Here is a 255100-nt window from a genome sequence, read left to right as displayed (position 1 = left end):
GCATGGCTCTTTTCAGCTGAGGACCATGTCTGGAGAGGGACTCAGCTGAGAGCCATTGGCCATTAGCTACCAAAACCCCCACAGCTGGGAGAATTGTTGTTTTCATTTTGAAAGAGGAATCCAGGCAGTAGACAATAACATCCATAATCCATACTCACCTAAAGTTCCCAGATGTCTTCCATTAAAATTCTACTAAACCAAGTCTCCCTCATTTGAACTTCAGTCCTAAGATGTGTCCTAGATTTTTGGAGCCAGTGCTGGATCTTGTATTTGTCATCTGTTCAACTTGTTGGTTGTATCCTAGCATTCCAGCTTGCAAAGTCCGTTTGAACTGTAACTCTGTCTTCTGCCTTAGACTGGATTTGAGATTCGAATTACCTTCAAATGGAAGAAGATATCAAAGGGAATGTGGTCAGGATATTGGTAAAACATCAAGGCTGGCTCGAATCCTCAGAGCCAGACAATGTTTGCAGGATATGCACAGGTTCCTACCACTCTTTTGGCCATCCACAGAGACACTTGCCACTGTTGTCTAGCCCCGGGTTAGTTTTATATCAAGGCTGGTGTGAAAATATCTGTAAAATGTTTTTTGAATACAATACATACTATTGTTATCAGTTAGGATTTCTTTGCCCCAAATGGCAGAAAACCCTGTCTCAAATTGCCTTAAGGAGCAAGTTTACTGCTACCACTTATGAAGAACTCTAAGTAGTATGAGCTTCAGGCTGGCAGACTCAGTGACTTACCAACGTCATCATGGATTTAGGCTTTTTCTCTTTGCTATCTGATTGCTGTTGCTAGGACTTCCAATACTATATTGAACAAGAGTGGTGAGAGTGGGCATCCTTGTTGTGTTCCTGATCTCAACGGGAAGCCTGTGAGCTTTTTCCCATTGAGGATGATATTTGCTGTGGGTCTTTCATAAATAGATTTTACGAAGTTCAGGAATGTTCCCTCTATCCCTATACTTTGAAGCGTTTTAATCAGGAACGGATGCTGGATTTTGTCAAATGCTTTTTCTGCATCAATGGAGAGGACCATGTAGTTCTTCTCTCTTCTCTTATTCAATGTGATTCTCTTATTCAATTCTATCACATCGATTGATTTGCAAATGTTGGACCATCCTTGTAACCCAGGGATGAATCCCACCTGGTCATGGTGGATAATCTTTTTAATGTGCTGTTGGATCCTGTTTGCTAGGATCTTGTTGAGAATCTTAGCTTCCATATTCATCAGTGATATTGGTCTGAAATTCTCCTTTTTGGTGTGGTCTTCGCCTGGTTTGGGGATCAGGGTAATGGATTTAGGCTCTTTCTAGCTCACCTCTCTGCTTGCCCCCGGGTATAGGTATCTCCTGCCTTCTAAAATTTCTAGTCATACCACTTTGCTTTCACAAAGACCTATAGTGGCACCTGTTTTTGCAAACCAAAGAAATCCAAAGAGCATTTTCTCTTATACAAAAGAAGGTGAAAAGCAAAAGTAGTGCTCTGAGCTTATGTCGCAGCAAGCCCTTAGTGAGGCTTCAGGCCCTCCGGGCAGCCAAAATGGCTGCGCCCATCTCCTTCCCCGGGAGCTCCACAGGGCATCTCAGCATCCAGCTATCAGAGCTTTGAATGGTGTCTGGGAGCATCTGTACTTCATCTTGATTTCTCTGTGCGTCTGTTAGCAAGGTGTGTCCTAAGGTATCAGAAAGGTCCCAAAAGGTTATTGGGGGGGGGTGTTTAGGGAATGCTCAAATGTTTCTACATAAATTAATGGCAATTGCTTCTTCACTTTACTCCATATCAGCTAATAAAAGACTTCCCAGGAATACTCCACTTTCAGATCCCGGCGGGAATTTTGTATTGGCTTTGCACAGAAGCTGGCTCCTCACTCTCTACCTCCATTAGTACAAGGTAATGATGGGGTAGTTCAGGAGTCCTGTCCTACACAACGATGTCCACCAGCAGCAGACCCACTCTCCACTTCTTCATGTCATTTCTTTGCCTGTTACCCCTCGCAGACCTCGGCTTGTGTCTTTTTTTTTTTTTTTTTAGATTTTATTTATGTTTTTGACAGAGAAAGAGCACAAGTAGGCAGAGCAGCAGGCAGAGGGAGAAGGAGAAGCAGCAGGCTCTCCACCCATCAGGGGTACCCCATGTGGAGCTCCATCCCAGGACCCCAGGATCATAACCTGAGCCAAAGGCAGCCACTTGCCCCCTGCTTGTGTCCTATGAACCAGGAGTAAGTCACTGTTGCACTCTAAAATCCATCCTGGCAAAGGGAATGGAATATCATGATTGGCTTAAGCTTACAGGAATCATCTGCCGTAGAATGGATGTCAGGGATTACTGATTCACAGTTGGTAGAATCTAACATGTTTCCATTTGTGAAAAGCCTTCAGTCTCCAGGCACTTCCTCCATTAGCTGTAATCACCAATAGATTATAATAAAGGCTCTGAGAACCCCTTTGCTCTGCACAGGACTTCAATTTCCTGGCATTGAATGCTTCCAGCACTAGAAACTTAAATCTATTTAGAAATGTTCCCCGTTTTCTAGCTTTCTCACCCATGTGGGACTTCAATTCTCACTGCATTTTCCTTTCAGAATGGAAGGTGGTATATCCTGCTGTCCCTTTCTTTTCTCTGTCCCCAGCATCTGAAAGTGGGTTTTCATCTTCCCCAGGTCCCCTGGGGAACCAAGCTGAGTTTCATCTTCTATTTCTATAAGAAATCCACTTATAGTAAACAATAAGTTTTAGTGGAATTTACTCAAGATCTGAATAGATTGTGGAAGAGGGAAGGGACAGATCACCGTCCTCCTGACTTCGTCCTTCCCTAGGTCTTTTCCCCACCTATTTCCCAAATCTGGCCTGGGGAACCCCAGGTCTCCTCCTGTCTTTGATGCCCAGACCCTGGGAATCTCCATTCCTTGCCCAGGTGGACTAATATCAATACACTCCTCCCACACCACCTAAGAAAAATCCAATTTCCTCTGTCAGAAGCAAATAAATAATAGAAAAATGTAAGAACTACCTAACTCCGGTTAACATTGCACCACCTCACTTACTCAAAGAGCAAGTTGCCCCACGTTTGTTCTCTCAACTCTAAGCAAAGCTTTCACATCCTTATAACAGTCTTTAGCACTTTTTGTAAAGCTAGGTTTATTCCTGACTTTAGCCTCCTTTATTTTGTTCTTGAAGGTGCATGATAGTCTTTTGTGTTCAAGCTTATCTATAATCCCCTCTCTCTGTCTTTTGTTGGTGTACCTTTTTAAAACCTGAGCTCTGCAGAGAGCTCCCTGTACAACCACCTCTTTCTTTAGATGTCTCCCCCTTTATCTGTGGATTATTTCCTATTATATTATATAATCAGGATTTTATTGTTTAAACCTCCTCCCTCCCCCAAGTCATATTCCTTTCTAAATTCTCACATCACAGAATCACACCTGTGGTAAATACTCTTTTGAAGTGAAGAGTTAATTTGTAATGCAAATAATTACCTCTTTATTTATCTCGTTTTCAAGTAGGAATTTTCATATATCAAATTTTCATAAGGACCAATTAGGGGCAAATTATTTCACACCTTTTTTCTCCTCTGTCACTTAATCTCCTCCCCCCCCACCCCACCCCACTGTCCTCCTGTCCTTTTCCCCTCTGGTTGTTTTCCTGCTTCCTTCCAGGATGCACGTAAGGCCCCTGGGCTTTAATACTTGCTATTCATGTATGAAGCAAGCCTTTGTTGGTACCAGGCAAACTCACCTACCATTGTCTCCAGAGAAGTCCATGAGTGGAGCCAAGGGAAGAAAACACTTCTAGAAGGAACTGGCTATCTCTGTAACCCCTAACAGTTGAGGGTTTCCATTTCCTCACTGACCTGCTTCTATAAACTTCAAAGTTCACCTTCTGCTGAAAAATTCTAAGGAATAAATCTTCTCCATGCCTCAGCTTCTTGGGGAGTAAAATGAAGGCATGTTCTCTGTCCTCTCTACTGTCTTCTCTACTACAGAGTTTCTGAGGGGAAAATCATGTGTAAGAAAATTTAGATTGGTAAGTGTGATCTATCTATAAAGGAATATCTACTACTTGTGTTTAATCATAGGTATGTTGCCTAAAAATAGCAAGGATGAGATTTTGAGTGTGAAACTGAGTAGAAATGAATTGTCTTGAGGGAAGATTTTGAGCAAAGAACATTGAATACTGAGGGCTTTCTCTCTCTCTCTCTCTCTCTTTTCAAATTTCTGGTTAAATTCTAGTTAGTGAGCATACAGTGCAATATTGGTTTTAGGAGTTGAATTCGTTGTTTCATCACTTACATGCAACTTCCAGTACTCATCACAACAAGGAGCACTGAGTTTTTTTAATCAGGAATTGCCCTGTCCTCACATATATAGGGACTAGGAAAAGGCTGAAGAAGTAGGCGATAACAAAGCTTCATTAGATAACGAAGTGATGATCTTAGATGATTTATTTCACTTTTGAAAATATTATAAAGACAAAGCTGTCTAGAAGACTGAAATAGAGAGATGGGGATGGAGAGAAGGGTAAGACTTGCTCAGGATTTGCAAAGACAGGTGAAGTGAAGAAGCCAAGTTCTTGTGAGTTAAGGGAAGGTATTCTAGTAGGGTAGAAATGGAGAGGAAGGAGAAAAATAGCTTTATCAAGTGAAAATACATTAAATATTGGTACAGAAACAAGAAAGAGCAGCTGTAAGACATGTTAGTAAGAAAGAAAGAATTCTGTGACAATTCTAGAAAAGCTGGAAAACTGAGTAAATTCTTTCAACAAGGAAAAAAGCAAAGCATACCTGCTAACTCTGCCCCACCTACCCCTCCACTCACCTACCGCTGTTGCCTTCAGACCTTTGCCAGGTTTCAACTTAGGGCAATGTAGGAGAAATTCTAAAGTTCTTAAATTATTTATTCAATTTTGTCTAACCATAAGCAATATCATGGCGGTTGAAATAGGAATGTGTGTTTGAATTCCTGTCAAAGAAAACAAAAACATAAAGAGAACAAATAACTACTTGGTTCTTGTTGTGTTGTCCTGGTAGCTGCACAAACAATCCCACTTACTTTGTTGCCTTTGATTGTTTAAGTTCTAATATGTGCCAGGGGTTATGCTGGGCCCCAGAAACATAATGATGAGCGATACAAATGGGATGTCTATCTTCATGGAGCTGGTAACTTGGCAGGAGAAATAGACATTAAAGATGCATACACATGAGTATATCATTATCAGGTGGGGTAATATTACAAGAGAGGGAAGGAGGCTTTCATGAGCAAGAATAATAGGGAAAACTAGCCTTCTATAGACTGAGAGGCCAGGGAAGGCCGATCTGAGGAAGTAATACATAGAGAAACCTCTAGGATAGAAATAAGTTTTCCATGAAATGAGTCTGGGGAAGCTTGTTCCATAGAAGGCAAAGAACATCCATGAAGGTCCCAGAAGGGGGAAAAAAACATTTGTAAGTTCAAGCTTTAAAAGAAGCTCTGAAGGAAAGGTAATGTGTCAAGAGTTGTGTTATCCAATCCAGTAGCCACTGGCCACATATGACTATTTCAATTTAAATTAATTAAAGTTAGGTAAAATTTTAGAAATCCAGTTCCTCAGCTGCATAGACACATTTTCAGTACTCGGTAACCACCTGTGGCTAGTGGTCACTCGAGAAACAGAACATATTAGAATATTCCCATCATCACAGCAAGTTCTATTGGACAGCATTGGTCCAAAGCAGATGTAGGAATTTAGAAAATACGTTAAATAATATTTATATGGGATTTTCATAACATGGGAACATTCTTATGATAAATGAAAGTTCAAGGTTTTTTTTTAATATCAGTATACAAATCAGATGATCCCAAACATATTAAAATAAATGTGTAAAGACTTTTAATTTTAGTTCCAACATGTAAAAAGCTGGTAGACATTACTCCCATATTCACAACAAGAAAAAATCTGAACAAACTGAAAATCAACAATTTTTCTTGGACCCATTAGCGAATTGAGGTCTCTGGGCAATGTACCACCTAGAAACTTGGCAATACGAGCAAATCCACAGCTTTTCTGATACCAGCTCACCTGGGGCAGAAGCTTCTAGAACCATAAACTGAGAGGAACTCTTCAGTGGTAATTGTAACAGATTGCTGGAGGCTGAGTATGAACTAGTGTGAGAATGAGAGACTTTAAGGGGCCACAGTATTGGGAGGTCCCACACCAGCTTCTCATGATGAAGAACAAAGAAAAATTTTTTCATGTCTCTTGCAACAGAGGGTAACTAGAACCATTTTGAAATGTGCCCAGAGTTTTCTTCATAGCAAAGACCTATATTACAGATGAAAGACTTTTTACCAGAGTCTTATACCACTTCATGGGAAGGGTCATTACCCAAATCCTTCTCTAGCCTTCCTGCCTCACCTACTAGGCAGGAAGCAGGGAGGCAGGGAGCAAGAAAAAAACAAAAACAAAAAAACAGGAAAAAAAAAAAAAACCTAAGAAACATTCTGAAAGTCACCTTGGGGACACAGCCCCTCTAAAAGACTGAGATTTAACAATAATATTATAGAACATTTCCCCTCCCACACACCTTACTGCCATATCAACAGGGCCCCAGTGTAAGAACTAGAAAATAGCTGAAAGAGCTCCAAGGCGCAGGCTCTATTTAAGAAGGAGTTTTTAAGGAAACCCAAAACAACAGTGGGGAAAAAAACAAGGACATAAGAATCTGAAGCTTTCAACACCTATAGCTAAAAGAAACATTAAGCACAGCCCAACTCCTAGTTAGATTAACATAAAGCCTCACACTAAAGACCTCTTTACCTGAGTTCTTACTATCTGATACATCATTTCTGGATTTCAACAACAGAAAAAAAAAATACAAAGCATACTAGAAGACAAGAAAAAAGAAAAATGACCATAAATTTAGCAATAAGTACTCCTAGAATCCAGACCATAGCCTCTGAAAAAATACTTTCCAATAAAAGGAATCAGAACTTGTTTGGAATGCACCCCAATGTGCATAGCGGCAGTGTCCACAATAGCCAAAATGTGGAAAGAGCCAAGATACCCTTCAACAGATGAATGGGTAAAGAAGATGTGGTCCATATGCACAATGAAATATTATGCAGCCATCAGAAAGGGTGAAGAAACAAACTAAGCCCCAGCTATGACAGATTTTCAAATTGTCAGGGCATTTAAAATAACTATGATTGATGTATTATAGATTCTAATGGGGAAAGTACATAAGATGCAAAAGCAGATGGGAGAAATGAAACAGAGAGATAAAAACTCAAAGAAAAATCAAAAAAGAAATGCTAGAAATAAAAAACACAATAAGAGGGACGCCTGGGTGGCCCAGTTGGTTGGACGACTGCCTTCGGCTCAGGTCATGATCCCGGAGTCCCAGGATCGAGTCCCGCATAGGGCTCCCAGTTCCACGGGGAGTCTGCTTCTCTCTTTGACCTTCTCCTTGCTCATGTTCTCTCTCTCTCTCTCTCAAATAAATAAATAAAATCTTTAAAAAAAAAAAAAAACACAATAAGAGACAAGAAGAGTACAATTGACGTCAGTAGACTGGATATGACCAAGGAAAGAATCAGCGAGTTTGAAGATCTGTCCACAGAAACTTCCACAACTGAAATGCAAAAAGAAGAATAAAAACAAAAACGGGGATGCCTGGGTGGCTCAGTCGCTTAAGTGTCCAACTTTTGATTTTGGCTCAGGCTAGGCTCTATCAAGCCCCTCACTGGGCTCCACAGTGAGCATGGAACCTGTTAAGATTCTTTCTCTCCCTTTCCCTCTGTACACACCCCTCCTTTTCTAAAAAAGAAAGAAAGAGAGAGAGAGAGGGAGAAAGAATGAACCTAGAGTAGTTATCAACTGTGGGACAATTTCAAAAGGTATAACATATTGTAGTGAGATACCAGAAGGAAAAGGAAGATAAATTGAGCTAAAGAAATATTTGAAATAATAATGGACAAGAATTGCCCAAAATTCATGACAGACATCAAAACACAGATCCAGAAAGCTCAGAGAACATCAAACAGGATAAATATTTTTAAATAATAAATAAAAATAAAAGCTACACCTAGGAATGTCATATCCAAACTACAGAAAACCAAAAACAAAGAGGGAGGAAAAAAGCCTTGAAAGAAGCTAGAGGAAAAAAACCAACTTAATCTGTAGAGAACAAGGATAAGAATTAGAACAAACTTCTCTTCAAAAACCAAGTATGCAATAAGAGAATAGAATGGAAAAATTGAAGTGCTAAAAGAAAAAATGTACCTTTATCCGGATCAAATATTCATGACAAGAAGCAACCTGTAAAAATTAAAAGCAAAATGAAATAAATGAATCTGTGAAGAAAGTTAATTTAATCAGAGAGAGGAGTCATTTCAAGTGACTTAAAAATCACAGTAATTTGTACCTCTCTCTCTCTTTTTTTAAGATTTTATTTATTTGTTTGACAGAGAGATGGAGAGGGCACAAGCAGGTAGAGAGGCAGGCAGAGGGAGAGGGAGAAGCAGGCTCTTCACCAAGCAGGGAGCCCAATGCGGGGCTCAATCCTAGGACCCAGGGATCATGACCTGAGCCAAAGGCAGACGCTTAAAGACTGAGCCACCCAGGCACCCCTGACTGTTCTTCTCTAAGACATGTATGTCTCCAAGAGCATGAAAAATTTATAAAGAATCTTAAGATTATTATGAGCTATTACTTGTCAGTAATAAGCTAAAGTTGTCATTCTGACATTATTACATATGTCTGTGTATAGATGAAGCAAAATAAGTATTTAGACTGCTGTCATTAGGACCTGAGATTTTAGTATTAAGAGGTAGAAATAGCAAATATGAAATTTCTATAAAAAGTTTGGACCTGAATTCACTGTGTATTTTCTCTTTTAAAAAATATGTATTTCCTTTCTCTTCCCACTAAAGAACTTAGAAGCAATGACCATAAATTTAGCAATAAGTACTCCCAGAATCCAGACCATAGCCTCTGAAAAAGTACTTTCCAATAAAAGGAATCAGAACTTGTTTGGAATGCACCCCAATGGGCATAGCGGCAGTGTCCACAATAGCCAAAATGTGGAAAGGGCAAAGATACCCTTCAACAGATGAATGGGTAAAGAAGATGTGGTCCATATGCACAATGAAATATTATGCAGCCATCAGAAAGGGTGAATACCCAACTTTTGCATCAACTTAGATGGGATTGGAGGAGATTATGCTGAGTGAAATAAGTCAAACAGGGAAAGTCAATTATCATATGGTTTCACTTATGTGTGGAACATAAGAAATAACATGGAGGACATTAGGAGAAGGGAATTAGGAGAAAGGAAAAATCAGGGTGGGAGAGGAACCATGAGAGACTATGGACTCCAGGAAACAAATGGAGAATTTTAGAAGGGAAGGGGATGTTGGGATGGGTAAGCCTGTTGATGGGTATTAAAGGAGGGCACAGATTGCATGGAGCACTGGGTGTTATACACAAACAATGAATCATGGAACCCTACATCAAAAATTAATGATGTACTGTGTGATGACTAACATAACACATTTTTTTTTTAAAAGGAAAATAATTAATTCCCACTTGGGGGCAGGAAATTTAAAATGTGATCCTGGAACATCTTATTATACCAAAAAGAAAAATATTTAAAAAGACTGAGGTTGGGTCAGAATCAGAAACCTACAGAAATAGTCCCTCCTCTGACCAAAGTGGAAACAATCTGAGTATCAAAAAAGATAACTAGAATGGCTTTTAAAACACTAAACGGTTTAAATCCAGAAGTTCATTATAATACTTAAAATGTTAAGTTTTTTTCAAATCCTCATTGGTCACTTTTAGAGGATGCCAAAGAACCAACCCATTGTTTTGACAACTGGTAAACACAGGAAAGAATCATTCATTCCATATAATTTGAACTTCACTATAACCGAATCCTTGATGGAGGCAAGTTTTTGTTTTTTGGTTTTTTTTTTAATAGAAATAGTCTTACTAATAATGGCAGAAAGAATGACAGACTGTCTTAATCAACTCAGGCTGATATGTCAGAATATTATATTCTGGGTGGCTTGAACAACAAACACTGATTTCTGACAGTTCTGGAGGCCAGTGATGCCTGCAGTTTTGGGTCCTGGTGAGAGCCTTCTTTCCAGTTTGTAGATGGCCACTTTCTTGCTGTATCCTCACAGGGTGGAGAGAGAGTGCTAATTTTCTGGTTTCTTCTTCTAAGAACACTAACTCCATCATTAGGACTCTATTGTGATTTCATCCAAACCTAATTATCTTCCAAAGACCCCACCTCCAAATACCATCACATTGAGGTTAGGTTTAACAAGAATTTGGAGGGGACGCCTGGGTGGCTCCATCAGTTAAGTATCTGCCTTCAGCTCAGGTCATGATCCCAGGGTCCTGGGATGGAACCCCACATTGGGCTCCTTGCTCAGCAGGGAGCCTGCTTCTCCCTCTGGCTGCTGCTCCCCCTGTTTGTTTTTTCCAAAATAAGAATTTGGGGAAGAACATAAGCATTCAGTCCATAGCACCCTCTAATGCAAGAATGGATCTGGGCAATGATCATTAGTGGCTGCTCAAAGCACCAGGTGAAAAGCTAATAGAATACTAGACAGAGAGAGATCATGTAATGCTGGGGTTACTGATCAATCTTTAACAGCACAAAAACTAAACAACCATTATGTGCCTCCACATGGAAGAACATACCACCACCTATGAAAGCATCTAGCCAACAACAACAACAACAACAAAAATCAAACCTGAAACTGATCAAGCCTCTTGATCAGCACTATCCAATAGAAATAGAATGTAAGCCACGTAGATAATTAAAAATTTTCTTTTTTTAATATTTTATTTATTTATTTGACAGACAGAGATCACAAGTAGGCAGAGAAGCAGGCAGAGAGAGAGGAGGAAGCAGGCTCCCCACTGAGCAGAAAGCCCGATGCAGGGCTCGATCCCAGGACCCTAGGACCATGACCTGAGCTGAAGGCAGAGGTTCAACCCACCGAGCTACCCAGGTGCCTCAGATAATTAAAAATTTTCTACTAGCCACATCTAAAATGTAAAAATAAATAGGTGAAATTAATTTTAATACTATATTTTAGTTATCACAATATATAAAAGTACTATTATTGAGACACATTATCAATGTAAAACCATTAATGTTTAGCATCTTTTTATGGAGAAAGGGGAACCCTCTTACACTGTTGGTGGGAATGCAAGATGGTGCAGCCTCTTTGGAGAACAGTGAGGAGATTCCTCAAGAAATTAAAAATAGAGCTTCCCTATGACCCTGCAATTGCACTACTGGGTATTTACCCCAAAGATACAGATGTAGTGAAAAGAAGGGCCATCTGTACCCCAATGTTTATAGCAACAATGGCCACAGTCGCCAAACTGTGGAAAGAACCAAGATGCCCTTCAATGGACGAATGGGTAAGGAAGATGTGGTCCATATACACTATGGAGTATTATGCCTCCATCAGAAAGGATGAATACCCAACTTTTAGCAACATGGACGGGACTGGAAGAGATTATGCTGAGTGAAATAAGTCAAGCAGAGAGAGTCAATAATCATATGGTTTCACTTATTTGTGGAGCATAACAAATAGCATGAAGGACAAGGGGAGTTAGAGAGGAGAAGGGAGTTGGGGGAAATTGGAAGGGGAAGTGAACCATGAGAGACTATGGGCTCTGAAAAACAATCTGAGGGGTTTGAAGCAGCAGGGGGTGGGAGGTTGGGGGAACCAGGTGGTGGGTATTATAGAGTTATAGAGGGCACGGATTGCATGGAGCACTTGGTGTGGTGCAAAAACAATGAATACTGTTATGCTGAAAATAAATAAATAAATAAAATTATGAGGTGATGGAGGAAGTTTTAATATTGTGTGGGTATTTGGTTGTAGTAAGGTATTATGAATTTTTAAATGAAATAATAGTACTGTGTTTACATTTTTTAAAAAGAGTCCTTATCTTTTAAAGATACATATTGAAATATTTACAACTGAATTTATAAAATGTCTGAGATTTGTTTCAAAATAATCCAGGTGAGAGTAAGGGGAAGGGATGAGAGTGGACACGAGCTGATTGACCACTATTAAGAAAATGGCACCCGTTCGCTGTTTAATGTTACCGTCAAAGAACGGAGAAGGTTTTGTTTACGGAACCCACTGCAAAGGAGATAATGAAGGTAGATTCACCTGTTGATACATTAATCACTTCTGACTCCAAGAGTGGCATGACAATGGCTGGAAAGCCTCCCCTGGCTTGGAAGGAGACACCCAGTTGTGGCACTATCTCCCCTGTGTTCCCTCTGCCACCAGTGCTGAAGTGGGGGAAAAAAAGACTGTGGGTCTAAATCTGCTCAATTATGTGAAGAAAATGGAATTTCACCTGCTTTCTGGGAAGGGAACCAATGTTTCAAATCCAGTGTGAAGCAGTGTTTCTTTGGGAGAAGCTCACAGGAGGGAGACAGTCCACGGCCGCCAGAGGAAGTTCAATCTCAGAGGGAGCCCACTGGAACTACTACCTAGCCATCCCCTCATGGAGCACCATCTTCCTCCAGGGCTTAACTCTGGAGGTTGTGGGTGGTTGGTTTTGTTGTTGTTGTTGTTTTAATCAAAAAAAGGCAATGCTCCTTTCTTTTGTATCACTGACACTGCCTGCCTCGTCTGTCAGCCAATTTTGGTTGAATGGGTCTGTGATGAGTAACAGAATGATAATCAGAGGCGACGGCATTGTGGGAAGAACACAAGGCAGATCTGGGAGGAATTCTCAGACCACTTTATTAGTGGCCTGGAATCTTCTTCCCTTGGTAAAACCCTACACATCCTTTCCTGAGTTGCCAGGTCAACTATGCTCCCTATGACACCTGTAAGTAGATTCGGCAACTACACGTTCTTATTTTGGTTCAGGAACCATAGCAAAAGAAACCTGTTCACTTTCATACCATGGTGCTTTGTCTACCCCACCAGCAATGTGGGTACTGTGCCGTTCTGCAACGAAGCGTTTATTTTCTCTAGTAAGCTGTGACTCCAAGTGCAAAAAACCCTGACGTTTTCGCCTTTGGATCTCCACCATCTAGCAAATGTGGGATTATAAGCAGGCAACACATGTTTGAGGAATGAACAGATCATTCATCAATGGGTATCACCGAGCACCTAACAGGTTAATACCATGAAATGGCAGCTTTTTTGCTTTCTGAATTTCCAAAAGAACACTCCAAAGGTGGCTACGTGGCTAGGATCTCGTTAGGGACTCCAAAATCACACAAGAAAAGCAGCGGTACAGTACTTCGCAGTCACTTCAACCCATGCCCTTTAAAAACTCATAACCAGGGGCGCCTGGGTGGCAGTCAGTTAAGCATCTGACTTCGGCTCGGATCATGATCCCAGAGTCCTGAAATGGAGCCTACGTCGGGCTTCCTGCTCATCGGAGAGTCTGCTTTCTCCGTCTCCCTCTGCTGTGCTCTCTCTCTCTCTCTCTCTTTCTCTGTCAAGTAAATAAATAAAACTAATAACCAGAATTACTTAGCTTGACCATCTCATGGAATAAAGATTGAAATGGCCCTCTGTTAGTTTCTATGGAACAAGGATTGACATGGTCCTCTGTTAGTTTCTAAAATTTAAAGCATGTACACAGTGTTATCATCATAAGTACTCACTGATAGGCTTTCTGGTCTGAACTCCTTTCCTAAACTTGATTTCCAGATGTTGCTCCAAAAGGTTTTTGACAAATTGCAGGGTCATTAGAAAAGGTCTCTACTCCCATGATGATCTTCTCAGACATCAAGGTTAAATGACGTTTTTCAAAATTTGGTTTAAAATTTTTTTTTTAGATTTTATTTTCAAGTAATCTCTATATCCAACATGGGGCTCGAATTCACACCCCCAAGATCACGAGTCACACGTTCCCCCTGACTGAGCCAGTCAAATGCCCTGAAACATGTTTATTAAGAGTAGGCAGGTTATATTATCTTGCCGCCCTTTGCAGAGACTTACCCTGGACCCAAGAACCAGTAAGCAAGGAGGGGGTGAGGGTAGAAAAAATAGCGCAGGCTTCAGAACCAGGTATTCCCCAAATCAAAGTAATTTTAAGCAGCCATTTTACTGTTTCCACCTGTTTCCTCAAATATAAAATGGGAATGATTGTATCTTTTGGAGGGATTCTGGATTTGCTGGGAGCCTTACCATGAACTCTGTGCAAACTGAATTAGCATGAGTGCCCCAACCACCAGCTTGGAGGTGAACTCAGCTCACTGACCTGGCCCATAGTTCTGCTCCTTCAATGATGAATAGTAAAAAACTAACATTTTGTTTTTCTTTATCGACACACATTGTCATCTAGTGGTTCTCCACATTTTCTTGTCTCTTAGGAAAGTTTTATAATCTTCTGTAGTTAGGATATGGTTTAGTAGACTACACGGGCGAAGTAAACTTTCTGATTCTGTAGAACCCATGAAATTTGGGAGTTTGCTCGTGGTCTGAAAGTTCCAAGAAGGCAAGTGCTCTCTGTGAGCTGTTTGGCATTGAATCCCAAGTATCAAGAGTGCCTGACACATATTTGGAAGTGGATAGCTTTTTCTTGATTGGATGCAAGAATGAATACGGGGATTAAAGAGAATTGGAGCGAGGAAGATGTATGTGACGAAGCAATATCCCTGGTGACAAAATACGGGAAGTCCCAGATCAAGATGTGGATTTTTATGTACTGATTGGCTGGACTAAATTCCATAGGCCATTAGGGACCCATGAGAAAGAGATAGGATCATCTGTTGGGGCCCTAGAAGAGAAGCGCCACTACTCCATTCTTCCCCTCTCCTGAGACAAACCAGCATTCCACAAAAATCGGTGGGCCCTTTATTATTATGGGAGGGGGCATAGGAGATTATAAATGGCATCCTACATTGGAAAGGGCTTGAGACGACTTTGCTAACTTCCATGATGCCCACAATCATAACGAGGTCAATGAAGTCTTTTAAGAATGTATCTACAAACAGAATAATCCCTGAAAGGAATCCATTCAGAAGCACCCCCCACCCCGCAGCCAAGCTGACAGACAAAACTCACAGGTGTCTGCCTGGGTCCTAATTCTTTGTTTTATCTAGGTCACGGGGCCCCACATTCTCAGAGAATAGATCACAACTACAAAACATATTCTTCTCGAGCCTGACCACACCCCTCATCCTGGAAGAGTGCCAGACAGAGCCCCCTTGAAAAACCTGCCACCTCCTGCTCTACCTGGCCAAGAGTTGACCCCCCCCCACAGCCCCCATGAACATAGCTGCAACCCTCTCACATTCTTCCAAACTCCTTAAAAGGCTCAGCTGGACAGAAACTCGCTGGTGTTTCTCTAGATGTCTGGCCCCTCTCCTCCCTTGGAGAGAGAATGAACTGTGTCCTGCTTGCGGCTCCCCTCTTCGTGTGATTCTGTGCCCGCCGCATCACTGGCCACACTAACAACCTCTGTGTTGAAGAATCGCCATTATCCCAGCTGCTGGGAAGGCCAGAGCCACTGCCTGAGTGTCGAAATAATATCACTCAGGATTCTTCTCCCCAGGTGCAGAGTCCATAGGAGACAGAGAGATGAGAGAGAGGAGGGGGAGATTTAGTATAGGGATTGCCTCACACGATTACAGAGACCGAGAAGTCCCAAGATCTTATCTGTCATCTGCAAGCTGGAGGCCTGGAGAAGCTGAGGACCAGGGGAGTCAATGGTATAAGTCCTAATCCACATCTGAAGGCTCAAGAACTAGGAGCACTGATCCATCAAAGATAGACGTCCCAGCTCTGGCAAAAAAAAGCCAATTTACCCTTCTTCCACCTTTTGCTTTTATTCAGGCCCTCGTCAGATTGGACGAAGCCCACTGAACTGGTGATAGCCTCTTCTTTATTCAGTCGACTGACTCAAATGCTAATTTTTTCCTGGAACACCCTGACGGACATGGCCAGAAATAACGTGTTACCAACTTTCTGGGCATCCCTTAGCCCAGTCCAGTTAACATATAAAATTAAGCACCATAAGCACGCTGTCTATGATGGAGGAGCTATAGAATACTGAGGCCGCATCCAAGCAGAACAAGAGAGAGGGATGGGGAGAAGGGCTGGGCTGAGAAAGGAAGCCTTGCCTCTCCTTTCCTGTTGGACCTCAGGTCAGGCACACCATCTCTCTGGGCCCCCGTCCCACCTCTGTAAACTGAGGGAGTTGAATAAATGATCTGTAACATTCCTTCCAGCCCTAAAATGTTATTCTCTGTGTCACCAAAGAATTCTCTTTCTGAAACGGAGAAAGGCTAAGCTAATTTCCACCTCCGCCTTCTACAATGTACATGTCCTTTTGCTTTTCATTTAAATGTAAATGTATGAGCCTTTGACCAAAATAAAATTATGATCTCTGGGTCACTCCTCAGCCCCTCTCATTATTAAAATGCTGTGGCAGATTTCTGGGAACAAAAAAGGTTAAAGAAAAACAGGTACTAAGTCATCCTGACTTACCTCTCCTGGAGGGCCAGGGAGTCATAATGGTGGTGGTAGCCCAGAGGACAACCAGGAGAGGTGATGGATCACAGGAGAAAGTTTTGTTTGGCACAGGCCTGCACCTGCCTCTGGCCTTTGTTCCCGAAGGAGAGCAGATGCTCTGTATAAGAGAAACACGATTTGGGGAGGTCAGGGAGTGAAATGGAAAAATGCTGGGCGTCAGAGTCATTGTAGCCAGTTCAAATCATGGGTCTCTTGCTTTGTATGCTCGAGCAAGTCACTTCTCCTCTCTGAGTCAGTTTCTTCTCTGTAAATCGGAGAATATTAACTTCGCAGGACCTCCATGAACAGTAAAGAAGGTAATAGGCTAAAACACAGGAATTATTGAACAAACCGTAATGCAAAGCAGAATGGGACAAGCAATATGTTAAGGCAGAGGAGCAGAGGCCACACCACACACATGTGCTGGGAAGGAAACTAGTTACATGTTCCCCCTTTCATTATGTCAGCGGTCCCAGCTGTTGCAAGCTAGGGCAGCGGGGAGGATGCACAGAGGGAAAACATTCCTCCATGAGGAATTATCTTTTCCTCACAGAGCTGGTAGCCTGGGTGGGAGATGAGGCTCACAGAACTGAAGACCTGAGCAAACCAAATGCCTAGAGCACTGGTTGTTGGTGCCTTGATGAACCGAGAAAACCAGAATAGAAGCCTTTCCTCTTTCAATCCTGAGAGTCTAGGATTCTAGAAAAACAAGTTTTTATGGGCAATTTGGCTCTCAGATCATAACAAGCCTAGGAATTCATCAGCCAGCCCACCCTTGCCCTGGATGGCACTTGGGAGCCATTGAAGGTTTTGAGTCAAGGAGTATCCTGTAGAAGATAATATTTATGACAGCTTAGCCTAGTAACAGTGAATACTAAAGGTAAATCAGGAAGGGAGGGTGGGGGAGGTCGGAAAGGGGACGAGGAGGGCAGAACAGGTGGAAATCCGCGTTGAATCATGCCTTTGAGTCAGTCATCAAGTCTTGTTGATCTCTCTCTCTCTTGAGATCCCTTCTCTGTATCCAAGAAGTAAGTTTTCCAGCTGGACTGACTGGAAGACAGATGCCACTGACAGAGGTAAGGAAGTTGAAGTTGAAAACCAGTGTGATTGGGCGCCTGGGTGGCTCAGTGGGTTAAGCCGCTGCCTTCGGCTCAGGTCATGATCTCAGGGTCCTGGGATCGAGTCCCGCATCGGGCTCTCTGCTCAGCAGGGAGCCTGCTTCCCTCTCTCTCTCTCTGCCTGCCTCTCCATCTACTTGTGATTTTCTCTCTGTCAAATAAATAAATAAAATCTTTAAAAAAAAAAAAAAAACAGTGTGTTTGACGAAGGAGAATAAATCCGGCTTTTGACACTTGGGATTTGGGGTAATAGCGAACGTTCTAGTGAAAAAGTGAAGTTGAACTGACTTTTTCAACATGACTAGAAGCAACTTTTCTACTCAAACAACATGAAATTGGAGAGTCAAACCAAAATCAGATATAGGGTAAAAAAAGAAAAAACTGAACATACTCTGTCACTATCTTTTTTTTTCTCTTTTGATGTGTAAATTACCATGTGGGGGAACTGAGTATATTTGCATAGCTTGTATTTTCTTCAGCATGGGGAATGATAAACGGAATTATGATGGAAATGTTATATAAGCCTGTTAAACCAAAATAAAAATAAGTAAGTAGGGAATGCAAAATGCTGGATGATGGGGGTAAATATTTTAACTTTTGGGGGGCACGATTTGAAAAATTCTTACATCTCTTATGTCACTAGATCCTATAAATGGATTTATGATGAATATAAGTGATACCAAGATGGGGATAAGCATTATTTCAACTTTTAGAAAAGAAGAAAAATTTTTAGAGGGGAAATGATCTTCCCATTCCATCCATAAGAACTAGAGGAAAACTTCACCAGACCGCGGGGCTTATGATGTTCAGTCTGGGGGGCTAATGTCGCCTAATTTCTTCACTCAAAAGGACTCCTGAAGATGCTAGCCCTGTTCTCAATTATTGGAGGATCCCTTCCACACCACCCCCCTCACCTTTTGGGTTCTGTCCCCTTTTATCTCCTCCCTGTCACGACTTATTGGTAGCAGCTCTAAAGCAGTAGTTATGAAAGGGTTAGGAAATTTTTATTTGAAGCAGAGATGAGTATGTGGCTTGGGAGGGAGGGGAAAAGGACTAAATAAAAGGAAGTGAGTCTAAGCTGTTAGCAAAGAGAAGACCATTAATAGCAACATCTTGATTTCATTAGGAGGCGAGCTGAAGCCATCCGAAACAGGCAGGGAACTAGGTGATAATAAGAGAAAATGTGTTTCTCAGACAAAGGAGCAGACCGCAGGGGACAGCGGCTCAGGGAAGGAGGCGACCATTAGGGAGAGTGTGCAAAGAGGACGTGCTAATCCCTCTGAATTGTACCAGCGGAAGCTCGGGGCCGTTTGAACTTCTTGGCAGCTTCAGCCTGGTCTCAAAGTGCATCGTGAGGAATGAGAACAAAAGAAAAGTTCACTCTGAGTTCCTCTTGTCAAAGCAGGGGAAATTGCTTTGAGGCCAGCCCTAGGAGATGCTAATGGGTAGAAAGCGAACCAAGTAAAAGAAGAAAAAAGAAATGTGCCAGGTCACTGGGAGCCTGCAAAGCATCGAGCGCGAGATAAAGCCACTACTGACAAGACATTCAGCCCAGGTCCCACCATGCACTGCTGTGCGAGTCACTTCTAACCAGCGCTCAGCTGGCTACAATCCGCAGAGAAGGCCTCAGCTGCTCCGAGAATATCTGTTCACTTGACGCACCGTAATTGAGCTCTCACTGTGTCAGCCAGGCCGATTGCTGTTAATGCTGGAAGGTGCGATGGGAGCCCTTATGTCCTGGTACAAACCGGTTTTGTGAGTCAGAAAGGCTCACTGGAAAGTGAGTACTGGAAGGGCACAGCTCAGCAGAAGACGGGGGAAGCGTAGGAGAGCCAGAGTGGTAACTGGGAAGAAACATGCATCTGTTTCAAGTCCTGGAGAGCAAAGACCTACTGACTGCTGGTCGTCCTTCTCCAGGCCTAGCGCTCTCATCCATAAAATTGGCTGAACAGGACGATGCATTCCTTCTCTTTGAGCAGATTTAAAATGGAGCTAGGAGTTCTCTGGGGATCCGTGCCATGGGGCTGGGACAACGTGGGGATCTCTTAATGTGGGAATCTAATCAGCGCAGGAGCTAGAAACCAGAGGTGCTTTTTCTGTATGTTTTGATGAGTCACTGAAAAAATTTAAAATGCTAAAGATGTCACAAAGCTTTCCCTCCAAATTCTAAACCTGAGGCTGCCAGCTCGGAGCACCTAGGTTTTATTTGGCTAGCAGAGGTTTTTTTTTTTCTTTTCTTTTTAATGGAACCAGCGTTTACAAATTGTGAGATTTCTGAAAATCCAGATTTGGGGCTTTGCCGAAAGACCAGAAGCTCTGACAGCTCTGGCCCCACAGCGGCGAGTGGCGAGAGGTGGGGAGCAGCTGTCCCATTTAGATGAGGCACTTGCTCTCCAATTGGAGCATCTCTAGCACTCATCATGGTGACCATATAATTTGTCATCCAAACTATGGCACTTTTGAAAGTGCTCTTTTTAATTATGCCTGGATGCACAGACACAAACCAGGGCCGTTATGGGCAAGAAGGATGTATGGTTACCCTAATTCACATTGCTTGCCCTGGGCTTTTTTTTTTTTTTTTGCATACTGTTCTTTGGGTTGTGTGGTCATAAGTCAGGGACTCCCCTGAGAAGGATGGGAGAGAAAAGGTGTAAAGTGAGGCTGAGACCTGAACATTGAAGAACAGGGAAAGAAACAAAAAGGAATATTAAAATGAATGCCAATTACACAAAACCTTCAGGTAAAGGCAGAGCCTTGCTAGTGGCTGGCTCAGCGTGTAAGTTTGACCTTCCCGGCTCCCTGCCCTCCACAGCACTGTCAGTTTTAATAAGCTGTAATCCCACAGCTCCGAGCGAGACTAATCAAACTGCAGAGAGCAGCCTGTTCCTAATCAGGAAGGCACAGGATCATCATTTAACTCTGTGGTTCCTCAGTGAGCTCCAAGCTGCCTTGACAGGGAAAAAAAAAAAAAAAAAATCCTGGATCAGATAGCTGCTTACACACTCGATTCTTGACCTTTTGATGGTCTTTGTTTGAAATTTTTATTAAAATGCTTTAATTACCCAAGTATTTGGCTAAAAAAAAATTTTGGAAGATTCTTTTCACTTTGTTCCCAGAGAAGACTAGAGTGGTGCTCCTCTAAGACATTTAGGACACCTCAGACTCCCAGATTCCGAGTCCGCTTAAACTAACTGCAGACCCCAGCCCTTTGGACACCATTCAGGGTGTGGCTGTAGTTCCAAGACTGGGGGCGAGAGGAAGTGGGGGATGTGGAATAGCACCTGCGGGGGCCAGCATGGGACCGTGGGTGACACATGCCAGTGCCGGCCCTTCCCCATGGCGGGAGTAGGAGCCAGGACATGCTGCACTGAGGCTCTAGAAGCCTCCAGCACCTCAGGGCCTCATGGCCTTTCTAGTTCTCTCCCTTCTTTTAGCCTCTTCAACCCAGGGGCAAGTCACAAGAGGCTATTCAGTGCAATGCTCAACCACAGAATCTTAGACACAACTGAAGTTTAACTTAGGAGCTAACTAGTGTTAGGTCCTTAGGCAAACTACTGAACCTTCCAGAAATTCCTAGTAGGCCCTCAGGCAGGCTACTCAGCCTTCCTGAAACCCAGTTCTTAACAAAGGAACAATATCAACACCTCATAACCGCGCTCTGAGGGTCAACAAGATATATAAGGAGAGCATTTACTAAGGTGTCCAGTACATTAAAAATCCTCTCAATAGTTTATGGTTATTATTATTTTTATTATGTGCTAGCATGGCCTTAAGGTCCCTAATTGTATAATTTAAAGAGACAGATACATTGTTAAATCTCCTTGGATTCTGCATTTAGTATGAGTGCACTTAAAACAATGACCGCAGATGAAATAAATGTAGAAAAAAATTCTTTTCCAATGGAGAACATTTCTAGTATCATGGAAATTTAATAGTTTGCTTAATAGACTCACTACTATTTACAGGAAACAAGACAGTATATTTTTTTAATTAAAAATATTTATTGGCTATTGACTTTAACAGACTTACATTAAAGGAAAAAACCATTTTTTCCAAATGTGCTAATAAGAAAAAGACCCAGAAAAATGAACAATGCTTGAGCAGACTATCCAGTATTTTGAACATAAATAAAACTCAGAAATTTAATATGGATTCTGGGATATTAATATTCCTCCAACAATGGATTTGGCATTGAACAGGAATATAAACATATGAACAAGTCTAGTCCAATATACTTCAAAGCAAGCAGATCCTTGAGAGCGGATACTTTCTTAACTACGTTTGCCATTCATGGAGGAGAGATTATAGGAATGTCAAGGACATTCCTGACCATTAATTTAAAAAAAAAAAGATATCTAACACATAAAAATATAGTAACCACATAATAATTAAAAACGATGTTCAGTAATGCCCTCTGAAATGGAAAAAATAGCAAATTATAGCCTAAGAAAGTAAAACAAATATATTCCATGCGCCTACAAAAACAAAGGTGTTTTTTGGGTTCTGTTGGCTGCTTTTACAAAAACTATGTGTGGATATACTCTTACAGAAAACACGACAAACAGAGAAAAGCCCAAAGAAAATAAAAATCACCTGTCACATCAACATGAATGTCACTCCTCTGGTGAAAGCAGAAAAAACTCATAGAATTAGAGATGATCCAGGAAGGTCTTCCCAGTCTCAGGATCTGCTGATGCCAACTCACCAACCACTTCAGAAGTCACAGCCCGAACCTCTTTTTTGGCTCTCAAACGTCTCTACTGTTGCCTGATTCCCGGAACCACTCCATTTTTATACCAGGCCAACAGGGATCAGGATACAAGAAGGCTGCAGAGATAATCTAAAACTTTTTTCCCCCCACATTACAGCTAGATAGAATCTTGGAAGTTCATGTGGTCTTACCCCCTTGCCTGTCCCCGTTTGTTCAGAAGGAAATAGGCATGGAGGGGTAAGTCATTTGTCTGGTGTCATAGCTGAGCAGAACTGAAACCCAGTCTTCCAATTGCTGGGCCAGGGCTCTGTCCAAGTGAACACGTGGTGAATGAATCTCCCCAAGTGATGGAGCCATAGTTATTATGTGGCGAGACTATTAATGAGCCTGAAGGGTAGACCACAGCGGATCTGTCTGATCAGACGAAAGCATCTAGGCAAACTTTTGGCTCGAAAGGGGCAACTACATGGGCTCTCGGGAGACAAGTCACACGTAGATCATGTGGTCAAATGAAGGCATGTGCCTGGGGCCAATTGGTCCTAGGAGTGATGTGTGAGCCCCACATCCCATGAAGACATGAGCCTAGTTAAGTCACAAGAGCCTTTTCTGATTGATTGCAGCAGGGAGACAGCTGGGAAGGCAGAAGTGTCCAAGATGCTCCTGAGAATATAAGGATTAAAACTATGAAGCTCTCAAATCAGCCAGATTCCTTTTACAGTCAACAGGCATGCGTCTACAGAAGTCATGCTGCTCGGGACCAATCATCTTTTCAAGCTCTGATCCAACTTCACGAACCCACATAATCTCATCAACCCCACTTCAAGGCTGTCCCTTCACAACCAAAGCTTTTGTCTTTGACTAATGAATCTCCATTTGCTAAAAGAGTTAGCACTGAAATACTAAAGGTCATGGTTCAGTTCTTTCTGATCAGTCTGGGTCACTTAAGTCCTGAGAAGAAATCTCTTGAGCCTCAAGTGGGCAGAGTTTAGTTCAAACGTTCCTTATTTATGGGCAGATCTCATTCTCCGATATAAATGGTTAAAGCCAAGTTCATTTCTTGTTCTCTTCTTCCCACATTCCAACAGCAGGACAGGCTCAGTGTGAAGAGTCAGACTCGCGTGTGCCAGGTCTCAAGATGCTTGCCTGCGGATGAGCTCTTTCAACTGTGCCAGTCTGTCGCTTTTTAGTGCTTCCCGGATGGAGTGGAAAAATCCAAAATAATGTTCAAAGTTGTGCATCATGAGCAGGACCCCAGCCAACAGCTCGTTGGTCACCAGCAGATGGTGGATGTATGCACGAGTATGATTCTTACAGCAGTAACAGGAACATCCTCTCACAAGTGGATCAAAGTCCTCCTGGTACCTGCCAAAGGAAGTCACAGTGATAGTCCAAACAATTAGGACTACAAGACATCCACAGCCTAGGCTATCTATTCAGCCAGTACATAAGCAATAATTAATAACCTCATTGGCAAATATAGTGCTGAGCACCTGCTTAGGATGACAATGTGGTAACAAGTTAACCTAGAGCATGATGAGTCAGGAAACTTGGGAGTCTTCTTCCTGACAGACCTAACCTCCTGGACTGAGGCTTACAGAGAGCATCGAAAGCCCCGGGATCACTCCTGCACACTGAGCTTTGTTAGTCATAGTGTAAGGGCACACAGTGAGAGTAAATGCTGTTCTGAAGCATGACACACTTCTCACCCTCGCCACTAGAACTAGTACAGAAGACACGGTACGACCTTTCACTCCCAGAGTTTGTGTGTGTGGGTGGACTGCAAAGCACTTTGACATATACTGTCTTACTGAATCTCTGCAACCACGTTTGAAGACAGGCATTTTTACGGTCATTTCCCAATGAAGACCACTAGGGGGGTCGAGAGGAAGGCCTCCAGAGCTATAGAGCCTAGGCTTGATGTCTGGCTCACAATTCACTTGGGCATGTCACTTACTGTCCCTCTGTATCTGTTTTCTCATCTGCTATGATAATAAGTGTAATAACAGCATCTACCTTAGGGAGTTATTATAAGAATTAAATGAATTAATATAGCAAATGATTCTCTCTTTCTCTGTCAAATAAATAAATAAATAAAATCTTTTTAAAAAGGGGGAGGCTGCTTGGGTGCTCAATCTCTTGGGTGTCTGCCTTCAGCTCGGGTCATGATCCCAGGGTTCTGAGATTGAGCCCCACGTCCGTCATGCTCCCTGCACAGTGGGGAGCCTGCTTCTCCTCCTCCCTTTGCCTGCTGCTCCCCCTGCTGCTCTTTTTCTGTCAAATAAATAAAATCTTAAAAAAACAAAACAAAACAAAACAACCGAAAGGATTTGGACATTGCTGGGCACCTACTAAGCTATACTTAACACATACTACATATGTGTTACTTTTTATCAGCTATTAAAAAGAAGTTAAGGGGTGCCCTGCTGGCTCAGTCAGTAGAACATATAACTCTTGATCTCAGGGTTTTTGAGTTCAAGCCCCACAGTGGGCATGGAGCTCACCTTAAAAAAAAAAAAAAAAAAAAGGAAGTTAAATGATCTGACCAAGGTTACAGAGCCAATGAGTAGTGCTAGGCTCTGAACTTGAACTCTAGTGCTCACAATAAGAAAACTACACTTTCCAGCTAAATCTATAATGTGAGGGAAGTTTAGTAGTAATCCATTTATATTACCCTACCATTTGAAAAACAGAAATGAATCTCCTTGGCTATTTTTCCAGAAGTTAAATGAGTAAACATCACCACTTCAGACCTACAATCAAGAAGTCCCTATAGAATACAAATTAGACCTAGGCTTTTCATATTCTTTTGTAAGTTTTCAAGTCTGTACTATTCCTAGATAGATATAAATTAAGTCCGAATCCCTAGAATGTTCCTTTACATAAGACCAAAAACACCCCAGCACTAAAGTAAGAACACCAAACTCACAGAAAAACCTCTCAGTGGTTCACTAATAATTACTACTTTGGCCCAAATACAAAGTTATAAGGTCTCTTAGTTCATTCCTCACAGAGGGAAATATTTTATTAAGATTTATAATCTGTATATAACCAAGATGACTTAAGTTCCTTAGAATTGAAATGCTTTGTTGTTTTTTCTCTTGAAATCTTTATTTTGCTCTGACATTATTTAAAGTAATCAGAAAGAGTAAAAGACACCAGACAATGGATTTGGTCTAATCTTTCTGACAGTTCTTCTAAAACAACAGTTATCTAGCCTCGGTTTTCTGACATGACAAAGTACACAAATTCATCTGCAGAAAAAACAAGTTTTTCTGGAACTGAATTTAAGAAGGCCCAAATAATATCCAACTATAAATATTTTATGAAGTCATAAACTGAAAAGGGAACAGTTACATAAACTTTTAAAACAGATTGAAATTAAAAAGAAATCAAAATCTAAAAAAATTCCTTACTTTTTTTCCTTCAGATTAATTTCAAATGATGTCATTTCTTGGTTGCAACTGGTTGTTTTAATCTTCTTTGTTTGATCCACATATTTTATTTCTTCCTGTATCCCATTTTGTTGTAATACTGAAGGACAAACCAACAAAAAGTCTTGAATAAAAATCAGATACAGACTGGCCATTGCGAGATTATTTTAGTTATATTTTATGGCCTTTGACCTTAAAATTCCACTCATAAGAATTTATCCTAAGGAAATGACACAAGAAAAGTAGTAATATGAACCAAGATGATCACTGACATATTCTCTATAATATCAAAACTTGGAGATTCAACAATGTCTAAGCAAACTATGGTTACAAGTAGATAATATATAATCTTACCGTCAAGGAGTGATTTTAAGAAAACAGTTGGGGAGAGAGAGAGTGTGTGTATGTGTGTGTGTGTGTGTGTGTGTGTGAGTGCGAGAGAGAGAGAGAGAGAAATTTGTGTGTATATACTGGAGTTATGTCTTGTCATCATATACACGCAAATTGTGCTTTATAACTGCTTATGTTCCAAATAGATTAAAAGTAGAATATGGTTTTAATTTATGTATTCTATATGGGGACCCTAGCCTTACATGGAACTCAGATTATCCAGAACTAAATGAAGACTTGAGTTGTTCCCTTTGAACTCTTTAAGAAAGAACATTCCTGCATATATAAGGAAAACACCAGTCACTATGCAAAGAGCGAGCTATTTTGAACAGGGGCAAGTAGAGAAGTTTTACTGGAAATGAGTAGTTAACAAACTCAGGGCAGCCCAAGGGGAATGGGCAGACAGTCCTAAGGAGGTAATTTTGTCCAGATCAAAGGAAAAAGAGAAGTGACCTGAGCATTGAGCAGAGGGCTGTTATAATTTTCCTGCCATGAATTTGCATGCTGATGTGGGAAACCACAGTAATGCCCTGGCTTTCTGGAAAATCCTTATCCTAGGGGGAACTATATTAGTTCCTGCATTAGGCAACTTACTCCTCTATAATTTTCACTTTATAATTGACAAAATACTTTAATTTACTACATATACACATATACACCTATGATTAATAATACTTCTTTAATGGAAAATGTTCAAACTATTTCAACTTTTCTAATCATAAAGAAACAGCTTTCTCTAGCCAAAAAAGGAATTTGTTTGTTCTGGAGAATGAATATCAGGTTCTTAAGTTTTGAATATTCATGGCACAGAATGATTAACAGTTACCCATGTCCTTGTGGAGATACTTAGGTTTGTAAATGAATATTTTATAGTATTTGTGGTATGCTTTTCTACCCATATACATTATGTTCTAGTCAGTTTAAAGGACAACAAAACTGACCCCCTGTATATAAGAATCTGACCAATCTGATTTGTTTTGTTTCCAGAAATAATTCAATTTAGGTTAATGGTTAGGTTGCTTTACAAAACTGTTAACATCTTCTGGATGAAATTTTAATAACTTGTGGGGAATAAAATGAATCTTTAAGGAAGTCTCTGGCCCATGTTAAATGTAAGGCCAGAGGTGACAGAGGTAGAATTCAAAGGACAGCAGGAAGCAGGGAAGGAAATCACACCTGTGAAGGCCAGAAGGCAGGCCAGGTGTGCAACATTCTCCAAAAAACTTGGTAGTTTTTCTAAGGGATCCTGGCCCATAGCCATCCCAATTCTTTTTCCACTGTCAGTCAAATGTTCAGACTCTGAAACTGATATTCATGACTTCTGAGTAACTAATCAATACAAGAAAATGGTGGTGCTTCAAGGTAATATTAGCTTTCACATCTCTGTGTGTTTAAAAGAAAAAAAAAAAAGCCTAAGTAACACTAAGATCAGAGGGGGTGAGAAACTCCCTGTATTTTGATAGCATGGGGTTTGCAAAAAGCAGACAAGAAGTCTTCTGTGAAAAACTGAATTAACTTTTACCAAGTAGTTCAAAGGTTTTCTGTTCCTAGATTTTCATCACTATTCACTTTGAATGTTCTTTTTTCAGGTTGTTAATAGAAAGGGTTTTGTTTTTCTTGGTTCTCACTCTAAGATCACTCCCTAATATTGAGCTAGAGGTATAGCACTAAGGACCCGGTTTTGTGTGCCAACATGCCAGAGCATACAGATAAGAAACAAACATGGTAGTTTTATAAAAGGCTGGTGTTACAGTATGTACATATTTCTGGCTGTGACTCAAGACCAATAATGAAGAGGAAACAGAAGAAACTTGAGAATAACAAAGAGACTAACTTCAGAAGACCTACGTGTCTCTTCAGGGTTTGGCTGGTAATCAAAGCTGAAAGTCAGGGCACATCCCCGCTCTGTCACTTGATAAGGGAAAAAACTCTCAAATAAATCCACTCCCCTTTCGATACACTCGAGAACCTCATCTGGCCGGCTGACTCCACAGATAAGCCTGTGAAAACAATAGTAAGAACACTGACGTGAGGACAATGCTAGAAATGGAAGCAGAGACTCTTCCCAGAGGGCATTAAAAGTAGTAATAACGAGGGAACCTGGATGGCTGAGTCAGTTAAGTGTCTGATTTTGGCTCAGGTCATGGTCTCAGGGTCCTGGGATTGAGCCCCACATTGGGCTCCCTGCTTAGCAGGGAGTCTGCTTCTCCCTCTCCCCCTCTTCCCTATTCCTCTACCTCTCCCCCTGCTAACGTGCACTCTCTCAAATAAATAAAATCTTAAAAAAAAAAAAAAGTAGTAGTAATAATGAAACCCACCAATCACGGATGGATGGCAGGCAACAGAAAGAAGGGCTTTGGCAGCAGAGAGACCTGGGCTCGAATCCCAGTTCTGCCTTTTATTCTTATTGTACTACTTTGGGAAGGTTTCTTAACCATTCTGGGTTTTAGTTTTATAATCTTAAAAACAGGAGCAGTAATACATACCTCATAGATTTGTTGTAAAGATTAAGGAGGTATTTGAAAAAGCACACTGTCAAGTCTCCGGACCCAAAGAGAAGTTCAATAAAGGTTAGTTTCCTTTCCCCTCCCACTCCTTCTAAAGAACCTTCCTAGGCTTCAACTGAATTTTACACCCTATCTAACTACTATACAGATTTTTTTGAGAGTGCAAAGTTATATGTCAACTATACATCAATTTTTATTTTATTTATTTTTTTAAGCTTTTATTTATAAATGACAGAGAGAGATGGGGAGACAGGAAACACAAGCAAGGTGAGTGTGAGAGGGAGAAGCAGGCTTTCCACTGAGCAACGCGGGGATAGATTTCAGGATCCCGGGGTCAGGACCTGAGCCGAATGCAGATACTTAGTGACTGAGTCTCCCAGGTGCCCCTATCAATTTTTAAAAAAAAATTTTTAAAGAGTGCAATTGTGTGTTTCATTTCCCCCTCAAATCTTTCCATGTTTAAAGTATATTTGCCTAGAATTTTTTATAATTGGTTCAAGAAAGACATTTGTTATCTACTGTATTCTTCATAGGTTCATTTACAAAGCAACTCTTGCTCTCAGACTTTCAACTCTGACCATAAGATCTAAGACTCTATTTGACTTTCTTTATTCTTCTTTTATTTTCTCCATTAATAAAAAGTCTGCATGTGGAATGAGATGGCATTTTCAGAGGTAACAGGTAAGGCACTCTGGGAGCGATCATACCACTCAGCTGAGTTTTGCCACTAAAACAAGAGGGGGAGGTGCACTAGATCAGGGTTGGCTGGCTGGCTGGCTGCTATCTTTTATGTTTGTTTTTCTACCCATAGTCCCTTTTATGAACTGGCAGAGAAAAGCTTACAGACTCCCTGATTTCTAAGGGAAGTCCAAAAAAGGCTTATGTAATATTAAACAACTCAAACACTTAAATATATGCTGGTTTTTCTGACTAGTTTCCTTCAAATAATGTAATGTTTTAGAACTCCTCTCCAACTGAAGCTGTCATTTCTACGCACATATAGAATGAAAACAATCCCAGCTCTCAAATCCAGTAACAGACATCTGTGAGCACTTAGCTCAAATAAGTCATAAAATGACTAGAAATACTAGTGCTGAATTGCTATCTGCACCAGAACAAAATCAGCGCAGGATGGGGAACAATGAATACAAGAGAGCTAGGTTAAAGCTATGGGGTAAGTGCTGCCCGGACCGCTGGAAGTATCTTGCTTTGGCTGAGGTTTCCAGGGTTGTATGCATGCGTAAAAATCCATCAAACTGTACCTAGATTCACACACTATTGTAAGTTATACCTGGATTTTTTTTTAAGTAGTAACATTTATGTATGCTATATACCATCCAACAACCCGAGGGGCATAAAACAGCATCCTATAATCAAACCTCTTAATAGATCTGTAGGAAAAAAGCATGAATATTCATACCAAGTTGGATGAAAGACTAGGGTTTTAAAACAAAAAAGAAAAGAAAAAAAAGAAAAATATGGGTAATCTAATAAGACATCAGCTGCACTTAGAACCTTGGGATTTTGAGCTTTGAAACTTGCAGATTGTTTCTCTACACCAGTACAGAGTGTATCCTATTTATGGAAAGAACTAGCCCCATTAGTGTTGCCAGTCCTGTTGATTTCAAAAGTGACTTAGCTACCTGCCTCAAATCTAAGAACTTCTTCAATGTCCTTATTACTACAGCCCATGTTCACTCTGCTAGACACCCCAGATCTGTCCTCAACTTTCCTTGATTAAGGCCAGAGTTCCACATGATTTTATACCTGTCCCCAGGCACCATGTAACACTGGCATAAAAATGAGAAAAAACAGATAACAGTTTCCCTCACTTATGAGGATCAAATAAACTAATTCACTTGGCGATTGTCCTCATCTACGTTCTGAAATCAAAAGCAGGACAGCCGTGATGGAAACTCCCCCGATAATCGGCCTCAGCAGACTCAGCCCAGAAAGGCCATAATCAGTTCATCAAAAGACATGTTCACGTAGAGACTCTGCATAATACACAATCACCAGCACTCCTGCCCTGAAGCCCCCGAAGCGTGGCCTGTGCCGTAACTGAACACTAGCCTTGGTTTGTCCTCTGGCAGCTCTGCAGTGACTGATGACAGCAAGTGCAGTCTAGTTTCCAGGGTTGCTGGATTCCCTTGAAAGCCATCCAGAAGGAAGCCGCCTACGGGCCGCTTGGCTGTCTCCCGTGCTGATCTCAGCCTCTCCTCCATCATGTCTCCACCTTCAATCACTCCAATGATGGCACTTCTCTGAAGGACCTAAGGGAAGAAAGGACTGAATGCTTTTAACTGTTTCCAGTAGTGGAGACCTTTGTTTAAATGAACTTCACATGGAAGAGATCTCGGTGCAGCTGCTACAGTTGAAGCATGAGATGGAGCTCCCTCCTCCCTTGGAACCTTGCGGGCTCCAAAACACACAACTTGAAAGCCACCCAAACAGGTAAGAAAAGACTGAGGAGAAATTGAGTAATCGATACATGCAGTCATGTTTGATCTTAGGTTAAATAAAACACACACTGAGCAAGTATTATGAGAGGGAAAGGACAAAAGGATCAGTTTTCATTCATTTAAATAACTATTCAGGCCTGCTTTAGGTTTGCTACCCCCAAGTCTCTCCATTAGAAAGAACTTTAAGAACTCTGTGGTTGGGATAACTTACTATCTGTTCGGAAAAAAATCAAACTACACCACACACCATTCTCAAAAAGAAATTCCACGTGGCCCTCTAATCTAAACATACAAAAGAGTTACACAAATCTCAAAAAGATATATTCAAGTTTTTATAATCTTGGAGTAAGGAATGTCTCCCTAAGCAAGCTAAAGCTTACAGAAAAGGCTAAAGTATTTGAATACAAAACTTCTCTAGTGAAATATACTCTCAACAAAGGCAAAGGAGAGCTCACTACTTATTGGAATAGACAAAAACTTATGCCATGGAAAACTTCTAACAAATCTTCTATGGAAATGACAACCCCATCGGAATCAGGGCAGGTATGTGAATATGAACTTCAATAATACCAAGTAAATGTGAATGCCCCATACACATATGGAGTGCTAACCAAAGCTCACCAGGAAGGAGATACAAAATGGAAATAGTTAGATACCACTTTTGTCCATCACTCTGACAAAATAGTTAAAAGACAGAGAGCAACACTGGAGGTAAAAGTGTTAGAGAAATGCCACATATTCTGATAATGAGAGAGAGAACAGATTAGTTCAGCTTCTTGGGAGCGCTAGTAGACAATATTCTCAAAATGTCAATTCTTTTATCTTTACGTCCTAAAATTCCACTTCTAAGAATTATTCCTACAAATATATTCATTCATATGCATCAAGGTCTATTTACAAAACCTGGAAACAACTTAAACATACATCAATAGAGCAAAGGCTTACAGGAATTCTGATATATTCGTAGTACGGCTTTCTATGCAGATGTTAGAAATAATGCAGCAGATACAGCACTATAGGCACTGACAGAAAGAGTTTTGAGCTATTGCTAAACAAAAACAAGCCATTTCTGAACATATGATCATACTCATGTAATGAAAACCCCATACAGTAAAGCATATATAAACACTATGTGTATGCAACTAAGAAGTAAAAATGCAAAGCAACAGTGGCTCTCTGGTAGAAGAGAATGGGAAGAGAGCCTGGAGTGCTATGAAGAAGGAATTCCGCATCTCAGTTTAAGTAGGACGGACATAATCAGAGAGAACATTTGGGACTGCTGTACGAAGAATGATTTAAGAGTGAGTATGGCTAAAGGATACGTGGAAGGCAAGTTTAATAATTCGAATGAAAGACGAAAAGGACCCAGTCTAAGGGAGTGGCAGAAGAGGACCCAGTCTAAGGGAGTGGCAGTGGGTGAAGGGGAGGGACAGGATCTGAAACTTCATCAGAAGGTATGATCAACAGGGGCGCCTGGGTGGCTCAGTCAGTTAGGTGTCTGCCCTGGACTCCGGTCATGGTCTCTGGGTCCTGGGACTGAGTACCATGTCAGGCTCCCTGCTCTGCTTTTCCCTCTCCTTCCTTGTGCATGTGCTCTCTCTCTCAAATATATAAAAATCCTTAAAAGAGAAAAAAAAAGGTACGATCAACAAACTTGACTGATTAGTTGCCCGTGGAGAGGATGAAAAGTCTAGGATGACGGCTCCTGTTCTGGAAGTCCAGGGAGATGATGGGAAGAGCAATGACAAGGAATCCTAGGAAAACAGTGGAGGGTGATGCAAGATGGTCATTCTGTTTTGTGCATTCTGAGTTTGAGGTCAGCAGCCACTGAGGACACGTGTGCAACAAATGTGACTACCCAGGCTGGAACTGTGGACACCTGGCACACTGCTGCCACTCCCCACAGCAGACATGGCTGACAGATACTCTCTTCCTGCTGTGCCCAGGCATGGCTCCAAGCACCGTAGGATGAAATCCATTTGCCTTCACTGGCCTAGGAAGAAAAGAGAGCCTACACCAGAATGCTGGAGAGCTTCAGTATTTAAGGGCATTCAGAATAAGAAGATTCAGTGAGTAAAAAAGGAAGAAATCACAGGAAAAGGGAAAGATGTATGCAGATATACAAAGCAGGTAGTTACATGGACCTGCCCCTAAATGTGTTTAAATGTGACTGGCACAGCCCTATCTGAGAAACCCCCGTTCATGGACACAAGAAGTATAATCATATAATTTATTGTTTAAAATGGAACACATGTGCCCTTCCCACCAGCCATCCAAGATGCCAAAAGGAAAGAAGGCTAAGGGGAGGAAAGGGGCCCTGGCCCCTGCTGTCATGAAGAAACAGGAGATCAAGATGGTCAATCCCCTGCCTGAGGAAAGGCTCAAGAGTTTTCGCATTGGACAGGACATCCAGTCCAAAAGGGACGTCATCTGCTGTGTCCAATGGCCCCGCTACATCCAGCTGAAGCGGCAAAGGGCTTTTCTCTATAAATGTCTGAAAGTACCTCCTGCAATTAACCAGTTCACCCAAGACCTTGCCCCTGGACCACTAAGCTACTCAACCGCTAAAGCTGGCCCACAAATACAGACCAGACACAAAGCAAGAGAAGAAGCAGAGATTGTTGGCCTGGGCTGAAAGAAAGTGGCCAGCAAAGGGAATGTCTCCACTAAGATGTCACCTGTCCTTCCAGCTGGGGTTAAGAGTCACTACCTTGGTGGAAAACAAGAAGACTCAGCTGATGGTGATTGCACACAATGTGGATCCCATTCAGCCTGTTGTCTTCCTGCCCATCCTGTGTCATAAGATGGGGGTTCCCTACTGCATTATCAAGGGGAAGGCCAGGCTGCAGCATCTGGTCCATGGGAAGACCTGCACCACTGCTGCCTTCACACAGGCTAACTTAGAAGACAAAGGACCTCGGGCTAAGCTGCTGGAAGCTGTCAGAACCAACTACAATGACAGATATGATGATATCTGCCATCACTGGGGAGGCAATGTCCTGGATCCAACGTCGGTGGTTCACACGGTCAAGGTAAAAAAAGGCAGAGGCTAAAGAACTGGCCACCAAACTGGGTTAAGTGTGCACTGCTGAATTTTCTGTATGTAAGAGTAATAAAAAGTGCTCTTTCAAAAAAAATATGAGACACATGTAAGCATAAAAGGGGGCGCTGTTAATAATCATGTCAAGACAACAGCAGATCATAGGGATAGAAAGAGGGACCACTGCCCAGCAATAATGTGAAGTGTAACACTGACTAGCATGGAAGAGGGACTTGAGGCTCAGCCGGCTATTCTAATAATCGTGCCATCACACTCCCTGTCCTCCCTTCTACTCATGGAACCATTACTCATCCGACAAGGATAATCACTGGCTCAAAACAATTGCTAGTGAGCAACACTAACAATCAGGACCCACGGCAGTGTCCGCATGCTGAACTCTTACTGCAGATACCCAGAGTTCTATTCAGAATGACAACCAAGTTTCCCCTATGATTTTATGTATACTAACTTTATCAGTCAATCACATTTTTTATTGGTACACTCAAGATAACAATGTTCCTCAATCTCAGGGCACTTGCCATTGTGGGACCTGACCACTGCTCAGGATTACTCCACGTAAGTGATCTCAACACTGAATTCTCCCCTCCGCTCGCACCTTCTCTTCTCTCACCAGCTCTGCTATCTCCTAGTGACTGCATCCTTTCCCAGCTTCATTCACTCTGCTACCAGGCTCTCTGGTCCACCGCCACAGCTTCATCCTCCCCAGCCCGACATAACCAGCCACCATCAGCAAGCATTTACTGAGGGCTTACTTATGTCAGGTATTTGGTACAGGATGGAGATACAAAAAGGACATTCAAAAATTGAGTTTAAGGAGGTCACAATCTAATGAAGACAAGCACACACAGAAATCATTGCACTACGAAATAACTGGAGCTATAATACAGTCACGTCCAAATTAAAGGAGGTGGCTGAGGATGAACAGAACTTCCTGGAAGGGTCAGGGACAGTTTCCTAGAATGAGGAATGGAACGCAATTGAGCCGGACCTGGAAGCAAGAGACACAATATGGCTGGAGATAAGAAAAAAAGAAATAGTCAAGAAGGAAGTCCGTGTACAGCCCCAGCAGAATGAAACAGGGTAATGCCTCAGGGAACTGCGGGTGACTAAGAAGGGCCACAGCCACAGGAGAAAGTGGTTGGCACTGAGTTGGAGGAATAGGCAGAGGCCATGTCACATAAGAGTTGAAATAGAGAGTCATTAAATTCTCTTTGGGAAATCGATATGGGATCCTATTTGTGTTTTATGAAGATCTCTCAGATAGCAGGGCTGGAGATGGATTTGATGGAAACAAGAAGAGACAGAATAATTAAAAGGTAATATCTACATAAGAGATGATGAGGTTATTAAGCCTCAAGGTGGTGATAAGAAAGATGGGGAGATGGGGGCAGATCCTAGATATATTTAGGGAGATGGAATCGAGAAGAAGCAAACCACTGGATATTAAACCGGGTATTAAAAAGAGCCTTGAATGTGGAATTTAAAAAACAGAACAGATGAACATAGGGGAAGGGAGGGGAAAAAAATTAGACAAAATCAGGGAGGGAGACAAAACACAAGGGACTCTTAAACTCTGGAAAACAAACTGAGGTTTGCTGAAGGGGAGGTAGATGGGGGAATGGGGTAACTGGGTGATGGGCATTAAGAGTACATGTGATGTAATGATCACTGGGTATTATATACGACTGATGAATCACTAAACTCTACCTCTGAAGCTAATAATATACTCTATGTTTATTAATCGATTTCTAGTAAAATTTTTTTAAAAAGGGAAGACTCAAATTGCTGGGCTGAGGACCTTGGTTGCTACTATGAACTGAGACAGGAAAAGGTTTGAGGAGATCAGATACTGAGTTTGAGGTGCATGTGAAGGGATACTCTAGTATACTCTAGTAGAACCCAGCTGAAGTCCACTTTATGTCATTCTGAAGCCACACAGAGCAAGCTTGATTATCCATGCAATTTCAGAATTATTCAGCAAATAAAACCAAGGTGAGGCTGCCCAGGGAAAACACCCAGAGTGGGGTGAAAAAAGAGCCCAAGACAGAATTCTAGAGAGTCAGGATACTTGTGGTTCAGGAAAAGAAAACAGGGGAGTTAAGAGATCAGGAATTGAGAAGCAGAGAAGCAGGAGGAGCAGAGAAGGCAAGAGTATGGAACGTAAGTAAGCGAGAGTTTCAAACAGAAAGGAGTGGTGGGCAGTGCATCCTTACCTCTGACTCTTCCTGTAGCCGTAGACAATTATCCAGGAATAGAAGCGATCGATCAACAGACTTTCTGGCTCTTTTTATGGAAGTGGCTTCCTCACAAGATGCCTCTCCATCTGAGAGACACTGGAACCAGTCTGGCTGAAGGGCCTGCTGAATTGCCATGAACTTGGAAGCAGTCATTTCCACTCTTCCCCCAAGACCCCACACGGACACAGACTGCCATGGAACAAAATGATGAGGAATCAGCAAGAGTAAAATGTAAATCAAAAGGAAATAGTAAAATGATAGAGCAATACTAAATTTAATTCTTTATAAATGGAGAGATGGTGGCATTTCATTATGTTAGACATGGAGGATAGAAGCTTCCTTTATTATATCCTAATTCTCTGAGCACCTTATAGCTCATAGAGAATCCATCCATGGCCACACAGCCAGCTTCTGAGCTAGTCCCAAGAATTCTTTGTTATACTTTTCCAGTTCAGTGTTCCATTCTCTGAGACCCCACCCCATGCATGTTGTCCCTAACAGATCCACAGACTGATCTTTCTCTGTCTTTGATCACATTGTTCCTTTTGGCTGAAATGCCCTCCTCCTACTTCTCTGCCTGGTAAAATACCATGCATCCATCAAAACAAAGTTCAAATATCATCTACTCTATTGAGCCCCCAAAACCTATCTGGGCATAATCCATCACTCACTCTTCTAAGCTCCTACAGCAATTTGTACTTACATCTTTTATAGAACGATAGTACTGAGAATCCCAATTCATGTTTGTGCCCCAAAAGCCTAGCCTAGGGCTTCATACATTAGTGAAGGTTAGTAAGTGTTTACTGGATCGAGTTAGATACAGATACAAAGAAATCAGAATGTACAGAAGCATCTCTATACGATGTTCTTTCTTTGGTTACTCCTTCCCATATAGTACCTTTCTTCTTAGAAGAGACTGACAAGGACATAAATGGGGAAGTCACATAGAGTCTTTTTATTCTGGCCTAAGGCTTAAGAACATCATTTAAATGAATCCTCTCTCCCTCACAAATGGGGGTAGATAACTGAGGTAAAAATATTCTTTTGGATTAAAATTACAAAATAAAAAGAAGGTAAAGCAGAATAATTTAAAATAATTCATCTCAGGTAAGATTAACAGGCATCGCTGACATCAATAAAGTGGGTACAAGAAAAGTAGTCGCATTTGTAAAGCAGGAGCACACACGGAGGACTTGCCAAAACGTAGTCCTCAAGGACAAGACCATTGTGCCATGTCTCAGGTGGAAACTTTTAACAAAGTCCTTTTGATACCGTTCTTCGCTAGCTAAAATCTCTGGCTGTGAACCCAGCTTTTTCAAACGCTATTCTAAAAGCAAGCAGTATTATACCGAGATTCTACTATATATAGTCATACATGTGATAACACTCATCAGCAACTTTCCTAGCGCTTCCTGAGGTTGTTAAAACTGCAAATAAAGCATGGCATAAAAAAACTAGTGCTTTCTACCATCATAGCAATTTCTTTTTTTGCCATGTACTTGACCCTCTTTCATCCCCCAATTTTTCGTAAGAATGAAAATGCTGAGGCTATATTCCTCACCTTAACCCTGTCTGCAGGCAGCCCTACTTTAATTCCTATAAACCACTCTTGCCATTACATTCATCGAAGTAAGAAGAAGGTATAAAGGGGCCAGGAATGGGCTAGCATCCCAGGAAGTGGGATCTAGCATTGAAAGGATACAATAGGCTGACTTTTAAGACAAAGCTGCAGCCCTGGAGGCCCTTCTGAGAACACACCTTGTTTGTTACATAACCGGCTGGGCAGGGGCTGACTGGATCATGCAGGGAACAGTACAAGAGCAATTCCGGCATGCCTGTACAAACATAAAAAAGAACTCCTGAAAGCACTTACATCAACAATTGCACTGTGTTGTAACGGACAGCAGCCTCATATACGTACTGCTGGATAAAGCATCTCTAGATATAGTACCCTGCTCATAATTATAAGAGGCCTGTCAATACGAATGAAAAGATTACCTTTAAAATCTACTCATTTGAAAAAAGAATTAAATGTTCGTGTCTAACGACTAATGAGTTGCTACAAAGGAAAAGTATATCTTAAAGTATACAATAATAATAATAACAATAATAACGAATGAAAAGGTTACCTTTAAAATCTACTCATTTGAAAAAAGAATTAAACGTTCATGTCTAACGACTAATGAGTTACTACAAAGGAAAAGTGTATCTTAAAGTACACAATAAAAATGTTTAGTGGCATGTTGACCCTACTAGATTTATCTTAAAAAATATATAATATCAAGTATGTTCATTTTAGGTACCACTAGCCAGTGGAAAAGACAAAATGATATGGTCAAAAGGTAATCTCACTAATAATAAAGCCATCCCACGTCATTTCTGTCCATTGACCTAGGAGCAGAATTACAGGGAAGCTACAAGGCACTGAAAATGGACTGAATTCTCAGTAAGTTTCATTGACTCAAGATGACAATTTCTTGGGTTCTTTAGTCAAAAACACAGTCATTTAAAAAAAAATTTTAAGTGCTTACTAATCCATATGTACTTAAATTTACCATGGGAAATTCTCATTTCCCATGCTACCTTACATTTTCATTTAAAAAAAAAAAAAAAAGATTTCACTGAAAAAAGGCCCAGAAAACAAAGCAAGCAAAAAACCAAACAAACAAAAAAACCCAACTCTGCAGTTCTCCACCTATTTTCCCACAATTTCAATTATTATAGTTATCTCTAGAAAGCTTTTTAAGCTATTTTCACTTAATTATATGCTTGTATACTTTAAAGCTGGTTTTAAAATTGGATTCAGCCCAAGGAAAACATTACATAAATCCTTCTACTTAAAAACAGGGCCTTGTGACCAACGAGTCATCATGCAATTCCCCAACAGAAGCAGAGGACAGAAAAACCAATGGAAACAGAATTTTCATTCACTTAAATGAGTCTTAGATATTGGGAGACAGCTCAGGACAAAGTAGTCTGCAGAAGAATGGATTCTCTAGTTGCCAATGTGAAGCTTTTCCTATAAACAAATGGACACACGCATCTCCATATAAAATCTATTTCTGGAACAAAAGAGAATATTAACATACCAGAATACAGCTACAGATAAACACTTCATCTTTGGCTTCATCTTATGTTTTAGGCTCAACCACGGCTAGACTGCTTTGGATCTTAGGTATATCCCATGCAATTTCTTACCTCTGGGTCTCTGCTCTGTGCCTGGGATGTCTGCCTACACCTCTCTATCCCCACCACCGTGCCCACCTCCCGAACTGGCTAACTTCTACTTTTCCTTGACTCAGATAAAGTACCCCTTCTTCCTCCCTTTCTCAAGAATCCTTTCCTTAGTCTGACCTCTGTCCACATGAACCCTACAGCAAGTTATGTGCTCCTCCCTCTGGCCTATCCTGGTACATGTACACATTCCTAATCCTGCAAATGAGGTCCCTGCATCGTACTAGAATTACGTATTTATCTTTATTCCAGACAGGCTCTGAGTTCCATTAAGGAAGCAACTGTTCCTACTCATCTTTGAATCCCCAGTGCATAGTTCTTAGATGCCCAATAAATGCTCATTAAACTAATGAATAAGTAAATGTATGAATAAAAGATCAGTCAACAGCACCTCCAAACTTCAAATTAATACATCACAAGGCAAACACAAATAACCTAATTTTTACCTATAAACTTTCCAATTCCTTCCTTATATTCTGCCAAGACTTCATGGTGTTCTGCCCTATAAGCAAAACAGAAAAATACATAATAATGAATCATTCTACAGACACTATGCAACAATTGGAACCTACTTCTCTGTACCCAAACAAGTTACATGACAGTAAATGTGGTCTTGAACAACAAAGTACACCATTATTCGAGAGTCCCAACCCATTAGGCTGTGTTCATTAGCTAGAGTACAGGTCTTCAATTTACAACTAGTTCGGGGTGAACAGAAATTGGCAAAGATCAACCACTTCCAAATGCCTGGATTTTCTTCTTCCCCTCTCCCCTTTAAAATCACTATTATTAACACAATATTGCAGAGTTATTTCATCATACAGCAGGTTCTTCAATTAAGCACAAAGCTAGTACATACATTATATAAAATGATCTAACTTCATTAGTTTTGTTTTCATTAAGCAGGACTATCAAGTACAGGTGCAGACACAGGGAAATGCCTAAGGCTGGTACATGAAGTTAGCCTCTAGAGTCCAAGTTTAGTGCATTCCCTGCCCTGTCACCTCTGGGAGTGGCGGCAATGAGGGCCACCATCCTGGCACCGTTGGATCAGAGGACTAGTGAAGCAGCTCTGATATGTAGGTCTGGCCTTCCAGATTAGGGCCAGATGATGTGTAACACTTGACATCTCCTGATTTCAGTCTCAAAATCTATAAATGTTGTGCATATAATCAAAAAAGTCTTTTTCTTCACTGCACCTTATTGAGGTATCTGAACTGCTGGCAGAGTTGCTATTTAAGTGATTGGGTCTAACACTTACAACGAGGACAGCGTAAGCTGAGCCATGGCAGGAAGCCCATGGATAGTATGCAGTGTCTGATGGGTCAGGTGTGGGGCAGAGCCGGTCTTGGTGTACAGAAGGCAGGCTGGAATGTCCATGGTCCGGTCCCCTGCTTTGCCCAGGTTTTTTATTTTTCCTAGGCGACAGCCATTAACAACCTTGGTAAGACTCAGCTTCATCCTAAGAGATTCCCCTAGGTCCTGATAAGAAAAGAACAGTAAATTCAGGAGTTCCATGACCTCTAAAGGCTAAGCACTTTACAAAGCAACCTACACGATGATGAATGACAGCATTCATTACTATTTCTATTACTATTATTACTATTTCTATTTCTACTATTATTACTATTACTATTTCCAGTCTACAACTGTTTTAGATATTAGGAAGAAGGAAACGGAAGAAGATAGAGAGTAAGACAACTTCCCCACAAAGACCCAGAGCAAAATGATGACATCAACCACATTTAAATTCAGTGGTGGAATTTTTATCTGCACTGATGAGAATCAAACAAATGGAAGGACAGGAGTAAGGACTAGTCACAGAAAGAGTGTGCACTCTTTTGTCAAAGGCTAGTTTTCAGCCTTGAAAATGTGTATAGAAGAAAGCCACACTGTTTAGGCCATATTAATTACTAATTTGATCCAATTTTCCATTCTCCAATTTGAGAGAATACCATGCAACATAACAATTTCTCCTAATACGTTGTTAAATAAAGAAAGCAGGTTTCAAAACAGTGTCCTGGTGTTTACTAAATCATATGGAACAATATACATCGAAAGATAGAGATTATCTCTGAGAGTTGAGATTATTTTCCAATTTTTTCTCATATGGTGTCCAAATGAAGGTGAGAATACACATGGAGCATACATGCAATTCATGAGCAGTTCAGTATTACTTTTTATCAGGGATCTTGGCGGACTAGTTCCTGGTCCTTTTGTGTAACAGCTCTGAGGCTGATCTTGTCCATACAGCTAGCACAGATCCACCCTTAGGGTCAGGCTCAAACAAACCATCTCAAAGACTGAACAATAAAATCAGAATCACATTATTTAATCTGAGAACCAAAAAAGGAAGGAGGACCAGTTACTGTATTCATGCCCCGTAGGGTACCACACAGGAATCCAAATGCCACGTGAGCATATTATCTGGAATAGGAAGCGTAAGTAATGATTAGATATGGAAAGAAAACTGAAGGGAAACCCACTGGTTCTATAATACAACCAAATCAGATTCCCCAAGGTTAAACACAGGCACTCTCCAAGAGAGAAGCAGCACCTAAATCTGGAAGCCCAGACTCTTGGCTTCCAAGACTTAGCTTTCTCTTGGGGACCTTTTAGACCTATCTTTGTGGAAGGAAAAAATGAACATATTCTAGGAGTCCCTATCTCCTAACAGAAGAGTTTCAAATGTGATTAATCATCTGCTCGATTCTGAAAGCATTTTCTCTTATCTCCTTTTCCCGCTGTTCCCTCAATTGAAGAAATAGATGTCTTCATTCTTAACCCAAGGTCTGGTTGGGAGCTCTAGAGGACATTGGCCACCATGTTCTTAGATGCAGAGATGGGTTCTCCTGTGATACAATGCACAAAACTTTAATCCCCATATTTTTAAAGATAAAATTCAAAATCCTCAGCTTAGTGTACTGAACCCACTAGGTCAGCTAGAGAGGAATATCTACTTGGCTCTCTCCATGGTACAGGACTCTGATGTACTCCCATCTGCTGTTTGGGGCTTCTTCTTCTTCTTTTTTTTTTTTTGAAAGATTTTATTTATTTATTTGACACAGAGAGAGAGATCACAAGTAGGCGGGGGGCGGGGGGAAACAGGCTCCTTGCCAAACAGACAGCCCAGTGCAGGGCTCGATTCCAGGACACCGAGACCATACCCTGAGCCGAAGGCAGAGGCTTAACCCTCTGAGCCACCCAGGTGCCCCTGTTTGGGGCTTCTTAAGAGTCCCATCCTAATGACAATAAATCAACATGTCACCAAAAAAAAGACAAACAAGGAAAAGTAGATGGCTGCATTTAAGAAAAAGTATTATAATAGATAAATTGCTATTGTCAGTGATCCTCTGTGTCATGAAAATGAATACAACTATTAGAAGGCATTAGGAAATGCCTTTCAACTGGAAATCAATATTTAAAAAAAAAAAAAAAAGCATGCAACTTTGCCCGGAGCTAGAAGAACCACACTATCCTTTCCCCATTCACTGTTCAGGTTATGGTAATTTTTATAAGTGCACCAATTCTCTAAGGGCTCAAATACAACAAGTTTTTATTATGGAGTAATGTAAACATAAATATGCACATACACATATTCATGTACATTTTTTTAAAAACATGTTTTGGGAGGGATATAATCTAAACCAAGCAAATTTCTCAAGAAACAAACCAATAGTCTCCAAAATATCAACTGACTTTTATTTGCCTTCGTCATCACCCTCTCCTCTGTGGGTCACTCACTGTAAGTATCTTCTAAGATTTGTGCTGTTATGCTTTTTTTTTTTTTTTTAAGACTTTATTTACTTATTTGACAGATCACAAGTAGGCAGAGAGGCAGGCAGAGAGAGAGAGGGAAGCAGGCTCCCCGCTGAGCAGAGAGCCTGATGCGGGGCTTGATCCCAAGACCCTGAGGTCATGATCTGAGCTGAAGGCAGAGGCCTTAACCCACTGAGCCACCCAGGCGGCCGGGGATTTTCTAAATATACATTCACACTTCACTTTTACAAACAGAGTTTCTGGGGAAGTCTTAACGAAAAGCCATTAAAAAATAATCTGGAAATGCTTCACGGAAAAAAGTTTATCACTTTCAGGATAAGTGATAAACTGCCAATGGATTATGCCTTCACGAGGACTAACAGAGATTCCCTGCACCTCTGGTAGCATTGTACCTGTCCTAACACTGCCAGTGTCCCATTTGCCCTGCCACGCCCCAGCATTCCCTCAGAAGAAGGGATTTCTAAAATTTTTTTTAGATGAATTCTCTACAGACTGTCATGACTGTGATATGCTAAGGGAAAAGAGCAAGCTTAGGCGAGCACATGTTTCAAAAGAAACAAAACCGTTTCAAAGAAAAACCATATATATATTTATAAATACACAAGTAAACATACATGCTACAATGTTTGTATATGCATAGAAAAAAGTCTGAAGGACTTCTAAACAATATGGTGCATTGAGTTGACTCAGAAAGACACAGAAATGATGGACTTTAAAATTCTAGTAACCAGGGATGGCTGGGTGGCTCAGTCGTTAAGCGTCTGCCTTCAGCTCAGGTCATGATCTCAGGGTCCTGGGATGGAGCCCTGCATTGGGCTCTCTGCTCAGCGGGGAGCCTGCTTCTCCCTCTCCCACTCCCTGTGCTTGTGTTCCCTCTCTCGCTGTCCTTCTCTCTCTGTCAAACAGATAAATAAAGTCTTTAAAATTTTTAATAAATAAATAAATAAGTAAAATTCTAGTAAACAATAAGGCTCTATGTGGGGCTCGATCCCAGGACTCTAGGACCATGACCTGAGCTGAAGACAGAGGCTTTAACCCACTGAGCCACCCAGGCGGCCGGGGATTTTTTTTTTTTTTAATGGAAACATACCACAGGGTATGTACTTCTCTACAATTTGCTTTTTCCCAGGAGGAAATGGATATCTTTCCTGGAGAAGAGACACAGAACTAACTTACCCTTTTAAAATAACTACTTCATGATATTACATAAATTGGATGTGCCACAATTTATTCAAAAATCACCCTTCTGATGGACACTCAAGTTACAGAGCAGGTCCTGTGATCTCTGCAATAGTATGAGGACACAACTTCCCTGATCTCATTTTCACCCTTCTGAAGTCTAGCTTAGTTTATGTTTCCTGGCAAAGCGCTATGTTTATATTGATTTTTCTTCGTTATGACATTCCAATGATGTGGGTTTGCCAATGAGTAAATCCAGGGTCCGCTTTACTAAGGTTTCCTCGGGCCATAGAGCCACAAAGCTGAGTCCAAGCTCGCACTGTAAACCACTGCCCTGCCTGACAAACCCACGTATCCTAGGAGGTACTGCCTCCGGGGACATCTAAGTTCAGTCAATAAGGATGGATTTTTCTTCACTCCATGGGCCCCCTCCAGTGGCCCCGACCTCACGAAGCCCTTAGCAGAAGGATTCGAGATCGTCCCCCAACCCTCCTAAGTATTGTGTGCAGGCCAGAAAGCACTTCCGGCTGAGAGCCTGAATCTTGAGCAGAGGCCGGTAACGGAAAGGAGGTCCTTTGCTTCCTGAGATGCAGTGCAGCTTACACGATTTGGGAGAATCTGGACTTTGAGAAGCCAAGATCCTCCAGGACAGCCAGAAGAGGGAAGGCGAAAAATGTCAGGATTCTAACTACAGTTACTGCAACACAACTAGTACGCGTCTGGGCGCGACGCGACTCATCCACCCGTGGTAGCCCTCACTCTAACAGGAAAAGGGGGCACTTACCTGCACACCTCCCAACTTCTTTTCGCCTTCAGACCCCTCAAACTCCTCGTAGTTCCCCACCACGTGTCCGGCTTACAGAATTCTCGGCCCCCTAAACCACCGCCTCCGCTGCTGAGCCAATCAGGGAACACTGCGTCATCACCGGGCGCCAGGAAAAGGCAAGGGCGATATCAAAGCGAGCTCTAGTGACTGCGCTGCGGCGGGGCCGCTGCCGTTGCCATAGGTTACTGAGCAAACCCGTTCCGCCTGCGCAAAGCCTCCTGGGAGTAGTGGTTCGGCGGCGCCTCATATCTGCCTTCCTTGCGGCCGGAGGAACTACAACTCCCAGGACAACGCGGAAGCAGCCCGGCAACTGAGCGGTCGTTCCAGTTTTGCGGTGGTCCGGGCCTGAGCCTGTAAAATGCTGCTGGCCCCCCAGGAAGGGTCCTCCTCAAGGAAGAGGACGGGGCCGAATCGCTGGAAACAGTTTACAAGGAAGCCGAGTCCCAAGGTGATCCATCCCAAACGGGAGCTCTGGGGGAGGAGGGGGGGCGGGGACCGGCCCCGAGGCCTGCCGGCTGGGCTGCGCTACCTCCCTCTTCCCCCAGGGGCATCCTTACTCGTCTCCCCCTTGCCTAGATGACCCTGGAGACAGCATTGCCCTGGCGAAGGGGGCCTATGAACTTTGGGGTCTGGATACCTTGCTACTTTGGTGGGCAGCATCGTGAAAGAACTAGTTCCATCTTAAACAGGAGAGGTCGGCTAGTGCCCATCCTGGTGAAGAGAATTCTTGAACTCCCTCGCCACGCATTCCCACCTCCACAATTTTAGGGACGTTCCTGCGCATTTCTTCCTTCCTTCCTTCCTTCCACCCTCCCTCCCTCCCTTTCCAATCTTTTTTTCCTTCCTTCTCTTCTTTCCAAATTTTGGATCGTTATTGGAGAGGGCAGATCTTCATGTTAAGTCCTCTACCTCATATTCCTCCCTTCTAATTTTTCTTAAAGTATCAAAACGAACTCAGGAATGCAAGTGGTTATTAGACATACCAGTACTTGATTCAATTGAATTTTTTTTTTAATTCAACCAACATTTCCTTTTTATATCTGTTACCTCCTTTGATGCCTTAGCATCCAAAGACATGGAAAACTGGTAACCCTATTTTAAACTTGAAACATACATAAATGCCATGTGCAAAGTCATAGTCACACGGTGTGCGCTTTCCACAGACTACCTTTTTAACAGCCACAAAAATAAATGCTTGAAATGTAAGTGAGAGTACCAAAATGGAGTGGCTTCTCAGCTTCCAGCTCCAGAGCAGTTTCACCAGCTGTTTTCACCCTGAAGTTACACTTTCTTTAAAAAAAAAATTCTGTAGAGATGTGGCATTCTTAGGGCTCTAGACAATCGTGCTTGCAGTTTGTTCTAAATATATCTGCTAAATAATGTCCTGGACATATTCCACTTGGTGAATATCTTGCCCCAGATACCAGAGGGTTAGATAGGAACACTAGAGAGAGTTGGAAACAGAGTCTGCTCCTGTTGTAATGTGCTAGTTCCACAAGAGATTGGATCCCAAATAGGTCATGGGTATAGACTTGATGATGAAAGGTAAAATTTGGGACAGTTTCTTAAGACTCCAAAAGGAAGGATTTTGCTGCTAGTACTCCTTGTTACTGCCTAGAGAATGAAAAGGAAAAAGCACAAGAGCTTCTTGAAGTTCAGTTATGTTATAATAGGATCAGCTCTTTCTTTGTTGCAGAGACAAAATTATTCAGCAGTACAGCTGCATTAATTAATTATCTTAAGGTACTTTGGAGGTGAAGTGTTATGTAAGTGAAAGAGTATTACACCTTTCCTTCCTCCATGTGACAGTATGCTAGTTTAGATATTCCCTTCTTTATTTAAAGACCCCCTGAATTATTAGCAAAGCACATACCTCTATTTGCTAAGTGACTGTTATAGGGAATTCTACGAGCTTCTGAGAGTTACAGAGAGTTAAGAAAGGAGGTGTCCTACTGGTCTGATTTCTAATTTTAGATTAATATCTGACTGACCTGGGTAGAAATGATCTTTACTTCATTTTCTGCTTTATAAGACAGAAGAGTGATTATCCCCAATCACATCCTCCCACCGCCACCCCCACCCCTAGTCATATTGGAACAAACAACAGTCCTGCTGTAGGTAAGATATGAAAGCCCCTTGCTACAGGTTATTCTTGAAAAGAGGGACATGAGGAAGAGGGCATACCCTTCTCCAAGCAGATTTGCTTCCATGACTTTTGAATAATCTGGCTCATTAATCAGTGCTTATTTAGTTTTTTATAAGGAATATATCTAGCATTCCTCTATTTTGGCTCTTGGAGAGCTTTATTTTTTTTTTTAAAGATATTATTTATTAGAGAGTACGAGAGGAGGAGCAGAGGGAGAGAGACAAGCACACTGTGTGCTGAGCACAGAGCCTGACTCAGGACTCGATCCCAGGACCTGAGATCATGACCCAAGGCAAAATGAAGAGTCCACTACTTTAACCGACTGAGTCACCCCGGTGTCCCCCTGGAGAGCTTAAGAAAAAAAAAAAAAAGGATACATCTGGGCCATATTCCAGACCAATTAAATTAGAATCTCCAAGTGGGCTTAGGCAGGAGATAAAAACAGAAGAGTTCCCAGAGAAGGTTTCACGTTTCTTCTTCCAACCATCATTCTGTGTTCTTGCTGAACTTGCTGATGAAATGGCTTGGGGAAAGAAAAAGGACACATTCCCATATGCTTTAGTCAGAAAGATAGATTAAAATGGCAAAATTCATAAAGTTATTGCTGTGTATTAATATTCTCTATATGTTATCTACAGCCTGCCTTTGAGCCTGACAATGTGGAACACTGGATTAAGGTAAGGATGTTGCACAGTTAAGATAGAGAGTTAAGAGTCAGGCATAATCTGATGGGAAGGAGTACTGATAGATCTCCATTTTGTGCATGTTTTGCTATTTTTATTCTCATGGGACTGTGTTGCTTTAGTTTTAGATTCCTTAGTTTTTCTTTATCATTCTGTTGCTTCTCCTGAAAATATGAATGACAAGAAAATGAGTATAAACATGCTTTTTTTTTAGTATAAACATGCTTTTTTTTTTTTTAAAGATTTTATTTATTTATTTGAGAGAGAGCATTCACAAGCAGGGGGAGGGGCGGAGGGAGGAAGAGCTGTGGGGCTTGATCTTGATTCTGGAACTCTGTGGTCATGATCTGAGCCAAAGGCAGACACTTAACCAATTAAGCCATCCAGGTGCCCCTAGACGTGCTTTTTCAAATGTTGTGAGGATCCTATGAAGAGGACTAAAGGAGCAGGGGAGAAGAAGCTGTAAGAGAGGATGTGGTGGCCTTCCTCGGATATTGGAAAGACTGTACTGTAGTTACATTGATCTATGGGACCAATGCATTAGGAAAGCCGTGCATGCATTGTAAGAGTTTTCTCATAACTGGAGGGAGCCAAAAATGGAGCAGGCATTCTCATAAAGAGATGTATTTTCTATAGTGGAAGTATTCAAGTGGATTCTAAATGGCCACTTAATGTTAGGACTAATGAAGGATATGTTTGAGTGTTCTGTGAGGGGAGGATTGAGTTAGGTTAACTTTCTGAGCTCTTTTCCAGGCTTGAGATAGGTGTTTTTGAGTCCAAGTACCATTTAAGTTGAAAGTACTATTAAACTACTTCCGGTGCATGCCTCAGAGTGCCAGTTTGGCATCTTGCCATACTCAGTTCATTTGTGCAGCATATGTTTCAAAATCATGCAGCATTTTCCTGGGAAAATACCATTCTGCCTGGTCGTATTTTGAAGAGCTATTACTTATCTAAATTGACAGGCATTATAAGTTCCAGATGGAACCTAAGCCACATGTAATCCCTATTAACTATTTATTTATCCAGCCAGTATTTATTAAGTCCTTCTAAGTACTAGGCCATTCTGTTGAACACTGAAGATAAAACCATGCTTGGGGCAGGTATAATCCCTGCCTTCCCTGAGTTTATAGTCCAGTGGAGTTAAACAACTTACTTAAAACTCTTGGGAGAATTAAGGATGTAATAGGAACATGTGGTGGGTTACACTAATATAGATGGCGCAGAGAAGGCTTCCTGGTTCCTGCAGAAGGTCTGACTTAGACCAGTAAAACAGATCTGCTGTTATGGAGGCCAGCCTCTGGGAAGCCCACTCCCAGCCTCCTACAAAGCCTAGTTTCCATGTCTGTGCTGAGTGTCCCAGTGCCAGGCCCCCGCAGGGCTCAGCTACACATTTAGTTACTGTCCCCTCCAGAAGGGAAGATTTAAGTGAAAGAGAAGGATAAAATTCTGCTCTGACTTTATGCAGTTGTCAGACAGCTTGACCGGTTAGATTTTTAGCATTCCTCTAAAATTTCTGTGGTAGCTCTGTCTCCATTATGCCCTCAAATCTCTCATCTCAAAAAAAAAAAAAAAAAAAAAAGTAAGTCCTTACTTGACCCTGCAGTCCATTCTGATTATGGTACATCATTTTCTTATACAGTGTCTTTGAGTGTATAGTCTAGACTCCTTCCCTTGCATTTTTATTATCCTCTGGTGTCTACAGTAATTTTCCTCCTCCTGTTTCTGTTTCTCACCACTCCTCAGAAGCAGTTGTCATAAATGACTTCCTGATCAAATCCACTGTTCTCTTCTTCATCCTCAAACTTTGTAAGGTTCCTTTGATACAGTTGTCACTTTTTTAAATTATAGAAATCTCCTCCATTATCTTTTTATGACCCTGTTTTCTCATGCTTCTCTTACTACTTTTCTGTTCACTCCTGTCTTCTTTAATGATTTTGTTCCCTAATGTAACCCAGCTCTGGGGGTATCCTGAACAGTTAGGACTTCTGGACCTAAGACTTCCAAATCCCCTTGAGTGTACCACCCTCTCAAAGTCAGCTTAGACCTTGTTCCATGGAAAAAGGAAGAGAATATGGAAAGGGTATGGTGAAGGTCAAGAAAGGGCTTTCTTTGAACAGAAGAGATCACTGGGGCAGCCCTGGGGACTTGGCTGAATCAAGTAACCAAAATCTTATGTGGTACCAAAAATTGGTAGAGCAGATTGATCCAGGCTTGAGAGTTTTCACTGCAGAAGCAAAGATGCAAGAGATCTGAGGCTTATGTAAGAGAGTAGCTGAATATCCAGGCAGAGTAGGAAGGAGGGGGCCCTTTAAAGGGCCCTTTAAAGGAGGAGGAGACCTAATTTGATGAAGGTTGTGGTTAGGTACAACACCAATGTAGCAGAGGAAGGGAAGCAAAAGAGGTAGATGGGCAGGAGGCTGATGTTGGGGAGGGGTTATCAGCTTTGGGGTTGAACAATGGAAGATTCTATGTCATGTGGTTCAGGACCACGTCAGTGGGTTGTGGAAGTACGATTGCGGGAAAGGCCATTAGAATACAGGAGTCAAGCAAACTTTGAGGCTGAAATGTTGGTAAGTCTTCCAGAGGGACGCTGAAGTCGCTTAGAATCAGGCAGACCTTGAGTAGAACTTTGCGTTCTGGGGCAGCTCACCGAAAATGCAGCAATTCACTATAACTTACAATTTATCCTCATCCTGATTTGATTGACTGACTCATCTCTTTACTCCTGTGGATTCTGTTACGTTGATAATTAAGCTTTTTAAACATTTTCATTGATTCTCTATTCTTAACTTTCAGGGATTCTGTATGCTACCCGATAAAACTTTAAATTCTAGATGGGCATTTAAGGCCCTCTGTCAATCTAGCTGTAATATAAATCAACCTGTAACAACACCTTTGCTGATACTCTATGTGACTTTTGTCAGGCCAATCTCCTTCCCCTTCTGTCTTCCGTTTAGTTTGACTCACACTGATCCTCCAAGAATGGGATACTATTCCTTTCTGGGAGGGCCATTCTAGATCTTTCCCTTAAAATTCAGCTTGAGGTGCCCCTCTCAGTGAACAACTTCCCCTGACCCACCTCAACCACCTAGTCCCATCTTCTAATACTTTTTCCCTGGGAATTGTATTGGCATTCATACACAACAGAGACTGCATTCAGCATTTGCTTGTATACAGAGTGATTTTTTAAAAAATTGGATACTCTGAAAAATATATTACTCCCCAAACTATTATTTATAAACATGCAGTTTACACTTGAAGGCATATTGAGAAAGTTGTGCTTGTACCTCCCAGCCTTGAGGAAATGAAAGAGTGCATTATAGTTGCTGTTCCTGCTGTTGAGTGGACATTGGGATTGATGTGTGTCATGGGATGTAAGGAGCTCTTACTGAGTATTTATAAGATCATGGGAGTAACTTAAGATAGTTTTTTTATAAATTATATATTTACATGTAACACAGTTACTGAGTAAGAAACATTTGATTAGAAACTCTTCTAATCACTTTGTGTTCCTTTAGAGTGATTCTTGAGTTGTGTCTTGCACATGTGGCACACGACGCAATAAATAGTAGATAGTAGGTGAGTGGTAGTTAGATAAAGGTGAACTCTTTGATAGTCACTTTTAGTTTTGCTTTCCCCTCAATGTCCACTAAGGTAGTGAGAACAGGGCTAGCCTTCAGTCCTTCAATCAACTTGCTTAAATAGTAAGCTGTTAAATTGATACTTTGTGTTATTGAAATATAATTTAAGATAGACCTCTTCTGTCTCTCACATATTTATTTTGAATGAAGTGGTAAGGATGTAATATTTTAAACAAGGAAATACAGAGACTATCTCTTATTTTATGTTTATTTTTATTTTTTTAATTTTACAGACAGAGATTACAAGTAGGCAGAGAGGCAGGCAGAGAGAGGGGGAAGCAGGCTCCCCGCTGAGCAGAGAGCCCCATGTGGGGCTTTGATCCCAGGACCCTGAGATCATGACCCGAGCTGAAGGCAGAGGCCTCAACCCACTGAACCACCCAGGCGTCCCCAGAGACTATTTCTAATCCCCAATATCATCTAGTTGGGTTTTTTTTTTTTTACCAAAATTTTCATTTTAAGTGATATTCCAAACACTTGCTTTGTGAGAGCCAAGCAAACAACCCTTCCTTGTAAGTACCAGCCCATGTCCTTCTTTATTACCAAAATCAGTCTGCCCCTGTGTCCAAGCTGTCTTTACCTCCTTTGTTAAGAATCTATACCAGTTCCAGTTCAGGTGAGATGATCTCTCATACAGAGTTCTTTCTTTCATTCATAGCCTAAGGAACAAAATCTACAATCCTGTTTTTGCTGTTCATTTTTTGTTTGTAAATGTTAGTTTAAAAACTGAAAGTTGATCTTTTTTTTCCCCTAGTGGTTCTTTGTTTATAATGTAGGCTGAAGCAATAAAAAGTAGAAGGGAGATACATTACACCGTTGTTATTGGACAAAAAACTGCAGAGGGAGAGGTCAACTCTCAGTACAAACTAGTAATAAATCACAATAATTTACCTTTAGAAACCATTTCTTTATTTTTAGCTATGACACTGCTTTTACAATATGCAAAAGCCCAAAAAGAACTACCCAAGATGTGTTGTCACATTCTTTCTACGTTGAATTTGGCAACATTTTATATTAGATTTATTCAGATTATACCAACATTTTAAAATGTTATATACATTTAAAATGTTATATACATTTAAAATGTTATATACATACATGATATATATGAAATTCATCTTGCTGTCTTAGAATTTTAAAACATTAAAGGAAAGGACTATGTGCCAAGCATATTGTGACCATCCAATAAGTGCCATATCAACCATCATAAATTTGGGCACATCAGAGGCCAAGAAATAATGTGGGAGACAGATCTCTCCAGAGTGACTCATAAAGAATGAATGATACTTTCTTTATTCTATCCCTGATTAGATCATGTTTTCTTCTGATTCATATCTTTTCCTGTGTGTTCTGTTTTCTACATCTTTTTCAAATTACCCTTACCTTTTCAACTTTATTCCTCTGTTTCTAATTCAAACTTAATACATGAAACCCTTGAAAATTTAAAAGGTAAAGTCCCTGGCAAGTTTTGCCAGAGGTTCTACCAGTCTTTCCATGAAGGGCAGGAGGAAAAATATTTTTCAAAATAGGCAGGAATATAAACTGTGGGTAAGTACAGCTTTTTTTTTTTTTTAAAGATTTTATTTATTTATTGGACAGAGAGAGAGATCACAAGTAGGCAGAGAGGCAGGCAGAGAGAGAGGAAGGGAAGCAGGCTCCCCGCTGAGCAGAGAGCCTGATGTGGGGCTTGATCCCAGGACCCTGAGTTCATGACCTGAGCCGAAGACAGAGGCTTAACCCTCTGAGCCACCCAGGTGCCCCAAGTACAGCTTTTTAAAATACATTTTAGGGGCACATGAGTGGTTCAGTTGGTTGAGTGTCCAACTCTTGACTTTGGCTCAGGTTGTCATCTCAGGATTGAAGCTGGTGTCAGGGTCGCCACTCAGCAGGGAGTCTGCTTGTCTCCCTCACTCTCTGCCTCTCCCCCTGCGTGTGCACGCATGCTCACTCACTTGCTCGCTCGCTCTCAAATAAATAAATCTTTTAAAAAAATAAATTTTACATGTATTCTTTTTTATTAAGGTTTTATTTATTTATTTGACAGAGAGACATCACAAGTAGGCAGAGAGGCAGGCAGAGAGAGAGGAGGAAGCAGGCTCCTCGCTGAGCAGAGAGCCCAATGCGGGACTCGATCCCAGGACCCTGAGATCATGACCCGAGCCAAAGGCAGCGGCTTAACCCACTGAGCCACCCAGGTGCCCACATGTATTCATTGTTTTAACAGATATTTATGGGACACCTGTTATATGCCTAGCACCCTTATAGGTACTGGGGGTTTTACACATGAAGAGGACAAACATGCCTGCTCACATTCTACTAAGGGGAGACAATATAGGGTAAAATATGCTATGAGGTCAGAAGTGCTATAGAGAAAGAACAGAGAAGGGGAATAGAGAGAGCTGTGAGGAGGGTGGTTACAATTTCATGTAGGATAGTTCGAGAAAGCCTTACTATGAAGGTGACATTTGGGTAAAGACATGAGGTGGCAAGAGGGAAAGCAGTGCAGCAGAGGGGAAGTAAGAACAAAGGCCATGAGGTGTGACCATGCTTGGCACATTTGAGAAGGCATGTGCAAGGTCGGTGTGGCTGAAGTCAAGTGAGCAACGGGATGTAGCAAAGGAGAAGGTTGGAGAGTTTACAAAGGGCTTCATGGTGCAGGACCTTGAAGCACATAGTAAGGACCTTGATTTTTATTCTGAGTGAAATAGGGAAACATGAAAGGATTTTGACCAGAGTTATGTACGGCTTTCATTTCAAAGGGACCATCTGAGCTGTGGTGGGAGATGATCACAGAAAACCTGTCAGGAAATTGTGGTGCTTTGAACCAGGTGATAGCAGTAGAGATGATAAGAAGGGGTCAGATCCTGGATATATTTTGAAAATAGAGTCAACAGATTTCCTGACAGATTGGTTTTGGGCTAAGAGGGAGAGAATAGATTCAAGGACTCCCAAGGTTTTCATCCTGAGAACTGAAAAAATGGCATTGTCACCTAGGTTGGAAGCCTGGGAATACAGCAGATGTGGAGGAGACCAAATTTGTGGGGAGGGAGAAAGTCGGGGATTTAATTGCAAAAGAAATTCTTTTATATTGTGCAGGTAAATCAAAGTGCCAACAGTTTGCCCACCTCCACCAATCCCATTAATTGGGCCATGTTTTTACTGTTGCTTCAAACCATTCTGGATGGCTATAATCCCAATTTCATTGAGCCTATAGTTTGTTTAATGTATGATGGGAGGTTCATTCCAGGGGTAGGATTTTGAGGAAGTGTAGCTGCTCTGCCTCTGCTTTATATTCATATACAGATCCTAGTAGCATTGGGAGCTAATAATACTGTATTTTTTATTTAAAATAAAATATCCAGGTGTCAGGATCCCATCACTAATGTTCTAAACAAAAGTAATCTAAAGTTTAAATAATAACTTTTGTTCAAAAATAAACATTGTGGGGGTGCCTGGGTGGCTCAGTGGGTTAAAGCCTCTGCCTTCGGCTCAGGTCATGATCCCAGGGTCCTGGGATCGAGCCCCGCATCAGTCTCTCTGCTCAGCGGGGAGCCTGCTTCCTCCTCTCTCCCTGCCTGCCTCTCTGCCTACTTGTGATCTCTGTCTGTCAAATAAATAAATAAAATCTTTCTAAAAAATAAATAAATAAATAAATAAACATTGTGAATACATGTTAAAATTTGGGAAACTATTGCAATTAATTTCATGTTTAAAAAATGAAATTATTTGGGGTGTTTAAGCCTTCAGGATTCCTTTAAAAATGGAACAGTGGAAGTTATCTTAGTTGGTGGTAGAAAATCAGTTTCTTGAGTAGGAAAGAAATCCATTAGCCCTAACAAGGTTGTCGTCATCTAAATGAGTTTTTTTCTATGATATGAAAGAAGGTGGAGAAAGCCTCCGAATTTGCAGTTTCAAAAGTATTTTCTGCTACAAATTCCAATTTGTCCAGAAGGCTTTGGAGCGAAATCAGAGATTTGGAAACATCTGAGCAAATAGAGGATCATGATGAAGTCTATGCAGAAGGTAAGAAAATACGTTTTTGCTGCAGTATTAACAGTTCTTTAGAATACAGCTTGCTAAAGCATAACCTATGATGCATTTCAGAGTACAGGATGGAGACTTTTCTTTCTCTTTCTCAAGTTTTGTGTCTTCCTACCTCGATCTATCCTGGAGTGAACTCCAACATTATAAGTAAGGGTATATTTAAGGCCCATTTTGTCTCCCAAAATGGAACCACATCCAGAGGCAGTTTGATACGACATAGCTGCCTGGTGGGTGTTATAGGTGTCCCTCTTGCAGCATGATCACTTGATCTAGTCTTAGGAGATCATTTGACCCATTAGTTTGTAAATCCACTTCATTCTTTATGAAGAGAGTCTAAACTTCTCTAACCTTCCTACCTCCCCAAAACATTTACTCTTCTGTAATTTAGTATTTAGTTTCTGATACTCTGGGGAACCCCAGCATTTAGGGATGAAGAGATCAGGGGAACTAGCAAAGACTGGAAAGGAAAGGCCACAGAGGTAGGAGGAAAGTCAGAGCGGCCATGTCCTGGAAGCCAGCTTCCATTTACACTACTGTCTCTTTTTATTCCATTAATTTATTCTATTAAATGGCTCTATTTATTCATAGCATGTCTTCATTCAAAAAATATATAAAATTATTTATAAGTATATATATAATAACAACTTACATTTATAATAAAATCTATTATATACAAGTATATATATATAATTATACCTGTGCCAAGTACTATTTTAGGCACTGGAGGAACAGGGTTTGAACAAAAGAGGCAAAGCCCTTGCTTTCATGGGATGCACATTCTACTGTAAGAACAAAGGAAACTGAAAATTATTAGGTAGTAATAAATCATTCAGGTTTGGACCTGAGTAATAAGAAGGAGCCAGCTAACCTGTAATGGAGGAAGGGCATCCCAGACAGAGGGAAAGGTAGCATCAAGAGTTAAAGTACAGACAAGCTTGGTGTCCTTCAGGAACTGAAGGAAAACCAGTGTGGTTGGAACTTCCCAATGGAATGAGCTTGCAGGAGTGAGCAAAATACCTGTTAACATGGCCTATAAGCCTGGTAAGAGAATTTAGATTTTATTCTGAGTATGATGGGACATCATTCAAGGGTTTTAAGCAGATCAATATTTTAAATATACAAAAGTGAATTATAGGGGAGAAAAGGAAGGAAGAGTGAGTTCAGTGAGAGGCTGGTATAGGGGTCTGGGTAAGCAATAAAGGCCCTTGGTCTTGGGTGGTTGCTAGAACTGGAGATGGGAAAAGGAGATTGGTTCTGAAATTGGCAAGGCTACACCTTGCACACCGTCTCCCAACCCACTGGTGGGAATACATAATATACTTTAGCCTCTTAGAGTTTCTGAGAAGTCATGCTGTCTAAAAAATGTTTAGTTACCCCAATTCCCAAACTTCCTATACTTTGAAACTCTTTATATCCTGAAATCCATATTCCTATCCTGAGGAATTAGTGCTACGCATTGGAAAGTACTAGTATATGAAGAGAACATGGTTTTCAAAGGCTAATATCCTTTTTTCTCCTCTCATCAATTATCTATTAATATTCAATAAGAACCAATGTTCTAAGGAACATAGTTTGAGAAACTCTGCTTTAATGTAGCCTTAGCGCCTCTGATCCAAAAGGAGATGTTCCTGCAGTTGAACCCTCCAAGGGAGGGAAGTTCCCGTTCTTTGTTCTTTTGGGGGACTGCATAGCAAACCCCTATTTACTAATGAATGGCATTGAGTAAATCTGACTTATTCACATATAAATTATTATACATATAAATGTCTGAATTATTGTACACAGGGTTACTCAGTAAATATCTGTTCCCTTGGGCCGCCTGGATGGCAACTGCCTTTGGCTCAGGTCATGATCCTGAGGTCCCAGGATCAAGTCCCACATCGGGCTTCTAGCTCCATGGGGAGTCTGCTTCTCCCTCTGACCTTCTCCCCTCTCTCTCTCTCAAATAAATAAATAAATAAAATCTTTAAAAAAAATATCTGTTCCCTTTCTTTACCTTCCTCTGAAAGCCAATAAAATTGCTAGTATACTTTTTACATGGTTTCTACTGTCTTGATTCATTGTTTTCTATTTTATATGTCCTGTATTCCTATCTGTTTAAAATGCCTTTTTTTTTTTTTTTAAGATTTATTTATTTGACAGAGAGGCAGTGAGAGAGGGAACACAAGCAAGGGGAGTGGGAGAGGGAGAAGTAAGCTCCTCACTGAGCAGGGAACCCCATGCAGGGCTCAATCCCAGGACACTGGGATCATGACCTGAGCCGAAGGCAGATGCTTAAGACTGAGCCACCCAGGCACCCCGCCTTTTGGCCTCATTTAATGTAAGAAGCATTCCATTCCCTCAGCACTATGTGATTATGGTAACGGTGATGAAGATAGTGCTGAAATACATACTTTTCTTTGAAACCCCTATGTCCTACTCATAGAGCTGTTTGATAATGATGATAGTGATGAAGGCATTGCTAAAGTAGACATTTTCTCTCATACCTATATATTGAAGATTTCTGAATATTACTAAGAAAAAAATTCAAATAGAAGTTGGCTTCCATTATTTGATTTGGCTTTCATTATTTGGTTTTCCTCCTACCTCAATGGCCTCTCCTTCCTAGTCTGCTTTTCTGGTTCTGCCTTATCTCTTCAACCCCTAAATACCGGAGTTCTTCAGGGCTTATTCCTGGAACCAGTTCTCTATCCATCTTCCTCTTTTGGTGCTCTCATCCACTTCTGCGGCTTTCAGTTCTGTCCATATGCTGACGACACCCACATTTATTTCTTCAGCTTGGACCTCTCCCCAGAAATCCAGAGTGGTATAGCCAATACCTGTTTGACATTATTATGTATATGTCTCCTAAGCATTTCAAACTGAACTAACCTAAAACTGAATTCCTGGTGTTCCCTCTAAACCTGCTTGTCCCTCAGCCTTCCCTGTCTCAGTAAATGGCATCTCCATTTTTGCAGTTGCTTCAGCCAGAAACCCTGTAGATTTCTTTCTCTCATTCCCATATCCACTACATCAGCAAATCCTGTCAGTTCCACCTCAAAGCAATACTTTCTAAAATTGGACCATTTTTATTACTTCCTGTCCAGGCCCAGGCTACTATCACTTCTTTCCTGGATTATTGCATTTATCTCCTAACTGGTATCCCCTGCTTCTGTGTAAGGGATTTTCAACCTCAGCACTGTGGATGATACAACAGATAATTAGATAATTATCTTTGGGGCGAGAGCCCCAAAGTTTGGTGTCTAACCACTCAGTGAATACTGACACCAAACATTGCTGATGTTTAATAGCAAATCTGGCCTCTGCCTACCAGATGCTAGTATCACTTATCCCTGTTACAGTAACCAAAAATGGCTCCAGATGTTGCCAAATGTCCACCGGGGGGACAAGATCATCCATGATCTAGAACCACTGCTCAAAATCTGATCCCCACATTATCTCTTTCCTTTATCTCCTATTATTCCCCTTCACTCACTCCTTTCTAGCCGCACTGCCTCTTTGCTACTACTCCAACACTCTGGACATTCTCTTCCTTAGGGCCTTTGCAACTGCTTTCCCTCTGCATGGAATAAGATTCCTCACATATCCATATGGCTCACTTCCTCACTTTCTTCCCTTTTTTGCCCAAATATCTTCTCAAAAAGGCTTTCTTTGAATCTCTAGTTTCAAACTGTCAATACTTACCTTCCGTTTCTTTACATACTGTTTCTCACTTGCCAGCTCTGTTTTTCTGATTTACTTATTTATTGTCTCTTTTCTCCAGTTAAAATGTAAACTTTGTTGGTGATAAGTTTTATTTGTCCTTTTTTGTTTGTTGCTCTTTTCTTAGCATCTAACACAGTACCTGACACAAGATAGATACTCAGTATTTACTGAGTGAATGAAAACAGTGAAAGAAGAAAGTCTCTGAAGTAATAGTAATATTAAAAATTTTTTTGTTTTGTTGATAGCTCAGGAACTAGTCAGTGAGTGGTTAGACACCAAACTTAAGCAAGAACTAGCAAGTGATGGTGAAGAGGATGCTGAAGACACTGGGTTAAATACCCTTCCTATGCCAGAAGCCAGTGATCATTTGAAATATGACAAGTTTGATGGTAAGAACTTTTTTGATTGTTCTAAGCTTTAACATCTAATGAATGTATCTAAGAAGTCTTTTTAATTGTTTTAAATAATGAATGAAATATTATTTGCTGTGGTTTGCTTAGTTTTATAAATGGCTTTAATTTTTCTTGGTTCAATTTAAATTATTTACCTATATCCTCAGTACATTCATGGTGTTTTTTAAATAAAATATTCTATTTGTAATTCTCTTATGACTATAATAGCAATTAGTGCTCTTTGACTGTCTCTTCCCATATATTGCTGGATGACTCTTTATTTTGATGTGGCTACATTTAAACATTTTACATTTATAAAAGAGTTTACTGCTTATACACCCAACTAGCGAGTAAGGGTTCATTGAGTGTACTCAGAATTTGGCATTTTTTTTCCTCAGCATAAAGGTACGCCCGGCAATGGTGGTGGCAGCTCCTCATGTGTGACTCACACACATGCTTGGTAAACTCACCTGGCAGTATTCCCCTTGTTTAGGACTCTACAAAACCTACAATATTCCCAGCCCAGCAACCACAAAATCATGAGCTCTTAAAGTTAGAGGAATCCTTCAAGATCACCTGGTCTGATCTCCCCTTTTCACGCCCTCAGATAGAGATCATTCCTTAGTATCCCTCACACATGGGTGATATAATTTCTGCTGGCACATCTCCCAGGATAGAGGAGCTATTGTCGGGCTCTAATCCTCAATATATTTTCTCTTGGGAGAAGTAGGAGTTTGACATTTGTAGCTCTTCAGTGTAAGAGAAAATAATACCATGTTCCCTCTCCCAAGAGAAGTATTGTTGTTTTTCTTTGTTTGTTTGTAATATAATCATGTCTGATCTCTCCTATACTTCAGTGTTTCTAGCTTAAATATACCAGTTCTCAAAACAGTTCTTCATATCACATCATTTCTAAATCTTATTATGCTGGTTGCCACCTTTTGGATGTTTTCTAATTTATTAATATCATTATGAAAGTGAGGCATTTCCATACTTGATATTTATTCTGAAACTGTGTGGACTATAGTGAAACTATTAGTTCTTTCATATGATGCTAATAGATCTAGTTGTATTTATTTAGATTGGCAATTATCATTTAGTATCATACCAGGCCTCACTCTTATGCTTGTAGAATTTTTTGTTCTGTTTTCTTCCCCTTTTTTTTTTTTTTTTGTAGATTAAAACATTCCTATTCTGTAGCCATTAAAAAAGGATATTTACCAAAAATATTGATTAACATGGGATTATCTCAATAGACACAGAAAAAGTACTTGGCAAAATCTAACATCCATCCCTGATTAAAAAAAATACTTAGCAAACTAGCAATTCCTCAGCCTGACAAAGGGCATTTACAGAAGACATATAGGAAACATATGAAAATGACAAACATAAGTCGTACCTTATATTTGTACATACATAGGTAGGTATGTACGTAGTCGTACCTAAATGAATTACATTTAATGTGAACAGGTTAAATATTCCAATTAAAAGACAAAGATTGACAGAATGATTTTTAAAATATGTAACTATATGCTATCTACAGGAGACACAATTTAGATTCAAAGACATGAATAGATTGAAAGTAAAAAGATGGGAAAAGATATACTATGTAATCAGTAACCAAAAGAGAATGAGAGCAGCTTACTAATAGCAGGAAAAAAAGTAGACTTTACCATAAGAAATTGTTACTAGGGACAAAGAAGGGCATTTCATAATGATAATAAGGTCAGCCATCAAGAAAACATAAGTATAAACATACATACACCTAATAAAAGAGTTCCAAAATAGGGGTGCCTGGGTGGCGCAGTTGGCTAAGCATCTACCTTCAGTTCAGGTCATGATTTCAGGGTCCTGGGATCGAGCCCTATATCGGGCTCCCTGCTAAATGGAAAGGCTGCTTCTTCCTCTCCCTCTGCTCTCCCCATTCATGTTCTCTCTCTCTCAAATAAAATGCTAAAAAGGAAAGAAAAAGAGCCCCAAAACACATGAAGCAAAAACTGAGAAAGTCAAAGGGAGAAGTAGATATTGCACAAGTCTCCAAATTATTTGGAGACCTCATACCCCATTTTCAGTAATGCATGGAACTAAACAGAACATCAGTGAGGAAGATGTTCATATCATTAGTCACTGAGAAAATGCAGATTAGAACTACCCTGAGTAACCATTACATACCTATCAAAATGGCTTATATCCAAAGACTGACCATACTAAGTATTGGTGAGGATAGAGGAACTGGAGCACACCAGTACTGCTGGTGAGAATATAAAATTTTGTAACCACTTTGGAGAACTGTTTGACAGTTTTTTAAAAAGTTTAACAGATACTTCTGTGATCCAGCCATTCCACTCCTAGGCATTTTTCCAAGAGAAGGGAAAGCATATGTTCATACAAAAACTTATACACAAATGTTTATAACAACTTTGTCATAGCCAAAATCTGGAAACAGCCCAAATGTTTATCCATGAATGAATGAGCAAATGATGGTATACCCATACAGTGGAATACTAATCAGCAAGAAAAAGTGATAAACTGTTGATACAACAACATGATGAATCTCAGAGATAATTACGCTGAGTAAAAGAAGCCTGACCAAAAAGAGAGTACATTGTGTATGGTTAATTGATAAGAAATTCTAGAAAATGTAAATTAATTTATCGTGAGAGGAAAGCAGGTCTGTGGTTGCCTGGGATAAGACCGAGAACATGGGGAGGAGTGGGAGGAGGAGATTGCAAATCAGCATGAGAACCCTTTTGGAGCTGACAGACACGTTCTTTATCTTGATTATAGTCATGATTTTACTGGTAGATGTATATGTCAAAACTTATGGTAGACTTTAAATATTTACAGTGTATTATATGTCAGTTATACCTCAATAAAGCCATTTAAAAAAAACAATGGAGTCTTCAAGGATGTTTAGACTGAAGTAGTGTCTTTTACATTTGGCAGTGAAGGAGTATTTTGTGACTTGGGTGAGGGTAATTCCTCATGAGTGGAATTTTTTTCCTCTCATTTGAAGGTAGTTAATTGCTGAGGGCTGTGCTCATCCAATTGGCATTATCAGTTACTATTTATTGAACACTCACAGCTTCGTATTTTTATTGTACCAGGATTATATAAATATGGAAATTGTACTAAATTTTTTTTTTTTAATTTTCCCTTTTTTTGTTGTTGCTCTGTCTCCCCCAGAGTTGTGTGGCTATTTGGAGGAAGAAGAGGAAAGTACCACCGTTCAAAAATTTATAGACCATCTGCTCCATAAAAAAGTGGTGGATTCTGGAATGTTGGAAGATCTTGGAATGAATGGAAACCAAGACAAGCAGCAGCAGAAGGATCCTCGTCTTACCATGGAGATGAGACATAAGCAGGTGGGAGGGAAAAACAAAATTAAAATGGGTAACAGGAAGCAATCTTTGTGTAGCACATTTAATAAGCTTAAATAAAGACTTAGGCTTTATTATGAAAAAGAGTGCCATCTGTGGTTTGGTAAGAAAGAATAAAAATAAAATAGAACTTCAGAAGAAAAATAATGCTCATAAACTGAGGACAGGAAACAATTTATTTAAGAAAACCAAAAAAAAGAATAACTGATTTCGAACAATGGAGTGGTGAACTAAACTTTATTAGTTTGTATATGGTACTATCTATTATAAATATGTAGATTGGTTTTGCTTGAATTTGATTTTTGAACTGTGGCATGAAAATATTAATATCATGAATATTCTAGTGAATGTTATAATGATAATTCTTTTCCAGACAACTGAAAAATTCACTCATTTTGTGATTATAATTTGAAAGGGAGGACAGATCTGAATTAAATCTAGTTCAGCTGTTTTGAATTAGAAGGGCATATGGGAACTTTCTTCTCTTCAAAGGGAATAAATAGTGGGTTATAGGAAAAAGATGTGTCTCAACTCTTCGTAGGGGATCTTCAGGAAATCAGAATGACCAAGTCTTTTCCACATGTCCAGAACTAAGACTGAACTAGAATGAATGTCTATACATTGTATCTTGTTTTTTTATAACCCTGAATTTCTGGTTGCTTTAAACTATTAGGGTGTGCCTAATCAGCCCTGAGGATGTTAGAAAAAGGGTTAGAAGTATGGTTCTAGTTCAGGTTTATGATAAAAGGGAGGAGAGAAGGTTCAACAAGAGATTGCCAATATCTACAAGTCTTAACCTAAGTGGAGAGAAGTAAGGGTAAAGTTCAGTGAAGAGGGAGGTAAAGGAGCACTCCTTAATTCATAGCTAGAAAGGGCTCTGGAAAATTAATAGGTTTGAAAAATTGTGCTTATTCACAAATATCTGTGAAAGTCATGGTTTTGATTTCCAAATATGAGCCAGAATCATTAATACATTTAAATAACAATAGTGAATAGTGTTGCGTTCCTCATAGCAGTAAATCACTGTTGTATCTTTTTTTTTTTTTTTAAAGATCTTATTTATTTATTTGACAGACAGAGATCACAAGTAGGCAGAGAAGCAGGCAGAGAGAGAGAGGAGGAAGCAGGCTCCCTGCTGAGCAGAGAGCCCAACTCAGGACTCCATCCCAGGACCCTGCGATCATGACCTGAGCCAAAGGCAGAGGCTTAACCCACAGATCCACCCAGGCGCCCATCACTATTGTATCTTTCACAATGTAGTCTCCCCAAAATACCTGTATTCTTTCTTAAATTATAATCAGCATGCCCACAGGGCCTCCATAAACAGCAGTAGTATATACCTTAGAAAATTTTAGGGGTAGGATATCATTACTAAGTAAGAATCCAGAGCTTGGCATCTGACCTTGTAGATTTTCAATATTTACTTGGTGCAAATCATTGTCAGAGTTCTGGGAGTCTCTCACCTGACTTCATGTAGACCCTTTTATTGGCCCCTACCCAGGTAAAAAATGAGTTTTTCATATTCTTCCAATGAACAGTGGGCTCCTGGACCAGAATGTTTCAAACTGGGCATATCATGAACTTGAAAATGTATTCTAAGCTTTTGTTTTATCTTTTTCTATTTGAAAGGCTGCGTTTCACCCTCACTGTATTGTCTTTTTAAGGTAAAAGAAAACCGCATGAGACGTGAGAAGGAACTAGAGCGCCAGAGAATGGAGAAGACCCTGAAAAAATCGGTCTTCTTAGAGGCTCAGTATTTGGTGCAGGAAGAGAAGAAAAAGAAGGCTCTGGAGGCCAAGAAAGAGGAGGAGGAGATTCAAAGGGAGATGGTAAAGCTGCGGAGGGAGATAATTGAGAGGAGACGCACTGTGGAAGAAGCATGGAAAATGTAAGCCAACCGTGGTGAGCAGTGTGGAGGGTTTTTTTTGTCTAAGCAGTCATTTTGGAAGTTAAAAATATGGACATTGTGGTAACAAAATACAAAGAAGAAATCACCCACGATTCCACAATCTTAACAAATTGTTTACATTTTTCTAATTCTTCTGGGTCTTGATCCCTTTACATATTTAATTGCAACCATAAAGTTCATTTATTTTGCTTGTTTTAATTAACACATGGCCCAGAGTCCTGAGGTCTCAGTTCCATTGAGTTCCTAGACTGTAATTTATGTAATGACCTTCCCCCCATCCGATAAGCATTTCAACTATTTCAGGTTTTTCACCATATAATAATGCAGTGGGTTTCCTTAAGCACAGAGTTTTTTACACCCTTTGGCATGTAATTACCGAGTTAAATGGTATGGGCCTTTGAAGACTCTTGAAACATTGCCAGATGGCTTTCCCAATGGGTTGTCCTTATTTACACTGTTGCTGGCAGTGGGCCGGTTTACCACACACTTCTTAGTACCCGGAGTACTATCACTATTTTTGCACTTTTAATAGGTATTATATTGGTTAGTTTGCATTTCTTTGGTTACCTGAACAGTGTTAAAGTTGTCTGCTAATTGTGCAGACACCTTTGTGAAGGGTTTGAGTGTCTTATCTTCTGATAATCATACAGACTCATCATTGCCTCCCAACCACTGATAAAGAACAAGAATATCTGACATAAGAGGAAAATCAAAATAGTCCTCACCGGATGTAGTACTGTTATGTATCCGCATGCAGAAAATGAGCTTCTAAATGAAATAACTAGTTGTATTTATTCTGAGAAACAGCACTGATGCATGAACTGCAAAATGCCTTGGAGCAACGTGCCTGAAGGGACTGAATACTCAGACTCAGAGGCCAGAAAGACCTATTAGATAATTCCTCCCGCCCCCATCAGCCTACACAGCTTTTACCCCTGTGGTCCTGATTGCTCTGATTCTATCCAATTTAAAACAGCTCGGCAGTGGACAGAGTGCTCCGCTCTTTCAAGTGCCGGGCTCAGGCCTCCTCCAGACGCCATTCCTTTCAGAAAGCAATCACCGGTGTTTTAGTGAATTCTTGCTAAGGTCGACCTTACTTTTCAGATTGCTTTTAAACCCTGAAAAATCTAGGCTGACCTAAAATATATCGTGAAAACAAGTAACATTTGATGGTAGCGGGATGCTCTGTTCATAGCGGGCACTCGACAGATGCTCATGACCACTCATTTCTTTTAAAAGTTAAAATCTTATTCATGGTTACAGTGATTCAGATAACATGCGATAGTGCTAGCAGAGGAGCTGATTTAAACGTTCCAGAAGGCAATTTGGCAATAAACAACAGGAGCCATAAAGTTGGTGTTACTGGTTGACCTGGAAATTCCTCTTAGGAAAAGACCCCTAAGAAAATGATCAGAAATCCAGACAAAGATTTGTGCACAAAGATAATATAATGTTATTCATAATGGACATTAATAAATACTGGAGAAATTAATGAAAATGGTTATACAGTGAGACAGTACTGACATATTGTCTGGTTTTGTTTTTTTTTTCTGGACATATTTATGGCTTTTATATCTCCAGTTTTTCACAGTGGGCACCTGTCCCTTTCATAACAGATAGAAATTTTAATGTTATTTTAGAAAATCAGATCCATGGTATTAGAACTGTATTTCTTTAAATGGCCACTGGGATCTGCCTATAGCTGTCTAATATAACATTGTTATGGCATTTGGATAGAGTCAATAAAATTTTATTATCAATAGAGCTTTTTAATTTATCTGTAAGCTACCCTAAATCTGCTTCATTGCATAGTTTCAAAATATCTCCTCTAAGAGATTTATTAATTATTAATTTATTAATTAAGGGGAAAATGGCAACTTTATACTGGAGAGGTCCCCTTAACCAAGTGATGGTTAACATCACCAATAATAAGATACAACATTGTGTGCTCCATGTCGATGAGAATATAGAGTATTCTGGCATCCCTCCCAACTTGAGTTTCTGTAAGTTGAAGGTAGAATTCAGAAAGACAGATTTGTGTGAGTTTTCACAGCTGGTTTGTGGCCAGAGCCCATGAATACCAATTTCTGACTAGCTACTGTTTTTACTGTATTGTTGGTAGTATATAGGCCTTCCACACATACATGTACATATACTTTAGTACACTCCAATAAAAAGGCAGTGACTTACCGTGAGCTTGCTTGAATTGGCGTGTAGAAGAGGGATGACCTGGTTGAGAAAGGATATGTGGGTAAGACAGAGGATGACCAGAGAAATGAGCAACAAAGTTACAGAGCAATTCCTGTCACTTGCCTGAAGGCTTTTTCCTTATTGTTATTAATTTCTGTTTTTTCTCTTTTCAGCTATGTTAGAATGAATACAAATTCCACTCTCTCCTTACACAAGAATACCTGATTCTTTTATTATTTTTCTCCTTAGAAACTTTGTAAAAAGGCTTGGGGTAAAAATCTCATCCCTTTTTTTAACCTGAGAGTCCTTTTTTTTGTCCCTCCCTTGAAAAAAAAGAGAGAACTTATGTCTACATGTTGTTAACTCTCAAATTTTGATCAAAGTATCCCTCAATGATAAACTCAGTAAAAATACTTCACTAAAATATTTATAGGGTTTTCTACTTTTCAGAGTATAACAGATTCTTATTTCATTTAATCTTCATTTTATAAAGGAATAAACTAAGGCTAAAAAAAAAAAAAAAAAAAAAAAAAAAAAAAACCTCCCTACAATGTAGTTTTAGAACCAGATCTAAAAATCTGTCTTCTGGGGACGCCTGGGTGGCTCAGTCGGTTGAGCAGCTGCCTTCGGCTTGGGTCATGATCCCAGCGTCCTGGGATCGAGTCCCATATCAGGCTCCTTGCTCGGCGGGGAGCCTGCTTCTCCCTCTGCCTCTGCCTGCCACTCTGTCTGCCTGTGCCTGCTCTCTCGCTCTCGCTCTCTCTCTCTGACAAATAAATAAAAAAAAATAAAATAAAAATCTGTCTTCTGATGGAAAATTCAGTGTTCATTCCACCATAGTAGGTAGTAATTACCCATCATTAAGTCTGTTGTTCATACATGTGTTTTTTAAATTGTTAACAGAGAGAGGAAAAAGCAAGAAGAAAATTCTCCAAAAAATGCCAAAAAAGGCATGTTTCAAAATGATTATATTCTTCTGGATGAAGAAAAAATGTCAAAAGAAAGAAAGAAGAAACTGAGGGAGTTATTAATCCAGACTTTCAAGGAAAATCATCAGGTGGGAATTATAACCTCTCTTTTTTCAGCGTTCTGTGACATAAATGACAGAGGGCTCCATCAGAGATGGGCCAGTGTCTCACTAAAGCCCAACGGAGCCTCATCGCAAATACCAAATTGCCCACACTGTTGGTTCTGTGCTGCCCAGCTGGCCAAAGGCATGGGACAGTGCTCCATTCCCCTGTCTGGGGGCTATTCTTATAGATACTCTGTGTAATCTTGGGAAATCAGGTGTGATTTAGGGTGGCTTCCTAAATTACTCTTCAATAGCATGTAACTACTAATGTAGATCTCTGGTAGGTTTTGAAAGCTTGGCTTCCACAGTCTTCTGGATTATTCAGAATTATTCAGAAAAGTCACTTGCCTTCTGTAAGGATACACTTCTCCTTTTTATGGTCTGCATTTTTATTACTCTTTTCTCCTTTTACTTTCACTTTTTGTAAAAAAAAAAAAAAGGTTACTTTTTATTGACAGATGGGCTTCCTTTCCAGGCCATCTAAGCAGAAGTTTCTCTCAGTGAAGTGGGATTGACAGCAGTGTGCATTTAGGACTTATAACATTTCAGGTGAAAGGGATTAGTTGGAATGTTTGTAAAATGAGAAGGTTGGATGAGAAAAGATAAATATGGATATTTTATATTTCTTACAACACCCACCCAGAGCCTTAGGCTTTCCTGAAATTCAGTGAAAGTTAGTGAAGTGAATGCAGGAGTGCACAGATTTAACAAGAAAAAAGACAATGTCAAGAATGTATTGAGGGAGCTTGATAAATATAGGACAGACTTACGGAAGTCCTGGAAATCAATAACAGGAATTTGAATATAATATTGATAACTGGGATATGAGCAAAAGCATAATCTAAATGATTGAAAAAGAGAGAGACATGAGGTGCCTAGGAGGCTCAGTCAGTTAAGCATCTGCCTTTGTCTCAGGTCATGATCTCAGGGTGCTGGAATGGAGTCCCGCATCAGGCTTCCTGCTCAGCGGGGAGCCTGCTTCTCCCTCTCCCTTGTGCTCACTCTCTCTCTCTCAAATCTTAAAAAAGAGAGAGAGAGGGACGCCTGGGTGGCTCAGTTGGTTAAGCAGCTGCCTTCGGCTCAGGTCATGATCCCAGCGTCCTGATGAGCAATTATTGAGATATAGAACAACAAGAGCTTTGGTCAGAATTTTGGCTTTAGGATTAGTGAGGGAAGAGTAGCAGGAGGAAATGTTAAGAGTTGGGATTAACATTTTGAGAAAGATTGGCAAGGACTCAGATGTTGTATCCTTCACAAGACAGAATTGATGTGTTCTACAATAACAGTTTAGATTTCTGAAGGAAAATAGGAAAGGAGATAGTACTCAGGGGGCCATCTAGAGAAGAAGTGAGGAAACGTGCCATGATACATTATCCAACCAATGAGCGATGAATAAGACATGTGTTTTCTAGAAACTTAATTTTTAAATTTCAGTGAAGTTCACTGTACAGGAAGAAATAATACATGTTTTAGATATAAGTGGCTAGCTATGAATTTTAGACACTTGTAAAGAGTTTTACAAAATTAATGGTCTACCTAAAACAGATTACTCAGTTTTAAAAAGACCAACCAGTATAACTTAAAAATGTGATTATGAGTAAATTATCTCCAGTCCTCACAGATTCTGCTTGATCTAAACCTACACTATATTGTTGTTAAGTTCTTATTTTGAAATAATTTTAGACATACAGAAAAATTGCAAAAACAAGACACAGAATACCTGAATTCCCTTCATGCAGCTTTCCCCAATGCTAACACCTTATACAAGTGTAGCATAATTATCAAAACTAGAAAATTAACCTTGGTACAATAACATTAAACATCATTAGCTAAACTTAATAGAATATCACCAGTTTTTCCACTCTATCCTTTTTCTATTCCAGGACTCAGCCCGTGATTCTGCATTAGAGAATGCCTAGGAGTATATAGCTAGAACTCAGTCCATAATTCTGTTTCATATGGCTGTCATGTCTCCTTTGCCTCTTCCAGCTTTATGACAGCTCCTCAGTCTTTCCTTGTCTTTTGCAACCTTGACATTTTTTAAAGGTACTGATCAGGTATTTTGTAGAATGTCTCTCAATATGGGTTTTCTGATATTTTCTACTGCTTAGTTTGAGATTTTGCATTTTGGGCAAGATTCCTACAAGAAGTGATGCTGTGGCTTCTCAGGATCATATTGGGGGTACACAATGTTTGTATGCTGGGTTTCTGTACTGTAAAGTATCTTTAATTTTTATTTTTTATTTTTTTATTTTTTTAATTTTTTGAGAGAGATTGAGCATGAGCAAGCGTGAGTGGGGCAAGGGAGAGAGGGAGACAGAGAATCTCAAGCAGGCTCCATGCCCAGTGCAGAGCCTGATCTCACAACCCTGAAATCATGACCTGCGCTGAAACTAATAGTCAGAGGCTTAACCAACTGAGCCACCCAGGTGCTCCTGTACTGTAAAGTTACCATATCTCCTTTGGAATGTCTTAGAGGAGATATTGTAAAACTATGCAAATACCCTGTTTCTCCTTAAATTTTGACTTGTTAATTTTAGCATCCATTGGTAGATCTTGCCTGTAACATTAATGTATTTGTCTAATGATGATACTGTATTTCCCTCATTTCTTCTCCATTTATTAATTGAAATGTTTCTAGAAAGAAAACCTGTCCTTTCTCCCCACTTATTTTTTCCTTCATTCAGTTGTATCTTTTATCAGTATGGGCTCATGGATATTTATTTTATTCTGTGGGTAATCTATTACTATCATTGTTTACTCTATTACTCAGATTGTTCTACCTTTGGCCATTGGGAAATCTTTTAGGTTGACTTCTTTTTCTTTCAAAATTCTTCTGTCCTTTTTTGAGCACTTTCTTTTTGGCACTGTAGGACATTCCAGGCCCATCTTGTAGTTTCCCTGTTCTAGCTGTGGAATCAACCACTTGTACATGAAACTCTAGTTTCTTTATTGGAGAATAGTATTTAGAAACCCAAATATGAACAGTGCTATGACTTACATATTCATGTATGAGTTACTGCTACTGGGGTGTCACTACTGAGCAAACAGAGCTGGGAAATGTGTGTATACTAACCCAGATATATAGACATTATATGTATTTCTCTGTTTGTCTATCTATATACATATTAAAATCTGTGAGTCATACTGGTGTCTTGAATTCCAGTACAGTAACACAGGGGTCATCGTATCCTTCCCTCTTCCTTATTTATAACTTCTTTCTATAACTATCTGTATGTTTATTAAAATAATCATGAGTTCATAATGATGCCTTCAGCCCTAATCCAGCACCACACGTTTCAGTGTACCTGTTCCCCCTTGCTTCTTTATAATTCCTTTCTCTGGCAGTGAGAAACCTGGTGCCCATTATCCAAAATAAATTTACTTATTTAATCCTGATGCACTATAAAAGTAGTTTCAGAATTGCTGACCCGTACTGCTATGTAAATAAATTTACTAACTAGAGTACAATATTTGTACATTATTTTCATTTTCATGTTCATGTCATATTCAACCAGAATATTATTACTTAAGTTAGTTCTGGTCTTCCCCTTCTGATTCAGTGTGATTATGTTATTCATTTGCTATATGGCTAGTGAACCTGTAATTTTTATTTCCCCCGTGTATGTGAGTGTAACTGAGACACAGGGAAAATCCACCTGCCAGACTCCTCAGGCTTTTACGTAGACTTGGCTGGAGACAGGACAGTCCTCTGGTAAATGCCACGGATTAGCAGGCCCCTTGGGCTCATTACCTTGGCCCCAGTCCACATCTCCTCACCTGGTTCTAAAGGAGCCTAAAGCTGCCCTTGGGTAATGAAACGTGGACACTCAGCAGCCTCAATACGACCACAGGATGAAAAGGGGGAGAATGCCTAGCCGGCTTGCAGTGAGTGGCTAGATAACAGGAAACTCTTGTCAGCACCCTCAGAATGGTTCACTGGCACAAACCCAATAGCAAGCTATATAGAGTATTTGTAGGAAGACTTTAAAGAATCTGTTTCTAGGAGGAGTTCCAGTTCAAGCTCCTTTAATTCTTGTAATTCCCTGTGCTTTAACTGTGGGTTGTATTTGTTCCCACAAACAATCTCTTAGCATCATGTGTGGGCCCAGTCATTCAATAGGAGACTTGTGAGAGAAACAGAGCTGGCCCTCTCATCCAACCGGAAGTTCAGGTGCAGCGGTGTCCATGTGTCTTCCCCACATATTCCATTGCCTGGTCTCTTTGTTTTATCAAAAACATCTCTTTTTGTATAGACACTTTCTACTTCGATTTTCCATCCTATTTTCTCTTTGATCTTGCAGTGAAATCTCTCGGGGAGATGCAGCAATCCTCATGTTGCTAATTAGCAGAAACAACAAGGGATTAACTATGAAACTCTTATACTATTTGGGATATGGCCCTCTTAATTCTCACCCTGTTCCAAAATACATTTTATGTTTTCTTAGGAAGATGAGAAAGTCTGTGATCTCTTGCTGCTTGTGAAAGTTGAAGATGGATTGATACTAACTTAAATCTTAATTCTGTGGGGGAAGGTTTTTGGTTGCTTATGGTTGGGTTTCTCTGTTAGTAAGATTAATAGTGACCCAAAGGAATCATTGCTTAAGGCATAGCACCTTCTAAACTACCACGCCCCCCCGCCCCAACTAAACCAGGGGAACATGAAGATACATGGAAAAGAAGCCTGGATTTTTCTGAAAAGATGATGAAAATTGTAGTTAAGCACCTCGATTTATATAGCACGATTCATCCCCAAAGATCTTCGCTCTCTCGGGGCTGCCTACATGCCACTGAAGTAAAGCCATTTCTGAGTGGAAACATAGCAACCATCCTCTCTCTGTCTATGGAAGGAAATGAGGGAAAAGCCTCTTTGCAAATAAAACTGCAGAGAAAGAAATGTCGGGCACACGTGAAGGACATTGGGATTCTTATAACTCTCCCCTCTAAGCTTACTGCCAAAGAGCGAGTGTAGTATGAAACAGTAAATATTACTTCATACAGCTAACTCTGGGAAATTTCCAAGTAAAATTTTATCAGCATTAGTAAGGAGGTGGTTTATTCTGCTGTTCTATTCTGTCTTACCCTCACCCTGTGAGTCACTCATGTTTTGCATTCTCCCAGAAGGGACAGTGAGGGCCACTTTACCGAAACATCGTGTTGGTATGTTTCTTTTCAAAATGCCATGGAGCCATGTTTGAGCCAGAGGTTCCAATTCATGTATAAGTAATATTTTTGTCTTTTGAGAAAACTACTGATTAAATTCTGCTTTTTAAAAAATGAGAAAAGAGCCTTTGGCATAAATGGAACCCATTCCATAAAATTTTACAGTATAAAATATCTTTTCTCCTAAACATTCTCCTAACATTTCAGGTGAAAACCACATGGGTAGAAACAAATAACATCATATTGTTTTACTGTCAGACTACCCTGGAGGTGAACCTAACATTTTTCTCATATATTCTGAGGTGAGCTGTACTCTTGGCTTAGGTCGAGTGTGTGTGGCTGGGAGTGGGGGAGAATGGGCAGGGACTGGGTGTTGGTAGAGGGGGAAGGAAGTCTAGAAGAAAAAAGGAAGAAAGGAGAGAGGTCATGGGAAGCAGCAGATATGCCCTCCCTGAAAACCGGTCTAAGCTACGTTGAGGAAGGAGGACTGTGCTAATGACTAGTCAGGTTATAGGTTGTATCGTGATCATTCTTTGAAAGATCCCAGAGAGTTCTGCTCGTTAATAATTTACTGCACGGGGGGTGCCTGGGTGGCTCAGTTGGTTAAGCGACTGCCTTTGGCTCAGGTCATGATCCCGGAATCCTGGGATCGAGTCCCGCATCAGGCTCCCAGCTCCATGGGGAGTCTCCTTGTCCCTCTGACCTCCCCTCTCATGCTCTCTCTCTCTCTCACTCTCACTCTCAAATAAATAAGTAAAAATCTTAAAAAAAAAAAATTTACTGCACAGTACGATTAAGCAATTGCTTTCTGAAATTGTATTATTTCTGAAGTGAAAAAGAACTAGATTAATAAAAGCAATATTATTGATTGAAGTTCTTAGCAGAAATTAAGAAGAATTTACAAAATGTCCTTCTGTTGGCAGTACATACGCACACATTTAATGAGTGAAGTGACAGAATGTCTGATGTATGGGCTTTATTTGTAAATATTCCAGAAAAAAAAAGTGGATGAAGGAGAGAGAAAATAAGATCAGCAAAATGTTGTTAATCTTTAAAGCTGAATGAGGACTTTATTCTTCTGTTCTACTTTTGGGTATGTTTGTTCAATTTCTATAATAAGGGTGTTTTTTGTTTTTGTTTTTGTTTTAAGTTTAAAAAAGGAAGGAGAAAAAAAATTTAAATACCGAAGTTAAAAGAGCTTTACATCTTCTGGGATATAACAAAAGTAGCTTTCTTTCTGTAACCAGTGTTAGCTTTTCTCACAGATTTGGTTGTCAGAGTTTGGGCCTCTGGGCTTTTCCGTGGAACCAGACATTGTCTAGGTCTTAGCACTGTGTGAAGAGAACTGAATGTATTTTTCCCTAATGTAATTAGTTACAGGAGTGTTTATGCTTTGGGGTAGGGGCACTACAGTTTCCTCTCTTTTCTTTGGGGCATAATTATGAAAATCAGGAGTAGGGTTGGTCACAGGATACTCCTTCTGAAGGGCATTCATTTTGCCCCAGTGGGATCCTCCTCTCTCCAACCCCCAGGGACTGCAGAGGTTCCGTGAGGCTTTTGCCTAGCTGTAGTGGTCCCCAAAAGGAAAAAAGTTACATTTACGTAGCTATAGACCCCCTATTCCTTTGGGCCAGGGAGCAGCAAGGAGTCACCAGGCAGGGTCCTAGGGGGCGCGTAGCTTTCTTCCTGACGTGGAGGCAAGTGTTGGCCAACTCCCCTCGACCACTGGTTGCACCATAGTTAGTTCTGTTCAGCAGAAATAAATTGTAAACTTGTTGACATTTTTGTCCTCTTTACAATGCATTGTTTATTTTTTCATGACTGAGAATTTTGATGCAATTATCACTGAGCTTTCTGACAAAAGGGAAATAGCTGAGGAATTTTGATGAGTTACCCACTTCATTAATCAGAACAAGCATCTCTAGTGACAGGGTTAGAATTACAATGAAGATTAGATAGCAAATTGCTGTTCCACCTAACGTCAATCACTCTCCGTGACAGCAGTGTGATTACACTTCAGGGAAGAGCTTTTCTTGCCAACAAAAGGAGGGCAACTCCAGTGCAGGTAATAAATTTAGCAGGGCGAGCTGTCATTTCTTTTCTTGAGTGGAATCCTTAACGATCAAATGGTGTCTTGTGGAAGATTTTGAGAGGAGAAGAGCATTTCCCTTAAAAACTTTCAAAATTTCACTTTATAGTATTTTATTTTATAAATTATTAGAGATAATGTATTTAGGAACAGTTCTTCCCACCATGATTTTCAGAATTTTACTTACCTGTAGAAAACCTTAATTTTCACCACTACTATGTTAAAGTTAAAATCCATGACTCTATTTGAAAATCTATCAGAAATACAACATGGGGCAGAAATAAAGGAACTGGGTAAGAAAGGGAGGGAGGTCAGCCTAGTCGTCCAGCTAGTTAAAACATTGAATTCTGAAACAAAACTTATTAATTAGAATGTATTAAACAGTATATTCCTCTTCCAACCCGACTATGCTATTAAATAATAATTCTTTTTTCAGAGAGCAAAAGGATAGAGCAGAGTTGTCGCTCCAGAGTGCAGTACTGAAGAGGAGAAGCAGGCCTGGGAACAGCAGGGACTCAGCTGGGGGGAGAGGTAATAGAAGGAATAAATAGCTCATGACTATGGAAGTATGCCACTTCTCATCCCTTCTAAATAAAAGCAGAGTGCTGGCATCTTCCAGAGAAGACAGGACTGAGAATATTCTCCTTTCCCAAATATTTTCCTCTAGCCACATTTATGAGACCTCCGTTTGCCTGAATAACGTTTGCTATGAGTCAAGAATAACTAAGTGGCTATTCTTGGTTCATACTTGTATTTTTTCATTTAAATTTTAATGGGATTGCCCTTTTGAATAGACAGGAAAAAAAACAATCAATTGATTTCAAGAAAGCAGTTGCTGTGAGTCTGTCACTTTGCTGTTACCACCTTCTATGTAGTAAAACTGAATTACAGGCCTTTAAAACTGATCATTTCCCTTTCAAAATCCAAACATAACTGTTTTAAAGAAATACATTGACTATAGCATTTATGAACTCAAATTTTCCCCTCTTAATTTCAGTTTTACTCTAGAGGTGCTCTTCTACCATAGTTAGATATGTACTGACTTCTTTCTCTTTCAGTATAAAAGAAACAAAGATTTTGCCCTTCGTTTTTAGGAGACTTTTTGGCTAATAGTTTGGGTCATCAGGATGCCAGAATGTTTTGGTTTTAGCCTTAGGTGTACCACTAACTTTTCACTCTGTGAATTTAGTCATTAACCCTTCTCTACATGAAGTTCAGCTTGGTAAGGAAATCATAGTAATACCTGCAGTCTCTCTGTTTTCTAATGATGGTCTATGAGTTAATAAAATGCATATAAGGGGCACCTGGGTGGCTCAGTGGGTTAAGCCTCTGCCTTCGGCTCAGGTCATGATCTCAGGGTCCTGGGATCGAGCCCCGCATTGGGCTCTTCACTCAGCAGGGAGCCTGCTTCCTCCTCTCTCTCTGCCTGCCTCTCTGACTACTTGTGATCTCTCTCTCAAATAAATAAATAAAATATTTTTAAAAATGCATATAATATTGTGCTTACAGTAATGCCTTGAACTTAATAGACAAGGAATGTAGAAATCCAAGAAGTACACTATTAATAGTGTTATTATTGTCTAGGTGGATTATGTTTATACTATTTCATCATTAGATATATTCTAGGAGTTAAAATTAGAGATAGCTGTACATCAAGAGGAGTCTCTTACATGAATTTGGTAGACAGAGGATATTTTCTTTTAACAATGGCACACAAGTTAACAGTATATTTTTTTCATGCTGTATTTTGTGGGTTAGACTGGCAAATAATAATGCAAAAACTCAACCTAGCAACTATGTGTATGTCTTTTCCTTTTTATGACTGCAGGCATAACCTGTGTTCAGCAAATCTCCCTTCCTTCCTCCATCTCTTCTTTTCTTCCCTTACTTCCAGGGGATCTAAGGTGAAGGTCTAGACATGATGGAAAGGGAGTGAGAGCTTTTTAAAGTTTGCCATGGTTTCTCCTGATAAATAATAATAAAGATTTTGTAATTTGTCTAAATGGGAATAGACCTGAATTCTTGTGTAAGAAAACACTGCTAGCCAAATGGGCTGTTTCTAAGAATTCTAACATATGCTCCCTTAGGTTATTAGTCTTTTATTTGCCCTCTTTCCCTACAACCTCTCAAAAGAGAGATTATATCATAATTTTGTTCAGAGTTCTCCAATTTAAACCCAGTGGTGGCTGCTTACTAGATGTTGAAATAGTGAATGGTAAGTGTTGTTACACAGATAGAAGCAGTTAATACAGCTGACACCGGGAAAGCTAGCAAGTGCTTGAAGCTGGTCATCAGGCCCCCCTCTGCCTCCCACAAAGTCACTTACTGTGATGTTCTTTTCTGTTGTATTGCTACCGACACTTGGTACAACTCTCACATTTTCCATTTTCATTTATGGGACTCAGTCCCCTCCTTCTGGAGGCTCACAGTCTAGTGGAAACCAGTAAACAGGTAGTTACAGTACAGTGTAATGAGTGTTTTGATGGAAGAAAGCAGAGGTTGCTCCAGGAACACAGTAGAAGAATGCTTATATTTGGGGAGAGTGGTTGGTAACAGGAGAACTTCCAGAGAGAAGTGATTCCTGAAGTAGTCAGTCAAAGAAAGGGCAGAAAAGGGGGACTAAGAAATTAGTATGAACATAGGAAAGTGTTAAACAGTGTGGTTGATGTAAGGCCAAGAGCTGAAAGTTACGGGATGTAGTGGGGACATGAAGTTTACTGTGCAGGTTGGAGATGTAGGCACGGGCTAGATCTCAGAGATTTTCTTAGACTAAGACCATGAATAAAGTACTTCTCTGGGGACATCCTTAGGCTCAGTGGAACTTACTGTCAGATGCACATCGTGGAAGATTCCAGACATCCCAAGCAGCTGGTCTCTAGGCACTCACCAAAGCTCTGTCATGGTCAGTGGTGGCTCAGCTGAAGCTATCTTGTTTCCAGGGACCAGAGACCCCCATTCTGTCCTCCAGGGGGTCTTCCAGATTCCTTTGTGCAGGACATCAGCAGTGTTAATAATAGGAATGAATTAATCAGTTGGTATTTTAAACTCCAAGACAAGCTGGCAATCTTACTGGAAGCAGTTGTTTCAAGCTTTTCAAACAAGTCCCTGAACTCGAGTCTTAGATGTGACTGTTACTCAGGCTCCCCATAGGACTGATGCTTTACAGGGAGAACCAAGTATTGGAGTTTAAGTCATGAGCCTGAGAGTACCTCAGCTGCATGACTTGAATATTTGTTGTCGTTATTAACATAAAGCGATTGTACTTTGTTCCCTTCCATCAAGACAGCAGTTCCTAGATTTGCAAGAAAAAGTGTGAGGGGGGAATCTGAGGTGACAGTTCTCGGTATTAGATATTAGAGACACGAGTGCTCGTCAGTGGTGATTTTCCACAAATTTCTATTGCAGTGTCAAAAACGATATTTCTCTGCCTGGCACAAGCTGATTCTTGATCATAGGATTAAGCTGGGTAAAGCTGGGACCCTGTCCGACTGGAAGTTTCAACTGAAGGTCCTGAGGGCCTGGAGAGACTACACCAGATCCCAGAAGTTGGCGCGGGAGACTGAAGCCATGCAGAATGACCTTAGGGAAGAAAACAGGTACTGTTATTTGTATCATGAAAACCCTGGTGTGTTTAGGGCATTTTTCCTCATGAAGAATTCTGAAATAAGCTCTAAAAAGTAGATCTTCTATTATAAAATGTGGTTATTGCTGGGTTTTTTTTTCCTCTAGAAAAAAGCTAGAAAATTTTAACTGAAAATTCTAAGTGAAAAACATTTAATTAAAATATGCTAATGTCCATGCTTTCCTTTTTGATGGAAGCAAGTATTAGTCTTTTTCCCTGGTGCTCTGATGTCACTGCATTGCGCCTTGGGCCACCTTACAATTCAGAAGACAGAGTTTGGTTTAAACACCAGTAATTCTCATTGATAGAAATCCCTGTCTACACACAAAATGTTAATTAGGAACACAGGGAACACCCATCTGGGAGGACAGACCTGCCAAGGTAATTCCTCCCACTCCTCCATCTTTTGTTCCACACCCTGTTTAGAGGTTTTGATACCTTTATATTGGCTCCCTCTTACGCTTGTGAATGACAGAATTTGTCTTCAAATAAAACTTGCTTTGTCCCAGCATCTTAAAATTAAATACATTTTCTTCTTTTCATTTCCAAGTTCAACTTTGCACCCTTGAACCAAAATCATGGCTTTAAAAGGAACCATTTGTTTATTTGGGGGTAGGGACAGTTTATGTTCTTGTGTGTGATCACTTCTCTCACCAGCAACTCTGTTAGCCATTCAGGATGAAACTTGAATGAATGGTATGTGAAATCATTGTTACGTAGAGGGGAAATAGCGCCCCCTAGATGTGACAGCATCTGGCCCCCGGGTGGATTCACAGGAGCCTGACGCATAGCCTCACAGTTCTGTAGGGGAGACAGGATTTAGAAACGGAACAAGTGCTGAGCAGCATCATAAACTGCATAGTGTGTCCCCTGTGCCACTGAGAATTTAGCAGAACAGAGTGTCACAGGGACTGGGGAAGCTCCTACAGAGTGCCAGGAAGGGCTTCATCAGGAAGGTAGGTCGTGAACTGGACTCCTTACCACAAGTAAGGAGTCCTTACCATGCCTAGGTGGGGAAAGGGAGATGAGGTAATGGCATGTAGTGTAGCCATCCAGGTGGGCTGGAGATCATCAAGTATGTGGTTCTCAAGTTCATCAACTTGCGAAAGTCCTTGAATGCCACGACGAGAGGTTTAGGGATTCTTTGTTAAATAAAGGTGAATTTTTGACAGATTTTAAGCAGAAGGATGACTTCGTTTCCCTTTCTTTACAGTATGCTGGGGGAATCTTCATTGGGGTGGGAGGAGGAAAAAGGAAGCATAGAAAACTCTTTCCCATAATTTGTTTCTAAGTTCTCAGTACCCAGTGATTGATAAAAGGAATTGGGATGATAGCCTACTGATAAATGAATGGCTAGCAGGGTTTGCTGGGTAAAAGAGGGAAACTGGAGGTGCTATAAAGGGGAAGCAACATGAGTGAGGGCATGAAGGGAGTAGAAACTGAGTAAGGAAGTTAAAAGTGTCCTGTAAAATTTACATGCCAGAAGAAACTTGTGGAAGAAAATCTGAAGAACTTGAGATTTCATTCCAATTAAACTGTTTAAATATAAAAATCACTAAATGGGTATTTCATAATAGCATGATGTGCCAATTTTTTTAAAGATCTTAGAACTTTTTGTCTCGTATCTGTGAATTATTTTCAGGTGTCTATTTTTAAATGTTTAGAATGGGTACTACATTTTTTTAAGTGCCAGAGTTAGAAAACACAATAATTTTTTTACTACAAACTTTAGAGCAAAAAAATCTTAGAGTAGGAAGTCACCTCAAGGATCATCTAATCCTGCCCATCATTTTATAGATGTTAAAAGAAAGGCCTAGAGAGAGTAAACGACTCTCTCAAGGTCTTGAAGGTAAGAGTAGCTAATCTGAGACTAGAGTCTGGCTTTTTGATTCTGAGTCAGATGCCTTTTTCTATACCACCCTGCTTCTGTGTTAAATGTTAAATTGCATCTAGGTGTTAAGACAGCCATATTTTTCAGTTCTATGGCAATTTACTTTAGATGGTTGCAGATGAAAAGTAAAGCAGTAATTAAAAGATAAGTCATGCTAGAAACATGAGAAGAAAGGAGCTGTTAAATACAAACCATCCTTTGTGCTGCTTTCCTACAAATCCCTGGCTCCTCTGCATGTTTTTCTTGGTTCTAGAAATTAAGTTGGGTGTTTTTGTTCAAAGAAGGTTGGGATATTAAAGGTGGGGAAAAGCTCAGGAGTAGATCCTATGAGCAGAAACCAAGAAATGTCAGTGGGATTGAGCATGTCTAGAGAGTCTCTTCTATGTTCATCATAGTTTCTCCTTGAACCTCACTGGGCACCAAATATTTGTTGAATAGTAAGTGAGTCAGTGAGTGAATGAGCTCTGTGGCTTATCCACCCGGACATGGAAATCATGTGCTGTGCCCATGACTCAGATGTCAGCTATGTCCTCATCATCAAGCTCCTGATCCCCATTTGTTTTTGAAACCTAGAGTTTCCCCCCACTGGCCTGTCTCCTGTTCAGGGTCCAGCTTTCCTGGCTTGCTCCTTCCTTCCTTCCTTCCTTCCTTCCTTTCTTTTTTTTTCTTTCTTTCTTTTTTCTTTCTTTCTTTCTCTTTCTCTCTCTTCTATTTTTATCTATCTCTTTTCTTTTAAAAGTAGCTATGAAAGTGGTATTACAACATGCCAGTACCATATCATAATACAATCTCAACATTAACAAATATTCCCAGATCCTGAGAATTCACTTGCTTAGACAATACAACAAAACCTGGTACACACACGAAGTTAGGCCCTTTGATCCTCTCTCCCTTCCTCTCTTACATTTATGGCCAGCCCTGGACAAAACTAGGAAGAAGCAGAGCTTGTTTTCAGCATCCTCTACCCGCTCTTCCTGAGCCCCTGTTTTCTCAGTTCTCACCTGAGAAGCACCTCTGTCCTTCCCTTACTCACCTCCACATTGCCTGCAGTCCTTCCCTCTCTTGCACCAGAGTTCTGTGCCTTTCCTAGAATATGCTTTTATCTCTTCCCTTTGTCCCTCAAGTCCCTCATACTTTTTTTACTGTGATCCTCAGTTGCTGTTATCCCTCTCAGGAAACTTCTTACACTTTCACAGGTGTCGTCTGGAAACAGTGCCCAAAATGTCAGTGGTGGGGATCTCAGGACTTGAGGGTCCTGTGGCCAACCGGTGGACAAACTGGCCCTTTGGCTTCCCTCAAACCATAGCATTCATTTGTTCACTCGTTTTTTCGTTCCGTTTGATAGAATTTATTCTTTCAGCCAATCAGCTTTACTGCCGTTTACTGGGCACTAGGCTCTCTCCTAAGTACAGGAATGGGGACTTGGAAAAAAAGTGTTAAACGCTTACCTTCTGGGAGTTTTCAGTCTAAGTGAAGTGAAAAATGGTACCCAAATACTAAAAATAATTGCAACAGAAGGCACCACAAGAAAAATACTTAGGAGTGACATAGACTTGGCTATCGTACATTATAATCCCCCGGGGAGCTTTTTAAAAATAGGAATTCATGGGCCCCATCTTCTGAGCGAGAAGTGTGGCTAAGTAGGAGGGGGCGTTTTTTAATTTGGGGAAAAAACTGGTAAACCAGCACATAGCCAGCTTGTGGGAGAGCAGGCTGGGGTGAGCCCACATGCTAGCCTAGAGGTAGGGAGGCTGAGCTAAAAATAGACTGTCAGGTATCCCCATATCCCCACACCTCATTTTAGCATTCTTTTGGGCAATCACTTATGGAGCCCCTCTGCATGTCACGTTCAGTGCTCTTTCCTCCATATTCATCTGGGTATCCAGGCGAGAGGCCAGAAACTACATGGCATCCGAAGCTGGTAAAGCTCCTCATAGGTCTGTCAGACAGGCAGGGGCCCACACTCAGACTGCCTGGCTCGCTTTAAAACTCTTTCAGACAGAATCATTGTCAGCTTCCACTCTTTCCCTGGGGGCTACCTGGTGCATTATTGAATGCATTAGCTTATCCATCCCCGTTCCTGCTCATCCCAAATGCAGCTGTTCGCACCGCTGCTGTTTTCGTGTTCTGCAGCAGATTTCAGCACTCAATCCAATCACGAGTGTGTGGTTATTTATTTATCATTTCTCATTTCCTTTTAAAAAATTCAAGACACTTCTTAGATATCTAGTGGTCTTGTCCTAAGAGAGTGTTAACTTCCATGAGTTTGTTCTATATATTCAGGGGTGTGTGTGTGTGTGTGTGTGCGTGTGTGTGTGTTTTCAATTAGATCTTTTTAAAAAAAAAAAAAAAAGTCTTGTAGGACAGGCAATGTAGGTTTTGTTGTTTTTTAGGGTGACACCATTTTTAGAAGGAAACTGAGGCTTAGAAACTTCCAGGGGCTTATCTAGTGTCCCCTGTCTTGTTAGTATTCTTCTGACTTAACAGGTTCTAGAACATGCGCTGATCAGTAAGCATCATTTGAGGTGTTGATCCTGAACAGCACAGTTCATATTTAAATTCCTATTTAAACTTTTATATTTTATATTCTTAGGTGTGAAATAATAGAAGATACATATTGGTCTCTGCCCCTGATTCCTGAACAGCTCTCCTAAAAACCCATGTAATTTCCTAAGTGATAAGAGTACTAGGAACATCTCTTGTTCTAATATTGATCTTTGACCTCTGTTCCTGACACAGAACTCTTGAAACCCTTGTAATTTCCTGAGTGATAGGAGTGACTTTTGTTCTAAAGAGATAGCTCCGGTTTGGCTCCTGGATGGCACTTGGTTGAGGGTTGGTCACTGGAAAGACCAAGCCATGATCAGAAACTTGGAATTTGGGGCCTTGTCCCCCATTCTCTTGAAAAAAGAAAAAGGCTTAAGTGGAGTTAACATCAACTATAGCTACATGATGAAGCCTCCATAAAATCCCAAAAGTACGGCGTTCAAGGAACTTCCAGGCAGGTGAACACATCCACGTTGACACTCCAAATACATGGGGACAGAAGCTTTTGTGCTCAGGATCCTCCCAGACCTCACTTTATGCATCTCTTTTTATGGCTTTTCATCTATATCCTTCATCATATCCTTCAATAAACTGGTCAACCTAAATGTTTCCCTGAGTTGTGTGAGCTACTCTAGTAAATTAATCAAACCCAAGGATGGGGTGGTTGGAACCTCTTGATCTATAACCAATTGATCAGAAGCACAGGTGATAGATAACCTGGGTTTGTGACTGACACCTGAAGCTGGGGGATGAGGGGAGGAGGGAGAGTCTTTTGGGACTGAACCTTTAACCTGTGGCATCTGACACTGACTTTGGGGTAGATAGTATCAGAACTGAGTTGAGTTCTTGGATACCCTGCTGTGTGTCCAAGAGTTGCTTGTTGGCCTGGGGAAAAACTTCTACACATTAGGTGACTGTAGTGCCAGAAATGAGGTGTTCTCTGAGAAGGTAAAGGAGACAAACACAGGAGACAAACACAATGGGGAAGAACCAGGTTTTTCCTTGAAGAGGAAAGAAAATGGAGTTTTTTCCATCATCTTTGGTCTTTAGGGACAGCCTTTCTGTGCATGCAGTTATGTAACTATGATGATCAATTTATATACTCTTGCTAGAAATTCCCAGATTTCAGCTTGGAAGCATGTTTTCCTTAAGGGAACTCTGTCCTTCATTTTATGATTATCTGGGAACTATCTGAAACCATTTCTTTTGGTTAGCTTACCTAAGTACTGCATCAGATTGAAGTTTTAGGAACTTTAAGTAATTTTTCACTTTCAGAAATATTTATATTTTTAGTGTCATCTTTTAAAAAGTATGGAAGTTAGCTTATTTGGAATATTATCCCTCTGCCGAAGTGAACTGCTGAGGAAAGGAATAAAACCAGCCTTGCGTCTGGATCCCTACCTTCTGCATTTCTGCTCTTCCATTTCAGTGCACAAATGTAGAGATCTTAAATACATTTTGAAATCCCCTACATAACCACTATAGCGTGGGCTCTAAGCACTTTGGTCAACATTCAGTTTTTACCCATTTTCTTACTGTTTAGTCTTTTTGTGATAGTTGCAGAAGTATTTTTCTCTTTGTCTTTTTATACTGTCCAAATAATCTCTTCCATGACAGTTGCTTACCCTAGTGCTGCTTTTGGCTGTTTATGCTCTAAAAACATGAAATTAACACATCAGGTAAATTTCACACTCCCCCTTCCTGAGCAGATTGATGTAAATTGAATTTCACATTAATCAGACAGAGCAGAATGTATCTTCTATCCAGTGGAAATTTATGATCTTCACTCAAAAAAGGTGCTATAGGCTTTTTACTTGTTTCACTATTTAAACATTGATGTTTTGGAGCTTTTTTCTTACCTGGATTGCTGCCTGATTTGTTATCCTTATTTCCTCTAAAATTTGTATTTTAAAGTTATTCAGTCCCATGTTAGATAATTTATTTCCATGAAATTAAATTCGACGTATAAATATTACCACCTATATTGTACTTTTATTACAAAAACACCAGTCAAGTATTAATTGAGTACCTGTCATTAATACAGTAGAGGGAAGCAATTAAATACAATGAAATACACTGAAATGCAGTGTTGTTGTTAGTGTTTATCCTGAATTTCACTATTTCAGTTGACCCTACTCTCACTGATTGGTTGTTTCATTCAACTCCTCTGACATAGGTTAAATTCTGTGACTTTAGTCTTTTTCAAATCAAGGGTTTTAACCCATACATGGATCCTAAATCAGGCTCTAGGTGAGCTATATTTTTCAAAGAAAAGGAATGGAACAAAAATGCCAGAATGCTTCTCTGGTAGTAAGGGTAGATATTGTTTAGTGAAACATCTGTTCCAATTATATATACTTTTGTTTCATATACACATACATATATACTTAAACTTGTATATTGTGTCACAGTGTAACATTTTTCTTACCATAGGTGCCAGTCAAAAAAGATTTAAATCACTTAGGCATTTAAGAACTCTAGAAATGTTCTCCTGACTCATTGACTTAAGAACTTTATGATTTTTTTAATATATATAACACCAAAGAGTCCATGAGGAAAGCTAAGCATTATGGATGTTTAACAGAAATGGGTATGCAAATAGTAATATAGAGAACTTATTTGAATCACCTTTACAAAACAATAGTCCATTTTAAACCTCCAAACTGACCCCTGAAGCAATATAATAAGTTCCAAACTCTACACCTTACTTCTTCAGGGTAATAATCATCCACTTGTAGATAGAACTCAGAGACCTCCATGCCTAAATTCTCAACTGGCCGCCACAAAAATGTCTCCTAATGGAGATCCTATTTGGGAAAGAAGGTAGCAAGAAGTTCCCAGCTCCACTCAGTGATGTCCCATAATAGCATAAAGTTTCCAGGAATCAAAAGGAGCTCTTCCTTATGAAGAGAATAAACCAGACCCGCTACTGGACTGTGAGTGAGTTCAACAAGAGCAAGAGCTCTGTCTTTGACGTGTGTTTCATACATTTCTGATCTTGAGCAGGTATCCTTCATTCATTCAGTTTAAGGGTTTGATAAATGAATCCTTCTCTTTACAGACCCTGTCTCTGGTCACATCCTTCTTTCATAAGAGCCACACTTAATGACTTTATATAAGCCTTATACTTAATTTATTATTGACAGTTCACTTGTTACATCTTCTTCCATTCCCTTTCTTCCAAACCTCTGTCTTCCTTAGATTTGCAAACATGGCTGAAGTTTCCCTCATGCATTCATCGTTTTAAAAGTGGTTATTTATATGCATATTTCTTTTGCTCCTTCCTCTCCATAAGCACTCTATTTTATGGTAATTTAAAAAATGTAATATGCCTCTGTAATGTGATAGAACTCTTTCTTCTGAGGCAGTCTCTTAAGGTGCCAACATCCTCTACAAGCAGACCTTTTGTACCAGGGAGTTTGATACCATTTAGCTTAAATAAAAGGATACGATGCATCTAAGATGGAGCATTTCTGGGACTCTTTCAGACTTGTGTTTCATGTATATTATCAACTAATAAGCTGTAAATAGCTTCTTCTTATTAACGGGAAATACTTTGTCGCTTAGAAAACAACAGCTGGCCACTGAGTGTAACCGGAAACAGGTTCTCCGACACCACTTCACAGAATGGCAGCGTTGGCACCGTGCAGAGATCCTGAAGAGGGAGCTGGCTCTAGCAAAGGAGGAAACTAGGAAGAAAATGAATGAGCTGCTGGAGGCAGCCTCACTAGGGAAGCTCAGCACAAATGGGTCGTCAGGCCTCAGTCTACTTGAGGAGGCAGCAGCTGTGGTGGATCCGCCTGTAAGACATGGAGAGGTACATTGTGTTTTCTTGGTCTTCTGCTTATTAAACAGTGGCGTTTGAGCTCTGCCCTTGAGTAGCCTGGGTTATGTTAGCCACTGTCAGATTGCCTTCCCTGGACTCTCTAGAGGGTGTGAGTTGTGTACAGTGTACAGAGGTTACCTTTCAGTCAGTGTTTATTTTCTTGAACCAAATCTTCTTTTTATATATCACATACAAACTCTGGTATACTTGAGACTTAGTAGGGACATAATATAGAGAGGGAATTGAAAACAACTAAGTGAAAGACTCCTTCAGGAATAGTTGTATAAAGCATTTTATAACTCTGGAACTCCTCATACTTGATCATCAGACATTTCCTATCTAAATGAGCTTGTGATACACACACATACATACATGCATACATACATATGGGAAATTTTTACGTTTTTATTTTTCTAATAAGAAAAATCACATGTGTTAATTATGGTAATTTGATAGGAGAAAATGACAGAGAAAAAGAAAAGTAGCCTATAATTCCCTCATCTGGAGTAACCACCAGTAACATGTTAGATAGCTGTATTGTCTTTTCTCTATTCAGGCATATGCAAATTTTTCTCCTTAATATTTTATTTAGCTGTTAAATGTTCTTCAGCTAAGTTATTGAGGATACCTACTTTTTCATAATACATAATACAGAAGAAATAAGGCCATTTTTTCCCTAATAACAATTTAACTGTTCTGTTTTTCTAAAAAAAAAAAAAAAAAAAAAAAAGTTGCAGTTTCACAATATATAACATGAGGATTTTCTCTGTCATTGAATCTACTGCTGCAACTTTAGTTCTTAGCTGACAGTAAACCACAGATCAGACCTGCTTAGTCAGCATTTCTGGTTGTGGGGTACCTGTATTATTTTTTTTTAACTTTCACAGGTGAACCTGATGAATACCCTGTGATTAAGGACTGCTTTTCAATGCCATCATTTTGTAATGGCTCTTGGATATTCAGTCATGAACCAGAAGCTAGAATTTGTTTACCTTTTTCTGTATTGCTGGACATTTTAAGTTGTTTCCAGTTTGTCACTATTGCAAACAGTGCTTTAGTGATCATCCTTGTAATGAAATCTTTGCACACACCCACTTTTACTTAAATGCTTTACTTAGGATATAAAAAATAGAATATTTTTATATTATTATATTTATCTTATTTTTATTATATTTTATAATAATAAATATTCTAAAAATAGAATGCACATTTTAAAAACTATTACCAAATTGTCTTTCTAGAAAGGCTGTACCAAAGAAATGCCTATTTTCCTGCCTTGTAACACATTTTCATTTTTGTTAATTTGATAGTAAAATATTTTCATCTTATTATTGCTTCAGTATTTGCATTTTTTTATTACTAGTGAGGTTAAACATTTTCTGTAATGGCCGTTTATATATATATGTATGTGAAAATGGATATAGAAGGATAGATATTTAATACCTTGTCTATTCATGCCCTTATACATTTTTCTACTTTTTCATATTTATAGGAGCTCTTTGTATTTTTAAGACTACTGGTGTTTTTATTACTATATATTTTGCAATTATTTTTTCATTTGTCTTTTTGGGTAATTTTTGGTGTTTTTGTACTAAACAGAGTCTCAGTTTTCACAAAGTGAATCCTATCGATTTTTTATTTCATAATTGCACTTGACATATTTGAAAAGTCCTTTGGAGAAAATCTTCTACCCCCTCACCTTCATCCCAGACCCCTGCACCTAATGCTGAGTATTTAAATCAGACATATAAAATTAAGTTGGTTACCAGAGGGGCCTCAGTCTTGCTTTTTACCCTGATTACTCCCAGCAAGTAGGCTGGTATGTATGTATGTATGTATTAATTTATTTTTTATTTTATTTTATTTCTTTTCAGTGTTCCAGAATTCATTGTTTATGCACCACACCCAGGCTGGTTTTAATTTAAGCCTAGGATCCCAGCAAAGGGGTATCATGAGGATCCTTATTGAGACTTAGGTCCTCTAGGCAATTTATCTGCCTTTATGTCAGTTAGATAATTTTGTTTCCATTAAGACCCCAGAGTCTCCATCTTAAGAAATAGCTATCTGAACCTTTTACTTTGCAGAGTTACGCTGTTGTTATCTGTAAATTTTTGAAAAGTCAACAAAGTATTTTTATATGCATAAAACACAAAAATTACTATGTGTATATATAGGACTCAAATAAAAGCCTTTAAATCTCTGAACAGAATTTTATCAAGAAAGGATAGCATAAAAAATAGAGCAAGTGAAAATAAAAGGACATAATAGACTCTCTGGTTTATTAGATAAACCCTAATTTTTTCTAGAATGTAGAGTATAACATGAACAAATAAAATATGGTATCTTTAGTTAGATCCCCACTAATTATACAAAGGGACTCATGTACCACAAATGCATGCATTATATCTTGAAAATTTTCAAAATTATCAGTAAGCTAATAGGTGACTTTCACTAATTATGCCAGACTGTTCAATCCTGTACTAGTAAGTATAGTCTGTACCATTAAGCTTTATTTCATTCTCCTATTTTCACCTTGAAAAGTTACTGTGATCCAAAAGAAATTGTTGTGCTATACTCAAGGCTTTTACAGTCTTGCTGGGTTAATAATGTACCATTATCACAAAGTTTAAAAAGGTCTAAAACATATACCCTGCTTGATGCTAAATTACTTAAGCAGGTGTTCTTTTGAATAAATGTCCATTGACATTTCTGAAATAGGAGGTTATTTTTTAGTCTTTAGCATGTCAGAGTTTCCATATATCACTTTTTTCACTCTAGCTGAGTCTATAGGAAATATTTCCATCATCATGAAAAATATTTTTGAGTACCTTAGAACAAGAAGCTTCTAAGAAACAAGTAGTCCATAGTATCTTTCTCCTTGTACCACTACAGATGGCAGAATCAAAAGCTGGTCAGACCTTAGGCCATGGAATCAAACCATTCCAGAAGAGACATTTTAATTATGCATTATTTTGGCCAGGAGATGTTTTTCCAGTTAAGAATTCTGTTTCCTACCCCTCTATATAGAACTTAAAATTGGGTGATACCTCAGTCTATTAAATGAGATCCATTACAGGAGAAAGCTTTTTTTTTTTTTTTTAATTAACATATAATGTATTATTAGCCCCAGGGGTACAGGTCTGTGAATCATCAGGTTCACACACTCCGCAACACTCACCACAACACATACCTTCCCCAATGTCCCTAACCCTACCACCCTCTCCCTGCCCCTCTACCTCCAGCAACCCTCAGTTTGTTTTGGGAGATTGGTCTCTTATGGTTTGTCTCCCTCTTGATCCAATCTTGTTTCATTTATTCTCTTCCTACCCCCCATACCCTCCACATTGCATCTCCACTTCCTTATATCAGTGAGATCATAAGATAGTTGTCCTTCTCCGATTGACTTATTTCCCTAAGCATGATACCCTCTATTTCCATCCATGTCGTCACAAATGGCAAGATTTCATTTCTTTTGATGGCTGTGTAGTATTCCATTGTGTGTGTGTATGTGTGTGTGTATACCACATCTTCTTAGGATAAAACTACTCAGCCATATGCTAAAATGTAATATTATTGATAATATTCTTATGTAATGCAGATATTTGCCTGGTAATCCTGGGCTTACAGATATTTCCCACAGATAGCCTGGCAATAGTCTGGAGATTGTGAACTGTAATCCATGCTTTGATCCCAAGAATGAATGAATGAATGAGTGAATAAGTATATACATACATACATACCCTGTGATTCAGTTATTAGTGGCAAGAGAAACATTGAGAGAACAGAGCTATTATTGATTTATAAAGGTATTTGGTAGTTTTCAAACATTCTTGAGGGAGAATATGTCCTTTGCCACAAAATTCAGAGTTAATTCATGCAGATTAAAGTTCCTGTAATATATATCTGGAGTAATCCTGCCTCATTCACAAATAAACTATCCAAATCAGAAATTTCTGAGTACAGTTTTCTTATTGCAAATGGCCTGGCCCATGGCAATGGCCTGTACTCTGTAGCCACTCGCCCACACAGGTTCCGTGGTGAGCATCAGTCCACACTCTGAGAATAGCTCACAGAGCTAAGGCTGGTAGCCTCTGAGATAGCCAGGCCCAGAGCACAGGCCAGATGCACCATTGAACCAAAAAAGGCTGATTAGATGACATGGGATCTCGTCAACACAGCCCTTTAAACAGCTAAAGTGTAACATGCTCCCTCTCTCTCAGGTGACTGCTGGGCCACCTCTGTGGGAAAAGCCTCCCTCAGGGAGCCATGACTGCATGCCCAGCCCCCTCCTAGGAAGACCAACAAAGAGTGACTTGCAGGTTCCCCTCCAGCATGTCCCTCTGAACCCATCTGATAATAAGCAGCCCACGACTGGGGATGCTGAGCCCCCCCAACAGCCTGGCAAAAAGCTCAGAACTACCAGCCAGAAAGCAGAATCCATGTGCTTGGGTCATTTCCATAACCGCCACGTCTTCCAGCAACTGTTGATTGAAAAGCAAAAGAAGAAACTTCAGGAACAGCAGAAAACAATTCTGGAACTGAAGGAAAGCCAGCGGCTGGCAGAGGCTCGGTGGGCTGCAGAGCGGGCTGCAGCAGTCACTGATGCCCAGAGCTGCCTGCTGTCGAATCCCAGGAGAAAAGAACCCAAAAGAACCTGCCAGGTGCTTCCAAAGTATGTCCACTATATCAGAATATTCTTTGGACTTACGATTGGGGTTTTTTCACCTGTGGTAGATAGGCCCCTGAACTTCTTTTGTCCAGCTTCCAGACTCCATGAGCTCTCCCTTTCTTTGAAAGTACACAATTCAGAACAAAGCAACCCCCCTACATTGTGACTGATCCGTGACAGGTACTTATAATATTTGAGGCAACTGGCTACCTTTGAGTTACACAGTTAGCATTTCTGTTGTGCTACTTTTGTCCAAGGAGCTCTGTTACTATACCAGTAAAAGAGAACAGTGCTTACTTGCTCTGCCTCAATACTGGGTTTCTGATTATGTGTGGTTCTGAGAAGCCGGGATGTACAATGTCAGGTACAAATGGAGCAGCCCCTGGGCTGGCTCATTACCTAGCTTAAATTTGCAGTTGTTTTGGATAAAAGTAAACATCTTTGAGGCTGGAATAAGAGTCCAAATTTCTCAAAAGTCACTTACAATGGTTCCAGACGTGTTTGAGACATACTCAGTTCACGTGATAAGGCTAAGAAGTGGGTGATAGATACCTAATGATTTGAAGCCCTAGGGTGGGAGTCAGAGCACCTGACTAATGGCACACTCCAGCCAGTCACTCAACTTTTCCATGCTTCGTTCCACCAACGTCTAAAGTGGGTTTAATACATAGTTATCTTAGAGAGTAAAGATTAATTATAATTTGTGAAATGCTTTGAGTTTCTCAGGTTTGAAAGCTTTGAACAAAGCTGGTTATTGGTCTGAATTCTTTTCCTTTTTTTTTTCTTTTTTTTTTTTTTTTTTTTTTACCCCCAGTTCGCCTGTTGCTTCCCCTGAGACTGATGGTAGAGGAGGTGACTCCCCAAATTCTCTCTCTGGACCCAGAAGGAACCCAAGGCAACAGAAGGCACCCCACCCCATACTAAAAGGCAGGGCGGTCTGGGTGGTGGTGGCCTGGTGGTGGTGATCTTCCTTCCTGAATTAGAATATGCTAGGACTGAATCCTGGTGACTCTTAAGTTTTGAGACTTGGCAGAACCTGGTCAAAGATGGCTAGACATGTGAAGAGTGCAATGCACCAGAGAGTTCCATGCATTTTTTTCCTGCCCTCTCTGCCAAACTTTTTGGCCTTCCCAAAGAATACCAGAGGCGGGGTGGGGTGTTGAAAGGTATATCATTTTGAATTGGTTTGGATTACGAAAAAAAGTGGGACAGTTACACAAAAATACTCGTGAGTAGCTAGCTGCTAAGGACAAACATTGATAAAGATCATCTGTCATTATACTTTGTTAACTTTGAATTATTGATCCTTTTACAGCAGTCCATATGATTTTATGAGCTGTACCTTGATAGGCTTTTAGTAGTGAAATCTACAAACCAGACATTTTAATTTAATAACATTTTTGATGCATGTAGAAATCACTGTTTAAACAAAACAATACTATGAGAAGAAAAGCATTCGCCACCTAGCGAATCCACTGATTGTTTTTTCTGTATACATAGTCATGAATGTGCATATGTTTGTATTTGGAGGTAGGCACGTTGGCAATTATATTATAGTTGTAAGTCTGATTTTTCACCTTTGGCAAGATTGCTGCCCTTAGAAAAAGTGATGCCATCTGAAGCACACTGTGCCTGAAGTCCATTCATTTTAATGAAGAAATTAGCAATCTCTGTGTTGACTCTCTGCCAGGACGGCAGTTGATGCCATCTTTGCCTACCACTGAGCATGATCCGGAAATGCCCAGTTCGATGTGATTATTTTTTTAAATGATTGTTTGATCAAGGAGTTAACATATTTTAGAACTCCAGGCTACTTTTCAAGTGGTCTTTAGTGATTAGCTCTAGAAAAGATGGGAAACATGCTTCTTACCAGAGCCTGCCTCTCAGGGCTTTCACTTTAATCCTCTATTCTGTTTCTGCCTCTTTAAAGACAGCCTCCCTGCCACCATCTGTGGCAACCCCACTCTTCTTTTTTCAGCAATGCAAACACTTAATATCTGTAAGAAATAGCCTGGTGAGTTTTTTGTTTATTAATTCTTGAAACTTGGACTTAAATCTTCTTCTCTATAACATGGCACAAGGAAGCAAAAGTAACTATTGGCTGACTTAGGTGAGCAGAACTTGATACTCCTCCCCCCCATTTCCCTCTCCTGTAAAAGTCCCGATTGATGACAGAGTCATATTATCAGACCATCTTGCACATTTGCTTCTTTTGGATCGATATTTAATAGACTGTCAAGAACAGGAGTCTGACACTTGAATTCGTTCAGATGCCAGTTCTCCAAATGCCTAGTACAATTCCATTTCCTGCCCATCTGTATATCTATCCAAGCCTTAAAACTAGATTTTAATATATTCATCATGACCCTAAACTTTAGTTTGTTGGTTGTTGTTGTTACATATACAGACGTAGGTATAATGACTTAGGAAAAAGAGCAGACTCAATGGGATTTGAGGACTGACTGTACTGCCAAAGTATTTGTTAGATGTAGTTAAAGTTTTCTCCATTCATTGAAGGATTACCAATTTAAAATTCTGGTTTCTGGGTTTCAGTAATAAAAGTATCATCAAGGTACACTGTCTTATTTAAACCAGTAAACAATTATTCTAATAGAAACGTGAAAACAATTTGCAAATTGTTCATCATTGATGAGGATAGGATTGTAGGTCTTTAACCTGTAGGGGGTAGATAAATAACATATACGTACTTACATATTTATAAATACAACTACAACTTATATTTTTAAAGTATAAATTTTATATTTATAAACAAATAAATGTTTCTGAAATTGTAAACACTCAACTTGCAAGAAAACCCTAACAATAACACGAGATTTTGCTATAAAATGTGGAGACATTTCTTTTGCAGTTCTCCTTATATTTTTGATATTGGAACTCTGTTACTATTTTCTAGCCATGGAAGAGAGAGCCGTTCAGCGAGCTGAACGTAGGCGGATCTTGGCAGAGAGGAAGAAGAAACAAGAAGAGGACAAATTGGTAAATCAAGAATGAAACCTGAGGCAAGAAAAAGGATTTGTATAGGTCTTTATTAAAAAAAGGAAAAAAATGAAGCCTAGGGGTGCATGGGTGGCTCAGTCGATTAAGCATCCAACTCTTGATTTTGGCTCAGGTCATGATCTCAGGGTGATGAGATCGCATGCCCCACATCAGGCTCGCCTGCTTAAGATTTTCTCTCTCTCTCTGTACGCCACCCCCCGACCTCTCTGCCCCCGTCTAAAAAAAAAGAAAAGAAGCCTAGCTTGTTTAAGTATCTTGAGACAGTCGAGCTAGATTAACTTTAGAAATAGCTTTTTATCCACTGGCCCAAACTCTGAAAATTTTAGGAAAAGAAAGAGAGAAAACAGTAACACCATTAGCATAGCAAGAAGGAAATGTTATAAAAGTTGATGGGAGCCAGCAATGAGGAAGATTTACATATTTAGATTTAGATGTCCAACCTGGTAAGTTGCAAAGGTGAGTAGTTCTTGCAGTTTTGACCTAGACTATCAAAAATAGATTTTGTATCTACTAAGAGAAAATAAACAGTTTCAACAGTTTGGGGGTTTTTTTGTTTTTTGTTTTTTTTTAAGATTTATTTATTTATTTATTGGACAGAGAGATCACAGGTAGACAGAGAGGCAGGCAGAGAGAGAGAGAGAGAAGCAGACTCCCTGCTGAGCAGAGAGCCCGACGCGAGACTCGATCCCAGGACCCCGAGATCATGACCTGAGCCGAAGGCAGCGGCTTAACCCACTGAGCCACCCAGGCGCCCAGTTTGGGGGTTTTTTGTGTGTGAAATGAAAGAAAAAATTTGTCCTACGCTGTATGGCGTTTAGACTTAGTACTTCACAAGTAAAAATAAAAACTAAAAAGGAATCATTATTTGATGAAAAATTAATGTTCTCTTCTTGCTCTGTATCTCCTTTCCAAGTAGAGAAGAAACTTTTAAGTTACACAACTGACTACCTGTTGGTTGGCTTTTCTACTTTTATCAGAAAATACGGGCTTCTTTCAGAGACAAGCGGGTACTCTTGGTAGATACTTGACATTCCTCAACATAAAAAATCTTACTTCCATACAAACATAGCATTGTTATTTTTTACAACTCTCCTCTTGACCAGGCCCAGTTAAAGGCCCAAGAGGAGGAGCGTCAGAAGAGGGAAGCAGAAGAAAAGGAGGCTCAGCTTAAGAAAAAACGAGAAGAGAAGAGACTGCAGAAAATGGTTCGTAGAATCTGTTTGGTCATTCACCTGCTTAAAGTCTATTGTGTAAAATACCGTGACCCTGTGCACCTTCTCCATCCCCAGGCTTCCCTCTTCTCGCACCTCCGCCCTTTCTCGCGCTGTAAACCTCATGCAGTGAAAACCTCATTCTTTAGATTATAGCTCAAACATGGCTTCTCCCAGAGGAGCCTTTCTTGCCTTGTACACTCTCTTCTCCACCCAAGGTTAGGTTATGTTCCCATTTTACCTCCGAAATATATTTCCTTCAAAGCATTACCAGAGCTTATAATTATGCATATGTTTTGTGGTTGTCTTATTGATTTCAACATCTCTAACGAAACTGGAATCTCCTTGAGAGTAAAGGGAGCAGTCTAGTGTTGCTCACTGTTGTATTGGTGAGCAGTGTCTCTGGCATACAGTAGCAACTTAGCAAGGATGTTGAATGAGTGAGTGAATGAGTGAACAAGTAAATGAACAAATGGAAGAAAATATACGCCCAAGAAATAAGAGATAAAACTCTTACTTTCAAGAGTATTGAATTCTAATTGGAAAGATAAGGCCTAAATATGCCTGTCAGACAATATAATACAGCACATGTTGTCTTGTGGCTCAAAGAACAAAGAAGGGGCGCCTGGGTGGTTCAGCCAGTTAAGTGTCCAACTTTTGATCTCAGCTCAGGTCTTAATCTCAGGGTCATGAGTTCAAGCTCTGCATTAGGCTCCATCCTAGGTGATCAAGCTCTGCATTAGGCTCCATGCTAGGTGATCAAGAGCCATAGAAGGAAAGCAAAGGAGATCAAGAGAGCCATAGAAGGCAAGACCTATAAAGATTGAGGAGATAGAGACATTTTCATAGAAAAGAGATTCTAATTGGAAATTGCATTAGGATTCTACAGAGAAACAGAATAAATAAGTTATATGTGTAGGAAGAGATTTATTATGAGGAATTGGCTCATGTGATTATAGAGGCTGAGAAGTCCCACAGTCTACCATCTGCAAGCCAGAGACCCAGGAAAGCCAGCAATGTAATTCCAGTCCTAGTCTGATTTGATGGTATAAACTCTAGTTCAAGGGCAGGAAAAGACCAGTGGCCTGGCTCAAGCAGGCAGCCAGGAAGGAAAAAAGGGGCAGATTCTTCCTTTTGGGTTTTTTGGGTGTTTTGGTTTTGGTTCTAGTTATCCCTCAAGGGATTGGATGATGCCCGCCCACATTTGGGAGGGCAGTCTAACAGACTCCATGGATTCAAATGCTAATCTCATCCCAAAACACATTCGCAGATACACCCATAAATGTTTAATCTAGGCACCCTGTGGCTCCGTTAAGTTGGCACATAAAATTAACCATACAAGTCTCCCCCCATACACTTGGCACCCATACACATCTCCTTAAACCATACTTAATCTCTAAATAAAGAAAAGAAGATCATAATTCTGCTTAACATGATACAACTTTCTTGCATACAACCAAAACTGTACTAACCCCTTCCCCAGAAGAGGTCAAGTCCTTGAATGATGTTTACTCTTCTCATTGATATCCCGTAACTTAACTACTATGATATAAAATAAAAATAATTAAACACAATGATACAAATTCAATACATCTTATATTATGATTCATTGTAGAACATTTGAGAACTACAAAAAAATGGAAAAATATGAGCTCAGATATAAGAGGTAACTAAATATCCTAGTATATTTACTTTGTTTCCTCTAAGCATCTCTCTTTTTATAGATTGATAATTTGGGGATGGGGGGAAGGTGTATATAGTACTTAATCTGCTTTTTTGCATTTAAGAATCTCTTATGAATATTTTCATTTACCATTCAGAATTTTTCAAAACGTTTTTATTTATACGTTGACAGTAAATTTTTTTCAATTTTTATGTAAATTCCAGCTAACATACAGTTTGATACTAGTTCCAGGTGTAGAATGTAGCGATTTATCACTTACATACAACACCTGGAGCTCATCCCAACAAGTGCCCTCCTTAATACTTACTATTTTTTTTTTAATTTATTTATTTGACAGACAGAGATCACAAGTAGGCAGAGAGACAGGCAGAGAGAGAGGAGGAAGCAGGCTCCCCGCTGAGCAGAGAACCCGATGTGGGGCTCGATCCCAGGACCCCGGGATCATGACCTGAGCCGAAGGCAGAGGCCTTAACCCACCGAGCCACCCAGGTGCCCCAATACTTACTATTTTTTAAAAATAAACTTTTTATTTTGGTTTACTTTAGGTTTATTAAAAAAGTTACAAAAGTAGTACGAGGAGCTTTTGTATACCCTTCACTCAGTTTGTTTCTCCTTAACATTATCACCTTACATTACCATAGTGCATTTGTCAAAACGAAGAAACCAACATTAGTACATTATTATTAAGACCAGACTTTATTCACATTTCACCAGTGTTTCCAGTTTTTCTGACGTCTCATCGTGTCTTTTCTGTTCTGTTACCCTTTATGTATATTCCTTTGCCACTACCACCTGCCTTTGATGGCTATACCTTTATAGTAGATATTGAAATTGGACAGTGAATTCTTCTACTTTATTCTTCTGTTTCAGAATTACTTAGCTATTCTTTGCCTTTTTATATAAGTTTTAGACTAATTTATCAATGTGTACAAAAAAAATGTTGCTTAGGTTTTGATTGGGATCATATTGAATCTATAGTTCAAATTAGAGAATTGACATCTTAACAACATGAGTCTTTAATCTATGAGCATGGTATAGCTCCCCATTTATTTAGATCTTTGTTTCATGAGTGTTTTATAGCTTTTCGCATACCTTGTATATGATTGGTAGATTTGTACCTACATATTTCTTTTTTGGTGCTCTGATAAATGATGCTTTTTTTTTTAATTTCAAATTCAGTTTTTTCATTGCTGGTATATAGGAGCACAGTTCATTTTTGTATGTTGACCTTGTATCCTGCAACCTTACTATAACTCACTTATTAGTTCTAGGCAGGGTATTTTGTTTTTTTGTTTTTTGTAGACTCTTTGGAATTTTCTACAAGTTGTTTGCCAATAAAGGCAGTTTTATTTCCTCCTTTCTGATTTGTATGCCTTTTATTTGTCTTGCCTTATTGAACTAGCTAGGAGCAATTCCAGTGCAAGATTGAATAAGGAGTAGTGAGATACACTTGTTCTTGTTCCTTGCCTTGTTCCAGATCTCAGGGGGAAGATCCAGTCTCTCATCTTTACTGTCATATATGTCATGTATTTTACTTTTATATGTATTATAAATACCCAGTATCTTCTTACTTTTATTGCTTTAAACAATTGTGTTTTAGTGTGACTAAAAATAAGCTGGAGGCACATGGGTGGCTCATTCAGTTAAGCATCCAGCTCTTGATTTTGGCTCAGGTCATGATCTCAGAATAATGAAATAGAGCCCTGTGTTGGGCTCTGTGCTGGGTGTGGAGCCTGCTTAAGATTCTCTCTCCCCCTTTCCTTCTTCCCCTCCCCCACCCACTCATATGTATGCTCTGTCTCCCAAATAAGTGTTTAAAAAAAATAAGCTGAAGATTATAGTTTTTCATTTCTGATGCTCTTTATTTCTTTGTGTACATCTAAGATTTTAACTATATCACATTCCCTTGGCCTGAAAAATCGCCTTAAACATTTCCTGTAGGATGATAGGTCTGCTGGTAGTGAATTCTCTTAGTTTTCATTTGTCTGAAAAAGTTTTTGTTTCTTCTTCACTTTTTTTTTCTTTTTTCTTTTTTTTTAAGAGAGAGAGAGAGAGCACATGAGCAGGGCAGGGAGAGAGGGGGAGAGAGAACCGACTTAACCAACTGAGCTAGCTACCCACTCTCCCTCACTTTTGAAGGTATTTTCACTGGATATAGAATCCTGGGTTGATAGTTTTTCTTTCAACACTTCACCTATGTCATTCTGTTGTCTTCTTACCTGGTTTCTGACAAGTTTGCTGTCATTCTTGTCTTTGCTCCTTTATTGTAAATGTCTTAATCTGCTTAGGTTACCAGTTCTGTAGATTGGCCATCTGAGATCAGGGTGCCAGCATGGTTGGTTTCTGGTGAAGGCTCTAGTCCTGCCTTATAGATGGCCACCTTCTCACTGTGTCCTCCCATGACCTCTCCTAGTGAGAAGAGGAGTACATGAGCTCTCTGGTGAGTTAAAAGGATACTAATCTTACCTTTAGGACCTCATTTTACCTTCATTACTTCCTTAGAGGCCTCATTTCCAAATAAAACCACACTGATTGTTAGAGGACTTCAATATATGAATCCAGAGGGGGTTATAAACATTATGTCTATAGCAGTAGGTAAGATGGGTTCTTTTCCCCCAACTGCCTTCAAGATTTTTTTGTGTCTTTGGTTTTCAGCAATTTGAATATAATTTGCCCAAATGTGATTTGTTTATTTTTTTTTCCCCCCTGCTGCTGATCTCTGTTTCTTAGATATGTGGCTTTTATCTGTGAGTAATTTTGGAATATGTTTACCCATTATTATTCAGATATTTCACCTGTCCCTTTCATTTTCTTCCCCTTCTGGGATTCCAGCTTGCAATGCTTGCCTTACACTGATACTGTCCTACAGCTTTTGGATGTTCTATTGTGTTTTTCATTCTTTTTTTCTCTTTACCTTTCAGTTTGTGTATTTCTACTAATTTCAAGTTACCTGATTCTTTGAAGGCTCTCTTCATTTCTGTTACCATGTGTTTTTTTTTAATTTTCTAGCATTTTCATTTGACTGTTTATTATAGTTTCCATATCTCTCTTAAAATTACATATCTGGTCTTGAATGATGACTACCTTGCTCATTAGAGCCTTTAATGTTGTTATAAGTTATTTAAAAATTAAAATTCCCTCTCTGGTAGTTCTAAAATCTCTGTCATATCTGAGTGTTGTTCTAAAGATTGATTTCTTTTTAGACTGTATTTATTGCTTATCTTTTGGTATGTCTTCATCATTGTTGTCATTGTTGTTGTTGAAAGGCGGGCTTGTTGTAGAGAGCAGTAGAAGCTGAGATAAATTGGCCTTTAGTGTGGAGATTTGTGTTAATCTAGCCAAGAGTTGGACTACATTTGAAGTTTTGTGTTGCCGTGGTTACCATTGTTGAGGTTTGCTATTGCTATGAGTACCACAGACTTCAATTTACACTAGCAACTTTGTTTTTATCTCTCTCTCTCTCTCTATTTTTTTTTTTTTTTTCTTGGTTTCAGGTCTTCTCTCTGTGCTGTTCCCCAGAGAAAGTCTGTCTATCTCTTTCAGGTCTCTCAGGTACAGGCCACTGTTATTACTAGAGATTTGTTTGCATGCTGGTGGGGTATGGATGAGGGGAAACACTCTATAACATTGTAATTAAATCTGTCTTTGGAGTACACAGTATTGGGCAGTCAGAAGAATTTCCACTCCTACTCCTCTGTTCCCTTCTTTTTGTATCCACTGGCTCAGTCTGTAACCTTAAAGCCCTTCCCTCTGAGGTTCCCCCTCCACTTAAATGAGATGGGCTAGTCGGCTACCCCCAGCTGCAGTAGCATTCCACTAATGTCTTCAGCTGGGGCCATGTGCAGGTGAAGGCTTTTGTTTCCCAAGGGAGAATGGTCGGGGCAGATCTTACAGTGGTTGCTGTTCCTCTCCACTAGCCAGAACCATGGTAGAAACTTTATCTGGATTCTCCCTGATCTCCGTGAGAGCCTACAAAAAGGTGGAGTTCCTAGAGCAAAAGCCTGCAAAAAGGCAGAATGTCCCTCTGACAATGACCCCCAGGTAAAATACAACTTCGGTTTATAATCGTAGACAAAAAGATTTTGTCACATAGACTAGTTCCTATTTAATAAATCATCTATAGCTGTTTCAATCAAGATAGATGCATGTACAAATTGGTGGTGTTTGAACTTTCTTTACAAGTGCTTCAGATCTAAATTGCACTTGGCAGGGTGCCTGGGTGGCTCAGCTGAGCGTCCAACTCTTGTTTTCAGCTCAGGTCATGAATTTGGGGTCACGGGATCAAGCCCCACATCAGGCTCTCTGCTGGACCTGGAGGCCGCTTAAGATTCTCTCTCCAGGAGCACCTGGGTGGCTCAGTCCTTCAGCTGCTGTCTTCAGCTTCTGCTCAGCAGAAGCCCTTTTCTCTCTCTCCCACTCCCCAGCTTGTGTTCCCTCTCTCGCTGTGTCTCTCTCTGACAAATAAAATCTTAAAAAAATAAATAAATAAAAATAAAAAGATTCTATTTGGGGCACCTGGGTGCTTCAGTCCATTAAGTGCCTGGCTTTGGCTCTGGTCATGATCTCAGGGTCCTGGGATTGAGCCCCACATCGGGGCTCTCTGCTCAGTGGGGAGCCTGCTTCTCCCTCTCCCTCTGCCTGTCACTCCCCTGCTCACTCTCACTTGTACCCCCCCAATAAATAAATAAATAATCTTTTTTAAAAATTGAAAAAGAAAAGATTCTTTCTCTCCTTCTGCCTTACCCCATCCTACCCCCACTTGCTTATGCTCCCTCTTTTTTTTTTTTTTTTAAGATTTTGTTTATTTTACAGAAAGAGAGATCACAAATAGGCAGAGAGTCAGGCAGAGAGAGTGGGGGAAGCAGGCTCCCTGCTGAGCCCGAGGTGGGGCTTGATCCCAGGCCCCTGAGATCATGACCTGAGCCGAAGGCAGAGGCTTTAAGCACTGAGCCACCCAGGTGCCCCTGCTCCCTCTCTCTTAAAAAACAAAAATGCGCTTGGCAGTTTTCTCCTTTGCTTCTGGGCAGTCTTGCTCTCCATAGTGTATTTCTCCACCCAGTTTATCACAGGCTCTTTTTCTATTTGGTGCACAGGTGATTTTTTAACTCCTTGTATACTTTATGTAGCTACTCCCAGCAAGCAGTCACCAAGGCCGTGGCAGCATTATTCCTCTGGACATCAAAAAGATGATGACACTTCTGAGCCAGTACCTGCTATGACTTCTCTGAGTAGTCACATCCTCGATGTGTTGATGGGAGCCTGCTTCATCTCTTCTAGTTGGACATTTTTTACTCATTAAGTTTATTAGTTTATGGTGTGAGGTACCATATTTCTAATTATATAGAGGAATTGCTCTATATAGAGCACTGGAGAAGTTCTCTAGGGCAATCACATGTTTTTCTTTGGATAGAAAATACAAGATAAGTCCTGACCATATTTTAGGCTAAGGGAACTGGAAGAATTCCTCAGGGATAGGCTCATGACAGATTTGTTCTCCATATTCAGGAAGTGGTTCAGGGTCAAGACATGGCTGCCCTCTGCGATCCTTGCTACCTACAACTCCCCCAGACCTAGAAGCGCTACATTCTTCAGAGGGGGCCTCTGTAGCCATGGCAGGAAGTCTGGGGCAGCATGGTCTCTGATATGGAAGTGTTGCTTAGTGTTCTGTGGCTTTGACAGGATAGCCTGTCCGGTGTAGCAGTAGGATGGCCACTTGGTGGATCTCATACAATAACCTTTTGAAAATAAAAATCTAAACTCCTCTTAAATCCCATTGCTCAGCTGGGAGCCTGTTTTCTTCTCCCTCTGCGGCTCCCCCTGCTTGTGCTCGCTCAAATAGGTAGATAAAATCTTAAATATAAATTTATATATGTATATATATAATGCTATGTAATATAAAATTTTGGCTCAAGAAGATCTCTAGTAGATGTCTTTCTCTCTCTTTTTTCATGGAAAAATAAACTTAAAAGAAGGCTATTTTTCCCCACTCCATCGGAAAATGGATTTCCTTTGGAGCCTACACCACCAGCCATGGAGTTGTAATTCTAGGAAAATAGTTACACTGTAACCTAGATGGTGCCTGTGAACAGGGTTGACCAGCCTGAGGGTTTCTCCAAAGGCTTGTTGTCTGTGTTAGATTCCTGTCTGTAAGTCACAACTGCTGTCTAATGCTACAGGAGCATTTCAATGGATGTGAAAATGGCTACTTTCTGTTTTCACCTACCACATAACCCTCCGCTGTTACTTGTTACTCCTAAGAAAATTCTTGTAAATAGTTTTTATTTCTGGCCATCCAATTCAACATTTTAGATGTCTGAAGTCAAGATTATAAAGATAATTTGGGGTTAGTACTTCAGAGAATGTGGACATTTCATTTTGAGGAATTTGTACTGAAACAGGTAGTTTGGATTAGATTAGGCAAATCTCCCTTCCATAGTAAAAATGTTCTGGTGCACGCTCTCATTTTTTTTCTCACAGAAGACTCCTCAATTAGAAAGCTTGTCAGATTCAGCCAATTCCCCACACTTTTCCTGAAGTGAAATGGGGGGGGGGGCGCGACTTAAATGAAATGTTTTTGTATTTATATTATGTAAATGACCACTATTGTGAAGACAGTCTGCAGTCTTTACTTTTCTCTTGTGACTTTTGTAAGGGATATCACTTGCTTCCACTCACCATTTTTAGGTAGTTTTATTTTTCTCACTTTTATTATAGCCTATTTTTATTAAAAATAGAAAAATACAGTAAACCATTACACTTGAAACCATCTTTCTCAGTCAGCCCCTCAAGAAGGGGTACATTCTTCTTTGAGGAGCAAGGGAAGTCTTTCTTCAGGGTATTACCAGAAATGGTTACTCTTTCTCACTGCCTAATGATCATCAAATACTTTTAACTTTTTTCTGGACTTACTTGTTCATCGCTTTTAAAAAGAGTGCAGTGTAAGAATATTATTCTAGGCTTTTAATGCAGTGTGGAGTATCTTTAGGGTTATTTACATATATCTCTCTACCCTGTAATCTAAACGAAGGCGCTGTATTGCTAGGTTTCCCATAATAATGAGGGAGAAATATTGATTGCTGTCCTAACTAGATACTTTACTTTTTAGTAACATAGTAAGATAGAAATCATCTGTGAACAATGCTGAATGTGTCTAAGACCATGCATAGTACTGATTCTTGTAGTACTCATGACCACCTTTTCCTCAGCTGCTTGGCAGAATTGTTTCCGTTAATGCTCCAGTGTTCTGGTACCATGATTAGCACATGGTTTAGTGGCTATACGTTCAAATTAAATTAATTACCTATTTGTTGAAATGAAATTTCATTAGTGTTTTGGTCATGGCATTTTTACTCATTTTTTCAGTTTTGCTGAGGTATAATTTACAAAATTGTAAGGTACTTAAAATGTCCAACAGGATGATTTGATGTACTTACACATTGTAAAAGGATTCTCACAGTTGGGTTAACACAGCTGTCACCTTATATATTTACCCACTGTGTGTGTGTGTGTGTGTGCGTGCACGTATGTACACTTAAGTTCTCTCTTAGTTAATTTTAATTATAAAATAGTGTATTAAAAACTACAGTCACCGTATTTCACTTTAGGTCCTAGACTACATTCATCTCACAAGTAAAAGTCTGTACCCTTTTTCCAGGCTCTCCCTTCCTCCCCATACCCCAATTGCAAGCACATTCTCTTCTCTGTTTCTAGGAATTTGGTAATAGCCATTCTAACAGTTGTGGTTTTGATTTGTATTTCCCTGATGATTAGGGATATTTGAGTCGCTTTTCATATACTTGTTGACCATTTGTATGTCTTCTGGAAAAACATCTATCCAGGTTCTTTACCCATTTTTTTAAATGGGTTATTTGGGGGGGTGCTTTTGAGTTGTATGGGTTCCTTGTAAATTTTTGGTATTAACCCTTTATCAGAAATGTGGTTTGCAAATATTCTGTTCCATTCCATAGATTACCTTTTCATTTTGTTGATGGTTTCCTTTGCTGTACAGATGCTTTTTAGATTGATATAATCCCACTTGTTTATTCTTGCTTTTGTTGCCTTTGTTTTAAGGTGTTCAGTACAAAAGCTCATCTCCGAGTCCAGTGTCAAGGAGCTTACCTACTGTGTTTTTTTCCAAGAGTTTTAGTTTCAGGTCTTCCATTCAAGTCTTTCATCCATTTTTAGTTGATTTTTATGGATGGTATTAGATAAAGGTCCAGTTTTATTGTTTTGCAGGAGGCTATCCAGTTTTCCCAGCACCGTTTATTGAACAGACTTTCCCCCTTTGTATATTCTTAGCTCCTTTTGAAAATTAATTGACCATATATGCATGGGTTTATTTCTGGGTTCTCTATCCTATTCTGTTAATCTATGTGTCTTTTTTTTTTTTTAATGCCAATACCATATTGTTTTACTTACTGTAACTTTGTGATACAGTTTGAAATTAAGAAATATGATGCCTCCAGCTTTGATGTTCTTTCTCAAAACTGCTTTGGCTATTCAGGATTTTTCATGGTCCCATACAAATTTTAGGATTTTTTTTAAATTTCTGTGAAAAATACCATTGGAATTTTTTGCTTTGGGTAATGTGGACATTTTAACAATATTAATTAATCCAATCCATGAAGACAGTGAATCTTTCCATTTATTTATTGTTCTGTGAAAAGATTCACAACAGCTGTGTTTTGGTTTTGAAAAAGAAAAGAAAACTTTATTATTGTTATTATAGATACCTAATAGAAACAGAAGAGGAAAGAAATCTACACATAGATGAAGGTAATAGAAGGGAAGAAGCCTGTGCTATGTGCGTCTGCTTCCCCTCCCGGATTCCATTCTAGGGAACCGGTGGGGCCTGGAGCAGGAGGGGAGGTAAGACAAGATTTAGAGATCTTGACATCCAGAACAGAAGAGCCAGTTCTGACCTGGAGACCAGAAAATGTATTTCAACAACCCGGCTCCCATCGTTATTCACACATCACAAGTCTCACAAACAACATTCCTTAGCCTGCCTACGTATGTGCAGGTCTTGGGGCTGGTTATGGAGGACATATCACAGAAAAAAAAAAAAAAATCTACCCATATAGAACATTTGTGTCTTCTTCAATTTCTTTTATAGGTTCTGGTGGAGACTTTAGGATTTTTGATATATAATATCATGTCATCTGCAGAGGGAGATAATTCTACTTCTTTCCTAATTTGGATGTCTTTATTTCTTTTTCTTGCCTAATTGCTCTGACACTTCCAACACTATTTTTTTTAAAGATTTTATTTATTTATTTGACAGAGAGAGCTCACAAGGAGGTAGAGAAGCAGGTAGAGAGAGAGAGAGAGAGAGAAGCAGGCTCCCACTAGCAGAGAGCCCAAGGTGGAGCTCAATCCCAGGACCCTGAGATCATGACCTGAGCTGAAGGCAGAGGCTTAACCCACTGAGCCACCCAGGCACCCCACTTCCAACACAATTTTGAATAAAATTGATGAAAGTGGGCATCCTTATCTTGTTCATAATAGTAGAGGAGAAGCTTTTCAGTGTTGGGTGTGACGTTAGCTGTGAGCTTCTCAAGTATGGTCTTTATTGAGATACGTTCCTTCTGTACCCAATTTGTGGAGAGATTTTATCATAAAAGGGTGTTGAATTGTGTGAGATACATTTTCTGCATCTATTGAGATGATCATAGGATTTTTATCCTTCATTTTGTAACATGGGAGTATCACAGTGAGTGATTTGTGAATGTTGAACCATCCCTGCATCCCTGGAATAAATCCCACTTGATCATAATGTATGATACTTTTAATGTACTGTTTAATTTGATTTGCTGATATTTTGTTGAGATTTTATGTTCATCAGAGATACTGGCCTGTAAATTTCTTGAGTCCTTGTCTAGCTTTGGTATCAGGGTAATATTGGCCTTATAAAATGACTTAGGAAGTGTTCCCTTCTCTTACACTTTTTGGAAGAGTTTAAGAAGGATTGGTATTAATTCCTAAAATACTTGGTGGAATTTACCAGTGGCGCCTTCTGGTTTTGGACTTCTCTTTGTCAGAAGGATTTTGATTACTTATTCATTCTCTTCACTAGTAATCCGTCTGTTCAGATTTTCTAATTCTTCATGATTCAGTCTTAGTAAAAGTTGTATGTTTTTAGGAATTTATCCATTTGTAGGTTAAGTTGTTGGTATATAATTGTTCATAGTAGTTTGTTATGATCCTTACTATTTCTGTGTTTTCTCTTTCATTTCTGATTTTATTTAAGTCTCTCCATTTTTTCTTAGTCTATCCACAGGTTTGTCTGTTTTATCTTTTAAAATAGACATCTCTTAATTTCTTTGATCTTTTCTATTGTTTTTCTAGTCTCTATTTCATTTATTTCTGCACTGATCTTTCTTTCACCCTTCTGCTAACTTTGGGCATAGTTATTTCTTCTTCTAGTTTGTTGAGATGTATAGTTAAGCTGTTTGAGATCTTTCGTTTAGTGCTAAGATCTTTCTTTAGTGTTAAGTGCTATAAACTTCCCTCTTAAAACTGCTTTTGCTGCATCTCATAAGTTTTGGTTTATTTTGTTTACATTTTCATTTGCCTAGACATGTTTTTTGATTTCCCTTTTGATTTCTTCTTTGACTCATTGGTTATTTGTAAAGCATGTTGTTTAATTTTCATGTATTTGTGTGTTTTCCAGTTTTCCTTTTGTAATTGATTTTTAATTTCATAACATCATGGTTGGAAAAGATGCTTGATATGATACCAGTTTTTTTTCAATTTATTAAGATTTGTTTTGTGTCATATAACATGCAATCTATCCTGGAGAATATTCCCTGTACCCTTGAGAAAAATGCATTATTCTGCTGTTGTTAAATGAAATGTTCTGCATATGTCTGTTAGATCCATCTGGTCAAACATATAATTTAAGTCCAGTGTTTCCATAGTGATTTTCTGTCAGTGTGATCTATCCATTTGGGTTATTTAGGTTTCCTACTATTACTGTACTGCTCTCTAGATCTCCCCTCAGAATGTTAGTATTTGCTTTATGTATTTGGGTGATTCAATAATTGGATGCATATTTTTTTAATTAGATGAACTCATTTGATACATTAAATTAGGCAAAGAAAAAATCTATGCAACTAAATAAAAAGAAGCACATTCTCATACTACTTGAACACACAGCAGTGGCCAAAAATAATGAATTGTGGAATGGATCCCAAGATTTAATGCAAAAAAACACCCTATACAGAAAACTTTAGGCTTCTAACTTCACTAAATCTAATACTAAACATGCTTCCTTTTAGTCCTCAGCTTCTTGCAAGTCTTTTCCACTCTCTACTAACTGCAGAAGATCAGTATATGCGGCTTCCAACCTGTGCTAGCAATCTGGGATCATTATCTAGGACTCTTATAGGATCTCTGCCTCCTTTTTAATTGAATGATTTTCACCATCTTAAGTTTTCTTTTTTTTTTTTTTTCAATCTTTTCTTCTTTTGCTTCTGTTTCATGCATTATTTTTTCTATGACCAATCACTTCGCCATGCCAGCTTTGATCTTGATCTACCTCACTGGAGGATTGACCATGATCCACTGAGCACCACGGGAAGGAGGGGTGGAGAACCAAGGGAACCGTGGAGGAAGACTGGTGTATAAATATTTATAATTGTTATATGCTCTTGATGAACGACCCTTTTGTCATGGTATAATGACCTTTTTTTAAAATCTCTTGTTACAGTCTTTGGCTTAATGTCTGTTTTATCTGATATAAGGCTAGCTACTCCTGCTGTCTTTTGGCTTCTGTTTGCATGGAGTATCTCTTTTCTATCACTCCACTTTCAGTCTCTGTGTGTCCTTAAAGTTGAAATGAGCCACTCAGCAGTTTGAGTCCTGATTTTTTTCATCCATTCAGCCACTGTATGTATGGCTTTTCGCTGGAGAACGTAGTCTGTGTGCATTTAAAATATTGATAGGCATGGCTTATGATTGCCATTTTGCTAACTGTTTTCTAGCTCTTTTGTAGTTCCTTTATTCCTTTCTTCCTCTCTTGCTTTCTTCCTTTGTAATTTAATGATTCTCGTAGTGTTATGCTTTGATTCCTTTCTCTTAATCTTTTTTATTTATTTACTATAGGCTTATGCTTTGTGGTTGCATGAAGCTTGCATAAGACGTCTTGTAGTTTTAACAGTCTGTTTTAAGCTATAACTTCAAATGTATGTAAAACCTCTACATTTTTATACTCCCACTCCCAAAGTTTGTATTTGATGTCACAATTTACATCTTTTTTTAAAAGATTTTATTTATTTATTTTAGAGAGAGAACATGAGTGGGAGGGGTAGAGGAGGAGAAAGAGAATCTGAAGCAGACTCCATGCTGAGTGTAGAGCCCGATGTGGGACTTGAGCTCACAACCCTGAGACCACAACCTGAGCTAAAACCAAGAGTCAGATGGTCAACTGACTGGAGCGCCCAGGCACCCCACAATTTACATCTTTTATAGTGTGTATCCATTAACAAATTATTATTATAGTTATATTAAAACTTTTGTCTTTTAACCTTTATACTAGAGTTGTAAGAGATTCACCTACCACCATTACCGTATTATTTTCTATTAAACTATTTATATATATACCTTTACCAGTGAATTTTACAGTTTCACATGCTTTTATGTTACTAGCTAGTGTCCTTCACTTCAACTTAAAGCCCTTTTAAGAAAAAAAAAAAAGATTTATTTATTTATTTGTTTGTTTGAGATAGAAGGGGCAGGGAAGCAGACTTTGGATGAGCAGAGATCCTGATGCAGGGCTGGATCTCAGGACTCTGAGATCATGACCTGAGGCAAAACCAAGAGTCGGATACCTAACCAATTGAGCTACCTAGTTGCCCCCTGAATTAGTCCTTTTCAGTGTTGGGATTTGAGTAAGGCTGGTCTAGTGGTAATGAATTTATTTTGCTTTGGTTTGTCTGGAAAATTCTTTTATTTCTCCTTCAATTTTGAAGGACATCTTTGCTGGGTAGACTGTTCTTGTTTAGCTGGTTTTTTCTTCTAGCACTTTGAATATATCATCCCACTCCCTCTGTCCTACAAGGTTTCTGCTAAAAAAACTAGTTGATTGTCTTATGGGAGTGCCCTTGTATGTAACAAGTTGCTTTTCTCTTGCTGATACTCTACTTTTCTTTAACTTTTAACAGTTTAATTGTCTTGGTGTGTCCCTCTTTAGATGTATATTGTTTGGTATTCTTTGGGTTTCCTGAATACAGATGTCTGTTTCTTTCCCCAGGGAATTTTTCAGCCAGTATTTCTCTAAAGAAGCTTTCTGCCCCCTCCTTTCTTCTGGAACCCCTGTAATGCTTATATTTCTACCCTTAATGATGTCCTGTCAGTCCGTTATGCTATCTTCATTCTTTTTTCCTTTTGACCCTGATTGGATTAATTCTCTGCTCTGTCTTTAAATTGGCTTATCCTTTCTTCTGCCTGATATAGCCTGATGTTGAACCCTTTTTCAAATTTTTCAGTTCAGTTACTGTATTCTTCAGCTATATGATTTATGTTTGGGGGTTTTTTAATATATATTTTGTATCTCTTTGGTGAAATTCTTTGTTCATGCATTACTCAGTGGGCATTTTTTTATGATCACTGTTTTGAATTGTCTATTGAGTAAATCATTTATTTCATTAAGATTGATTTCTAGAGATTCATCTTGTTCCTTTCATTGGAAGATATTCCCATCTCTACTTTTCTTGACTCTTCCTGTTGGTTTCTGCACATGAGATAAAGCAGCCACCTCTCATAGTCTTGACAGAGCGGTCTCTTGTGGGAGATGAACCTTATCAGTCAGTCTCACCCAGGTTCTTGACCTTAGCCTTCATCCAGTCTGTTGTCTTTGTTCTTAGCTCCCAGTAGTTGAGCTGTACCAATACTTGTCAGTGTCCCAAAGGGGAAAATCTCAGTCAGCACCTAGATCCAAGCTGATTAGCTGATTATAAAACTGTACCCTCCTGTGAAATGTGTAAACCTGACAATTCACAGACCTGTACCCCTGGGGCAAATAATACATTATATGTTAATAAAAATAATTAATAAAGGAAAAGAAGAAAAATATATTTAAAAAACAACAACACTGTACCCTCAAGTAGTAGCTGGGAATGTAGGGTAACTAAGCCCCTTCCAGGGAGAAACTATGAGATGTATTTTGCCTGCTCCCTCTGCACTGAGTCCACATGGGGAGAAGGGTGCTTCTACACCCATTTAAAAATTACTTCTTTGTTACAGTCCTATAGAACTTGTAAATGTAAGCTCCACTGGCTTTCTGAGCCAAGTAAACCAGGGTCCCATCCCTCAAGTGGTAATCATAAATGTTGGGTAACCAGATTGTGTCCAAGCTCCTTCCAGAGAGATGCTGGTTGTTTGGTTTTATTGGAGTGAGCAAGAGGGAAAAGGCAGAATAAGAGTCTATAGGGCACTTCCTTTGGGGAAGACCACAACCAACCCCTAAAAGTGTGCTAAATTAGAATCTGCACCCACAGGAATTAGCTTACCATATGGTCAAACCGCTTTCAGAGCGACTGGGAGATGGGCATATTTGTCTGCTCTTTCAGGTCTGAACCCTAAGGGGATAGCCATAGGAAGTGTGCACACATCCATTAAGAACTGTTTCTTTGTTTCCTATCATTTTGTATATCTCGTGGACACAAGCCCCAGTAGCTTTCAGAGGCAGTCATTTTATGGCCCTTTTCCTGAGTAGTTGTTTTAAAAGATGAAGTGCCAGATATGCAGTCCAAACCCTGCGTTCCTCAGAGAGAATTTCCAAGTTAGGAGTTCCCTCCCTGTTGTATGGTGCTGTGCCAGGGATGGGGTTTATGTCAGAAGCCTGTTTCAGTCCTTCCTACCCAATTTGATATGGGTGTTTTCCTCATTCACCTGATAGGGAAGAGTCACTCAGCTAGTTTCTAGATTTCTAACAGAGGGAAATGCTCTGTATGTAGCTATACACTGAATGCATCCAAGGCCGGAAGGAAGTCCAGGACCACCTATGTCACCATCTTGGTCCCTTCTCAGCATTTTCACGTTTGAATTTTTCCCAGAAAGAACTAGAGAAGCAGAAGAGAATTAAGAGGAATCAGCAGCTGGAAGCAGTCGCCAAAGAACATTATGAAAGGATGTTGCTAAGGAAAAAAGGCCTGGAACCTTGGAAGAGATTGAGACTGCAAAACAAGCAAAACATCCAGGTATGGTGTCACACGCTTCCTTCCAAAATTACAAAATGGACTTTTCAAATGGAATAAACACCCAATTCAAATTGAGGGCTGCTTGGTGATTTAAAAGCTAAAAATAAAAGCTAATCGAGTGTATGTAATTCTTTGTTTTGGATAAGAGTTCAGATTTGGTCTTCCAAGACAGAGAAAGATTTCTATAATTGTGCAGGTTGGAAACAAAGTGAGTAGATTTTTTATTAAAGACTTCTTTAAAGTAAGATGAATAGAGGCTTCTCTCAATTTTAGCCATGTTTCTCATAAAGAGGAAATAATTACCATAAGGTATTAGGTTTCTGTTTGAATAAAGCTGCATAACGCCCTCAAAAATCAGCGGCTTGCAATTTAGACATTTGTTTCTTACTCACACGTCTGTGGGCCAGCTGTGGATTATATTCAGGTCTCTCCACAGCCTCTTTCTGGCTTCAGCAGTAATTCAGGCCGTGCTTTTCACCTGGCAAATGTCTACTGTGCAACAACTAAACCCAATGATGTAAACAACCCACACAACATCTCTCCTTGTATCCTGTCCACTAACATTTCATTGGCCGAAGCAAATCACAGAGACACACTCAAGGTCGTTAAGAGGAGGAAAAGTTCCATCTACTTCATTGAGAGGCATTATGAAATCACATACAAAGAGTAGGGATCTGTAATCCTATTATAGGGAACCATAACCTACTCTGCCACACAGATATATAAAATCAAGTAAATCAAGCTTCAAACTTACCCAGTGCATAGGGCAGGGCATTCTAAACTAAATGATCAGAAGCTCAAAATAGATGAGATGTTATTTTTAGAATTGTTTAAAAATAAGCACAGTGATTCTAGGTATGACCGCTATTGCTTACACATTTGGCCAGGTTAATATTGAAGAGTAAAACTAGCGTTTGGGGTTATGAAAACCAAGTATCATGAGCCCCATTAAGTTGAGTAATGCTGCTCTGGAAACGTGACGTAGGCTCCCTTCCTATTCATTCTTCATTCTGTTTGTTCTCTCCTTGTTTTTCATACTTTTTTACCTTCCCAAAATTGTTTTTTCCCTCTGTCCCTGATTTTTTTTCCTCAGCCTCCTTACCAATGGTTCTGGAATTACTGAGTATTCCAAACCAGCTGAGGAAGGCCATTTGTGGTGATCTGGCCTGAGGGCAAGAGGATCCATCTGTGCCCCGAGTCATTGCTATTTTGCTGTGGCTTTTTCCTTGTAATGAGAGAGAAGGGCTGACTCTCTAGTCTTCTGAGTGAATGAATTTGGAAATGAAATTTGAAATTTGAACTGAAAATTTCCTTACAAAGATCATTTGCTATCTAACTGAATGCTTCTAGTTTTGTTTTATCTGGCTTTTGTATATTGGGGGCGGGGGTTCATTTATTAATACGCAAAGGAAAAGCAGACAGCGAATGGAAAGATTCATTCTTATATTCCTATCAGCTCTTCTTTTTTGGTTCTAGTATTTGAATGAATTCAAAAAAGGTATAAAATGCTGAAACAAATTGAATCTATGGGTGAATAACCAAATTAAAATTTTTCTATTTCTTTATTTAAATAAAAAAATAGAAACTGGAGTTTGATCTGAAAATGACAACTATAGGCTTTAAATACAGAAAAACCCAATTAAAAGAAAAACAGGAAGACAAATCTGAAACCAGCCTTTCCAAACTTTTCTGTTCATAAAACCTGTTATCCATTCATCTGGAGATCTTATAAAAATATACATTCCTGGTTCCACCGCCAGGTATTCTCGGTATGTCTGAGATGCTGGCTGGTGTGCGTCAGGGAATCTGCATTTTTAATAAGTAGCCTGGGGAATTCTGAGTGATCTGAGCACCACATTTTGGGAATCACCTCTCTAGCTCATAACAAGTGCATTCGCTTCCTATTGCTGTTACAACAAATTACCGCAACATTAGCAACTTACAGTAACACATATACTAACTTAGAACTGGACTTGCTGGACCAAGGTCTGAGTATCAGCAGGGCACCTTCCTTCTGGTGGTTCCAAGGGGGGTGGAATCTGTTTCTGAGTCTCTTTCACCTTCCAGTGGCCACCGGCATCCTGTTGCTCTCAGCTCCCTCCTCGAATCACTCCTCTCTCTGCTTTCAGGTCACATACACTGATGCTGACCCTGTCACCTCCCTCTGACAAGCATTCTTGTGATTACATTTAGGGCTCTTGCATATCATACAGGATAATCTCCCCATTTTACAATCTTTCACTTGATCATATCTGCAAAGTCCCTTGTACCACATAAGGTAACATATTTACAGGTTCCAGGGATCAGGACATGGCCTTCCCTGAGAGCCTACTATTCAGTCTGTCATGACAAGGTAGTAGAATTTTAGAGCATTAGCAGTCCTCTCCACCTCTTTCTATTTGTAATAAGGGCACTGAGCCTTAGAGAGTACTGACTTCTTGAAGTCACATCGCACATTGGTTACAAAGCCAAAGTGTAGCCAGCACCTGGAAACACAGTCCAGGAAAGCAACCCAGTTCTGGCACACCATTAAACTGTCAGAACCAGAATATTAAGGTAGATGGTAACCACCAGGTGAAAGTTAAAAAATAAATAAAAGGAAAAGTTCTGGAGCACAGTAAAAGGAAGGGGTAGCTTCTTTTACCCAACTGAGTTGGCTTCTGGGAAGGGATACCAAAAAAATTAAGAAAAAAGAAAGATCCAGTTAAACAGTTCCTGCCTTGTTTGTAACATTTTTTCAGAAGTTATTTAGCATTTTTCCCTTAAACTCAGTATACTATAGGATATTTAATCCAAAAACCATTTCAGAACTTCTTTGAGACCTTCTGATAATCTTTTTCTTCCTGGTTCTCTGTTTTCCCAGAGGACAAAGAGCAGGAAGCAAAGCAAAGCCTGGGATGAGTCGGGCCAGACAGTGGTTTCGAGTGCCCCAGTGGCCTCCTGGATGGTCATTTGGGCCAATAAGAAGGACTGTCAAGAGATTCACTTGGATCACTCCCATTCATGGTGCTGGCTGGTTAGGCAAGGCTTCGAAAACGGTGTAATTGTATGGATAGGATTGAGAGGGAAGGGTTTTTCCTGCCTGCCTCTTAAAAGAATATAACAGTTACCTTTTAAAATTCATAAACTCATGTTTATTTTGGAATGCTCTTTCTGAACCTTTTAAGTTGGTAATACATTAAATTATTCATCCTGTTATTTTCCTATCAAATGTTTTTGTAGTTTATTAACAATGTCTAAATTTCAATGCTGGTGATAGCTCATACTAGAAAACTAGTTGAAAGTATTGGCATTTCCTCAGTTAGACAGTGGTTAAGTACATAATAGAGAGGTTTATTATGGAGTTGCTGTCCAAGCTCCAGGAGAACAAACTGAGAATATCATCACCTACACACTTCGAAACTTGATGCAAGTGAAATAATGGCTTTGGAGGTTTATTCCATTTTCCAAATAACCAGCCAGTCACTGTGGTCTTTGGGGAGTCAGCACTGCAAGGCTGTGCATGATGTGAATCTAAAACCCCCATAAAATAGGGTCAGTAGAAGAGCTCTTAGGACATAGTCTGAATGCCCTTAAGATTATTCCCTCCATAGTGACTTACAAGTAGTTTATGGCATTATTTGCCAAGGTGGTATGTAGTTCCTTAAGTGATTAAACATACAAGGGATAAATTCCTTTTCTCATTTAAAAAATTGTCCAGGTGGCTGAAGAACATCACTCTTTGGCTCTACAGAGAAAATGCCTGCTGTCCTGGTTCCAGTATAGTCAGGAAGTCCTGGCTAGGAACACAGCCCGGGCTGATCAGTTCTATTGCCAAATGTTGCTTCGGAGAGTTATCCGGAGCTGGCTACAGGTAAGGCCATACAGGGAAGGAAGCTTTAAATACATGTCTCTGCTCAATCCTATGTAAGAAAATTAGGTGCAATCCAGATGTCCATAACTATTGTTTTTCTTTTTTTTTTTCTTTTCAAGAATAATATAGAATAGTCGGTCCTGTTCCTTGCTTTGAAATGAATATGAAAATGTCAAATCAATTATTCCTAAGTATAAAACACTTTTTACACAGAGTGTCCATAAACTGTTTATAAACTTAATGTAACATTACATCAGCTTTTGCTTTTATACTCATTTCTTGTTGCTTATCCCATAATTGCTTAAGTGATTTTACTAGAAACCTACCCCCTCAGGCTTAGAACAGTTTCCACACCTCTGGCTCCATTGTTTTTTTAATACATTGCAGAGGATATTATCTTGGCTGCCATGCTATCTTTTTCTCTTTGTCCCCGCCCCCCAGTGTCCTTTGTTCTTTTGTATTTGTTGCAGTTCTCTTTTGTACTGTTTATTTGCTATAATTCTTTGTCTGTGATATTATTTGTCTCACTTCTATTCCTTTCTTCATCCCCAGTACGTGACTGATCTGGAGGAAGAAGTACAAAAACTGTGGGTACATTTTCTTCAGAAGAAGATATTCAGGGCCTGGTTTACTATGGTCAGGGAGGCCCAGATTGTTTCCCAGAGCAAGCATGAGATTGCAGTGGAACATCATGACAGGTGAGGTTCTGATTTCTGAGGAAATTCACTCGGACTTCATAACTCTTCCACAGTGTATTCTTTGCCTGGGATATGGCTTATGGATGAGGTAAGGGCTCGGAGAGCTGGGTACTTGAAGCTAACCAGACAGCGGGGGTAGGCCCAGCTCATCCAGTGACTCTTTGGAAACCCCTGGAACTCTTGGGTCTCCATCTTAAAATGAGGGGGAGGAGGATGCCTGCCCTCTCTGCCTCACAGGGGCTTTCCAGAGGGTGAAATGATGAGAAATACATGAATCACCTGAGCAAAGTATTACTGTCTATTAGTCGTGCAGGTTTATCTCTGAAGTTGTCTTTAACATTTACTCTGAAATACACCAATAATATAAAAAAGTGCTTAAATCATACAGATACAGCTTAATGAATTACTGTCAAGTGGACTCCCATGTCACCACCACTGAGGTCAAGAAATAGGACGCTGGGGGCGCCTGGGTGGCTCAGTGGGTTAAGCCGCTGCCTTCGGCTCAGGTCATGATCTCAGGGTCCTGGGATTGAGTCCTGCATTGGGCTTTCTGCTCAGCAGGGAGCCTGCTTCCCTCTCTCTCTCTCTGCCTGCCTCTCCATCTACTTGTGATTTCTCTCTGTCAAATAAAAAAAAAATTAAAAAAAAAAAAAAAAGAAATAGGACGCTGCTGGCCCCTGGAAATCCCCATGGGCCCCTTCCCAATTACAAGCCGTGCCCTTCCCTCCAAAGGTAAAGGGCTCCCCTGACTTTTATAATGAGTACATCCTTGGGTTTCTTTTCACTTTGGCCTAAGGATGCAGCCTTCGAGGCTATAATTTTGTGTTGCCTGGCTTGGAACTTTACAGTAGTGGAATCATGTAAGAAAATTAGGTGCAATCCAGATGTCCATAACTGTTGTTTTGTTAAGTTCTTATTCAATGTTATATGAATTAAAGAACATTATCTCATTCTCTCCATCCTATTAATATTTATAATACAGTGATGTCTTACATAAGCCAGTAAGTGATGTCTTACTTAAGCCAGTGTCCTATAAGCTATTCTTATATACATTTTGTGTCCTATAAGCTATTCTTATATACATTTTTGCTTGGATTCCTAATTTTAAGTATTTTGGATGGAAATGTTCTAAATTTTATTACATACTTTCCCTTGAGAGTAAACAAATGATCTGTGTTTTAATGATCAGTAGTCATTGCTTATGAGCATGATGTGGTGGGCGGATGCCTCCAAGCTCTGAGGCGGGAAGATTGTTCTTTAACTGGAGAAATGACCCCTAACTCACTGCACCCAGATTAATTTTTGGTTCCTTTGTTTTCATTTGCTTGTATGTGCCTTTGCAAATGTCTCGTTTTTATAAAAGCATTCCTGTCTTGCCACTAAGGTGCCCACCACCAGCAAACCCTACTCACCCTTGTTTACAGGTTACTGAAATCTGTGGGCCAGGAAAACAATAAGCAAGTTGATTCTAATTTGGTCTAAAATAAAATAAGCAATGAGTGAGGATACCCAGAGGACTTGCATTTGAATAAATGCTTCCCTTTGAAGGTTGCCGTTTAAGACTGGGTCTGCATGACCCTGGACAAATAACCTTTCAGAACTTCCCGGTCCTCTTTTGTAAAATGGGGATAACAACAGAACCAATCTAACAGCATTGTTGAGAAGACTAAACAGGGTAACATGGTACCTCACTTAGCACTGCTTAGCCCCCAAATAATAGCTATGTTTTATTTACTGTCGATGTTCGAGTGTTGTTATTAAACATCCTGTTTGTCCACCTTTATTTTCTTTCTGTTTCTCAGCTGCCATGTACAGACTGAGAGATTCACTGGGACAGTTGCCCAGTGTGGCGCAGGACTGCCAGAGAGGGTGTTCACACACCCCAGAGAGGAGGGGGGCAGTGTCAGGATTTCCATTTTCAGGCAAGGAAACAGAAGCTGCAAGTAGCAGATTGATTTAGTACACAAATACCAAATGATGGAGCCTGGGCTCTGAGTCAGGCTCTCTGACTCCAGACCATTCTCTTCTTCTTGTAGCCCACCTCCTTCACCAGTTTTCTAATTCAGTCTTGTTTGTAAACTGTAAGATACAGTAGTAAGATAGTGGTCCTATGCAGGGCTTGAAGTTAGGAAATCAATATGGGAATCCATGCATTCAACAAGAAATAAATTCTCAGCCAGTTTCTAGTTGATATAAAAGCATCACCAGGGGTGGCTCACTCAGGTTGTGCGTCTACCTTTAGCTCTAGTCGTGATCCCAGGGTCCTGGGATTGAGCCAAGCCCTGCATTGGGCTCCCAGCTCAGCAAAAAGTCTGCTTCTCCCTCCCCTACTTATGCACTCTCTGTCTTCCGTCTCTCTTGCTCACTCTCTCAATTAAAAAAAAAAAATCTGGGGCGCCTGGGTGGCTCAGTGGGTTAAGCCACTGCCTTCGGCTCGGGTCATGATCTCAGGGTCCTGGGATCGAGTCCCACATCGGGCTCTCTGCTCAGCAGGGAGCCTGCTTCCCTCTCTCCCTCTATCTGCCTGCCTCTCCATCTACTTGTGATTTCTCTCTGTCAAATAAATAAATAAAATCTTTAAAAATAAATAAATAAAAAATAAATTTAAAAAAAATTTAAAAAAAAGAAAAATCATCACCAGGACTTGATGGCTTCCATCTTAGCTCCGTCCTCCATGGCTGACCCCTCCACGGCTCCTCAGACAGACCTCGTGGCTTCCTTGGAGCTTTCACACAAGCTGATCGGTGCACCTCCCTGACTACCCAGTCTCCATATCCCTGTCTAGCCACTGTCCCACCCTGTTTTCTTCATAGCACTGAAGACTGTCTGAAGTTACACATTTATTTATCGTCTGTCCCTCCCAACAGTAGAAGTGCCGCATCTTACTCAGTGCTGTGTTCCCAGGTGGTGGTAATGCCCAGTACAGGTGCAGAGCGGGTACTGTGATACTCGGTCCGGAAATGAATGGATGCATTATCTTGCAGGAGTGACCCTATTGTTTAATCACGGGTCTTTTAAAAGGAACTTTTAAAAAGAACATTTAAAAATTGATATTCAAGTTCTTATTCAATGTTATATGAATTAAAGAACATTATCTAGAATATTTGTGGGGGAAAGGGAAGGAAGGAGAGACATTTATTAGTGTGAGGCCTCATCTTAAAAGTTCAGTAACACTGAGATGATCCTAATAAGAACATGAGGCATAATCTTACATATTTATATCACTTCTCAATGTATTAATTTATAATTACATAGTTACAATCTGTAAATCTGGAATTTTATACTTGGTGGGACAAGATGTCAGCCAGACCTAGGTGTCTCATCATCAGTACTCCAGCGAGAGCTCAGCTGTGGAGTTCTCCCGCGAGAGCTCAGCTGTGTGCTTGTCTGGCTCCTCGTGCATGAACCAGTAGATTTTTTTTTAATATTATAGATACTGTTCTATTTGTCTTACATATGTGATGGCACTGGATAAATGACATCTCCATGACTGAGCAATTACTATTATTATCCTCATTGTTTAAATCCAGTATAATTAATATGCAGTGTTAGTTTCAGGTGTACAATATAGTAATTCAACAATTCTATACTCAGTGCTCATAACAATAAGTACACCTCGTTAATGAAAATTAAAGGGGCTTATTAGAGAAATCTCAGAGCCTTTAATATATTAAATGTGCACTCTGAGTCTTTAACAGAACAAATGTGTACTTTTTGCTAAACTTTTTTATTTTTAATTTAAATTCAATTTAGTTGACATAGATTAGTTTCAGAGGTAGAGGTCAGTGATTCGTCAGTGGCATATAATATCCAGTGCTCATTACATCAAGTATCTTCCTTAATGCGCATCACCCATTTATCCCATTCCCCCACCCACCTCCTCCCCAGCCACCCTCTGTTTCCTATAGTTAAGAGTTTTTTATGGATTGCTTCCCTCTCTGCTTTTAATCTAATTTTTCCTCCCTTTCCCCTGTATTCATCTGTTTTGTTTCTTAAACAGTAAATGCACTCTTAATCCCCTTCACCTGTATCACCCATCCCCATAGCCCTCTCCCCTCCAGCAACCGCCAGTTTGTTCTTTGCATTTAAAATTCTGGGGCTTTTTTGTTGTTGTCTCTTTCTTATTTCTTAAATTCCACATGTAAGTGAAATCATACGGTATTTGTCTTTCTCTGACTTACTTTACTTAACATTATACCTACCCTCTAGATCCATCCATTTGTTGCAAATGGCAAGATTCCATTCTTTTTATGGCTGAATAATATACCATTATATATATATGTGTGTGTGTGTGTGTGTGTGTGTGTTTTGTTCGTATAATACACACACACACACACACACACATACACACCACATCTCCTTAATTTATTGTATTGCTTCCATATGTGGCTATTGTAAACAGTGCTGCAATAAACGTGGGGGTGCTTACATTTTTCAAATTAATGTTTTTATATTCTGAGTAAATACCCAGTGGAGGGGTGCCTGGGTGGCTCAGTGGGTTAAAGCCTCTGCCTTTGGCTCAGGTCATGATTCCAGGGTCCTGGGATTGAGCCCCGCATCAGTCTCTCTCCTCAGGAGGAGCCTGCTTCCTCCTCTCTCTCTCTGCCTGCCTCTCTGCCTACTTGTGATCTCTGTCGAAGTCAATGTACAGAAATCAGTGGCTTTCTAATACACTAACAATGAAAATACAGAAAGGGAAATTAGAGAATCGATTCCATTTACTATAGCACCAAGAACCATAAGATACCTGGGAATAAACCTAACCAAAGAGGTAAAGGATCTGTACTCGAGGAACTACAGAACACTCATGAAAGAAATTGAAGAAGACACAAAAAGATGGAAGACCATTCCATGCTCTTGGATCAGAAGAATAAACATTGTTAAAATGTCTATACTGCCTAGAGCAATCCATACTTTTAATGCCATTCTGATCAAAATTCTACCAGTATTTTTCAAAGAGCTGGAGCAAGTAATCCAAAAATTTGTATGGAATCAGAAGAGACCCTGAATCGCTAAGGAAATGTTGAAAAACAAAAATAAAACTGGGGGCATCACGTTACCTGATTTCAAGCTTTACTACAAAGTTGTGATCACCAAGACAGCATGGTACCGGCGTAAAAACAGACACATAGACCAGTGGAACAGAGTAGAGAGCCCACATATGGACCCTCAACTCTATGGTCAAATAATCTTCGACAAAATAGGAAAAAATATACAGTGGGAAAAAGACAATCTCTTCAATAAATGGTGCTGGGAAAACTGGACAGCTATATGTAGAAGAATGAAACTCGACCATTCTCTTACACCGTACACAAAGATAAACTCAAAATGGATAAAAGACCTCAATGTGAGAAAGGAATCCATCAGAATCCTAGAGGAGAATATAGGCAGTAACGTTACCTCTTCATATCAGCCACAGCAACCTTTCAAGATACGTCTCCAAAGGCAAAGGAAACAAAAGCGAAAATGAACTTTTGGGACTTCATCAAAATCAAAAGGTTCTGCACAGCAAAGGAAACAGTCAACAAAACAAAGAGGCAACCCACGGAATGGGAGAAGATATTTGCAAATGACAGTACAGACAAAAGGTTGATATCCAGGATCTATAAACAACTCCTCAAACTCAACACACACAAAACAGACAATCATATAAAAAAATGGGCAGAAGATATGAACAGACACTTCTCCAATGAAGACATACAAATGGCTATCAGACATATGAAAAAATGTTCATCATCACTAGCCATCAGGGAGATTCAAATTAAAACCACATTGAGATACCACTTTACACCACTTAGAATGGCCAAAATTAGCAAGACAGGAAACAACATGTGTTGGAGGGGATGTGGAGAAAGGGAACCCTCTTACACTGTTGGTGGGAATGCAAGTTGGTGCAGGCACTTTGGAGAACAGTGTGGAGATTCCTCAAGAAATTAAAAATAGAGCTTCCCTCTGACCTTGCAATTGCACTACTGGATATTTACCCCAAAGAAACAGATGTAGTGAAAAGAAGGGCCATCTGTACCCCAATGTTTATAGCAGCAATGGCCACGGTCACCAAACTGTGGAAAGAACCAAGATGCCCTTCAATGGACGAATGGATAAGGAAGATGTGGTCCATATACACTACGGAGTATTATGCCTCCATCAGAAAGGATGAATACCGAACTTTTATAGCAACATGGACAGGACTGGAAGAGATTATGCTGAGTGAAATAAGTCAAGCAGAGTCAGTCAGTTATCATATGGTTTCACTTATTTGTGGAGCATAACAAATACCATGAGGACAGGGGAGTTAGAGAGGAGAAGGGAGTTGAGGGAAATTGGAAGGGGAGGTGAACCATGAGAGACTATGGACTCTGAAAAACAATCTGAGGATTTTGAAGGGGCGGGGTGTGGGAGGTTGGGAGAACCAGGTGGTGGGTATTGGAGAGGGCACAGATTGCATGGAGCGCTGGGTGTGGTGCAAACACAATACTGCTACGCTGAAAATTTTTAAAATTAAATTACAATAATAATAATAAATAAATAAATAAAATCTTTTTTTTTTTTTAAGTAAAAAAAAAAAAAATACCCAGTGGAATTACCTGATCATAGGGTAGTTCCATTTTTAATTTTTGAGGAACCTCCGTACTATTTTTTACAGCAGTTGCATCAGTTTGCATTCCTAACAGTGCACAAGTGTACCTTTTTCTCCACATCCTTGCAACATTTGTTATTTCTTAGGGTTTTAATTTGCATTTCCCTGATGATGAGTGATGTTGAGCATCTTTTCATGTGCCGTTTGGCCATCTGTATGTCTTCTCTGGAGAAATACATCTTCATGTCTTCGGCCCCATTTTTTAATCAGATTGCTTTTTTGTGTTGAGTTGTATAAGATTTTTATATATTTTGGGCACTAATCCCTTATTGGACATATCATTTGCAAATATCTTCTCCATTTTGTAGGCTGTCTTTTTGTTTTGTTGATTGTTTCCTTTGCAGAAGTTTTTTATTTTGATGTAGTCCCAATAGTTTATTTTTGCTTTTGTTTTTCTTGCCTTAGGAGACCTATCTAGAAAAATGTTGCTGTGGCTGATGTCCAAGAAATTACTGCCTATACTCTCTTTTAGGATTTTCATGGTCTTAGTTCTTACATTTAGGTCTTTTTTTTTTTTTTTTTTAAGATTTATTTATTTGACAGAGAGAAATCACAAGTAGACAGAGAGAGAGAGAGAGAGAGAGAGAGGGAAGCAGGCTCCCTGCTGAGCAGAGAGCCCGATGCGGGACTCGATCCCAGAACCCTGAGATCATGACCTGAGCCGAAGGCAGCGGCTTAATCCACTGAGCCACCCAGGCGCCCTACATTTAGGTCTTTAATCCATGTTAAGTTTTTCTATACGGTGTAATTAAGTGGTCCAGTTTCTTGCTTTTGCATGTAGCTGTCCAATTTACCCAACACATTTGTTGAACAGACTGTCCATCCTTTCCCATTGCATATTCTTACCTCCTTTTTTGAAGATTAATTGCCCATATAATCATTGGTTTATTTCTGAGCTCTCTATCCTATTCCATTGGTCAGTGTGTCTACTTTTGTGCCAGTACTGTACTATTTTGATTACCACAGCTTTGTAGTATATCTTGAAATCTGGGATTGTGATACCTCCAGTTTTGTTCTCTCTCAAGACTTCTTTCACTATATGGAGTTTTTTTGTGGTTCCATACAAATTTTAGGATTATTTGTTCTAGTTCTGTGAAAAATGCTGTTGGCATTTTCATAAGGATTGCATTCAATCTGTAGATTAACTGAGTTGTAGGGACATTTTTAACAATATCTGTTCTCCCAATCTATGAGCTTGGAATATCTTTCCATTGGTTTGTGTCATCTTCCATTTCTTTCATTGCTGTTTTATAATTTTCAGAATACAGGTCTTTCACCTCCTGAAAGTTATTCCTAGGTATTTTATTATTTTTGGTGCACTTGTAAATGGAACTTTTTTCTTAATTTCTCTGTCTGCTACTTCATTACTGGTGTGTAGAAATGCAATGGACTAATGTATATTGAATTTGTATTATGCATCCTTATGAATTCATTTATTCTACTAATTTTTTGGTGGAGTCTTTAGGGTTTTCTAGAGGTAGTATCATGTCATCTGCAAATAGTGAAAGGTTTATCTTCTTCCTTACCAATTTGGATGATTTTTATTTCTTTTTCTTGTCTGATTGCTGTGGCTAGGACTTCCAGTATTATGTTTAATAAAAATGGTGAGAGTGGGCATCCTTGTCTTGTTTCTGATTTAGGGGGAAAGCTCTCCATCTTTCACCATTGAGTATGATGTTAGCTTTGGATTTTTCATGTATGGCCTTTTATTCTTTCCTTCTCTCTCTTTCCTTCCTTCCTTTCTTTCATATCTGGCCTTTATTATGTTGAGGTTTGTTCCCTCTACACCTGCTTTGTAGAGTTTTTATCATGAATGGATGTTGTACATTGTCAAATACTTTTCACTTTTTCTGTATTTACTGAAATGATCACGTGGTTTTTAATCCTGTCTCTGATTTTAATCCTGTCTCTAATCAATGTATCACATTGATTCTTTTGTGAATATTGAACCACCCTTGCATCCCAGGAATAAATCCCACTTGATTGTGGTGAATGATTTTTTTCCTAATATATTGCTGGATTAGGTTTACTAGTATTTTGTTGAGGACTTTGGTGTCTATGCTCATTAGAGACATTGGTCTATAGGTCTCTTTTTTATAGTGCCTTTTTTTTTTTAAGTAGGCTCCACCCATGCCCAGCTTGAAGGCCAAAGTAGGGGTTAAACTCATGACCCTGAGATCAAGAGTCAGATTCTTAACCAACTGTGCCATCTGGGCACCCCTTTCTTGTAGTGTGTTCATCTGGTTTTGGTATTGGGGTAATTCTGGCCTTATAGAATGAATTTGGAAACTTTCCTTCCTCTACTATTTTTTGGAATAGTTTGAGAAGAATGGGTCTTAACCTCCTCTTTAAATGCTTGGTCAAACTCACCTGTGAAGCATCTGGTCCTGGACTTTTGTTTGTTGGGAGTTTGTGGTTACTGATCCAATTTCATTGTTGGTAACTGGTCTATTCAAATTTTTATTTGAGTTTTAGGAGGTTATATGTTTCTAGGATTTTATCTACTTCTAGGCTGTCCAATTTGTTGGCATATAGCTTTTCATAATATTCTCTTACAACCCTTTATATTTCTGTGGTATTGGTTATTTTTTTTCTCTTTCATTTCTCAGTCCTCTTTTTTTGTTGATGAGTCTGGCTAAAGGTTTGTCAATTTTGTTGACCTTTTCAAAGAACTAGTTTCATTGATCCTGGTGTCATTGATCTGTTCTCTTGTGGCATTTTTTGTTTTTTGTTTTGTTTTTACCTTCAATTTATTTCTGTTCTTGTCTTTATTATTTCCTTGCTTCTACTGGTTTTGGGTTTTGTTTGTTCTTTTTCTAGCTCCTTTAGGTATAAGGTTAGGTTTGAGGTTTTTCTTCCTTCTTGAGGTAGGCCTGTGTTGCTATAAACTTCCCTCTTGGAACAGCTCTGGCTACATCCCAAAGATTTTTGGACTATTTCATTTTCATTTGCCTCCATGTATTTTTTTTATTTCCTGTTTGATTTCTGGGTTGACCTATTCATGTTTAGTAGCATGTTATTCAACCTCTATGTATTTTGTTACTTCCAGATTTTTTTCTTGTGAATGAAAAGATGCATGGTATGACTTTGATCTTTTTGGATTGTTGAGAGTTGGTTTGTGTCCTAACATCTGATCTGAGAATGTTCCATGTGCACTTGAAAAGAATGTGTATTCTGATGTTTTAGGATGGAATGTTCTGAATGTGTCTATTAGATCCATCTGGTCCAATGTATCATTCCAAGCTATTGTTTCCTTGTTGATTTTCTGTTTGGATGATCTTTCCATTGATATAAATGGGATGTTAAAGTGTCCTACTATTATTGCATTACTATCAATTACTTCCTTTATGTTCACTGGCGCTCTATGTATTTGGGTCCTCTCATGTTGGGTGCATAGTTATTTACAATGATCTTCTTGTTAGATTGTTCCCTTTATGCCTATGTAGTGTCCTTCTTTGTCTCTTTTTACACCAAAACACATGGTAATTAAAATGGCAAAAAGGTAGTGATAGAGAGTTTTAAGAACAAGAAAAAACTTACATACAAGGGACATCCCATAAGGCTATCAGCTGATTTTTCAGCAGCGTTGCAGATCAGAAGGAAGACATGATATATTCAAAGTGCTGAAAAAAAAAATTGCAACCACAAATATTTTATTCAGCAAGGCTAATGTTTCAGAATAGGAGACAGAGTTTCCCAGACAAACAAAAATTAAAGAAATTCATCACCACTAAACTAGCCTTACAAAAAATGTTAAAGGGGATTTTTTGAATGGAAAGGAAAGTCCATAATCAGGAATAAGAAAAGTAGGAAGCACAAAAGCAATAAAATTAAGTCTATATATAAAAATCGGTCATGAAGATAAAGTATCCAAAATCTATAAAAGCTTATCAAACTCAACACCCAAAGAACAAATAATCCAATCAAGAAATGGGCAGAAGACATGAACAGACATTTAGGCAAAGAAGACATCCAGATGGCCAACAAACACATGAAAAAATGCTCTACATCACTTGGCATCAGGGAAATACAAAATCAAAGCCACAGTGAGATACCACCTCACCCCAGTCAGAATGGCTAAAATTAGTCAGGAAATGACAGCTGTTGGCGAGGCTGCAGAGAAAGGGGAACCCTCCTACACTGTTGTTGGAAATGCAAGCTGGTGGAGCTACTCTGGAAAACAGCATGGAGGTTCCTCAGAAAGTTGAAAATACCACTATACAGCAATTGCACTACTGGGTATTTACCCTAAAGATACAAACATAGTGATCCGAAGGAGTATGTACACCCAATTGTTTATAGCAGCAATGTCCCCAATAGCCAAACTATGGAAAGAGCCTAGCTGTCTATTACCAAATGAATGGATAAAGAAGATGTGGTATATATATACAATGGAATACTATGCAGCCATCCAAAAAAACCAAAATCTTGCCATTTGCAGCAGTGTGGATGGAACTAGAAGGTATTATGCAGAGGAAATAAGTCAATCAGAGAAAGACAATTATCAGGTGATCTCACTGATAATGAGGAATTTGAGAAACAAGACAGAGGATCATAGGGGAAAGGAAGGAAAAATGAAACAGGATGCAACCAAAGAGGGAGACAAACCATAAGAGACTCTTAATCTCAGGAAACAAACTGAGGGTTGCTAGAGGGCAGGGGGGTGGGAGGGATGGAATGGCTGGATGATGGACATTGGAGAGGGTATGTGCTATGGTGAGTGCTGTGAATTGTGTAAGACTGATGAATCACAGAGCTGCCCCTCTGAAACAAAGAAAACTCAAAAAAGGGGGGTCAAGAGAGTCACAGAATAAAAGAATGTTAAGTATGATACCATATATCTAAAACATGGTGGTTGGGGGAAGAAGAGAGTAAAAATCTATGGCTTTATAATGAGTTCAAACTTAAGCAACCATCAACTTAATATAAACCACTATATGCAGAAAATGTTATATGTAAACCTAATGATATCAAAAACATGTAATAGATATGCAAAAAATAAAGAGAAAAGAATCCAAGTATATCACTAAAGAAAGCCAACAAACCATGAGAGAAGGGCAAGAGAAGAAATGAACAAAGAATGACAAAAATAATCATAAAACAATGGCAATAAGCACATACTTGTCAATAATTACTTTGAATATAATAGACTACATGCTCCAGTCAAAAGACATAAGATGACAGAATGAATAACAAAGCAGACCCATCTATATGCTGCCCACACGAGACTCCTTTCAGACCTAAAGACACTGAAAGATTTAAAGTGAGGGGATGCAAAAATATTTATCCTGCAAAAGGAAGGGAAAAGAAAACTGGGGTAGAAATACCTATGAGGGACAAAATACACTTTAAAACAAAGACTGTAACAAGCAACAAAGAAGTACTTGTTATATTTCTAATATTGCCTCAATACTATAGTTCTGAAGCATTCTGGAGTCATAGGCCCCTTCATAGTAACAAGTTATATACCAAGACCCCCAGACATGCCCCCATGCTCATCCCATACAGTGTTATATAAAATGTCAAGGAGTTTTGGGACCACAGGTTAAGAACTCTTATGTTGTGACTTAAATTACATCTATTACATAAAACATCCACAGGTCATCTATCAAAACATATTTGCCAAGCATAACAATATACCCAATAACATGGTGTCTGGCTCTCATAAGTCAGTAGATCATGTGACGTAGGAGTTCCGAAGAAGGAAAGATAAATGCAGACAATGTCAGTCTGGGAAGATTTCCTCTGCGGGACTGGGGCACAGCATTTCCATTAGGGGAGAACAGTAGGAGATGAAATATGGAAGTCAGAAAGTGGGACAGTAGGCAGGAGAACTGTGAACAGAGGTAAAAGTGGGAGACAGGTGAGGACGGAGTGGGCAGAGAGCCAAGGACAGGTGGCTGTCAGTGGAGGCCTGGATGGATGAAGGAAGAAAGCCACTTTGAAGCAGCTCCACTCCTTGTAGCCTTTTAGTAAAGTTTTCACTTCCAGCAACAAAAATCAACATAATCAGAAACAGCAAATAGCCATTAGCCATAGAGTTAATGGCGGCTGTGATGCATTCTAGGATTTGAGAAGGTCAAGAAGCTAGACTAAATCCCATCTGTGCCTCAAGTTGTGAAAATACAAACTTAGCTACTCTACATTTTTGTTTCAGCCGCCTAACTTTGCTTGTAATTCCTTACACACACCATTCTGTTCTTACCTCTTTTGCCTGTACTCAAGACATGTTCTCTTCTAGAAAAAGTCTTTTGTCTGACAAAACTCAGTTCACATCATCTCTTTCAAAGACTTGTGATGCCCCTTATTACCAGACTGGGGGAGTTCCCGGTGCATATCTCCACCACGACGACAGCCCCTCACTGCTTTGAAGTGATCTTTTCACCAGGGTGACTCCCTCTTTGGGCAGAGACTGTCTGGCTTACCTTCACATCCCTAGTGTGCACGTAGTTGTGTTACCCAAAAAGGCCATTGCGGGTCTCCCCTCTGACAGCAGATAATCTCACTTCAACTTGGTATCCTCCAGAACCGTGATTCCAGAACCTGACATTAATATAATCTTTTCTCAACTAAAATTCAAGGGTGGTGGCATTCCTTGTTGGATGTGATGTTACCAGAGGGCTTTTTAAACAGTAGGCACAAGCCTGCCTCAGAGATGTTGTGGGCTCAGTTCCAGACCACTGCAGTAAAGCGAATGTCAGAATTAGCAAGTTGAGTGAATTTTTATTTCCCAGTATTTTTTTTTAAAGATTTTATTTATTTATTTGACAGACAGAGATCACAAGTAGGCAGAGAGGCAGGAGGAAGCAGGCTCCCCGCAGAGCAGAGAGCCCGACGTGGGGCTCGATCCCAGGACCCTGAGATGATGACCCGAGCTGAAGGCAGCGGCTTAACCCACTGAGCCAGTATTTTTAAAAGTTATGTTCATACTATACTATTAAATGGGCAATAGAATTATTTTTAAAAAACAATGTACTTACTTAATTTAAAAATACTTTATTGCTAAGAAGGCCATCATCTGAGCTTTCAGGGGGTCTTGATCTTTTTGCTGACAGGTCTTGCCTCTATGTTAAAGACTGCTGATTGATTAGGATGGCCGTTGCTGAAGGTTGAGGTGGCTGCAGTAATTTCTTTAAAAAGACAACAGTGAAGGGACGCCTGGATGGCTCAGTTGGTTAAGCAGCTGCCTTCAGCTCAGGTCATAATCCCAGTGTCCTGGGATCGAGTCCCACATCAGGCTCCCTGTTTGGCAGGGAGCCTGCTTCTCCCTCTGCCTCTGCCTGCCACTCTGTCTGCCTATGCTCACTCTTGCTCCTTTCTCTGACAAATAAATAAAATCTTAAAAAACAAACAAACAAAAAAAGACAACAGTGAAGTTTACTGCACCTATTGACTCTTCCTTTCACAATTTCTCTGTAGCATACAATACTATTTGGTAGTATTTTACCCACAGCAGAACTTCTTCTAAAATTGGAACCAATCTTCTCATCCCTTGTTGCTGCTTTATCAACTAAACTTATGTAATATTCTAAATCCTTTGTTGTCACGTCATCAGTCTTCACCAATAGAAGATCCCATCTCAAGAAACTACTTTCTTTCTTCATCCATAAGAAGCAACCATTCATCCATTAAAGCTGTATCATGAGATTGCAGCAGTTTAATCCCATCTTCAGGCTCCACTTCTAATTCTAGTTCTCTTGCTATTTGCCCCACATCTGCGCTACTTGCTCCACTCCATTCTGGAACCTCTCAACCCATGAGGGTTGGCATTGACTTCTTCTACACTCCTGGGAATGTTGATATTTTGACCTCTTCCCATGAATTATGAATGTTCCTAATGACAGCTAGAATGGTGAATTCTTTCCAGAAGGTTTCCAATTTACTTTGCCTAGATGCATCAGAAGAATCACGATCTATGAGAGATATAGCCCTAAGAAATGTATTTCTTAAATAATAAAGAATTGACAGTCAAAATGACTCCTTGTTCCATGGCCTGTGGAATGGATATTGTGCCAGCGGGATGGAAACATTAATCTCATTGTCCATCTCCATCAGAGCTCTTGGGTGACCAACTGCATTGTTAGTTAGCAGTCCTGTTTTTCCAGGAATCTGTTTCTTCCCCTGAGCAATAGGTCTCAACAGTGAGCTTAAGATATTCAGTAAACCATATTGTAAACAAATGTGCAGTCATCCAGGCTTTGTTGTCCCATTTATAGAGCACAGGCAGAGTGGATTTAGCAGAATTCTTAAGGGCCCTGGATTTTGGAGTGGTCAAGGAACACTGGCTTCAGTTCAAGTCACCAGCTGCCTTAGCCCCTAACAAGAGAGTCCTGCTTGTCTCTCTTGTTAGGGGCTTGAAGCTTTGAAGCCAGGCATCAACATCTACGAAGTCTTAGATGGCATCATCTTCCACAATAAGACTGTTTCATCTATAGTGAAAACCTGTTGTTCAGTGTAGCCATCTTCATGAATTATCTTGGCCAGACCTTCTGGAGAATTTGCTGCTGCCCCTTCACTTTTATGTTACGAAGATGGTTATTTCCTTAAACTTCATGAACCACCTCTGCTGGCTTCCAGCTTTTCTGCAGCTGCTTCTTCTCTCAGCCTTCCTAGAATTGAAGAGAGTTCGAGCCTTGCTCTGGATTAGACATTGGCTGAAGAGAACATCATGGCTGGTTTGATCTTCTATCCAGACTATTCAGACTTTCTCCATTATCAGCAATAAGTCTGTTTTGCTTAGTATTTGTGTGTTCAGTGGACTAACACTTTTAATTTCCTTCAAGAACTTTTCCTTTTCATTCACAATTTGGCTTTTTGGCAAATGATGCCTAGCTTTTGGTCTGTCTTGGCTTTTGACATGCCTTCCTCACTAAGGTTAATCATTTCTAGCTTTTGATTTACAGTGAGAGATGTGTGACTCTTCCTCTCACTTTAACACATGGAAGCCAGTGCAGGGTTATTAACTCACCTAATTTCAATATCCTTGCGTCTCGGACTAGGGAGGCCTGAGCAGAGGGAGAAAGATGGAATGGCTAGCCAAGCAGTCAGAACACACACATTTATCAGTTAAGTTTGCTCTCTCATTTGGACGTGGTTCATGCCCCCAACATCAGTGTTCACAGCAAAGGTCACTGATCCCAGATCACTGCAACAGACACCTGTGATGATGAAAATGTTTGAAGTATTGAGAGAATTACCAAAATGCAACACAGAAACACAAAGTAAGCAGATGCTGTTGGGAAAAGTGGTGCCGGCAGACTCATTCAGTGCAGGGTTGCTGCCACAGATCTTCAGTTTATGGAAAAGGCAGTATTTGCAAAGTGCGACACGAAGAGGTATGTCTGTACGTCTAAGTACCTGGGCCTCAGACCCTGTAACTGTGGTGCTGCCTTTGCTTCTCCAGCATCTTTTCCTTGAGGGCTCTGGCTTCTAGAGTCTTTGGTCCACAGGTCCTGTCTCGAGCATAAGACACAGGCTCTGATGGGATCACCTGAGGGTGTCTCATGGCCCGCGTTTTCAGAGGCCCCTGGGAGCTTTGCCCAAATGTCTCCTCACAGAGGGTTTCCCTGATTGCCTGATGGGAAATAAAAATGATCTATCAGGGGCGCCTGGGTGGCTCAGTGGGTTAAGCCGCTGCCTTCGGCTCAGGTCATGATCTCAGGGTCCTGGGATCGAGTCCCGCATCCGGCTTTCTGCTAAGCAGGGAGCCTGCTTCCCTATCTCTCTCTCTCTCTGCCTGCCTCTCCATCTACTTGTAATTTCTCTGTCAAATTAATAATAAATAAAATCTTTTTAAAAAAAAATGATCTATCAGTCCCTCCATCCTACTTTGCCACTTTATTTTCTTCATAGCATTTCTTTTTAAAAATATTTTATTTATTCATTTGACAGAGACACAGCGAGAGAGGTAACACAATCAGGAAGAATGGGAGAGGGAGAACAGGCTTCCTGCTGAGCAGGGAGCCCTAGGCGGCGCTTGATCCCAGGACCCTGGGATCATGACCTAAGCCGAAGGCAGATGCTTATCAACTGAGCCACCCAGGCAACCCTTTTCATAGCATTTCAGTCTGAATTCCAATTTTGCTCTCTGTATGTTTTATATAACACTGTATTCAAAGTATATTCAAATATACTTCAGATGGAAAGTCAACTTTTCCGTAGTGTGTAACTTTTTGTCCTTTTCTGTTTCAAGGAGGATTCTCTGGGTCACATTTGAGACATGGAAGAAGTTTGTGAAATTTATGAAAGAGGAAAGAATAAAAGAAGAAAGGCGAGAGCAACTCCGTCGGAGGGTGGCTGAAATTCTTCCGGACTTCCAGCCGCTTGCATCCCGGTGACCCTCGGGCAGCAGAGACTGGCGCCGTGTGAGCGCGGGGTGCCGGACGGGCATCCATGCATGAGGGCAGACACCCGCTCCGTCACCTGGCAGATACTTCTTGGATCGAGAGGATTACCTGGGCAGTTTTTCCTTCCTCCTCTGATTTCTGTTGGATTGCTAATTAGTTCACTAAAGCATTTAGCACAGCAGGATCAAAGAACAGTGTAAATCTCAACTATTCAGATGCATTCTATATATTTTTAGCATCATAAACTTTGAAGAGGACAAGTGTTTCCTCGCCTGAGTCTCTGAAGGAAACGTGTCCTTCTGGTGTACCATGAGTTGTTGACAAATGTAACTTTATAGAAATTCAAGGGAGTGAGTATGCAGGGAAGGAATCATAGTCAGTGATAGTGCCTTAGCGTCAGCAACAGGCGCTCTGCTGGACGCCATGCACCCCTCACACCCCACACCCCCCACACCCCCCATGGAAAGCCGTCTATCAAATAGGACTCAGTGCAGCTGCTGCAAAGTGCAGGACTGTCTCCTTATTTGGGGGACACGGTGGCACAAAAGACCCTTCTCTTCAGTGCATCCTGACAAGCATGAAGGGAATTCCAAAAGCTAATGTAACACTCTCAGGGGCAGTCCAGCAATTCGTTAACGTGTCTGCGTGTGCTCCCAGCTGCAACTTCTAAATCACATACCCGTCTGTCCTCCAGCCTTCAGCTCAGTTTGAGCCACAAAGCACGATGGATTCAAAGAATGGTTTCATCTTTAAGGTGCAGATGACTATAAAGACTGATGAAATGCTCTTCTGTGAATTGCCTGAATTACCTGCTAGTGAAAAAAAATTTCATTACAAAATACATGTTCGTTATAACAAATTTAAGTAATAGACAAGTGTACTACCCAGTAGAACAAGAAAGTCCCTTGCAGCCCTGAGGTAACTACCAGTATCTGCTAGGTTTACAATTTCGAGTGGTAAGATAAAATTCTGTGTGTGGTTCAATAAATTGTTATTGTCCTTATTTCCTAGAAGGGATAGGCAGTTCCACTGTCTGCAATGACTTGCATCCTTTTTCTGTGGAACATGTGTGAAGATTTACTCAGAAATGACAAAACACCCTAAATTGAAGTTTATTCTTTCCACGGTGTCCGTGTCCCCACGTCTTTTCCTTTAATAGGATTATATAACTGTCATTTACAAACTCTTTTAGACTAACACCCACTAATGAAAACAGGACTAAAAGAAACTCATCTGTAGTCTCTTTCCATTCAAATCCCAATCTGCTCATCCCGACCTATAGTGCAAAGCACAGTACCGGCTACCATCAACCCCCAGATATCAAATACCAAGTTCCTATCCCTGCCAAGCCTGCAGATAAGGAAGGGTGAATCCTGTAAGTAAACATGCCAAGGGCCTAAAGAAATGCCATAAAGCTGAAGTTTCCTCTCTTAAGCTTTCCTTTATTTTTAGCCATTGAGTCTTTAGCAGCCCATATTCTGACTGGGCCCATGAGGACTGTCTACCTACCTCCTTTTTTTTTTTTTTAAGGATTTTATTTATTTATTTGACACAAAGAGAAAGCACAAGCAGGGGGAGCGGCAATCAGAGGAAGAAGGAGAAGCAGGCTCCCCACCAAGCAGACACCAATGAGGGGCTTGATCCCAGGGCCCTGGGATCATGCCCTGAGCCAAAGGCAGACACTTTACCATCTGAGCCACCCAGGCGCCCTTTTTTACCTACTTACCCACAGGAAGATCGCTTAGTAAATCACCTGTAGTTCTTGCTGGGCTATCCTAAAGACAGGATTAGGAATACTACTGCTAACAAAATGCCCAAATAAGCAGTATCCCTGGCCTATAAAACTAGACAAAGTAACCAACAGGAAAAGGACTGTTTAGGGCCAAGGGTACCTGAGGTCCGAAGGATGGGGACACCTCAGTAGCCAGAGGAGCAGCCCGGCTCTAACACAGATGTCCCTTAAAGCAAGAGAGTTCAGGAGACATGCTAATAAACACACTAATAAACACCAACTATTTCCTTTAAAGAAAGCACTTTATTTTCCATTTAAGCAACTTGGTCACAGTACATTATTTTACATAAATGGCAGTTAAATTTTTAAATCTCCATTTAAAAGGCCTTGTGTCTGATCTGAGGTGATAAGAGGATACGAATACAAGTATAAAAACAGTGCAAAATGTCTAGCCCGCAGCCTCCAGAGTTGGCGTCAAGAATCCCCTTTAATGTTGCTGGGCCAGGTGCATTAAATATTGAACATTAAATATTCCTGGGTTTCCTTCAGCCTAACAGACTGAGAAATGTAATCAAATGAAAAGGCCCAAAAGCCCTAACAATGGAAATCATCGAATCACCCAGACCATGGGATCAGAGCAGCCTGAGCCTGCAAGTTCTAGAACACGGCATTGTGTCAGTGGTGCCATGGGAAGAAATGCAGGATGTTTGTTGCATCGGTAACTAGAGTCCACTGGCTCCGGTTTTAAAGCTTTGCCTTTGAAGTATGAATTCCCTAGAAGACAAGGTGCTGCCAGGAAGGCTAGAGTAGCAGTAAGTCAAAAGCCCAACTCAGAAATAGCTGGAAATAGCTGCAACCTCTAAAAGATTTGTCTCCATGAACCATTCAGTCCTTGGCCGCTGCTGCTACTACAGCAAAGCACTTGGTGCCAGCTCGAGTGGGGTAGCAGTCCATCAGCAACAGGATTACATTTAGCTGATTTTGCAGAAAGTTTCTGTTCATCACAGCAAACACCCACAAGAACACAAGGAATTTTGTTCAGCACTAAGTTAAGCATAGCTCTCCTCCTTCCTGGCATCGCCTTGGCAGTGTTTAATAAAAAACGGCATACTTGCCACGCTGCTGATGAGAAAACCAGATTCCAAACAGGTGCCTCAAGCAAAAATCTCTATCCTCCCTTGCTTGTTTGAGGAAATTCTCTTTTTTCAAACGCAGGGTACCTAAATATGGCTAAAATGAAGTCCTATAAACCTACTTACCTCGTTTAAAGAGACCCTTAAATTTCAAAAAACACTGTTAAACATCCTGGTTAAAACTGTGCTTCTAGATGTCACATTTTTGCTTGTTAGTTGAGCTTTGTAGTAAAAAGCTAATGTCCTAGCCAAAGGAAATATACTAGAGAGTCTATGAAGCAGATGGTCAGTATTCTAGTGAACCTTACTGGCATTGTGTTTTCTGGCAGTGGAAGATTCTAGTATAGAAAATTTTCTCTTACTAAAAATATTAGAAGTACGAAGGACTATTGCATAAGAGAAAGTCTGCAGCAGTCTCTCTGCTAGACAGGTGGCACAGTGGAAGACAACAATTACTTCATTCACCAAAGGACAATGCTACTTGAATGGCAAAGAGTTCCAGTATCCTAAGCAGACACAGAGGTGGCTGAAGTGAGATGACCAGCAGTGTCCCCAAAACTCACTTAAGGCTTGTTAATGGTCAGTTCATTTCAGGTAGGCCCAGCTATAACCATGAAGTACTCTTTGGGTATCATTTAAAAATAATTCTAAATACTGAAGGACTTTTCTCCTTTCATGCAATCCTGATCCTCAACTATTTCCCTTAAATCTTGTGAATGGACCCATTTCTCTTCCCCAGGAATAGTACACAAAGGCATGTAAGTGGTCAGAATATAGTGGATGGTTTGCTAAAGCTCCATATCAATATGTCTATTAAACAGGCTGAGGAAGAAGGGCATGGGGGGAGGGATTTCTGCTGGATGGGGGAAGGCTGGCCTCTGGCCAACAAACTGCCGGTTTTTAGGTTTGCAGAGCAATTCCCCCCACGGCCACCACCTCCGCCACCACAGGTTTCTCTGGGACTCAATCATTCACAGAGGCCCTGTTCTTTAAAAGGACAAAATTCCTCAAATAGTTCCAGGTCATAAAAAGGTGTAAGAACCCAGGAGCCTAGATTTAGGGTGTCCTGGGGCCCACAGAAACCCTGCTCACAAAGAGCCCCCCATTTGCTGCTCCTTCTGGTGCAAATACTTCAATAGGCTTTTAACCCCATAAAACCATGGAGCTTTTCAAAAGTTTGAGCTTTCTTCTGTAAAATGCTGATCATGATCTCAAGAAACATAAAACAAATAACTTCATCCCAACCAGCTGGACTAACAAACATAAGGGAGTCCTTACGCAGGTGAGGGAGCCCGAGAGGCCCCATGTAGATCAACCATGAGGGGTGTGCTGTTATAAAAATGGCGGTCGTTCCTAATTCTCCCCCACGACTGTGGCCTCTTGGGTACTACTCATCTTGGTCATGTCATATTTGGATGGTTGTTAAAGATCTGGCAAGAGGCTGAAATTACTGACTACACTATTGTTTCCATAACTTCTATCATCAACTCTGAGACAATCAGAGTTGGCTATACATCTGCATTCAAGAGACTATGACTAGAGAGCTCTGGCCATATGTGCTTCCCTTGACATTATTCCTCTCTCTTTCCTCGCACAAACCCAGCCGGAAGGAATTAGTTCTACCAGACCCAATGTTAGTTCCAAACGAATGCTCGACTCTGGGCTAGAGCAAGGGCATCGCTGTAGAAACCACAGACTGCTAACATCCCCAGACTTGCTCTGTGGCTCATCCCAGTGGAATACGGAGCCTCTCACCGCTTACGATCCATGTCAGAGGAGAGCAGCGATGAGCCTGTATAGAAGTGTGGTGACTGTCTTAAGGACAGCTTTGTTTTCACGGCAGGACAGGGACGGTGCCAGCAGCAGAGGACAGAGCCGCAGGAAGTAGCAGTATTTCCTCTCAACACTTATAAACGTCTTATGACAGCAGCATGCACAGACAGACTGAAAAAGCCAGCAATGTTTCCCCAATATTAAGGTATAAACCAAAGCAAACTTAAGGACTCGTGAATTTTCTCTGGAACTGCAAAATGAGAACATGAATAAAACCAAATATTTCAAGAGGGTATTTTTCCTATCCGAAATGGCCTCATCCTAAGTCTAAGGCAGAACAGACCCATTCTCTATAAATATTTAATCCTTTACACATTTTCAGTTTCAAGATATGATAAAAAAGATAACTTATGATTTTAGGAAGAGCTAGGGAAGAATCATAATCCATTAATTAGTGGAAACCATATATACCCTGTTTTTTCTCTCCAAGTGAGATATTTTGTCTAGGGCGAGGTGAATGAAAGGTTAACGTGCAAGCAGAAGATGTCCATCCACCCCTTAGAGAGTTCATGCCAGAAGAATATAAATGCCACAAAACTGATTTTTGCAACAGAGTGCTGTCACTGTAGCGTTTGCATTACTTACATGAGGGGGAAAAGCCCTTGATATTAACCCTACCCAGGAAAGAGGGTAAACTGTTCCCCCAGAGGCTGGCTGTTTCTCTCTTCCAGCCTCATCCTAAGTGTGCAGCACCTTCCCAGGTGAAACATGGAAAGAGGAAGAAAACAATAATGCCTTTGGAGTTTGGAGTTATTTAAAGTAAATCCAAACAATAAATATAGAATAAACGAGATAAATCAAAGGGCTCATCACCTAAACTCATGACCACTGTATATTATACTAACTGATAATTATAATTGTTATCGACTGTCCCTGCAGGATCTGGTGACAGTGAGAACCCATCGGCTCACCTGTTTGAGTAGCTAGCATCTAATACTTAAGTCAGAGAAAAAAATTACCACAACTGTACGATGTGGTATTTCAGCTTTCTTTCATTCTGAAATGCTGACAATGGATTACTCGGATAATTCTGGTTTCAGTACTCTGACCTACACAAATTTTTCTCAGCTTTTGAGTTTTTCTAATAATACTGCACCCCTCTTGGGTGCTTCGGTCGTTTTCCAGTGCTTACCACACACCTCGTCCCTCGCACGACCCTCACGACCGCGAGGCAGCCGAGGCAGGCAGCGGTACCTCACATCACAGATGAACCTGAGACTCAGGGAAGTGACTCAACAAAGGGTCACATGGCTATCAGGAACTGAAAGAGAGATTGGAACAATCCTTATCCAAACTCTTTCTCCCCACTAGAGATGGGAATGGCTTCTACCAATCTGTGTGTTGGGAACCACAACCTCTTCCGCCCCTGGCGACTGAGTTTGTGAACAAGGTGACTGGAAAAGAATGGCTCTACTTTTACTGCTTCGATATAAAAATCTCTTAAGGTGAAATCAGAACAGTTCATTTTCTTCCCAGTCCTGTGTCTAAACCTGAGCATGGCCCGAGACAGCCTTTCAGAAACTGGGGAGAAAAACGCACACCCTGCACGGACGCCGACGTGTACGAGGGGAGGGAGCGGTGGGGGGAGCCGCCCCTCACAGGGCCACACGCAAGGCACTTCAAACAATGTCCTCGGCGGGGTGGTGGCAGGGGTGGCTGCCCAGGGTGGAGAACTGGTGCCAGTTCCGCAGGAAGCCCCGGTTGTACTGGCCTGTGTCCACGATGAGCCCGTAGAGGAGCCGGCGCCCCGTCTTCTGCCGCAGGGCCTGCTGGACTTCCCGCTCGGTGACGTTGTAACTGATGTTGATCAGCTGGATGAGGAAGATGTACGCCATGCCTGCCGTGATGATCACGGAGTACCACACGCAGGTGAAGGACAGAGCCGAGCTGGAAGGACAAAGGGCGGGTCAGCAGGCCAGTCGTTTCTGTCAGAAAGCCGGGCACCGCCCTCACGTCTGACACACGTGGGCCCCGTCACCAAGGACTCTGGTGCCTTCCCCAGCTATCCCAATCAGAAGATGCTTTTCCACCCCAAACACTAAAGTGCTTAACCTGTGACCACTCACATGTCCTGGTTTATGCTGTCGCTCTTGCTGCCTCTTTTCCCAGCAAGGACGTTTTTGCCTTTCGTATCTCCCGCACAAGCAATGCGGTGCCTGATGTAACAGCACTCAAACTCTATCAGATGAAGAACAATTCCTAAATCGCTCTTAGCTGAGGGGAAAACGAAGGCACCGCGACACCCATCCACGTCCTCCAGGAAGCCGTGGGTGGGGACGCAGGGACAGTGCTAACGCTGTTCGTCTCCACTCTTCTCAGCACAGTGCTGGTGAGCGTCGGGGAGACCACAAGCCCCAACACCACATCCTGCTAGGTAGGAGCACCCGTCACATTTCAGGTCCAGCTTCTTCCAGCCAAACAGCATCACCCAGGACAAGACAGGAGGAGAGGCTGCTGATATGAACGTCTGCCAAAAGATTATTTTCTAACATTTGCAAATGAAGAGCTGGAAAGGAACCCATCCCCAATCTTTATTTGTTAAGCTGAGAGGGACTCAGAGAAAACGACCTCACCATAAAGATGAGGGACACCAGGGCTCGGCAGGCTGAAGTGAGGCACCTGGCCAGAGGGTGGACCCCCATGGCAAACTGTGTTCCTCATTCCACGTCAGTGGCCCACAGCAAGACCACAGAACTTGTGCTTAGTGACACAAAGACACACTCTGCTGTAGGATATCTATCACGCGCGGTGTGACTACAGAACTTCACAACCTACTAACACTCTCAATACAGAAAGAAAAGGAACTTAGCCCAAGGAGGAGGACACATCTAATTACGTGCACAAATATCCAGATCTATAATGGCGACATCATCTATCCACAGACTAAGAAATACTTTCACAGGGGTGCGAGGTGGGCAAAGCAGGGGCTGTTCCGAGAACAAACAGTGATAAGAAAGAAAAGGACCCTGGGGGGGCAGTGCTGTCCTCGCTCAGACGGGGGTCACCAGACACCACATAGCATCCGCCTCAGAGGAAACGTGGAGGGGGGACACAAGGAACACAGGCAGGGGGCCCACAGCTATCTGGGGAAGGGCTGGCTGGGCTCACGGTGGCAAAGCCCCAGCTGCCTTCAGGGCATGGAGACCTTCACAATGTATAAATGTGCCCCAACCTAACAGAGGAAATTCTGACCTAGATACCACAGTAATCATGAGTGGTGATTTTTTAAAAAGTAGAACAGGACAAACCAATAGAGGTTAAAAAGTAAAGAAATGTTATACAAATTGTGAGCGCTCCACAAAAGGGCCAGAAGCAATAAATCAAGACAGGACTAGAGAGCGCGAGAAAGCCTCAATCACGCCAGGACTTGCCATGATCATTTATGACAAAACAGATGCTGCACATTCCCTGGGACTGCTGGTTTACGGCTGGCAGTTCACCATTGCTACCATGCGCGTGCAAGGGGTCATCTGACTCCGGAAGTCCCTGAGTGAGCCCAGTCCTATCTGCAGGGTCAAGGATCCTTTTGACATCACCCTAGAAAAATGCACAATTTTTTTGTCCATTTCAAAGATACCCAGCATCCAATAACCTGTCTTATTTATTGAAGACTCCTAACCTACCAGCAAAGCACGACCCCTTGCCTTAACAGCAACGCCCATTCCCTCGTCTCTGGACCTTGGTGCTCTGGTAGTCACATCTCACCTGTAATCTGCATAGACTCCAGGACAATAGAAGAGAGCTGTGAAGACACTTCTATCTCTACAAATGGTGTCCAAGGTCAGTGTTATCCCGTACACCGAGGTGAGCAAGAAGATCGAAAGGGCAAGTATAAATGCTTGATGATTGGATTCTCCAACACAGCTGTTTATCCTCAAAACAGCAGAGGGGGAAGAAAAAGCAAACATTTTTTTAAAGTTCTTGATATAGACAGAAGAGAAATTCATCATGGTGATCATTGCATAATGAACAGAAATGCTGAGTGACCGCTCGCTGTGCACCCGCCATAATATAACATTGTAGATCAACTAGGGTTCAATGAAAAAGGAAAAACGTTTCCATCTAACGCACATAATAAACAAGAAAGTTTCAAAAACAGAGATCATGCGAATTTCAGCAATTAAAAAGTAAGTTCTCCTCTTTTTCAACTTTAGGGAATGCAAAACTTGCCCACTGAGAGGTGTAGTCTTGTGTTCTCTGCTGTTTCCAAAGTGAAATCGTATCATTAGGACGAAACTGAGTAAAAAGCAGAACCCGACTAACACATCTTTCTAAATCGTAATGCGTTATCACCCAACCATGAAGAGTTAACACTGTAACCACCATGAGAAGAAAAGGATGGTATCAGTAAGGAAAACTTTAAAAACCTTAAGTATTACACACTCGGGGAAAATACGTATTAAATTCATATATTAATACAAAGATCCCAAGAAGTTAGAAATGTGGGGTGGGGTGCAGAACTCGGTAATATGCAGACTACGTGTCAGGGAGGGAGCTCTGTCTCGTGGCCATGTGCTGGGCAGGGCGCACACCAGGGGGCCCCAGGGGCAGAGGTCGTCTTTTACACAGAGCTGTCGGGCCCTCTGCAAACTAGCTCTCGAGGGCACGTGCGCGGGCGCGCACACACACACACACACATACATACACGCGGACACACACGAGCACATAACACGTGCCCACACGTACGCACAAGAATACATGATGAAGACTCAGAAGCTAAAATCTGAAAGTGATAATACCTGCGTATTCCCAAAGAAAGTCCTAGACAAGAGCTGCCCCTGGCTCGAGCCCCCCACCTAAGGTCCTCTCCAAGGCCCTCCTGGCCTTGCTGCACCCTCTCCGTCCCCTCTGTCCCTTTCTATGGGGAAGGAGGGTACGCGGCATGACAGAACCCCAGCCATGGAAAGCCGACTTCACTCACCACGAGTGCCGTGACAGCTAAGAGCTAGAGAGTGGCAAATATGCTACTTAACAGCATTCACGTCTGAGTAAATGCCCCTTTTGGATGCACACAGCGAAGCAGCAACACTATCTTTGAAAGTTGCACTTCACATCGCAAGGGCCTTGCATGCCCTCATTAGGCGCTGGCCAGCTGGCAGGCGCTACGAAAGCCCATTTCTCTGCAAAGAGCAAATAACAAAACAGGGATCTACCTGGCACGGCCATCCCTCAATAATGCGGGCTAGGAGTCATCAGAACAATGAAAGACGTATGGGGAGGGGACAAAGTCCCCTACAAATATGGTACACTTTCCTGAGCTCCATGTTCAAAAGGCACAGCACAGGGAACTATGCCTATATTGATTCTGATGCATTCTTTTTATTAAAAAAAAAAAAAAAAATCACCTCACTGCAAATACTTCTCTTTCATAAAGGAGAAAGTCACTGGGGGGGCGGCTCGGAAGGGAACAGCAAAATAGCAACAACAATAACCGAGCCCTCCAGCAAACGACTGAAGGGACTACATTTGCGAAACTGGGAAAACGGATGACTAAGTGGGAACTTCATACCAGCCCACAAATATCTGCTGGTGTGAAGCTGGGATCGACTGAAATTTTTGGACGGCACAAAAGAAGATCAAACAGGGCCCGGGGCTTATAGGGCCTTCCACTTTGCAAGCCTCCAAATTTTCCCACCTACCAGACACAGTGATGATCCATCCTCCGGACACAGATGCCGCATATCCGGCAATGCCACGCACGGGCCGGCCGCACCAGCTGGCACTTGGCACACCAGTCCTCCTTCACTTTGGCGGGACTTCCAGCCGACGCCCTGCAAGGGCCCTTAAGATCATCCTTGGGCGTTCGGTTGCTGAGGCTGCCAGCTGATTCCGCACCGGGGAGCCCTCTGGTCTTCTCCTGCCCGTCTCTGCTCAGGCTTTCCGTTAGGCTGCTGCCTAGAGATCTGTCACTGCTTGCTGGATTTCTGAGGTAGCCTGGATTCTTCTTGGCTCTGTACAAGGCTAAGAGTATCAGGAATAACCCACAGGTAAGAAGAGCCAGCTGAGTGGGCCCCACACGCCCTTTGGGGACAACTTCCTGCAGGAACACGTAGTACATGTAACCCAGAGAGAAGAGTCCGAGGCTCAGGAAAAACAGGGTCTGCTCTTTCCTTCTGTGAGTGAGGTAATAGTACCACAGAGCCAGCACAGGAAGGGAGGTCAAAACCACCACCCCCAGGAGGAAATGCCAGGAAGCCACACGCAGGAAGACGGGCAGCAGGATGAGTGGGGGGAGGATGCTAATGTTGACTTTTTGGGCTCCCCTGAGCCCAGGAATTCGGAGGCGATCAGAAATAGTATCCATGATTCTTTCACAGGTCTCCGGCGGCACGGACTTACCCGTGATCCATCTATGCAGAAGAGCACAAAGAGAAAATAATGTTTAGAAATGGAACCGTTAACACTATTTCTCCACGAAGCAAAAACATAGGAATAAACACATATTCTGTGCATGTACTGCTCAGATTGGGGAGAGAATAGAGACTTAAGATCCTCAAAAAAAATTCATAATTTAATTGTGAAGACACCATGGGAATTTGGGAAGGATCAGAGAAGAGACAAAGCAGCAAAATCGCCCAGTGAACTATTGTGGCCAAACACCGTAAGGCGTGCTGAGGGGAATGCACGCTGCTGGGTGGAATCATGGGGGGGGGCGGTTCTCTGTGAGAAAGGTGGGCTCTGTGCCCCACCTCGATGGCGGGCTAGCACGTGGGGGGTGGAGGAGGCAGGGAGGTGCTCCAGTGGAGCTGGACGTGTGCAGCACACACCTGTCCTGCGTCGGGGGAGTCACCAGTCTAGCAGGGCCCGGGGGGAGGAATACTGTGTGAGGAAGAGTGGAAAGCAAACTAGTCAGAGCGAAATGACTGAGCTTCGTGGGCCCACAGTATTTGTTGACATGTTTGCACACTTAGGCTAGCAAAACAAGGGATGGTAACTCTTGATGTAGACAAACAATTTAGAAAAGTAAGGCAACAACTTGGCCATGAGGGAAGGTAAGTACATGGGAGTCAACAGAGCAACAGGACAGAAGGAAGACTGGGAGCCTATCTCCTGAGACGGGTATGGCGGGAGCAGGCGAGAGCGCTCAGGGACAGCCTGGGTCTCAAGGGCTAGAAGAGAGAAAGAGGTTAATGGAAGAGCTGTGGTCTCGAGTGATGGGGCTTATGGAAACAGCATCATTTTTCCATTCATTAAAGCAGAGTGCTCCATTTTCTCCGTATAGATTTTAGACTAAGTCCATTTAAAAATACCTGCAAAAGACTAAAGACACTGTTAAGGAAGAATTACAAAAGGTCTACAGGGTCTTCAGGGTTCTGGCAGGGAAGTACAGTGGTCCTAAGACACTTTTCACGTCTAGATGAATACACCAAGCTTTAAGTCAGCAACATGCCGCTACAGTCACTTTTTTAACCGGAAGTAATTATTGATGGGAAAAGCCAAATTTCCAACATCCTTATTCTCCTCCCACATTGTGCTTCCCATATGGCAACAAAATTTTAGGTATATAATTATTTAGAAGATGGTTTAAAACCTCGTTATTACTGTTTGGTAAAGAAATTTTTTCCCCCGATGTTGAAAAATCATTTTGGGATATTAATTTCCAACCCTTTGGAGAACGGTGAAAATAAAAGCCAAATACAATGAATATCGGTCAAGACAGTATCACTGCCCATGCTGAAAACAGCCAGCCCAGCGCAGGCAAGTGCCTGCTGCTGGATTTCCTCCAAGGGAAAGGGACAAGGGGTGAGACCAATGCCAACAGCAGGAACATGACTTTCAACCTTTAAGACCCTTGGTGGCCAGGTCCAGTCCAGCCTCAAGTAGTCAATCTCGAGACATTGAGAGCACAGAGAATGTGTTCTCCTTGGCACCAATGTGTTCACTTTAAATGTACAGATTCTGGGCCCTTGGGTGGCTCAGTTGGTTGAGCGATGCCTTCAGTTTGAGATATGATCTCGGGGTCCTGGGATCGAGTCCCACATCGGGCTCCCTGATCGGCTGAGAGCCTGTTTCTCCTCTTCCTTTTTCCCTGCTTGTGCTCTCTGTCGGATGAATAAATACAATCTTTAAAAAAAAATTTTTTTTAATAAATAAATTCCTAAATGTACAGATTCTACTGCTCTGCGCTTTATTTTTTATACACTTAACTTGCCACTATCCCTTTATTTGCATGTTCTCTCCATCATCTTGTCCCTTTAAGTGAAAAGTAATAATGTCCTTCTAAACTGAGCAGAATAGACAGCTGTGCAGTTGTGAACTACTGAGTAACTCACCTTCACAAAAGCCTCACACCTGACACAGAAGACAGCTCTCAATTCTAGATCCTTAGAAAAAGCATCAAGAACAAAATCTAGTGTTCTGGATGGCTACACTTCAAGCAAGCATGGTAGTTCTCAAAAGAGCCAGTAGGGTCAGCTTCATGAACCGCTCTGCCCTTACCTATCACACCCTTCATCGAGATCCTGGCAATCACACAAACAAGCAGCCACGTGGTTCTTCTCCCCATTTCGATCAATGTACTCGCAGCAGCACAGGGGCTCCAATTCAGGTTCTTCCGCTTTGTTTTTCTTCACTGGCTTCATACTGCCCTTCTGTGTCATGATTTCCACCTGTCACCACGAGGTGTAGGAAGCCCTCAGTAGGGAAAGGTGTAAACAACACGACTCACATCTTGTAAACACATCCACGTCTCTGATTATCCGCCAACGCCTGAGAAATCAAACAGGAAAAGAAAGCGGGGGAGGGGGAGTCTCATTTTCATCAGGCTTTTCTTGCTGGGCTCCGCCAGACAGGAAGCTCTAGGGGCTCCCAGCTGCCTTCACCGCCCCTTCCCACCAGGGCTGGCGTCGTCTGGGTACCAGCGGTTTCCATGGTGACAGCTGACCACACGGCCGGGACAGCCGGGGCGCGGGCGGCTGCGCTCACCTGCCGGTTCAGGATGCGGAGGGCCGAGCAGTCCCCGCCCAAAGCCCGGGTGCAGGTGGAAACTCGCCCTCTGGGCTGCGGGCGGAGAAAAGCTCCTGCGCCGGGGCCGGTACGCGCACCCGGCTCCGGGGAGGCCACCAGAAGCCCGTGCAGCGCCCGGGGTCGCCGTCTAGCTCCGCTGCTCCCGCTCCGCGCAGGGCGCACCTCTCCCGCCCCCGCCGACACTGAGGACGTGGGCGGGCCGCGAGCGCCGCCCCGCCCAAAGAATGACCTTGGAATGGAAGTTACCTGTGTTCCGGGGCCGAGGTGCGATTGCCGGGGAAGAGGCCCAGGTGGAGGGCAGGAAGGCTGATTCCTCCCGAGGCGCGGACGCGTCTTCCGAGCTCTGCTCCCTGGGCTCTCGGTGTGACGGCTGGAGTCCCAGAGACCCGGGCTCCGCTCCGCCGCGCCTCCGCCGCCGCCCACCTGTGAGCACAGGCGGCCGCGGCCCGGGCAGCGCGCCCGCCTCCCCGCCGCCCTCCTGCCCGCCGGCTCGGCGTGGCAAGTCCGCGCGCGCTTCCGGGTGCCCCGCCCCCGGCGCCGGGGATCCCCGCCCGCCCGCACGTGCGGCGCCCGCAGCCTGGCGGAGCCCGCCGGCCAGGCCCCTCCCCCGGCCCGAGGCCCTGGCGCCCGGAGGTAGCGAGGACCTGAGGACCGGCACCTGGGGATGGGGTGCAGGCGGCGGGGCCCAGGGCTGGCCCGGCACCTCCGCCCCGACCGGCCCCTGTGCTGCCCCGCGGGTGCCTGTGGGCGGTACGTGGGCGGGGCAACCCCAGAGCCCCCGGCCCGGGGAGGTGCGGACGGCAAGACGGGAAACCCGGGAACCCGGAGGATTCCCCAAGCAGTGGAGACCCGTGGGTCGTCCAGTCTTCATTCCGACGCGGGCAACAGGCTTAGGTGGAGATCAACACCGCAAATTGTTACCGAGGCACCGCCCCCAAATTCTCCAGCCTTCCCTTAAAGGCCCATTGCTGTCCCTGATCTGTTCATTTATAAAGCTGGTTCTTTTTCATGATTTCTGGCGAGCAGATTCTACATTCGACCGGCAGGCCTAGTACTTTTGTCCCAACAGTCTGCATATTTGAAATGAAACACTCTGCATATTTGAAATGAAATGACTCCTCTTTGGGTTTTATTTTTGCACAAAAATTTTTTAAAAGTGTAGGCCCATATACACGTTTTCACTATAGCAAGTTTCTAGTTATTTGTGCTTTTTGTTGTTGTTTTTTAACGGAAAAAGAAAAACTACAACTAACGACATTTTGGGTTTTATTGATAATTTACACAACAGGCTCAAATGCAATTAATTAAGTAGTCTACATACATACATGTTTAGTCTTAATCTATAAAGCAACTTTGGTAATTTTCTTTGAGGTATATTTATGAAGTACAGGTTTTAAAGAAAATCACAAAAATATTCAGCTTGCCACTGATCATTTTTGTGAATTTAACAGAGAACAAAGTCTTCAAGTTTATAATCCAGTGACTCACTCACAGCCACACTTCATAAATCAAAAAAATCCTCGGGTAAGTACACTGGTACCCCCAAGATAATTTTGTTGGAAATCACCCAGAGAAATCCATTTTCCCTGTAATTAAGTCAATATTTTCATTCTCTACAGGCATCTCAAAAAAGACTTTAGCTATCTCCTGTGGCTCTGAGGAAAGAAAGAAACATTTAATTAAGGCAAGCATGTCCAAACAGTGAGAATATATACAAATCATTCAGCACTGCCTTTCTCTTGTCCCAAAGACATCACTTGTATTGAGACATATATGCCTAAAAGCTTTTCATGAAAGAGCCAAAATGTCTGTCTGACTTTGAACTTCAGTCAATGCCCTAGTATTGGGACATAATGCCCCAAAAGTTTTTCCTGAAGAGCCAGAAGTTCGTGTCTGGTTATAACTTACCGCCTGAAGCAAGCCGCACACATGAATGAATAAATGAAGACATATGTGGCTACTGAAAAGTAACCCACAAATCATTTTCAACCAGGTGGTTCACTTCTACCATGAAAGACTGCTAAGCTGAAGCCAAGCTTAGTTCAAGTATTCATCTGATCTGTCACCAAATGCCCAGATTTTAATGTAATCCTCTGTTTTATAAAATCAGAACATGGTTCTTCATTTTGAGTGTTGCTATCCTATATGTTTCCTCTTCCAGATTCACTCTTCCACCATCTGATACATGAAGGGGCAAGATAATCTCACCTCTGATAGCTGCCTGAAAAAGAAACAACTATTCCTTTAGAAAAATACAACATAGCTCAAGAATATTTCAGATATTACCAACCTGCAGACTCAAAAGGTTTGACTATTGAATTTACATGCTAAATAAGTGAAGACATTGTAATATTTACAGTACACAAACTGAGAAATGTTATAATATATGCCTGAAAACTGTCCTTCAAAAGTAATGATGATAAAAAGGTTTATTCTTCTATTGTCTTCTTTAGCCTCTTGAATGTATCTCAACTGGGAAAGCAGCCTACTGGACACCTACTGATTCTATGCTAACAGATAAAGCATCAAACTTTAAACCTCACTGTAAAAATCAGTTCAGAGTGTCTCATTTTCTTTTTGTATCAGAAATTCAAATCCAGAAAATATTTCATGCTTCACTGGAGAAATTCACTGCTTGGAATTATGTATAAGAAGTGAAGAATGGATTGTTAAAACCATCAGAAACTACTTATCAAATTAGTGTTATTAAAAAGAATGTTCATGTTAGAAGTACCAATAATAAGCAAATGTGGAAATGTTCCGATGACAGTTAAAATGCTTCATCCTCTGGTTTTCTTTAAGATGTTCCCTTTTAGTTCCAAGTATCTCTACAATTTCAGGCCTTGAGATCACTAGCTTTCGACAGTCACGCCAGTCTTGTTCTTATTTAGTAGATCAAAAGTTCTCTGAAGCATAATGAGTGAGCTCTTTAACTGCAAACAAAATTAATTTTCAAAATCAGTTTAACATTTTTTCTTATTTTTATGCCAAATGTTTATATTTATATTCAATATAGTTTGGTTTATACTGATGCCCAAATAAAAGACTGAATTTATAAAACACTTCGGTATGACTGCTAAGCTCTTCCTGTCCGCTGTGGTCCTGCACCTCTCCCTCCACTGTACATGCTGCCTCCAGCAGATGGGTTTTCTAAATGGTTTCTCAGGTTGCACTGGTCTCTCCACTATCCCCCAAATGAATCTGGTTTTCCCTGCAGGCCTCTGTTGCTATTATGCTCAACCTTGTCTTCATCCATTTAGAATTTCCCCATCCCCACCCTTTCTGTGTTGCCTTCCATAATCATCCCGCCTTTAAACTCCCAAAGTTTTACCACTTACTTGACACTTAACTTTGTACTTTTTTATGGTTTTTAACAATACACATGGACATCTGATTTCTCTAATAAAATTACAGGCAACTTGAGAGCAAGAATTCTGTTTTATGCTTCTTTATATTCATTCATTTGTTCATTCATTCAGCAAATGTTAATTGCTGACCTATTACATGCAGGGTATGTACTAAGCAGAGCACTGGGTATACAATGGTAGACCAGAAAGGCACTAACCCTGCCTTCATGGAGCTTACTGCCCAGTGAGGAATACAGAACTGAAACGAATCATCATATATATAAATATATAATTCCACAAGGCATTAAGTTTTTGACTGGAGGAAGGCAGTGTCATTTTCTGAAATACGTCAGGTAGAGGAGAGTCAGTCTGGCTCAGGATGAAAACTGAATTCTGTTTTGGACATGATCAGTTAGTGGTGGCCCGTTAGCATCCAGGTGAAGATGCCAGTCATCAGGTAACTGTGTGAGCCTGGAGCTCAGGGAAGAAGTCCGGGTAAGAGAGATGGATTTGGGAATCAATAGCATGTGTAGCACAAGCAAGGGGAATGGATGAGACCACCTAATGGGAAGTAGAGAAGAAGGGAAGAGAATCTAATGCAAAAGGCCTGGCAGTACTAGGCCAGGGAGAGGAGATGGTTTTAACCAGCAAAAAGCAGTTTTGCTTTATGCTAAGTACAAGAGACAGTCACAAAGACCATAATAATTCCATTTATGCTAAATGCCCAGAATGAGCAAACCTATAGATATAAAAAGTAGATTAGTGATTGTAGGAGTTGAGAGACTGCTAATGGGTACAGGATTTCATTTGGGGGTGATAAAAATGCTCTGGAATTTAGGCAGTGGTGATGGCTGTACAACTTTGTGAATATGCTAGAAATTCTTTAAAAGGTGAATTTTATAATATGTCATTTATATCACACGAAAGCTCGGTTTTTCTTTTTTTCTTAATTAAAAAAAATTTTTTTAAGATTTTATTTATTTATTTGACAGAGAGAGAAAGAGAGCACAACAGGGGGAGCAGCAGGCAGAGGGAGAGGGAGAAGCAGATTCACAGAGCAGGGAGCCAAATGCGGGGCTCGATCACAGGGCCGTGGAATCATGACCTGAGCTGAAGGCAGACACTCAACAACTGAGCCACCCAGGTGCCCCAGGGTTTTCCATGGTTTAAGTCAGAATAAAGAGAAAAGGACTAAAAATGAGGATTATACCCAAAAAAGGTGTTGAAACCATCCTATGCCCTACCCTCCTGCATCCCTCTTACTTTCACACTGCTCCTAAAATGCTGGCAGCCAGCCCTTAATCCTTCAGATGGAGACTGGAAAGCTATTCTCTATGGAAACTGACCAATTTAAGAGGAAGGACCAAAAGATAGTGATACCAGGATTTCTCAACCAACAGCCCTGCCAGATCTACAGAGAAGTTCAGGGTACATCAACCCAATCCACGTTAAGAGCTTGAGAGCTTCTGATCCACACAAGTAGACAGCCAAAAACTATAGACATCCAGTGAAATCCTCTTACTCTAAGGATAGAAATCAAAACAGGGGGAAAGGATCTTGATGGAAAGCAAGTAGGCAAGAAGAAGGGGAAAAATTTTTAACCTTCAGTAATAAGATCAGAGAGATGAAGATACTATAGTCATTTTAAAAGATCACAATGGTATTTTTAAAAAAAAAGAAAATTCAGGAAAGTAATAGGTCTTTGAAATTAAAAACTTGTTAGCAAAAATTGAAAGATAGAAGAATGTGAAGATTAAGTTGAGGAACTCTGAGGAAGCAGAACAAAAAAGCAAAGAGACAGAAGCTGGAAAGAAAAAATAAGAAGATTAGACAGCCTGTCCAAAAGAAGGCAGACATCTGAATTACAGGAGCCCTAGAAAGTCAGAAGAGGGAGAGTGGAGGGGACAAGATCATCAACTGTGTAACTCAATATTTCCCAGAACTAAAAGAGAATTCCCAGAATTCTCAACACTGGAAGCTGAAAAACAATGGAGCAATGCTCTGAAGGAACACTGTTTCCAACCTAAAATTCTATCCCCAGCCAAACTATTAATCAAGGGGAAGGACAGAATAAAAACTTCTCACACTAGAGAAGTCTTAAAATATTTACCTCCACGTTCTCTTTCTCAGGAAGCTACTAGAGGATGTGCTCCATTAAAAGAAAGGAGTAAACCAAGAAAGCAGAAAACATTGTGGATATAGGAAACAGAGGGGGTATTCAACAGAAATCCCCAGGCTGAGAGCTGTGCACCTGCAGAGAGGGCCTCCGGGCCTGACTAGAGACAGCCAGAAGACTCCACTCATAGAATCCCTGAGGTGAATGAAGGTTAAAAGAGGCAGTGCTGTAGGAGAGGAGATACTTATAAATAATACAATAAACTAATCAATTGTCATAAAACAATTTCAAGGATAAGAAAAAGCACAGAAAAGAAAAAGTAGTCATGGTTTATTCCATGGCTCAGCTCAGAATAGAAATCTTAATCAAAACAAAGCAAACACTGGATATTGATCTAACCAAAATTATAACTTCCTTGGGAGGATGGGGGAATCAGAAAAGAGGACAAGAAGAGATGAAAGAAAAGAAAACCTCTGTCTTCCATAATAGGAGGTCGAAAGGCCATGTCTAAAACGGAAAGTTTTAATGGAGGTAAACACAAAAAGAAACTAAAAGAGTTAAAGATTGTTGTGTTTGGCATAGTACATAGTGGGACTGCTGTTTTTCTGAAAAAACCTTGTAGAAAAGTTAACTATGTGAAGGAGCCACTTTGGTGAAAATAAAACCTTAAAAAAGTGAATGGGTTATGAAGGATAACGTAGTGACAGCCACAGCAGACAACTCTGAAAAAGCCAGACTGTGAAAGACGGAGAGAGAGATGGGCAGGAGGAGAAGGATGTGGATGGTGTGGGTGCTTTAATGTAGGAGAGCGCGCTGCAGGACCATGTGCAGATGGGAACGATCCAGCTGACCAGGGAAACTGAAAACAGGATGCTGGAGGGTGATGGATGGAGTCTCCCACTAACACCTGCTGGTAATCTCCCTACAGGCAGAGCACTGCTCATGGACAAGAGGATGGGATGCGGCAACTGGAGTTCTGTAGATTTGGGTATAGAAGGAGAGAAAAACTCTCTTTCCTCCTGAGGCAAGGTTATCAGTAGAAAGAAGGGGAAATAAGATGCTGAGGAGGAAAAATGGAAATATGACCCACTCTTGCCAGGGGAGGGAGAATGGAGAATGTCACCAGCAGCTGTAGCTACTATGCATTAGAAGAATGCCTAGTGGAAGGTGTCACCTTTAATGCCCCACGTGATATCCTGAAAAATGCTCAATAACTGGATCTTCTAAAATACAAACCAATGCACAGAAGAAAGAATGGAAGGAAACAAAATATTAATGACTGAATGCTAGAACTATAGGTTTTCTTCTCTTCCACTACTCTCCAGTTTTAAATCTTGAAAAGTATGCATATACTATATCATAATGGAAATAGTAATCTTTATTTTTCAAAGGGAATCCTAAGTTTTGGTTCATGGAACTGAGCAGCACATACTGATAATACTGTGTTCAAGAGATAAATGTTTATAGCAAAACATTTAAATAACCTAAATGGTCATTCTTCAGCGGAGAACTGGTGAAATAATTAATTGTACCACATTTATACAGTTTGAATTCTATGTAGTTGTTTAAAAAAGAGGAAGTCCTTTATATGCTAATATCAAAGCATCTCCAAGAAATATGGATATTAGATAAAATAACTGTATACAGGATCTACCCTTTTTATGAAAACAGTTACTATTAAGCATAAATTTTTATATAGAAGCATCAATAAAAAGAATGAGTTAGATGTATACAGTTGCCCTTTGAACAACATGGGTTTGAACGGCATGGGACCACTTGTACACAGAGTTTTTTACAGGACACCACTATAAATGTGTTTTCTCTTATGATTTTCTTAATAACATTTTCTTTTTTCTAGCTTAACTTTATTATAAAAATATAGCATATAATACATATAACATACAAAATAACAATTGACTGTGTTATCAGTAAGGCTTCTGCTAAACAGTAGGCTATATGTAGTTAAGTTCCTGGGGAGTCAAAAGTTATACACAATTTTCAACTACGTAGGTGTCAGCACCCCTAACCCCACCATTATTTAAGAGTCAAATGTTCATGTTGATAAGGAAACATCTTCAAAATATATTACTAATTATAAAATGAGGGCATACAACAGTGTATACAGTAGGCTTTGATTTTGAAAAAAATACAAGTGACTATACATGTAAAATGCATCATACAGAAACTGGTAAGGGTAGTTGCCTCTAGGAGGAGAGTTTCTTCAAACAATGGTATCGTGACTCTTCTCACAACCAGAGGAGCAGCTGGTTCATACCTCTATGAAAGTACTAAGTCCTACAGTACCTGTTCGAGCATCAAGATGGAGTCTCGGAGCACTCCTTTTAAACGATGGGCCTGGTCTTTTTTCTTTTGAATATTTTCCACTCTTGACACCATATCAGAGGCTAAACTGGGGGGCAAAAAAAAAAAAAAACTTAAAAATCGGGAATATCTTCTGATCTTTCATTTCTAAAAACCATTCATGTCCTATAAATTTGCAAATAAACAAAAAAACTTTCTGACTACAGAATAGTTAGCAGATCCAAATCTCTAAACCAGAATTAAGTTTTCTACAACTAAAGAATTATTGAAATAATAATAGGTTGGGGGTAAAGACTTACTGCAAAGATCTCTCTTCTTGGAGGTGGAGATGGTAAAAGGACTGAGCAGCATATTCTATCTTTGACAGCTTCAGAAACAGTGTCACATTCAACAGAACTAGCAACAGCAAACTAGGCAGAGCAAATAATACCTGGTTAATTCACTCTTGTCCGGGCCTAAAGCTCGGCTCATATAGAATAGACACACCAAACTCTAAAAATGTATGTTGTTCTAGAGTAGTTTCCAATTGTTACTATTTAAATCAGTTAGTCCTATTTTATTATATGAAATAATTATATTTAGGTATTAAATAGTGAAGAAAAGGTTGAAAGGTAACTACAGTGACAGTCAAGTCCTCAAAGAAAGAAGGTTGGGATTGTCCCTGATATGTCTCTTCTCTGGGAGGAATCCCAGCCAGACCTGAGGTGCAACCACCAGCTTAGAAATCTACCAGATAAGCTTTCCAGATCTATTTTTGGGTGCCTCTAGCTTAAGCAATTATACACCCATAATGCTGCACTTCAAAAAAAAAAATGAAGATCAATATAGACTTGATCTTACATATATGAACAGGCACCTTACTCCTATGGAAAACCAAAACAAATTTTTTAAATTACTATCCAGCAAAAATTTCTTCTAGTTCAACTTAGACAAAGGAAACATGAAATCCCAAATATACATGAATGTTGTCATATATAAAATGTTACATGCTAATGAAATTGCTCTATTTGTTCTCATAGCAGCCTTTCAATTGATGGATATATTTCTTATTTTTCATATATGCAAATATGTAGGTGGCATCATATCTCTCTTATTTTTTTGTTAAAATGTTGGCTTACCCTTAAAAATATACAGTATTCATCTGTACCTGCCCAGAAGAGGATTTTGCTAAAAATGAGACCTAAGGTAAGAGCAAGAACTGAAATGGTATGTAAATCAACATTTCAACATCTGACTATAAATTTTTTGCATAGTACCATAAAAGATAATATTTAATATTCAAAATTGTCATAGCAAACCAACTTAAGGAGCATATGAAAACCTTTTGTATATCAAACATTTTCTACATTCTGAAATCTATATTTAGAAAAAGCAGCTGGTATGCTTCATTCCAAAAAATATTCACCAAGAGTATATCACCCAGTCAGAACCAATTCAATTAAATCTAACTGACTACCTCAATACTCAAATTCAGCTGTGTAAAAAATAGTCTAAGTATGTCTTCCTGAGTAGATTCTTGCTCAAGACCTACTAACTCAATCTCCGGGACTGGGGTCTAGAAGTCTGCATTTTAGAAAGTAATCTTAAAGGGTAAGAATCACTGGTCTAATTAAATATTGCAAAATAACACTATTGGGATCTTACCAGCTACATATAAATATTCTCTTTAAGTTTATGGAACTTCCAATAAAAATCTATGATGGTAGAAAAAAGATTAATTAAAAAAAACATTAGTGGTGTCTGGGTGGCTCAGTCAGTTAAGCGTCTGATGCTTGATCTCTGCTCAGGTCATGATCTCAGGGTTGTGAGTTCCAGCCCTGTGTTGGGCTCCATGTATGAAGCCTACCTAATTAACTAACTAATTAATTAAAAAACATTTATTGGCTGTGTACTTGGCATTTGCTCAAATTTAATAATTCCCCTGAAAATAAAAAACTATCAGATTGAAGCATATAAAATTAATGTTTTTATAGATCAAAATTAGTTAAATAGGGCAATTTCTACACAATAACATACAAATCCAAATTCTTTTAGAAACTATTAAAAGATATGTGAAGACACAAGCAAAAAAAGCACTCAAAACAAATACTTACAAAATACTCATCACCACAATAAGGGCAATGTTATAGCTTTCCATTTCCTTTTTCTTTCCTGCAAATCACACACAAAAACATATTAAAACAGGATTGTGATTAACAATGGTTAAAATTTAATTTCATTTGAAAAGAACTAGATAAAAAATTTTTACATTTGTAAAGACAACTTGATGTAAATTCCCAACACCCTTTGTTGATTTCTAATATCTTCACTAATTTGAAACAAATCCACAAAAAGAAAACCTACAACAGGGGCGCGTGGGTGGCTCAGTGGGTAAAAGCCTCTGCCTTTGGCTCAGGTCATGATCCTAGGGTCCTGGGATCGAGCCCCACATTGGGCTCTCTGCTCAGGAGGGAGCCTGCTTCCTCCTCTCTCTGACTGCCTCTCTGCTTATCTGTAATCTCTGTCTGTCAAATAAATAAATAAAATCTTTAAAAAAAAAAACAAACTACAACACTCTTGCAAATTCAGCCTACATTAAAAATTAATTTGCTCTAAAATAAGAAATTCAAAGTATCATGTATGATCTCTAGCTAAGTTCCATCTCTGCAAATAATGTTTAAGCTGGGTTTGTGTACAATGCTTCTCCCCTTAAAAAAGTTTTTTAATCATCCTACCTGTTCTCTGTTGCCCTAACTTTAAATTCCAAAACTAAAATATTATTAAGCTTAAATAGCAGATAAACATTCACACTAAGATATAAGCCTTAAAAGAGGAATTTTGGTAAGTAGAGGGGTGAGAAGGAAGATAGTTTTGTAGTTCTGAGAGGTTTGAAACAAAGTGTTTTCAAAATTGAAAGTGGGGATAATAAAAGTCAAATTCCATCTTTGGAACTTTTGGGGCTGGACCTGAGAGTACATAAGAATTAAAAACATACAAGCACTTTAGTACTCTCAAGGGTAGAAATCAAATGTCCGTAATATGCGAGGTCAAAAATTCTTGAGTGAAGCATCTAGCAGCCAGGGACGGTGGTAGGGACTGGTGACTTGGGGAGCACATGCTCTGTCTATTGGAGATGCTACTACTAAGCTCTGACTGATTGTTGCTGTGAAGGAATTTGAGTCCAGAACTGTCAGATCTGAATTTTCATATAAAAACATCCAATTTTTAAAATATCACACAGGCCCCATAAAATACATCGACTGGCCAGATGCCTGCCATTTTGCAACTGCTTCTTTACATTTATACATTAGTTATTTTTAAAGAACTCAGATAAACATTATCAGAAAAGAAGAGGAAAAAGGAAAAAAAGAAGAAGAGGAAAAAGGGAGACCTCCTAACTGACATGTCTATAAATAAGACACCTACTACGCTTGATGTAAGTAAACTATAATCTTCCATCTCTGTTTACCCGATAGCAGTTACCTGAAATATCCCCTCTGGCATCTAAGCCCACATCTCCAGAAGAACGCTGAGAAGAAAGTTTAGGAACTGTTTCTGCTGTTCGGTTGAATGTTCGCCTTCTCCTTCTCAAACCACTAAGTTTTCCAGTGTCCTCAATGGACTGATTTAACATAGATTCTTCCATTAACAAGTCTGATTCTAAGAAGGAAAAAAGAAAGCTTTAGACAGTGGAGAAACTTCAACTATAAGATACAGGGGCAGGAGGAGTTGTTTTGTTTTTAGGGGTTTGTTTTGTTTTGATTTTTAAGCCTTGGTAACTTTAACTATTACTTAAGTTCTCATGGCCTAGATCCAAACCTTACTCTTAATAAAAAGTTTTGGAGGGTAAAGTGATCCTCTAATGAGGGGTCACTACTCTAGGAAGAATTATCTATATTAATAAATGATGGGATCATCAGAGCAAATTCACCATGTGCTATATTAAATATTAACATAATGATTTCAGTTATGAAAACAACAGGCTACCCATTTACATTGGCGCATTAGAAAGACTTCCAAGATATTTTGTGGTAGCTGATTGTCATTATCAAAGGAAGAAGTAGCATATTATAGGTCTAGTTTTCAATGAGGGTTTGTAAAAAAGTAAGTCCTAATAAGGAAAATCTGCAAACAACCTAAAAACCTCATTTTTGTCATTTGTTTCAACCTTTCCTTCACCAGATTTTTTATTAGAAGCTCATTATCCAGTGGCCAAACTAATTTTTGAATTTCATTTTCTTTGCTCCTGATTAGGAGTTTAATAATGAATAGCCAAGAGAGAAGAGCAAGGAAAATAATCAACAAATTAGATGATGAAGACTTAGTTTACCCTGAACTCACTGACCCTGCTTTTCTTTAACCAGAATTAATTATTGGAACACATGGGTTGCCCAGTCATTAAGCATCTGCCTTTAGCTTGGGTCATGATCCTGGTCGGGGTTCTGGGATCGAGACCCGCATCGGGCTCCCCACTCAGCAGGAAGCCTGCTTCTGCCTCTCCCACTCCCCCTGCTTGTGTTCCCTCTCTTGCTCTCTCTCTCTCTCTGTCAAATAAATAGATAAAATCTTTAAAAAAAGAATTAATTTATAGTCATGTATATATATTTTTGTCATGTTTTAAGTAATATCCAAACGTAACAATATCACTTCCCCAGTCTACTACCCATCGCCACCAAATCCATACATGTACATGATACCTACCATTGCTAAGTGGTCCTGCGTAAGCCCAGGGAAACTGCATTCCTAAGGACTGCTGGCAGGGCGGGGGTGTGGCGGGGGGGAGACACCAAGGAGCACAAGTACGTATTTGTGATCAAGTTACACAGTCTCTCACTGCAGTCCACTTTCTTGGCTCCTTGAAGAGCCTGTGATAGCTCCTAACTGTGATCTTGGACAAGTCACTTAACTTCTCTCTCTTTCAGTATTTATTCTTTAGTAAAATGGGAAAAAATAAAATACCTACCCCACAGGTTTCTATGGGACTAATATTTATCAAGCACACAAACACATCTGGCATATAATAAACATAATGTAAGTGTTTGTTAGACCAATTAAAATTAAGAGTTTTCAAATTCCAAGTGGGGTATAGTTAGAACCACTTCAGTGGGAGTCAATCCAACGTCATCTACTAGTTCCAGTTATGAAGCCAAATGAAGAATCAATCTGTTTTGTTAATAAATACTATCTTTACAAAAATAGATAAATGAAGAAATTTACAAACCAAGCTGTTTGAAATAGTCCTCCAAGGAACTCCAGGAATTCTTTTCAATTAGAGATTTGATAATGGCCCATGGTTGTTTTCTATATTTCAAATCAGTGGAAACTCTAATAAAATAAGGAGGAAAGAAGAATAATTCTTTAAAGGAAAGAATTTAGTTCTATTAACATTGCAATTAAGTGTAAGATTATATTCAGTGGAAAGCCAAAAAGACTCAAAATCATTAGATCATAAAAGAAAATTTGTTCACTGATGAGGACTTCTTAAAAAATTGCTGTTTGCTGCTAATAACTTCATGAAATTTTCCTTCTAAGTACTTGGCATTTCATTTTTTTCTATCTCTAGCCCTGAGTTTTCTTTACTTAAATAGCAATAAAGTCTCAAAATAAATTCTAAATTTCCTAAACGCCTTTTATAAAAAAATCTCTAGTGGTCATAAATTAGGTGAAAGTAACTATATTAGCTAAGACCAGGCAAAGCCCATGGTGGCCCCTCACTATCTTTGATGCAACCATTTCTGATTTCCCATTGCAACAATGTGCTAACAATGTGCTCCTGACATTAAATAGGGCCCTGTGACTAGTTCTGGCCACTGGACTGTGAACACAGTTTCACAACTTTCTCTTCCTGTAGCAACAGCAATGACACATATTCTGGATTGTGTTGCTCCAGGATGTCAAAGCACTCATCACCGTGTGGCCTTGAGTGAGGAACCCCATTCCTCTGCTGACATGGACATGTAATCTGAGCAAGGAATAAAGCTTGGTTGTGTAAGGCTACTAAGATTTTAGGATTGATATGTATGTTCCAGAACATAATCTCACCTAGCCTGACTAAAACACTCATTTATGATAGCTCACCTCAGCCGGCATTTCTGTTTTGAGGATCGGATGATATGGTATCTGTTCAGGGTATAGAAGTAATCATGGTAGGGAACATCATGTGTCAGGACTTCTGAATCTACCAAATAAAATTGTGCTTCCCGACTTTCTTTATACAGTGTCTGCCAAAATAAGATTAAAAAATTTTTTGCATGTACAAGTTTAATATATTAAACTCCTTGCCAATTTAGAATATATATATATAACTAGAATTCCTTCTAAACCGGAAGAGCCTCCATGTTGGCTGTGCTGTCTATGAATTGAGAAGATAGGATCCACAGAAGTAGATTTTGCTGCCTCTCTGCCATTTCATAGCATAGTCATTTTTTTCTTTCTTTTAGGTTTGAGGAAGAAAGAGAAAATTTATAGTTTCTTGTGTATGTTATTAGTTTACAAAGAATTTTAAATGTTCCTGATAGGGGAACAATTCAAAATTCAATTGAACGAAGTGAGGATCCACTCTAAAATTCTTAAAAATTTAACAATCACCCTTCACCAAAATAGTGAAGGAAGAGGATTTCCAAAGAAAACACAGCTTTCCCAAAACAGAATTTGGAGCATTTGATGACCAAGCCTTCCTCATTTTAATCATGGCTTTTCAAGGTTATCAAAGACCCCAATATCAAAATACCAAACTTTTCTTAAATATTTGAAAATCTTTTGAAAAAAAAATTTAAGTCCTTTTTAACATTGGGCAAAAGCCACAACCACAAAACTAGTTCAGATGTTAAGATATTTTCTATTTGCAGACCAGATACATTACACTTCAATACAATTTGGTCAAACACGAACTCCACTATACAGTCAGTGCCACGCTGGCCACTGAGGAGAGCACAGAGTATCTTCTAATCTCTTCCCATACACCACTGCTGCCCTCTAGTTATTTGGCCCTCACTCCAATTGGAGTTAGGCCCTATTAGGCCCTATTTGGCCCTAACAATCCAAATTGTAACTGGATTCCAGTACTGTTCTTTTTAAAACCCTTTATTATAAAAAAAGTTCAAACATACACAAAAATAGAAATGAAGTGTAATGAAGCCTCACAAACTCATCAACCAACTTGAACAACATTAACTCTTGCCAGTCCTGCTTCGTCCCTATCCCAACCCCACACTCCCTCCCTCCACCACCATGCTCTGCCTGGCTAGATTACTTTTAAAGGATACCCTAGATATCAGTATAATTTTATTCTTAAATATGCCAGTGTATCTCTTTATAATTTCTTTATTGTGTCTTTAAAAGATACTCTTTTCTTTAAAGCATAGCTGCAATACCACTACTACATGTAAAAATCAGCAATTCCTTAAATCTCATAACTATATTTTTAGTTGGTTGGTTTGAATTAGGATTGGGCTGGTTTGGTTAATATGTCTCTTAAATCTTCTTTTAATCTGACAGTTTCTCCTCCCTCTTTTTTTTTTTTTTTTTTGGCCACTTATTTCTTAAAAGTGTCTTGTAAACTGGTGACTGACAGGCATCTTCTCTCGCCCCACACATATGATATTTTGGAATACTGACAGAGTAGACATACCTGTTTTTCAGTGGCAGCAGTGCACTTTCCAGTAAGTGGATTATTAAGGACTATAGTGTAGGTCATGGTTCTCAGTTGATCACCTCCAGGTTCTACTTTCCAAGGGGTGGACACTACATCTAATAACAGCAAACATAAAAAGAGTTGGTTCTAAAAATCTGAAGAGTATGACTTAAAATGGAATCAGAGGTAGGTTTTTTTGTCTTATTATATTGTTATATTATTATATTATTTTGTATATATTATATTGTATTATATTATTATTATATTGTACACCTGAAATTAATATACAGTGTTATATTAGCTTCAGGTATACAATATGATTCAACAATTCTATACTTTACCTATGATAAATGTACTTTTTTTTTTAATATTTTATTTCTTTGACAGAGATTACAAGTAGGCAGAGGGGGGGGGGGGGAAGCAGGCTCCTTGCTGAGCAGAGAGCTCGATGCGGGGCTACGATCCCAGGACCCTAGGATCATGACTTGAGCTGAAAACAGAGGCTCTAACCCACTGAGCCACCCAGGTGTCCCTATGATAAATGTACTCTTAATCTCCTTCACGTATTTCACCCATCCCCACCCCACGCACCTTCCTTCTGGCTACCACCAATCTGTTCTCTGTATTTAGGTCTGGCTTTTTGTCTCTTTTGTTCTTTGTTATTTCTTTTGTTTTCTTAAATTCCGCATATGAATGAAATCATATTGTATTTGTCTTTCTTCATCTTATTTAACTTTGCATTATACCTTCCACGCCCATCCATGTTGTTGGAAATGGCAAAATCTCATTCTTTTTTATGGATGGGTAATATTCCATTATATATATATCTACACACACACACACACACACACACACATATGTACCATTCTTTATCCATTCATCAATTGATAGGCACCTGGGTTTCTTCCATATCTGTGCTATTATAAATAATGCTGCAATAAACTTGGGGGTACATTTATCTTTTTGAATTAATGCTTTCATTTTCTTTGGGTAAAGATTCAATAATGGAATTACTGGATCATACAGTAATTCTATTTATAATATTTTTCAGGAAGCTCCATACTGTTTTCCACAGTGACTGCACTAATTTGCATTCCCACCAACAGTGCACAAGTGGTCCTTTTTCTCTACATCCTTGCCAACACTTGTTATGTCCTGTGTTTTTCATTCTAGCCATTCTGACAGGTGTGAGGTGATATCTCCTTGTGGTTTTTATTTGCATTTCCCTGATGCTCAATGGAAAGAAGTAGTTTTTAGTTATTTCCATTTTTATTTTTGGACAGTCCTAACTTCATTATGACTGTTATAATTTCAACACTAAAGTAAAATCAAACAGAAGGCACTATTCTTGTATATGACATATTCCTCATCTTGATTCATTTACTTCTAAACTGTTGTCTATTAATACACTTTAACAACAAATTAAAAGTTGTTTCATCTGGAGTCTTCATTTTGAAGTTCCCAGTACCTGGAAAGAGAAGTAATGGCACCTGCCTTATAAACACAAACAGAACAACTTTTTAACATTCCCATTATTAAGGACAAAACCTTGAAAGACATTTGCCATCACATAAAAACAAGACCTTCAAAAAGAATAAAAGTTAAAAAAAAAAAAAAAAGATCTTGATCCGAGCTTGTGGAAAAATCATGTTAATAAGAAATCATGTAATGTTAATAGCTTATCTGTCAAAATCTTTAATCAAGGAGGGAGCTATGGAATATAAATAACTATATAACTTTTCTATACTAAGAAAGCTGTAAGAAAATCTCTTTGTATTTGTGGCAACATCTTGGTTAAAATTCTTATTTGCTTAATAATAACACAGTGAGGGCCACCTTGGTGGCTCAGCCAGGTAGACACTTCCCTTTGGCTCAGGTCATGATCTTGGGGGGGGGGGGGACTGGGATCTGCTCATGCTCAGCAGGGAGTCTGCTTCTCCTCCTCTCTCTCCCCCTGGCCCCTCCCTAACTTGTGTGCTCTTTCAAAATATACTTATATATTTATTAAAAAATAATAATAACACAGTGAGTAAAAACATACTTTGAACAGAAATATATTTTAGAATATTGCACCATACAGCAAAGATCATTTAACAAGGCAAAGACTAGGAATATACAGGTAACCGCATCATGAACTCTTTTCAAAGATTTGACTAAATCACCTAATGCTGTTAGCACTCAAGGACTTAGGCAATTAGTATGCTTGACTGCTATTTGTTTTGTTTTGTTTTTTTTTTTTAAAGATTTTATTTATTTATTTGACAGACAGAGATCACAAGTAGGCAGAGAGGCAGGCAGAGAGAGAGGAAGGGAAGCAGGCCCCCTGCTGAGCAGAGAGCCCGATGTGGGACTCGATCCCAGGACCCTGAGATCATGACCTGAGCCGAAGGCAGCGGCTTAACCCACTGAGCCACCCAGGCGCCCCTTGACTGCTATTTGTTAACATCCTAAAATACAAATGCCTTTAACTAACCCATTACCCATTATCCAAACAAAATGAAGCAAGCTTTATGATATAGGCAATTTTACTCCACTTCTTTCATACACCTGGGTTTCCAGATTTTTTGAAGGACCCCAAAGCAGCCTTTTCAGTATCTGAAAAAATCTTGGAGCTAAAATGACAGCATCTCAAACTATAGAATCTACCATGCAAAATTCTGTAATATATTATATATACACACTATTTATTTATTTATGATCTCTACACCCAATGTGGGGCTTGAACTCATGATCCCAAGATCAGGAGTTGCATGCTCTTCTGACTGAGCAGCCAGGCACCTTAACATACAGAATTTGCTGTAAAAAATAATTTATTCAGTTGTATACGAAAGAAGATACAAAATTTAATCTAAAATAATTTTCCAAAAATTATTCTGATCATGTCAGCCTATTTCAATAAATTATACAAATAATCCATTGCTAATTAGCAACAGAATTTTAAGATATCACTGAATTCTGCTGTTAACAAAGCAACTATTAACAAGGATAAAAGTATGCCTTCCACTTATATTGTCACCAACGTCACCAACAGTCCTACTGAATATCATGTAACGGAATATCATATAATTAACAATATTTTTGAATAATCAAGCCCCCCAGTACCTACGTAAAGCTCATCATGACAGAAAAAAATTAGGGATGAAATTATAAGAAGAATGGCAACAATATACAAAGGACACATGTGTCATTCTGATATACTGAAATAAAGTAATAAAAAGCAGGAATTGCAGAATACTTTATGAATCCTTTAATGTAATAACATTTTAAAAATTGGTGAGTCTTCACACCCATTAGGATGGCTATTTTTACAAAGACTGAAAATAATAAGTGCTGGCAAGGATGTGGAAAAATTGGAATCTTTACATATTGCTGGGGGGGGGGATGTAAAATGATGCAACCACTTGGAAAACAGTATGGCCATTCCTCAAAAAGCTAACTACAGAATTACCCATAATCCAGTAATTCCATTCCTAGGTTTATACCCAAGGGAACTGAAAGTAGGGATTCAAACAGATATTTGTACATCACTGTTCACAGCAGCATTATTCACAATAACTAAAATGTAGAAGCAACTCAAAACTCCATCAATGTATGAATGGATAAGCAAAAGGTGCTATATATACACAATGTAATAGTAATCAACCTTTAAAAAAAGGAAATTCTAACACATGCTACAACGTAGATAAACCTTGAAGACATGCTAAGTGAAATAAGCCAGTCACAAAGGAAAAAATATTGTGTGATTCCACTTATAAGAGGTACCTAAAGCAGCCAAATTTAAAGACACAAAGTAGAATGGTAGTCATCAGCAGCTGGGAGAAGGAGGAACGGAGACTTATGGTTTAATAGGTAGAGCTGCAGTTTGGGAAGATGAAACAGTTCTGGAGATGGATGGTAGTGATGTTTGCATAATGTGAATGTATTTAATGCCACTGAATTGAACACTTAAAAATAGTTCAAATGGGGGATGCCTGGGTGGCTCAGTTGGTTGAGCAGCTGCCTTAGGCTCAGGTCATGATCCCAGCGTCCTGGGATCGAGTCCCACATCGGGCTCCTTGCTCCGCGGGGAGCCTGCTTCTCCCTCTGACTCTGCCTGCCACTCTGCCTGTGCTCGCTCTTGCTCTCTCTCTCTCTCTGACAAATAAATAAATAAAACCTTAAAAAAAATAGTTCAAATGGCATATTTTATGTTATGTACATTTTGCCACCAAAAAAAATTGGTGAATCTTGGGAATGGCTATATGGGTTTTATTATACTATTCTTGCAACATTTCTGAAGATTTATAATTTCCAAAATTAAAAAGCTGAATAGAAAGACTTAACACTGAGTTTTGAATTATAAAAGTAGTGTCACACAGCTGTAAACACAAATTTAAATACATACTTATTTAAAAGCTCCTTAATTAAAAAAAAATCCAATAGTACCATCTTAGTGCTAAATTAGATTAAATCCACGAACAACTGACTTTACACAAATCTTTTTGTTAAAAAAGAACTATTTCTTAATATTATTAAAGAGAAGTCTTTGTGGGGCACCGAGGTGGCTCAGATGGTTAAGTGTCTGCCTTTGGCTCAGACCAATCTCAGAGTCCTGGGATGGAGCCCCATATTGAGCAGGAAGCCCACTTCGCCTTCTCCCTCTGCTGTTCCCCTGCTTGTTCTCTCTCTCTCAAATCAATCAATAAATAATGTTTTTAAAATAATAAAAATAAAAAGAAGCCTTTGAACCCCACTCTCAAAACACTGAACTTTGATTACCAGATAACAAGTTAGGAAGAGAGCAGAATGGTGTGCAATCATAAATCATCTCCTTGGGAGCAAACCTTCTGACTAATTCTAGGTCTAAATAGCAACATTCCTATTACTGTTTATACTTGTAATTAGCCAGAAGCCTATGCTTCCAAAAGCCACTTATAACCTCTGATAGCAAACGTAGTGACCCATATTGAAGCTAGATATGCTATCAGACAACTAATACAGTTGTGAGTCAAAGAACAAACTTGAGGGGTGCCTGGCTGGCTCAGTCAGTTAAGCATCCTACTCTTGATTTTGGCTCAGGTCACGATCTCAGGGTCCTGGGATTAAGCACAGAGTTGGGGTCTGCGTTCAGTATGGAGTTTGCTTGAGATACTCTCTCCCTCCCCCTTTGTTTCTCCTTCTGCTCTCTCTCTCTCTCTCTCTCTCTCTCTCAAATAAATAAATAAGATCTATTTTTTTAAAAGGAAAGAAGAGAAAGAGAAAAAAAAAAAATTTCATTTCGTTCCAGTTAGTTCCTCATGGCACTTTGAGCCATTAAAATGGCAATGCAATTATCAACAGGCATCATCTTAGAATATTAAGAAAAATAACATATCCAACTCTTCTGAAATATCAAGTTCTCTAGACAGATAAGAATAGCAAGAAAATACAAAATAGATTCAGAAGAGATATATCAAATATAAGCTACTGAGGGAAGAAGAAAATTTGTATCCCCCAAATATTCTGCATTCTTAAAACTAAAAGAATGGGGGAAAAAATGATTTTTTTAAACATGAAATTCTTAATATAATCACAGGGCTCAAAAGCTATCAATGATATAATCTACAAATATAATTATATTTACATAGGAGTTGCACATAAAGCAATAATATTTAATGGTTTATAAAGTGGGGGCGCCTGGGTGGCTCAGTGGGCTAAGCCGCTGCCTTTGGCTCGGGTCATGATCTCAGGGTCCTGGGATCGAGTCCTGCATCGGGCTCTCTGCTCAGCAGGGAGCCTGCTTCCCTCTCTCTCTCTCTCTCTCTCTCTGCCTCTCCGACTACTTGTGATTTCTCTCTGTAAAATAAATCAATAAAATCTTTAAATAAATAAATAAATAAATAAATAAAATAAAAAGTGGCTTAATTATGAACTATATTTAAATTGACTGTAGAATAACTTTCTCTTTGACTATATCAAATGACTCAACTTATATGAATCTCTGCTGCTACTGTTTGCTATATAAAATTATAGCAAGCTAAACCATGTGCTCCCAAAGTTTATAAAATATTCTGGAATATTTAGGATAAAATCAGTTTCAAACGAACTATAAGCTTATTCGAGATGTTTACCAAAATAGAACTTTTAACACATAGAATCCTTTTTAATTTTTTTTAATTTATTTACTTTATTTGATAGACAAAGATTACAAGTAGGCAGAGAGGCAGGCAGAGAGAGAGAGGGAAGCAGTCTCCCTGATGAACTGAAAGCCTGATGCGGGACTCGATCCCAGGATGCTGGGATCATGACCTGGGCTGAACGCAGAGGTTTTAACCCACTGAGACACCCAGGTGCCCTAGAATCCTTTTTATAAGTATAAATAATTACTTAGCTAGAATCTTTTGTATTTTCATTGAGATATACCATAGTCACTGCAATCAAAGAGTATAGCTCCATGAATTTGCACAAAGAAAACACACCTGTGTACCATCACCCAGATCAAGATAGATTTTACCAACATCCCAGAAGTTCCCTCCCACTCTCTACCCACCCAACACTCCACACAGTAAATACTATGCTGATTCTGTGACCATAAATTAGTTTTACCTGTTTTGAACTTTATATTAAGAAACCATAGTATGTACTCTTTTGTGTCTGGCTTCTCTAGCTTAACATTAAATCTGTGAGATTTACGAATACTGTTAAAAGCAGCAGGAGTTTGCTTTTTTTCATTGCTATATAGTATTCTTTTTTGTAAACACACACAATTTGTTTACCCATTCTGGTAACTGGTGGATATTTGGGCTGTTTTGGTTTGGGACCATTATAAATATGCTGCCAAGAACACTATAGTAGAAGTCATTCAGAGCACACATATATCCATTTCTGAAGAACACATACTTACTGGTAGAATTGCAGAGTCAGAGAGAATTTTTATGTTCAGCTTACTGCCAAACCATTTTGCAAAGTGAGTATACAAGTTTATACCTTACTAGAATCCAACTGCTCCACAATGGAATCCTTTTAAATAAGGTTCAACCAACTGAACTGCTACATTAATAAATAAACGGAGTTTTAGTTTCAAAGAGTTTGATCTTAATTGTAGGTAGGATCTGACTAGTTGAACAGTTAGTCAATGCTTACATGTAAATTTAACCAAAATGCTTAAATACCAGTTTATATATCACCAAAATAAAATCAAAGCCTTATTGTCCCCCTGACAACATAGATCATTAATATAGGCTTAACTCTTAAAGGATAACAAAATTCTCCCATATTTATCATTAGATAAACACAAGACCAACCGATTATATTCCTAGAATTGGCAAATCTCTGCATAAAGCGTGAACTGGTGAAGAGCAATTCAAACATTCTTTCAGCACTGATATGAAAAACACGGTTGATATAAAGTCTTCCATGAAGATCTTTCTCAGGAATATTTTCTGGGGAAACAAACAAAAAAACCACAGGACTGAAGGGGAAGAAACCAAGGAATGGTAATTTCAAGATTTTGTTTTGTTTGTTTTGTTACAAAATGATTTTTAAATGTGATTACAATGATCAGCACATTCCAAAACACTATTAAAACTCTAAACTGACATTATATACAAAGGTACTGTATGTAAGTATACATAATATATATCTAATGAAACTATACATGATCAATGTTTCAGTCATCAAAACCCAAAAGATATAAAAATACCTAACTTAAATGATATCAAACTCCCATAATATATCACTCAAGAGTCAAAAGTAATAGGATTAATACTGGGACACACAGGAATGTATCTACCACAGCAATTAGCAGGTCTTATTTCTAAATGCTCATATATTCGGTATATATTAAGTCGTGAATGGCTCTAACACTTGTTGCACTCACTAACTTGGAAGGCTGAATAATATTTCCAGCCTGATTTAAAGCTGACTGCCCCAAGATAAGTATCATCATATTCACAACCTATTCTCAATACCATACATTAAAAGAACTAAGAAAAGTATTCTTCAAAGCTAAATAATGGAATATTACATTTTTCTGGGAGCCTGATAATGATAATGATGTTGAAAACTATTGGTGGCAATAAAGAAACAATATCTGTTTCTCCTCATGTTCCCTGGAAACAGTATATAAAATAGCCCTGCTTATAGGGTACTTACTGTAAGTCAAGCACTGTACTAAGCACCTTACAGTATCCATTCATCCTGGGAGATGGGTGGTATCATCATCTCACCATATAGATGAGGAAAACTGAGGAACAGATTGCCAGAGCTCCATAACTAGTGACTAACTGAAATGGAACTTGAATTCACTGCAGCTCCAGGGCACACAAACTTATCCTCTATTTTATACTGCCAGGAGTTTAATTTAGAAAGGAAGGGAAAAAGAAAATGAAACAAAAGGGAAGAAAGGGAAGGGAAGGGTAGGGAAGGGAAGGAAAAAGGAAAGGAAAGGGTAAAAAGAGAGAGAGAGAGAGAAGAAAAAAGCTAGGAATAAGAGCCTGGTAAAAAGGAAATAAAGTAAAGCAATCCAATATGAAATTTTAATGATTTCAGGACTGGGATTATTTATCTCAAAGATCATGCTCCATCAATACAGAATAAAAATTGTGACAAGAGCTCCTCATATTACAAGATATGCTCTAAAAATTAGCTGTGTAGAGCATCAGTCAATATTAAGCCCTTGGGAAGCAGTCTGGTCAAGTAAAGGCAGTAATCTAAGAATCAGAACAATTCTTCTTCCTTCATCCCAAGTATTGTTTTTTTTCTCCCTCATTAAATAATTTGTGTCTATTTTGCTACAGGTGCAAAGAACTTAGGGATATCAGGCAGATACGGATTTACCTTTTCCCTGCAACAATACTATGTATAGGCATAAGCTAGTCACGGCAATTTCAAATAATGACTCTTTTGATAGAGAAATAAATCACTGAAACGAGGTAAGGCACTAAGGTTTTGCAAGATAACTACCCAATTAGGCTTGAGAAATAGCTTTTTCTGAAATAGAATATATGCTCATTGTAAAAATAATTCATATATTCACAAAGAAAGCGAACTAGTACAGGTGCTTCTATTGATCCCGCTCGTTTCCCTCAGATCTTATCCTGATTTGTAATTACATCTTTATTGGCTTATTGACTTGTTTATTGCCTCTCTCCTGAAGAAGAGTCCAAGTTCCATGTGAGTAGGGACCATGTCAATTTTAAACAACTGTATATATCATGTACTAGGCATATAAGTATTAATTTTTTTTTAAGATTTTATTTATTTATTTGACAGAGAGAGAGATCACAAGTAGACAGAGAGAGAGAGGGAAGCAGGCTCCCTGCTGAGCAGAGAGCCCGATGCGGGGCTCGATCCCAGGACTCTGGGATCATTACCCGAGCCGAAGGCGGAGGCTTTAACCCACTGAGCCACCCAGATGCCCCTTAAATTACTATTTTTAATAAATACTGAGGATGCTAAAAAAAAAAAAAAGTACCTTCGAATCAATTTTTATTTATAGGACTATCATTTTACAACCATGTTTGTTAGCTTTTTATCTTGAATGATTTTTGATTTACAATTAATGACACTAGGTATTATTCCCACCCTTTCCCAGTAATGTCCTTTTTCTGTACAAGTATCCAATCCAAAATGTCACTTTGCATTTAATTGTTTATCTCTCTTGTCTTCTCCAATTGTTATAGTCCCTCATGCTTTCCTTGTTTTTTAATGGCCTTACACACTTGAGGAACCCTGGTCATGTATTTTGTAGACTGTCCCTCAGTTTGGGTTTGTCTGTTTTTTCATGATTAGACTGGGGTTGTGGATTTGGGGAAGAATGCCCACAGAGGTGAAGTGCCCTTCTTAGCAAATTCAGGGGATCCAGGCTATCAGTGTGATTTATGATAACGGTACCCATGATCACTTGGTTAAGGTGCCGTGTGGGAGGTTCTTCCATGGTAAAGTTACCATGCTCACCTTTCCATGTTCTGTTTGCTACAAATGAGTCACTAAGTTCAACCCACCCTCAAGAGAACTAAGTTCCACCTCCTAGAAAGGGGAGTATCTATGTATATTATTTAAAACTCTGTAAGGAAGACTTGTGCTTTCTCCCCCATTTACATATTTATTCGATCATTTATAACAGTATGGGCTCATGAGTAGTTATTTTATACTTTAGGTTATAATCCAGTGCTATCATTATTTATTTTTAGGAGCTCTTTCAGGTTGACTCCTATGCCCTTTTGATACTTTTCTTTTTTTTTTTTAGCATTTCTTTATTTCTGGCCCCAGAGAAAACTCCAGCCTCATTTTGTGTATTCCCCACCTCAGCCCTAGAAGCATTCATTTCTCTAAGGAGTTCTCAAACTGCAATTTTTCAAAAGTAAGTTTCTTGTTCTATTTATGAAGGAAAGAAAATTACACTCATATAGTCATTTTAACATATTTTCAATATTTCACTTAAACTCCATTATTAGATAAATTGTTCTGTATTATGACTGACAAAATAGAATTCATGGTACTACTCTAGAAATTAATAATACCTTTGTATGTAAATTAATTCAAAGAAATAAGGACATGAAATAAACTATTTCCACCTGGGATTATTTATTTATGACATACACAGTACTTTAAAGCCTCCTGTCCAAGTAATATCACCAATAATATTGCTGTAACGTATGAAGCTAGGAAGCAGTGTATCAAATAGGGAAAGGAACACCACTCAACCTGGTGGTAGGTTACTATTTCCAATAAAGAAGAAATATTTCTTCTTTAAACCTATCAGTTTGAAAGTGGCCAGTGGGAATGATGGGAAGAGTGAGACAGACAAATAAATATGAGAAGGATACGGGCATAAAGGAAAAAAACATATGTTGATGATGTTTAAAGGGTTCACGAAAAATGTACAAGATAAATATGCAAGAACAGCAGATGATTTGGAGTTTGAGTAACTAAGGACACACAATTTGTTATATCCTCTAACTTCTAAAAACTGGTGACCGGCTGTCTTCTAGACTCAAATTGAAGGCTTTCTTTGCATCTGAAAACCCAAGTTCAATTTGAGAGTGTTGCTCAAAAACCTGACTCAGGTAACTATGTCAGGGTTACCTGGTTTAGTCTCATGGCGGCTTCCCTGATGTGCTAGACTATTTTCATGGCTTTTTCTCAGCTTTCTCCAGAGGTCTACTTGTCCTCACCTTTAGTTATCAATAAGCATCACGTGATATTTGATTCCTGCTTTTCTTTGCTTGACTTTCCAGTTCATCCTATTCTGTCAGCTATAGGTCATGGATTCTAATTTTGCTATTCTAATGTAGCTTCCATTCTCAACATATGTGATTTTGGTTAGGGAATCCTGTCCCACGTTCTAATCCTAGCTATATACAATTAAACTTAACTGTCACGACACAGCCCAAGTGTCTCACGCCATCAGCCAGCTTGTCAGCTTCCACTCAAGGCTCTACCTCCTGGGGCAAAGGTTTTACAGACTATCCATGACATGAGAGAGCAGGGCAGGTGAAGAAGTAAATCCTAACAGCAACAAAAATATTATCATGACCGAAAATATGGCCATAATTTCCTTATAATGGTAGATATGGATACACTGTGTCAACTCATCTTCACCTACCAGGAAACCCCTAGTACCTTCTCATAGGCTCTGAACCTCTACCCAAAACTGGAAATGTAGTTAATAAGCTGAAGAAAAGGGCGCCTGGGTGGCTCAGTGGATTAAGCCGCTGCCTTCGGCTCAGGTCATGATCTCAGGGTCCTGGGATCGAGTCCCGCATCGGGCTCTCTGCTCAGCAGGGAGCCTGCTTCCCTCTCTCTCTCTCTGGCTGCCTCTCTGTCTACTTGTGATTTCTCTCTGTCAAATAAATAAATCTTTAAAAAAAAAAAAATAAGCTGAAGAAAGATTATCAGCAACAACATTCCAGATAAAGACAGTTCTACCTCTTATTCTGTGAAATATTACATGTCAAATTTTTAAGTTTGTCTATGGTTTAACAGATTAAAACACAATGCTTAGCATTTTGTTCAGGAGGTGGCAGCCCAGAACATATTTCCAGAAGGACAGAAATATCCCCAAAAAGGCACCATTCGATCTTGGTGGGTTCTAAGCTGCCTACCATAGAGTAAGAACATTTAAAAAAGAAGCCAGTCAAAGCAGATTCTAGGCTAAGTTTCCTGATATGGGCTTCAATTAAACTCCACATCAAAGGGACTGAACTAGTTGTTTCCGGTCCCTCTGTGAGATATTCCATGATGCTCTGCTGTGCAGATTCCGCTCAGGGATACATGAGCCTAGAGGGAGTCTCTACTTCAAAATGGTCCAGTGCCCCCCTCCCAAAGATTACAATCTATCGGTGGCAGAAAAGAGGAAAAAGGGAAATCCTCTCATTTTGTCAGGCAGAATGCTCACAAGGGTAGATCAAAATACTATCATTTTAAATAAAATGATGTTGGGTTTAAAATAATCTGCCATCTACCCTTTAAATCCACAGACAAATTTCCTGGGATGGTTTACTTCTTTGGACCTTTCTTATTTTCCTCAGATCACGGATTTCAAGTGTCTTCATAACCTCACAACTTCCAGAAAATTTTTTTTAAAAAATTCATTATAATATGTACTTAAATATGTCTGATAAGCCTGAGATTTTGGAATCTGCTTAGTGAAAACAATACAAGTACTTGATGTATTATGTAATGATAATCTAATAAGAAAGAAGCCATCCCATGCACCTTAAAGAAAACCTCCACAAAAGAAGGCCCAATGTTACATGTAAGGTCTTACTGCTGTAAAACCAGTCTTTACAGGGATGCCAGTAAGGGATGAAATGGGATCGGGGCTCACATGCAATACAGCAGCTACACTACTGCTCATCTTAATTTCTAGATAGGAATGCATCTTATATGAGATTTAGTATTATCCTTTATGAAGCTTATCATTAATGTTAATTTGATAGGATCAATAAGCAAACTTCTTTTTAAGGACCATTCTTATGAAAGAGCAGGTAAGAGAGGAGGAAAATAAATCCCTGTTTTGGCGTCACTTACCTATCTGGCCACTGGGTGCCAGAGTAGATCTTCCTAAAGTCAGAGGTTCAGCCAAGCAGATTACTAATTCACAGGGCTGCATACCAAAGCATGAATGGTAAGGACACTAAGAGAGTCTTGTCATTCATGGAGCTGAATCTTTTTTTTAAAAAACCTCTCAACTATCTTTTCAAAAGAACTCAACAACCGTCTTCTTAATGCATTCTGTGATGTTTAGAAACTACTGAATTTTTATTTATGTATTTAAAAGCAATAGATTTAGTTTTCATTAAAGATCCTTGATACAGTGTTCCCAAACCAAAGTTGATTCCGATTTCGTTTTCATAGATTTGGTCTTGGTTTGCTTTTAGATTTGGATTTGATTTTAGATTTGACTTGGATTCAGTTTTGCTCTTCATGGATTTGGTTTTCACTATAATAAAAGCTTCAGGGGTTCCCACACCAAGTCTCATCTGTGCTGTAGCTGGACTAGCAAATGCAATCATATCCCATAGATCCAAACCACTACAATGTCCCCATTGTTAATATCCTGAGCATTGCTGGTCAGAAAATGGACAGAGCAAAATCCACTGGCATTGTTCTCTTTCCTGAAATTGGAAAGTAGTCACTCTTCTGTATCTTTCCCCATGTCTCCCCACTTCACGGACTTCAGATGTGTCAACAATTTAACAGTTTAAAAACAAACAAACAAAAAAAAGGTTCCTTAAAATGCACACTTAATAAGTATGATAAGCCCCAGCTATTAACTTAGAGAAGGCAGAGAGACCATGATTTCTTATGAAGTTTCTTTTAAACAATTCTCTACTTTTGTATCTCTCTCTTTTTTTCCTTCCTTTTTTCTTTTTTGTCAGTAATGAAAGTAAAGTCCAATTATGGTGTCTAGAACACAATGCAGGTTTTTACTTAGATTTGCTTTTCCGTTGCTACTGTGTCATCTTCATTGACTCAAGGCCTAAAATTCTAAAAGTTACATGTGATGGAGATCTCTAAATTCCAACCTTCTGAAAAGTGGAGATAGGTTAGACCTAGCAACTTCTTTCCCCTATTTTCTATTAACTTCCACCTTTCCTTTGGTTCTTTATAGAGTGAGAATGTGTCTAATACAACTAAATCCTCATTCTGTACTCACCCAATACAAATATAAACACTAAAAGACACAACTGAAATTTTATTAAAATTTGTAAGAAATTCTCTACCTTCATCAACAGAATCTGAGGTGCTGCTTTTATCCAGAGAAAGATATTCATTTTTATTCAAGTCCAGTGATTTTGATGGTACTCTGCTTAATCTCTTTTCTGAAGTTAGTAAAGGACTCTTTTTCCACTGTTTCTCATTTTGGGGTTCCTCTTTCTCTAGCCCCTAAAAGGCAAATAATCCAATTTAAAAAACAGATCATTGGCTTAGATTTTTAAGGAGGAATCTTTAAAAACAAAAATGCTTTGAAATGCAGCTCTTTGGAAAATATGTTATTTTTACATCACACTTCCAATATAGTCCATAAAATATTGATAACTAGTAATATATTATCTTATAATATACTTACATAGTAATGAACAATAAATTTATGAATAGTATCATATAAAAAGAACTCACAGTTAACATCATGTGAATCACTTAAGCAGAAGGGAAAAGGTAGCAGAGGACAAAAATAATGGAAGAGCAGGTTCTTTGGGGTAGGTAAGGGAGAGGAATCAAATCCAATTAGAGTTCCCAGACAATACCTGCCCCATCATCTCAAGGAAGAGAACTCCCCCATTCTCAAGACCTGTAACTACAGAGAAAAGGGAAAGAAAATAGAAAGATAAAAGTCACATAAGAGTACAGTAGAGGAGACTGAATTAATAGGAAACATTAATTTCATAGCAAACTTGAAAGAACACAGTTGGCTTTGCTGTTAAGGGATTAAGGAATTGGGCATTAAAAGATATTCCATATTGATACTATCTGTACTTTCTGGGGTGGTTTAATCAAGACACATCATTTCTATAATAAATTTAATATTAGGCATTAAAGTCTGAATGCTATTGCTATGTTATTATTCAAGTAGGACTATATTATAATTGGGTTTAATAAAACAGTATAAAAATACAAACTATACAGCAAAGTACCTTCTTGCATTATCTGTGTGTAAACAGATGAAAGAGAACATTATTTCTAACCTGCCCCATGAGATCTTTGAGCAGCACTAGGCTCCAAGGAGGAAACAGGTTTCTATCAGCCACTCAGAGAGCAGAATAACAACTGGGACCCAAGATACAATTAATGAAAGGATTATACTACCCTAGTCAAAGGACTGACTCTCTAAGCACAGATTACTGCCAAAATTAAGTCTTGATTTATTTGGGAGTTCCACACTACAAAGCAACATGCTTACTAGCTGACCCAGAACCTCTTCAGCAGATGCTAAACACAGTAACCTTCCATACATATTTCTCCTGTTGTTTGTAATTGAGATATGGCTCCTATTATAAAGAATATAAACAGATAATTTCAGGAAAAGTAAGCCACTATTTTTGAGTGGTTGGTAGCTACACAATTTTTATTTCTTTGTATTCTTTTTTGTATTTCCTGGATTTTCCAAAGAATATTAATTTTATAACTTAAGGAAGCTATATTTCATCTTAAAATGTTTTAAAAATACTATTTTCAGGGCACCTGGGTGGCTCAGTCGGTTAAAGCCTCTGCCTACGGCTCGGGTCATGATCTCAGGGTCCTGGGATCGAGCCCCGCATCAGGCTCTCTGCTTAGCAGGGAGCCTGCTTCGCCCTCTCTCTCTCTGCCTGCCTCTCTGACTACTTGTGATCTCTCTCTCTGTCAAATAAATAAATAAAATATTTTTAAAAATAAATAAATAAAATTATAATTTTCACTTTTTGTATTTCCAACTTTCTAGGAAATAAAAATGACATGAAGTAAGTGACATATGATATTTTCTGACCTCTGAGAATTTCATTATACTGTTCTTGAATGAAAAAAAAAAGGAGTTGGGGGTGCCTGGGTGGCTAAGTCCTTAAAGCATCTGCCTTGGGCTCAGGTCCTGGGATCAAGCCCTGCATCAGACCCCCTACTCAGCAGGAAGTCTGCTTCCCTCTCTCCCACTCCCCCTCCTTGTGTTCCTCTCACTGTGTCTCTCTTTGTCAAATAAATAAATAAAATCTTTTAAAAAGGGACGCCTGGGTGGCTCAGTGGGTTAAAGCCTCTGCCTTCGGCTCAGGTCATGATCTCAGGGTCCTGGATCAAGCCCCGCTACAGGCTCTCTGCTCAGCGGGGAGCCTGCTTCTTCCTCTCTCTCTGCCTGCCTCTCTGCCTACTTGTGATCTCCATCTGTCAAATAAATAAAATCTTAAAAAAAAAAAACCCTTTTAAAAAAAGGAGTGAACTTCCATGTTACTTGTATTCTATAACCTGAAGACATCTATAGGAAACATCAATGAACGTATGGTCAATCTTAAAATATTAACACCTTCCTCTATATTCCACTCTCTTTCCTTAAAGGAAATATGACATCCTTCAGGGACAAAACTAGAAGCAAGACCCAAAGGATTAACTATTCTAAGAGCCAGGTACAGAAGACAATATCAAGGCAGTAGGTAGTAAGAAAGACTCAAGATTACTAGTTTTGAGAATCCAGTCCTCAAAGTCAGGCTTTTGTAAAAGGATCAGGAGATTGCAAGAAATGTCCTATCCTGTTACCTCTCTAAAATTGAGTGGTTTGGCTTTCTCCACGAGAACATATAAAGAGATTAGCACCCAGAATCACTTCCCATATATCGGTAGTAAGTTCCTAAGGGTCTCTAGATGAATAGTTTTGCAAGAAATCCACAATACAAATTCAGACTGGGATAGATGCATGTCAGTTGCCTGAAACAAGCTTATAACTTGATGGACTTTACATATTCTGTTTCAATGTTTTCCCGACACTTATTCACAGATGCTGGTTGGCTCCAAGTGAGAAGATAGAAAAAGGCCCTCACTGGCTACATGCAGATTCACCTTGAAATAACAGCTTATGGTTATTGAATACTTAATGTGTATTAGGGATAGTTCAAAGCACTTTCACATATATTAATTCATTTAATCCTTATTAAAAAAAAAAACCCGGGGCGCCTGGGTGGCTCAGTGGATTAAAGCCTCTGCCTTCAGCTCAGGTCGTGATCCCAGGGTCCTGGGATCGAGCCCCGCATCGGGCTCTCTGCTCAGCGGGGAGCCTGCTTCCTCCTCTCTCTCTGCCTGCCTCTCTGCCTACTTGTGATCTGTCTGTCAAATAAATAAATAAAATCTTATAAAAAAACAAAAAACAAAAAACAAAAACCCTATGGGGTATTACTGTCTTCATCTTATAACTGAGAAAACAAAAGCATAGAAATGTGAAGTAATTAAGTTGACTTCTTTAACGGCATTCAGGTAGCAAGTGGCAGAGGCAGGATTTGAAAGCAACTCTCTGCTTTAAACCAAGAAATTCTGGTGCAGCCCAGATTTGCATCCACAATCAGCAGAACGAAATCCTTACCATAGGAGCCCTCTCAGCACTCAGAATGTGGTCTCCAAATACCATCCTTCATGAAGAACTGTGGCCCATTAGGAAAATGGCTGATACTGAGTCTGGGACAGTAAGTGTACAAAGTGTGCCTAGGTTACATTATTGTGATAGAAAGAAAGGAAGCCATCAAAGATTACTGATCATTTCAAAAAAACAAAGCAAGGGCACCTGTGTGGCTCAGTGGGTTAAGCTTCTGCCTTCAGCTCAGGTCATGATCTCAGGGTTCTGGAATGGAGCCCCACATTGGGTTCTCTGCTCAGCGGGGAGCCTGCTCCCCCCACTCCCTCTCTCTGCCTGCCTCTCTGCCTACTTGTGATCTCTCTCTCTCTGTGTCAAATAAATAAAATCTTTAAAAAAATTTTAAAAAGCAGCCAACCTGAAGGGGCTCCCATTGGCAGAGGAGACAAAATGAGCATTTAAAAAAATAAATAATGACTAAAATGATAGAAATTCATTGAAATTAAAAAAAAGAAAGCAATGTGCTTATAATGATACTTGAAAAAATAAAAGAAGAAGCTAAGTAACGTGAATTAACCTGATGTGCCTGCTTTCAGAGTCAACTTAAGAAGCACCTCCTGTTATTCAAGCATGTGGCACAGGGTTCTCATCTTCCCTTTCAAAAGAGATTTTTCCTACCACTTAATCTGAAAAATCTGCTAACTACAAAAATACTCTACCTTATTATATTTTTAATGACATCTATCCCCCTTGGAAACTAATGCTCAGGAAACTGACTAGTAGTTATGCACCATATCCAGCTCTGAACAAAACCACACATTATTCCCTTATAATCTCTGCTACTTATAGACTTAAAACCTTTCTCCTAAGACAAAGGAGCAGCCTGACACCTTAAATTTTTAAACATTTTGTATAGTATATTTTTACTTGATCTTGCATTATGATTAACACATGGCAGCATCAGATATATTTTAAAAGGGATATCGTGCACTAACCTTTGGTGGATTTCCATCAATTGACTCTGCTTCTGAAACCCGATTAACTGATTCTCGGGTAAAACTGATGGACTTGGAAAATTTTTCATCTCTCTCGCCACAGTCATCCAAGCTACTTCTTCCTGGACTTCTGTAAGAAACACATCATTATAGAACATAATCGAGGTCAATTCCACACAAATAAGTGATTCAGTCTCCCCACTGAGGTCCTTTGCTATTATAAAGCATTTTGACAACAAATGGGTGTTTGTAATGTAACAAATAAGCCCTACTTATAACAAGGCCATCTTCTTAAATCACATGCAGGTTGACTTTATTTCTAAAAACAAAATATGCTCACATGGGATTTGATAAATTTCAGAAACCATTAAAAAATTAACCAAGTAAAGCGGCTGTAACAACAGTTAATACAATGAATATTATAGCTTGTTTAAATTTCAGTTATGAACCACCACAAAGCTTTGAAAGGTGCAGGGCAGGGGTCTGAGTTGGATGCCAGTCAACTCCAGAACGTAGTTTCAGATCTCCTTCCTTCTGATTCACTTCCAGCTGAGGTGGTGAGTCCCTCCCAGAAGGGGGAGCTCCCAATATCTGAGCACAGACCCCATCAATCAGTCCATGCCCATCTTCTTGCTCTTCTCCTTCCTAAGAATAAAGTTTAAGGAACAGCTTTCATATGGCCCTAGGAACGTGACTCTAACAAATGTGCTGAGACCTACTTTTCCTCAATTAGGGAAGAGCATAAAGAAAGGAAAATCTGGGGTGCCTGGGTGGCTCAGTGGGTTAAGCCGCTGCCTTCAGCTCAGGTCATGATCTCAGAGTCCTGAGATGGAGCCCCACATCGCATCAGGGCTCTCTGCTCAGCGGGGAACCTGCTTCCTCCTCTCTCTCTGCCTGCCTCTCTGCCTGCTTGTGATCTCTCTCTGTCAAATAAATAAATAAAATCTTTAAAAAAAAAAAAAGAAAGAAAGGAAAATCTAAGAAACATAAAAGGAGTACAACTGATCTAATGTCTAAGTCTCAAACTTACTAAGCAATTATTCCAATGAAATCTTTGCTTACATAGAGACTTAAAGCTCTTCTAAAATAAAGTAGCAGCCTAACATCTTCAGCCATGTCTTCCCGAGGAACACCCCTATTCTATCCCACCCAAATAACACTTAGATCTGCCACCAAGTCACTCTTGGCCAGGCAAAATGGCAAGGTTGAGGGGACCCAACAAGAAAAATGGCCCCTTGGAGACTAGTTCAGCAAATGAGTATCTGCATGTAAGGATTTTACAGAAGGGAGTGAACTGCGGAGAAATCCAGAAAGGAAAAAGGAGGGATAGTGATAGAGAAAATGAAAATGAAGATGAAGACAGAATAGCTGAGGAAATAAAGGTTTGAGACAGATACACTTCTTTCAGGAAGTGGGAAGAAAGGGAAAAGGAAAAGGGGGATGAGGATCTGGCTACAAAGTCTCTGAGAAAGCACTCAATCCCCAGAAGACAACAGCAGCCTCTCTGGTGACTTCAAAAAGCTGAACCTTAGAGGATATAAAGAATCCACTCAAAAATATTCAGTCTCTTCTTCTTTAAAGACTAGAAACTCCTTGAGTTGGCAGGGACCCTGGAGCTCATCGAGTTGAACTGCCTAATTTCAGAGATGAGTCAAGTGAGGATCAAAAAGACGAGAAGATTGGTTTGAGGTAGCGCAGCTACTTGGTGGCCAAGTCCAGACTAGAACCCAGATCTTCTCCATCATAATCCAAGGATCTCTGCATTATGTCAATTGTCTTTCTACACAGCTCCAAGACCTAAGAGAGACTAGTAAACTTTACAAGAAGAGTACAATGGAAATTTTTAACTTTACAGAAGACTAATAAAATATGCATGTGCAACCACATTAAAAAAAAGACTAAAATATTGATGCTGAGCTGAAATGGTATAAAGAAGATCAGCATAACTAGAAGGCTACCTAAATAAAGGAAAAATTGTGTACATGGTGGACTTCTGAAAGCTTTCTATATTAAGATTTATTTGCTATAGAATGTTTAAGTAAGAGTTTGATTAAGATATAATTCATGTACCATAAAATTCACCCATTTAAAGTGTACAATACAGTGGTTACAGAGTTGCACAATCATGATCACCACTGTCTAGTTTTAGAATATGTTCATCCCCAAAAAGAAATCCTGTACCCATTAGCAATCACTCCCCATTCCCCCTTCCTCCCAGCCTCTGGCAACTACTAATCTTTCTGTCCCTATAGCTCTACTCATTCTGGATTCCATCTCATACAAATGGAATCATACGATATGTGGTCTTCGGTGACTTGCTCCGTTCATTTGCTTCTCTCACTTATAATGTCTACTATAGAATTTTAATGTATTATCCCTAGTTGTTTTTACTGCTATGGCCTCAATTACCATTGGACAAAATGTACTTTTATTTGCACAGGCTAATAAAAATGTCCACTCTTCCCAGTGGATACCCACCTGTCAAAAATTACCTCTCTCATCTCTGAATTTCTTTATCACATTATCTATTGCTACTCTTGGCCTTTATTATTTTCAACCTCGTATTATAATCATTTGCATTCCCCACAGTACCATCAGTCCCTTTCATTAATGCACTCAATATTTATTGAGTACCAACTACATGTCAAACACCACACTAGGGTTTTCTCAAGGAAACATCATATTATCTTTGTATCCCTCAAAATATCTACCAGCTAATTTATTTTATTGTTATCTGTAAGATCAGAGATGTCACTAGGTACTTCTCCAGATCCTTAAGAAAAAGCTTTACTAAAACCACACTTTAAGTATTCCTAAATGACACAGTTACAAAATTGACATTTCCTTATATGTCCTATATTTGCTTTTGCAATTTAGCACTACTACTCACTGTCCTCGCCTTTCACTGCATTCCACTACAGAGAACAAAGAGGCAAATTCTACCCAAGGGTGAATTAATAGAAATTCTAAATTAGTAAAGTCTAAAATAATTCTGCTAGAATTCATGATTAATAAATCGTGAAATTTCAAAACATTTTGCTCTACCTTGGCTGTGCATTATCCTCGATCGACAGAGACAAGTTTTCCATCTCTTCAGCATTTAAGCCTAGCTCATTGCCATAGTTCTGCTGGAGCAGCTGCCAGAATTCCTGTCTGGTCAAGTTCTAAAAGGACAGAAAAATTACACTGAGTATTGGAAAAGATAGGCTAGGATAACACAGTGATTCAAAACATGAATTCTGAAGTCAAAATGATCTGTTGTGCAGATTCTAAATGTGTAACTTTGGTAGTTATTTGACCTTTCTAGATGTCAGTTTTCTGTATCTGTAAAAAAAAAAAAAAATGTGTCAACAAAACTTATCCAACAGGATTGATAGTGGGAGTTGATAAAATGCTGATTTTAAAGTGTGTAACATAATAACTACTGTAAATGGGAAGTAAGATGTTTAAAATGGTCTTTTCGTAGAATGGTTTGTTCACAATATCAGACAATAACCAATGTGAAATTTAAATTCTATAATCCAACCCTCTGCTGTGACCACTGGGTCAACACTGAGAGTTCGAATCATCAATTCAGAATCATCCTCTTAACCCGTAATGTATCTGAATATTTCAACCATTTAAAAAACCTTATATATCAGGGGTGCCTGGGTAGCTCAACTGAGCATCTGCCTTTGGCTCAGGTCATAATCCCAAGGTCCTGGGATCCAGCCCTGCATTGGGCTCTTTGCTCAGCAGGTAGCCTGCTTCTCCTTCCCCTCTCCCTCTCTCTCTGCCTGCTGCTCCCCCTGCTTGTGCTCTGCCAAATAAATAAATAAAATATTAAAAAAAAAAAAACCTGGTATATCAGTAAACTTTAAGTTATACTTTCCTAAAATATAAAAGGAAAGGCAACAGGCTAGAATTCAGGGTATTTTCTCTGATTTACTTTTAACAAAATCCAACTTGTTCTTTGTAGGTATCATATCAGAGTTAAAATCATCTAATACCAAAAACTCGTGCATTACATAGCAAAACAAAATCAATAATAGTATGATAACCAATGATCTGATTTTTATAAATATTTTAGGTCTAATATAATTACATGATTAAGCAAGGTAGAGGGAGGCAACATAATACCTGAGGCAACTGTTGGCAAGATTCTTCTCTCTTATTCATCCAACAAATATTTATTTAGAACCAAACAAACATGTATCACTGCATTAAATGACTAAGGAGGGCAAAAGTAATGTATAAGAAAGCAAAAATGGACTTTTCAGACTTCATCAAGATAAAAGGCTTCTCCACAGCAAAGTAAATAGTCAACAGAACTAAGAGGAAACCCACAGAATAGGAGATGATACTGTGCAAATGACATTACAGATAAAGGGCTGGTATCCAAGATCTATAAAGAACTTCTCAAACTCAACACCCAAAACACAAATAATCCAGTCAAGAAATGGGCAGAAGACATGAACAGACACTTCTCCAAAGAAGACATAAAAATGGCTAACAGACACATGAAAAAATGTTCAACATCTCTAGCCATCAGGGAAATACAAATCAAAACCATAATGAGGGTGACTGGGTGGCTCAGTTGGTTAAGCGTCTGCCTTTGGCTCCAGTTGTGATCCGAGGGTCCTGGGAGAGAGTTCTAGATCGGGCTCCCTGCTCCACAGGGAGTCTGCTTCTCCCTCTGCCCCTCCCCTCACTCATTCTCTTAACCCTGACTTTCTCTCAAATAAATAAATCTTTTAAAAAGATTTATTTACACCAGTTAGAATGGCAAAAATTAGTAAGATGGGAAAAAACAAATGTTGGTGAGGATGTGGAGAAAAAGGAACACTCTTGCACTGTTGGTGGGAATGCAAGCTGGTACAGCCACTCTGGAGAACAGTATGGAGGTTCTTCAAGACATTAAAAATAGAGCTATCCTATGACCCAGCAATTGCACCACTAGGTATTTACCCAAGATACAGATGTGGTAAAAAGGAGGGGCACATGCACCCCAATGTTCATAGCAGCAATGTCCACAATAGCCAAACTCTGGAAGGAGCTGAGATGTCCTTCAACAAATGAATGGATAAAGAAGGTGTGGTTCATATCTACAATGGAAGATTACTCAGCCATCAGAAACGATGGATTCCTACCATTTGCATCGACATGGATGGAACTGGAGGGGATTATGCTAAGTGAAATAAGTCAAGCAGAAAAAGACAATTATCATATGGTTTCACTCATATGTGGAACATAAGGAATAGCATGGAGGACCACAGGGGAAAGGAAGGAAAAGTGAATGGAAAGAAATCAAAGAAGACGAGAAACCATGAGAGACTCTGGACTCTGGGAACCAAACTGAGGGTTACAGAAGGGAGGGGGGTGGGGGGATGGGGTAAACAGGTGATGGTATTAAGGAGGGCACGTGTGGTGATGAGCACTGGGTGTTATACACAACTAATGAATCACTGAACACTACATCTAAAACTAATGACATAGTGTATAGGCTAATTGAACATAATAATAAAAAAAAATGTATAAATTAAGCTCCTTGCTCTCAAACAACTTAAATATAGTTGAAGAAACATGGGAGACTTTTTAAGTTAAATATGACAGGCTATAATTTATTAAGTACTAAAGTACTAATAGAATCAACATATTATAAAAGTCTAAATGCAAGAAATATTACTGTGCATTTACATGTAATATTTGTATTAGATAAGGCTACACACTGGAGAAGTGTCTCCAGCAGAGCTGAAGGAAGGACATGAATGGGGAAAATGGAAAAATGAGGAAATACAAATACAGAATACATACATAAAGAACATAGGTAATCCTTGCTTTTTTTTTTTCTTTAGGTTTATTTATTTTTATTTTAGAGAAAGCAAGCACACACACTCATGTGTGTAGGGGGAGGGGGAGAGGCATAGGGAAAGGGAAAGAGAGAATCCTTAAGCAGACTCCCCTCTGAGCATGGACCCCCCCCCCCCCCCCGCCCCCAGGCAAGGCTTATCCCAGGACCCTGAGATCATGACCTGAGCCAAAATCAAGAGTTGGCCACCTAACTGACTAAGCCATCCAGATGCCCTAAGTAAAACTTGTTCAGAAGTCACTTAACAGTTTACTCACCTAACTGGAGTAAAAAACTTAAGTCAAAAAAATTAAGTCAGATTTGAAGTCAGCAAATAAAGACGAAGATTTAATGAGGCCTAAACATACATATGCCTTAAATTCCTCCCTGATATTCCCTTTGACAATTGCCACTTCTTAGTTTTCTTCTTCCTCCTTTCTTCTCCCTGTCTGGTGGCTATGGAATCTTTGTTACATTACACTAGATGACCTTCAGTATATTTCATGGAACCTCAAAGAGATAAGAACAAAATTTCTACACTTTAGACCACCAGTTTTCAATTTGCCATAACCAGACTACTGGGTTTCCACAAAAGCAGCTGAAGAAAATTCAGATATTATCAGTACTTTAAAAAATCAAAAATATCCAAACAGTTACCTACAATAAAGTTATTCAAGCTAAGTAATTGTCAGGGCTCTTTGGGTCTGAATTACGTTAGCCTAGAAGAGTTATCTAAGGCTGATAAGAAACTCTCATTGTAAATAATGTGTGTCTAACAAACAATAATGTTCTAACATTTTATTATTTAGTATACACCACTTGTTTGGTGGGCAAAGTCTTTTGAAGATTAGTATCCATGAAAGAAAAAATAAAAAGGATCACTAGTAGCAGAGAAAGTTAAGGAACCACTGTCCTTCATCCTAAAGATACCCCCACACATTTCTTTTCTGACTTCCACACCAGAAAAGCCATTTGTGAATAGCAATTAGCTCATATTAATAACTCAATCGTTCAAAGACACTACCTTTGAAATACTTTTAGTGTCATATATGGATGGTTAACTTTATAAAGAGAAACAAGAAAATTTCAATATACTTATGGAAGATTAACCTTTTACAAAAACTTCTCTGGAATAATAAAAATCAAAGTATTCCAAACAGACTAAAGGAAGTAGATAAACTAATGATAAATATTCAGACAGCTTTCCAAGAGTGAAAGACATGAAATGTAGACATAAAATAGTAACAACAAAAATGCAATTTTAAAATATATTATCAAATACTATCAGGAAGTTAACAGTAAATAGGGTAATATACTTTTTTTAATCTATTAGTTTATATATAAAGTATATTTTTATATACAAATATAAAAGTATATACTTACTATTTTATATAAAGGTATAAAGTATGTACATATATATAAATTAATGGAAAACAAAATAGAATTCATTTAGTTAACCATCTTTTTTTTTTAACCATCCTAAATTCACCATCTTACAGATCTGCTAATTTGTTAAAAATAACTTTTTCTAGGGATGCCTGGGTGGCTCAATCGGTTAAGCTGCTGCCTTCGGCTCAGGTCATGATCCATCCCAGGGTCCTGGGATTGAGTCCCACATTAGGCTCCTTGTCCAGCAGGGAGCCTGCTTCTCTCTCTACCTCTGCCTGCCACTCTGCCTGCTTATGCTCTCTCTCTGACAAATAAATAAAATCTTTCAAACAAATCTTAAAAAAATTAAAAATTAAAAATTAAAAAAATAACTTTTTCTATAAAGTTGGTCAGAAGTCACAAAAAATGTGGTTATTTGTAGTCATGTGGAATATTTAAACATTAAAACATATACCCAGACTGATATTCATAATTTTCTGAATAATAATAATTCTCTGAATAAGGTGTTTCAAAAAAACAACCTAAATTTTAAACAAAGGCAGACCACCTACCTGCAAACAATGGAGGGTCTCCTGGGTTCAGCCGACAGAGAGTACTTTAATAAAATAAAGATGAACCAAGTAGCAATCAGATAAGACTCAAGTCAGAAGATCAATTTCTGGCCCAGAAAGCTTTGTGTTCTAAGTATTCTGCAGTCTTTATCTGCAGCAGAGTTCCAAATACTTAATGACAACTACGTGAAATCACTGTTTCAATCTTCTTGTTTGTGTTATGAGAGGCTTCTCCTTATGAAAGACGTGTTCTATTGAGTTTAAAGCACATTATTTGTCACTTCCTGGTCTGTAGTACCAGCACTCTTTCCAAGGTTGCGGTCAGAATGCAGAAGTGGTAGTTACACCTCACTCTACAGGTTCCTAAGCCACTCCCACTAGAAGAGGCTAGGTAAACAGAGTTTTATTAAAGGGACAGATCTCAATTTCTTCTGTTCCACGCAAGATTAGAAACAATAAAATGCCAATGAAAATATCTGCTTGTGCTCAATTATGTAAGATGCCTATCACAATATTATTCCAATCTCATTTCAGAGATTAAATATATTAGGGGTTAAATTTTTTCTCCATGCTAACACGTTCTATTCAACTCTGGCAATGTCATTACTACTTCTTCATAAGCGCTTCTTCAGTATTGATGTAGCAGTTCCAGCAGACTTGCGCATTAACCCTTTACAACTTTCAAAGATTACTTCTTGAGTATTATAAATGGAATGCCAGGAAATAGCAGGAAGAGCAAGCTATTCAGGTTGAGCTACTACAATAAGCACTCAGCACATCATTCATCACTGAAAAGTTTACATCTTCATTACTCAATAGTTCTTTCCTTTAAAAATATTTTTTACGTTCTTCAGAATAATTTCCTAGCAGGGGCCTGGACTGTAATGAACACTACTGAGAGTCTCATCTACCAATTTCAATTTATTTCTCCGAAGAAAAATTTTCTTCTAAATGAAAAATCACACTTTGCCCCAATTTCTACCTAGTTATTCCGTTTAATTTAGTAAAATATACAGACAACATCAAATGTTACTCAATGAACTGCAAGGATATCCTTTTGGGGGGTTGCTAAAACCCAATAATTTTATGCAATAGCAGAATGAGTATTCAGAGCGACACTGGAGAATACTACTCCAAACTGTAGAGAGTACACCTGGGGGCTAGAGTCCACTGTCTAAAAATTAGTGCTCTTGACTTGATATGGTAGTTCTCAAAGGCTGTAACTGTGAATAGATATCCTTATTCTACTATGGTAACCAAATTACTATGAGAAAAATATAGATTAGCTATACTGGAAATGATTTTATATACCTTTGCTAAATATAAAAATCCCTAGAGTAAACCATGAATATACAGTAAATTTAGGAGGCTTAAGGGGGAAAACAGGACCTGACCTTTCCCCCACTAAGCCGCAAGAAAGAAAGCCTGGTGCACAAAGGCTGAGTAGAAGAGGAGTCACCAGCAAGAAAGAATGAGGGAAATACCAGGGAGGTATGAGCAAAGTCCAGAAGGAATGATGTCATGTAAATCAAGGGAAGAAGGTGCTCAAAATGGAGGAAGCATATAGCAGTGTGGAATCCTGCTGACAGAGCAAGTACAAGGAGCACATACATGGCAAGTACAAGGGTGCCAGGGAGTGAAACAGCCTGGAAAACCAGGCTAGCACTGGTGGTAGGGAAAGAAGGGAAAGGGGGAAAGAGTCAGTGGGGAAGGGGGAAGGAGCCAGGGCATGAGGAGCCTTGCAAGCAATGCTAAAGAATATGGGGTTTATGGGGCACCTGGGTGGCTCAGTGGGTTAAAGCCTCTGCCTTCAGCTCAGGTAATGAGTCCAGGGTCCTGGGATCGAGTCCCACATCGTGCTCTCTGCTCAGCAGGGAGCCTGCTTCCCCACCCCTCACTTGTGATCTCTGTCCAATAAATAAATAAAATCTTAAAAAAAAAAAAAAAGAATATGGGGTTTACACTGTTAAAATATAATAAGCCACCTACTAATTTCACATAGAAAAGTAAAAAGTTCAACACTGTGTTTTTTGAGAGACACACTTTTAAAACTATCATCACTGTAGTAACAATCTAAAAGACAGATTACAGTGTTAAAAAGAGATCATTAGAAGACTACTGTAATGATTCAAGCTAGAAATGATGAGGGGCTTCATGAAAAACACGACATGGCTGGAAAAGAAGAGGTAAGAAACAAGGATACCTCCAGGTTTCCGGCTTGGGGGACCAGGTAGAAGGACACATACACTTCACTGACCAAGGGAAAAGAGGTGGAGGAGTTCTACTAATCAAAAAGGTAAACAAGAGGGAACAACATAAGAATACACATATTTCCCCCTTACCACGCTATTTTATAGAAAATGTGACTAAAATAGTTAGCAATTTTACATTTATTTTTTCCAGTTAGGTTTGAATGTTGCACTACTAGAAAACTTCCAGATTTCCAAGTAATTCCAAAAGAAGTGATCACTGGGGAGAAGCCCCCCAAAAAGCAAGGGGATTTGATAAGGCTAAGGAGTCTACAGAAGGATGGATGACACTCCTCCAAAAGGTCTCAGAATTTGACATTAACTTCATCATCTGACCACCTTTTGGAGAAGGGCCTCAGCACTGTCGGCACCCTGAAGCCGCGCTCAGAGCGGCTGACGTTAACAAGCCACACTCCCAGAAGGCATATACTCACTCAGTGGCAAATACACTCACGGACAATAGGGGAGCAGGCCTTTCTAATCATCCGAAGTCTTTCCTTCTGCCACACTGGGTGCCTCAACACCTTGGCACCAGGTATTAGTAATCAGAAACTTGCATGATAAGCATGGAATCAGAGCAAAGGTGGACAGTTTTCAAGGACCAATTGTGATGTTGGTATGGCCTGATGATTCATCTCTGTACATTGTCTAGTGATCACAGTCTGCCTCTGTGACTCTATTTTTCTGTCCTAAGTCCTAAGTTCTTGGCCTAAGTCCAGCCAAACCCCCTTCAGACTGATATATTCCTTCTTTATATATACTAACACAATCAATCAACTGTTTTAAACCCATTTTCCCCCCAACACCCCTGAGGAACAGAACACCCTATTGTCATTCTCCTATTACCTATTCCCAAAATAGAAGCTGGAATGACAGATACCATAATTTGGAGGTGGGGTCTGTATACATCTGAAGAGCACCTCTTATCACCTTGTCCCCAATTCTGCCACATATTCCTCCTTCTGCCCTTAGGGAGTAAGTCTGAAAACCATTCTGTCTCATTTAGAATTTTAAACATGTACAGATTTCTGCTGTTAGAGGCCCTGGATTTTTTTTTTTTTTAAGATTTTATTTATTTACTTGAGAGAGAGACAGTGAGAGAGAGCATGAACGAGGAGAAGGTCAGAGAGAGAAGCAGACTCCCCATGCAGCTGGGAGCCCGATGCGGGATTCGATCCTGGGACTCCAGGATCATGACCTGAGCCGAAGGCAGTCGTCCAACCAACTGAGCCACCCAGGCGTCCCAGAGGCCCTGGATTTAAATAATCACTCTTTCATCACTCTCTCAGGGCACCTGGGTGGCTTATTCAAGGTCCAACTCTTGATTTTGACTCAGGTCTTGATCTCAAAGTCGTGAGATTGAGTCCCACTTCACACTCCATTCTGAATATGGAGGATATATGGTGTTCTCTCTCTCCCTCTCCCTCTCTGCCCACTAGCATTCTCTCTCTCTCTCTCTCTCTCTCAAGGAAAAAATAATAATAATCACTCTCAAATGTACTCTTAAATTTGCATCAAGAGCTAGTTTCATAGAAGCCCCTATGTACTGGCAAGAGAGACCATTATTATCTCACTGAAAGAACATTTTCATCCTGCCAGTATTGTATCAATAATCCTAAATCCAATAATATTATATCACTAGGAACATGAAAGGATCAAAATTAAGATTTGAGCTTTTAACAAAATTTTTAAGCCTGTTAAAAGTAATAACCTTATATATACATCTTGTTTTTTCTTTTTTTTTTTTTAAAGGATTTTATTTATTTGTCAGAGAGAGCGCACCCACAAGCCGTGGGAGGGACAGGCAGAGGGAGACACAGGCTCCCTCCTTGCAAGGAGCCTTGGATCCTTGGATCCAGGACCCCAGGATCATGACCTGAGCTGAAGGCAGACACTTAACAAACTGAGACACCCTAGTGTCCCTACAACTTGTTTTTGTAATAATTCAAGTACACAGAAAATAGCACTCTTTTGGCAATTGAAGATTCTTTAGTTTGTCTAATCATTTGTTCTCATGGCACATAGGGATTTAAGAAATTGAGTCAAATGAACATTGAACTTAGGGCATACCTTGAATGCTCTTTCTGTAATTAAAAGTCTGTGTTTTCTTCCCATCATTTGCCTTTTCCTTGAGCAGAGAAGTATTGTTACTTAAATGTAATGATTATCAGGAGTCTAAATCATTGAGGTTTTACTAAATTGAGTCAAAAAGTGCCGGGAGCAGCTATGTACATAGCAGACAACATGGCGCTTGCGCCTGCGGCTAACCAGAGGACTTGCGCACCACCTGAAAAATGAGTGGTTATGCCCAGAACAGGAAGCCCCCGGACACTGCGTGCCTTTTATCATGCTAAGTGTTGATCATGCTCTCTTTCACGTGTAGAGCCTGCTGATTGGAGGAGAGAGGATATAAATAGGGGTAAACATCCCGGTAAGGGGAGAACAATAAAGATTCGCAAGCTTGTCACTCCGTGTTTCCTGGTCGTTCTTGCTGGCGAGAGCGACAAAAAAGTATTTATTGAGCGTCATCTATTTATAATACAACTCTTTAACTTACTGTCCTCTTTTGAGAATAAAGGGCACTATGGCCAGAGTGCCAGAAGACAGTGAGTACATCAAGATGTACGCCAAACCAGCTCTACAGTAAACACTGCATTCGCCACTGGACATAAAACGATGAGCAAGACAGACATAGTCCTTACCTTCAAGATGTTTATACTCAAATGAAAAGAACAGAAATAGAACAAAAAAGTAGAAGGGTAATGAATGTTATAAAGGAAAAGCACAAGGTGCTATAGGAAGGTGAAGGAATCGACCTGACTTAGACTTAGTTTTATTAATGAGTATCGCTTCAGACTGAGGGGTGGGAAAGAGGCAGGCACAAAGACGAAGTCTGAAGATCTTGTGCAGGGAAAAAAACAAACGAAGCAAAACAAAAAGGCAGAACACTTAAGAACAAGGAAAATGTACTGCGATGAAGCCGGAGTGGTGGGCTACTGTCAGATCATGGGATCCCTATAAAAAAATTGTACATTTTTATTCCAAGAGAAATGGGTATTAAGCAGGAAGCTAATATTAGTAGGTACGCATTTTTTAGAAAGATAAATTTGGCTGTAATATTGTTCTGAGGTCAAAAACTTTCTGTGAAAGGCTATATTGGGACGCCTGGGTGGCTCAGTTGGTTAATCAGGTGCCTTCGGCTCAGGTCATGATCCCAGCGTCCTGGGATCGAGTCCCACATCCGGCTCCTTGCTCAGCAGGGAGCCTGCTTCTCCCTCTGCCTCTGCCTGCCATTCCGTCTGCCTGTGCTTGCTCTCTCCCTCTCTCTCTCTGACAAATAAATAAAATCTTAAAAAAAAAAAAAAAAACTTTCTGTGAAAGGCTATATAGCAAATAGTTTGGGCCTTGTGGACCATTCCATCTCTGCTGCAACTACTCAGCTCTGCCACTGCAGTATGAAAGCAGCCAAGTGATACATAAACAAATGGGCATGGCTATGTTTCGGTAACATTTTATTAATAAACAGTGAAATTTGAGTTGTCGTGAAATATCCTTCTGTCATGAAATATTATTCCTTTTTTTATTTGTTTAAAAACGTAAAGCTAGGGGCCCTGGATGGTCAGTCCATTAAGTATGCAACTCTTGATTTCGGCCCAGGTCATGATCTCAGGGTCTTGAGATCAAGCCCCACATTCAGCCTCATGCTGGACATGGAGCCTGCTTAAGGTTCTTTCTTTCCTTCTCCCTCTGCCCCTCACTCCCCTAAAAAGAAAATAAATAATAAATAAAATAAAATAAAAATGTAAAGCCATATCCCTCTTTGTGGGCCATAGAAAAACAGGTGGCAAGATTGTTGGGCTCTGATGTAGAGCATGGACGGGGTAAGAGCTTTAAACTAAACAAAATAGCTGAGGGGAGGAGGGGCCTAGAGTCTTACCTTAAACCATGGTTGCACAGTTATTTACAAAAGACAGAAACTATCCATTATTTGTATGGAAGAATGGAGCTGCCACTGTCTTTTGGCTGCACAAATCCCAGATACTCAACGTGCTGTCAAGAAAAAGGGTGCTAAGCTCAAAGGCTGTGAACTAAACTGACTTGCATTATATTACTGCACAAATAAGCATAGTGACCGTTTAAACACATGTTGCAACATTGAGGATTTATGTTAAACTAAGTCAAATATCTGAAATAAACTGTTCTTTCTGAAGCAATACATCAGAGGAAACCATGAATTAAAAAAATGTACTTTTATTTTTTTTAAAAAAGATTTTATTATGCTGAGTGAAATAAGTCAAGCAGAGAGAGTCAATTATATGGTTTCACTTATTTGTGGAGCATAACAAATAGCATGGAGGACATGGGGAGTTAGAAAGGAGAAGGGAGTTGGGGGAAATTGGAAGAGGAGGTGAACCATGAGAGACTATGGACTCTGAAAAACAATCTAAGGGTTTTGAAGGGGCGGGGGGGGGGTGGGAGGTCGGGGTACCAGGTGATGGGTATTATAGAGGGCACGGATTGCATGGAGCATTGGGAATGGTGCAAAAATAATGAATACTGTGGGCACCTGGGTGGCTCAGTGGGTTAAGCCGCTGCCTTCAGCTCAGGTCATGATCTCAGGGTCCTGGGACTGAGTCCCGCATCGGGCTCTGTGCTCAGCGGGGAGCCTGCTTACCCCTCTCTCTCTGTCTGCCTCTCTGCCTGCTTGCGATATCTGTCAAATAAATAAAAAATCTTTAAAAAAATAATGAATATTGTTGTGCTGAAAATAAATAAAAAATAAATTTAAAAAAATATTTCATTTATTCATTTGAGAGAGAAAGGACATGAGGGGGAAGGGCAGAGGGAGAGTGAGAAGCAGACTCCTGCTGAGCAGAGAACCCCACTCAGGTTTTGTTCCCAGGACCTGGGGACCATGACGTTAGCCAAAGGCAGACACTTAACCAACTGAGCCACCCAGGCACCTTGGGGGGAAAAATGTACTTTTAAAAGCATTCTTTCTCAAGGAACCATACTTGTCTCCATTTTTTTTCCCTTTATGTGGATTTATTTTATTGGAGAAATCAATAAAACACATACAAAACACACACAGAGAGACACATGCGATTTTAAAATCATTTTGTTATATTTACCTTCATCTTTTTTCTAGATTAATGTGCTTTAAGGCCTTCTCATATAAAAAGTAAGCTAAGTAGACATATTTACTATTACTCTCAGATTCCTAATTACAAGTAAATATGAATATAATATTCTGAACTTAAAGTCTCTTAAAATATTTTTAATAAATATGACATTATTCAAAAGACTTGTGTTGTTTTATAGAACTCTGTAGTTATGCTGTGCATTTTATGGATTTTGTGGGGGGTTTTTTAATAGTATTACAAAAGATCAAGAAATCTAACCAATGTGGCTTTACCACTTTAAAAAACAAAGGATGGGGCACCTGGGTGTCTCAGTAGGTTAAGCACCTGCCTTTGCTCTAATCATGGTCCCAGGGTCCTGGGATCCAGTCCTACATCCAGACCCATATTGGGCTCCCTGTTCAGCAAGGAAGGCTGTTTCTCCCTCTGCCCCTCCCCCCTTTCATGCTCTCTCTCAGGCTCACTCTCTCTCTCTCTCTCTCAAATAAATAAATAAAATCTTTTTTAAAAACCAAAGAAATTTTTCAATTTTTTCATTAAAATTCAGATCTCAGTTTCTTCCTTGGCTCATCTGTAAACCTGAACTTTATCACTTTCCTGGAGTTGTTTTCATAAGGATGTATCACAACTTTCTCATCTGTGATAAGCACAAACTGGATTTGGGGAGGGACACTCAGATCAGGTGCATAACCAAATGCAGTAGCAGTCTTTGGCTCCTTATTAGAATTAGGGAAATGCACCTGGGGTATTTCCAGACCACTCAAAAACCTTGGCCCTGGAGAGTAGCACTAGCCAGGTCTCTAGGGCAACACTGGAGTTTTCACCCTATGCCATTAAGAGCAGCCCACTGTAACTGTAGCAATGCATCCGAACATGGTGGGCCTAAGCCCAGAAAGAGGCTTCCTGCAGCACAACCTGGAAAGGGCAACACAGAGCTGTAGGGCAGCAAGCCTTAATGCAGCCACTTCATACTCTTGCCAGTGGCTGCTGCAGGCCACCAGACTCCTCACTTTGAGGCCCGCATCACCCTGTCCGGGACCTGCCCGCATCACCCTGTCCGGGACCATGGATATGGGGTTCCAAGGAGGCAGAATGCCCAAATGCCAAGAAAGACTCAGGAGAGTGGGACAAGCTTGGACATGGTGCTTTGCTGCCAGTTCTAGTCCCTTGAGGAGGGAGGAGGGGCTGGGTTTGGGAAACTCCCCCACTCCCACCCTCACCCACCATTTGGGGACTTCCAGGCCACTTCCTACCCCCAGCACTCTGGGAAGTGAAAGCATCCCAGTGGGGCACTGTTTGGAAGTCCCTGACCACAGCAGCTGGCCCAAAGTTGGAAAAACATTCAACCCTAAGAGCCAAGAAGGCCACAATTTGTCCACTCCAGTGAGGGACTTAGCTGGAGAGTCGGGAAGAGAGAAGATAGAGTTCTGGCATGTGGTGTTTGAGCTTCAGCAGCAAAGGAAATCTCTACTCCACCCTCCAAGCCATTTAAAAAAAAATAGATTTATTGAACTATAAATAACATAGAACAAAACTCACTTTAAGTGTACAATTCAGAATTTTTCACATATCCTGAGCTGTACAACTATCACAACTTTTAGAACATTTCATCTGCCCAAAGTCACCCAAATCCATTAGCAGTCAACTTTTCATTCCTCCCTCCTCCTGGAAACAAATTTACTTTCTACTTCTGTGAATTTGCCTACTCTGGACATTTCATAAAAGCAGAATCATACAGTATATGTTTTTTGGGGATGGGTTTTTTTCACATATGATAATGCTTCAAGGTTCATCTATGTTGTAATATGTATTGGTACTTCACTCCTTTTTATTGATGAATAATATTCTATTGTGTGAATATACATTTTTCTCACCATTCATCAGTTGATGAACATTTAGGATGTTTCCACTTTGGGGCTTTATGAGTAATGCTAAGAATCTTCAAGTGCAAGTATCTGTGTGAGCACACACTTCCAATTTTCTTGCATAAAAACCTAGGAGTGGAATTGCGGGATCATGCAGTAACTATGTTTAACATTTTGAGAAACTCCCAAACTATTCTTCAAAGTTTTCATAATTTAACAACCCCACCAGAATGTGTGAGAGATTTCATTACTCCATATCCTCAACATTTGTTAATGTCTATTTCAGCCATCCCAGGGGTTGTGAAGTAGTATCTCATTGTGGTTTTATGTTCCCCCAGTAGCTGAAGACATTGCACATCTTTGCCTGCACTTATTGGCCATTTGTATATCCTCCTTGGCGGAATGACTTTTCGAATCCTTTGTGCATTTTCTTAATGGGCTATTTGTCTTTTTCTTGTTGAGTTGTTAGAGTTCTTGATATGTTCTGGATATAAATGCCTGATCAGATATATAACTTGCAAATACTTTCTCCCAATCTAATGTGTTGTCTTTTCACTTTCTTGATGGACACCTTCATGCATAAAAGTTTTTAATTTTGATGAAATCCAATTTATCTACTTTTTTCTTTTGTCACTTGAGCTTTTGGTGTCATATCTAAGAAACTACTGTCTAATCCAAAAGTCATTAAGATTTATAGCTACAGTTTCTTCTGAAAGTTTTATACTTTAAGATCATACCTTTGGGTCTATGATCCATTTTGATTTAATATTTGTATATGGCCTGAAGTAGGAATCAAAACTCATTCTTTTGTATGGATCATTTAGTTATTCCAGTACCATTTGATGAAAAGACTTCTTTTCCTGTGTCACTGTTTTGGCACCCTTGTCAAAAATCAAATTAGGGCTGATAAGTGTAAGATTGTATTTCTGGACTCTCAATTCTATTCCATTAACGTGTATGTTTAGACCTACATCAGTAAACCTACTGCCTTCATTATTGCAGCTTTGTAGTAAACATCAAAACAAAAAGTGCAAGTCCTCCAATAGTACAGACTGAATTGCATTCCCGTAAAATTGGTATGTAATGGGTGCCTGGGTGGCTCAGTTGGTTAAGCCGCTGCCTTCGGCTCAGGTCATGATCTCAGGGTCCTGGGATCGAGTCCCGCATCAGGCTCTCTGCTTGGCAGGGAGTCTGCTTCCTCCTCTCTCTCTCTCTGCCTGCCTCTCTGCCTACTTGTGATCTCTCTCTGTCAAATAAATAAATAAAATCTTAAAAAAAAAAAATTGGTATGTAATGCCCTAAACCCCCAACGTGACTAATTTGGAGGTAGGGACCTTAAGGAGAAAATTAAGGTTAATGAGGTTGCTATGGACTGAATTGTTTCCCCTCAAAATTCATGTTGAAACTCAAACTCCCAACATTTGGAGTAGGGCTTCTGGGAGATAATTAGGTTTAGATGAGGTAAATGAGGGTGGGACTCTCATGATGCGATTAGTGCCCTTATAGGAAGACACCAGAGAGTTAGCTTGCTCTGGCTCTGGCTCTGGCTCTGGCTCTGGCTCTGGCTCTCTCTTTCCTTCCCGGCTGTGTCAGAACACAATGAGAAGGCCAAGAAGTGTTCTCACCAGAACCCCACCAAAGCTGTCACCCCAATCTCAGACTTCCAGCCTCTAGAACTATGAGGAAATAAATTTCTGTCGTTTCAGTCACCCTGTCTATAGCATTTTGTTATTGCAGCCCCAACTAAGACAGAGTTGTGAGGGCGCCCTACCCTAATAGGACTGGTATTCATGTAAGAGGAAGAGCCACCAAGAATGTGCATGAATAGAGGGAAAGCCATGTGAGGACACAATGAGAAGGCTGCAAGCCAATGAGATGGGTCTCACCAGAAATTCACCTTGTCTGTTCCACGATCTGGGACTTCCAGCTTCCAGAAGCATTAGAAAATAGATTTATGTTGTTTAAGCTGCCAGGTCTGTAGTATTTTGTTATGGCAGCCGTAACAGACTAATTAATTCAATTTTGCTCTTTTTCAAGACTGTTTTGACTATTCTGGGTACCTTGCATTTCATATGAATTTTACGATCTGCTTTTCAATTAAAAAAATTTTTTAAAAGACTAAATAAATAAATAAATAAATGCCAGTTGGGATTTTGATAGGGTTTGCAGTGAATCTGCAGATCAACCTGGTAAATGGGGAATATTGCCATCTTAACCATATCGTCTTCTGACCCATGAGCATGAGATTTTTTTCACTTGTCTTCTTTAGTTTCTTTTATTAACTATTTTAACTTCCCGTGTTCATCTTAAAGTTCTTTTGTTAAGTTTATTCCCAAGTATTTTATTCTTTTTTATATTATTATAAGTGAATCATTTTTTTTAATTTTGGGACTGTTCACTGTCAGTGTATAAAATATAATTGATTTTTGTATTTTGATCATATATTCTGCAACTTCCTGAACTTGTAAGTTCTAATGGGTTTCTAATGATTTCCTTAGAATTTTACAAATACAAAACCATATCATCTGCCAGTGAATATAGTTTTATTTCTTCATTTTTAATCTGAATGACTTTTACTTCTTTTTCTTGCCTATTTTCCCTTCCCTAATGAAGTCAGAACCTTCAATACAATGTTGAATAGAAATGGCAAGAAAGGACACTCTTGTCTTGTTCCCGACCTAAGGTGGGGAAGCATTAGTCTCTTACCATTAAGTATGTTAGCTGTAAGCTTTATCAAGTCAAAGAAATTCCCTGCTAGTCCTACTTTGGTTTTGGTTTTGTTTTTCTTTATGTTGGATATTGTCACCTTTTTTTTTTTTTTTTGACTGTGATGATCATGTGGGTTTTGTCCTTTATTCTACTAATATAGTGTATTACATTGAATGATTTTTTTTTTAAAAAGATTGTATCTATTTATTTGAAAGAGAGATCACAAGTAGGCAGAAAGGCAGCCAGAGAGAGGAGGGGACAGGCTCCCTGCAGAGCAGAGAGCCCAATGCAGGGCTAGATCCCAGGACCCTGAGATCATGACCCAGAGGCGAAGGCAGAGGGCTCCACTGAGCCACCCAGGTGCCCCCATTGAATGCTTTTCATATGTTCAATCAACCTTGTATAAATCCTATCTAGTCATGGCATTTAACTGTTTTAAAATTGTTTTTATATGTTGCTGGATTTGCTTCACTAAATTACTTAGGTTTTGCTGAGGATTTTTATGTCTATATTCATAGACAAAATGAACATAGACACAGTGAACATAAATATTGCCCTATAAGTTTCTTGTGAAGTTCTTTGTCTGGACTTGGTTATGAAGGTAATAATGGCCTCTTGGACTGAGTTGTGAAGTATTCTCTCCTCCTCTATTTTTTGAAATACTTTATGAAGGATTGATGTTAATTCTACTGTAAACATTTGGCAGAATTTACCATTGAAGCCATCTGGGCCTGAGTTTTTCTTTGTGGGTAGATTTTTTTTATTGCTAATTCAATCTCTTTCCTTGTTATAGGCTTATTCAGATTTTTTATTCTTACTTGAGTCAGTTGCAATGATTTATGACTTTCTAGTCACAATTGTCCATTTCACTTAGGTTAACTAATTTGTTGGCATAAAATGTCCATAGTATGAACCCTTTTCATTTTGTAAGGTCAATAGTAATGTTATCAATTTCACTTCTGAATGTAATAATTTTAATCTTTTTTCTTGGTCAGTCTAGTTAAACCTCACTGATCTTTTCAAAGAAAGAACTTTTCATTCTGTTGACTGCCTGTTTTTCTATTCTCTATTTCATTCATTCGGTTCTAGTCTTTAGCATTTCCTTGCTTCTGTTTGTCTTTAGTTTGTTTTCTTTGCCCTAACACTTAAGGTGGAAAGTTAGGTTATTGATTTTTTTTTTTTTTAATTTGACAGAGAGACACAGCAAGAGAGAGAACACAAGGAGGGGGGGTGGGAGAGAGAGCAGCAGGCTTCCTGATGAGCAGGAAGCCCAATGTGGGGCTTGATCCCAGGGCCCTGGAATCATGACCTGAGCCGAAGGCAGATGCTTAACAACTGAGCCACCCAGGCACCCTGAGATCAATCCTTTTTTTAATATGGATATTTATAGTTATAAAATCTCCTCTATTCATTGCTTTAACTGTACCCAATGAGTTCTGGTATGTTATGTTTTTGTTTTCATTTAACTTGAAGTATGTTCTAATTTCTCTTGTGATTTCTTCTTTCACTCATTGGTTATTTAGGAATGTTTTGTTTAATATCCACTTTTTATGAATTGCCAAATTTCTGTTATTGACTTTTAATTTCATTCACTGTACAGTCCATTATATTATTTCAATCCTTTTGCATTTATTAAGTTTGCTTCTATGACCTAGCATACGGTCTCTCAGGAGAGTGTTCCATGTGTACTTGAGAAAGATGTATATTCTCCTTTGAGAGTCTCATAGATGTTTTTTAGTTCTAGTTAGTTTATAGTTTTGTTCAAATTTTCTATCTCCTTGTTGATCTCTGTGGTTATTCTACCCATCATTAAAAGTAGGGTATTGAAATCTCCAACTATTATTAGGTATTAATAAAATTATCTATTTCCCCCTTCATTCTAGTTCTGTTTGATGTATTTTAGGGTTCTGTTATTAGGAGTATACGTACACACACACACACACACACACACACACACAGGTTCTGTTATCAGATGTAAGTTTATGATTGTTATACATTCCAGATGGATTGACCCTTTTATTATGATAAAATATCATTCCTTATCTTTATTTTTATCTCAAAGTCTATTTTGTCTGATTCTACTGCAGTCACTTCAGCTATTTTTTGGATACTATTTGTAATAGTGTCTTTTTTTCCATCTGTTTGTATCTTTAACATGTTTCAAACAGACAGCATAGAGTCAGAGCATGTCTTTTTTTTTTTTCATTCTTTCTGCCTACTTCTGCCTTCTGATTTAAGTGCTTAATCTATGTTTAATGATTTAAATATAATGTCTGCCATTTTTATATTTTCTATATATCTTGTGTCTTTTTGTCCCTCTCTTCCTCCATTACTGCCTTCATACCAGTTAAACAGATAGTTCTAGTGTACCAGTTTTAATTCCCTTGATGTTTCTTTTACCATATTTTTAAAGTTATTTTCTTGATGGTTACCCTGGGGATTTCAGTAGTCCCCCCACCTTATCCACAGGTTCACTTCCCCCCCCTTTCAGTTCCCACAGTCAACCACAGTCAGGAAGCAGATTGTCCTCCTTCTGACACACCATCAGAATGTCAGTAGTACCTAACAATACATCACAATGCCTGTCATATACCTTACCTCATTGCATCATGCAGTCATTTCATTATCTCATATCATCACAAGAAGAAGTACAGTACAATAAGATATCTTGAGAGCGAGAGAGATACCACATTCACATAAGTTTTATTATGGTATACTGTTATAATTATTCTATTTTATTATTAGTTATTTTTATGAATCTATTACTGTGCCTCATTTATAAGTGAAATTTTATCATAGGTATGGATGTATAGGAAAAACATAGCATATGTATTGAGTTCAGTACTATGTGCAATTTCAGGCATCCACTATGGGCCTTGGACAATATTCCCTGCAAATAAAAGGGAGACTTACTGTAAAATTAACATCTTAACATAACTATGGTTTCTGTTTTGCTTCGTGGTTCATCGTGGAATTTGTATAGTCTAGTCAAATTAACTCCAGAAAAATTCAACTTGCAAACACTGTGGAGGTACACATTGGGAGGCTGCTATTATAAGAAGCACCTGCCTCTGGTATGAACACTTACCTTGTCTAATAGTACATTCTGCCACAACCTAAAGATACTGAGGTAACTTCTATCTCTGGCACCAAAAGATGTAAAGAAAAACTGCAAAGAAAAATGGTGAGATAATTTCAGTGTCATTAAAAACAAGTGGGGGTGGGTGACAGGATCTGTCATGAAGATCTGTTGGCACCTGCTATGATTAAAGCAAACTAAAGGGACACCAACCCTATTTCATATATTATTTTTGTTTCACTCTTTGCTACAATATAATAAAAATAGGTAATTAGAGGTTGAACAAGGTGCCTTTACAAACTATCTTACAGGGGCATGTGGGTGGCTCAGCCTGTTGAGTCTGATCTCAGGGTCCTGAGATAAAACCGCACATTGGGCTCCGTGCTCAGCATGGAGTCTGCTTAGAGTTTCTCCTTCTCCCTCTGCACCCCCATACAGGCACATGCTCTCTCTCTAATGAAATAAAATGTTTAAAAACTTTATCTTACAGGAAATACAATTTTATCAATATTTACTCAGAAAAGGAGCTTGAAATAGGTAAATATTTATCTACACGTAGTTTATTACAATAATCTTTAAAACTTATGAAAAAGATTAAAACTTTATTTATTCTGAACTTTCCAAAGAGGCATGATTTGGTGCCCATATGAGCCAAGTATACATAAAGCCTTAAAAAAAAATGCAAGTGGGGGCCCCTAAGTGTCTCAGTCAGTTAAATGAGTGACTCTTGGTTTTGGCTCAGATTAAGATCTTATGAGTCATGGGCTCCATTCTCCGCAGGGCGTCTGCTTGAAGATTCTCTCTCTGCCCCTCCCCCTCCCCCCCTACTCATGCACACACTTCCTCTCTCTCTAAAAATAAATAAATGAATAAATCTTTCAAAAATTCAAGTGGATTTCAGAGATCAATTTATTTTAAGGATCTTAATTTCAAATCATATCTTTCATAGTCTTCTAAAAAAAATCCAGAAATGCTTAATTTCTACTAATTATAGATGTAAAACACCCATGTTAAAACTTAACTTTGCTTTGAATGCTATAGAAAAAAAATAGCATGTTTCAATCTATAATTCTATGTTTGCTTTTAGCCCCATCTCTTCCTCTGCATTTAACTGATTTTGCAAAGTCACGTTTTAAAATAGGCTTTTATGAGAAAATCTGACAAGTGACAGCACTAAATACAGTCTCTCAGTGTTTCATCCTTCCGACCCCATAGTTAGTGACTTTTCATGATTGAGTAGTTATTTTTAAGGATGAGAAAGCTCAGTTATATGTTTGATTTGCTAAAAAAAAAAAAAAAAAAAAAAAAAAAAAAGTCAAACAAATAATATTTTGGGCATTTATACTTTTTATAGAAAATTTTTAAAGTGCTATTTTCCAGTTAATAAATTGAAATGTTGCTATGTAACACTCTCCATGAAGCAAAACTTTTCATAACAAGACTATATCGAGGAGATTTTCCAAATAGAATTATATACATAATATATGGCCTAATGATAACTACTTAATGATAACTACTTATCCTCTATTTCCTTCCTTAGACCAAACTGTTTTGCTTTCTTGCATTATCATAATCTTATATCATTTTTTTCAGATATATAGATAAGAAAAATCTCCTAGTCCATTTGGTTCCTACTTTTTTTTAGAACTATTTTTTCTATTTATTTGAAGCACAGTAAAAAAAAAAAAAAAGGTACATTTTGAAAATTCAGTGGCACAAGGTACACTGCCATAACTTGAGGGACGTTATACAATTAAAAAAATAAAAGGGGGGCGCCTGGGTGGCTCAGTGGGTTAAATCCTCTGCCTTCGGCTCAGGTCATGATCCCAGGGTCCTGGGATCGAGCCCCGCGTCGGGCTCTCTGCTCGGCGGGGAGCCTGCTTCCTCCTCTCTCTCTCTGCCTACTTGTAATTTCTGCCTGTCAAATAAATAAATAAATAATCTTAAAAAATAATAATAATAAATAAAAAAATAAAAAATAAAAGGAAACAAAAAGAAAAAAAATTTCCATTTGAATCACTGCATTACATAATTTTACCTGCCCAAATAGACCATTTACAAATATTAGGTCAATAAACTGCTAACATTCATAAAAAGGTAACTTTCTTACTAAAATGCAAGAATTTAAAAGATTGGTATCTGAACAAGAAAAGATAAAACTATAGTTCCCACTTCTTAAACTAAATAATTTATCAATTCTGTCCACTCTTGTATATAATCTACCACTTAGTCCTATGACTTTGGGTTCTTTTTCTTTTTTTTTTTTTTTTTAAGATTTATTTATTTATTTATTTGACAGACAGAGAGCACAAGTAGGCAGAGAGGCAGGCAGAGAGAGAGGAGGAAGCAGGCTCCCTGCTGAGCAGAGAGCCCGATGCAGGGCTTGATCCCAGGACCCTGGGATCATGACCTGAGCCGACGGCAGAGGCTTTAACCCTCTGAACCACCCAGGTGCCCCTTGGGTTCTTTTTCTTTTGCTTAATTTCCTCATCTGAGAAAAATGAGAATAAAATATAGTAACAAATTTTTGTGAAAATTAAATAAGAAAATATCTATACAGAACTTAAAACAGTGTTAAAGGGGCACCTGGGTGGCTCAGTAATACTACACAGCACAACAACTAATTTAGTATTAAATTTAGTATTAAATACAATGTATTTCTACTACAAATTCCTAACTCCAAGAAAAATTACCAACACTGATGTATCAGTAGGAAGCAGATTTTCTCCACATTATATAATAAAGCAAAGGCAGAAAAGCTTTTCACCTTTTCACCCTCTGTAACAATCTGGATAGCATTTGGGATGAGTCGAGCAGTTTTCTCCTTAGTCATGAAGGTTATGTTCTTTAATGCAATACAAATCTAAACACACAAAAGAATGAAAAATTATTATATGGATTTTTCAGAAACATGTACAGCACAAAATACCAAGTATTACATCAACCTAATCCAGAATATTCCACTGAAAAACATGAAGGAGTTAATAATAATAAGTACATGCTTTCATTCTCTGAAAAAAACAGGGTAAGCAGTCAGACATTCTCCCCCGTCAATAATTTCCTCCACAGCTCTTATCTCTAAGTTTAGGATAGAGTGTGAAAAGACATGTGGGTGTTCATGTTCCATATTAACACATACACACACAAACAAAATCCAGACAGTCTGTCACATAAGACATGATTTTGGCAGTCAAATGGATGTATGTTCAAGCTTTTTTCAACCTGAAATCTCTTTCTCAAACTGTATTAAATATGTACAAATGGAGCTCAATGTACTAAGAAAATAGATTACATAATTCAACAGTATATAAATTGTATATATATATCTATTACATGCAATACAAGTACAATATACAAATATAAATATATATTTATTTACTTTGGAATCCAAAGTATATTATTTTTAGGAAGACTGCATATATTTCTACCTATGCAATTATTTGTATCAACAAATCAAATCCAAATACATCTTACTGTAGTTTCCCATCTGAAGATGTTGCTATAGAAACAGAGCCAGTTTTCTGAAAGATATAGACGTCCCTGAAGCAAAATGTCCCTCTGAAGAGCACAAGCATAATCTAAACACACAAGAATAAGGAACAGCTTATTCACAAAAATCTGGCAACTTTATAATCTCATCCTACTTTAACACATGAAAAGTCATCACTCTTTGTTCATTAGTTTGTTTGTTCATTCAATCACTCACTGATTCAGATACTTTGGGCACCACACATCAGATATTTTGCTGGAACTAGCATTACCAAACATGGGCCTTTCCCTCATGAAACAGTCTAGAAGGGAAGGTATATAATAACAAACAAATACAAAATAAGTATAATGATCAAGTGTAGAGAAAGCTATGAGAGACTATAACAAAGAGGACCCAGGTATGAGGGGATTGGGCAGGGAGAGTGTATATCAGAAAAAGTAGTTTTTAAACTAAGAACTAAAGGTCAATAAATGGTCAGCTGGACTATGAAGAAAGAGCATGTGCGAAGACCCTGTGGTAGAAAGAGAAAGCATACCTGAGAAAGAAGAAAAAGCATACAAAGAACTTTGGGCTAGAGAAGCTGGAGAAACTAGATCATGTAAGGTTCACAGGCTATGGTAGACTGTGAACTTTACAAGAAGCCACTGATGAGGTGTTTTGTTTTGTTTTGCCATTGATGAGTTTCAGGCAGAAGGGGCCCGATCAGATGTGTATTATCCAAGACTACTTTTTTCACACTATGAGAATAGATTCATATAAATGGGTTGAAAGTCCAGGGGAAAACTGATGGTGGCTCAGACTTAGAAATGACAGTATTGAGAAAGAAATAGTTTTATGTAACTACTTTACTCAAGTAAATATACTTGAGATATTTAAGAGGTAATACTGATGGGGGAGTGGTGATTAGACATTGGAAGAGGGTGAGGAAGGGGACAATCATTATTCAAAAAATTGTATAGATTTTAAGTTAGTTTCAAAGTTGGTCCTCTCTGCCACAGCACTAAAATCCAGCAAAATCAGGAGTGTTCTGGTAAATGCCACTATCCACCAGTAAGTTAATACCATGATTTAGATTTGGCTCTTTGGCTAATGTAAATAGTATAGCTAAATTATCAATAATTCAAGATATAAAGGGGTGCTATTGATGGAGTTTGGGAATATAGGTGAGGTTTGGTGGGGTGAGCTCTGAAGCTGACAAACAAGAAAGAATTCTTGAAACATCTCTGGTGCAAAATGGTGGTTTATCAAAGCACAGGTACAGGACTGTGGGCAGAAAGACCAGCTGAACTGCGGTTGTGAGGGGTGGCTGATTATATACTCGGGAGTAGGGGGACGCAAGGGAAAGCGTTTCAAAAGAACTTTCATATGCTGAAGAGGACCCACCTACAGGATACCTACAAAATACTAGAGGCCATGACCTTGTCAAGTTAAGGTTGTTTTCCCCTCTAGCTGGGTATTAACATTAAGACAGTTGGGAGATTCCTGGAAGAATGTCACAGGTGTCCCACCGCAGGAGTGGGAAGTGCGGAGTGGGTGGCATGGTGTCAGCTTTTGCTTTGTCTCCAGTTTGCCTTCTGCTCCCTCATCACTGTGAGAAGATTTAGTTTAACTGATAAATTTAAAAACTATATAAAGTGATTAACAATTTTAGGAAAACGTCATTGAGGTATAAACCTCAAAATATTTAAATTCAATCATGTTAAATTTCTAAGCAAATACTAAAAATTGAGCAAAGTAATTCAGTCTTGCAAAATGTTTTCTTCAGCAGAACAAAACTGAGATGCCCCCAAACAAAAATCCTAGTAAATAATTAAGTAGATTAAGTTACTCATTATGGGTATGCATCTCTAAAACAGGGATTGGGCTTAAGGTCACCTTGAGGTGTCCTGAAATTTTTATCTAAGCCACTGAATCATTTTATTAATTTAGTGCTTCTTGTATTTCAGATCAGAAATACTTGGCACACTTATTAAAACACAGATTGCTAGGCCCCTCCCCAGAAGTTTCTGATTAAATATGTCTGGAGCAGGGTAAAGAGTTTCAAGTCTAACATGATTCCAGGTAACACCAACACCGCTAGCCTGTGGACCACACTATGTAAAAGGCACCATTTTACATTAACTATGTTCAAAGCTATAGCAACCAACCAGATTATTTTAACTGAAGACTATTTGTCATAGATTGACAGACTTTTTTCAGTGTTTTAAAAAAGGGTTTCCCTGGGGCACCTGGCTGGCTCAGTCAGTTAAGCATCTGACTCTTGATTTCAGCTCAGGTTATGGTCTCAGCGTGGTGGGATAGAGCCCCAAGTCCCGTCCTGCTCCAAATTCAGCAAGGAGTCTGCTGAAGATTGTCTTTCTCCCTCTCCTTCTATTCCTCCCCCCAACCTCTAGGATAGAGGTAAAAAAGGGGAGGGGAGTGGGAATCCCAAAACAGATATATTTTATTGGAATAAACTATACCTCAATAAAAAAATTTTTTTATAAAATGGCTTTCTAGCAATATGGCCCATGCAGAAAATGAAAAAAAAAAAAATTTTAAGCCAGGAGATTTTATTTTTATTTTTTTACTCCCAATTTCCCTACTGATAAACAAACGTGTAATTATCATATCAGAAGGCAATATTCTACCTGACTTGAGTCAAATAACAATCTGATTCATCTAGAATATAATAAGAAAATGTTTAACAAAAATTGGTCTATAAAAAAAAAAATTGGCCTGTGGATTTTATAACTTTATAATTAGTGACTAGAAAGATAGAATAAAATTAAGTAAATTAACCAAGCAACATAGATCACTTTCATATGTGTGTTAACATCAACTAACTAGTTATTACATAATCAATTTTGGAACAATTGAATGGCTCCAATTCTTAAAGATTTATTAACTATAACACAACAAAGGTTAGAGTGGAAATATGTACCAAGTGTTATGGAAATACAGATGGAGTGTATAAGCACCATATACTTCTAGAGTAAAATTGCACAATAAATAAACAAGATGACCTATTTATAGTTTTATCAAAGGATTTAGACATCATCTATCTATAAGGGAGATAACAGTGAATTAAAAGAATGTGTTCTTAATCATGTCAGGAAATATACATCCCAAAGTATTCTTTTCTTTTTTTTCCAAAATATCCTTATCTAGCAGCAATCATCTATGGGAACACAATAATGCTAACATTGCCTTAAAAAAGACTCTCCAGGGGCACCTGGGTGGCCCAGTCGTTAAGCGTCTGCCTTCAGCTCAGGTCATGATCCCAGAGTCCCGGGATGGAGCCCCACATCAGGCTCCCTGCTCAGCAGGAAGTCTGCTTCTCTCTCTCCCATTCCCCCTGCTTGTGTTCTCTCTCTCACTGTGTGTGTCTCTCTCTCTGAAATAAATAAATAAAAATCTTAAAAAAAAAAAAAAAAAAGACTCTCCAGAACAACATTTTAAAATCTGCTTTCAGATTTAATATTTAAATTATAAAAGAAACCATTCTTGGGAACCTGGGTGGCTCAGTGGATTAAGCCTCTGCCTTGGGCTCAGGTCATGATCTCAGTGTCCTGGGGTCAAGCCCCACATCTGGCTCTCTGCTCAGCAGGGAGCCTGCTTCCTCCTCTCTCTCTGCCTGCCTCTCTGCTTACTTGTGATCTCTGTCAAATAAATAAAGTCTTTAAAAAAAAAAAAAGAAAAGAAACCATTCTCCTTTTTCATTTTTTATTTTTTTTAGAGAGAGAGCAAGCAGGGAGAGGTAGGGGAGAAGAAGAGAGAGAGTTCCAAGCAGGCTTGACACCCAGTGTGGAGCTGGAGGTGGGGCTTGATCCTACAACCCCGAGACCATGACCTGAGCGAAATCAGAGTTGGACACTCAACCAACTAAACCACCCAGGGGCCACAACCAATCTCCTTTTTTATACTTTACATTTTTTTGTGTTGTTTGCTTTTTACTGAGACAACTGTAAAGGTAAATACAAATTGAAAAAGAAAAAAATTAATTTTCCCTGGTACAAAAAGGGGAAAAAAGACTTCTTCACGTCTCTGTACAAAATTTGTAAATTCTTTCTTGCTCCTTTCAGATATATGTGAATCTTTTTAAAAGTGAAATAGGCGCCTGGGTGTCTCAGTGAGTTAGGCCTCTGCCTTCAGCTCGGGTCCTGGTCTCAGGATCCTGGGACAGAGCCCCACATAGAGCTCTTTGCTCAGCGGGGAGCCTGCTTCCTCCTCTCTCTGCCTGCCTCTCTGCCTACTTGTGATCTCTCTCTGTGAAATAAACAAATAAAATCTTTAAAAAAAAAAAAATAGTGAAAAAAGCCCTGGCCAGTTTTACAACCCAGGAATGTTTTCTTAAGGACCTAGCAGTCACCTCTTTAAAATGTGAACATCAAGAAAGACAGCCCCTTTTCTCCCCCTTTCTGTGATAGAGTAGAAGCTTAACTTCAGTGGGCATCTCGCTCCAAATTGTAAAACTAACTCTTGTCATAAAGATATGCTTATTTTTCCTTTTCATAAAGCCAGTTAGTTAAAACAGAGAGTAGCCCCAATTATCAGGTGAATTTATGAAGAACTGTGTGCGATAAATAGTACTACCAGTCCTCTTGAAGACTAGTTATCATTTATCTTTAGAGCATTTTTTAAAGGGTTGCAACTGTTCAGTTATTTAAAAAGGTGAGATTTCTGTCTTTCTTCACAATCTCTTTTACAGATTACCTGTGATGCAAGACCCATTCCAGCTGAATGCTTATTCAATAATAAAACTGTTTTCTTTCTTTTCTACTTTTGAGGAGTTTTCTGGATGGGTAGGATATTTTCTTTTTAATTATATTTCCCCAACATAACATTTTCTTTGGCCAGGATTAAGCAAGAAAAAAAGAAGGCACAAATGAATATTAGGAGTGAAAATGTGCACTCCAGCTAAAGCAAACGTTTTTAGAAATATTCTAGGGATAGTTAGCTGTTCTAATCAGGGATTCACACTTGGGATAGGTCAGCTAACAATTAGACTTTAATTAGGACTATACTCCTTCAGCGGCTACTCTAAGCCCTTCTGTTACCTTTATTAACGGTTTAAAAAGAAATGTTTGGCTAATCAGCATAGTCACATTAGAAAAGGGATTTCATTAGTGAAATTAGTGGCTTGTTTATATTGGATGCTACGCATGGGGTCACACTGGTGAAATCAGTTGTATAAATATACATGGATTGGTTAAAATCTTTTAGAGATCCTCTTCATCATCATTATTATAAGTACAGAGAATAAAACCTAGTAAGCTTTCACCCTTAGGTATGGCACTCAAGTGTTATCCTACAACAGTACTTCTCAAACTTTAAGTGCATATAAATTACCTGGGAATACTACTGGAGGAAGATCTGTGTCTTCTCCCCGACACATTTAATTATTCAAGCATTTATAGCAATATAGACTGATGGATATTTATTTTATTCTTCAGGTTATAATCCAATATTGTCATTATTGATTTTACTATTGCTCATATTATTCTGTCTTTGACCACTGGGAGTTTTTTCAAGTTGGCTCCTTTTTTTTTTTTTTTTTTTAAGCACTTCCTTATTTTCTGGCACTATAAGACTACAAGATACTCCACAGTCACTTATCTTGTATTCTTCAATGTCCCAGCCCCAGAATGGACCATTTTTTCAAGGAGCTCTCATTCACCAGTTGAATGACATCTTGGTTATTCCCCAATTATTACTAAAGATGCTATAAACAATCATGCACAGGACTTTTGGGAACACAGCTTTACAGTTCACTTAAGAAAATAATTAGGATTGGTTAAGTGTATGTGTAACTTTACAAGAAAATGCCAACTTGCCATCCAAAGCAGATACTCCAGTTTGCACTCCCACCACTAACGGACGAGAGTCTGCTGAGCAGAGAGCCCAATACAGGGCTGGATCCCAAAACCCTGGGATCATGACCTGAGCTGAAGGCAGAGGCTTGAACCCACTGAGCCACCCAGGTGCCCCGGTTATATATTCTTTCAAAGAGGGCCAGTCCTGTTCATCTTTAAAAAATCAGATATGGGATTATCAACTATTTTCTCTCAGTCTGTAGCTTAGTATATTTATATGTGGTATTAATTCTACTTTGTAAAAGTCTGTACTCTCCAAATTTTATAAAATGAACAGGTTTATTATATCAGTGAGAGAACACTACAAAATGTAAATTTTTAAAAGCAAATTTACATGCTGAAAAATACCTAGAAAAGTTATCTGAACAATTTTAACCAAAATTATATGTAGGTATTATGATGACCAATAATTTTCAGCTTTTTTCTTTATATATTTTTATAGCTTTAATGTTTTATAATGAGTATATGTCACTGTATCATCAGACTCTTTCAAGATGGCAACAAGTATGATAAATTTTGTAAAGGTTTCTATGAAAAGTATTTAATTTCAAGTGACAAACTAGCAAGAAACATTTGCAACACACATGAAAAAGATCTAATTTTTTAAACATCTAACAAGCTACTACAAATTAAGAGAAAGACAAACATCCACCAGAAAAATGGGCAAGTTTATGATGAGAAATGTTCACAGGAGAAGAAATACAAATGGTTTACAGACATATGAATAATGTTCAACCTCCTTTATAATTAAAGAAATGCATATTTAAACAAGGATGAAGTACCATTTCTACCAAATTCTACTCAAGCAAAGTTCCTGAGATGTGGCAAACAGGTACTTACATACACTTAATGAAAATGCAAATTGGTGAAGCCTTTGGAGTAAATTGTCAATAGGAAACTTTTAAAATTATTTTTCGAAAGATTCTGTTTATTCATTTGACAGAAAGAGAGATAGTGAGAGAGGAAACACAACCAGGAGAAGAGGGAGAAGCAGATTCCCTGCTGAGCAGGGAGCCTGAGGTGGAGCTCACTCCCAGTCCCAGGACCCCAGGATCATGACTTGAGCCAAGGGCAGACGCCCAGTGACTGAGCCACCCAGGCGCCCTTGGCATTGGTAAATTTTTAAATGCTCATTACCTTTTTGCCACAACTTAACTTCATAAAATTTATCCTACAATATGTGCGCACATATGTGCCAAAACAAATGTAAAAGTTTCGGTGTAATATTAGCAGAAATAGTAAAAGACAAGAAGCAAAGAAAATGTCCATCAATAAAGGATTTGTTAAATAAATTATGGTACAAAGTTCATTTAGTGGAATACCAGGCAGGCATTGAAAGAATGAAGTAGATCCTTAGGTAAGGCTAATAAAAAGAGCTCAAAACAAGGTTCAAAGAGTAAGGCACTGTATGTTCTAATTTAAATTCCGTTAGGGATATATGTACATGCCTCTTGAAATACCTGCAGAAAATGTTTGGAAATATACATTAAAAAATCACTAAAAGTGGTTATATAGGCCAGGAAAAATGTTGCAGTAGTCTTGGTCAGAAGGACCACTCACTTCCCATTATATGCCCTTATATAGCATTTGAATATTTTGTCATAAGAATGCATTACTTTCAAAAGTTCTTAGAAATTGTTTTAATTCATTATAATGATATTTAGGCACTAAGCTGAACTATCTAGAAATTCAGTTACATTTTATGGAATATTGCCCAACAGTATCAAATCAGAAATTTCTATGAATAAATGGTTTAAATGAAATACACACTAAAATTTTGATTTTTATTTTGATTATAAAAAATCTATATTAAGCTTATTTCAAAAGTAAAGCACTTTTTATAAGAAAAATGGCTAAATTTTTCCTCTTAAAGTCTATTTCAAATAAAATCTATCTGAAAGATTTCATGAGGGTACCTGGCTGGCCCAGGTGGAAGAGTATGTGACTCTTGATCTCAAGGTCATGAATTCGAGTCCCACGTTGGGTATAGAGACTACTAAAACAATACATAAGTAAACTTTTAAATAAATTAAAGTTTACATGAAAATAATATAGCCCTACTTGTGAGCTCGTGCTCTCTGTCAAATAAATAAATAAATAAAATCTTACAAAAAGAAAGAAAGAAAATAATATAGCCCTAGAAAATTTTATAAAATTGCTCTATAATCTGTTAAGGAATACATTTTTCCAGGGAAAGGTAATACATATTGAACATCAAATTTAAAATTTTTCCTACAAACCATATGAAACAAGCAGCAGAAGAAATTGTGACAATAATTTTCTTTTAGTTCTATTTTCTTAGCTAGTACTTTTTCATTTTATTTATTTATTTATTTATTTATTTATTTATTTTTGATACAAAATGGTGGTTTTATTAAAGCATGGGGACAGGACACATGCAAGTACTTAATATTTTTATGTGAGAAATCACTCCTCCCCAAACTACAACTTAGTTTTACATTGCCTAATATGATACTTATCTCCAATAATATTTTCTATCTAGCACAAAGGCTTAAATTTTCTACAAATATTTTCACTTGTCAGTTCTATTTTGATAATGAGGTAGTAAATTATTTTTACAACTTCCTGTCTTTTTTTACCTGCTATCAGCTTCTCTGTATCAGGTAAATGTGTGAATTGTCTTTTGTATTCCTCATTCCTGTCTTTGTAGGTGGAACTCTGCAACAATAAAAAGATTAAATTTCAATGTAATTATAATCTTCATTAGATTAACAGAAATATAGTCTTCAAAAATAATTTTTAAATGGGCTATAAAAAACATGATTTTCATGCAATATTTTGTATGTTTTTATATGAAAAACCACATACATAAACATTTCAAAAATCACCAAAAGGAAGCTCCCAGCATGTTGGAGTAAGGAGTTTAACAAATTCTCTCTGCAAAAGAAAAGATACAGCTGGAAAAAAAAAAAAAGTCAAAACATCATCTCAAATTACTGAAAACAGGCATACAATAAACTGAGAAGTATTTGTTCATGAAAATCTACTGAACTTAGGAGCAGCAGAAGTCTGTGGCACCGTTTCCTTGACCAGTTCGCATTACTCTTCCTCCCCGGATCAATAAAGTCACTGTGACAGGCCATGAAAACTAGCAACTACGCTGACAGAGGTGGCTGAGTTGATTCAGAGTGCAGAGCAGAAAAGCTATGCCCCAAAGTAAAAAGGAAAATTCTGAAGCTGTCCACAAGAGTGTGAGGTTGCAGTCTCAACTGGGGCCAGAAAGAAGCCCACTGGCAGATTAGCAGGACATATCACAGAGATCTTGGAGGAGAGACAACCATAAATGGGCTTGATAAACTTTCCATGTATTCCTAGCTAAACAGAAGTAGCATGCATGTGTAGCAGAGACTAGAGAACTCCCAAACTATCCACGCATTTGTGGCTACAGAAATAAGTTTTCCTGAGGGAAAACAAAAATTGAGACAAACTTGAAAATGTCCTGAACACTGAATGCATTCCCCAACCTATTCACAGATCTCTCAACAGAAGGGAAAAATACTACTGGCTCTGTGCATTCAAGCACAATTTCTTTTTTTTTTTTTTAATTATTTTATTAACCTATAATGCATTATTTGCCCCAGGGGTACAGGTCTGTGAATCATCAGGCTTACACACTTCACAGCACTCACCATATCACACATCCTCCCCAATGTCCATAAAGCAACCACCCTCTCCACACCCCTCTTCCCCCCAGCAACCCTCAGTTTGTTTTGTGAGATTAAGAATCTCTTATGGTTTGTCTCCCTCCTGATCCCAACTTCTTTCATTTTTTTCCTTCCCTAACCCCCAAATCTCCACACTCTGTCTCTCAAATTCTTCATATCAGGGACATCATATGATAATTGTCTTTCTCTGATTGACTTATTTCACTCAGCGTAATACCCTCTAGTTCCATCCATGTCATTGCAAATGGCAAGATTTTGTTTCTTTTGATAGCTGCATAGTATTCCATTATATACATATATCACCTCTTCTTTATCCATTCATCTGTTGATGGACATCTAGGTTCTTTCCATAGTTTGGCAATTGTGGACACTGCTGCTATAAACATTCAGGTGCATATGCCCCTTCAGATCACTACATTTGTATCTTTAGGGTAAATACCCAGTAGTATGATTGCTGGGTATAGTGTAGCTCTATTTTCAACTTCCTGAGGAACCTCCGTGCTATTTTCCAGAGTGGCTACACGAGCACAATTTCTGACCAATCACTGGCTGAAATAAGGGGTGAGCACTGGGAAGTCAGCCTTAAAAATAACAACAACAACAAACTGAGCAGAGACTGGACAAACAGATTTCACAGATTTACTCCAGGATAGGTTACTAAACAATCAGAAATCATCGATGATAAGCTTTAGGGGTAGAGAGGATGTGATCAGAATCCATGGTTGCTACAATACATCATCTAAATTGTACAATTTTTAACAAAAATTATGAAACATGGAAAGAAACAGAAAGGTCCTGGGATCAAGCCCCACACTGGGTTCCACACTCAGCATGGAGTCTGCTTGGGATTCTCTCTCTCTCTCCTATTTAATGGAATTAAAATGGTATCCTAAAAAATATCTGACACAAAATTATTACTATTCTATTCTCCTGCCCCCGGCTCAAAAAAAAAAAAAAGAATTAAAGGAAAATATGACAATAGTGATTCAATAACCACAGAATGTCAACAAATACATTTTTTAAATTCTTTTAAGAAAAAAAAAAAGACATTCTGGAGTTGAAAACTACATTCACTAAAATAAAAAATCCACCAGAAGGGCTCAACACAAAATTCTATATGGCAAGGAAAGAATCAGCGAACTTAAATTAGCAAAATTTATCTAATTTGAAGAATAGAATGAAAAAGACTGTAGAAAGTTAACAGACTCAGAGGTCTGTGAGGCAACATTAATCGATTCAAAATACAGAACAACAGAAGGAAAAGGGAGACAGAAAAACATTTAAAGAAACAATGATTAAAACTTTCAAAATCTGAGGGAAAACATTAGTTGATAGATCAAAGAAGCTCAATTAACCAAGAAAAGAGATTCTAGGATGCGTGGGTGGCTCAGCTTATAAGTGTCTGACTCCTGATTTCAGTTCAGGTCTTGATGTCAGGGTTGTGAGATGGAGCCCCATGTCAGGCTCTGCATTCAGCAGAGAGTCTGCTTGGGATTCTCTCCCTCTTCCTGTGTCCCTACCCAGCTCTCATGTGTGCTCTCTCTCTCTCTAAAATAAATAAATAAACCTTAAAACATACACCTATATATAAAATTAAGAAGATAAAAATTAAAAATAATGAAAATTTTAATTTTTTTAAATTAAAAAAATATTTAAAGAACTACAGCATAGCTAAATTGTTGAAAGACAAAGGAGCAAGAGAAAACAGCAAGAGAAAAATGACTCATTTATATAGGTGGAAACCAGGACAATTAATGGTTGTTCTCATCATAAACAATGGAGACAACAGATCTGCTTTAAAGAAATGCAAAATGAAATACATTTTTTAAATTCTTTTAAGAAAAAAAAAGACATTCTGGAGTTTCTTTAGCTGCAAAGAAATGTTATAGTATGGTAACTAAAATCCACAAGAAACAGTGAAAAGCACCAGAAGTGGAAATATCAAAAGGAATTAAAATGGTATTCTAAAAAATATCTGACACAAAATTATTCCAAAATTAACAAGGAAGGGCTCCTTTCATGATAAAAACATTCAGCAAGGAGGCAAGAATATGGAGAAATTAGATCACCCATACATTGGTGGGAACATAAAATAGTACTCTGGAAACCAGAATGGCAGTTTCTTAAAAACTAGATATGCAACTATCAATGACCAGCAACTGTATTCCTGGGCATTTACCCCTAGAGACAAAAACTTATGCTCACACAAAAACCTGTACATGAACATCTACAGCAGTTTTATTCATCATAGCCCCAGACTGGAGCTATCCCAGATAGTCTTCAATGGATATATAGTTAAAACTGTGGTACTTCCATACCATGGAATACTACTCAGCATTAAAAAGGAATAAACTGGGTTGCTGGCTGGCTGAGTCAGAAGAGTGTGTGACTCATGATCTCTGGGTCATAAGTTTGAGCGCCACACTGGGTATAGAGATTACTTAAAATAAATTTTAAATACACACATACACATATACATACATTCATACATAAACTTTAAAAAGGTATGAACTCTTGGTACACACACCAAATTAGATGGAACGCCAGCAAATTATGAATGAAAATTGAAAAGGTTACATATCGTATGATACCATTTATATAATATTCTTGAAATGACATAATTATAAAAATGGAGAACAGCTGAGTGGTTGACAAGGGTTGAGTAGGGGGCAGGGCACTATAAAAGACTCTGTCTGTAAAAAGGATTCTTGCTGTGATGAAAATGTTCTGTATCAATGTGGTATCAGCATGTATTAATGTGGTATGGTACTATACTTTTGCAAGGTGTAATCATGGGAGAAAATTATTTAAAGGGTTCAGGTTATCTGCATCATTTTTTTTAAAGATTTTATTTGTTTATTTGAGAGAGAGGGAATACAAGCAGTGGGAGGGACAGCGGGAGAGAGAGAAGCAGGCTCCCCACTGAACAGGGAGCCCAACCATGTTGGTCTCCATCCCAGGACTCTGGGATCATGATCTGAGCTGAAGACAGATGCTCAACCAACTGAGGCACCCAGGTGCCTCTTTCTGTATCATTTCTTATAACTACACGTGAGTCTAAAATTATCTTGGACTAAAAGTAGAAAAAAAAATACGAGAAACTTTGTAGGGTTAGAATAAATGTGTTAATTCTCCATAAAAGGTAGAAATGCTTAAAGTGCTTTTAAAGCTGATTCACAGGTCATTCTCCACATTCTTTTTTAATTTTTTTAATTTAAATTCAATTAATTAACATATCATGTATTTTTAGCTTAAAGGTAGAGTTCAGTAATTCATTAGGCTTACATAATACCCAGTGCTTATTACATCACATGCCCTCCTCAATGTCCATCACCCTGCTACCCTATCTCCCCAAACCCCTTCCCTCCAGCAACCCTGTTTGTTTCCCATAATTAAGAGTCTCTTACGCTTTGTCTCCCTCTCTGATTTCACTTTATTTTATTTTTCCCTCCCTTCCCCTATGATCCTCTATTTTCTTTCTTAAATTCCACATGTGAGTGAAATCATAATAATTGTCTTTCTCTGATTGATTTGTTTCACTTAGCATAATACTCTCTAGTTCCACCCATGTTGTTGCAATAGCAAGATTTCAATTTTCTGATGGCTGAGTAACATTCCATTGTGTATTTATACCACACCATCTTTATCCATTCATCTGTCAATGGACATCTGGCTTCTTTCCATAGTTTGGCTATTGTGGACATTGCTGTTATAAACATTGGGGTGCAGGTGACTTTGGGTCACTACATCTGTATCTTTGGAGTAAATACCTAGAATTGTAATGCTGGGTCGTGGGGTAGCTCTATTTTCACTTTTTGAGGAACCTCCATACTGTTTTCCAGAGTGGTTGCACCAGCTTGCATTCCCACCAGCAGTGTAGGAAGATTCCCCTTTCTCTGCATCCTTGCCAACATCTGTCATTTCCTGACTTATTAATTTCAGCAATTACATGTGAAGTGGTGTTTTTTTTAAATTTTATTTATTTATTTGACAGACAGAGATCACAAATAGGCAGAGAAGCAGGTAGAGAGAGAGGAGGAAGCAGGCTCCCTGCTGAGCAGAGAGCCCGACGTGGGGGCTCGATCCCAGGACCCTGGGATCATGACCCAAGCCAAAGCAGAGGCTTTAACCCACTGAGCCACCCAGGCGCCCCCTCACTGTGGTTTTGATTTGCATTTCCCTGATTCCAAGTGATGTTGAGCATTTTTTCATGCATCTGTTGGCCATTTGTATCTTCACATCCTTCTATGTTCTCCCTCCAACTGCGCATCTTTAGGCCATTTTAGTACTCCTTGTTAATAATGACATTACCAGACAAATAACACAAGTAAAATTATTTAATTATTGAGAACAATGTGACTGGTGTAATAGAAACTCACTCTTAGATGTGGCTCATAGGATCAATGTCATGGCTTTTAAGTTTACATCTCATATCTAATAAAAGGTTTTTTGAAAAGGCAGATAAAGAATGCTGGGTTAGAATTTTTATATTCCTTTAGATTTGGTTTATATGTACTATTTAAAATTTCTCATTGTTGGGGAGACTGGGTGGTTCAGTCAGTTGAGTGTCTGCCTTCAGCTCAGATAATGATTTTGGGGTCCTGGGATTGAGCCCCCAGTCAGGCTCTCTGTTCAGTGGGGAGCCTGCTTTTCCCTCTCCTTCTGCCTAGCCCTCACCCCGCTCATTCTCTCTCTCTCTCAAATAAATAAAATTTTCAAATTTCTCATTACACTAGATAATCAAAAGGATATACTTAGGATGAAGCCTTAATTAATATCCCAATAACACATTACTATTTCAGGTATTTTCCATATTATCTATGTCATTTATTAAATATGTTAATTTATTCATAATTTCTTAGGAGTCATGTTGCTTTTCCAAAATATGTTCCCATGTTGATGTTGTCATCTTTAAAGAAGTATATGTGTTTAAAGATTTTATTTATTTATTTGGTGGGGAGGAGGGAGAAAGTAGAGGGGCAAAGGGAGAGGTAGAAGCAGACTTCCCACTGAGCAGGGAGCCTGACCCAGGGCTCAATCCCAGGACCCAAAAATCATAACCTGAGCAGAAGCCAGAGGCTTAACCAACTGAGCCACCCAGTTGCCCCCAAACTGTACTTTTCAATGTCACTAGTAACCTCTACTTTGCAAATCCAATAATCATTTTTCAGGCCTCACTCTACCTATCACAATAGGTCACTCTGTCCTTAAAAGACATCAATCACTTTGAGGATACCACACTTCCTAAGATTTTATCTCATTAGCCAAATCTCAGTTTCTTATCTAGTTCCTGCTCTACCACCTAAACATTGGAGAGAGGTTCTAAACATTGGAGAGTCTACTTCTTTTTTCTTTTCTTTTTTTTTTTTTTAAAGATTTTATTTATTTATTTGAGAGAGAGACAGTGAGAGAGAGCATGAGAGGTAAGAAGGTCAGAGGGAGAAGCAGACTCCCTGCAGAGCTGGGAGCCCGATGCGGGACTCGATCCTGGGACTCCAGGATCATGACCCGAGCCAAAGGCAGTTGCTCAACCAACTGAGCCACCCAGGCGCCCCTACTTCTTTTTTTTAATCCATATTTTTTCCATTGGTGATCTCATCTAATCTTTATAAATCTTTCTTTAAATACCATCCATACTCAAAGTCTCCCAAATTTACTTCCCTATTCAATCTCTCTCCTGAGATTCAAGTCATAAATCCAATAACTTACTAGACTTTTCTACTTGCATATCATATATGGATCTCCAACTTGATTTTCTGAACCCCCAAAACTACTTCTCTCCTGTCTTTCTCATCTCCTAAGTGATGCTTCCATGCACTTAGTTGCACTGATCACAAATCTAGGAATCATTATCCTTGACTTTTTTCTTCTTCCTCACTCACCACATCTGACTCCATCAGTAAGTTGTTTGTCAAACAAGCCAGTCTCATTCCTGCCTCTTGCCTGTCCACGGAGCACCACTTCCTTTTCCCCTTCCTCACATGATTCATCTATGTTCTTTCCTTGTCCCTGATATAAGGATATCAAATGGCACCTCCTCAGAAAAGCTTTTCCAGACCATCCTAATTGAAAATGCTACTCCCTTCCATGTGATTCTCTATACCTTACATTTCTCTATTGTCTTCTCTTACTACCTGACATAACACTACACATTTGCAGGGGGAAAAAAGGGGGGGCAAACCATAAGAGACTATTAGCTATATAAACTATAGAAAACAAACTGATGGTTGCTGTAAGGGATGTGGACAGGGAATGGGCTAAGTGTGTGATAGGTATTAAGGAGGCCACTTGTGATGAGCACTGGGTGTTGTATGTAAGTGATGAATCATTGAATTACCCCTGAAATCAATACCTATACTATATGTTAACCAGAATTTAAATAAAAGCTTGAAACGAAATACATTACACATTTGGTAATATGCATACTATTCATTTCCCAATCAGCTCTAGAATGGCGGAGACACTTAGAACAGCCTGGTGCAGTCTTCTTAAGAAGACACTTAAATGAATTATTAAATTACTATTCCTGGAGTGCTTGCCTGGCTCAGTCAGAAGAGCATGTGACTCTTGACCTCAAGGTTGTGAGTTCAAGCCACATGCTAGATGTAGAAATTACTAAAAATAAATGAATAAACTTTTTTGGAAAAGCTATTCCTATCTTAATTCATGTATATCTACCTTTGCCATTTGTTTGATAACAATGTCTCTGCTCATATATTCTTTTCATTCATCCTGTGAGAGACTCACTGTACTTCCTGATACTGGTCTTTCATCAAAAGTGGAAAATTTTCAGGCATATCTTTTTGAATATGAAACTTCTATTAGATTCATACTGGACTCTACTTTTCTCCTTATTACTTAAGCCATTCTTTTTCAAATTTTTCTATTTTTATCTCTCAGTGGCACAGTGTAACAATTTCCTCCTATACCAGTTTACTGATTTTTCTCTTTAGCTGCTATTTCTCATGTTCACTGAATTTTTATTTTTTTTAATATTATTTATTTGTCGGGGCGCCTGGGTGGCTCAGTGGATTAAGCCGCTGCCTTCAGCTCAGGTCATGATCTCAGTGTCCTGGGATCGAGCCCTGCATCGGGCTCTTTGCTCAGTGGGAGCCTGCTTCTCTCTCTCTCTCTCTCTCTGCCTGACTCTCCGCCGACTTGTGATCTCTCTCTCTGTCAAATAAATAAATAAAATCTTTTTAAAAAAATATTATTTATTTGTCAGAGAGAGAGAGTGAGTGAACGAGCACAAGCAGGAGGAATGACAGGCAGAGGGAGAAGCTCAGCAGGGAGACTGATGCGGGACTCAATCCCAGGACCCTGGGATCATGACCTGAGACAAAGGCAGACGCTTAACTGACTGAGCCACCCAGGTGTCCTTCCACTGAATTATTAAACTATTATTTCAATGACTACATTTTTCTTTTTTTTTTTTAAAGATTTTATTTATTTATTTGACAGAGAGAGATCACAAGTAGGCAGAGAGGCAGGCAGAGAGAGAGGAGGAAGCAGGCTCCCTGCCGAGCAGAGAGCCCGATGCGGGACTCGATCCCAGGACCCTGAGATCATGACCTGAGCCGAAGGCAGCAGCTTAACCCACTGAGCCACCCAGGTGCCCCTAATGACTACATTTTTCATTTCTAGAAATTGTATTTGGTTGTCTCCCAAATCTGCCTGGTGTTTTTAAGAATGTCTTAGCCAGGGATGCCTGGGGGGCTCAGTCAGTTAAGGGTCTGACTCTTGGTTTCAACTCAGGTTATGATCTTGGGGCCATGAAATCAAATCCCATGTTGGGCTCGGTATGCGGCACAGAGTCTGAGTCTCTTTCCCTCTTCTTCTGACCCTTCCCCTGCTCACTCACTCTCTCTCTCTAAATTAAAAAGAAAAATGCTTTACCCATTTTCACATGCTTAATTCCTTCTATTAAGTCTTTATTAATATCTAATGATGGTTTAATAGTCTTTATCTGGTAGTTTTATCTGAAGTTTTGAGGGTGTAATAGTAATGTGCTATTTATTGAATCTCCTGCCCACTCATATAGTATTAAATTCCAGTCCCAAAATGTCATGAGAGATGGACTACAGTTGTGTATTCTCAGGAAGATGACCATCCTTCTCCACTCCAAGCACAAGTTTGGACAGTAAGCTTCCTTATCTTCAAACAGGCAGGTGTGGGTACACTAGGAATTTCCTTCCTAGTCTGCACTTCACAGAATGTGTAACTCTTCGAGAGTCATGGTTTTATAAGGAGTTCCCAGTTCTAATTCACACAAGTCCAAGGCATCATCTCCAATCCCAGTGTGGCCATTAAAGCTTTCATGACTGAGACAAATAAACTCCTCAGGGCTGCCTCAGCATTAGCTCCTGAGCTTACAACTCTGTTAATCAGTTCCCTCTTCTTTTTTAGCCCTTAGGTATTTCCCTTGCTATTTTGTGAGCCCAGGCATTCATTTTAAAAACATGTTTGCAACATTTCATCCTCATTTCTAGATACTTTATAGTGGAAGAGCTTTTAAGTTAAATGGTTCTCTTTCCGTATTGCCAGAAACGTTATTTCCTATTCCCTCATAATTAAATCTAAAAGTTTTAAGATATATAGGTTTTCAAAGAAAATCTATCTATAATTAAATTTTAATTGGATAAAATATGACTTTCAAATCCAACAGAAGTTGGAAAATAAGTTTATTCTTTCCATCAGTTATCAAAGTGAAAGTCTAAAATATCCTTTTAAGCTTCAGTAAATCCAAGGTACATTGGGAGAGATTATAGAAAACACCTCTCCAAAGTTGCCAAAGTATGTTGCAAACATACTAATTAATCCTCTTGGGTTTTGGTTTTTATTGTTATTTAACAGTGAAACATTAATTAATCCTCATGATATACCTAGCTCAAATCAGGTCTGTGACAACTTTTATCCTCACTTATAAGCAGAAAGCTTACTTGTGAATAACATGACTATGATCATGCTATAATCCAATGATAAAGTACAGAGTCAAGACTCCTGATTTCTTGTATAATTGGAAAAAAAATTGCTGGTGATCTAGAAAAATTCAACTCTAAATGTTTTTCTAACAAAACACTAGTATTTATTATTTGTACATATATAATGGTTCAAAATCTAGACTTGCTTTATTCTTGTTTTAGAACAGGGGCACCTGGGTGACTTAGTCGGGTAGGCGTCTGCCTTTGGCTCAAGTCATGATCCCAGGGTCCTGGGATCAAGTACCACATCAGCCTCCATGCTCAGCAGGGAGTCTGCTTCTCCCTCTCCCTCTGCCCCTCCCCCTGCTCATGTGCTCTCTCTCACTTTCAAGTAAATAAAAAAAAAATCTAAAAAAAAATGTTTTAGAACAAAAATATGTTTTTATTTTTATTTTATTTATTTATATATTGAAAGAGAGAGCATGCAAGTAGGGGATGAAATGGGGGGATAGAGGGAAAGGAGAGAAAGAATCTTAACCAGGCTCCATGCTAAGTGCAGAGCCCAGTGTGGTGCTTAATTTCTCAACTCTGAGATCATGACCTTAGCTGAAATCAAGAGTCAGGCATTTAAACAACTGAGGCACCCAGGTGCCCCAGTATGTCATTTTCTAAGCATAAGCAAAAGAAAATCTTCAAGGTTTTTTCTACTCTTAATAGTTACTAGCCCTACATCACGAAAAGAAGTTACATTAAATCAACATGTCTGCTGCAAATCTCTGTAGGCTCTTCCTCTGGGACATTAATCCACCTGGAATACACCATTATTTTAGTCAGGGGAAAAAAAAAAAAAGAGTTTTTGTTTTGTCAGTTTTTAGGGATTTGGATTTGTTGTTTCTGCTATGTACTTTTTTACTAAGAGTTAAAGAGCAAAAGTATTCATATTTATTTGCCATTAAGTTTATTTCAAGGTTTTTTCCCTTTCACATAATTTTTGTCACATTGGGACTTAAAAGTTATTAATAAAACTCATTTCCCACATATGAGGATTAAATATTTTAATTTTAATTTTTTATTTATTTATTTATTTATTTTTAAATATTTTATTTATAGATAGCGTGAGAGTGACAGAGAGAGAGAGAAAGAAAGCATGAAGCAGGGGCACCTGGGTGGCTCAGTGGGTTAAAGCCTCTGCCTTCAGCTCAGGCCATGATCCCAGGGTCCTGGGATGAGCCCCTGCATTGGGCTCTCTGCTCAGCAGGGAGCCTCCCTCCCCCTCCCTCTCTGCCTGCCTCTCTGCCTACTTTTGATCTCTGTCTGTCAAATAAATAAATAAAATCTTCTTTAAGGGGCACCTGGGTGGCTCAGTTGGTTAAGTGACTGCCTTCGGCTCAGGTCATGATCCTGGAGTCCTGGGATCGAGTCCCACATCAGACTCCCTGTCTGCTTTTCCCACTGACCCCTCTCCTCTCATGCCCTCTCTCTCTCTCTCAAATAAATAAATAAAATCATTAAAAATAAAAATAAAAAATCTTTAAAAAAAATAGTCCTTTAAAATAAAATAAAAAAAGAAATCATAAAACGAGGAGAGCAGTAGGCAGAGGGAAAAGCAGGCTCTCCACTGAGCAGGGAACACAACCTGAGAAATCATGACCTGAGAAATACTGTAATTTTTAAATTAAAAAAAGAAAGCAAATGTAACAATTAAGATTCCTCTTTCTATAATACAGGATAGAAAATCTGCTGCTGTTGGTTTCACTATCAGATCTATGGTGATTTAATCAAACTCCTTTTTTTTTTTTTAAAGATTTTATTTATTTTTTGACAGTGAGAGAGGGGGAGAGAGAGAGAGCACAAGCAAGGGGAGCAGCAGAGGCAGAGGGAGAAACAGGCTTTGCCCTGAGCAGGGTGCAGGACTTGATCCCAGGACCCTGGGATCATGCCCTGAGCCAAAGGCACACGGTTAACAGACTGAGCCACCTAGGTGTCCTAATCAAACGCCTTTAAATTAAAGTCCTACTGTCAGCTGTTAACTGCCCTGGAATTAAATAAATAAAACTTAAAAAATAAAGTCCTACTGTCAGAAAGACACTCACTAGTCAATCTGTTAAGCAGCACAAGATTAAATGGATAAGGTCTAAAAAGAAACCAGCCTCAACAACAACAAAAAACCTTTAGTGAACTCTACTTCACTGTCTTGTATCCTTTTGTCAAGTTCTCACAATTTTCTTATTTATGGGGAATTCATAGAAACATATTTTCCAATATTACAAATAGGAGGTCCTCTTATCCAGCACTTTTCAACCCTTTTTACCACTCTTAAGGAAAGGTGTTCTCCATGTAACATATTCCCACTATATATGCCCAGAGTTTTTTATAACTGATATGCAGCTACCAGGAATGTAAATTATGAGCACTTGCTAGCCAAACACCGCCTCCACTTTTTTTCTCATATTAATTCAAGACACACCAATGTTGCAATACTATGGCCCAATCTCTCATTTTATAAGTGAGGCACCTGACAGATTAAATAACATACTCAAGAACACCACACAGTGTAATCACCAGGGACAGAGTATACACTCCATCCCAGATCTTTTGTGCCCAATCTCCAATTCACCCAATGACAATCACACTGCCCTCTAAATTCACTATTGTGGAACAACTACTGAGTTAGCCAGGCCAGAGTATATGAGTTATTCTACACCAGTGATTTTTTTCATGTCCCTGGAGCTTACCTCTTTAAATACTAAAACTTTAAAAAGTTATCAATTCCAGTCTCTTCAACAAATGGTGTTGGAAAAATTGGACAGCCACATGCAGAAGAATGAAATTGGACCATTTCCTTACACCATACAAAAAAATAGACTCAAAATGAATGAAAGGCCTCAATGTGAGAAAGGAATCCATCAAAATACTTGAGGAGAACACAGGCAGCAACCTCTTTGACCTCAGCCATAGTAAATTCTTCTTAGAAACATCACCAAAGGCAAGGGAAGCAAGAGCAAAAATGAACTATTGGGACTTCATCAAGATCAAAAGCTTTTGCATAGCAAAGGAAACGGTCAACAAAACCAAAAGACACCTGACAGAATGGGAGAAGATATTTACAAATGATATGTCAGATAAAGGGCTAGTATCCAAAATCTATAAAGAACTTAGCAAACTCAACACCCAAAGAATAAAGAATCCAATCAAGAAATGTGCAGAAGACATGAACAGACATTTCAGCAAAGAAGGCATCCAAATGGCCAAAAGACACATGAAAAAGTGCTCAACATCACTCGGCATCAGGGAAATACAAATCAAAACCACAGTAAGATACCACCTCACATCAGTCAGAATAGCTAAAATTAACAAGTCAGGAAACGACAGGTGCTGGCAAGAATACAGAGAAAGAGGAACCCTCCTACATTGTTGGTGGGAATGCAAGCTGGTGCAGCCACTCTGGAAAACAGCACAGAACTTCCTCAAAAAGTTTAAAACAGAGCTACACTACCTGCTAGTAATTGCACTACTGGGTATTTACCCTAAAGATACAAATGTAGTGATCTGAGAGAGCACGTGCACCCAAATGTTTATAGCAGCAATGTCCACAATAGCCAAACTATGGAAAGAACATAGATGTCTATCAACAGATGAGTGGATAAAGAAGATTTAGTATATAAATACAATGGAATACTATGCAGCCATCAAAAGAAACAAAATCTTGCCATTTCCAATGATGTGGATGGAACTAGAGGGTATCATGCAAAGTGAAATAAATCAATCAGAGAAAAACAATTATCATATGATCTCTCTGATATGAGAAATTTGAGAGGCAGGGTGGGGGTCTGATACAAGGAACTTAAGAGGCAGGGCAGAGGGTCATGGGGGTTGGGAGAGAAAAAATGAAACAAGATGGGACTGGGGAGGGAGACAAACCATAAGAGACTCTTAATCTCACAAATCAAACTGAGGGTTGCTGGGTGGGCAGGGATGTATAGGGTGGCTGGGTTATGGACACCGGGGAGGGTACGTGCTATGGTGAGTGCTGCAAAATGTATAAGCCTGATGATTCAAAGACCTGTACCCCTGAGGCAAACAATACATAATATGTTAATTTTTAAAAAGTTATCAATTCCTTTTGGTAGAAACCTTCCATAAGTGTAAAAGCACAAATCCAGATTCCTTGGGTATTCCAGTGAACCAACTCTTGACATTTTTTCAATTATTTGCTTAACTACCAGGTCATGTGTCTCGTGAATATTTCCCTGCCGTGGTACTAGTCTTTCCTGTATTGATCTGGGCTCCCTCAGTGAATGCAACCATCTTACTACACTCATTCAATTCCAACTTTACTGCCAGGAGAATGTGAAAACAGCAACAGGGTGGTGTCATTGGTAGAAGCAGATGGATTTAAAATGGCAGAGAAAAAATGCATTATTTTGCAGACTTTTTAATCATCACTTCTACCAATAACTGTATTATATTAGAGCCAGCTAATCGACATAGACCTTTGGCCTCCACATTAAGAGGCCCATGTTGCTACACGTTTTGAGCTTCTAATGTCATTTCTTCCCATTGTCCATGTGTTATCACCAAATAATTCCCCTATCTCCAATACCCTATTCAACTATAAAATGGGAGCCAACTGATTTAGGCTTATAAAAAATACATCAAAAATATTATTAAAGATATTCCAAATGACTACTTGAGGAATTCTCCTCCACAAGATACATAAGCATGACCTTTGATTTAGCTATTCAGGCTCCTTTTGGTTTTGCTTGCTTCTCAGTTCTGATAGTACACTTTCTGGGCAAGTGACCTCCAAAAAGTCAGTAAAACTTTTCAGATGTTGTATTTGTCTTTAAATCTATTCCATGTGGGAAAACTGGGTGGCTCAGTCATTAAGCATCTGCCTTTGGCTCAGGTCATGATCCCAGGGTCCTGGGATCAAGTCCCACATCTGACTCCTTGCTCGGCAGGAAGCCTACTTCTCCCTCTGCCTGCAGCTCCCCCTGCTTGCACTCACTAGCTCTCTCTCTCTCTCTCTCTCTAACAAATAAATAGGTGAAATCTTTAATAAATAAATAAATAAATAAATAGATCTATTCCATGTGAATTCATACAAAAACTCCTAAAAAAAAAAAAATTCCTCAAAGTAAAGTGCTTGTAATCAGCACAGAGACACAAACTCAGCCAAAGTAGACTTTAAACACTCTAAACAAGTGCTTCTCAAACTTGAAAGTGCATACAAATCTCCTGGAACTCTTGTGAAATAAAGATTTTAATTCAGTAGATCTGACGCTGGGCCCAAGACTGCATTTCTAATCAGCTGACAGGTGATGCCAAATCTTTTGGCCCCACATTCTACACTTTGAGTAGCAAAGCTCTAGAACGCATGTATCTTCTTTTTCTCTCTCCTATTACTAAATCCTCATTCCCCTGCTTGTTCCTTTTCTTGCTTTACCCTTCTTCTTGCTTTAAGTCTGCCAAGAATAACCACAGCGACTTTTTAGTCCTGTAGATAGCTCTTAGAACTATAAAGGATTTCCAATCTCTAACGAAGCTACAAAAATCATAGTGCAGAATGGCTAAAACATTATAATAGTCATAAACTTTCTCTGAATGTAACCAAAAGTAATATAATCAATATAGATGAGATAATTTTCAGGATGTGTAGTTTTTTGGTATATTTCTTAGCAATTAAACATTTTCCTTAGGATATGATTTTTAAAAACTTATGTTGAGGGGTGCTGGAGTGGCTCAGCTGGTGAAGCGACTGCCTTCAGCTCAGGTCAAGATCCTGGAGTCCTGGGATCCAGTCCCATATCAGGCTCCCAGCTCTGTGGGAAATCTGCTTCTCCTTCGGACCTTCTTCCCTCTCGTGCTCGCTCTCACTTTCTCTCTTTCTCAAATAAATAAATAAAATCTTCAAAATCAGCAGTCTTTAAGCTCTTGTCCAAAAAGGATCAAGAGCACGAAAAATAAATAAATAATAAAAACTTAGTTGCATTTCTTAACAGGAATTAAGAAACTGTTATTTATGTTAAGTTCCAATAGCATTTGGGACACCAGGGTGGCTCAGTTGGTTGAGTGTCTGCCTTCAGCTTGGGTCATGGTCCCGGGGTCCTGGGATCAGACCCCACATTGGGATCCCTGATCCGAGGGGAGCCTGCTTCTCCCTCTCTCTCTCTCTCTCTCTGTTTCTGTCTCTCATGAATAAATAGATAATATCTTTTTTTTTAAAGTTTCAGTAATATTCAAAAACAGCTATTAATTATGAACAGAATAATGGTACTTGTACTAATCTTTATAACCTGTTAATATCATGTCTTTTTTAGGTTACTCTAAAATTTTAAGAAATTCTGCTACTGGGGCGCCTGGGAGGCTCAGTTGTTAAGCATCTGCCTTCAGCTCAGGTCATGATCCCAGGGTCCTGGGATCCAGCCAGGCATCGCATCGAGCTCTCTGCTCCCTGATCCGAGGGGAGCCTGCTTTTCCCTCTCTCATGTCTCCTGCTTGTGTTCCCTCTCTTGCTGTGTCTCTCTCTGTCAAATAAATAAATAAAATCTTTAAAAAAAAAAAAAAGAAAGAAAAGAAAAGAACTTCTGCTACCAAGTATATACCTAATCGTCAAGAGTCAGCTTTCCAATGAATTAATATTGAACTATAAATGCCTTATAATCTTATATAAAGTTCACTTAAAGTTGCATTATACCAGACTCTTTCAAATATCTCATAACTGTCATAGGAACCGCTAGATTTAGAATGAGCCCTTTAAAATAATAAATGCTAGCATTCATACAGCAATAGAAATGTTATTCTTCCCAAAAGACTCTGTGCACCTAATCAACAAGCAGGAGTCTCATTTTACAGTGGGGGAAACCTGAACCATATTCAGGTTATACAACCAAGTAAGTACAGTGCAAACAGAATGTGAAACTCTTACCTTTAAAACCTATCTTATAATTATTAATATGTTACAGGTCAAATATTGTTACACTTCCTTTTCCGTACCAAAACTAATTCTTTAAATCAAAATTATGTAAAATAGCTGATTTCTCAGTAACATTTAGAAATACAGTTTCTGCATAACATTAGTCTTGCTAATACAGTGAACAACAGTGTAAGTGGAATCCAATTCTGTGGTGCAGTTTTCTTCCAGGGAAACCGAAGCAGACAATTCCACTCCAACAAACCAGACAACAGTGCATTCTAGTGGCCAAAGGAGAGCATAATCAGAAATGTCTTGGACTCTGGACTTAAACATCTGAAATCTAGATGCTAATAAGACAACATTATATTTTATGAGTTGTTATAAACTTAAAGAAAATTTGCATTTAAGATTACAATGAAGATATAAGGAAGAAAAAATATTACCCAAAAGCTCCAGTCACTACTCCAGTTATGTAAATTTGGTCCCTGTTTTTTTGCTGAAACTGTATTACTCTCATCCACAACTGGACCAGGATTCTCCTCTAACTCTTCCTGGGGCTCAGCAGCAAAGTTTGACTCCCCTTCATTTATTACCTGGGAACAAGTACCAATAATTTAAATTACTTACTGAAGAATGTTCATTTTAAAATGACAAGAGTTAATGTTCAAACTAGATAACTTAACTTGAAAACAATATTTAAGCTTTTAGAAAACTAATTTTTTCCCCTCTACAGTTCATATATTCACACATGTGACAAATATTCTCCAATGACTACTACTGTTAGGTAGTTTAATTAGCACTGGGAATTAAAAAATGAGTAAAACAGGGGCACCTGGGTGGCTCAGTGGGTTAAAGCATTTGCCTTAGGCTCAGGTCATGATCCCAGCAGGGAACCTGCTTCCTCCTCTCTCTCTGCCTACCTCTCTGTCTACTTGTGATCTCTGTCTGTCAAATAAATAAATAAAAGCTTTTTTTTAAAAAAAGAATAAAACAAAGTCCTTAGCCTCCAGAAGTTCATAGTCGGCTAGAGGAAGATTAAACAGCAAAAATACCAGGCAACGGGAGTGACAATTAGTTCAACCTCTTTGAAGAGTAATCTTCAGTGTCTAGTAAGGCCTAAAATGGGTATAATTTAAAACCCTGTGTACAGAGAGTCAACAATGTTTGTAATATTTGTAATACTAAGAGAATGGAAGCAAACTTAGTAACCATTTGTGGGAAGCTGGCAAATTCACTCTGATTTATACAAACAACTAAGTTAAAAACAAATAAATCAGGCATTGGCCCCCATGGAGGACTGGTGGTGGGCGGGGAGAGCACACCCTGTGCAAGATGTGGGCCCAATGGGTGGTCGCTGGTGAAAGAGAGCCATTATGGAGTTTACAAAAGGGAGGGGAGCAGCCATTGTGAGAACAATTAGAGCTCGCCAGACCCCTTAAATAGCTCTGTTGTTCCTGCTTGTCCTGCTGCTGCTGCCATCTAGGCCTCTGTTGTAACAGAAATCCTGATCCTTGGGTTTACAGAGAAAACCACCCATGGCACCCAGGTGGCACAGCAAAGGGGTAATTCAGCCTCAACTTAAGCTCAGGGTTTTTGTTTTTTGTTTTTTGTTTTTTTAAGATTTTATTTACTTATTTGACTCAGTGAAAGAAACAGAGAGCACAAGCAGGCAAAGCGGCAGGCAAAGAGAAAGGGAGAAGCAGGGAGAGAGAGAAGCGGGCAGCCCCCCTGGGTGCTCAATCCCAGGATTCTGGGATCATGACCTGAGCTGAAGGCAGATGCTTAACCAATTGAGCTACACAGGTGTCCCCAAATAGGGTTTTTAAACTCCATAAAATAACCACATGCCCTTAGCCCTGGCAATACTGACTTGAGGCTCCCTGAAGGTTCAAATTTATAAATACGAAATGGTAGATAGGACTCCCTCCACTCACCACCACATTCACTCACCACCAAGAGGGAGAGAAAAAGAAACAAAGCAACAAACCAAAAAAGAAAGAAAGAAACCAAACAAAAAAACTGAAACAGAAATCCACAATTTGGCCTAGTTGGAAATCCAAAATGCAAAACTTATTAAAATAATTTATACAACAAAAGATAAAGATTGGCTTTTGTATCTGTATGGCAAAGGTTTTTGAATTAACTTCAACATCTGTTGAAATGTATCAAGTGGCAAATTTTCATTAGTTTAATCAATACTGGGCTCAAGCTATAGTTACACCTGGAGACCCCACTAAATTTAAACCAGGCACCTCCTATAATCAATCTTAAGGGAATTACTCAACATAAAATGGACCGTAAATAGGTATACGTCACTTTAACCCCCAGAAGTACTGCCTTGCCTAAATTCTCCCTGGTAATATATAGTATTGTACACATCACCCTAAAATATCCTATATGGGCAATGGATGCTCTGACCCAATAAAAAATTTAAACAGTCTTTGGAGCATACAAATGGCTTTTTTAAAAGTGAGCCCTCCCCGCCAACCTCTAGCTAAAATAGTAAATACAACTCAATATAATATAAAACAGGGCCTTAGAGGATTGGGATTTATTATATAGGACCTAATTAGTGAAAGACTTATTATCCCTACTGCTTTTCCATTTAACAGCCTAATGTAGCCTGTTAAAGTTGGGAAGATGAATGGTGCCTCACAGTGGATTACTGGGCCCTTGATGCTGTGCACCTACCCATTAAGGTCCCTGTCCCCAGTACTATGGAACTTATTGACTCTATCCAATCAGAAACTAGGAAATATTTGATATTTTAAATCTGGCTAATATTCTAGTCAATGTTTCTCTCAGTAACCTCTCAGTCACATTTTTCCTTCACCTCTAGTGAGACACGATATACCTTTATCTAGCTAGCCACAAGATACCTCAAAAGGCTTGCCATCACATGCAACCTTTACAGGCAATATCGTAATTGTATCCATTTTTCTCCAGGAGCACAGGTATGACATTACATAGATTACATTCTCCTCTGAAGACATTCTTCTGACATACCAGTCAGGACATACAAATATGCGCAAAGGAGTTCACAAAAAAGGGGATAGACCATTGCCCCAAACACAGCATAAGGACTGCCACCTTAGTTAAATTCCTGTAAAGTATTTAATAAACCAAGTGATGAAGTCCCAGAACCTAAGTCAGGTTCGGTGGGGTGAGGAGGTTCGGAGCCGACGACTAAAGAAAGAATTCTTAAGACGTCGTTGGTGCAAAATGGTGGTTTATTAAAGCACGGGGACAGGACCCGTGGGCAGGAAGAGCTGCTGCCCCGGGTTGTGAAGGTGGGCATGTTATATACCCCACGGCTGGGGGGAGGTGGTGAAGGAATGGGAGATTTCAACAGAGTTCTCACATGCTAGGGAGGGCCTAGAAGGTGCCCGGGGGGGGGGGGGGGGGGGGAGTCCTCGCCCTTATGGCTTGATCAGTGTCGTCTTTAGGTCAGGCTCTTGGTGGGGCATTATGATCTGGCTATCATTTACATTCCTTTCTACTCCAGTCTCCTCCAGTTTATGGTGGGAGGGGGACATTAGGGCTTCAGGAACCAAGAGTTATTTGCCTCTGGAAATTTGTGCTATTGATAAGGTAACCTCCCTGTTTAGGTCTCTAAGACATCTTGTAGGGCAAGGGAGATTCCTGTTCTGCAGGATTGCGATCCCTGCAAGTTAACTATTTATCGTTTTATGGCAGTCAGGGGTGCCTGAGGAATACTACACATATGGAGGGGAGCGGGTGAAGAGGGGGTGCAAGGCGCCAGCTTTTGCTTTGTCCTCAGCCAGCCTCCTGCTCCCTCATCACAAGGGCCTCTCCACCCTTAATAATGTCAAGAAAACCCTCTCAGCACCCACAATATTAAAAACAAGCTCAATATTTATCAGGCATTTTGGGGGTCTGGAGAAAAATATTCCTCATTACAAATTTTACTTAAGCCTATCTACACTGTTACTTGCAAATGAGTCATGCTGAATGAGGACCCCTCCCAAAAATGATGCTAAAATTTGTCAAAATTATCATAGACACTTCCGTTAGTGCTATTCCCCGCCAACAACACACACACACACACAAAGAATCCTTGACCATAGACTTCAGCAACTGGAGCCTGCACCACCCACAGTGTCTGTAAGCTGTCCACAAGTTCTGATGCAAGAAACTATCTCCCTAGCTCCACACCATATGCCATTAGAGCAGCAGTTACTGACAGCATGATGGACTTCCCTGGAAATAGAGGATCTATGAGCCCAGTGCCTGTAATCCTCCAAACCCAGCTGTTCATGTCTTGGGTTCTAAAAGCAACACCTTGCAGCTCAGCACAACCACCAAGCCCTCCTTGCTACAGGATAAAACCAAATCGGGGCCACATGACATATCCCACCTGCAAAAGGACATGCTCTCCCCTGTCCTCATTCTTTTGTTAGATGTCATGGTATTAGAGGAGGTCACCACTCTTCTGAATCTCTTGAAACCCTGAGGAGTAACTTGGGTTCACCTGAGTGAAGTGCAATCAGAGTTTGTACGCCTCAAACTTCCATTTGAAGCTCAATGGACAAATTTTTCTGTTCAAGGAACAGTAGTACTACCATTACACACAATGGAGCTCACTGGATATGTACTGCTTTTCATCCCTTAACCAAGATGTCCCTGATAAAGGTAAGCACCCAAGGGTCAGCACAACTGGCTGAACTTCCCACAGTCATCTTAACAGGACGCCTGGGCCAACAATTGGCTCCATCTGCACCTTTTTACAGACTCCTGGGGCACTGCCTAAGAGCTGCACCCTTTGGGGTAAAGAACTCCGGAAATCTGTTTCACAGATATTCAAGATACAAGTCAAGATCACACATGGTTCTACATATGCAAAAACGATAATTAAAGGCCTCATCAAAAACACTCCTATCCTTGTTAGAGTTCTTTATTAACAGTGACTAAAGCCCTCATTTTATTTCTCAGAATACAGCATCAGGCTCTTGAACAAGGCATTCAATAGAACTTTCATCTTCCTATGGGGTACAGGCGGCAGGCCTCACAGACAGCCATGATGGCTCACTTACAAAAGGTCAAAAACTAAATGAAAAATAGTACATTTCAGTCATGAACTGAACATGTGGGGTGAATTACAGTAAGGAGTCTCATTCAATTTTTTTATGTTTGCCTATGGACACCCATTAAGCTCCTCCTTTTTTCTTCTGTCCCTCAAGTGGGGAATCTGGTAAGAAAGTGTGGGTGAGAGCGTCCAACCAAGCAAGCCCCAGTCTACACACAGGAAGGCTCACCCAGATGCCAACTTTAACCTCAATACGAACCTGGATCTAGCTTCCTTTTCTTGCCCTTTTAAGTCATTTAGGATCTGCTTGAGAAGCCTGTCCCGCTCTTCCCTTTTCATTATGTAAGTATTTAATAAGAAATTACACATAAGTAATAACCCTTTTCATACACTCACGGTATGTGTGTGTGTGGGGGGGGGTGTATGTGGCATCATTCTATACCAAATCAAATTGTTGGTGAGGAGGAGGAGGTTCATTCCGGCTTTATAGAGTGCCTGCCACAGAATCTTTCCTCTTTAACTTATTGATTTTATGATCTTGGCAGTCTCTCTAAATGTTTTCTCCACTCTACAGTTGGGGCAATAACGCTCTCTGGTCTGGACTATAAACTCATTGAGAGCAAGGATCATGTCTCTGTTGCTCATCATCTTCTCTCAACACCCAGTACCAGACATAGGGATGAACAAATAATTGGGATCGTTAATATCTACCTTGCCTATTTCATAGTAACGTTGTGAGAATCCATTGCAATAGTACCTTCATGTGCTCATTCAACAAAATTATTTGAATGCCTCTACAATTTAGTAAACTGCAAAATGCCTCTCGGATAAAAGGTATCGCACTGATTGCAATTCTCCAAAAGTAAAATACACACAACCAATGTAAAAGTAACGAGCATCGTGTTCAGCAATGCAGGTGCTCCTGCACCAAAAGTAGGGTTTCACCCCAAATCTTAATCAGCAAGTTCTTTTGTTTGTCCACTAAGGCAGTAAACAAATAAAACCCGTTGAAACCCAAAGCATGGTTGGCAGCACAGTGATTTAAACTCCATTCTGGGCCCTTTATTCCAGAGCTGATTCGGTAAGCGACTGGGACTGGACCGACGGGACGTCGGGTCAGAATCGCGACCCTGGAGCCTGAGTCCGTGGGGCCTGAGGCTGAGACATCTGGGCTAGGACTTTTCGGGACCAAATTCCAGTTCTCCGCGCCCCCAGAGAGGCCGACGTTCCACCGCCGCCCAGAGGGGAAGGCTCGCAGGAAGCACAGGAAACCGTTTCCTCGGTAACAACTTTCCAAGTGACTCCAAAGAGCACCAAGGCCGGGGAAGGGAGGAATTAATGATCATAATCTGAGGGGGCTCAAACCACTGCGGTGGAGAAGACTGCCGGTCCAGCCACCGCTAGGGAAGCCGCCCCAAGCGAGGCGCCGCTTACCTGGCGGACAGTCAAAGCGCCCTCCATCGCGGCTCCCTCCGCCGCAGCGGAACCGCGCACGCGCGCCCCGCGCGGGGAGGGGGCGGCCCGGCGCGCGCCCCGAGCCCACCTCCTCCCAACACCCCCTCCCGGGCGCGCGCTCGGGACTCTGGGCCCCACGCGTCCCGGCCGCCCGACGTCCGAGGGCCACCTGAGGTCCTGGCGGCGGTGCCTTGCGCCCTCTGGCGGCAGTTGCCCTGGGCTAACTGGTAAGGATGTGATATTAATTTGTTAGCCTGGAGTCCACTCTTTACTAGGGATCAAGATGAGCCCCCGTCCTTACCGACCTCCCAACCTCAAATTCCTGTGCACAAGTCACTGCTCATAAGGACCCCCTCACCTTCTCTTTCTCACAATACATACTCTGCTCCAATGTGCAAAGAAGTGAATCGCAGGCAGTCTTGTTCCTTCAAATAAGGGTTTGAAGTTACTGATTAAAAGCTCTTGAGTGTTGCAGATCCTGGATCCCTCCCTCCCCAAAAACAGCTACAAAACACATTCTAGAGCAATTGAGGAAGACTGATTATGAAATATGCACATGAAAGTTAGTGTTATGAAAGAAGTAACAATTTGTGGATTAAGTTGCTGATATTCATTTACGAATTATTAATACTTTATGGTTATGTTGGAGAATGTCTTTTTTTTTTAAGAGTTTATTATTTGACAGACAAGAGATCATAAGTAGGCAGAGAGGCAGGCAAAGAGAGAGGAGGAAGCAGGCTCCCTGCTGAGCAGAGAGCCAGATGTGGGGCTTGACCCCAGGACACTGAGATCATGACCTGAGCTAAAGGCAGAGACTTAACCCACTGAGCCACTCAGACACCCCTTGGAGAATGTCTTTATTACCAGAACTTTCGTGCTCAGGTATTTAGGAATGACGTGTCATTTTGCCTGCAACTTGATTTCAAATGCTTCAACAAATAGAGATGCCATAGGCTGAATGTGTCCTCCCCAAATTCATACGTTGGCCCATAACCCCCTTCCACCATGTGTGGACACTGTAAGAATACTGCAGTCTATGAACAGGATATGGGTTCTCACCAGACACAGAATCTGCAGGTGTCTCAAGCCTGGATTTCCTAGACTCCAGAATTGTGAGAAATGTTGTTGTTTAAGCCACCTAACCTATGGTATTTTTGTTGTTGTTGTTCTAACTACCTATATAAACTAAGACAATAGATAAGGAGAAAGAGAGAGCAAAATAGCAAACTGTTAACAATTATTCAATTTATGTAGAGAGTATACCACCATTCGGTTATTCTTTTTCTATTTGAAAATCATCTGTTTGAAAATAATCATAATGTAAAGTTGAAGAGGGAGAGTCAAATCCACTTGCACAAAAAGTCAGATACTGCCTATATTTTTTAATGTATTACATGTTAAAGAATAATTACTTAATAAGATAATCAAGAAGGGATATACTCTTGTCTTTTTCCTGCAAAACTTAGCACAAATTGTGTTTTCCTTCCTTGTGTGCAAGAATAGACTGAATCAAAAATGCCTACTTTTCGAATTGAAGTCATGCCAAGAACTCTACTTTGGATTGAAAGAATTTAATATTGCCAATATTTTTTAATGGTAAAGGTGAATATGATTATTATATAAAGTATTTTAAAACTATTTAAACTTCTTTAAATTTTGAAAGAATTTCAAACTTACAGAAAAGTTGTAAATATGTTACAATAACCTTTTCTCTGAGCGATTTAAAAGTAAACTGTCAACAGTGTGCCCTATTAACTCTGAACACTTAGGTGAGTATTTCTCTCCAGCAATCATAATATGACCAACAAAATTAGGAAATTAACATTATATTACTACCTTCTAATTCTTACACCACATTAAAATTCCACCAATTGTCCCAATAATATCCTTTGCAATAATCTAGCCCTGAATCACATGTTACCAATTGTTACCATTTCTCCTTCAATGTGCAATATTAAATGCCCCCTGCACAGACTCCCTCTTCCTCCATCCCACCCTAACACACCTTGCCCTAGCATCATGGTCACTGCATTCTGTGTGTACACCTGTCTTACCCTGCTCAGATTTTAAAACCCCTCACAGTGCCATCCCACTAAATGGTTTAAAGTACTTGTAAAGGGGGAAAAAATGAAAATAATCTAATAAAGATCCTGAGGTTGGGCTCAGTGAATCTAGGTTTTAGACCCAATGTTAAAAGGATGACATAGTTTTTATTTTTTAAGATTTTATTATTTATTTGACAGAGAGATCATAAACAGGGGGAGGGGCAGGGAGAGGGAGAAGCAGGCTCCCTGCTACGCTTAGAGCCTGCCATGAGGCTTGATCCCACAACCCTGGGATCATGACCTGAGCTGAAGGGCAGATACTTATTCAACTGAGCCACCCAGGCACCCAAGGATGACATTGTTTTTAAATAGAGATTTAGAAGCTGAGGAGATAAAGAGGAAACACCAAAGACTCTGAGAAGGAATAGCCAGTGAGGTAAAAGACCTCACCCTGATGCCAAATAAAATATTTCAAAGAGGATGAAAAAAATCAGAGATGTCAGATATTGCTAACAGGTCAAGTAGGATGAGAACTGAGAATAGTTCTGCATTGCTCTGTATTTAGCAGTCTGGAGATCATTAGTGACCTTAACAAGAACAAAAAGTAGAAAGTAGACTCTAGAGAAAAGGGAAGGGAGTAGAAGGCAGTATAAACAACTACTTGGAAGAGTCTTGCTCTAAATGAGGCAGTGAAATCAGGTGGAAGCAGAGGGTAGACTTAGGGTCAAAGGAGGATTTGTTTATTGCTTTGTTTTCAAATTTTTATATGTTTTTTCCTTAGATGGGAACAATAGCGGCATATTTAAATACTCATGGGAATAATCCAACAGAGAGGGAAAATTTCTGATGCTGGAGAGATAGGAAGAGCTGCTGGAGTGAAGACCTTGAATGGGTTAAGAGATAGGATCTAGTATTGGGTTAAGAGATAGGATCTATCTCTTAATGCTAATGGATGGGTTGGCCTAGAATAGGAATGTGGGACTGGTTGTCCTTTGTCCTTCATCCTTCCTCCTTCTTATCACAAAAGAATATAAGGGCACAAGTGCAGACAAGTGAATAGATGTGACATGTGCAAGTTCTTTTGGGATTGCTTGCCAGTAGTCCATGACAGCCAGGAGATGGCAGGGTCCTCCCAGCAGGCCACAGCGGTCTGCTGTACATAAAAAAATCACACACAACACCAACGTTTTAAAAGAGCCACTCTGCGACCATGATAGAACAAGACCAAAACAAGTCCAGTCCATAGTCACGTCAACAGAGACAAAAATGTGGACATGGTTCAAAAAGGACCCAAAGGACCAAACATTCCCTATGCTGTAGATGGGAGTCACTGCTGCCTCTCTGCCAGCCACAGTTTTTACGGCACTTTGTTCTTCCCACCTTCTGTGTATGATTTATTAAGATACCCAACCATAGAAAAGACAGCAGTGCCTGGGTGCCTCAGGTGGTTAAGCAGTTAAGCGTCTGACTCTTGATTTTGGCTTGGGTCATGATCTCAGGGTTGTGAGATCAAGTCCCTTGTTGGGCTCTGCTCTGGGCATGGAGCCTGCTTGAGAATTGCTTTCTTCTCTCCCTCTGCTCTTCCCCCTGCCTTTCCACCTCTCTAAAACAAAACCAGAAACAAAATAAAAACCAGCTGAGTCTCAATAAGAGAGCTTTGTGACATTTTATTTGACTCTGGTACCATCCCCCACTCCACAACAGCCCAAATTCCTGGCTCAAGTTCCTAGTCTTGGAAGGGGTAGCATAGACCTCATTAAAGAATTGGGGTCGTTTGCTTTGACCTGTCTGGTGGCTCCCTGAAGGACAATGATTTGAATTTATTTCACCTAACTCACAACTCAGGGATGGGACAGATACCATAAAGGGGAGGGCTGGTAGCAAACATTTGCAGGCCAATGAATTTGCCCCTGCAACTTAGAGCAAAGGAAAAGAGTTGAGGCAAACAGTGGGCTGTCTGAAAAGTTTGGGAGAAAAGTCTGGGGAATGAGGGCCTGGGGAATGAATTTCCTCCAAATTCCAGGGAATCTAGAAAGTCACACATATGCACAGAAGCATGCACAGAAATGACCTCGGAAGGCACTAATCTCTTGCCTTGAGGCTCTGCACAGCAGGAAGGCAAAGCAAAGGAGGAGCTATAAACTGTCAGAATGAATGTTGTAGGCATGCCAAAACACTACCTGCAAAGACTATGGATCGATCGATCTTTCTTTCTTTTTCTTTCCTTCTTTCCTTTCCTTTTCTTCTCTTTTCCTTTCTTTTCTTTTTTCTTTTTCTTTCCTTCCTTCCTTCTTTCTCTTTATCTCCTTCTTTTTCTTTCTCTCTATCTTTTTTCTTCCTTTCTTCCACATCTCTTTCTTTTTTTTTTCTTTCTTTCTCTATCTTTCTCTTTTTTTTCTTTCTCTCTCTCTTTTCTTCTTCCGTTCGTTCCTTCCTTCCTTCCTTTCTTTGCTTTTTGGAGTTTAAAAATCTCTATCAAATCACTAGCTGATCACTAAGCTAACAGAATAGAGATTTCTATGGCCACACATGACAAAGAGCATACATTTACAAAATTAGTTCAACTTAAGAGTATTGAAACTTATAGAGCCAGAAAGTAGAATGGTGGTTTCAGGTGGCTGGAGGAAGGGCAGAATGGGGAGTTATTGTTTAAAGGGTATGGAGTTTCAGTTTGGAAAGATGAAAAATTTCTGATGGGGGACAGTGGTGACAATTGCATAGCAACATGAATGTGCTTACTTCCACTGAATGGCACACTTGAAATGGATAAAATGGTAAACTTCATCTTGTGTATATTTTATCACAATAATAAAAAAAAAACAAGAAGTAGTAAAACAAATAACAACAACAAACTCTGTGGAACAGGAAGGGGAACAATCTGATTTCCCAGAGTTGCCACAATATAATATTCAAAATGTCCAGTTCTCAACAAAAAATTAAAAGGCTTTTGTAAGAAGAAACAAAAAAGCATGCCCCATATACAGGAAAAGTTAATCAAAACTGTCCCTAATAAGGCCCAGACACTGAACAGACAAAACTTTAAATCAGCTGTTTTATATATGCTCAAAGAGTTAAAGGAAACCATGTATAAACACGGAAACTATGAGAACGATGTTTTACCCAATAGAGACTATCAATAAAGAAATTATAAAAAGAGACCACTTAGGACATCTGGAGTTGAAAATTCAATCACAGAAATGAAAAATACACTAGAGGGGCGCCTGGGTGGCTCAGTGGGTTAAGCCTCTGCCTTCGGCTTGGGTCATGATCTCAGGGTCCTGGGATCCAGCCCTGCATCGGGCTCTCTGCTCAGTGGGAAACCTGCTTCCCCCTCTCTCTCTGCCTGCCTCTCTGCCTCCTTGTTATCTCTGTCTGTCAAATAAATAAATAAAATCTTTTTTAAAAATGCACTAGAGGAATTCAGTAGCAGATTAGAGCTGGCAGAAGAAAGAGTCAGCAAACTTAAAGATAGGTCTATAGAAGTTATCGATTCTGAGGAGCAGAAAGAGAAAAAAAGTCTGAAGAAAAAATGAGCAGAATCTAAGAGATCTCTGGCACCATCAAATGGACCAACATACCTAAAGGAAAGTCCTCAGAAGGAGAGGAGAGAGAGAGAGACAGAATATTTGAGGAGATAATGGCCAACAACAACAACAAAAAAAAAGAATAAGGAAACTCATTAGGTATTCATTATGGAAAGAGCTACAAAATACATTGTTAAAGAACAAAAGCAAGGTATAAAACTATGAATCTAATCAGGAGAAAACATCAGACAAATTTTTTTTTAAAGATTTTTTTTATTTATTTATTTGACAGAGAGAGGTCACAAGTAGGCAGAGAGGCAGGCAGAGAGAGAGGAAGGGAAGCAGGTGCCCTGCTGAGCAGAGAGCCTGACTAGGGACTCGATCCCAGGACCCCGAGATCACGACCAGAGCCGAAGGCAGCGGCCCAACCCACTGAGCCACCCAGGCACCCCAAACATCAGACAAATTTAAATTGAGGGACATTCTACAAATAATTGACTTGAATTCCTCAGAAATATCAAGCTCCTAAAAGCCATAGGAAGATTGTACTATTGCTCCATATTTAAAAAATTGAAAGATACATGGCAATGAGCTGCAGTGTATGACCTTGGATTGGATCCTGTACCAGAATTTTTTTTTTTTTGTATGAAGGACATGATTGGACAACTGGAAAACTTTGAATAAAGTCTACAGATGAGGCAATGGTATTTGTTCAATATTAATTTCCATTTTGATAATCATACTATGGTGAGAATGTCCTTGTTTGGGGAAATATACTGCTATATATTTATTTCTGTTTAAGTCATGTGTTTAGGTTTAACTCACTCAGATATTCAGAAAAAAGTTATGTGTGCAGAGAGAGAGATTAATCAAACAAATAAAGCAAACACAGAAATGTTAATAATTGGGGAATGTGGGTCAAGGGTATATGGGAACTCTATACTATTTTTCAACTTCCCTTATTTCATAAAATTAAAAACTATTATAACCTGTCAAAACAAAGCAAAACCAGCCTGCACAGGTGTGTGTTTTTCTGCTGTTGCACTAGTGCAAATACAGAAAGGGCTGAGTTGGATTTAATTAGAGTTGAATTTTACCAAATGAATGTACTAAAGCAAGAGGGGAGCAAGTGAGATGAGTGTGCATGTGTAAGCCAGTAACAATTGTCCCTGGAATCCAAACCGGGTAAGAGGTAAAGTAAGGTTATAGGAGTGAAAGACAAGTGAAAAATATTAGAATTAAAGGCTGGTAAATCTAGTTGGGGGTTGAAGGATGGCTGGTAATAGACAGCTACAATTAAGAGTTGTCAGCTCTATGTAAACAATGTGACAAGAAGAAGCTCATTCTGTTTCTCACGTGGCAAAATCCATAAAAATTTGGATAAGTACATTAATTTTTTTAAGTTTTTATTTAAATTCCAGTTAGTTAACGTACAGCGTGATATTACTTTCAAGTGTACAATGTAGTGATTCAACACTCATACAACACCTGATGCTCATCACAACAATGGGTAAGAACATTAATTCTTTGTAAACATTTTATTTATCTATTTGAGACAGAGAGAGTGCACAAGTGGGGGTGAAGGGCAGAAGGAGAAAGAGAAGTAAACTCCCTGCTGAGCAGGGAGTTGAGTGGGGATCCCAATATGGGGCTCGATCCCAGGACCCCGAGATCATGACCTCAGGCAAAGGCAGATGCTTAACCTAATGAGGCACCTAGCTTCTCCAGAACATTAATTTTTTTAAAAGAAAATAACTATAGAGGTGAAGAGTTGGAAAAATAGGAATTGATGCTTGTGATTGGGATTGTGGACAAGCTGTGGTTATAAAGACAAGTTCTCTGATATGAGCCTCAGAAGGGGTGATTGCCTAGAGTAGACAAAATGATGAGGGCAAGGTCAAGGAACTAAAAAAGCAAGGATTAGAGATACAATTTTAGTGGATATTGAAATCACCAAGTGCTATGGTCTGAATGTGTCCCCCCCAAATTTGTATATTGAATCAATCCCAACCCCCAAAGGTGATGGTAGCAGGATGTGGGGCCTTTGGGAGGCTCTGCTCTCAAGAATGGAATTAGTGCTCTTATAGAAGAGACTCCAGAGAGCTCCTTGCCCCTTCTACCATGTAAGGACACAGAGAGAAGGTGTCAGTTATGAACCAGGAAGAGCGTGCCACCTAAATGCAGCTATGCCAGCACCTTGATGCTAGACTTCCCAGCCTCCGGAACAGTGAGAAGTAAACTTCTGTTTTTATAAGCCACCCAGTCTATGGTATTTGCTATGACAACCTAAATGGACTAAAACAACAAGTATAAAAATGACTGCATAGAGGAAAGTGACCATGAGCAAGGAATAAAAATCTTCAATAAAAAAAGGAACATGAATGAGTTGGTACACAATCATAACAAAGATAGATAGTCTGGGGCATTGTTTTATTTTTTCTTTTAAATTTTATTTATTTATTTATGTAAGAAATGTATTTATCTGAGAGAGAATGAGAGAGAGAGAGCATGAGAGCAGGAGGGGTCAGAGGAAGAAGCAGACTCCCCTCTGAGCAAGGAGCTTGATGCAAGGCTCTATCCCAGGGCCCTGAGCCAAAGGCAGATGATCAACTGACCAAGCCAACCACGTGACATTATTTTCTCACATGAAATTCAAAGCTAGGGTTTTAGGTATGGGGAAGAGTGAAAGAGAGGAGTCTGGCGGTAATGAGAGAACAGGCAATCACTTTCTCTGGACCCAGTCATGTTCCAGTTAATTACTATGCTGCATGACAAATAACCTAAAACCCTAGTGGCTGAAAACAGCAGTAATCATTCATTATGTCTCATGGTTTCTTGGCGGTCGAGGACTTGGGAGCAGCTTAGCTGGGCAGTTCTGGCTCACCGTCTCTCATGAGCTAGCCCTCATTAGCCATGCGGGGCTTCAGTCATCAAAAGGTCTGGTTGAAACTGGAAGAACCACATTCAAGGTGTGTCATTTACACAACCAGCAACATGGTGTCGGCTGCTGCTCCAGAGCCTCAGTTCCTCTCTGCGTGGGTCTACCCAAGAGGCTGCTTGAGCCCTCTTCGTATGGTAGAGCCTTTCCTCAGAGCATGTTGATGCAAAAGACCACACTGAATGCTGCAGCACCTTTTATGACCTAGCCTTGGGAATTATGCACTGTCTCACACACACCTCCTGTTGGGTTAAAGGGTTAGATCTGATTCTCTGTGGGAGGCAACTATATAGGACCTGACTCCCAGAAAGCAGGATCACTGTGAGCCTTCTGGAAATAAAGCTCCCACAAGTACTGTGACAGTGTGGGAGAGAAAATGGCTGCCACTTGAGAGGACTGCACAGAGCAATGTCCTCAGCAGAAAGCTCGGTTTTAGTCACAGCAAAGTAAAGAGACGTTCTAGAGAGTTTCCAGGGGGAAAACCAAACAAACAAACAAAAACACCTCTCAGAATTTTGACTATAGGAATTTTTTTGATGTTTGATCTTGAATTCCATAGCACACCAAGAAGGAATTTGAGAGTTAGGGATGGAAGGGATGGGGGAGAGAGCAAGAGGATGGATTGAGCTGAATGGTGATGAGAGTTTGGGGGTAGAGAGCTGGAAGCCTTGGATGTCTAGTACTGACAGATATAAATAAAATTATAGGGCATAACCAGATTAGTCTTGATGACTATATTAATCTCCAAAGAAACAGAATTATTTCTCCTTTTCCTTCTCCTCTAGCTGAGGACAGAATCCACACACACCCACCCCACCCCCACTGGCCATGCTCAGATTCTTTTCTGTACTTAGCTTGTAAAGTAGCTATTCTGCCTGCGTGCTCCACTGCTTCTCTCTGTAGGTTTCTGCTTTGATTTTCTCCTGGGTCTGGAAGGAACCAGGGGAGGTTTAGAAGCAGAAAACAGAACGCTCTACTCTCTCTGGCCATACTTTTTTTTTTTTTTTTTAAAGATTTTATTCATTTATTTGAGAGAGTGTGTGAGAGAGAGAGAACAAGCAGGCAGAGAGAGAAGCAGGCTCCCCAGTGAACAGGGAGCCCCACTCGGGACTGGATTCCAAGACCCCAGGATCATGATCTGAGCCAAAGGCAAACGCTTAGCTGACTTAGCCACCCAGGTGCCCCTCTCTAGCCATACTTTTGCTAAATACCTATCTGGTCAGAGCACTCAAACTATGGTGAACCCTATGTTTGTCAAGTTGCCTGAAGGCCCTTGCCCTCTGACCTTCCTAGAAAGGATTTCTGTAAATGCTCAGGGAACCTGACGACAAATCATGACCCATAGGCTCTGTTGAGCCAATTTTCTCCTAGAAGCCTGAGTCGCCCTTCTTCATAGGGAAAGATTATCTCTTGCTATTCACTTGGCGCTCAGCTGTTCTGTTCTTTTTTTTTTTTTTTCAAACTAAGGAATATATTATTTAGAGATACATACGTAGGCGGCAAAACTATATATTTTTTAAGATTTTATTTATTTATTTAACAGAGATCACAAGTAGGCAGAGAGGCAGGCAGAGAGAGAGAGGAGGAGGAAGTAGGCTCCCTGCTGAGCAGGGAGCCTGATTCGGGACTCGATCCCAGGACCCTGAGATCATGACCTGAGCCAAAGGCAGCGGCTTAACCCACTGAGCCACCCAGGTGCCCAAAACTATAAATTTTTTTTTAAAGACTTCATTTATTTATCTGAGAGAAAGATTGAGAGAATGAGGGGGAGGAGGGGCAGAAGGAGAAGCAGACTCCCTGCAGAGCAGGGAGCCCAAAGCGGGACTCAATTCCCAGGACCCTGGGATCATGACCTGACCCAACCCAGATGTTCAACTGATTGAAGCCACCCAGGCTCCAGCAAATCTATAAATTGATGGAAGGAACTAATTAACATAAATTTTGAGGTAATGTTTATCTTCAAGGGAAGGGAGATGGATGCAATTGCAATTGATGGAGGGACGTGGAGGGTTTCTATGTTACTTAAGTGTTCTATTTCTTAATCTGATTAATGGATACATACATATTTATATTGTTAAATTGTCCATGTAAATATTACATATTCTTCTGTATGCAAGATTTGTTTCATGGTATTTTTAAGTAACTAAAAATCAATTAACAAAAATAATTACCCTTTTATTTAAGTGTTGCTGATTGGCTGTTAGGTGGACAGAAAAGTTTTTGTTTTGACTTGAATGGTTTTTGTAAGATGCAAGTGACTGGAATATATTTTTAACCTAACTGGGAAAAGCCAATAGAGAAGTTTAAGACTGAGAACGGATAACATTTCCTGGGAGAGTAGGAAGAGATCCATTGGACAGAACCACTAGTAGAGACTGGTCAAAGTGAAGGATACATATGAAATAGAAGCTAGTATTGGAGTAAGAGAGAAGTGCAAACTGAGACACTGGCTATGTCACTTGCTAAAGCTATTGGGTTTCTAGATTGCATTTCATTAAACTGTGAATTATTTAAATCCACCTGGAGCCAATTTCTGACATGGGATGCCTTATATTAAATATCTAATGTAGCACTCTACCTTATGATGTTCAATAAATAAACATACCAGAATCTGACCTGCCAAACTTCTCACCCCTCTCCTATCCCTGTGCCTTAACCACATCTATAACTTCGCAATTTTAAGATTGCTATTTTACATAGGAACACTTTGCTTTTACAAAGATATAAGCAAATGTTTTACACTGCTGATAGTGTAATTAAATTTAGAAATCATCAAACATATTGAGACAATGTTTTCTTTCATATAATATTCTTCCTGAAAATTAGATATATTTAGAAACTACATTATCCATTTTATTGAATCTAACAAGCCACAGGAGTATCATTTTTTAAAATCTCTAGTGAGATCATTTGCAATTTAGCAGTTGTAATTCATGGATAAGTGTTAATTCTGCCTACTAAAGATAAGAATAGAAACTGTGCTCATTGCGATTAGAACTCAATGATAAATACAAATTGTAAAATAGGTAGTATTTTTTGTGTAGCTATGTTGGAAGCAGAGACTAGTAATACTAATGGGTAACTTACCTTGGACCACACAATGGTGCATTTAAAAGTAAGTACAGCCCCTTGGAAAATGGTGTCTATGTCTGATTCAGATCCTAGAACAGAAGAAAGACATAGAAGAAAAAGATGTGGACTTGGATTCTCAATTCCCTTGAAATGAAGGCTACAATTTCTCTTTTCTTTTAGTATTTTGTTTATTTATTTGAGAGAGAGAGAGGGAGAAGCAGATTTCCTGCCGAGCAGAGAGCTCGATGTGGGACTCAATCCCAGGATCCTGAGATCATGACCTGAGCAGAAGGCAGATGCTTAACTGATTGAGTGACCCAGGTGCCCCGAAGGCTACAATTCCAAGACCTTCTTTTAGTCAGAACTTCTCAGAACAAGATACTTGTCTGACTATATCCAACATGGCTGGAAAAATCAGAGGACATGGTCATTTCTACTCAGTGAGAATTTCTGTGGAAGAGAAAATGGAGCAGAGGGAGGAAATGGAAGGTAACATACTTAGTTCAGTTCCCTGGAAGTCAAGTGTGAGACAAATCATGTGAGTGACTTCCTGAGGGTAGTGCTGCTCTGGAGAAATGTGTAAGGGAGTGAGGGAAACAGGAAAGAAGAGGAGACACTGATGAGAGGTGTATAGCCTGATCCCACAGGGACCTCTAGAGAATGAATGTTACCACAGACTTGTGTCTCCTTGAGGTAAGACCAGAGGACTGGTCTTTGATACCCTCATATTGGCTTGTGACCACTGGTGGCTGGGGGAGCGCAGACGCGGAATCCTTAACCTTCTAGACATTGCCAGATGTGCCACCTCCTGCTGGTTGAGAGCAAATTTCAGTACAAATGTGCCATGAGTTCTTGGCTGCCAGTTCTCAGTTGGCCTGGTTTACCAACTGGAACAACTGCAAATAATATTTTTATCTGTGCTCTTTTTGCTTTTATCCTAACACCTCACCATTTACTTCAGGTACATATTTTAGCTCCAGAAATTTTTTGGTAGTAGCCATTAATATGTTAAAAATAAAACTTGATTTTAATATTTAATATTTAACACCTTTTCCTTTAGCATCTGGGTTCATTGTTATAATTTAAAAAAAACAAAATTAAAAAGTTAAATAACTCCTCATAAAAGCCACTTTAGTCTTCGATCTAAATAATGTGTATAGTTGGGTGTTTAAGGGAAAAGGCTTGAGTAAAATAAAAGTGGATTTCAGTTCTGGCTCCAGTGTCTGCTATCTATGTGATTGTGTGCAAGTTTCTTCTGTATGCCTCATCCGTTTATCTGGGGAAAAAAGGGGAAGAAGAGTAATAGTAACTCTTTAGAGTTGTTGTGAGGTTTAAAGAACACATGATAGAGTTCCATTTCTAGTTTTGGAAATAGGATGGGTAACATCATTGGACCAAACTTTCTACTACGGATAACTAAAAGTACTTTAGAAGATATTTTCAGAGACCTTCTGTAAATCATCAGAGACCTGACAAGATCATAAGAGTTACCAGGCCAATGTCTAAGGAACACAGAAAAGTGAGTCAAGTAATGAAATTGCTTTTGCCCTGAATCTGGCCAAAGTAAGGAGAATGACAGAAGACAAAATCAAGGCCCAGTGAGGAGAATGACAAAAGAAAAAAAATCCCAGTGTGGAGAATCCAATGGGATCCATCTCCCCACAAAGCAGCAAGTGAACTTGAAGAAAACCCATCCCATATTCTCACCCACAAGAAACTGGAAGGTAGTTAGCACGTACTGAAAGTTTGTAATTATAAACCAACCATTATTCTGCTTTGCAGACCATATTCATGCTCATTGTTTCAAAGAAACTTTAAGCTGTGAATTTAGTATAAAGCCATCCTGGATCTCCTTTTTTTCTAGAAGAATCTCAGCTAACATTGTAGAAGGGATGATAAAGTTGGATATCACAAGCAGCAATAATGAAACTAGACTTGTACTCTTCAATATAGTAACCACTAACCACAATTTGCTATTTAAATTTAAATTAATTAAGAGGCACCTTGTGTCAGTCCATTAAGCATATGACTTTTTATTTTTGGCTCAGGTCATGATTGCAGGGTCATGGATCAAGCCTCATATCAGGCTCCAAGCTCCGCACAGTCTTCTTGAGATTCTCTCTCTCCCTCTCCCTTTGCGCCTCCCCGTCCTCACGCTCTAGAAATAAATAAATAAATTAACAAACAAATAAATAAATAAAAGCTTTTTAAAAATAAAAACACTTAAATTAATTGCTATTAGAATTCAATTCCTCAGTCACACTACTACATTTCAGTGCTCAGTTAGTTAGCTATCATTCTGACAGCACAGATTTAGAACATTTTCATTAACTGAAAGTTCTATTGGGCAGTCTTGATCAAAGCAATAATCTTCAATGGCTTCAATCATTAGGTGAAATATAAGAATGTTAACGTCAAGACTGGCTGACAGCATGTAAACCCATGATCAGTTTTAATACACACACACCACACACACACACACACACACACACACACACAGGATTTGTTTAAACACATTTAGTCATTCTAGGATTTATATCCATAACCCAAAACAACTATGAGTCAACAAGAAAAAGCAAGATGACTCAATTTTATAATAGGTAAAATATTTGAATAGGTACTTCATATATCCAATAAACATAGAAATTGCCCCCAATCTCATTAACTGTAAGAAAAAGACAAAACAATAAGACGTCACCACCCACCCACAGATGGATTAGATTACA

At 39.6% G+C, this 255100-nt stretch overlaps 4 protein-coding genes, 1 long non-coding RNA gene and 2 pseudogenes across 15 annotated transcripts; 2 read left to right on the top strand and 5 right to left on the bottom strand.

Moving 5' to 3' along the window:
- Nucleotides 1-21605: 21605 nt before the first annotated feature.
- Nucleotides 21606-45563, bottom strand: QTRT2 (queuine tRNA-ribosyltransferase accessory subunit 2). 3 transcript variants are annotated; one of them, XM_004761412.3, is made up of 9 exons: nucleotides 45401-45563; nucleotides 40919-41139; nucleotides 40104-40159; nucleotides 38182-38258; nucleotides 36400-36612; nucleotides 30737-30936; nucleotides 28005-28156; nucleotides 25749-25866; nucleotides 21606-23697 (listed from the first exon to the last, which is right to left on the bottom strand). In XM_004761412.3, exons 2-9 carry the CDS (start codon nucleotides 41116-41118, stop codon nucleotides 23466-23468), a joined length of 1248 nt encoding a protein of 415 aa, XP_004761469.1. In that variant the 5' UTR covers nucleotides 41119-41139; nucleotides 45401-45563; the 3' UTR covers nucleotides 21606-23465. The 3 variants fall into 3 exon arrangements, with proteins under 3 accessions (XP_004761469.1, XP_004761470.1, XP_044944343.1); XM_004761413.3 differs by having other exon boundaries at nucleotides 40919-41075; nucleotides 45401-45560; XM_045088408.1 differs by lacking the exons at nucleotides 38182-38258; nucleotides 40919-41139; nucleotides 45401-45563 and having other exon boundaries at nucleotides 40104-40127.
- Nucleotides 33398-34203, top strand: LOC123394386 (annotated as a pseudogene).
- Nucleotides 45564-45666: 103 nt separating the features above from the next.
- On the top strand, nucleotides 45667-136052 carry CCDC191 (coiled-coil domain containing 191). Of its 2 annotated transcripts, none has more exons than XM_004761414.3 (17): nucleotides 45667-45890; nucleotides 48227-48265; nucleotides 55797-55938; nucleotides 59910-60053; nucleotides 63243-63421; nucleotides 65101-65324; nucleotides 68439-68592; nucleotides 79265-79455; nucleotides 87487-87736; nucleotides 91966-92417; nucleotides 93229-93341; nucleotides 95329-95411; nucleotides 96536-96637; nucleotides 113384-113527; nucleotides 117228-117380; nucleotides 117933-118078; nucleotides 134911-136052. In XM_004761414.3, the coding sequence occupies exons 1-17, from the start codon at nucleotides 45801-45803 to the stop codon at nucleotides 135053-135055; spliced, it is 2751 nt and encodes a 916-aa protein (XP_004761471.2). In that variant the 5' UTR covers nucleotides 45667-45800; the 3' UTR covers nucleotides 135056-136052. The 2 variants fall into 2 exon arrangements, with proteins under 2 accessions (XP_004761471.2, XP_044944341.1); XM_045088406.1 differs by having other exon boundaries at nucleotides 45734-45890; nucleotides 55865-55938.
- On the bottom strand, nucleotides 100547-101669 carry LOC106006696. Its single transcript, XR_001180963.2, has 2 exons — nucleotides 101278-101669; nucleotides 100547-100736 (listed from the first exon to the last, which is right to left on the bottom strand). It is a non-coding gene; the product is annotated as an uncharacterized LOC106006696 (long non-coding RNA).
- LOC123394385 lies at nucleotides 109558-109886 on the bottom strand (annotated as a pseudogene).
- A 1027-nt stretch (nucleotides 136053-137079) lies between the features above and the next one.
- ZDHHC23 (zinc finger DHHC-type palmitoyltransferase 23) lies at nucleotides 137080-149110 on the bottom strand. 4 transcript variants are annotated; one of them, XR_200105.3, is made up of 6 exons: nucleotides 148976-149110; nucleotides 148202-148471; nucleotides 145402-146112; nucleotides 143468-143635; nucleotides 141829-143299; nucleotides 141512-141649 (listed from the first exon to the last, which is right to left on the bottom strand). XR_200105.3 is itself a non-coding variant. In XM_004761419.3 (5 exons), exons 2-5 carry the CDS (start codon nucleotides 148360-148362, stop codon nucleotides 141382-141384), a joined length of 1308 nt encoding a protein of 435 aa, XP_004761476.1. In that variant the 5' UTR covers nucleotides 148363-148471; nucleotides 148976-149110; the 3' UTR covers nucleotides 137080-141381. The 4 variants fall into 4 exon arrangements, 3 of the variants coding, with proteins under 3 accessions (XP_004761476.1, XP_004761477.1, XP_012916403.1); XM_004761419.3 differs by lacking the exon at nucleotides 141829-143299 and having other exon boundaries at nucleotides 137080-141649; XM_004761420.3 differs by lacking the exon at nucleotides 141829-143299 and having other exon boundaries at nucleotides 137080-141649; nucleotides 143468-143626.
- Nucleotides 149111-149978: 868 nt separating this feature from the next.
- GRAMD1C (GRAM domain containing 1C) lies at nucleotides 149979-240912 on the bottom strand. 5 transcript variants are annotated; one of them, XM_004761415.3, is made up of 18 exons: nucleotides 240775-240906; nucleotides 234737-234886; nucleotides 217368-217446; nucleotides 208897-209000; nucleotides 208190-208285; nucleotides 205432-205512; nucleotides 185658-185776; nucleotides 182613-182742; nucleotides 178316-178478; nucleotides 171389-171526; nucleotides 164124-164242; nucleotides 162572-162714; nucleotides 161715-161818; nucleotides 159977-160153; nucleotides 158608-158665; nucleotides 156814-156924; nucleotides 156497-156602; nucleotides 149979-151662 (listed from the first exon to the last, which is right to left on the bottom strand). In XM_004761415.3, exons 1-18 carry the CDS (start codon nucleotides 240799-240801, stop codon nucleotides 151582-151584), a joined length of 1986 nt encoding a protein of 661 aa, XP_004761472.1. In that variant the 5' UTR covers nucleotides 240802-240906; the 3' UTR covers nucleotides 149979-151581. The 5 variants fall into 5 exon arrangements, with proteins under 5 accessions (XP_004761472.1, XP_044944340.1, XP_012916402.1 ...); XM_045088405.1 differs by lacking the exon at nucleotides 171389-171526 and having other exon boundaries at nucleotides 240775-240912; XM_013060948.2 differs by lacking the exons at nucleotides 205432-205512; nucleotides 208190-208285; nucleotides 208897-209000; ... (1 more) ...; nucleotides 234737-234886; nucleotides 240775-240906 and adding an exon at nucleotides 193083-193175.
- Between the last annotated feature and the right edge of the window lie 14188 nt (nucleotides 240913-255100).

Source organism: Mustela putorius, unplaced genomic scaffold (genome assembly GCF_011764305.1).
Source record: "Mustela putorius furo isolate JIRA1106 unplaced genomic scaffold, ASM1176430v1.1 tig00003834_pilon_pilon_pilon, whole genome shotgun sequence".
Lineage (NCBI taxonomy): Eukaryota > Metazoa > Chordata > Mammalia > Carnivora > Mustelidae > Mustela > Mustela putorius.
This window is presented reverse-complemented; position numbering and strand designations above follow the sequence as displayed.

What these genes read in the sequence shown, in the direction of transcription:
- GRAMD1C (XM_004761415.3), bottom strand. Translation starts at nt 240,801, where the DNA reads ATGGAGGGCGCTTTGACTGTCCGCCAG. An exon ending in CTCAGATTCTGTTGATGAAG is followed by an intron (nt 171,527 to 178,315) that starts GTAGAGAATTTC and finishes TTGTTTCCCCAG; the next exon opens with AAAATATTCCTGAGAAAGAT. An exon ending in CAAGAAGAGAGATCTTTGCA is followed by an intron (nt 156,603 to 156,813) that starts GTAAGTCTTTAC and finishes TTTGCCCCCCAG; the next exon opens with TTTAGCCTCTGATATGGTGT.
- QTRT2 (XM_004761412.3), bottom strand. Translation starts at nt 41,118, where the DNA reads ATGAAGCTGAGTCTTACCAAGGTTGTTAATGGCTGTCGCCTAGGAAAA. An exon ending in GGCTACAGGAAGAGTCAGAG is followed by an intron (nt 30,937 to 36,399) that starts GTAAGGATGCAC and finishes TTCTTCCCTTAG; the next exon opens with GTCCTTCAGAGAAGTGCCAT. An exon ending in ATTAATCTGAAGGAAAAAAA is followed by an intron (nt 23,698 to 25,748) that starts GTAAGGAATTTT and finishes TTCCTTTGGCAG; the next exon opens with GTACCAGGAGGACTTTGATC.
- ZDHHC23 (XM_004761419.3), bottom strand. Translation starts at nt 148,362, where the DNA reads ATGACACAGAAGGGCAGTATGAAGCCAGTGAAGAAAAACAAAGCGGAA. An exon ending in CTCGATGAAGGGTGTGATAG is followed by an intron (nt 146,113 to 148,201) that starts GTAAGGGCAGAG and finishes TCTTCTGCATAG; the next exon opens with ATGGATCACGGGTAAGTCCG. An exon ending in ATGGATCATCACTGTGTCTG is followed by an intron (nt 143,636 to 145,401) that starts GTAGGTGGGAAA and finishes TGCTGTTTTGAG; the next exon opens with GATAAACAGCTGTGTTGGAG.
- CCDC191 (XM_004761414.3), top strand. Translation starts at nt 45,801, where the DNA reads ATGCTGCTGGCCCCCCAGGAAGGGTCCTCCTCAAGGAAGAGGACGGGG. An exon ending in ATGTGGAACACTGGATTAAG is followed by an intron (nt 48,266 to 55,796) that starts GTAAGGATGTTG and finishes ATGATATGAAAG; the next exon opens with AAGGTGGAGAAAGCCTCCGA. An exon ending in AACAAGAAGAGGACAAATTG is followed by an intron (nt 95,412 to 96,535) that starts GTAAATCAAGAA and finishes CCTCTTGACCAG; the next exon opens with GCCCAGTTAAAGGCCCAAGA.